This window comes from Oncorhynchus nerka, linkage group LG2 (assembly GCF_034236695.1).
Source record: "Oncorhynchus nerka isolate Pitt River linkage group LG2, Oner_Uvic_2.0, whole genome shotgun sequence".
Classification (NCBI taxonomy): domain Eukaryota; kingdom Metazoa; phylum Chordata; class Actinopteri; order Salmoniformes; family Salmonidae; genus Oncorhynchus; species Oncorhynchus nerka.
In genome coordinates, this window is record NC_088397.1 from 56,017,503 (window position 1) to 56,305,860 (window position 288,358).

The window sequence follows — 288,358 nt, forward strand, 5'->3', positions numbered from 1 at the left end:
AGTTGCGCCATCGATTTGAGTAATCCACTCGTTCAACATTCAGAGAAAGGAATCCGAAAATCTACCATCCAACTTTGTTTCAACAAGTTAAAATACGTTTCTATTTACTCCTCAGATATCCTACAATGTAATCAAACTATAATATTTCTTATGGAAAGAATGCCCCTATACTTTTCATTGTAAGAGCTCTCAAAAGAAATAAAACATCTGGTTGGTTTCTTTGGATTTTCCCCTACGATATCTATTGTGTTAGTCTCCTACATTATTTCAACATTTCTACATACTTCAAACTGTTTTCTTTCCAATGGTACCACTGATATGCATATCCTGGCTTCAGGGCCTGAGCAACAGGCAGTTTACTTTGGGCACATCAGTCAGGCGGAAATTGAGAAAAAAGGGGCCTATCCCTGAGAAGCAGACGCTAGCTTCTGAGATGGGTGCCGGAGCTACTGAACTTCAACTAACACTTAGATATTAGTCTCACTTAGATGACCTTAGGACATTGCAAAAGGCTCCTGGGAAAAATACTTTTGCAAAAGAAATGCCCAAAAATGGTCAGTTACCTTCCTCATCATTATCTTAAATACCAGTAACCACCCTAGAATCAATCACCAGTCTAGACTGGAGGGCCTGGTACTATGATGCATTGGGACATTATTGAGATGGCTAAATGGAAGTGAGGACATACTTTAAATTGGTGCAATGACTACAAAATAACTACAGAATATTTGGAGGAGACCAAGGCGCAGAGCGGTGAGCGTACATAAACTCTTTTAATGAAAGAACGAACACTGAACAAAACTATACAAAATGAACCGTGAAGCTATATGACTAGTGCAAACAGGCAACTAAACATAGAATAACAACCCACAAAATACCCAAGGAATATGGTTAACTGAATATGGTCCCCAATCAGAGACAACGATAAACAGCTGCCTCTGATTTAGAACCAATCTAGGCAACCATAGACATATAAACCCCTAGACATACAAAAAACCCTAGACAATGAAAAACTAAACAAACCACCCTTGTCACACCCTGACCTAACCAAAATAATAAAGAAAACAAAGATAACTAAGGTCAGGGCGTGACAATTAATCTCATGCATGAAATTAGCAAATAACTTCAAAGTTTGTCAAAAACAGAAACATGCCAAGATACAATCAAGACAGTACATGTAATAATTCAGGGTTTATGGAATTCATCTGTACAATATTTTATATTTCAGATTCTTCAAAGTATCCATCCTTTGCCTTGATGACAGCTTTACACACTCTTGGCATTCTCTCAACCAGCTTCATGAGACGTCATGCTTTTCCAACAGTCTTGAAGGAGTTCCCACATATGCTGAACACTTGTTGGTTGCTTTTCCTTCACTCTGCGGTTCGACTCATCCCAACCCATCTCAATTGGGTTGAGATCGGGTGATTGTGGAGGCCAGGTCATCTGATGCAGCACTCCATCTTTCTCCTTGGTTAAATAGTCCTTACACAGCCTAGAGGTGTGTTTTGGGTCACTGTCCTGTTGAAAAACAAATGATAGTGGGGCTAAGCGCAAACCAGATGACGTATCGCTGCAGAATGCTGTGGTAGCCGTGCTCGTTAAGTGTGGATGGAAATTCAGAATAAATCACAGACAGTGTCACCAGCAAAGCACCCCCACACCATCACCTCTTTTCTCCATGCATCATGGTGGGAACCACACTCCCGAAGATCATCCGTTCACCTACTCTGCGTCTTGGAACCAAAAATCTCAAATTTGGACTCATCAGACCAAAGGACAGATTTCCACCTGTCTAATGTCCATTGCTCGTGTTTCTTGGCCCAAGTAAATCTCTTCTTCTCATTGGTGTCCTTTAGCAGTGGTTTCTTTGGAGCAATTCCACCACGAAGGCCTGATTCACGCAGTCTCCTCTGAACAGTTGATATTGAGTGTCTGTTACTTGAACTCTGTGAAGCATTTATTTGGGCTGCAATCTGAGGTTCAGTTAACTCTAATGAATTTATCCTCTGCAGTTTAGGTAACTCAGGTTCTTCCTTTCCAATTAAAGTAATCAGATTACGTTACAAAGTTTGGGCTAATCCAAAAGTTAGTTTATTTAATAAAATTTTGGACAGTAACTAACGGATTACATTTAGAAAGTCACCTACCCAACCCTGCTGGTCAACAAGCAGTTCTAAGGGATTATGGGTAGGTAACTGAAAAGGGGTTGGGGGTTGGGAGGGGACATTTTGTTCCAAATTGGATTTATGTCTGGGTGTCTATTTAAACTGATAATTATTTCTCTCCGTCTTTCTCCCTTTCAGTCTGCGGTGTTAGGTGGGGTGGCCCACCTGGTGAATTTCTGCAGTACAGACACTAACAGGCAAGATCTCTCTCTCTCTCTCTCTCTCTCTCTCTCTCTCTCTCTATATATATATATATATATATATATATATACTCCCGGAGATCACACTGCTCAAAAAAATAAAGGGAACACTTAAACAACACAATGTAACTCCAAGTCAATCACACTTCTGTGAAATCAAACTGTCCACTTAGGAAGCAACACTGATTGACAATAAATGTCACATGCTGTTATGCAAATGGGATAGACAACAGGTGGAAATTATAGTCATTTAGCAAGACACCCCCAATAAAGGAGTTGTTCTGCAGGTGGGGACCACAGACCACTTCTCAGTTCCTATGCTTCCTGGCTGATGTTTTGGTCACTTTTGAATGCTGGCGGGGCTTTCACTCTAGTGGTAGCATGAGACGGAGTCTACAACCCACACAAGTGGCTCAGGTAGTGCAGCTCATCCAGGATGGCACATCAATGCGAGATGTGGCAAGAAGGTTTGCTGTGTCTATCAGCGTAGTGTCCAGAGCATGGAGGCACTACCAGGAGACAGGCCAGTACATCAGGAGACGTGGAGGAGGCCATAGGAGGGCAACAACCCAGCAGCAGGACCGCTACCTCCACCTTTGTGCAAGGAGGAGCAGGAGGAGCACTGCCAGAGCCCTGCAAAATGACCTCCAGCAGGCCACAAATGTGCATGTGTCTGCTCAAACGGTCAGAAACAGACTCCATGAGGGTGGTATGAGGGCCCGACGTCCACAGGTGGGGGAGGCACGTGGAGGCCACACATACTACTGAGCCTCATTTTGACTTGTTTTAAAGGACATTACATCAAAGTTGGATCAGCCTGTAGTGTGGTTTTCCACTTTAATTTTGAGTATGACTCCCAAATCCAGACCTCCATGGGTTGATAAATTTGATTTCCATTGATAATTTTTGTGTGATTTTGTTGTCAGCACATTCAACTATGTAAAGAAAAAAGTATTTAATAAGAATATTTCATTCATTCAGATCTAGGATGTGTTATTTTAGTGTTCCCTTTATTTTTTTGAGCAGTATATATATATATATATATATATATATACAGTTTTGGGCTACTTCTTAACTGCAGTCTCCAGCTGAGTGAGACACTGGCAGTCAGATGTAAGCAGGAGAGGACCCGAGGCAAGTAGTGGCAGGGAAACTGAGGTAGAGAAACATTGAAGGCTAAATGAAGAGTTGGAGTATTAAAGTTCTGCTCAGTCATGTATCTGCCTACCAAAAGGGTCATTAATCCATGCCCCAGTAAAACTATAACTTAAACATCCCATCTGTGCATAGGAAACCAAAGCGCACATGCACACAAACAACCTTGCTTTTAATCCAGGAGTGTGGTCACCCTCACATACAAACATAAATGGCTCCAGCAAACAAGATGCAATCTAAATTTCAATCAAATACACTTTATTGAGCGGTTAGCAATGGGCACAAAGGCATATTTTATTTGGCTGTGTCAGGGCTATGTCTACTAAGCAATCAAATAATATAATCTTGTCATGTAAAGCAATAACACACACACACTTCTAGATCCCAGTGTGCCCCTATGAAGGTCATATCAGTGAGACTGTGGCACCTAGTCAAGGCCTTGTGGTTGCCTCAGTTCAGGGACAGAGCACTTTCTGGTCTAGGTTATAGACACCTAGGTTAGGACAAGAGGATTCAAATAACTTTTTGCATAAATTAAGAATTCTAAACAAAGTTATTCTAGTTAGCAACAGCGCTGTTTCCATGAATCCGTCCATTTTCAAAATCTTGAGCACGTGAATACAACACGTCATAACCTTTGTCATAACCTGGTCAGGGACACTAGGCTAAATGAGGGAGATAGACAGAGGCTCCACACCTGAACCCTCCCTAGCATGACACTGATCAGAGGTTGCAGTCTCAACCTTTGCACAGCCCAGCCAAAATACCCAAAACCGCCTTGGATCCTTCTACCACTGTGATTCTAGGCTAGTGCTTAGTGTTATTCCCCCACTGTGATTGTTATTGATCATTACTGTGGCAGGTTTAGCGGCTCTTTATTGGAATGCACTTAATGTAAGTCACTCTGGACAAGACAGCGTTTGCTAAATGACTCAAATGTAGGCTACAGTCAAGCAATGGAATGGAATGGAAGTGAGGCTAGCAGGAGGCAGCGGAAGGAATAAGAACCAATGGCCCAGTAAATGGGAATGATTTTGCAGCTAGCATAACAGGGAGAAGTGATGCTTCCCCTTCATCACGATATTTCAAAACCATCGCATAGACGGACTTTGCTCAATACCTTGCATAGCAGAAGGTCATGGCTGATCTCTTTTTGATTAAATGGATTTCTTTGATTAAATGGATTTTCTATTAAATTACGGTGGCCTTTCGCCAAATAATGGCTTTCTGATCCCATAGGATGTCAAAGGGGCTTCTGTCTTCCTTGCATTATTCTTAATTTATGTTCGTATTCTTACATTTGATTATTTATTATTGTCGTTACAATGTCGAGAAGGAATCTGAAAGTAAGTATTTTGTTGGACAGTGCATACCATGTGTATCCTGTACATACGACTAATAAAACTTGAAACAGTAAACAATACAAGGTTGGTGTAACGATTCTCGTTGGTGGAAGGAGAGGGGGACCAAAATGCAGCGTGGTAAGAGTTGGTCATATTTTAATTGAAAACCTAAACACTACACAAAATAACAACGAAGCGAAAACGAAACAGTTCTGCCAGATGAACAGACACTAAACAGAAATTAATCACCCACAACCAAAATGGGGAAAACAGGCTACCTAAGTATGATTCTCAATCAGAGACAATGAACGACACATCTCTGATTGAGAACCATACTAGGCCAAACACATAGAAATATAACAACATAGAAAAAAGAACATAGACTACCCACCCCAACTCACGCCCTGACCAACCTAACACAAAGACATAAAAAAGGAACTAAGGTCAGAATGTGACAGTTGGGAAGCAATGAACACTACTATTTTTGATCTATGACTTGCTTTGTTATTAATAATCTACTTAGCTACCCTGTGCTAAAGTAATAAAATCGCTTTTTATTTGTCACATGCGCCGAGTACAACAGGTTTAGACCTTACCGTGAAATTCTTACTTACAAGCCCTTGACCAACAATGCAGTTAAGAAAATAGAGTTAAGAAAATATTGACTAAATAAGCTAAAGTAAAAAACAAAAAAACAATAACATGGCTATATACAGGGGGCACCGGTACCAAGTCAATGTGTGGCGGTACAGGTTAGTCGAGGTAATTTGTAACATATCAATCACTCAAGAAAACTATGAGATGGTTACTAGACAAAACGAAAGAGACAGAAATGAAACAGAAAGTTATTCAATGCATACAACTACCCAATTGGGAAAACTATGAAAAGGAGTTTTCGGGATTGCACAACATATTCTGTTTACATTTCTAGAAAGGTCCTTAAATCCCTTGACGAAACATAAAATAAAGTGTTTGATTCTGAAAAATGTAACCTAAACATACCATGTCCTCAAAACTATGGTGCAAGGCAACAGAGCATGTTTCATAGATAAGAGCAGTAGCGGATTACTGACAAATAATCTTAATACAACCATTACAGTACATTAATGGTTGACACGGGGGAATATAAATGGTCGCCACAGTGATGGGATACCATATCTGGACCAGAATGGTCTGTGAGGGAGAAACAGACAGATTTTCAAAACACAATTTGATTGGAGAGGTTGATTTTGTTCAGAGAAGACTTCTAAGACATTTTCAATGGGGTGTGTCTGTGCCACTGCTGCTGGCAGGGAAGCAGAAATGGTAGGGGCATGGATATCAAAGCTGAGAAACACAGTCGGTACATCAATGTACTTGAATACTTCTTGATTAAATATTTTGTTGTGAAAGCACAACAAAATGACAATGAAGGACACTTAAAGGGGAAATTAAGAAAATTACCTCAATATACACTGCTCAAAAAAATAAAGGGAACACTAAATAACACATCCTAGATCTGAATGAATGAAATATTCTTATTAAATACTTTTTTCTTTACATAGTTGAATGTGCTGACAACAAAATCACACAAAAATTATCAATGGAAATCAAATTTATCAACCCATGGAGGTCTGGATTTGGAGTCACACTCATAATTAAAGTGGAAAACCACACTACAGGCTGATCTAACTTTGATGTAATGTCCTTAAAACAAGTCAAAATGTGGCTCAGTAGTGTGTGTGGCCTCCACGTGCCTGTATGACCTCCCTACAGTGCCTGGGCATGCTCCTGATGAGGTAGCGGATGGTCTCCTGAGGGATCTCCTCCCAGACCTGGACTAAAGCATCCCAGAGCGAGACATGATGTCCCAGATGTGCTCAATTGGATTCAGGTCTGGGGAACGGGCGGGCCAGTCCATAGCATCAATGCCTTCCTATTGCAGGAACTGCTGACACACTCCAGCCACATGAGGTCTAGCATTGTCTTGCATTAGGAGGAATCCAGGGCCAACTGCACCAGCATATGGTCTCACAAGGGGTCTGAGGATCTCATCTCGGTACCTAATGGCAGTCAGGCTACCTCTGGCGAGCACATGGAGGGCTGTGCGGCCCCCCAAAGAAATGCCACCCCACACCATGACTGACCCACCGCCAAACCGGTCATGCTGGAGGATGTTGCAGGCAGCAGAACGTTCTCCACGGCGTCTCCAGACTGTCACGTCTGTCACATGTGCTCAGTGTGATCCTGCTTTCATCTGTGAAGAGCACAGGGCGCCAGTGGCGAATTTGCCAATGTTGGTGTTCTCTGGCAAATGCCAAACGTCCTGCACGGTTTTGGGCTGTAGACACAACCCCCATCTGTGGACATCGGGCCCTCATACCACCCTCATGGAGTCTGTTTCTGACCGTTTGAGCAGACACATGCACATTTGTGGCCTGCTGGAGGTCATTTTGCAGGGCTCTGGCAGTGCTCCTCCTGCTCATCCTTGCACAAAGGCGGAGGTAGCGGTCCTGCTGCTGGGTTGTTGCCCTCCTACGGCCTCCTCCACGTCTCCTGATGTCCTGGCCTGTCTCCTGGTAGCGCCTCCATGCTCTGGACACTACGCTGACAGACACAGCAAACCTTCTTGCCACATCTCGCATTGATGTGCCATCCTGGATGAGCTGCACTACCTGAGCCACTTGTGTGGGTTGTAGACTCCGTCTCATGCTACCACTAGAGTGAAAGCACCGCCAGCATTCAAAAGTGACCAAAACATCAGCCAGGAAGCATAGGAACTGAGAAATGGTCTGTGGTCCCCACCTGCAGAACCACTCCTTTATTGGGGGTGTCTTGCTAATTGCCTATAATTTCCACCTGTTGTCTATTCCATTTGCACAAAAGCATGTGAAATGTATTGTCAATCAGTGTTGCTTCCTAATTGGACAGTTTGATTTCACAGAAGTGTGATTGACTTGGAGTTACATTGTGTTGTTTAAGTGTTCCCTTTATTTTTTTGAGCATTGTAGTTGGTGAGCCAGAAGAAATCTGGGTCTGTGTTTTACACTATGAAGACGACGTTCCGCTAGCGGAACACCTCAACAACATTCCGCTGAAAAGGAAGCGTGCAAAATTCAAAAATATTTTTTTGAAATATGTAACTTTCACACATTAACAAGTCCAATACAGCAAATGAAAGATAAACATCTTGTTAATCTACCCATCATGCCCAATTTCAAAAATGCTTTACAGCGAAAACACAACATATGATTATGTTAGGTCATAGCCAAGTCAAAAAAACACACAACCATTTTTCCAGCCAAAGATAGGAGTCACAAAAAGCAGAAATATAGATAAAATGAATCACTAACCTTTGATGATCTTCATCAGATGACACTGATAGGACATCATGCTACACAATACATGTATGTTTTGTTCGATAATGTGCATATTTATATCCAAAAATCTCAGTTTACTTTGGCGCGTTACATGCATTAATGTTTTGATTCCAAAACATTCAGTGATTTTGCAGAAATACATTGATAAAAGATACAAGGGTTATTCACAGAATTAAAGATAGACTTCTCCTTACTGCAACTGCTGTGTCATATTTTTGTTTTTAATTAACGGTAAAAGCATAATCTGAGAACGGCGCTCAGAGCCCAAAACAGCCAGAGAAATATATGCCATTTTGGAGTCAACAGAAGTTAGAAATAACACCATGAATATTCACTTACCTTTGATGATCTTCATCAGAAGGCACTCCCAGGAATCCCAGTTCGACAATAAATGACTGATTTGTTCCATAAAGTCCATAATTTATATCCAAATAGCTACTTATTGTTAGTGTGTTCAGCCCACTAAATCATCTTCATGAGGCGCAAGCACTTCGTCCAGACAAAAACTTGAAAAGTTCTGTTACAGTCCTTTAGAAACATTTCAAACGATGTATGTAATCAATCATTTGGATGTTTTTAACATAAAACATCAATAATGTTCCAACCAGAGAATTCCTATGTCTGAAGAAAAGCACTGGAACGAGAGGTAACTCTGTCGGGAGCGCATTACGAGACCAAGGCACTCTGCCAGACTACTGACTCAAAGAGGTTTCATGAGCCCCTCCTTTATAGTAGAATCATCATTCAAGTTTCTAAAGACGGTTGACATGTAGTGGAAGCCGTAGGAAGTGCAACTTGACTCCATAGACACTGTGTATTTGGTAGGGCAAGCATTGAAAAACTACAAACCTCAGATGTCCCACTTCCTGGTTGGATTATTCTCAGGTTTTCACCTGCCATATGAGTTAGGTTATACTCACAGACATCATTCAAACAGTTTTAGAAACTTCAGAGTGTTTTCTATCCAATACCAATAATAATATGCATATATTAGCATCTGGGCCAGAGTAGGAGGCAGTTCACTCTGGTCACGCTATTCATCCAAAAGTGAAAATGCTGCCCCTTATCCCAAAAAGGTTAAAAGACCTTAGCTTGAAAAACAAAAAGCGGCAATAGTAGGGGAGAGCAAGGTAAAGTTGTCACACGGGTAAGTTGTCAAACTGTTCGTACCTCCAACACAAGAGGCGCTATCTCAAAAATCAAATAGCTACATGATCTATGGTCAACTTCCTGTTCACATGTGGTCAAGGTCACTTTAATCTGAGGTGAGCACAAGTTTCTTATTTTTCCCCTTCAAAAGTAGAAAATTGGCACTTTAGATTTTATGCAATAAAACTTTGTGAGGTATGAATGTTCAAAATCAGAATTTTGCACTGAGTAGAGGAGACAATAATGTATTTTGATACTTTAACTGCAGTGCTATGTTGAGCTAACCTTGAGATTTAGCCAACATTAGCACACATGTCAGTTTGGGGCAAATTGTCTCAATGACCTTGTGGCAAGTCTTCACATGTGACAACTTGCCCCAGTATACATAGACATATAGAACACGCTCAAAAAACAGCTCTGATAATAGTATTAAATGTTACAGTAAATTGATTATTATATATCCACACACATACACAACTCCATACAGTGTCATGAATTTAGTGTGGGGTTATGAATTGCATTGTGGCCACAAGGATAGTAGACAGGGAGGTGGGCGTAATAAGCCGGTAATGAATATGTAATTGCAATGAGGAAATGTGTTTTTGAAGGAAAGAAGAAAGGAAGGACGGAAAGAAAGAGGGAAAGGAAATAAAGATGGTTAGAAATGATAAAAGAAAGAATGGCAGCCCACCACCTGGCATAATGTCAAAGGCAGTGAGGCAGGTGAAGTTGCAGAACAAATCAATCAGGAGTACAGCAAAGGATTTTGACAAATGACCGTACTCTGACTCGGTATTGTCAAAAGGTTGCCAGGGAAGAAGTCAGACAGCCATGCCAACAACAGTGGTTGGCTATACAAAGCCACGGCAGGTTTTTTCACCTGATTTGGAGCTGCAGCTTGTTCAGTATATTACTAGGGCAGCTGACATTTATTTTGGTCTGTCGCCAAGTGAGATCAGAAGACTTGCCTACCAGTTTGCTCTGGCACACCAGCTGAAGTTCGCACCAATGTGGGCAGAAAAAGAAAAGGGCAGCTCGGAGTGGTTTACAGGACATTCTTGGGATTGTCAATCCCAACACTGTCACTGAGAACCCAGAGAACTAGGCTGGCCGAGTTTGGCAAGTAGCGTCAACAGATCACCCCATTCAGAAAACCCTAAGGCCCCAGCACAATGCCCTAGCAGCAACATGCTACAGGCCCCAGATAACAATTTGGACCAGGAGACATTCCAATGGCCCCAGAAACCCTGGTGTGAGGCCACTGCAACATAAACCTGACAAACATGGCCCCAGCAAACCTGCCAGTCCCCAGCACCATCCAACCCTACCAGGCCCCAGCACCAACCTGCCAGGACCCAGCACCATTCCAACCCTACCAGGCCCCAGCATCAACCTACCAGGCCCCAGCACCAACCTGCCATGCCCCAGCAACATTCCAACCCTACCAGGCCCCAGCAACATTCCAACCCTACCAGGCCCCAGCACCAACCTTGCCCTGCCAGGCCCCAGCAACATTCCAACCCTACCAGGCCCCAGCACCAACCTTGCCCTGCCAGGCCCCAGCAACATTCCAACCCTACCAGGCCCCAGCCTAACCTGGCTACTAAAGAGGCACATCAACATTCCAACCCTGATGCCTGGATGAGCAACAACCCTGCCCTGCCAGACAATGTCAACATTCCATGACCATTCTTGCCCCAGAACATTCCAACCCTACCAGGCCCCTGGCCAACCTGCCAGTCCCCTTGAACCATCCAGGCCTTTAGGGTGGCAGCACAACCTACCAGGCCCCAGCACCAACCTGCCAGGCCCCAGCACCATTCCAACCCTAGCAGGCCCCAGCATCAACCTACCAGGCCCCAGCACCAACCTGCCATGCCCCAGCAAATTTCCAACCCTACCAGTCCCCAGCAACATTCCAACCCTACCAGGCCCCAGCACCAACCTACCAGGTCCCAGCACCAACCTTGCCCTGCCAGGCCCCAGCAACATTCCAGCCCTGCCAGGCCCCAGCACCAACCAGCCAGGCCCCAGCACCATTCCAGCCCTGCCAGGCCCCAGCACCAACCTGCCAGGCCACAGCACCATTTCAGCCCTGCCAGGCCCCAGCACCAACCTGCCAGGCCCCAGCACCATTCCAGCCCTGCCTAGCATGAGTTGACACAGACCTGCCCAGTTATTATGCTAGCACCAGCTCATCCATTTTCAAACTCTTCCAATGCCATTGGACTACCAACTGTGAGGACAAATCCGGCCATATCCATAAGCTGGCCCCTGAAAACCAGCTTGTAAAGGAAGACAACGGCGCAAGACAGCAATTCTTAAAAAAAAATATATATATTTTTTCTACCCCAATTTCATGGTATTACAAAACTAGTAGTTGCAGTCTTGTCTCATGTTTAAACACCACGTATGTTTTGTTAAGACTCAGGAGAGGCAACATTTAAGCCATGTCTTCAACATTACATCCAACCCAGCCACACCAATGTGTCAGAGGAAACAACATACACCTGGCAACTTGGTCAGCGTGCACTGCGCCCAGGATATCCCTGCCAGCCAAACCCTCCCCAACCCGGACAATTTTGCACCAATTTTGCCTCCCGCTCTTCAGCATTATTGTTTGGATTGAACCCAGAATTTCTGGTGGCACAGCTAGGCATGATTGCAGTTATTTTGAGTTCTTTAATGAAGTTCAATTTGGTTTTGAGGAAGTTAAAGACAGTATTCTAACTGACACACCAGTGAAGCAGGCGCTAGAAATGGAAAAGAAAAAGGCACAATCTAGCAAAAGGCTGGTTCTGAAGAAATTGAAGCAAGGAGGGGAGTCAAAATCTGGATCTGCAAAGAACAAGAAGGCAGCTAAAAAAATTGAAAAAATTGAAAAGTCAACAACAGATGAAGAGGAGCTTCTGCCTCGTCTGTGTGGATCCATTTTCAAACTCTTCCAAAAGAGACTGGGTGAAGTGTGTGAGATGCAACAAATGGGCCCATGATGCTTGTACCTCAGGCCAGGAAATGTATGTGTGCCAGAACTGTGACTCTGAAGATGAGTCTGATTAGTCAGATACGGATGTACGTTGTATAGGCTGTTACAAAACTGTGTATTAGTGTATTAACGTGTTTAAACACCACGTATGTTTTGTTAAGACTTTAAACATTTAAGCAAGTTATCTGCAGCATTACATTCCGATTCTAACAATTACCGTGGATCTATGTACACGCCAGAGAACGTTCGATTTTCAGTTCAAAGTAAATTGGTCGTGCCACTTAATTAATGTGTGCTCTTCCAGCATTATTGTTTTGATTGAAAGGCATGATTTGCTTGATTCTCTAGGCATGATTGTTTTTATTTTGAGTTCTTTAATGAAGTTCAATTTGGTTTTGAATTTGAAGTTAAATTCAGTATTCACAATGAATTAGTTGTGTTCTTATTTGTTGATAATCCAATGTGACAACTTTTTTAAATTTTACCTTTATTTAACTAGGCAAGTCAGTTAAGAACAAATTCTTATTTTCAATGACGGCCTAGGAACAGTGGGTTAACTGCCTGTTCAGGGGCAGAACGACAGATTTGTACCTTGTCAGCTCGGGGATTTGAACTTGCAACCTTCCGATTACTAGCCCAACGCTCTAACCACTAGGCTACCCTGCCGCCCCGACATACTGTGACAACTTACCCAACATACTGTGACAACTTACCCAACATACTGTGACAACTTACCCAACATACTGTGACAACTTACCCAACATACTGTGACAACTTACCCAACATACTGTGACAACTTACCCAACATACTGTGACAATTTACCCGCTGATGGGGCAAGGTGTCACAAGTGCACACTCTCTATTTAACAGTCTACAATTCCATACTGAAATAAGATATGAAGATGTAATGAATACAAAATATGTGCCCAAGACTTCCTTCTTTCATTTGGTATGACATTTATACCATTGTGATGTTTTATGCCCAGTAAATGTTAGATAGCGTGAAAAGTGTGATAACATACTTCGCTCTCCCTTACTGGGTCTATTTTGAGACGCCGTAGCCAGTATACACTTACTTAAAATAGTACACATTAATATAAATCTGTCAATGATATTGAAGTTTTTGCCGAGGAGATCTTAGTCGCGCAATTTTACATCTAACTAAGATGTTTGGTGCAGTATTTCTCAATGAAAAAATGTACATGAAAACATTTGATTGACAAATACTTTATTCTGGAGCGAGTGCGCTATGAAGTAAAAGTGATCATTTGAAACAGGTCATATATGCTAGATTTAGATTTATTTGGCAACTTTAGTTGTGCTGACACAAAATCTGAGAAAGTCTTAGAAATCAAAACATATGGGCAGTATGATGCAACTATAGGCCATTGATGATTTGAAAAAGTCACAAAAAAAGCTTGTACTCTGTTCCTTGTCTCAGGCTGCACATAACACACATTGTTCTCTCATCTAGTGATCATATTTTCACCCATCAGACTATTCTAAATTGAATCTTGTCTTTACTAATATGTACAGTTAGTTTCAGTTTAGAATAGCCCATCATCAAATGGGCAGGAACAGGGACAGGAAAAAAAGACACGGCATCCATATTCACCCGAATAGCGAATAGATCCTCCTCTTTTTAGTGGCAAACATCAAAACTCTTTTCACACAGATTTGAATATAGGAATATCTGGGCTCATAAGTACACTCTCTCCCTCCCTCCCGAAGGACCTGAGCCCTGGGACCATGCATCAGGACTACCTGGCCTCTGTACTGCCTTGAGACACCTAGGGCGGAGATAGCAGCTACACCATATTTCTAGTAATGTAATGCTGTGTTCATAATCAAGTGGGATGGTGGTAATTACCAGATGAAGTCGTACATACCAGTTGGACGCATTCTCGTGCTTTGAACTCGTTGAGATTGCTGATTGGCTAATGGCCAACAAGCTGTGTCAACTACAAGCTAAAAGTGCAGCTATCATGCTTGTAAACGATTTATAGTGTTCAAAAAATTATTCATAGAATTCTGAATACATTTAATTTGACCTTACTCTATCTGCTGTCCGCTGATTTTGTTGAAATATGAGACAAAATATCCACAGGATATTGTGATTAAACCGACTTCCAGAACGCTGGTCAATATAATGATCTGTAGGCTTGTATTTCCAAGGTGTATTTTCCTGGTAACATTAGGGTAGTGTGCATCACGTGCGAATGCAAGAGGTTGAACATACAAGCTGAGAGAACCATATACTCACTGGTTCTCTAAAAAGGCGGGTAAACAATACTTTCCTCTGGATATTTTGTACAAAATTTCAAGCAGCTGAAGGGTCAACTGCACAGACAACCAGTAGAATAAGTTCAAATGTAATTGTATTAAACATTCGGGCTTGTAAGGAAAACTTCTACGATTTTAAAGATATACAGTAAGTTTCAAACGATGTCAAGCATTTGTAGAAAAGTCTGATTCATTAGGCAAGGATGATATTGTATGTGGTTGTCTCACCCAGCTATCTAAGATGAACGCACTAATTGTAAATCATTCTGGATAAGACTGTCTGCTAAATTACTAACATTTTAAATTTAAAAGACACTAGTAATTACCAGTTGGAGGGGCATTCAACTGGAATTTTTCCAGTCATATGTGATAAATACCAGCGTCCCACTTGTCTATGAATGCAGCTTTACACTGCCACAGAATGTGACCACACAGAGATGGAGATTTCAGAGCAGAGATGGAAGAGGAAGCGAGACAACCCATTCCTGTTTTTTTTTCTTCTGGCCACTCCCTGTTTTTTTTTCTGGTTCAATGAAAGTCAATGAACAAAGCAAGGAACTATATAAACACTAGATGACAAATAGGGGGTGATGTGTTGAAGCCACCGTGCTTCCATCTTGGCACTCCCCCAACGGTGTAAAAAATATATTTAAAACTCTTTTACATTAGTTTTTGATGAATTTATGCATACTTCTTAATTATATTATGTGTCCGATAAACATTATGATTAAACATTTTAAAATATATAAAATAATTTTCCTTACAGTATACATTTTAGAGATTACTAATGATACTGTCCCTACTACTTGAAAAAATACTTCAATACATGTAATTTTGTTCTAGAAACATTTAATTGAAATACTGTAGAATTCCATTCATTCTTATGGAGAACTGCTCCTACTGGGGATTGCAACTATATGGGGGACCGGTGGATTCAAAGCCTCTCAATGGCCAATACATAGCATCAGCAATCCCAAGTTTATATACATGATTTGAATTATGTGGACCAGAGCCAGCTGCTATTGCATTGGTATCTATGGGAAAACCACCCGTTAGGTAGACTGGAATTGACAACAAAAAAATTCAATGGTAAACGGCCTGAGTGAACTATCTTCTTTTACCCTCCATCTTTGTTTCAGAGGTTTCAGAGATGTTCAAAGAGGGCGAGTTTGAAAACATGCATGTCAGAAAGCATGTAGTGAATGGGTGTGTTCGAGGGGGTTACGCAACCAAAGTCGGGGGAGGTGCATCTGCTATAGCCGAAAGTCGGACACTGTAGTGGTTTTCCAACAGCAAGGCTCAGATCAGTATGGCAATGTGTCATAGCTGCTATTGTTTATAAACGTTATTCTGTATAAATTTTGAAATAAACTTTTCTATACCACTACTTCACAGTCATAAACTGAAAACATAACGGTGTGTACAATTAATTGGTTTAGAGAGAGATCTGAAATCACTTTAATTTGTATCCCCTGTAGCTTTAGAATCATAGAATCAAGTTAGCTCCTGTTTCAATCAAGTCTTTGACCACGTTCGCGTGGGTCAAACAAAAACACCCTAATGATTGGTGCCTCCCACAATGTACTCAATGGCTGCAAGGTGCAGTTGGTGTGAAGCAACTGCAGCAACTTGAAGGCGACAACTTGAAGGCGTTCATGAAGTTGACATACGGTGCTTTCAAGACCACTGGGAAGGTTAAATCATGACAACAGTGATCTTCAGCTTGGAAAGTTGAAGAGTTTCTGACTTGGAATTCCAAGTTGGATGGCCGTTCAAAAAATGTTTTTTCAGTGTTCCTAGATGTCTTGAATGCACTGAAGTTGGAAGTCAGAGATTTCCCAGTTCCCAGTTGTTTTAAACCCGGTAGTGGTTGCAAGTCGGACGTTTTTGCAAAACCATATTGCAAAAGTGATCTGCTTGATTCGCTGCCACTGAAAAGGCGTAGTCACTCAGTTACACAGGAGGCTGCAAAGGTGAGGACGGCTTATAATAATGACCGGAACGGAGCAAATGGAATGGCATCAACTACATGGAAACCATTTGTTTGATGTATTTGATGCCATTCCACTAACTCTGCTCGAGCCATTACCACGAGCAAGTCTCTGCAATTAAGGCAGCACCACCCTCTTATGCTCAGTTGTACAAGTTTAATTTCAGCAGTGTACTGATTATCACTTGGTGGAAAGTTTCACTTTCTTAGAAAGCATTGACTGAAGGGAAATGATGGTGCTGCTGTACGTTTTGGATTTTAGACCTAGTGGCTAACCCAGTCAAAAGTTCCTGATCACCACTCTAGCACTGGTGGGATTAAAAATGTTCATAAACCTCATAAACATGTTGCAAAATACATTTACGCATAGAGTTGAAGTCGGAAGTTTACACACACTTAGGTTGGAGTCATTAAAACTCATTTTTCAACCACAACACACATTTCTTATTAACAAACTATAGTTTTGGCAAGTCGGTTAGGACATCTACTTTGTGCATGACAATTGTTTACAGACAGATTATTAGGTGTACCTGTGGATGTATTTCAAGGCCTACCTTCAAACACAGTGCCTCTTTGCTTGACATCATGGGGAAATCAAAAGAAATCAGCCAAGACATCAGCATTTTGTTTTTGACCTCCACAAGTCTGGTTCATCCTTGGGAGCAATTTCCAAACGCCTGAAGGTACCACGTTCATCTGTACAAACAATAGTACGCAAGTATAAACACCATGGGACCACGCAGCCGTCATACTGCTCAGGAAGGAGATACGTTCTGTCTGCTAGAGATAAACGTAATTTGGTGCAAAAAGTGGAAATCAATCCCAGAACAACAGCAAAGGACCTTGTGAAGAGGCTGGAGGAAACAGGTACAAAAGTATCTATATCCACAGTAAAACGAGTCCTATATCGACATAACCTGAAAGGCCGCTCAGCAACGAAGAAGCCACTGCTCCAAAACTGCCATAAAAAATGGTTTGCAACTGCACATGGGGACAAAGATCGTACTTGTTGGAGAAATGTCCTCTGGTGGGATGCAACAGAAATAGAACTGTTTGGCCATATTGACCATCCTTATGTTTGGAGGAAAAAGGGGGAGGCTTGCAAGCCAAAGAACACCATCCCAACCGTGAAGCACGGGGGTGGCAGCATCATGTTGTGGGGGTGCTTTGCTGCAGGAGGGACTGGTGCACTTCACAAAGTAGATGGCATCATGAGGAATTGACAATTATGTGGATATATTGAATCAACATCTCAAGACATCAGTCAGGAAGTTAAAGCTTGGTCGCAAATAGGTCTTCCAAATGGACAATGACCCCAAGCATACTTCCAAAGTTGTGGCAAATGGCTTAAGGACAACACAGTCAAGGTATTGGAGTGGCCATCACAAAGCCCTGATCTCAGTCCTCACAAAAATGTGTGGGCAGAACTGAAAAAGCATTTGCGAGCAAGGAGGCCTACTGTACAAACCTGACTCAGTTACACCAGCTCTGTCAGGAGGAATTGTCCAAAATTCACCCAACTAATTGTGGGAATCTTGTGGAAGGCTACCCGAAACGTTTGACCCAAGTTAAACAATTTAAAGGCAATGCTACCAAATACTAATTTAGTGTATGTAAACTTCTGACCCACTGGGAATGTGATGAAATAAATAAAAGCTAACATAAATAATTCTCTCCACTATTATTCTGACATTTCACATTCTTAAAATAAAGTGGTGATCCTAACTGACCTAAAACAGGGAATTTTAACTAGGATTAAATGTCAGGAATTGTGAAAAACAACTTTTAAATGTATTTGGCTGAGGTGTATGTAAACGTCCGACTTCAACTGCACATGCTATTCAGTCATTGCATCCAAACTGCTTGTGTGCTTCTGCGTAGTCAGGCGCTAAAATAGAACTTGGTTCTATTTGTGATGCTTAACGCACTCCCATCTCCTCATTGGTTTTTAGGAGCATACACCCACGTGGGTGATTGAACGATAATCTGAGGTCCACACTCAAGTCCAGGTTGTGGTGGTAATGCACCTGATAGTGCCTGCATCTGATGGTCAGTCTCTAGTGCAGGCACTATCAGGCAAGAAAATTATTAAAATGTATGCTCACTCCGTTGTGTGTCACAAGTAATACAACAACAGATCTTTACCGGTGTGGTCATATAGCCTACAGTACCTCAAACCGAACAACAATGCATCCATTGGCAGGACAATTCAAGCAAAGCCAATATCCTGTGATAATGTATTGGGCCTATAGTTTACTGCACAAACCTCATTGCTACAGTACTGTTTTTAATTGGTTAATGTTGCATAGGCTTACGGTTTTTAAGTCACGTTAAAAATAAGTCTGAGCGGTAGATCTCGGCTTGCATAGACTTTACATAGACCGGTGTGGCATAAACAATCAGAGTTGCAGTAGGCCTATATGCAAATAGACCATTGCCATATATGGACCTGTGCCATTTACTTCGAACTGGACTGTGTTTCCAGCATGAGAGGTTGTGAGTAGATGCGCTTGTTTTGAGATCAAAACGAGAGCTGCATGTAGCACAGCAATCACTGCTTCCTACAAGAACAAGAGCACAAAACATATACATTTCTAGACATCTTTGAAAAGCCAGTAAGGTGAAGAGTTTTTTTTGTCTTAAAGGGGCAGTGTTGTATTTTGAGACAGGCTTGAATAAGCAAAGTAGCCAATAGGCAGAGGGTAGCATAAGTTGTCTGTTTCTCTGTAATAATGGTATGGGAATAATAAATAATTACATTTTGCAAAATGGTTTCTTGCATCAAACAACATAACATTTTTAGTCACCTCCTTGTCTGAAGGACAAGTGGTTAAACAGGTTGATATCAAGCCCTGCATGTTTTTCCCCCCTAAAGTCTCATGGAGTGTAGGCCTACATTGAACACCACACACTGGCTGCTACTGTAGGCTGAATGATAGAACAGCTATTTCCATGTTACAATGTTATGGGATGCATTTTCTCCATTGCTTTTGATGGTAAGGCCACTCTGGTAGGGCTACATTATGATCAATTAGCCACAATAGCCTACATGGCCACTGTTAAAACTGTAACTTAAAGTGTTTACAGCCTCAGTGTTCACATTAAACACATTAAACACACGCTGGAAGTTGAACAGAATTTTCATAACGTTCACGTTTGCACTAGAAATGAAATTTGCTCAGTGCCACAAAAAAGTCACAGGCATCTTCTTCAAGTGTTATTAAGGGGCAAGGAGACGCAAACCGCTGTGCTCCTTAGCCCCTTGCTGGTGGACTCAGCCCAAAATATCAAATCAAATCAAATCAATTTATAAAGCCCTTCTTACATCAGCTGATATCTCAAAGTGCTGTGCAGAAACCCAGCCTAAAACCCCAAACAGCAAGCAATGCAGGTGGATTACAACCAAATACAAATAATAGTAATTAAAATAATTAAAATAATAGTGGATTACAAACAAATACAGTCATTGATTACAACAATAGCTAAACCATGTTTTATAAATACAATATGATTCTATAACCTTTATGGGCAGCCAGAACTATAGTGTACGAAAATAAACCTTCATACTTGGATACGTTTCTGTGCGTTTTCAAAACATCACAAATTATAAACCTACAATGGTCTATGCCATCTCAATCTAATCTCAAAATGAGATGGCAACATCTACAGTAGATAGAAAGATATGACAAAGTAGTCATAAGGTTGCCTAACACTAAATGCAATTAGAAATGAATTAAAATATTGGCATTCTCTTAACAGATTTATTTAAATTAACAGGTGTGCCTTGTTACAAGTTTTCCTTCTTCATATTTGAGTCATGGTTACAAGGTAGGGTTGTACACATCAACTCATTGCAAGAACAGTTTTTCTCATTACTTTAAGACATTTTTTCTACTATTTCTTCATGCAGTGTCAAGCGCTATGATGAAACTGGCTCTCATTGTAACGATCTGGGTGTAGTGGGTGCGAAGTCAGGCGCAAAACTATGCTAAATGCACAAACATATGGACAGGGTGCACACAAAAACAAATGCCCCAAACACGGAACTAAAACAGTCCAAAACAGTGTTAACATCTAATAACTAGTAAAAACATTAATGTAAAATAATCACCAAATATATCTCAGTGAGCTATTCTTCACCCGAACGGGAAGGGGAGCCACCTAGCCACCATTTGCCATGCTGACCAGACCGGACACGCGTTTGCAAAATAAATGTAGAAATCCATGTTATTCAATTATTGCAACGAGCGTCTGCGTTGCCAAGGGCTAAAATAGAAGTCATTCCTATTTCTGACTCAGATTCATGGGGCTGCAAGTCCTGCCTCTCCCATGTCCTCATTGAATAGAACAGGTGTCTCCTCATTGCCTTGTTACAAGTTCATTCCTTCTATAAGTTCAAAGATGAAAAATTCTGTTGTTGACCGTTTTATGTGTGGATTAATTATCGGAGTAGAGGACCTTGTGCATTTCAAGTAAAATAACAACTCAATGATTATATCCCAGGACAAATTAGCTAGCATGTGCAAGCTAGCTAAATAGGACAAATTAGCTAGCATGTGCAAGCTAGCTAGCTAAATTGCCATACATGTTTAATGCTTTTCGACCTGTCCCCAAATTAATGTAATTGGTTCAGAGTTTGTTTTGATATTTTAACCTGCATGTCGTGATCGCGTTTGGTGTGGGGGGACAAAATAAATGTATGCACGATGGCGCACGCGCACAGACGTTTTGGGTTCCGTGTTAGAGTTACCAGCCTCAGAAATTGCAGCCCAAATAAATGCTTCACAGAGTTCAAGTACCAGACACATCTCAACATCAACTGTTCAGAGGAGACTACGTGAATCAGGCCTTCATGGTCGAATTGCTGCAAAGAAACCACTACTAAAGGACACCAATGAGAAGAAGAGACTTGCTTGGGCCAAAGAAACACAAGCAATGGACATTAGACATGTGGAAATCTGTCCAAATTTGAGATTTTTGGTTCCAAACACGGTGTCTTTGTGAGATGCAGAGTAGGTGAACGGATGATCTCAGCATGTGTGGTTCCCACGGTGAAGCATAGAGGAGGAGGTGTGATGGTGTGAGGGTGCGTTTCTGGTGACACTGTCTGTGATTTACGGTAAAAAGCCACATAAGCCTTGGCCATAAGGGTAAATTGTTGGCACTGTCTTTGGAGGGATGGGACGCGGCCATAAGGCTGCACTTTATTTTTTAAATGTTTTATTAAGTAGGCTATATAGACCCACACCCTCTCTAAACAGAAATTATAGCTATCCTGTGTTAGATTGGAATTATCCCAGGACCAGTCATGGAAAGAGGCTCCAGGACAGATATTATGCTGTCAATATTGATGATTGATGCATTATTACAAAAAATATGCATAACCTATTACCTTGGCTACATAATTAATTATATAATAAGAAGGGGCAAGTCTAGGCTATATAAGGCCTAGGCTACCATACAACATTGGCACTATCATAAACAAAAAACATTGAATTAATAGTCAATGAAATCATGCACTTCTAGCCTGACTATTGCACGTGTTAGGGATAAATGGATAACGTGGATAAATGATATTGGCGGATTTAAATCTGAATAAAGAAATAATGATGTTGAAATAGGCTTATTTGGTGAAATCTCCGTTGGAGATGCATCTCCGAGTCTCAGATCATCAGGTGGATGGAGTGAATCGGTTGCCGCAGCAACAGCGTCAACTGCACCCCCACCCCCCGCTATAATTTGCTTTCTGATTCAGAACGACGGTAAATTCTCGGTACCTTCCAGTGGTATCTTCCCAATCCGCGCGTTGCTTAGCAGGAAGCGGCCATCGATAGTTTTCTATTGACAAATCGCATCAGGAAAATAAGTGAAAGTCGATGGTTGTCCGTTCTTTCTATCTTTCATCCGACACCTTCCAGTTCTCATAGATAGCATCCTAGCAAATCCCCGACGGTGACTGGAGAGTTAAAACGCTGAAAACGCGTAGCCTAAGCAACTACAATTTTCTTTCGTTCGAATTCAGTCACTTTTTGTGCGAACAGTTTGAGCTACTCTCGTTCAACATCAGTCGCGCGCTTTCGTAATTCCTCTCCTCAACTGACATTTCCTGTTTTAAATATAGTTTATCTGGATTTTTTCCTACTTTTTTCCCCCACTGGCGTTGCCAACGCAACACAGATAGCCTGTCTCTGAACGCAGTCGTTCTTCGAAAAAACCTCCTGTGGCACTGAGACACATTGGTCTACGCTTTCTCCCCTGTCTAGATAGTCTCCACCCAAGACCAACAATATGTTGGACCCATCTTCCAGTGAAGAGGAAGCGGATGAGATAGTGGAAGAAGAAGGCAAAGAGGTGATGGCACCAAAGACCGGGGGAGCACGGGTGTCACCCAGCCGGACCACCGACAGTTCTGGTGGGCTCCAGCCCTCGAGCCGGGGAAGCAGCGCTTGTGCGTCCAACCCCAGCCCCTCGGCGGCCAGCGAGAAGGAGAAAGATGATCTGGAAAAGATGCAGAGGGAGGAGGAAGAGCGAAAGAAGAGGCTCCAGCTCTATGTCTTTGTGATGCGCTGCATTGCCTATCCTTTTAATGCCAAGCAACCCACCGACATGGCAAGACGACAACAGAAGGTAAGACCACTGTAGATAATAAACTCACAACATATATATATATATATATATATTGAAACGAGTTGCCTGTCCTCAGGCTTTGGAATGGTACATAAGTCATTATTAGAACCGAGCCAACCACACACATGCACAATTCGAACGCTCATCTGATGCTGCTGGTGTTGGAAAGACAGTAGATCCCGGAAAGGCATATTTCAATACAGCAAAACTAGTCAGTGACCAGTTGCACTGTCACATAGTTTCCTCAAAGGGAAAATCTGTAATTGCTCCATTCTATTAAATGAATGATATATAGGCATTCCCATTGATTCTTGAAGAGTATAACTTATAAGTTACTTTAGCTGTCTAACCCCATCAGAATCCAAAATATAAGCTTGTTTTACTCCTATCTTTGTAAACACTGTATATGTAAACAAACACTGTATATCCTCAAAACATGGTTAAAACTATACATTTGATCTAATGTTTGGTCAGTCCTTTCATCCATAGTTCTGTTTTTGAATTTGAGAGGGGTTACATTTCTCCAGCCCCATCCCTTAGCTGTTTACGAAATGAGTGGTGAGGTGGCTGCTTTGTTGTTGTTTCTGTGCCCAGCTCCAAGAGACATTACAGTCACACCATTAACAAGACTAATGTACGTACACTGTAAAGCGGTTATCGTGACTTTTACAGTAGCAAGTAAAGTTCTGTATTTCCCAATCACGGCCAGATGTGATATCACCTGGATTCGAACCAGGGACTGTAGTGATGCCTCTTTGACTGAGATGCAGTGCCTTAGACCGCTGCACCAGATGGGAGCCCACCCAATATAAATAGCGTATTAAAGTAAGTACTGTGTAATGACACAGTAATGACACAGTAAAAAGCCATAACACATACTGTATTATACTGTAAAAAAGTAAATTCCACCGTAATCGGAATGAATTAATTATTGAATGAATGAATGGATGAATTATTTACATTTGTTGAGGGGAGGGGATTGTAATTCACAGTATTTTACTGTAACTACAAGGGAATGGTGCAAGCAGGTTGGCTGGTAAGTAAAGTGTTTAGAAACATTAGAGCATATTAATGAATATTTTGTGTTTTATATCACTTGCACTTCTAAAGGCCTTAAAGGCTTCCAAACTGGCAGCGACTACACAATATAACATACCAAAAGGACATAGAAAAATGCTCAACCATTTAAGGTTCAGGACTTGCTGCTACTCCAATCTTTCCCCTAAACATGTTTAATTGGTGGGGCATTATAACCACATAGGAGTTAAATTGGTACAGCATTCTCACTCACGGGTGCAACAAATATAGCCTCTTACAAGGCACTCCTCAAAGTATGTTAATGACACAGAAACAACAATACCATGCCCTCACTAGTAGTCAAAATATTTTTTTCGCTCCAAAAATACAGTACAGTACTGTATTCTGGGCCGGCAGGTAGCCTAGTGGTTAGAGCATTGGACTAGTACCTGAAAGGTTGCCAGATCAAATCCCCAAGCTGACAAGGTAAAAATCTGTAATTCTGCCCCTGAACAAGGCAGTTAACCCACTGTTCCTAGGCCAACATTGAAAATCACAATTTGTTCTTAGCTGACTTGCCTGGTAAAATAAAAAATATTCTGTTGGATGGAATTACAATATCATTCAAAATAAACAATTATTTCCCTGCCTATAACCCTTTCTCACAATGCCCCATAATTTACAGTATGCTGCAGTAAAATGTTTTGTACTGATTATAATTTTAAAAAACACCATATAATTTACAGTGTACTGGACAGGTTTGTGACAATGCCAGTATCGGGATATTGTGATACTCGATTTTCCATGGCAAAAATGAAAACACAAAGCAGACCAAACTCTTTGGTCCTTTAAAAACACAATGTAAAATATTGTGTGCTATAGACTGGTTAGCTGACAACATCATGAAAACGATGCGCGTGCTTCAATGGGGCAGAAGTCCGTGTGTTGTGATTCTGGATGGCCAGATAGCAATCAACAATGACAAGAAGCTGCCTTGTGGGGAATGGTAGGTGACTCGTTTCAGCTAGTTTTATCTTGTTCTTGATACCAGGTCTTGTTTTGACTGATGTCACGTCTATGCTAATATGGCTCAAATCTGCTAGCGAGCTAACCAACTACTGTAACGATGTCTATAGCTTGGAAAATAAATGAATGTGACTCTAAACAGCAACATAATGATGTTTGTTTCCAACATTAGGGCTGTTTTCCTTAACTTCTTTGGGACTGGGGGGCAGTATTGAGTATTTTATATTATTAGTAGATTTGGATAGAAAACACTCTGAAGATTCTAAAACTGTTTGAATGATGTTTGTGAGTATAACAGAACTCATTTGGCAGGCAAAAACCTGAGAAAAAAATCAAAGTGGGAAATCTGAGTTTTGTAGTTTTTCAAGTCATAGCCTATCGAATATACAGTGTCTATGGGGTCATATTGCACTTCCTAAGGCTTTCACTAGATGTCAAAAGTCTTTAGAACCTTGTTTGAGGCTTTTACTGTGAAGAAGGGGGGAATGAGAACTGATTTGAGTCAGGGGTCTGCCATGAGCTGATCACGCGCACTCACGTGAGAACGATCTGCGTTCCATTGCATTTCTACAGGCAAAGGAATTCTCCAGTTGAAACATTATTGAAGATTTATGATAAAAACATCCTAAAGATTGATTCTATACTTCGTTTGACATGTTTCTATGAACTGTAATATGACTTTTCGTCTCAACTTTCGCCTGGACTTGCCCTGGACTTGGATTGTGTACTAAATGCGCAAACAAAAAGGAGGTATTTGGACATAAATTATGGACTTTATCGAACAAATCAAACATTTCTCGTGGAACTGGGATTCCTGGGAGTGCATTCTGATGAAGATCATCAAAGGTAAGTGAATATTTATAATGCTATTTCTGACTTCTGTTGACTCCACAAAATGGCAGATATCTGTATGGCTTGTTTTGTTGTCTGAGCGCTGTACTCAGATTATTGCATGGTGTGCTTTTTGGTGAAGCTTTTTTGAAATCTGACACAGCGGTTGCATTAAGGAGAAGTTTATCTAAAGTTCCATGCATAACACTTGTGTTTTCATCAACATTCATGATGAGTATTTCTGTAAATTGATGTGGCTCTCCTCAAAATCACCGGATGTTTTGGAAGCAAAACATTACTGAACGTAACGCGCCAATGTAAACTGAGATTTTTGTATATAAATATGAACTTTATCGAACAAAACATACATGTAATGTGTAACATGAAGTCCTATGAGTGTCATCTGATGAAGATCATCAAAGGTTAGTGATTAATTTTATCTCTATTTCTGCTTTTTGTGACTCCTCTCTTTGGCTGGAAAAATGGCTGTGTTTTTCTGTGACTAGGTACTGACCTAACATAATCGTTTGGTGTGCTTTCGTCGTAAAGCCTTTTTGCAATCGGACACTGTGGCTGGATTTACAACAACTTTATCTTTAAAATGGTGTAAAATACTTGTATGTTTGTATTTTAGAAATATTTAACTTTCACACATTAACAAGTCCAATACAGCAAATGAAAGATAAACATCTTGTTAATCTACCCAAAGTGTCCGATTTTTTAAATGTTTTACAGCGAAAACACAACATGTTAGATCACCACCAAATTCAAAAGCACACACAGACATTTTTCACAGCCAAAGATAGAGTCACAAAAGCAGAAATATAGATAAAATGAATCACTAACCTTTGATTATCTCCATCAGATGACACTCATAGGACATCATGTTATACATGTATTGTGTGTTTTGTTCGATAATGTGCATATATGCAGTGGGGCAAAAAAGTATTTAGTCAGCCAAGTTGTCCCACTTGAAAATATGAGAGAGGCCTGTAATTTTCATCATAGGTACACTTCAACTATGACAGACAAAATGAGAAAAACAATCCAGAAAATCACATTGTAGGATTTTTAATGAATTTCTTTGCAAATTGTGGTGGAAAATAAGTATTTGGTCAATAACAAAAGTTTATCTCAATACTTTGTTATATACCCTTTGTTGGCAATGACAGAGGTCAAACGTTTTCTGTAAGTCTTCACAAGGTTTTCACACACTGTTGCTGGTATTTTGGCCCATTCCTCCATGCAGATCTCCTCTAGAGCAGTGATGTTTTGGGACTGTTGCTGGGCAACACAGACTTTCAACTCCCTCCAAAGATTTTCTATGGGGTTGATATCTGGAGACTGGCTAGGCCACTCCAGGACCTTGAAATGCTTCTTACGAAGCCACTCCTTCGTTGCCCGGGCGGTGTGTTTGGGATCATTGTCATGCTGAAAGACCCAGCCACGTTTCATCTTCAATGCAAATTAAAGCGGCAGGGTAGCCTAGTGTTTGGAGCGTTGGACTAGTAAATGGAAGGTTGGAGGTTCAAACCCCCGAGCTGACAAGGTACAAATCTGTCGTTCTGCCCCTGAACAGGCAGTTAACCCACTGTTCCTAGGCCGTCATTGAAAATAAGAATTTGTTCTTAACTGACTTGCCAAGTTAAATAAAGGTTAAAAAAAATGCCCTTGCTGATGGAAGGAGATTTTCACTCAAAATTTCACGATACATGGCCCCATTCATTCTTTCCTTTACACGGATCAGTCCTCCTGGTCCCTTTGCAGAAAAACAGCCCCAAAGCATGATGTTTCCACCCCCATGCTTCACAGTAGGTATGGTGCAACTCAGCATTCTTTGTCCTCCAAACACGACGAGTTGAGTTTTTACCAAAAAGTTATATTTTGGTTTCATCTGACCATATGACATTCTCCCAATCTTCTTCTGGATCATACAAATGCTCTCTAGCAAACTTCAGACGGGCCTGGACATGTACTGGCTTAAGCAGGGGGACACGTCTGGCACTGCAGGATTTGAGTCCCTGGCGGCGTAGTGTGTTACTGATGGTAGGCTTTGTTACTTTGGTCCCAGCTCTCTGCAGGTCATTCACTAGGTCCCCCCGTGTGGTTCTGGGATTTTTGCTCACTGTTCTTGTGATCATTTTGACCCCACGGGGTGAGATCTTGCGTGGAGCCCCAGATCGAGGGAGAAATGTCTTTCCATTTCCTAATAATTGCTCCCACAGTTGATTTCTTCAAACCTAGCTGCTTACCTATTGCAGATTCAGTCTTCCCAGCCTGGTGCAGGTCTACAATTTTGTTTCTGGTGTCCTTCGACAGCTCTTTGGTCTTGGCCATAGTGGACTTTGGAGTGTGACTGTTTGAGGTTGTGGACAGGTGTCTTTTATACTGATATCAAGTTCAAACAGGTGCCATTAATACAGGTAATGAGTGGAGAACAGAGGAGCTTCTTAAATAGGAAGTCTGTGAGAGCCAGATATCTTGCTTGTTTGTAGGTGACCAAATACTTATTTTCCACCATAACTTGCAAATAAATTCATAAAAAAAACTACAATGTGAATTTCTGGATTTTTTTTCTCATTTTGTCTGTCATAGTTAAGTGTACCTATGATGAACATTACAGGCCTCTCTCATCTTTTTAAGTGGGAGTACTTGCAAAATTGGTGGCTGACTAAATACTTTTTTGCCCCACTGTATATATAAAAAATCTCAGTTTACATTGGCGCGTTACGTGCAGTAGTGTTTTGATTCCAAAACATCCGGTGATTTTGCAGAATTACTCACAATAAACATTGATAAAAGATGCACGTGTTATTCACAGAATTAACGATAAACGTATCCTCTATGCAACCCCTGTGTCAGATTTCAAAAAAACTTTACGGAAAAACAATAATCTGAGAACGGAGCTCAGAACCCAAATTAGCCAAAGAAATATCCGCCATTTTGGCGTCAACAGAAAGGATAAAGGAGTTAAAAGGTCATCGCTGTAGTCTCGTAAATCCGGCACTTTGCAAAATCAGTGACTAGGGTCTGGTTTCAATGATGGACTCTTTTGGCATAGAGGAACTACGTCACTGCCTACGTTACTACTTTAACCGCTTGAATAAAATACAAAATAGTAGCTAGCAAGATGGAGATCACAGAGTTTATCTTTTCGCAAGTGCTAGTTTCCAAGTGTCCCTATACCTCTCCAAAGTGGTATATGTCTGTAAATTAGATAATTCCAGTGCTATTACATATTTGCAATCCCTAAATGCTATTTGTTCAGTATTAAAACAACATTTCTACCATATCAACCTCACTCAAACATTGTGGTGGTGTTATGGGGTATCCAGAGTACATTCAAGTGTACTTTTAACCTCTCCAAAGTTTCCAAATGTGGTAATTGCATTGTTTTTACACACTGGATGTGCCTAAAAGTTATTGTTCACTATAAAAACAACATTTCTACATCCCCAACCTCTCTCAAACATTGTGGTGGTGTCGGGGGACATACAGGGGATAGGGATGCCTACAGCGCGTAAGCTGGCAACATATTTTAGTCAATAGTCAATAGGCTAGATTTGTTCCTAACAACCTAAGGTTTCATTTGATACCTATAGCTCAAACACAGACCAAATCGAAGCTTACCTTGTAAGATGTTTGCTGTTTGATGAAAATGTTGTGTAAAATAAAAAATTTGACTCTCGGGGCTGGTGATCAATAACAGTTGGTCACAGGCAGACATATAAGACATCCTCATGATCTGTGGAGTCCCGGCTTTCAGTGTGTATCAACATATTCCGTGTTTATGTAGTTTATGCTTCACAACGCTAAGGAATGTTGGTAGCAGTCATCTTGAAATGAGGTTATCGGCCTGCCCTGATATATTCGTATGCCCATATATGGTAGTAAGTCATTTCCAAAGATTTGAAGGCACCGATCAATAGCCAAGATAGTCAGCTTTCCACAGACACCCTGTTTTTGCAGATAGGGGCTACCATTCTCATACCAGACTGAATTATTATTTTTTTTAATATGGGGACTTCACATTTAAGAGGTTTAATTGTCATTGTTTGTCAAGTCTACACAAAATACTCTGTAATGCCAATGTGGAAGAAAATGTCAATTTAACTAAAAATATTTCTAAAAATGTAATAACTAAAATATAGTCGTTGCATGCGTACTCATCTCTCTGAGTCAATACATGTTAGAAACACCGTTGGCATCGATTACAGCTATGAGTCTTGAAGGATGAAGCCGATATTGTAGCGGTTTTTAACAAACACTTCATATCTGCTGGTTCAGTGTTTGATAATGGTGGTGCCCAGGCCTCTAATGTCAGCTCTGTTACAGTAAACTAAACTCATCTGAAAAAGAAACATCCTCTCACTGTCAACTACGTATATTTTTAGCAAACTTAACATGTGTAAATATTTGAATGAACATAACAAGATTCAACAACTGAGACATAAACTGAACAAGTTCCACAGACATGTGACTAACAGAAATTGAATAATGTGTCCCTGAACAAAGGGGGGTCAAAATCAAAAGTAACAGTCAGTATCTGGTGTGGCCACCAGCTGCATTAAGTACTGCAGTGCATCTCCTCCTCATGGACTGCATCAGATTTGCCAGTTCTTGCTGTGAGATGTTACCCCACTCTTGCACCAAGGCACCTGCAAGTTCCCGGACATTTCTGGGGGGAATGGCCCTAGCCCTCACCCTCCGATCCAACAGGTCCCAGACGTGCTCAATGGGATTGAGATCCGGGCTCTTCGCTGGCCATGGCAGAACACTGACATTCCTGTCGTGCAGGAAATCACACACAAGCACAAGCAGTATGGCTGGTGGCATTGTCATGCTGGAGGGTCATGTCAGGTTGAGTCTGCAGGAAGGGTACCACATGAGGGAGGAGGATGTTTTCCCTGTAACACACATTGTTGAGATTGCCTGCAATGACAACAAGCTCAGTCTGATGATGCTGTGACACACCACCCCAGACCATGATGGACCCTCCACATCCAAATCAATCCCGCTCCAGAGTACAGGCCTCGGTGTAATACTCAGTCCTTCGACGATAAACGTGAATCCGACCATCACCCCTGGTGAGACAAAACCGCGACTCGTCAGTGAAGAGCACTTTTTGCCAGTCCTGTCTGGTCCAGCGACGGTGGGTTTGTGCCCATCAGCGACATTGTTGCCGGTGATGTCTGGTGAGGATCTGCCATTCAACAGGTCAACAAGCCCTCAGTCCAGCCTCTCTCATCCTATTGCGGACAGTCTGAGCACTGATGGAGGGATTGTGCGTTCCTGGTGTAACTCGGGTAGTTGTAGCCATCCTGTACATGTCCCGCAGGTGTGATGTTCAGATGTACTGATCCTGTGCAGGTGTTGTTACACGTGGTCTGCCACTACGAGGATGATCAGCTGTCCGTCCTGTCTCCTTGTAGCGCTGTTTTAGGCGTCTCACAGTATTGATATTGCAAATTATTGCCCTGGCCACATCTGCAGTCCTCATGCCTCCTTGCAGCATGCCTAAAGCACGTTCACGCAGATGAGCAGAGACCCTGGGCATCTTTCTTTTGGTGTTTTTCGGAGTCAGTACAAAGGCTTCTTTAGTGTCCTAAATTTTCATAACTGTGACCGTAATTGCTTACCGTCTCTAAGCTGTTAGTGTCTTAATGACCGTTCCACAGGTGCAGGTGCATTAATTGTTTATGGTTCATTGAACAAGCATGGGAAACAGTGTTTTAACCCTTTACAATGAAGATCTGTGAAGTTATTTGGATTTTTACGAATTATCTTTGAAAGACAGTGTCCTGAAAAGGGGACATTATTTTTGTTGTTGCTGAGTTTATGAAATAGGCCCTCGTGAACCATTTGAACTTTGATCCTTTCTTATGCTGAGGTCTTTAAAGCACTAAAGGCAATATACACTAAAAAGTCTGCAGGTCCAGATAACCTGGATCCCTACCTCTTAAAGGTAGCAGCTGCTATTATTACTGAACCTGTGGATCACATTTACAACTTGAGTCTGTTGAACAATTCCATACCCAGCATTTGGAAATCAGCTTATGAACTCCCACTGCTAAAGGGTGGAGATCCCTCAGATGCTAATAACTATCATCCTATCTCCAAACTCCCTGTCCTGGCCAAAGCCTATGAATCCCTAATGAACTCACAGTTAAAAACCTTCTTAATTGAAAATAACATACTGAGCGGGGTTCAGTCTGGCTTTAGATCGAGGCACATTACCACAACTGCAGCTATGGCAGTGGCAAATTACATCATAAATGCACTTGATAAAAGCAACATTGTGCTGCTCTGTTTGTTGATTTATCAAAGGCGTTTGATTCAGTTGACCATGAATTGTTGCTAGCTAGACTCAGTAACATTGGTCTCAGTGAAGGGGCAGTAAATTGCTTTTCAGTCACTGCAGGGCTCCCTTTATGATCTCAAACTAGTCTTGTATGTACAAAAAACTAAATTCATGACCTTTACCTGAGCTTGCACTCAGCCAGAGAAGGTTAGCATTGTCACATCGGGTGGCTAATCCATTGAAAAAGTATCATTCTACAAATACCTAGGTATATGGTTGGAAGACAAGTTGTCCTTTAAAGTTCGTATGGAAAATCTTGTGAGGAAGCTTAAATTGAAATTGGGTTTTTATTTTCGTAAAATTCTTGCTTCCCGCTTATGGCTAGAAAGAAGCTTGTTCATGTTACTTTTCCCTCTGTAATTGAATATGGTGACTTGTTGTATATGCATGCAGCCTCCTCCGTCTTACAGACTGGGCTCTGTTTATCATGCATCCTTGTGCTTTATTACAAATGCCAAGTCACTCACCCACCACTGCACCTTGTACCAAATGGTAGGTTGGACCTCACTTTATATGCGCAGAAAGCTACATTTGTATGTGTTCATCTACAAAGCCTGAGTAACTGCCTCCTGATGATTACGTCATCGCCACACCGAGAGTAGGATAAAAACCCAGCTGTGTCATGTCAACATGTTGAAACCATACTTCACCCACTACGATCGGGCGGCACTCGAACACACTCCTGTGTTCCAATGGCACGTTGTGTTAGCTAATCCAAGTTTATAATTTTAAAAGGCTAATTGATCATTAGAAAACCCTTTTGCCATTAAGTTAGCACAGCTGAAAACTGTTGTTCTGATTAAAGAAGCAATAAAACTGGCCTTCTTTAGGCTAGTTGAGTATCTGGAGCATCAGAATTTGTGGGTTCGATTACAGGCTCAAAATGGCCAGAAACAAAGGACTTTCCTCTAAAACTTGTCAGTCTATTATTGTTCTTAGAAATGAAGGCTATTCCATGCGAGAAATTGCCAAGAAACTGAAGATCTTGTACACCGCTGTGTACTACTCCCTTCACAGAACAGTGCAAACTGGCTCTAACCATAATAGAAATAGGAGTGGGAGGCCCCGGTGCACAACTGAGCAAGAGGACAAGTACATTAGAGTGTTTTGTTTGAGAAACAGACGCCTCACAAGTCCTCAACTGGCAGCTTCATTAAATAGTACCCGCAAAACATCAGTCTCAACATCAACAGTGAAGAGGGATGCTGGCCTTCTAGGCAGAGTTCCTCTGTCCAGTGTCTGTGTTCTTTTGCCCATCTTAATCTCTTTTTTTTTTTATTGGCGCAAACCAGATGTGATGGTGAAATCTGGTTTGTGCTTAGTGGGACTATCATTTGTTTTTCAACAGGACAATGACACAACACACCTCCAGGCTGTGGAAGGCCTATTTGACCAAGAAGGAGAGGGATGGAGTGCTGCATCAGATGACCTGGCCTCCACAATCACCCAACCTCAATCCAATTGAGATGGTTTGGAATGAGTTGGACTGCAGAGTGAAGGAAAAGCAGCCTAGGAACTCCTTCAAGACTGTTGGAAAAGCATTCCATGGAAAGCTGGTTGAGAGAATGCCAAGAGTGTGCAAAGCTGTCAAAGGCAAAGGGTGGCTAATTTGAAGAATCTCAAATATAAAATATATTTTGATTTGTTTAAGACTTTTTGGATAGTACATGACTCCATATGTGTTATGTCATAGTGTTGATGTCTTCACTATTATTCTACAATGTAGAAAACAGTAAAAATAATGAAAAACCCTTGAATGAGTAGGTGTTTCCACTGGTACTGGTACTGTATGTATGGTACTGGTACTATATATATATATATATATATATATATATATATATATATATATATATATATATATATATAGGGAATATAAGTATAAATGCAACATGTAAAGTTTGGTTCCATTAGCTGATTTAAAAATCCCATAAATTTACCATACGCACAAAAACCTTATTTCTCTCAAATTTTGTGCAGAATTTTGTTTATAACCCTGTTAGTGTGCGTTTCTCATTTGCCAATTTGCATCTCAAGAAGCTGATTAAACAACATGATCATTACACTTGTGCACCTTGTGCTGGGGGCAATAAAAGCCCCTTTGAACATGTTCAGTTTTGTCACACAACACAATGCCACAGATGTCTCAAGTTTTGAGGGAGAGTGCAATTGGCATGCTGACTGCAGGAATGTCCACCAGAGCTTTTGCCAGAGAATATTGGAGAAGGCGATGTATTTAAGTAGCGACACATTTAAATTGATAATATTGTGTAATGGAAGTTGTTCTCTGTTGGTGGTGAGCAAACATGTCCAACAAAAATATATACAGAACAAAAATATACAATTTCAAAGATTTTACTGAGTTACACTTCATAGAAAAAAATCAATCAATTGAAACAAATTCATTAGGCCCTAATCTATGTATTTCACATGACTGGGCAGGGGTGGGCCTGGGATGGCATAGGCCCACCCAGTTGGGAGCCAGGTTCACCCACTGGGAAGCCAGGCCCAGCCAATCAGAATGAGTTTTCCCCTACAAATGTGGAAAAATACAGAAATAATCCTCAGCACCTCCCTCCCCCTCCTCAGACAATCCTGCAGGTGAAGAAGCCGGATGTGGAGGTCCTGGGCTGGCGTGGTTACATGTGGTCTGCGGTTGTGAGGCCGGTTTGATGTATTGCCAAATTCTCTAAAACGACGTTGGAGGTGGCTTATGGTAGAGAAATGAACATTAAATTCTCTGGCAACAGCTCTGGTGGACATTCAGTCACCAGAGCTGGACACGCAGTCAGCATTCCAATTACACACTTCCTCAAAACTTGAGACATCTGTGGCAGTGTGTTGTGTGACAAAGCTGCACATTTTAGTGGTCTTTTATTGTCCCCAGCAGAAGGTGCACCTGTGTAATAATCATGCTGATTAATCAGATTCTTTATTAGCCACACCTGTTATGTGGATGGGTTATATTGGATAAGGATAATTATAAGGATAATTGCTTACTAACAGGGATGTAAACAGGGATGTTTTTGATTATATATTCAAAACATTGATTTAAAATATGTTTTTAACCCGGTGAGTGACAGAGGAAGAAGATCATTTCATCAACTGCAAGCAAGAGTTTTCATTGAGATTGTTAATACAGCTAGCTGACCAAGGTAAGATTTGTTTTTGAAAATGAAAGTTAAGTAGAGTTCAGTAGAATTATTCTAATGTAACAAAATAGAAAATAATTGTTAAATGGTCTTGGTTAGCCAAGCAATGTGTTGCAGCTAGCTAGCTAGCTAGCTAATTTAGCTAGCTTTAGTAAGGGTCGATTGTCTGTTAGAACTGGCTAGCTAGCTAGATTATTTTTAGCAAAATATATTCCTATTTTCCCCTCCTGCAGTGGATCCTTCTGGTCTTGAGCCTAAGCTGCCTATGGACAGACCGATCCAATATAAGTTGTTTTTTGTATAATTTAGCTAGCTGGTTCCCAATTAAGTTAAAATCTATTCATGAACATTAACCCCTTATTTATTTATTCTTCATCTTGTGTGAATAATTTCACTGACTCTCTGTCTCTGCATTATCCACAGGGACTGTCAACTTGTAAGTCTGAAAATTGACACTGAGTGTGAAGGAATCTGCATTATAAGTATCAATTTTAAGTATGTTCATAAACATTCAACTCTAATTCATCTTCTTGCAAGGAATGTTTTCATTGACTCATTTACATTCAGTCAGAACATGTTATGGTTAGACATCCAGTATCCTAAGGAACGGAGAAGGGCAACAGTCTGGTACAAGTCAACAGGACATCCGTGAGTTGGGGAGAAGTGAGGAATTTGGGCAGAGGTCAGGTCAGATGAAGTGAGAAAGAACAGACATCACTAAATTCCTGTCTAGCAACAGAGATGTATTGGCTGTTCAGATGTGTAAGGAGGAGACTCAGCATAGGAGGAAGGTTTAAATACCAGTGCTTGTGTGAATATGGCTTTGTCTTATGCAGCTATTTGACCCAGTGGGTGAATAAACTTGGTTTGAGCTTTACTAGTTGCCTGTGAATTTTTACTCCGTTTATTTAGAACCTAACTAAGGTAACTGTCAACTTGTGAGTCTTAAAATTGACATCGGAGGTGGAGGATTCTGCATTGTATGTATCAATTTGATTTTCAAATTCATTATTTTCACAGAGGTAATTACATTATATTTTGTGTTTCAGATGTGACCATATTTTTGAAATACATTTGTAATATATTTTACTAGCTACCACAGGATGCTGTATTTCCACACCATATATTTAAATATATAAACAACAAAGTTATCCAGGTCACACCCCCACACGTGATATGATTGAAAAGCCCAGAATGGCCTCTTAATGGTACAACATGACTTAACACACTGGCATGTATGGCCTCTAATCTCCATTAGAGTGGACAAAAATTAATTGCTGGGTCTCAGGAGGAGGAAACTCAAGGTTACTTTCGTAACCCCGGATCTTTGATAATATAAGTGGAAATGTATCACATATGGGGATTCGCTAGGGACAGATCACTAATCATGCCTCTATTCCTTGTGCTCTTGTGAGCAGGGGCATGCAATGATACATCTCACTCATATTATCAGAGAACCAGGGTTATGAAAGTAACATTAAGTTCTCTTTCAAATACTTATGGGAATATGGCCAACTCCCGTGTCTCCGACATGCTCTCCGAAGCCATGATAGTACCAACAGCATTACCCCTCAGAGGCTCCGACACTGAGGACAGTATGCGCCAACAGAGGTGCAGTGACTTCCAGTAGGTGAAACCTCATAAATGAATGAGGAGCAGCCCGAAATGTCGCATCGCAAATCTCATATAAAGAGATGCCTGTAAACGGTGCCCAAGAGGTAGCCATACCTATGATGGAATGAGCTCTCAGGCTCTCCGGGAGCTGTAAACCTTTGCTATTATAAGTACATATAATAGTTTTCCGCTATCCGTTGACGAGAGAGGGGCCTTCCCTTGCAGGGAGGTACAGTAGGTGCCCAAGAAACGAAGAGTTGGTCACCCTTGTGTAAAACTCTCATATCCAAGTAAATGCGCAACGTGCGTACTGAACATAAACGACGGAGACGCTCTTCTTCCGTAGAGGTGAAGGACGGCGGGTAGAAAGCCACAATCTCTAAGGTGAGACATTAAATATTTATTGACCTTAGGCATGAAGGCAGTGTTACGTAACAAGGTCACCTTGGATAACCCTGGTCCTGTTGTAGGCATGAATGGTGAACACTACGTGCAGCTCATTCCCTCGCTTTGCAGACGTAAGGGCCATTAGTAAGACAGTAAGAAGGAGAGATTTTTTTTCTTCAATCCTTTTATATAACTAGGCAAATTAGTTAAGAACAAATACTTATTTACAATGACAGCCTACCCCAGCCAAACCCTCCCCTAACCCAGACGACACTGGGCCAATTGTGCGCTGCCCGATCACAGCCGGTTGTGATACAGCCCGGGATCAAACCAGGATCTGTAGTGACACATCTAGCACTGAGGTGTAGTGCCTTAGACCGCTGTGCTTCTCAGGAAAGATATTATTTCCATGCTTTTCATATCAAAAAAGGCTGCAGTGAAATATCCTCAAGCACAATTGGCCGGTCCGAAGATGGGGCTAAGGGCTTGGATACTGAGCAGAAACAATATGCTCCCTTCATGAAACGACATAACAGAGGAAGTTCCTGCTGTGTTATTGTCGAAACCTATAGCAGGCCGAGATAGAGGCTAAACAGTGGAGAAAAAACCTTCCCCCTGTTCAAAAAGGACCTGCAGAAAGCATAAAACCTTCGATAGATAGGTAAGGAATGATCTGTACTTGGAAACACTACTTCTCAAAAACGCACCACCTGTTACCATACAGTAGGTGTGTAGAAGGGACTCTGGGAAACCCAATAATTTTTTTAACAGAGGAGAAAGCCTTCCTTTTCTTTGAGCCTCAAAACCCGCTCTAGTCAGCATTTTGCAGTGCTCGTAGGACTCAGTGTGTCGAGCAGTTGATGTAGGTGAAAATCCTTCCTCGCAATCATGGAGCCACAAGTGGAAGGCTCTAAATAGGCGTAAGCTAGTTAGGAAAAAAGCCACAAGGCTAATAACTAGCTAGCGTGAGCACAAAGTGAACGCTATAGCCACGAGGCTTGTAAGGCATTAACTAGCTAGCAGCTACCTTGTGGCTAAGGTGTGCTGTAGCTAGCGCAGTGCTACCCGAAGGGGACTCGACTTTGGGTTGGTAAAGTACCTCAAATGAGAAGCCGTGAGGCTAAACCAGTCGATCTAACTAACACAACGAGTGAACATAGGTTAACTAGACGAGAAAAGAGAGCTAGCAATGCTACGATGTGTGCAGGTAGGGATGCTTGTGTGGGTTGGCTAGCTGGCAGCTACCTTGTGGGTAAGGTGTGCTGTAGCCAGCACAGTGCTAGCTGAAGGGAACTGTGTGGTGGCAGAGTTATGCTTCAGGTAGGTCAAGTTAACACAAACAAATGAACGTAGATTAGACTAGACGAGAAAAGGGAGCTAATACTAACATATGTGCAAGTAGGAATGTGGTTTACTTGCTTTCCAGCGAGCTAGCCAAGTTAGCTTAAGCATTGCAGCGTGTGCTAATCAAGTTTCGATAGCTAGCCGTGTAATGCTAGCTAACACCGAAGACTGAGAAGTAGAAAATAAATTCTACTTAAACAAAAACTTTCCTTTCAGTCAGTACTCAACAGTATCGTCAGGAGGTAAGGTCCTTTGTTCGGCAGCGTTAACCTCGCGGTTCGCATGAGAACAGTTAAGTAGGAAGACATGATTCTAGTCATGCTCAGGAGAGCTTCAGGAGCTGTAGCGATTCTTCCACAAGGAAGAAAGGCGAGAATTACCAGAGGACAGGTGAGTGGCGCTCTTACTCACCACATTCGCCACTTGACTTGTCTGTCTCCGACAGATGTTGTGTGATTGGATCTTCATAGTGATCCTCCTCCAGTGAATCCCCATATTTGATACATTGCAACTAGTATTTGAAAGAGAACCTCCAATGGGAATTCCCAAAGCAAGGCTTTGCAGGTGCTGATTTCTCCTGGTGATAACATGTTATGATCCTTTTCTTGTATGATGAAATACACCAGACAATTTGGCATTCTCTAGACTAGTGACTCTCATAAAGTACACCCTGCAGTCTGATGGGTGGTTCTGGTTCAAACATTCATTACATTACCCTGCAGAAGGCAAAGTGATGCCAAAGCGCCGGTGGTTTACCCAATAAATTACTGGGAGCTTGTATATAGTGTGCGACTCTATTTATTTATTTTTATAGCCTCTTCTTTGCACATTTTGACATTTTCTGGAGATGAGTGGTGAGGGATAGCTCTCCTGGAATAAGTTGTCATACTTATTAGTCTATTTGGAGACTTAAAGTATCTTCACCACATTACTGTAATGAGTATATGGACACATGGTAGTCCATGTCAAACAATGATACACCCTAAGATAAAGGTCAGTTAATTACTGCTGTTGATCCTTGAATGAGCTGGCGACTGTGCAGTAACTGGGTTGTGACCCTGGTCTGACCTTACCTGAACCAATGAAGCCACAGTTACGGATGTGACCCTGGTCTGACCTGACCCAACTCAATTAACTCACTCTGATCTGATCTCTTAACATCAATCTCAAAATATCCTATCTTGTGTTCCCGATCACTAAACTCTATTGGTTCAGTTTCAGGAAAACATGTAATTTCTCCCAGGAACAAATTTGATATCTTTAACTCTTTTTTTCTTCTCATGCAGTCATTGTGGATTGCTCCATTAGACCAATATGCAGGGCTGGAGGCTCAGCTGTCTCTCACCATTACCTTTGGGACATTACCTCATCTCAAATAAAATCACATTTTATTTGTCACATGCGCCGAATAGAACAGGTGTTGACCTTACCGTGAAATGCTTACTTATAAGCCCTTAACCAACAATGCAGTTCAAGAAATAGTTAAGAAAATATTTACTAAATAAACTAAAGAAAAGATTTACTAAATAAACTAAAGTAAAAAGTAACACACAAAATTACATAACAATAACGAGGCTATATACAGGGGGTACCCGTAGCGAGTCAATATGTGGGAGTACAGGTTAGTCAAGGTCATTTGTACATGTAGGTAGGGGTAAAGTGACTATGCATAGATAATAAACAGCGAGTAGCAGCACTGTAAAAACAAAGTGGGGGGGGTCAATGTAAATACTCTGGGTGGCCAATTTATTAGCAGTCTTATGGCTTAGGGGTAGAAGCTTTTAAGGAGCCTTTTGGACCTAGACTTGGTGCTCCGGAACCGCTTGCCGTGCTGTAGCAGAGAGAACAGTCTATGACTTGGGTGACTGGAGTCTTTGACACATTTTTGGGCCTTCCTCTGACACCGCCTAGTACATAATGTCCTGGATGGGATGAACCTTGGCCCCAGTGATGTATTGAGCCGTACACATTACCCTCTGTAGCACCTTGCGTTCAGATGCCAAGCAGTTGCCATACCAGGCGGTGATGCAACCGGTCAGGACGCTCTTGATGGTGCAGCTGTAGAACGTTTTGAGGAGAGGCACTCATGGGGACTCATGCTAAGTCTTTTCATTCTCCTGAGGAGTAAAGGGTGTTTTTGTGCCCTCTTTACAACTGTCTTGGTGTGTTTGGACCATGATAGTTTGTTGGTGATGTGTACACCAAGGAACTTGAAACTATTGACCAGCTCCACTACAGCCCCATCGATGTTAATGGGGGCCTGTTCGGCCCTCTTTTTCCTGTAGTCCACGATAATCTCCTTTGTCTTGCTCACATTGAAGGAGAGGTTGTTGTCCTGGCACCACACTGCACACTCTGACCTCCTCCCTATAGGCTGTCTCAACGTTGGCGGTGATCAGGCCTACCACTGTTGTGTCATCAGCAAACTTAATGGGTGAACAGGGAGTACAGGAGGGGACTAAGTACGCACCCCTGAGGGGCCCCGGTATTGAGGATCAGCGTGGCAGATGTGTTGTTGCCTACACAACTGGATCCTGGGAGCGGCCATGATCCAGTTGCATAGGGAGGTGTTTAGTCCCAGGGTCCTTTGCTTAGTGATGAGCTTTGTGGGCACTATGATTTTGAATGCTGAGCTGTAGTCAATGAACAGCATTCTCACATAGGTGTTCCTTTTGTCCAGGTGGGAAAGGGCAGTGTGGAGTGCGATTGAGATTGCGTCATCTGTGGATCTTTTGGAGCAGTATGCGAATTGGAGTGGGTCTAGGGTTTCTGGCATGATGGTGTTGATGTGAGCAATGACCAGCCTTTTCAAAGCACTTCATGGCTACTGACGTGAGTACTAAGGGGCGGAAGTAATTTAGGCAGGTTACCTTCGCATTCTTGGGCACAGGGACTATGGTTGTCTGCTTGAAACATGTAGGTATTACAGACTCGGTCAGGGTGACATTGAAAATGTCAGTGAAGACACTTGCCAGTTGGTCCGCACATGCTCTGAGTACACCCCCTGGTATCCGTCTGGCCCCGCGGCCTTGTCAATATTGACCTGTTTAAAGGTCTTGCCCACATCGGCTACTGAGAGCGTGATCACAGGGTCGTCCGGAACAGCTGGTGCTCTCATGCATGCTTCAGTGTGGCTTGCGTCGAAGCGAGCATCTGGTATGCTCGTCTGGTATGCTCGCGTCACTGGGCAGCTCGCAGCTGGGTACCCCTTTGTATGCTTTGCCAGCCCTGCCATATCCGACGAGTCAGAGCCGGTGTAGTAGGATTCGATTTTAGTCCTGTATTGACGCTTTGCCTGTTTGATGATCATCTTGTACTGTTATTGTGTACACTTCCAGTTATGTCACATATCAGTATGTGTGATTGCATGTGTCTGCTCTCAAGTTCAGCCCTGAGCATATTGAATGGAATCTGCTTTATAAACAAGGCAGTTGATTGCCTTCTCTCTTTAGGGTTCACAGGGCACCTAGCTTGAGGTAGTCTGTGAATGTGACTCTTGCTGTGGTTCTCAGTCTTAAACAGTATGTGTGAGTTCGATTTGTCCCTCTGTTAAGGTCACACACACTCACTAGCAGGATGATAAGTGGATGGTATTGCACCTGTAGAGTCGAATCCCTCCCTGTCCGGACAGAGCCTTTACTCTCACTTGAACCCCAGTGGATAGCTGACTGAGAAAAGTGTATCTTTATCATTACAATGTCTTCAAATCTCACATTGATGTAGGTCTCTATCTCCCCTTTCATATGATCTTCTCTTCTTTCTCTCTGACTGTCTTCCGCCCTCTTGTTCTCAGTCTCTTTCTCAGCCCTCCCTCCCTCCCTCCCTCCCTCCCTCCCTCGTCTTCTTCCGTCTCTCACTGCCTCTCTCTTTCTATCGCTTTCTCTCACTCAAGATCACTCTCTCGCTCTGTCTTTCAGCGAGCTTTCAGCCTGGAATTGGTGCTCATCTGCTCCCAGCAGTCGATATACCTCGAAGGTCTCTATATGAAAGTGATTGTAATAGTCATCAAGTTATTTACTCAATGTTTCGGCTGGTTGCTTTCTCACTTGCTCGCTATCCCTCAAATGCCACAGTAAAAATGTGGACTTATTAAAAAGAGAAAATTAGCATCTGTTGTGTCAATAGGGCCATATTGCTTGGGCAAAACAAAAGTCTTTGTCTTTTTAGGCATCAAGCTAAAGTGAATTTTTGCTGTGACAGATTATTTGAAACTTGTTTCCTCAAAACATGTTTTCTAATTAGGCATAAGCCATGCAAGGCCCTTGATCTAAAATGAAATATGCTAACTAGCTCTGTTGTTTCAACCACTTCTCAAAAATATTGCATGCCATGCCAATTACTGAAAACATGGAGCGATAGTTAAATGCAGACGGCACTGCAGTATGGTAACAACCTCCTGCTCCCTTTTGTCTTTTATTTATTCCCCATTCTTTCCCAAGCCGTCTAATCAGGCCTGGGGGATTAGTACACACAGGTGAGGCTGATGCAGTACAGTAACACAATCAGGCCATCTGTTCTCTTTTTCACCACAATAGGCCTGGATGAAACCAGTCCAACACCGTCACACCTCACCCCCGCTTTTCTTTCCTCCTCTCCTCTCCTCTGCACCTCTCCTCCTCTCCTTGACCATTCCCTTGCTCCTTTTCCTGTTCTTCTCCAGTCCTCACTGCCTTTCCTCTACCATTCCCCTACTTTTCTCCTTGCTTTTCTCCTCTGCTTCTCTCTGCCCTCCTCTACCCTGCTCCTTGTCTCCTTGCATATCTCCCTCACCCTCTCCTCTGCTTATCTTCCCTGCTCCTCTCCCCTGCTTCTCTCATCCACTTTCCTCTTCCATCTCTTTTCTCCATCTCTCTTCAGGAGCCTCCAGTGAGTACAAAGCTGTCAGATCAGCAGATACACAGGGCTCCAGCCAACAAGGGCTCCCTTTTGATATTTTCATCTCTTTGTTCAGCCGACACCTTTGTCCATGGCTACTTACCCTCCCTGCTTTAACAAGCAACATGTTTAGGGCCTTACTCTTAGGAGTTTAACCAGTGCAGTAATTTCAGCATATCAGAGGTAAACGTAAGGAAAGGATATAAAGCAACGGATGAAGGGGAGGAAAGGATGGAAGGCCTCTCAGAGTTTTGGTCCAGCCTTGCTTCGTCTCCGCTCAGCCTACTCTGGGACGTATGAGACAGGTAACGGGACAGAGTTACGACCATCCCTCCTCTCGCGTTAATTACCGTGGGATACTGCCTTGGTGGAGAGAAAGTCGGCTTCTCTGCTCAGCTGTATTTGTCTCAGAGGAACGTGGTGCACAAGAAACAAAGAATGATGTTGAACAGCAGTATGCTTTCTATGATCTCTCTGCCGTCCAAAGCTAGACCAATAAAACCCCAGAGACAAGCGCTGCGAATGTGTCTTTTTCATTTAGCATTAGCACAGCCAGCTGTGTCATGCAAATATGCTCGGCTGCTCCCTGTACTGATGGAGAGAAAGAGATTCAGTAGTCCTGCTTCAAAATTGGCAATGAGATGCAGTATGTATCTTTTTTTGTCCATTTGTTACAAGTTTTATGCCTTTCTTAGACATCACGAGTGAGTGGTGTATAATAAATGAGAGTTTCTAGAATTTAAATGTCTTAAAATAATACGTTTTAAGTGAGAATAGGCATAATCTGAAGCCAAAAAATAAAGGAAATTCACATGAGCATCACAATGCCTATTCTACCCAGGCTCTACCAAGGATTCCAGCACACAACTTTGACCTACTACAATAGCTATTTTGGTATTGTACTTCAAAATATGTGTATGCAGGTTGCTTACAATGAAAACCTTCTCAAATAGCCTAATTCATGCTCTTAGAGGAGGTGCTTCCACAATAATGTGAGGTGTACTGCATACAAGATAAAGTATTAGATTCTTCACACACCACAGTATTATTCCATTACACTACCTTTTCATGCTTATTTTATTAAATGAAAGCAAGCTTCACTATTATACTTACAAGACCATCAGGCTTGATTGAGTTGTTTTGTCTTGTAGTAATGTGGTGTATGAATGTATTTCTTTATTTTAGCAATATATGTACAATATTTTTTTTTGAGCATTGGTCATTTTTATTTTTATCACTGGTCAGTAGGTGCCCAACATAACAACAGGTGGTGGTTTGTTGGACACAGTAGCTCAGATACAGATAGATAGAGCCTGTCTACATTCCTGATTTCTGTAACTGTTAGCTTACCTGTGTAATATTGACGTAAGCTCAGAACCACTTGTGTTTCAAACATGGTCCTGTTTTATCAATTGCTTTGCTGATCAATGGACAGTTCAGTCATGCTGACAAAATATGTCACTTAAAGTTATGTATGTACTTCACATGATTTTTGAAGTAAAGGATGGTGACACAACAATGATACAATATGTTTACAGACCCATTATTTATATATATACACTACATGGACAAAGTATGTGGTCAACTGCTCGTTGAACATCACATTTGTCACCTCTACTCCCGCCCCTCCCCTCCAGTGTTCGACATCGGCAGTATGCTAACCACAGGTCCTGGGATCCATCATTACGCACACCTGGCATCAATCATTACGCGCACCTGCACATCGTCATGAGGCACACCTGAGCTCCATTACCTCACTTATTACCTCCCCTATATCTGGCACTCCCTTAGGTTCTTTCCCCAGTCAGTATTGTTCCTGTGTTTATGTGTAGACGATACTGTTGTCTTGTTCCATGTTTGTTGTTTTATTAAACATTTCACCTGCTTCTCGACTCTCAGCGTCTCCGTTACATCATTCCAAAATCATGGACATTAACATGGAGTTGGTCTCCCCTTTGGTGCTATAACATCCTCCACTCTTCTGGGATGGCATTCCGTTACATTAGATGTTGGAACATTGCTGCAGGACTTGCTGCAGGACTTGCTGCAGGACTTGCTTCCAGTCAGCCACGAGCATTAGTGACGTCGGGCACTGATGTTGGGCGATTGGGCCTAGCTCGCAGTTGGCATTCAAATTCATCTCAAATATATTCTATGGAGTTGAGGTCAGGGCTCTGTGCAGGCCAGTCAAGTTATTCCACACCAATCTCGACAACCCATTAATGTATGAACCTCACGTTGTGCACTGGGACATTGTCATGCTGAACCAGGAAAAAGCCTTCCCCAAACTTTTGCTACAAAGTTGGAAGAACATACTCTTCTAGAATGTCATTGTATGCTGTAGCGTTAAGATTTCCCTTCACTGGAACTAAGGGGCCTAGCCCAAACCATGAAAACCAGCCTCAGACCATTATCCCTCCTCCACCAAACGTTACAGGTAGCACTAGGTATTGGGGCAGATAGCGTTCTCCTGGCATTCGCTAAACCCAGATTCGTCCGTTGGACTGCTAGATAGTAAAAGGTGATTCATCACTCCAGAGAACACGTTTCCACTGCTCCAGAGTCCAATGGTTTCGAGCTTGACACCGCCCCAGCCAATGCTTGGCATTGCGCATGGTGATCCTGGGCCATGGAAACCCATTTCATGAAGCTCCCGACGAACAGTTCTTGTGCTGACGTCGCTTCCAGAGGCAGTTTGGAACTCAGTAGTGAGTGTTGCAACCGAGGACAGATGATTTTTACTCGCTACACTACACTCTTCAACACTCGGCTGTCCTGTTCTGTGACCTTGTGGCTGAGCCGTTGTGGCTGAGCCGTCGTTGCTTCTAGACATAACACTGTAACGAATGAAAAACTACTGAGAAACACCTGCAAAATACAAAGTCATTAGACAAGTACAAAACTCTTAAGAGAAATGATAGACATAATTACAAATCTGAAGTTGGATCGGTGCTCTAAACCCTTGAATACTAAACTTCAGCTACACATATCTTAAGTACACCACTGTCCAACTCCAGTAAAAGAGCACACATGTCCTCATTTATAAATGGTAGTATAAATATTAAAACCGGTGAGAGAACTCACAGATTTGGATCAGAACATACATTTTAAGTATCGATATTGTGCAAAGTGCCATGTTTACCGCGTGCATTTGAATCGGTATAAGTTGTTTGTCAGTTCCACATGGGCAAGCTTGCATTTCTCTGTGAGAGGTGCATTCCCAGAATCCGCCACTCTGCCATAAAGCACTGTTCCCAGGTAGTACCTTAGGGTTGGTGTACATCTCACAGATGAGTGCAACGACCCACGCAGGAGTACACACCACCGCACTCACTGCCACTTGCCTGCCACTTCATGAACCCAAAGGCTCTTAAGAGCCACCTAATAAATTAAAATAAGTGTGTGTGTGCATGTGTGTGTGTGTGTGTCGGTAGGGGTCTGTCAAAACTATAAACTAAATAATCCTCTGGGAGGCGAACCCACCTCCAGCCATTACACTACAAACCCTGTTCTCAAAACACTGATTTCTTGAAGCCTTTGTTAAAAAACAATTGTGTTTGTTAATTTCTCTTTCTTTGTTAAAATACAATACTCTAAAACAGTTGATTTGTTGAAAACAGACTAATTTAATCGCGTACATTGTCTTCAGAAAGTATTCCTACCCCTTGACTTTTCCACATTTTGTTGGGTTACAGCCTGAATTCTGAATGGATTAAATATGATTTTTTTTTTCACCCATCTGCACACAATACCCAATAATGACAAAGTGAAAACATGTTTTTAAAAATGTTTGCAAATTTATTGAAAATGCAATACAGAAATATTTTTTACGTAAGTATTCACACCACTGAGTCAATACTTTGTCGAAGCACCTTTGGCAAAGATTACAGCTGTGAGTCTTTCTGGGTAAGTGTCTAAGATTTTTCCACAATTGGATTGTGCAACATTTGCCCATTATTATTTTCAAAGATCTTCAAGCTCTGTCAAATTGGTTGTTAAATGTTACTGGAAAAGCATTTTCAGTTCTTGCCATAGATTTTCAAGCAGATTTAAGTCAACATTCATTCGGCCACTGTCTTCTTGGTAAACAACTTGTAACGGTAGATCTCCTAAGGATCGGACCAAGATACAGCGTGTTAAGTGTCCATAACTTTAATCAAAGAAAGCACTGAACACTGAATACAAAAATAACAAAAGAAATGTGAAGAAACGAAACCGAACCAGTACCGTTTGGTGACAAACACTGACACGGAAACAAACACCCACAAACCAACAGTGAAACCCAGGCTACCTAAGTATGATTCTCAATCAGAGACAACTAACGACACCTGCCTCTGATTGAGAACCATACTAGGCCGAAACAGAAACCAAACATAGAAAAACAAACATAGACTGCCCACCCCAACTCACGCCCTGACCATACTAAATAAAGACAAAACAAAGGAAATAAAGGTCAGAACGTGACACAACTATAGTGTAGATTTAGCCTGGGAATCACTTTTTTTTATGCACGATGCGTTTAACAATGCAACAACCAATAATGGAACAGAAAACTCTGTAAATGATGTAATCAAAGGCAGATATTGCATGTTTTAGTGAGTAAACACACAGTTTACTATTTGTTTGTGAATAGAGCGATTGTGTGATATGGAAATCCAGCGTAAGGTTTTGTGTGTGATGGTAGTGTCAGCTTGCTCATGCTCTCCTTGCTTAAAGCTTTTTGTTGTGAAACTGGTTCAATAGTTCCCTATTCATGAGGACAAGGTGTTGCCATGTCAAGTTTTCTACTGTGCAGCCAGTCAGTGAGTATTGTATCCTCGCCAGGGTCTGTACACACACTCACACTTAACGCATGGACACACACACACACACACACACACACAGGAACACAACACACATGTGCAGTACACCCACACATGCTCACACGTCCTGTCTCTGACACATACAGTATTTTTACTATTTTCTACATTGTAGAATAATAGTGAAGACATCAAAACTATGAAATAACACATATGGAATCATGTAGTAACCCAAAAAGTTTTCAACAAATCAAAATATATTTTATGTTTGAGATTCTTCAAGGTAGCCACCCTTTGCCTTGATGACAGCTTTGCACACTTTTGACATTCTCTCAACCAGCTTCACGAGGTAGTCACCTGGAGGTTTATCCAAACTTTTGACTGGTACTGTACACAAACATATATTAATAAGATTAATCACTGCATTGAGTCACTGTGAACACAACCACAAAGCCTGATCAATTACAGCTGTAATGGTGTGCTGCCTGAGACACCTACAGAATGAGCATGTCAATTAGTACAAAGACTAAATGCACATGCTATCAGTCTAACCCCCCGCCACGAGCTCAGCGGTACCAGACATCAAGCTGTGTTTTAGTATTCTTAAACACTATTTAACTACTATTAATGTATTTGCCATACTATTCCATTCTCTATGTTGTTGGTATTCTTGAATACCATTTTAAAAGGGTATGTTTTCTGTAGGTGGTTTCCACACTTCAATGTCTCGCTTTATAAGTGGATTACAATTGTGGAAGTGGCCAGAGCTGTTTTATGTGGGCAATCCCATTTTTGGGACATTATCCAAATTTTAGCTGAGAGGTATAAAAGCCTCCATTCACAGAACCTGTCGATAGTAGTTACAAATGGCCATGGTAGAGCTGGGTTGGACCTGGGAGTGAGCCAGTGGCACACTGGTAATGAACCATAGATGGATTCCCCACTGGCCCAAAGCTCTTTGGAGGGAGAGAGCTGTGATGAGAGTGCCGCTGTGGGTGCTGGAGCACCGTTCCAATACTACTTTCATGATTTATCCTTCCTGCCTCCCAGTCTCTACCTCAAAGTAATCATTAATCAGACTGGATTGGCTAAAACTAAGATGTGGAATCCTTGATTTTCTTATCTCATTAGATCAGTGATCACTTCAAGAAAGGGAAGAGCAGCCTCCTGAGTGGTGCAGGGGTCTAAGACACTGCATCGCAGTGCTATAGCCGTGCCACTAGAGATTCTGGATTCGAGTCCAGGCTCTGTCGCAGCCGGCTATGACCGGGAGACCCATGGGGCGGCGCACAATTGGCCCAGCGTCGTCCGAGTTAGGGGAGGGTTTGGCCTGCAGGGATGTCCTTGTCCCATCGCACACTAATGACTCCTGTGACTGGCCGGGTGCAGTGCACTCTGACACGGTTGCCAGGTGCACAGTGTTTCCTCCGACACATTGGTGCGGCTGGCTTCCTGGTTAAGTGGGCATTGTGTCAAGAAGCAGTGCTGCTTGTTTGGGATGTGTTTCGAGTGACGCATGGCTCTCGACCCTTGCCTCTCCTGAGTCCGTACTGGAGTTGCAGTGATGAGACAAGACAGTAACTACCAATTGGATACCACGAAAAAGGGGTAAAAAATATATTTAAAAAAAAAAAAGGGAAGAACAATAATGTTTTTTACAAGTGCCCCCTCTAGAGGGCTAAGCTACAATAAACCAATCTAATGTTTCTCGCCACAACCAAGTCTGCTCTGATTTTTTTTGGGGGGGTGGAACCATCTGACTGGGCACGAACTGGTTGAATCAACGTTGTTTCAATGTAATTTCAACGTTGTTTCAATGTAATCAACTTATTGTGACATGGAATCTATGTGGAAAATACATAGGATTTGAAAAAGTCAACAACGTAAACTTTTTCAGGTGGGTTAAATTTCAACCACAGCACCATGTCACCATGTTGACCAAATTTCAACATTGTATAAACAATGTATAAAATATGTTTAATTTGTATCTTTAAAACAACGTCAGACCTTCAACATTATGTCCACTATCAGAAAAAAAACTATAGGCTGGGCAGCACCTCTTACTGGAGAGTTTATCTATCTACATCTTCCCTCTCGTCTCCCATCCAGGGTTTTAACCAAGCTCTGCTTAGCCACAGTATGATATTTGTCGGTGACTATTACCAATGTGCTATCGTGGGAATGATTGTTGAGAGATCTCCACTTAAAAACGAAATAGATTCACTGATTCACAGTTCAATAGGTCTAGGGTTTCAAGCTCTGGATCATTTCAAATTGAATGGTATTTAATGGTTTGGTTGATCAACACAACCCAATGTCAACATTTGAAGGAGATGTATCCTATGCTTGGATAGTTGTGCCACTTAGTCTGGCTTAGTCTGACTTAGTCTGGCTTTAAATCCAGTTTGACTACAAATTCATTATTTATATGTTGGATTCACATCTCCATCTCAACCAAAGATCTTGGTTGTTTAAAGTGTCATTTTCTTTGTTTAAAGTATTGTTATTTAAAGTGTATTTAAAGTGTAAATTGATTTAGTCCTATTCTTTAACTTTGGTTGAGATAAAATGTTGGTTTAGATGGAGATGTGGATCCACTATATAAATAATGAATTTGTCGTCAAACTGGAACAAAAGCCAGACAAAGTAAATGGCACAGATGGAACTGTTAAGACAGAAGATAAATCTCCTTCAATTTTTTTTTAAATTAAAAAAAAATATATATAATCTTTATTTAACTAGGCAAGAACAAATTCTTATTTGCAAAGACGGCCTTTACAATTTTGATATTTGGTTGAGTTGACAACCAAACACAATTCAATATCACTTTTGAAATACAATAAATAGCCTATTAACTTGTTGACAGGTTTACAAATGAAACAGTATGTTGGATTGACATCTCCAACACAAACACACATAAAAGTAAAGAATGGGATTAATGCCAGTGGCTCAGATGGAACTATCCAAGCTGAAGATACATCTCCTTTAAACCTTCATATTTGGTTGCGTTGTCAACTTTTGCAATATAGTAAATTACCTAAAGTTAAGGCTATCTTACAAACTATTGTAACATTCAACCTTAAAATGAGTAACACATCCATGGCCATATTTTGAGGTTACTGTAACTAGGCCTATACATTTCTTCTTATTTAATCATATAAAGCATGTTCAAGATAGCATGCATAGGTTGTTGCAGGTCTGTGGAGATCTTCACAATTGCTGTAATAATGTGCACTGCATCTCAAATGGCATTGATCACTTGCATCATGTACTTTAAATATTATCTCAACTGCAATCCAGGTCATTTGCTTCTGCTATTAGATGAAGCACAGTGATAACAAATTAAACGGTTGTATAAATAAAATATATCTGACATTGTATTCCCATTTGAACTTTGCTGTGGTTTTAAATGGTTGAAAGCATAGTGATAGCACATTGGAAACTCAACTAACTTTTGGCGGTATTTAGGAGTTGGTGATCGTTGATCAACGTCTCAACCAAATATGACCCAATTATCCAGGTTGATATCATGCGGTGTATCCAGTGGGATTACGCTAGAGGAGCGGCACTGCCACGTGACTGAAAGCTCCAAACCTATAACCTCTACAATAGAAAACGATTTTTATGAATTATTTATTTTATGTGGCAAAGATTCATTTTAAAATGGCAGCTTCCTTTCAAAAAGGCAAGAGTAAAAGAAAATAGGAGAGAGAATAGGGGATTAGACATGTCTGTGTTTGTTTCTTCCCTTCTTTTGTGCTTGTGTTAGTGCATGTCCCTTAATAAAGCCACATGATGTTGCTGCTGAGCATTCACGTACCTCCGCTTTTATGTGCAGGCCTGTGTGTGTGTGGGTGGGTGTGCACGTGCACAGATGAGCACTTGCGCTCCTTTGTTGGCTGTCAGTAATCTGGGATTACACATCCATTTGATGTTTTACGGACATTATGCAACTGCCGGGGAGAGCCTGTCTTTGTGCCCTGCCCTCTATGTAATAGGAGAGGAGAGAGAGTGATGTGTGGATTATGAAAGAGAGAGAGATATGGTTGCACTCCTGGTGCCCTCTCTCTTCTCTGAGATTGTTTTCCTGACCAATATGCTCAGTAGTCACACATTAAATACACTCCATTGGAAGCTGGAATGGTGATGGCTTTTTCCCTGATGGTGATTAGGGAGATATGTTCCTTGATTTGCAATGGCCGACCCCCTTTGAATGATTCAGAGCTATTTCAGACCTCACCAACTGCCGAAAAACACTAATTAACGTTGCCCAGAGAGAGAGAGAGAGAGAGAGAGAGAGAGAGAGAGAGAGAGATCAACAGGCTTGGTATCTGCTGTATGACGGAAGAGCGGAACATGTGTTGTTGTCTGTGTCACACTGCTTTGCTTTATCTTGGCCAGTTCGCAGTTGCAAATTAGAACTTGTTCTCAACTAGCCTACCTGGTTAAATAAAGGTGAAATAAAATAAATAAATAAAAACATAGAGGCTACATCAGGGCTGCCCAACCCTCTTCCTGGAGATCTACCGTCCTGTGGGTTTTCAGTCCAACCCTAATTTAACACACCTGATTCTACTAATTAGCTGCTCAACAAGACCTTAACTAGCTGAATCAGATACGCTAAATTAGGGTTGGACCGAAAACCCACAGGACAGTAGATCTCCAGGAAGCGGGTTGGGCAGCCCTGGGCTACATCATCCATCATCCATCATCTCCCTCCTTTCCATGTCCCAGTTCTCCCAGTGTGTAGCCATAGTGGCTGCAGAAACAGCGTCATATATGATAGGTGAAGTATGTTGCAGCGAGAACACTCGTGACTGAGTTATGTTTTTGTAGCTCACAGATGGCAGGCATAGAGATGGCCTCCACTAACACCAGGCCCTAAGTTGACATGTCCACTGCTTTCTCCTCTCTCCAGTAGTGGTGTGTGGGTAAAATCACTGGTGAAGCCAAGCCAGAAAAAACATCCATATTACAACCAAAGTTTTGTGATAATTGCTTTGTTTCCTCTATAACCTGTTAGTTCATATGCCTTGACACAGTGATATATAGGCCTAAGGCAGAGACAATAAGATATCACAGTGGCAGAATATATTCAACCACACCTTTGTTTCATCACAAAACCGTAGAGCAACCTCTGTCTGGTGAAGACCACAAAGCATATTTATTTTTATTTTTACTTTTATTTTTTGTTGTCCTAGGCTACCTGGATTAAGTGCTTGCTCACTAGCCTAACTTCCTTTCATGGGCAATGTTAGCTAGTTAACATTAGCCTTCCACATTTTCTAATTTTAGCTAGCTAGTTAGCCAGCCACTGGAGGACAACAACACATCGAGATGCAGCAATTCAAGTTGTTTTTGTCAATGACGTATACTCTCAATGTGATGTGATTGGAGTGAAGCCAAATTCAAACTTGCTTCCCTAGGCACTTTTTTTTGGTGCACCAGGACCATTCACAGTTAAGCTCACTCAGTTAAGCTCAACACTGATTGGATATTATTATTATTATTATTTTTATCAAGGGAGGCCAAATGCTCGCTGGCTTCCCTTGCCTTCAAGGCTGCAACAATGTCATACTTTTTATGATCAGACAGCATCAGATAGATGGCCTACACATACAGAGACAGAGGGATGCTGTTTTATTCGCAGAGATGCTTTCTCTGATGAACTACATTCAACCTCTTACGAATTGAAGGAAAATTATGAAACACAGAGACGAAAGACAAATAATTTTATAGATTTTATGTATTTTTTTCTTGGTCAAGTTTAGAGGGGAAGTCTGGTTTCCCTTGCCACTGGCTCTCTTCCTCTTTCACACTCTTCCTCTCTCGGACTCTGTACCTCCTCTCTCTCTCTCTCTCTCTCACACTCTCATTCGCTCACACATCTAGTTAACTCTGTGTGTCAGCGCCAAACCAAGTTTCATTACCACAGATGCCATTCCATACAGAAAGGGGGGGATACCTAGTCAGTTGTACAACTGAATGCCTTCAACTGAAATGTGAATCAGAGAGGTGCGGGGGGCTGCCTTAATCGACCGCCTGGCACCACTGTTAACACTAACTGTAGTACATTGACTATCAGTAAGAGAGAGGAAGATTTCTTAAAGAGGTTGCTACGTTACTTGGTACAGTTGAAGTCGGAAGTTTACATACACCTTAGCCAAATACATTTAAACTCCGTTTTTCCACAATTCCTGACATTTAATCCAAGTACAAATTCCCTGTTTTAGGTAAATTAGGTCACCAATTTATTTTAAGAATGTGAAATGTCAGAATAAAAGTAGAGAGAATTACTTATTTTCGCTTTTATTTCTTTCATCACATTCCCAGTGGGTCAGAAGTTTACATACACTCAATTAGTATTTGGTAGGATTGCCTTTAAATTGTTTAACTTGGGTTAAACATTTTGGGTAGCCTTCCACAAGTGTCCCACAATAAGTTGGGTGAATTTTGGCCCATTCCTCCTCACAGAGCTGATGTAACCGAGTCAGGTTTGTAGGCCTCCTTGCTCACACACACTTTTTCAGTTCTGCCCACAAATTTTCTATAAGATTGAGGTCAGGGCTTTGTGATGGCCACTCCAATACATTGACTTTGTTGTCCTTAAGCCATTTTTCCACAACCTTGGAAGTATGCTTGGGGTCATTGCCCATTTGGAAGACCCATTTGCGACCAAGCTTTAACTTCCCGACTGATGTCTTGAGATGTGGCTTCAATACAATTATTTATTTATTTCACCTCTATTTAACTAGGCAAGTCAGTTAAGAACAAATTCTTATTTCCTCATGAAGCCATCTATTTTGTGATGTGCTCCAGTCCCTCCTGCAGCAAAGAACCCCCACAACCAGATGCTACCACCCCCGTGCTTCGCGGTTGTAATGGTGTTCTTCGGCTTGCAGCCCTCCCCCTTTTTCCTCCAAACATAACAATGGTCATTATGGCCAAACAGTTCTATTTTTGTTTCATCAGACCAGAGGACATTTCTCCAACAAGTACGATCTTTGTCCCCATGTGCAGTTGCAAACCGTAGTCTTGCTTTTTAATGGCGGTCTTGGAACGGTTTCTTCTTCCCTACTGAGCGGCCTTTCAGGTTATGTTGATATAGGACTCGTTTTACTGTGGATATAGATACTTTTGTTTCCTCAAGGTCCTTTGCTGTTGTTCTGGGATTGATTTGCACTTTTACGTCCATCTCTAGAGACAGAACACGTCTCCTTCCTGAGCGGTATGATGGCTGCTTGGTCCCATGGTGTTTATACGTGCGTACTATTGTTTGTACAGATGAACGTGGTACCTTCAGGCATTGGAAATTGCTCCCAAGGATGAACCAGATTTTTTTTCTAAGGTCTTGGCTGATTTCTTTTGATTTTCCCATGATGTCAAGCAAAGAGGCACTGAGTTTGAAGGTAGGCCTTGAAATACATCCACAGGTACACCTCCAATTGACTTAAATTATGTCAATTAGCCTACCAGAAGCTTCTAAAGCCATGACCTCATTTTCTGGAATTGTCCAAGCTGTTTAAAGGCACAGTCAACTTAGTGTATGTAAACTTCTGACCCCCCGGATTTGTGATACCGTGAATTATAAGTGAAATAATCTGCCTGTTAACAATTGTTGGAAAAATTACTTGTGTCATGCACAAAGTAGATGTTCTAATCGAAAACTATAGTTTGTTTACAATAAATTTGTGGAGTGAGTTTTAATGACTCCAACCTAAGTTTATGTAAACTTCCGACTTCAGCTGTATTATAAGGAATTGCACCTTGTAGTGTATATTCTTGTTTGTGAGGTAATGTGAAAATGCATGCACTTAAAATATTGTAAGCTGGAGCCTGTTTGGGTACCAAATGTAGTTCTGTAGGCAACAGAGACATTAAGATGTGGCAATGATCATCAGAGAGACCAGGGCCCTGTTTCCCAAAAAAAAAAAGTCTAAATTAATCTTAGAACCATAGGATCTTATTCTAACGATTAACTTAACCTTAAGAAACTTTTGGGAAACCGGGCCCAGGGTAAAAGAACTCTGAAAAGCTGTGATAGGGAGAGAAATAGAGACTAACTTCTTAAATGACAGCCTAGGGAATTATCAGCATTGGTCCAGTTTCCTAGAGGACCAGGACTCTTTGTCATGTGTCCACCCCCATACAGAGCCCTCTGTGTGGGAGTAAACACAGCCCGGCTCCCGGAGACATGAAAAAAGGATTGTACCTCAGACACACACACACACACACACACACACACACACACACACACACACACACACACACACACACACACACAATATGCTCGTATGCATGCGCACACACACACATATGCACACATACGCACACACAACTAATGGGGACTCTGTTTCAGTGGGGGTCCGTCAGTCACAACCCACGCACATGCAGGCCCAGTGGGCTTCTGGGTCTGTGAGCATTGTCTTCTGGCCACGCTCGGGGTGCTAATGATGGGAGGAAATGTACTGTAACGTTAGATGAACAATAATGCATACACAGGACATGCTCACTTAAGCGATACAAGTCACGTGCCAGGCACAGACATACAGACCATGCTTAAACTCTTATGAACACAAACAAACACACACACACACACTGAAAAAACATGACTTAATCCGCATTTAAGTATGTACAATATACAGTTTATGTCTGTACAATACATAATACATCCTGCATTACATTGATGAGAGTACTATACACACACATAATGTCATATTTGCACCGTGAACCTGTAAAGAGCCTTTTCAGGAGTCAGTGCTGGTTGTGACCAGCTGGCTCAGTAAAACAATCATTCAAGGGAATATTCCATCCTGTGCCAGAGATGATTAGATTCATGCCATTAAAGTGGTGCATTACATAAACCCTCAGCCTGATGTTAGCTGGCTTGGGGGCTTAGGGCCAATGGTGCTGCTTCATGAATGGATTGTAGTGGACAGTAAAACATGGGAGAGGACTTTAGTTAATGAGAAGAGACTAAGTTACCTTGTTGAACCACTGGTGTTTATTTGTAAGTGGAACACAGTCGAAACTCTGAGTTGCTTATACACTTTGGGAAGGGAGATGACTACATTTCTTTATTGTATTATATAAAATATTTGGGGAATTATGACTTTGCTATTAATCTAAAGGTGAGAACACAGCGTCAAATGTCAAATGTCTGTACAATAGAACAGATCTCATGCATATACATTGATGTACTAGGGTACACACACATAATGTTTATTTGCATGGAACACAGTCGTTTGGAGCCTTTTAGCACTGTGTCTGTTAGATCATGACCAGCTGGCTCAGTGTATTAAAAACAATCATTCAGTGTGACCATCCAGTCAGAAACACAAATGTCAGGGAATAGTGTGATCTCAGATGATGATCCTAGCATGCCATGTTAGCTGGGTTAAACATGGCCTGGTGCTTTTCACTGTCTTAATGGATTGTAGTGCCAGTAAAACATGGGAGAGGCTCTGTGAATGGATCTGTTCATGAATAAAAGAAGAGACAGAGGCTATTTTTGAACAAAGAGACGTTTAGTAAAATATTTTGAACCAGGCTGGTGTTGATTTGCTTGTACACTTTGGGAAACTTGAGACTGCTTATACACTTTGGGAAGGGACTATGGACTGTTTGTATTATATAAAATTTTGGGGAATTATGACTTTGCTATTAATCTAAAGGTGAGAACACAGCGTCAAATGTCAAATAGCAACATGATCTCATGCACATATATACATACTGTACCCAAGGGTTTGGAATATGGAGTGTTCTCTTCCTGGTCATCTAATGTTTGGAGTGTGCCTGTTTGCTCTGTGTCTGTTCATGAATAAAAGGCTGGCAGAAGAGGCATGTGTAAAAACTGACGCAGTGTGCCAAACTCCAGTCAGAACACTGACCTTTTCCTTAGTAATTCCCTGGTATTAGTGTGTTGGTATGTGTAGTTTCTGGACTGCTGCCATGGCTGGCTGGCCTCACAGTCTGATAGGCATCTATAGTGAACCCCAAGGGTTTTCCCTCACTGTCTTAGGAGGAAGAGAATATTACACAGACACACCCATCTATTTTTGTACAAAGTGCCAATCTTAAAAATATTAAAAATATTTACACACAGGCATGTGCCTGATTTCTTGTACTAACTTCGCAGTTAATTTAATTAGAGGTCACTGACTTTAATAAAGAAATAAAGACTGTTCAATGTCTTTAGCCTCGTTTTGTCTTTTACTCTGAAAATGGAAGTAGTGAACATTGCACAGGTGCAAGCGTTTAGTAAATGTAGGCCCAAGGTTGATGGATTCCAATGTCAACCAATACAATTTAATGCTTCATTAAGCACATGCGATTCCTGCGGGAATTCACTCTTGAGACGGACCGTGCAGTATGGAAACTGTAGACACACAGACCATTATAGCGCCTATTCTCACCCACTCTTGTTGTGAGTGAATGAGATTTCTCTAAGAGAAAACAATGACGTTATAGTGTACACTTGAACCAGGAGGGTCACAATTACCTATGTTCCAAATACACCCACAATTCCCATAGTAAACCTGGATCTGAAAGCACTATATAGGTGAAGGTGATATGGAGAACAATACTTGCCCTCAGATTCTGCCGAATTCAGTCCTCTGATATCTGTGGGGTTTGGAGTCAGGAGTCAAGGATCTGAATTGATTAAAGTGTGTTTGGACAACTATTTCACATCAACTCCGAAACCCGAATGCACATCTGCCCCTCCCCCCGACACCTACCCCAACCCCAAGCCCTGGCAGGACATATTTCCCCTGATTCCTCTTAATGGAGTGGATGATTCCTAGAATTTAGCACCTGGACTATAGATTATTTGCGTAGCAGCAGTCATGTTACATTTGTATGTGTGTCTGCCTTTTCCTTAAACCAGTGTAATATGGAAGTAATAATACGGTGGACATATTGTTTACTGCCTCTCACCATGTTTCACACATCGGCATGGGGGGGGCTGTGTTTTATCAGGGTATAGATGTAGAATGTGCTTATTTTATTGTCAGTGTGTAAGTGTTGCTATTTTCTGGTATACAGCTTAGCCTCCAGCTCTCCTTTGTGTGTTGAGAGCAGAGCTAGAGTGGATTAAGCATTTTTTGGGGATTACTGGTGCTACAGATAATTTAACCCACAGTCAGGTGCATATAGGTAGAGAGAATGAGGCGAAAGGACAGTATACAGCTGCCCACAGGATCAACTGAGGCCGTACTACCAATATCTGGTCTTTACTGTGGCCTCACACTGGGTCTATAAAACGAATGGCTACTGATCATCCTCCGTTCACTCACACCAGAGTGTAAGTGGAGGAGAGAGTAGAGGGATGAGGACAGGTTAGAGGTGTGAGAGGAAGCGAGAGTTTTCCAGGATGGATGGATGGGTTGATGAGTTATTGTGAAGTTCTCTGTTGTGCTGCTTAGGTCACACCTTCTGTGACTGTATATTGTGCCAGGAGAGTATGTGATACTGTAGTTCACCCCAGACATGCTGTCTACTCCGTGTCTGCTCCACTGTCTGATGAACTATATGGGTCTGATTGCGACAGGCATCTGGAGGTGAGAGGTTGGCTGGCGTTCAGTCTTCATTAAACCCTGTGGCCCAGCTGGTCTGCTGAGACATCTTTCTCATCCAAATATGGGCTATTTATCAGTACTTGGCAGAGAGGTGAATGGGGTTGGGAAGGGTGAGGATCCACAGCTGATGATGGGTCTTTCGTTTAGTTTATTAGGATCCCCATTAGCTACTCACATGCAGTAGCTACTCTTCCTGGGGTCCACATAAATGTACAAATACATGACAAAGTACAACTCCAGTTGAGGCTTAGGCCTAAGAGAATGCTTTGAACCAATTACAATACTTTTGTTTTTTAGATGTATTTAAGACCAGTTTATTGTTAATGAACCCTTCTGACACTGACTGTAACTCCTTGCTAAGAGTTTCAGTGAGCTCACTGGTTGTAGGTGCTGATGTGTAGAGTGTGAAATCATCAGCATACATATTCATATTATCTTATTTTAAGACATGTGACAAATAATTTGTAGATATAGAGAAGAGTAACAGTCCAAGGCAACTGCCCTGAGGGATACCACACTGTACATATCTGATGTTAGAGAAGCTTCCATTGAAGAACATCTCTGGGTTCTATTGGATAAGTAACTCTCCAACCATGTGATGGCAGGTGATATAAAGCCATACAAATTATGATCAGTAACATAAAATGCTACACTGAAATCTAACAATACAGCTCCAACTATCATCTTGTTATCCATTTATTTTAGTCAATCATCAGACATCTGAGTCAGTGCAGTACACATTTAGTGGCCTTTCTTATATGCATGCTGAAAGTCCGTAGTTAACTTGTTCTTTGAAAAATAGCATTGTATTCAGCGCATGTGTCAAAGTTTGATTTGATTTGTATTGGTTCAAACACAATTTGCTCCATCAGTTTACTAAGACCAGGCAGCAGCTGTTAGAGCCAACAAAGGGTGCTTTACTAATTTTAGGTAGTGGAATTACTTTAGCTTCCTTCCACGCCTGTGGACACACAGACTCCTTTAGGCTTTGGTTAAATACAATGCAAATAGGGGTGGCAATATAGTCTGCTGCCTTTCACAATAGTTTCCCATCAAGGTTGTCTTTACCTGGTGGCTTATCTTTATTGATGGATAACCATTTTTTTCCACCTCTTCCACACAAACTTGACCAAATTCAAAACAGCAATCCTTCTCTTTCATGATTAGATCTTTAGATCTTCAATACACAAAGATGATTGTTCACTGTTCAATGTTGTAATTTCATTGAACTTATTGGCTATATCAAAATATTTTGTTATAAATGACCCATCAACTTCAATGAACGATGGAGATTCATTTTTTTTTTGCCCATAATATAGTTTAAGGTGTTCAAGTATTTTTCCATAGTTTTTATGTAAATTATCTTGTTTTGATATCATTCGTTTTTTAAAATTAAGTTTAGTCACAAAATGTCTCAATTGACAGTAAGTCAACCAATCAGCTGAGCAGCCTGACTTGTTTGACACTTTTTTTGCATAATTTCTTTGAACCATAAAATGTCTATTAGTGAAGATATGATCAATACAAGTGGATGTCAGAGATCCAACACTATTGTTATACACTGTAGCTGGTTGAGTTATAACCTGGGTCATGTTACAGGCATTAATCACAGTAAGAAGCTTTCTCTTGAGAGGAGAACTAGATGATAACCAGTCAATGTTCAGGTCACCAAGAAAATGTTTCTCTATTAGTATCTAACATCAGACACCAATACTCCAGATACTGACAGTTTGCACTTGGTGGCCTACAGCATTACCCTAAAAGAAGAGGCTTCCGATGAGGCAGGTGAACCTGCAAACACAGCACTTATTTTTAAAACTTTTATTCAGGGAAGCCCAATTGAGACCAGGGTCTCATTCGCAATGGTGCCCTGAGTGCCCACATTATCACAGTCAAAGAAAATTAACATTCCAAATAAAATAAGAAGAATAAAGATACAAATAAACTACTAGGTTTACAATATTACAATTTCAACAATTAAACCATTTACAATTAATCAAAATAACTACAATCCTCAATTAATTAATTTAACACCAGAGTCCTGAATGGCCCTACTGGCACCAGAGAATCAAGACGCAAGGACTTTTGCAGGTTAATCCAGCAATAGGGGGCAATAAAACTAAAGGTGTCAAGGCTCAGGAGAAGACCCAGACAGTTTCGAAATAACAAAAGTGTATTACAAAAACAGGGGGGCAGGCAAGTAACATGTCAAGGTCATGCAGAGGTCAGTAGTCCAGAGCAGAGTCCGAAAGGTACTCATAGGTCAGAAATCCAGGGTGGTGTGACAAGGTACAGAATGACAGACAGGCTCAGCATCAAGCAAGGCAGAATGGTCAATAAACGGTAAAGCTGGAAAAAATAAACTAGAGACAGAAAGGAGCGCAGAGAAAAACACTGGTAGGCTTGACAAAACAAAACAAACTGGCAACAGACAAACAGAGAACACAGGTATAAATACACTGGGGGAAATTAAGAAGACGGGTGACATCTGGAGGGGGTGGAGACAAGCACAAAGACAGCTGAAACAGATCAGGGTGTGACAAAAGGAAAATTGGTCAAGACCAGAGGGACCCCTGAGTTAACCAACCCTGCGCGGGTTTGGTAGCGCATTCTTTTATACTTCAGCAAAAACATTATGTAAGTTGGTAGCTTGTGTAGTAGAGCTTTGTAAACATAAAAGGGTAATGAAGGGATCTACAGGACTTTATTGAGTACCAGCCAACCTTTTAATAGAGGATACAGTGGTGAGTATTAAAACTGTCACCTGTGATAAAGTGAATGGCACTATGGTAGACGACATCCACTTAATTTGTCATGAGATCCTCTCTGACCTTCACAGGAATATCCCTCTGAATATATTCAGTAACACCTCCCCTGCAGACATTCCTGTCTCAACGGTGCTGTCTAAGTAAGTCTCAGAAAATGCTAATATATTAATATTATCTAAGATTAGCAAATTACTCAGCTCATTAACTTTGTTTCTGAGGCTACATATATTTATATGAGCTAACTTTAACCCTTTCTTTGGTAGCTAAATCTGAACTCATATTGATAATAGGTTTTATTTGGAGTGTGTGAGTAGAGCTCACTAGATCCCAGAAAACTGTTGAGATTCTCTACATGGTGGATGGTGGATAAATGAGGATGGCTACTGTACAGAGTACTTTTAATCATCACCCTCATTTCAGGGTTTTAGTATAGCCCTCGGCAGAGAGGCTAGTAGTGGAAAGGTCATGTTGAACTCTGAACCTTGACCCCATCAAGGGTAATCACTACATGACTTCCTGGAGTTGCCTGTGAAATGGTGACCATGTTAAAAGTAACTTGGGACAGCTGTGGGAGGGGACAGATGGGGGAGGAGGTCCAGGGGTGGGTTGGTGGGCGTGGCTTTAGACATTAGTGTCATAGTGCTCCTCATTATTTCTGAGGACAATCTGCTCTACTTATTGCCTGTTTGTTTGTCTTGTGTAGAGGACAAAGGAGAGAGCCCACATGAAGGGAGCATTGATAATACATTTGAATGAGTTACAGTATCTTGTTCCTTGCCAAAATGATGACAGAACAGTTGGCTACCCTCGCCTCTCTTCCTCTAAACATGTTGCGACTGTGTGGTAAAGACTTTGATAAATAAACGTTGTTTGGGTGATTATCCTCAGTCAACATCACATTCCTAGATAGGACCTAAAAGTTTCATTATGGCTGTACTGCATCGTGTCACCTCGTCTATGCTGCATCACTTTCTCTATCCTCCCAGTTAGACCTGTTCTCTTGTCTATCTCTGCTTCTACCAGCCTGTGTGTTTAGCTTGGGATGGAGAGAGACTGGCCAGTTTATTAGGTACACCCATCTAGTACCTGTTCGGACCCTCCATTTGACTCCAGAACAGCCTGAATTATTTTGGGTATGGAAACGTTGCTCAATTGGTATCAAAGGACCTAACGTGTGCCAGGAAAATGCTCCCCACACCATTACACCACTGCCACCGGCCTGTACCGTTGACAACAGGCAAGATGGGGCCATGGACTCATGCTGCTTACGCCAAATCCTGACTACCATCAGCATGACACTACAAGAACCGGGATTCATCAGACCAGGTGATGTTTTTCCACTCCTCAGTTGTTCAGTGTTGGTGATCGCTTTCTCACTGGAGGCACTTCTTCTTGTTTTTAGCTAATAGGAGTGGAACCCGATGTGGTCGTCTGCTTCAGTAGCCCATCAGTGACACCGACCGACGAGTTGTGCGTTCCCCAATGCCGTTATGCACTCCCGGTTGTACTGCACTGTTATTTGCTTGTTTGTGGCCTGTCTGTCAGCTTGCAAGATTCTTGCCATGAAATGTCCTTGGACCTCTCATCAATGAGCTGTTTTTGCCCAAAGGACTACTGCTGCCTGGATGTTTTTTGTTTGTCGCACCCTTCTCTGTAAACCCTAGACACTGTTGTGTGTGATAAGCTCAGGAGGCCAGCCATTTCTGAGATACTGGAACTGGCGTGCCTGGCACCAACGATCATGCCACGCTCATAGTCTCTTAGGTCACTCGTTTTGCCCATTCTAATGTTCAATCTAACAGTAACTGTATGCCTCTATGCCTGTCTGCCTGCTTTATATAGCAAGCCACGTTCACATGACTCACTGTTTGTCTGTAGGAATGAACCATTTTCATGAACGGGGTGGTGTAACTAATAAACTGTCCGCTGAGTGTACATTTGTACAAGTGACTTGCGCAGTATTACTGTGGCAACATCAGTCCAAACTCATTTCCTATCTATATTAGAACATCTTTAATGCCCAATCATTTATTTATAGCCTATATATCAGTCCTGTTGCCGTGGGATAATCGTTTTTTTCCATACAGCGATTGCACCACTAATACATTTTTATGCAAAAAACCTCCTCATTGTTACTGTCAGTTAAGAGACCCCAGTTTTTAAAATGTTGGTGAGGGCTGTAAATCCAGAATTAATGTGGCATTTCTTTTGTCTTAAAAGCACTGTGAAGTTTACAAATAAAGATGTGGATGGGTCGTTCCACAAAATGAGTAACCTTTGCATCCCTTTTGATATGTCAAGTAGAAATTGTGCAGCAATATTACATTTTAAAAGCCTGTTCAATTAAGTGACCTTCAATATAGACCACATGGAGAATTCAATAAATCCTATTTTTTTTATATGAATAAACACTTGCTAATGTGGCAAGATTCTGCATTTGAAATCCTGTGACACAGGATGATTTTAACCCCCAAATGTCTCCCAAGTTTTCACGATGATTGTAAAGACCTAGTTATTTTGTTGCTTTGACAAAGACATTTCTGAAGATGATTATTTATTTGATGCAGTGGTGTAAAGTATATAACAAAAAATACTTAAAGTAACTCTTAAGTATTTTTGGTGGGTATCTGTACCTTACTTGACTATTTATATTTTTCACAACTTTTACTTCACTACATTCCTAAAGAAAATGATGTACTTTTTACGCCATACATTTTCCCTGACACCCAAAAGTACTATTTACATTTTGAATGCTTAGCAGGACAGGAAATGGTCAAATTCATGCACTTATCAAGTGAACATCCCTGGTCTTCCCTACTGCCTCTGATCTGGCGGACTCACTAAAGACACACTTAGTGTCCTCCTGGCTATCCGTAAATAAAAATAAAATGGCCACATCTGGTTTGCTTAATATAAGGAAATTATTTATACTTTTACTTTTGATACTTAAATATATTTTAGCAATTGCAAATGACTTTCGATACATAAGTATATTTAAAACAAAATTATTTTAGACTCTTACTCGAGCAGTATTTTACTGGGTGACTGACTTTTACTTGAGTCATTTTCTATTAGTGTATCTTTACTTTTAGCCAAGTATGACAATTGGTACTTTTCCCACCACTTATTTATGTTATTAGTGATTCCTTTTAAGGTAAAAAAAAAAAAAACCTGTCCCTTATTGTAATTAAGTTCAACAATGTTAAGTGAACTGAAATCTCGTTTTAACGTGGTGAAACTATTCCTTTATAAACATTTTTGAAAATAAACATCTAATAGTCAAATCATAGTGTTAAAGCAGGTGAGCTGGTTCTACTCTTTTTGGCAATATTCTGGTGTTTTGTGGTAGAAACCTAAGCGGGTCGGGCATAACACGTCAACCCTGTTACCTACATCTGGACAGACTAGAAATGTGCTTCCATTTCTACTGTCACAAGGGGATTTTTGTTTGATTTAAGATGCAATTGTCAACCCTGCTACTTTATTTGGCACTTAACAGGCATTTACTATAGTATGATTTTTATTTATTTACCTTCTTGATATGGAAAATATGTTTTTATTAAGTTGCCTATGTACCCTTTATGACAGAATCTAACCATTTGGTCAAATCTGAAGTTTTTTTTCTTACAAAGTTACACATCTTAAAAAAACACAGAATTGGTGGAACAACCCAGATGTTAAAAAGGGCATGAGATAGAACCAGGAAATGTGTAATTGGTAATGGGAGGACTGAGATATAAGTGCTGGGACTGAGGCTGCACAGGGCAGTTTCAATTTAGCACTGAAGAAGAAAGATCTATGCATGCAAAGAGGATCCAAAAAGAGGAGTTGTGTTAAGTGAAGAAAGACAACTTTTTTCTTTTTTACTGTATATTCAACATTGATATAAACTCATTCATTTTATAAGGGGACTGACAATAAATGTTTGAAGTGAAGTAATATGAAACCTGTGAGCTAACTTAATGTTACCATGATTCCTATTACTCTGTTGTTTCCCTCTATACTGTCTGTCTGTCTGTCTGTCTGTCTGTCTGTCTGTCTGTCTGTCTGTCTGTCTGTCTGTCTGTCTGTCTGTCTGTCTGTCTGTCTGTCTGTCTGTCTGTCTGTCTGTCTGTCTGTCTGTCTCTCTCAGATCAGTAAGCAGCAGTTACAGACGGTGAAGGAGCGTTTCCAGGCTTTCCTCAGTGGTGACACCCAGATAGTGGCAGACGAGGCCTTCATCAATGCAGTCCAGAGCTACTATGATGTGAGGACCTACTCTCTCTCTCTCTGTGTGTGTGTGTGTGGGGGGGGGGGTCTGTACGGAATACAGTGTGTTTAAGTATTTGGATTGTGTTATCTGTTGATTTGTATTCACCAATGATTTTTCTGAAGTTTGAAATAGTCCTCTGCAGACGAACCAAATCGTCTGGATGTTTGAGGAGACCTTTGGTCTGGTAAATGATGTGGAACACACAGACAGCTGCTTCCTTCAGGCAGTCTTATTAATGTTTTCCTCCTGTATCTGACAGATTCAAATGAATTGGACTTCCCAAAATAGGCCTCTAAAATATTAATAGTTCAGACAAAGGCTATGTGAGGTGCTAAGCTGAATCCATGGACATCTTGTGCTCAAGAAAAGTAGCTTTGAGTATGCCTATCCGGGGCCTCCCGAGTGGCGCCCGGGTTAGGTGGAGGGTTTGGCCGGCCGGGATGTCCTTGTCCCAACGCACTCTAGCGACTCCTTGTGGTGGGCCGGGCGCATTCACTCTGACTTCGGTCGCCAGTTGTACAGTGTTTCCTCCGACACATTGGTGTGGCTGGCTTCCGGGTTAAGCGAGCAGTGTGTCAAGAAGCAGTGCGGCTTGGCAAGGTCGTGTTTCAGTGGTCGCATGGCTCTCGACCTTCACCTCTCCCGAGTCTCTACAGGAGTTGCAGCGATGGGCCATAACTGTAACTACCAATTGGATAATATGAAATTGGGGAGAAAAAGGGGTGAAAAGTACAAAAACAATAAATACAAGAGAGTATGACTATCCATCCCGTTCAATATGTCTGCCTTGACAACTCTGAAATCACAGAAGAACGAGGTTTGAAACACTGTCTCAAAGCTTCCAAACCGTTACAGAAAATGAGACAAAATTGAATGAGATTTACTCTGCCTGCAGAATTAATTGATACAACACTTCAATAAGCCTAAATTAGTGAATTGAAATGCTTCATTACTCAACACCCAGCTAAAGCTGGTTTTCCAATTCAATTAAAGCCCAATGCTCTTACTGACTGTGTTCTGGATGCTTACACACTCCCCACATCCCCACCTGCCTTAGAGCCTGGAGGAGACCTGGGGTGCTCTTCCTTGGCAGAATTTAGGATTAAGCTAAATTAAGACAAAACATTATAGCCCACATTTCATTTTTTCATTCACACCATTTGTGCATTGTTCCCATCTTGTTGGCCCACTGAGAGCACTGCTGCTGTTTCAGAAATGTTGCAAGTGCCCGAGGATGATACATGTCTGTGTATCTGTATGTCCATCCAGCCTCCGAGGCGATGGCCCTCAGTCTTCACCCTGCGTTAGGCACTGATTGGGAACAGGGAGCCTGTCACCGTGAACCATAAGCATGCTGCATGGTAGAGAGAGGGCCAACATCTGAGTCAGCCAGACACATTTCTCTTTCCCTAACCCACACCCTTTGGCATGGAAAAATTGCTTCGTGAGAATTGTGGGAAAATAAATGTGCAGTTTGGGATTGAACAGATAAGCACAACAATGCCAGATTGAATTGAAACTACTATCATTTATTTTCCTCTGCACCTTCATCATGAAGACAGAAAGACCGAGCTGCAGCAAATCCTCAAAGAGAGAAGCAGTACTTTAGACGTTTCACTTCCCTCCAGAAGCAAAGACGTGTCAGGCTGCCACCAGGGCTTCTTTACGCAGATGCAGAGGAGAATGTCTCACAGAAAATAATGGGCAATTTCCAATTCAGAAATTGAGTTCAAATACAATTCATCCCAACCTCACAACCAAACTGTATGTTCTTCCTGTATGTTCTTTCTGCCTTTTTAATACTTGAACCACGTGCTTAATCCCCCCTCTATGCTCTTAACCATGACCACAGATATTCCTGAAGAGTGACCGTGTGTCCCGGATGGTCCAGAGCGGAGGCTGCTCGGCCAGTGACTCGCGGGAGGTTTTCAAGAAGCACATTGAGAAGCGTGTCCGTAGCCTGCCGGAGATCGACGGCCTAAGTAAGGAGACAGTGCTCAGCTCCTGGATGGCCAAGTTTGACACAATCTACCGCGGAGAGGATGACCCCAGGAAGCACCAGCAGCGGATGACAGCCAGTGCAGCCTCAGAGCTCATCCTCAGTAAGGACCAGCTCTACGAGATGTTCCAGTCCATCCTGGGCATCAAGAAATTTGAGCACCAGCTCCTCTACAACGCCTGTCAGGTGAGATAAGAGCTTCATCTCATGTCCTTTACCCGACATTTGTCTTAACACTAACACTTTCACTGATGGAGATTTCTCTGTTTCACTCCTTTCTCTATGTCTGAGAGGTGACTTTGAGGTGCAGTGTCAACTTTTAACACCTTTTTGAGGCTTTGATTTGAAGCTTGCTTTCCATTAAATTCCAATGGGTTGAAATGGTAAAAGTGTGCTGTGAAATCAGCCTTACTTTAAACCCCTGGAAAATCCATCCACCTTCCAGGGTTATTAGATGAATAGGCACCTGTCACAGAAAAGCAGTGTTTAGTGTGGGATTGAAAACCCTTTAATCCAAGCAGGAAAGAGGACCAGAATGAATACTGCAAAAAAAATATGACCATTGTGAGATGGAGAGAGAGTGTGGGTGGTGTGAAGGGCACTATGGAGGCAGAACAATAGATGAGTGTGACTACCAAGGTACTGTGCTAACGGCAATCATATTATATCATAGAGAATGGAATGGATAGCTATTGATCATTGTTGAATGGAGAGGGTGGGCTGAGAAGTAGGCAGCCAGAATAATAGGACGATGGTGGCCTTTAAAGAGGGGGTCCACATGTCAGGCATACTGGGTTCAATGGAAGAAGGTGTAGTGAGCCCTTCAGGATGTCTTAAGTCATCATCCAGGCTTTTGTCTGTCCAGGATTAACCATTCAGTTGCCACACACACAGGACGCTGGCCAGGTAGCCTTGCAGTTAAGAGCGTTGGGCCATTAACCAAAAGGTTGCTGGTTTGAATCCCCAAGCCTACTAGGTGACAAATTTGTAGATGTGTCATTGAGCAATGCACTTAAACCTAATTGCTCCTGTTAATCAAATCAATTTGTATTTGTCACATGCGCCGAATACAACAGGTGTAGACGTTACCGTGAAATGTTTACTTACAAGCCTACAATGCAGTTCAAGAAATAGAGTTAAGAAAATATTTACTAAATTAAATAAGAAGTAACACGATAATATAACAATAACGAGGCTATGTGCGGGGGTACAGGTTTGTTCGAGGTAATTTGTACATGTAGGTGGGTGTAAAGTGACTATGCATAGATAATGTAAATAGTCCGGGTGGCCATTTTATTAATTGTTCAGCAGTCTTATTGCTTGGGGCCTTTTGGACCTAGACCTGGTGCTACGGTACCGCTTGCCGTGCGGTAGCAAAGAGAACAATCCATGACTTGGGTGACTGGACATTTTGGACCTTTTTCTATCACCGCCTTTATAAGTCATGGATGGCAGGAGCTTGGCCCCGTTGATGTACTGGGCCGTACGCACTACCCTCTGTAGCGCCTTACGGTCAAATGCCGAGCAGTTGCCATACCAGGCAGTGATGCAACCAGTCAGGATGCCCTTGATGGTGCAGCTGTAAAAAAAAATAATAAATCATGCCAAATCCTTTCAGTGTCCTGAGGGGAAAAGTTGTTGCCGTGCCCTCTTCACGACTGTCTTGGTGTGTTTGGACCATGATAGTTTGTTGGTGATGTGGACACCAAGGAACTTAAAACTCTCGACCTGCTCCACTCAGCCCCGTTGATGTTCATGTCTTTTCCAGCTCCTTTGTCTTGTTCACATTGAGGGAGAGGTTGTTGTCTTGGCACCACACTGCCAGGTCTCTGACCTCCTCCCTTTCTCATCGTTGTCGGCAATCAGGCCTAACACTGTTGTGTCATCAGGAAACTTAATGATGGTGTTGGAGTCGTGCTTGGCAATGCAGTCGTGGGTAAACAGGAAGTACAGGAGGGAACTAAGCACGCACCCCTGAGGTGCCGCAGTGTTGAGGATCAGCGTGGCAGATGTGTTGTTGCCTACCCTTTATACCTGGAGGCGGCCTGTCAGGAAGTCCAGGGTCCAGTTGCAAAGGGAGGTGTTTAGTCCCAGGATCCTTAGCTTAGTCGAGAGATTCGTGGGGCACTATGGTGTTGAACGCTGAGCTGTAGTCAATGAACAGCATTGACAGGAGGGAACTAAGCATGCACCCCTGAGGAGCCCTGCCACATCTGACGAGCGCCAGAGCCGGTGAAGTAGGATTCAATCTTAATCACTCTGGATAAGAGCGTCTGCTAAATTATTAAAATGTAAAAGTTAAAAATGTAGTCTTCAGGCTTAGCCATTGTATTCTCTTTTTAAGACCTAGGTATCATTGTAGTCCAGGCCAAGATTTGAAATTATTTTTCTGATGTTTCTTAATTCAATAATGTGTCCCATCCACGCTCCTGGTTCCAATTAAAAGGCAGGGCCACCCCCTGAACATTAATACTGCTAGTGACTCATCTTCTGGCAGGGACACAGGAAGTCCTGTCAGCTCTATCTGTATCTGCCTCTACCACAGAATGAGACTTGTCAAGCCTGTTGCTGTGGCTTCAACTGACATGATGTTTCTTTTCATGTACATTTTCCATCTCCCCCGAAAGAGTGAAAATGAATGATCTGTTGGATGTGCAAACAGATATCTGCACAGCCTTGCTGTGTGTTACATGGAATTATGTCTGTGCCTTTGCTCTGTTTTCAAGAATATGATTTAGTTTTCCACTGCTGTGGTTTGACGACAAAATTACTGTGAATATCATCACACACACACACACACACACACACACACACACACACACACACACACACACACACACACCACAGTTATGACACATTAAATGAGGCCAGTCCATGCCAGAGCATGCGCTGACCAGCTGGCAAGTGTCTTCACTGACATTTTCAACCTCTCTCTGACTGCCTGTAATACCTAAATGTTTCAAGCAGACCACCAAGAACTCCAAGGTAACCTGCCTAAATGACTACCGCCCTGTAGCACTCACATCTGTGGCCATAAAAAGCTTTGAAATGCTGGTCATGGCTCACATCAACACCATCATCCTGCAGTGGAGGCTCATGGTGTAGCCGGAGGAAAGCTAGCTTATGTCCTCTTCTGGGTACATTGACTTTAATACAAAACCTAGGAGGCTCATGGTTCTCACCCTTTTCCATAGACTTATACAGTAATTGTGACAACTTCCTGAGGACATCCTCCAACCTATCAGAGCTCTTGTAGCATGAACTGACATGTTGTCATCCCAATCAAAGGAGCAGAGAATGACTCTAGTACTGGAAGCATAAGCTACAGCTAGCTAGCACTGGTGAGTAATTGACTCAAAGAGAGAGAAAGGTAACAAATTAATTTATTTCAAAATTAAGAAGCAAGATATAGAGAGAGTGCTATATTTCATAGTATATTTTTAAAAACGTTCACTTACATAGTTAGCATCGAATGCAGCTAGCTATTGTAGCTTACTCAATCACCCGGCATAAACAGAAAGGGATGCTATGTTACCTAGCTAGCTATGGCTATCCAACCCTGGAACTCTTCGAAGTCAAGGTAAGCTTTTGGTTTTCTAAATGTATTTTCACCCGGGCCCGCCGGTGTAACAGCGATTCTGCTAGCTGCTGACTATACACTGTACACTGATTACTAACGTGTTAGTTCTAGTAGCTATGTTGACTACGATGTGACAACAATGTAGGCTGTGTTGTAGTGGTGCGTGGTCATGACGGTTTGGCTTGGAAAGGTTTTTTCACCTGGTCACAGACAGCTGATATGTTGTGCACAAGTCCACAAGCGAAGGGAAAAGTTGAGAGGAGGAGAGCGCGTAGATAGATGAGAGAAGGAATTATATATATAACAAACTGTTTGTATGTGGCTGTTTTGAATGTGAACTGTGTGGGCATGATCAGGGGTGTATTTATTGCACTGATTCTGTTGAAAAACGTTTCTCAAACGGAAGTGGGGATAAATATACCTGAATTTGTCCGATAGAAACTCTTGTTGGACTGATGTTTACACATTAGATCAGCTAGATGCAGGCAAGAGTGTGCAAGACGGTATTGAATGTGTCACTGTCACCTTGATTACTCAAAATGATCTCCATCTGTCAACCTACGTTGTGAACTTTCCTTCCTAGGCTAGGTTGTAGCAACCTCATGATGGGTACAGGGAAAATGTGAGTATCATGTAGTAGCCTAAGCCTATTGCTGTTACATTGAACTGGGTGAACGGAGTATGAATGACAGTCATCCAAGATGCTGCAATAGAAATAAGACCATGTTAATCCTCCCTCATCTTAAATGGCACCGACTGCCACTGCATCCCAGACACCCTGAACCCGCTCTAATTCACATAGCGCCCCAACAGATCCACAGATGATGCAATCTCTATTGCACTCCACACTGCCCTTTACCACCTGGACAAAACGAACACCTATGTGATAATGCTGTTCATTGGCTGTTGCTCAGCATTTAACACCATAGTGCCCTCCTAGCTCATCACTAAGCTAAGGACCCCGGGACTAACCACCTCCCTCTGCAACTGGATCCTGGACTTCCTGACGGGCCACACCCAGGTGGTGAGGGTAGGCAACACCACATCTGCCGTGCTGACCCTCAACACAGGTGCCCCTCAGCGGTGTGTGCTTAGTCCACTCCTTTACTCCCTTTTCACCCATGACTGTGTGGCCACGCACGGCTCCATTACCATCATTAAGTTTGCAGATGACTCGATGGTGGTATGCCTGATCACCGATGACGATGAGACTACAGGGAGGAGGTCAGAGACCTGGCAATGTGGTGCCAGGACAACAATCTCTCCCTCAATGTTAGCAGGACAAAGGAGCTGTTCGTGGACTACAGGAGATGAATGGTCGAGCATGTCCACATCGACGGAGCTGTAGTGGAGCAGGTTGAGAGCTTCAAGTACCTCGGGGTCTACATCATTAAGGAATGGTCTACACACCCCAATCATGGGCCACACACACCAAGACAGTCAAGATAAACGCCTCTTCCCTCTCAGGAGGCTGAAAAGATTCAGTATGGGCCCTCAGATCCTCAAAAAGTTATACAGCTGCACCATTGAGAGTATCTTGACTGGCTGCATCATCACAAGGTGCTACAGACAGTGGTGTGTATGGCCCAGCAAATCACTGGGGCCGAGCTCCCTGCCACCCAGGACCTGTATACCAGGTAGTGTCAGAGGAAGGCCCTAAAAATTGTCAATGACTCCAGACACCCATGTCATAGACTGTTCTCTCTGCTACCAGACGGCAAGCGGTACCGATGCACCAAGTCTGGAACCAACAGGACCCTGAACAGCTTCTACCTCCAAGACATACGACTGCTAAATAGTTAGTCCAGGTAGCTAGTGGTTAAGTATTTAACTATCTGCATTGACCCTTTTTGCACTGTCTTTTGACACATCACATGTGCTGCTACTACTGTTTATTATCTATCCTGTTTCCTAGTCACTTTATCCCTACCTATATATACAGTGCCCACCACTAATATTGGCACCCTTGGTAAATACAGTTGAAGTCGGAAGTTTACATACACTTAGGTTGGAGTCATTAAAACTTGTTTTCCAACCACTCCCAAAATTTATTGTAAACAAACTATAGTTTTGGCAAGTCAGTTAGGACATATACTTTATGCATGACACAAGTAAATGTTCCAACAATTGTTTACAGACAGATTATTTCACTTATAATTCACTGTATCACAATTCCAGTTGGTCAGAAGTTTAAATACACTAAGTTGACTGCCTTTAAACAGCTTGGAAAATTCCAGAAAACGATGTCATGGCTTTAGAAGCGTCTGATAGGCTAATTGACATAATTTGAGTCAATTGGGGGTGTGTACCTGTGGATGTATGTAACGGTCGTCTGATGAAGGATCGGACCAAAGCGCAGTGTGGTAAGTGTTCATGATTTTTATTAACACTGAACACTAGAACAAAATAACAAAGTGAGAAACGAAACCGAAACAGTCCTGTCAGGTGCAGAACACTAAACAAATAACTACCCACAAACACAGGTGGGAAAAGGCTACCTAAGTATGGTTCCCAATCAGAGACAACGACAGACAGCTGTCCCTGATTGAGAACCATACCCGGCCAAAACAAAGAAATACCAAAACATTGGAAAATGAACATAGAATGCCCACCCAAATCACACCCTGACCAAACCAAAATAGAGACATAAAAAGCTCTCTAAGGTCAGGGCGTGACAATGTATTTCAAGGCCTACCTTCAAACTCGGTGCCTCTTTGCTTGACATCATGGGAAAATGAAAAGAAATCAGCCAAGAACTCAGAAAAAATGGTAGACCTCCACAAGTCTGGTTCATCCTTGGGAGCAATTTCCAAACGCCTGAAGGTACCACCTTCATCCGTACAAACAGTAGTACGCAAGTATAAACACCATGGGACCACGCAGCCGTCATACCACTCAGGAAGGAGAGGAAAAAGGGGTAGGTTTGCAAGCCGAAGAACACCATCCCAACAGTGAAGCACGGGGGTGGCAGAATCATGTTGTGGGTGTGTGTTGCTGCAGGAGGGACTGGTGCACTTCACAATATAGATGGCATCATGAGGAATTTAAAATTATGTGGATATATTGAAGTAACATCTCAAGACATCAGTCAGGAAGTTAAAGCTTGGTTGCAAATGGGTCTTCCAAATGGACAATGAATTGTGAAAAACTGAGTTTAAATGTATTTGGCTAAGGTGTATGTAAGCTTCCGACTTCAACTGTATGAGCAAAACAGGATGTAAAAAAACATCTCTATTGTTTATCCTCTTGGTCTTTCTTTGAAAATATTCACAAAAATCTAACTTTAATTAAAAGTAAAATAATTGAAAGAAAAAAGAAATTCTTAACATAAAATAAATATTTTTCTAAAATATAGGTTTTTATTATTGTCACCCCATTCAATACTGTGTGCAACCTCCCTTTGCCAAGATAACAGCTCTGAGTCTTCTCCTATAATGCGTAATGAGGTTGGAGAACACATGGCAAGGGACCTGAGACCATTCATCAATACAGATTCTCTCTATGCTTGTGGACTGTCCTCTTCAGCTCATCCCACAGGTTTTCTATGGGGTTTAGGCCAGGAGACTGGGATGGCCATGGCAAAACCTTGATTATGTGGTCAGAGAACCATTTTTGTGTTGATTTTGAGGTGTGCTTTGGTTCATTGTCCTGCTGGAAGATCCAACCTTGGCCCAGTTTAAGCTTCCTAGCAGAGGCAGTCAGGTTTTGATTTAATATCTGCTGGTACTTGATGGAATCCATGATACTATGTTTCCTAACAAGTTGTCCAGGGCCTTTGGAAGAAAGACAGGCCCACAACATAAAAGATCCACCACCATACTTCACAGTGGGATGAGGTACTTTTCTGCATGGCTAACTTTCTGTCTACGCCGAATCAACTTCTGGTGTTTGTTTTCAAAAGCTCTATTTTGGTCTCATCTGACCATAGAACCCAGTCCCATTGAATGTTCCAGTAATACTTGGCAAAAACTGTAGGTGCTTGGGTTTGTTGTTTGATGACAGCAAAGGCGTTTTCATGGCAACCCTCCCAAACAACTTGTGGTTACGTAGGTGGCGTCTGATCTGGAGTTCTGGAGACTTTCTGATCCCAAGACCCAACTAACGTCTGCAATTCTCCAGCTGTGATCCTTGGACATTTTTTAGCCACTCTAACCATCCTCCTCACTGTGCGTAGGGTCAATATAGACACACGTCCTCTTCCAGGCCAACTGTTAACATCTCCAGTTCCTTTAAACCTCTTAATTATTGCCCTGATAGTGGAAATGGGCATTTTCAACCGTTGAGCTATTTTCTCATAGCCATTTCCTGGTTTGTGCAGCTCAACAACCTTTTGTCGCACATCATTACTGTATTCTCTGGTCTTTCCCATTGTGATGGATGACTATGGGAATTTGGCCTGTATGTCACCTCATATTTATACCCCAGTGAATGGTTTAAAGTCATGGTTTAACACTTAAGTATTCCTAATCACTCAGGTGAACTTAAAACGTAAAATATGCATGGAAATATACTTCAGTTAGATTTACTTCTAGGGGTGTTTTGGAGAATTTAATTTTTTAATTTTTAAAAAATGTACTTCACATTTATTTATTTTTACTTCATTTTACTTCAATTAAAGGTTAGATTTTTTTGTGAGTATTTGGAATAAAACACCAAGAGGATAAACAGCAAATATATATCTTTTTTACAGACCGTTTTGCTCATGTTTACCAAGGATGCCAATTTAAGTGGCATCCTTGGTAAAGGGCACTGTACATATCTACCTCAATTACCTCATAGCCCTGCACATCGACTCACTTCTGGTACCCCGTGTAAATAGCCAAGTTATCATTACTCATTGCATATTTATTCCTAGTGTTATAATTGTTCTATTGTTCAAATACTTTTCCTTTTCCTCTCTGCACTGTTAGTCTACACCTGTTATTTATGAAGCAAGTGACAAATAACATGCTTTTTGCTTTGAGTGTCAGATTGAGCGTTTGAAGAACAGAACAGCTGTAATCCGTGTCCCTACTCGGGTACCTGTCATCATGTACCTTTGTGAGTTGGAAGCTTTTGAAGGAGATTGAGATACAGATGGTTCCCTCCTATCACATTTTGTAGCAAGCTGTTGTTGCACTTATTTTTTTATTTTACCTTTATTTAACTAGGAAAGTCAGTTAATAACAAATTCTTATTTTAATGACAGCCTTGGAACAGTGGGTTAACTGCCTGTTCAGGGGCAGAATGACAGATTTGTACCTTGTCAGCTCGGGGGTTTGAACTTGCAACCTTCCGGTTACTAGTCCAACACTAGTAACTAGTAACCACTAGGCTACCCTGCCGCCCCAAGATGACTTGTGGTTGAATTCTGGGGATTGCAGTGTAAGAATGGTGCAAAGGGGGCTGATGGATTTCCAGTTGATAATGTGGGTAATAGTGTGCATTTTATGTTGTTTTACCTTTGTGTGTGTGTGTGTGTGTGTGTGTGTGTGTGTGTGTGTGTGTGTGTGTGTGTGTGTGTGTGTGTGTGTGTGTGTGTGACCTCTGCAAACTGAAGACTAAATCATGACTATGTAAACATTTCTGTGAATAAACAACCTCAGTGACTAAATTAAAATCAGAGCATATTGTCTTCTGATGAATATGTTTTAGCCTGTAATGATGATTTGAGTTAAGGAATAAATAGAATTTCAGCCCTGTTTGGCAGATGCGTGACTTGACCTAGGTGTGGGTGGACAGAGTGGGTCTTCTTCCTTTTCACCAGATGGGGTTTGGAGTTATGGATGTGGTCGTGCCGACCGCCTGCCGCTTTTATAGTTCTAATAGTTCTTCCTGGCTGTATGTAATAAGACTTAAGATTTCCTGGGTTAACAATGTAAGAAATAATACATAAAAAAACCAAATACTGCATAGTTTCCTAAGAACGTGAATCGAGGCGACCATCTCTGTCGGCGCCAGCTCTCACCCCCTCCCTTCCACAAAGATGTAGTTCAGTACTTTTCCATTACACAGTTGGAAAAAGGTTTCTCCATGCTCCTCCGTGCATATCACAGGACATCTTATCAGTCAGGAGAGGTCTTGAGTTATTGGGAGTATTCTCACAGTCCACTGCAGTCCACTAAATAATTACACTTCTCATACAAAGAGCTTGAACCTTACACTAATTTAGATTTCTAAGGCTATATAAAACAATCTATTCATACTAAGAGGATATAATGATATAAAACAGTAAGAATATAAAACAGTAATTTGCAATCTATCAATACAAAAGCTCTGGAGAATCCAGCTCTAGTGAGGCGGATCATTTGCCTTGATCTCTGCTCCCAGAACACAAACACACACCTTCTGGTTGCCAGTTCATCTCCCTCTTGCCATTGTCTGTTAACATTCTGGCTATTGGTCTCTCTAACTTCAAGGATACATATGCCCTATATAAACACTCTCCGTTAAGTCTGTAGAATCAGTTAAAGAGATTCTCTGGTACTTTTGTCATCTTTATTAGTTCTGAAAGTAGAGCTCACAAGCCAAAAGGGGTTCTCTCTCTCAATCTGCATCTTGCTAGTTCTCACTCAAATGGCGAGGGGCTAACATTCATTGGCTGAAACTTGAATTGCTAGGGGGCTGACCCACGTGGGGGGGAAATGTAGGGCGCTGCGCAGCTTCCTGTAAACAGTCACTTTCAAACTATGGATTTCGTGGCTAATTAAGATAAGGCTGTAATTCTGATCATAGATTATGCATGTATGAACTATAGATTGACACATCCAGCCCGAAGCGGGAGGTTTCAAAAATACTTACTAGTTGCCAAAGTTCCGGAGCATGTCTTTAAGTATTAAACAACATAAAAGCGTCAATGCAAACAGTTGTATTTTTCCCCGAAAAAATTGCCTGCTTGAGCACACAGAATGTTTTAGAAGTCTGTCAGAAGTCCCTTTTGATCAGTTATTTTCCAGTTCAGGTGGAACAGAAAAACAACAGCCGTCATCAATGAGTCTTGTTCTCTGTGTTAGATGTATAAAACCTTTTACTCTGTCAAATCACTTACTGTACACCTCATTGAATATGGATGAGAGAGATCAAATCCAAAGAAAAGATTTATAGTTTTTGTATCATAAACAAGGCCATCAACACAACGATTTGAAAGCCCTCCGTTCTATGCATACATTTGCTGCTATTACAGAATGGGGAAGTAATATATCCTCAATTTTCATCAAAGACCTTGCTGCTATTGTACTGCAAACAGATGTCTGTCTGAAAGCTTTGAAGTAGATCTCAATGCTGGACTTTTGATTTGGTGTAGTCTGTATGGTGTGTTGCTATGCTCACTGTGTGTGTGTGTTTATTTGTTTATGGAACCTTTCTGCCGTCAGTCACACACACACACACACACCATGCCCTTTGTCTGCTCATTTGTGCTACCATGGTGACAGTAAACATGGCTACCTTTATTTCCCCTCTCCCCCTCCTCCCCTGGCAGCCGTTGTCATCCTGTATATATTAAACCAGACAGGCCGGAAAGGTTTTCCCCTAATCACATATCAGAGTTTGGCTTTGAATCTATCAATCGGAGGGGACTGCAATTTATTGAAACAATTAAAAGACTGAGGAGAGGAGAGCAAAGGAGAGGAGACGAGAGGAGACTGTTTGGAATAGGTAGAGGAGATAGTATTTAGTGAATCACAAAATCCTGCAAACCCATCCTTTTAGTCCGTTACCTCTGGCCAAAATTCCCAGTAGCTGAACACCTGTGTGTTATGACATTTAATCTCATCTGTAGAGAGTTGATCTACAAAAGAGCCTGAAGCCTCATGTAAGGTATCTCGTTACACAGGACAGCACTGTAGTATCACAGTGGAAGTGTGCCCGGAGTACATAGGATTAAACATTGATCAGACACTTATGCACTCTGCGTTTTTGTGTGTCTGGTTTTACTATCCTTGTGGGGACCAGATTTCCTCACAAGAAAAAAGGCTATTTTAGGCTTAGGGGTTAGCATTATAATAATATTTAGGGTTTGGGGTTAGGGTTGAGGTTAGGTTTAGGTTAACGATTAGGGAAAATAGGATTTTGAATGTGAATCAATTGTTTGGTCCCCACAATGATAGTAAAACAAAGTTGTGTGTGTATGCTTGTGTTTTTCTTTAAAAAGTGGAAAACAGAAGGGAACAAGCAGATTAGGAGGACTGTACCCTTGACAACGGTATCAGACAGTGCCACACTTGACCCTAAACTCAATCAAGCCAGTGCAATTGTCCTGGGATCTAAACTCAATCAACCCTACGATCCTGATATGTGGCCAAAATATTAATTTTATGGAGCGTCGTGGTGGACAAGTGAGTTTCAGAGGGAACGTCTCCCTGACCCTTATCCTCAACCCTCCCAGCTCTGCCTCACTCTGCCTGTATTTACGCTATAGCTGTTCACCCCCTATGAATGTTTTCATATAAGGATGAGTTATCTGCCGCCTGGAGTGCTTAATGATGGAGTGACCGGTGCCTCAGACTCAGAGGCTCCACGCTCTAGTGAGTGATTGAAAAAGATAGATAGTTCATCATGCTACTCAGTGGACAGAATACACTATCGATTGCCACTCAGCACAACAACAGCACAGCTTCTACAGTTACAACAACATGATGAAGATTGATACTAAAGATCACAGACACAAGCTGACTGGCTGGCTGTGTCTGAATATCCATACTAGCGTACTACATACTTAAACTGCATACTATGTAGTCATCGTCGCATACTATTTAGCATGTACCATTTAGTAAAAAGTATGCAGTATGCCACTGGCTGAGTAGGGGAGGTGAGGCCGAGTGCGGGTGGATTTTTCCAAATTCAACAGAAATGCATCGCATTAACCAATCTGATAATAGCTCAGTTCCAATTTGATTAATTACTCTAAACGTTGAATAGAATAGGAACCACCGGTCCTGGCAACCATCATTACGCGCATCTGGCATCAAATATTACGCGGTCTACTCTACATGATTAGGCTCACCTGGACTCCATTTTCTCTCTCATTACCTCCCCTATATCTGCCACTCCGTTAGATCTATTCCCCAGGCAGTAATAATGTTGTTCCATGTCCATACGTTACACTTGTGTCTTGCGGTGTGCTCTGGTACGTTTATTATTATACTCACTACCTGCACTTGCTTCCCGTCTCCCAGCATCGTCGTGACAGAAGCCCATACAGCCCATCTATCCTATTTAAAAAGGACTGAAGACAGAAACAAGTTTGGTTCAATTTCAACATATTTATTAGTGAAACCAAAGTGCTGTAAAAAAAAAAAAAAAAAAACTTATGTTTTCAAAGATGTGATCATTTTAATGAGAACAAAAATGACTTTGCCTACATTTGAACACCACCGCAGAAGCTTCGCTATTCGGTATCTTCCCAATTAAGTAGCCTAGTTTTGTTGTTGTTGTTTTGTTGTTGTTGCTGAACATTCGAGACGTGTAGTCCACTTGTCATTCCAATCTCCTTTGCATTAGCGTAGCCTCTTCTGTAGCCTGTCAACTATGTGTCTGTCTATCCCTGTTCTCTCCTCTCTGCACAGACCATACAAACGCTCCACACCGCGTGGCCGCGGCCACTCTAATCTGGTGGTCCCAGCGCGCACGACCCACGTGGAGTTCCAGGTCACCGGTAGCCTCTGGAACTGCCGATCTGCGGCCAACAAGGCAGAGTTCATCTCAGCCTATGCCTCCCTCCAGTCCCTCGACTTCTTGGCACTGACGGAAACATGGATCACCACAGATAACACTGCTACTCCTACTGCTCTCTCTTCGTCCGCCCACGTGTTCTCGCACACCCCGAGAGCTTCTGGTCAGCGGGGTGGTGGCACCGGGATCCTCATCTCTCCCAAGTGGTCATTCTCTCTTTCTCCCCTTACCCATCTGTCTATCGCCTCCTTTGAATTCCATGCTGTCACAGTTACCAGCCCTTTCAAGCTTAACATCCTTATCATTTATCGCCCTCCAGGTTCCCTCGGAGAGTTCATCAATGAGCTTGATGCCTTGATAAGCTCCTTTCCTGAGGACGGCTCACCTCTCACAGTTCTGGGCGACTTTAACCTCCCCACGTCTACCTTTGACTCATTCCTCTCTGCCTCCTTCTTTCCACTACTCTCCTCTTTTGACCTCACCCTCTCACCTTCCCCCTCTACTCACAAGGCAGACAATACGCTCGACCTCATCTTTACTAGATGCTGTTCTTCCACTAACCTCACTGCAACTCCCCTCCAAGTCTTCGACCACTACCTTGTATCCTTTTCCCTCTTGCTCTCATCCAACACTTCCCACACTGCCCCTACTCGGATGGTATCGCGCCGTCCCAATCTTCGCTCTCTCTCCCCCGCTACTCTCTCCTCTTCCATCCTATCATCTCTTCCCTCTGCTCAAACCTTCTCCAACCTATCTCCTGATTCTGCCTCCTCAACCCTCCTCTCCTCCCTTTCTGCATCCCTTGATTCTCTATGTCCCCTATCCTCCAGGCCGGCTCGGTCCTCCCCTCCTGCTCCGTGGCTCGACGACTCATTGCGAGCTCACAGAACAGGGCTGGCTCCGGGCAGCCGAGCGGAAATGGAGGAAAACTCGCCTCCCCGCGGACCTGGCATCCTTTCACTCCCTCCTCTCTACATTTTCCTCTTCTGTCTCTGCTGCTAAAGCCACTTTCTACCACTCTAAAGTCCAAGCATCTGCCTCTAACCCTAGGAAGCTCTTTGCCACCTTCTCCTCCCTCCTGAATCCTCCTCCCCCTCCCCCCCCCCCTCCTCCCTCTCTGCAGATGACTTCGTCAACCATTTTGAAAAGAAGGTCGACGACATCCAATCCTCGTTTGCTAAGTCAAACGACACCGCTGGTTCTGCTCACACTGCCCTACCCTGTGCTCTGACCTCTTTCTCCCCTCTCTCTCCAGATGAAATCTCGCGTCTTGTGACGGCCGGCCGCCCAACAACCTGCCCGCTTGACCCTATTCCCTCCTCTCTTCTCCAGACCATTTCCGGAGACCTTCTCCCTTACCTCACCTCGCTCATCAACTCATCCCTGACCGCTGGCTACGTCCCTTCTGTCTTCAAGAGAGCGAGAGTTGCACCCCTTCTGAAAAAACCTACACTCGATCCCTCCGATGTCAACAACTACAGACCAGTATCCCTTCTTTCTTTTCTCTCCAAAACTCTTGAACGTGCCGTCCTTGGCCAGCTCTCCCGCTATCTCTCTCAGAATGACCTTCTTGATCCAAATCAGTCAGGTTTCAAGACTAGTCATTCAACTGAGACTGCTCTTCTCTGTATCACGGAGGCCCTCCGCACTGCTAAAGCTAACTCTCTCTCCTCTGCTCTCATCCTTCTAGACCTATCGGCTGCCTTCGATACTGTGAACCATCAGATCCTCCTCTCCACCCTCTCCGAGTTGGGCATCTCCGGCGCGGCCCACGCTTGGATTGCGTCCTACCTGACAGGTCGCTCCTACCAGGTGGCGTGGCGAGAATCTGTCTCCTCACCACGCGCTCTCACCACTGGCGTCCCCAGGGCTCTGTTCTAGGCCCTCTCCTATTCTCGCTATACACCAAGTCACTTGGCTCTGTCATAACCTCACATGGTCTCTCCTATCATTGCTATGCAGATGACACACAATTAATCTTCTCCTTTCCCCCTTCTGATGACCAGGTGGCGAATCGCATCTCTGCATGTCTGGCAGACATATCAGTGTGGATGACGGATCACCACCTCAAGCTGAACCTCGGCAAGACGGAGCTGCTCTTCCTCCCGGGGAAGGACTGCCCGTTCCATGATCTCGCCATCACGGTTGACAACTCCATTGTGTCCTCCTCCCAGAGCGCTAAGAACCTTGGCGTGATCCTGGACAACACCCTGTCGTTCTCAACTAACATCAAGGCGGTGGCCCGTTCTTGTAGGTTCATGCTCTACAACATCCGCAGAGTACGACCCTGCCTCACACAGGAAGCAGCGCAGGTCCTAATCCAGGCACTTGTCATCTCCCGTCTGGATTACTGCAACTCGCTGTTGGCTGGGCTCCCTGCCTGTGCCATTAAACCCCTACAACTCATCCAGAACGCCGCAGCCCGTCTGGTGTTCAACCTTCCCAAGTTCTCTCACGTCACCCCGCTCCTCCGCTCCCTCCACTGGCTTCCAGTTGAAGCTCGCATCCGCTACAAGACCATGGTGCTTGCCTACGGAGCTGTGAGGGGAACGGCACCTCAGTACCTCCAGGCTCTGATCAGGCCCTACACCCAAACAAGGGCACTGCGTTCATCCACCTCTGGCCTGCTCGCCTCCCTACCACTGAGGAAGTACAGTTCCCGCGCAGCCTAGTCAAAACTGTTCGCTGCTCTGGCCCCCCAATGGTGGAACAAACTCCCTCACGACGCCAGGACAGCGGAGTCAATCACCACCTTCCGGAGACACCTGAAACCCCACCTCTTTCAGGAATACCTAGGATAGGATAAAGTAATCCTTGTCACCCCCTTAAAAGATTTAGATGCACTATTGTAAAGTGGCTGTTCCACTGGATGTCTTAAGGTGAACGCACCAATTTGTAAGTCGCTCTGGATAAGAGCGTCTGCTAAATGACTTAAATGTAATGTAAATGTTGTTTGGCTATTTGAAGAGAACAAGGGTCTATCATTTGCAACCCACATTTTCCAATGCATTGTGGAAAAGTATGCATCCAATTCTACTAGATGAAGAGCCAAAATGAGTATAACATTCTGGCGTTTAAACCATACTTGATTTTCGAATACTGAGAATGCATCATGCGAGATTGCTTTGTTTCCCATTATTTGTTGATTTCTGTAGCTCGTCCCCCCCCATATCTAATTGATCATCTCTTGTTAAAGCCCAAAATAGTATGACATCTTGGCGTTTTAAAGTAGATTCGATTTTCACATACTGACTGACTGACAGGCAGGCACACACAGACAGGGATCATCAGTGCCTAACCCAATGGGGATGTGGGATCTACTAAATTAAGAGGGCATGGAAGACAATATACTGTTACGCAGTGTGTCAAATGAGATGACTCGTCTTGCCACTCTGTAGGGGACACTTAGGTTTGAGGTAGAAGGAACTTCTAGGTAGAGTCTGCTCTTTGCATCCTGGGCTGAAACCGTTTTAGGTAGGGCTTTGATCACTGGCCGGGATTGAGACTTGGGATTAATTACTTTGGAATCTCATCCTGTAATGTAAAGAGGACAGATTGGCCCCATTTTGACCCCACACACATCCCATACATACTTGACTGTGTGTCTGTCGGCTGCCCAAGCCGTGTGTGTGTGTGTGTGTGTGTGTGTTCTCTCTCAAACACAACAGGAATGTAAAGCTTGTGGTAGGCCTGATCACAGACAACGACGAGATAGCCTATAGGGAGGCCTGGCCGGGTGGTGCCAGAAGAACAACCTATCCCTTAACATAATCAAGACAGAGGAGATGATTGTGGACTACAGGAAAAGGAGGACCGAGCACGTCCCCATTCTCATCGATGGGGCTGTAGTGGAGCAGGTTGAGAGCTTCAAGTTCCTTCGTGTCCACATCACCAACAAACTAGAATGGTCCAAACACACCAAGACAGTCGTGAAGAGGGCACAACAAAGCCTATTCCCCATCAGGAAACTAAAAAGATTTGGCATGGGTCCTCAGATCCTCAAAAGGTTCTACAGCTGCAACATCAAGAGTATCCTTACTGGTTGCATCACTGCCTAGTATGGCAACTGTTCGGCCTCCGAACGAGCACTTCAGAGGGTAGTGCGTACGGCCCAGTACATCACTGGGGCTAAGCTGCCTCCCATCCAGGACCTCATCAGAGGAAGGCCCTAAAAATTCTCAACGACCCCACACACCTCAGTCATAGAATGTTCTCTCTCCTACTGCATGGCAAGCGGTACCGGAGCACCAAGTCTAGGACCAAATGGCTTCTCAACAGTAATTAAATGGCTACCCAGACTATTTGCGTTGTCCCCCCAACCCCTCTTTTACGCTACTGCTACTCTCTGTTTATCATATATGCATAGCCACTTTAACCATACCTACATGTACATACTACCTCAATTAGCCCGACTAACCAGTGCCCGTATATAGACTCGCTACTGTATATAGCCTCGCTACTGTTATTTTTCACTGTCTTATTACTGTTGTATTATTCTTTACGTATCTATCGTTCACTAAATACCATTTATTTTAACTTAAAAATCACACTGTTGGTTGGGGTCTGTAAGTAAGCATTTCACTGTAAGGTCTACACCTGTTGTATTCGGCGCACGTGATAAATAAACATTGATTTGAGTTGGTGGTAGCAGCAGGGGTGGGTGTTCAGCAACATGTTAATGCAGCAGTCAGAAAATGCAATGGCAAGAGAGGGCTGAGAGGGTAACACAGAGACAGGGAGAGGGAAGGTAGGAGATACGGAGAGAGAAACATATAGGTAGTCTTTTGGCGAGAGGGAGAGAACAGGGACATTCTGTGCTATAATTCAGAGGATGAAAAACAGAAATTAAGAGAGAGAATGGTGTGAATGGAGAGAGATCATCTTTTGATTCACCAATACCCACCTACACACACAGACACACACACAATGCATGGTGGCAAATCTCACAATCTTCATCCTGACATCTGTATCATTAAACGAAGATGGGTTCCCGGTCTTCCTGGAGGCTACAGAGGGAGGGGAGAAGGTGAAGTCATGTTGAAGAGTTGTATTCTAGACAGGGCGACTGTGTTGAGATGGATGGCCATGGGAGAGCGTGCATTTATTCCAGACACATTCATACTAACACAATACTCTCAAACACACACTGATAAACACTGTTAGATACAGTACATATGGTGTGGCAATCAGGTGCACAGCTTTTGGCCAGTGGAGATTAAGCAGATTTAATTCATCTAATTATAGTTGGCATTGCTTACATCAGATCTGATTCTATTATGACAGGGATTTCTCTTTCTGATTACTGTTCGGGTGTAATGCAGAAAAGTATCTCTGTCTGAGTGTGTGTGTTATGACAACTGTAGGCTTCTCATCCACCCTCTCCCTTGTTTCTCATCCCTCTCTGAGTGTTGCTGTGAAGAATGCCTCAGTGCCCTGTCAGAGGGTGGAGAGGGCGTATGTAGCGTGGGCAGAGATAATCTAGTGGACAGGGCACCTGCTTGGCACAGGGCATACAACTCTGACAGAGGGGAATGCCAGCCCTGGGAATTTGGGTGTGTCTGGCCGTTTGGGTGTTGAAATTAGCTTTCTGCTATTCTGTGTGTGCTCGTTCGTTGGAGTGTTTTGCTCGTGTATTATCTACAGGGAGTGTAGAAGAAACGGTTGGTGTGTAGGACAGTTCTGTAGACACCAGCTGGAGACAGGGATGGAGACATTACAGCCCTGCTCCTGTGCAGATGGCTTACTGACCAACACACACACTGTTACTAGTACTGTACATTGTGTGTGTGTGTGTGTGTGTGTGTGTGTGTGTGTGTGTGTTCTGCCCATCCCACTTGAAGAGCCCCAACAATGCCTCTGAACAGACTGGGGGATTATATTAGCATACACTATAGAGATCTTGTTGCATATCTGTGTGTGTGTGTGGTGATGCACATGTGGTCTTGAACACGTCTGTGTATGTGTTGTGGTATATGTGTTATACCACGGCATTGTTCCATACTCGTTTCTGATTGGCTAGAAGCGCATTCTAGAGTGGGAATGTGGTGAGTAATGAGCATGAATGTCTCCGGTCTGTCAACGTTGCAGTCATGACGCAAATGGTGCTATGCTGTCATCCTCCTACATGTTTCTCATTTGACCAGCTGTTTTCAGCAACTGGTATTGTTGACCTCAGTTGTCATATTGCCAGATATGCTAGCAACAAACTATTTAGCTAGCTTCTAGCCTAGTGTTTGATATTACATTTACATTACATTTAAGTCATTTAGCAGACGCTCTTATCCAGAGCGACTTACAAATTGGTGCGTTCACCTTATGACATCCAGTGGAACAGCCACTTTACAATAGTGCATCTAAATCTTTTAAGGGGGGTGAGAAGGATTACTTTATCCTATCCTAGGTATTCCTTAAAGAGGAGGGGTTTCAGGTGTCTCCGGAAGGTGGTGATTGACTCCGCTGTCCTGGCGTCGTGAGGGAGTTTGTTCCACCATTGGGGGGCCAGAGCAGCGAACAGTTTTGACTGGGCTGAGCGGGAACTGTACTTCCTCAGTGGTAGGGAGGCGAGCAGGCCAGAGGTGGATGAACGCAGTGCCCTTGTTTGGGTGTAGGGCCTGATCAGAGCCTGGAGGTACTGAGGTGCCGTTCCCCTCACAGCTCCGTAGGCAAGCACCATGGTCTTGTAGCGGATGCGAGCTTCAACTGGAAGCCAGTGGAGGGAGCGGAGGAGCGGGGTGACGTGAGAGAACTTGGGAAGGTTGAACACCAGACGGGCTGCGGCGTTCTGGATGAGTTGTAGGGGTTTAATGGCACAGGCAGGGAGCCCAGCCAACAGCGAGTTGCAGTAATCCAGACGGGAGATGACAAGAGCCTGGATTAGGACCTGCGCCGCTTCCTGTGTGAGGCAGGGTCGTACTCTGCGGATGTTGTAGAGCATGAACCTACAGGAACGGGCCACCGCCTTGATGTTAGTTGAGAACGACAGGGTGTTGTCCAGGATCACGCCAAGGTTCTTAGCGCTCTGGGAGGAGGACACAATGGAGTTGTCAACCGTGATGGCGAGATCATGGAACGGGCAGTCCTTCCCGGGAGGAAGAGCAGCTCCGTCTTGCCGAGGTTCAGCTTGAGGTGGTGATCCGTCATCCACACTGATATGTCTGCCAGACATGCAGAGATGCGATTCGCCACCTGGTCATCAGAAGGGGGAAAGGAGAAGATTAATTGTGTGTCGTCTGCATAGCAATGATAGGAGAGACCATGTGAGGTTATGACAGAGCCAAGTGACTTGGTGTATAGCGAGAATAGGAGAGGGCATAGAACAGAGCCCTGGGGGACGCCAGTGGTGAGAGCGCGTGGTGAGGAGACAGATTCTCGCCACGCCACCTGGTAGGAGCGACCTGTCAGGTAGGACGCAATCCAAGCGTGGGCCGCGCCGGAGATGCCCAACTCAGAGAGGGTGGAGAGGAGGATCTGATGGTTCACAGTATCGAAGGCAGCCGATAGGTCTAGAAGGATGAGAGCAGAGGAGAGAGAGTTAGCTTTAGCAGTGCGGAGCGCCTCCGTGATACAGAGAAGAGCAGTCTCAGTTGAATGACTAGTCTTGAAACCTGACATTCATGAGTGCATATATTTTCATACTGGTTCCCCATAACCTTAGCGTTAGAAGCGACATGCTTTACCAACTCAGCCACATGGGACTATACAAACACGATATTGCTTCAAAAAATGTTAAACTATCGTTTTGATAGCATGGATGGTCAGTCCTTGGATCCATAGCTCTGTTTTTGAACTTGAAAGTGGTTGTATTTCTCCAGCCCCATTCCTCAGCTTTTTACCGAAACATTGTTTCAACTGCTGACTCCCCCTTTAACATAGGAACACAATCATTTGACAGTGGTTGAATATCGATCATCTTTCCCACCGGAGGGGAAGTGATGGAATTCAAATGGAAATGATATTGATTCCAGCTCATCACTTTAGTGGGGTTTACAAGTACGATGCAAGTCGCTCCATGTTGATACATTCATATATTACTACAGACAATGATCCTTTTGAAAATCATTCCCAAGGATGATGAGGTAATACTATGTCATCACCATTAGTCTATGCTCATGGGCATCACAAAGGCTAGTAATGGAGATTGTGTGTAAGGCCTATGTCACCTCTAAGGCGACAGTAAACGCTGTATGTCAGGCTTATGTCATGATGAAATCTTCTCTCATTGTGTTCGTTTCCAGCTTGATAACCCAGACGAGCAGGCTGCACAGATCAGGAGAGAACTGGACGGACGACTGCAGATGGCTGATCAGATCGCCAGGGTAAGACACCACTACCTGAAAGTAAAGTAGAGAATTAGACACCAACCCACCCCTCTTAAATCACCTCACCAGAGCTGTAACAGATACTGTAGAGGGCAGTAGGCCTAAGGCCTATACACTAAGTAGTAGACGTACTACAGTGTGTGTGTGTTGTGAACCGTAGACTCTCACATGAGCAAAACAGCCTCAATAATGTAAAAACAGAGGTAGACTCAGGGCAGGAGTACGCATGAATAAACATCCTCATAAAAAAATACTGTACACTTTATGGTCGTAGACTTCACTATGGACGTGTGTGTGATCGTGTGCCTGCGTGTGTATGTCCCTGTGCGTATGCCTGCGTGCGTCTGTCTAACAGGGCGGCAAGTTTCCCAAGTTTGTGTCCAAAGAGATGGAGGCCATGTTCATAGAGGAGCTGAGATCCTCAGTGAACCTGCTGATGGCTAACCTGGAGAGCATGCCCGTGTCCAAGGGAGGAGAGTTCAAACTGCAGAAGCTCAAACGAGGGCACAACACCTCCATCATAGACATGGGCCAGGAGGACGAGAACACGCTGTCCAAGTCTGACGTGGTGCTCTCCTTCACTCTGGAGGTATGGTTGGTTCACACTGCAGCTCACACAGCCTGCCTGAGACACAGAAATATCTAGAGTCAATAAATGTTCAACCCGTTATGTCAAGTATAAATGGGTTCAGGAGTAAAAATGTGTTTAACACGTCACATAATAAGTTGCAGGGACTCTGTGTACAATAATTGTGTTTTAACAGGATTTTTTGAATGACCTCATCTCTGTACCCCACACATAAATATCTGTAAGGTCCATCAATCGAGATACAGGTGTCCTTCCTAACTCAGTTGCCGGAGAGGAAGGAAACCGCTCAGGGATTTCACCATGAGGCCAATGGTAACTTTGAAACAGTTACAGAGTTTAATGGCTGTAACAGGAGAACTGAGGATCAATCAACATCTTACTGCAGTTACTCTACCATACTAATCTAAATGACAGCATGAAATGAAGGAAGTCTGTACAGAACAAAAATATTCCTAAACATGCATCCTGTTTGCAATAAAGCACTAAAGTAAAACTGCAAAGAATGTGGCAAAGAAATTAACTTTATGTCCTGAATACATAGTGTTATGTTTGGGGCAAATTGAACACAACACATCACTGAGTACCACTCTTCATATATTCAAGGATGGTGATAGCTGCATCGTGTTTTGGGTATGCTTGTCATCAACAAGGACTAGAGAGTTTTTGAGGATAAAAATAAATGTAATAGAGCTAAGCACTTTGTCATTATAGGGTATTGTGTGTAAATGGGTGAGAAATTATCCATTTAATTCATTTTGAATTCAAGCTGTAACACAATAAAATGTGGACTACTGTAAGTCAAGTGGTATGAATACTTTCTGAAGGCACTGTAGGCTCTGATGAGTAATGTCCTATGGGACATTGTCCCTCTCTCGTATACCTCAGAAATGTTTGTTGCAGCAGTCGTAATGTTTTACACTCCCTATTCTGCTGGTCTCAGGGGACATGGCTGTAGATCAGAGGCTGAGCTGATCTGGGCGGCCCATGTCTGTGAAAAACCAAGGAAGCTGTTTCTTTATAGTACTATCAGTGTATTTAACAGTGCTCTATTTGTTAAATGTAAATTTGTGTTTGTGTCTGAAACTAGTTTGTAGCAGCAGATGTGTGTTGGAAATAAGTGATATATATATATATATATATATATATATATATATATATATATATATATATATATATATATATATGTATGTGTGTATATATATATATATGTATATTAGAGGTTGACCGATTAATCGGAATGGCCGATTAATTAGGGCAGATTTCAAGTTTTCATAACAATCGGAAATAGTTATTTTTAGGCGCCAATTTGCTGATAAAAAAATAAAAAAAATTATTTTTATTTTTTATCCCTTTTATTTAACTAGGCAAGTCAGTTAAGAACACATTCTTATTTTCAAATACGGCCTATGAACGGTGGGTTAACTGTCTCGTTCAGGGGCAGAACGACAGATTTTCACCTTGTCAGCTCGGGGGATTCAACCTTGCAACCTTACAGTTAACTAGTCCAACGCAATAACGACCTGCCTCTCTCTCGTTGCACTCCACAAGGAGACTGCCTGTTACATGAATGCAGTAAGCCAAGGTAAATTGCTAGCTAGCATTAAACTTATCTTATAAAAAACAATCAATCATAATCACTAGTTAACTACACATAGACAATATTACTAGATATTATCTAGCGTGTCCTGCGTTGCATATAATCTGACTGAGCATACAAGCATACAAGTATCTAAGTATCTGACTGAGCGGTAGTAGGCAGAAGCAGGCGCGTAAACATTCTTTCAAACAGCACTTTCGTGCGTTTTGCCAGCAGCTCTTCGTTGTGCGTCAAGCATTGACTTCAAGCCTATCATCTCCCGAGATGAGGCTTGTGTAACCGAAGTGAAATGGCTAGCTAGTTAGCATGCGCTAATAGCCTTTCAAACGTCACTCGCTCTGAGCCTTCTAGTAGTTGTTCCCCTTTCTCTGCATGGGTAACGCTGCTTCAAGGGTGGCTATTGTCGTTGTGTTCCTGGTTCGAGCTCAGGGAGGAGCGAGGAGAGGGACGGAAGCTATACTGTTACACTGGCAATACTCAAGTGCCTATAGGAACATCCAAGAGGCAAAGGTTAATGAAATACAAATGGTATAGAGGGAAATAGTCCTATAATTCCTATAATAACTACAAGCTAAAACTTCTTACCTGGGAATATTGAAGACTCATGTTAAAAGGAACCACCAGCTTTCATATGTTCTCATGTTCTGAGCAAGGAACTTAAACGTTAGCTTTCTTACATAGCACATATTGCACTTTTACTTTCTTCTCCAACACTTTGTTTTTGCATTATTTAAATCAAATTGAACATGTTTCATTATCTACTTGAGGCTAAATTGATTTTATTTATGTATTATAATTAAGTTAAAATAAGTGTTCATTCAGTATTGTTGTAATTGTCATTATTAAAAATATATATTTTGAAAATCGCCCGATTAATCGGTATCAGCTTTTTTTTGGGGGTCCTCCAATAATCGGCATTGGCGTTGAAAAATCATAATCGGTCGACCTCTAATGTATATATGTGTTTGATAAGCTTTTATTTTTCTCTCAGGTGGTGATTGTGGAGGTTCAGGGGTTAAAGTCGCTGGCGCCCAATAGGATCGTCTACTGCACCATGGAGGTGGAGGGGGGGCATAAGCTCCAGACTGACCAGGCCGAGGCGTCCAAACCAACGTGAGTGTGACACAAACACATGCACATATGCTGTGCACATACATGACATTACAGCGTTATTTAGGAATAAATACCTAGTAACTGGGTAATAAGTTCAGTGCATTTTAATTGTTTTTTTTTATCTAAACAAAGTCATGTTAGCTAATCAGGTTAGGAACTACATAACTGCATTTAGATTTATCAGCACCTGATACAGATTGTGTTAATATGAGCAGTAAGTCTTGAGTCCTCGTTGGGTGGCCTCATGTTTTGGCCATAGCTGCACAGCATGATGTGGTAATGATATTGCCTGTGTGAGTGGGATCAGGGCACAGATAACAAGGTTGTAGACGCTGAGCCGTACTGATTACCCAACATGCACATTGCGCCACTGCTTGTGTTCTCTAGCAGGTGACTGAGGTGGGACGTGTGGATGTGTTGAGACATTTGCTTTGCTTTAATTAAAGGATACTCACAGATGTATGTAGAGTATCAGAGATGAGTAAGTAATCCATATCTCTTCCTGATATAGATGATGAATTCATCATTGTCAGTAGAAGGAAATATTTCCTCATGTATAATGCAGGACTCATCACCACTCTTCCGTCCTTCTCCTCCCCTTTTCTCCCTGCCGTACTTCTTCCCTCATCTCTCTGCCGTCCCTCTCCCCCTCCCATCTTCTCTCTGCCGTCCTCTCCAGGGTTTTTGGGGATCAAAAAGGGGCTTAGGTAGTGGGTGTGGCAGGGGGAGTGGCAATGAGAGCATGGCACAAATGTTTCATTCTACAAATTTCTCCATGGAGCTGAGAGACATTTTCGCTGATTTCCTGCAATTCTACACATTTTGCCATGGCTTATGCTGTATTATTTTGCTCAAAAATAATAAAATTAATACTCAAAATGAATGAATTGTTTTTGGTATTATATATTCTCCTTGACTGTCTAGCTTTTATTTTGGTGATTATTAGATCTCAAAGATTATATTATTTAAAACATATATTAGCTCCATTATCTTTGCTACATACCTTCTGTCTTTATTCTATTTCCTCTCTTCCCCTCCCTCTGATTTGAACAGCAGGATGGTATGTCCTAGACCCCCTGCTAGAGCTATAGTAGCTAAAACTGTTTCTAACAGTAACCCTGTACCCTAGCCATCAATACTCATTCAGAAGTGTTCATCTTGAAGAGGGCCTTGTTCTGAGTGAACAGATGTTGATTGTAGTTTTAGGGTCACGCTGTTACTGTAACACACCCTATATGAAATATGTGGCGCAGTGGGTTTTGTCATCTGTTACTGTCAGAGTTATCAGTCTCTATGCCCTGAGTGCACAGAGATAGAGAGTAGATATTGTCTACAGTCTAGACTATGGCAAGGGATGCAGCTGTGCCCATCATTGACATCAAACTGTGTGTCCAAGCTTATGGGTTAGGGTTAGAATTAGGGTTGGAATTAAGGTTTGAGGCCTCCCAAGTGGCGCAGCCTGGCGTCGTCCGGGTTAGGGGAGGGTTTGGCCGGGGGCTTTACTTGGCCCTTCACACTCTAGTGACTCCTGCAGGCTGACCTCAGTTGTCAGTTGAACGGTTTTACCTCCGACACATTGGTGCGGCTGGTTTCTGGGTGAAGCGGGCGGGTGTTTAGAAGCGCGGTTTTTTGGGTCATGCTTCGGAGGAGGCATGACTCGACCTTCGCGTCCCAAGCCTGTTGGGGAGTTGCAGTGATGAAACAAGATCAAAATTGCAGGTAAAATTAAAAATAAAAAGGTTAGGGCTAGGTTAAGGATTTTAAATGGGAATACATTTTTAGTCCCCACAAGCATAGTAAAACAAGTGTGTGTGAGAAAGAGAAGGGGCTATTTTAAGCCCTGCTTCCTCACAGTGGAATGTGATGAGATCAGATGGGATCCGTGAGTGGATCAGTAGAAACTTTAGTTCAACCTCAATTGTTCCTGAAACATAGTAGAGTTTATTTGTGCTAGATACAGTATCTCGGTCAGACAGCCATGGATAACGGAACACTGAGTACATTTAAAAAAGGGATCCATTCCATTCTCTTCCATTATGCACAGATGGCCAGTCTCCTGTTGAACTTTGCATAGGAATGTTAGGTTCTAAATATCAGTAAGAACTCAATGGACATTATGAAAGCTTAAAACAAGTTTATTCATCCCAAAGGATTGCTGAACCGACTAAGACATATTCACACAAGCACTGATATTTAACTATTTTTCCGATGCGGAGTCTCCTCTTACACATCTGAACAGCCAATGCATCTCTGTTGCTTGACAGAACCTTAGTGATATCTGTTCTTCCTCACTTCATCTGACCTGACCGCTACCCCAAAGTGCTCACTCCTTCCCAACTCACGACTGTCATGGTGACTGGTACCAGACTGTGTCTCTTCTCTTCCCAGAGGATCCCTCCCATAGGATCCCTGATGGCTAACAAGAACATATCCTGACATCATGCAAACGTTATACATTACCCTCTCTCCCTCACTGACATGAATAAGTATATTTCATATTCTCAGAACCCAACAGTCCCCTCTGTTGAACATTAACCCCATACTGTTCATCACTATATAAACTTGGACATTTCTTATAAATGGGCAAACAATGATAATACAACATGAACAAAAAAATGTAACATAATTAACATTCACAGTGAGGTTTACAAACTCCGACTTATGGCCTCTGTTCTATAGTCACACTATGCACACTCTTACTTCCATTTCTCATGGAAAACTGATAATAACGTGCCTGCTGGACTTCTTCCAGTTCAACTTTCTCCTTCTGGTTCCTAAGAGAGTGACAGCACAAGAGTTCAAAAGTCAAACGGAACACAAGACATATCAGCATTAATAAGGTGGTAAGCTATGCATAATTATACATGCATGAAAACCCAAAGTGTGATAGCATGACAATTCCCACTCTCTCTTCACCTGTCTCTATGCCCCCAGGACACTGGATTCCACAAAAAAGAAGGCCCTAGAGAACCTCCTCATGCTTCCACCCAGTCTTCCCCTTTCCGGCCACAGGCTCCGAAAGGTGTTCCCAAGCCATGTCATTTTCACTTTGTTCTCCTTCTTCCTCCATTGCCACCTGATAGGCAAGTGCGTATCCCGAATCAATGCCTTCAGAATGTTGTGACATGACGATCTTTACCACTGCAAGGAATACTGTGTGGACCAGACCAATGTTGTCCCAACACCCCTGCCTAGTGCTTCTTTATGTATATTCAATCTCCAGAATTCAGTTTGTGCTCCCGGTTATCTCCTGCTCCTCATGTGCCGCTTTCACTTGGGAATATACACGCTGCAACTCATGGGTCATTTCCTGACAACAGAACAACAGACTCTCCCAACAAAGCTACAAGAGTAACCCCTGCTACTACTAACACTGCCCATGACGCATACCTCCAAATACCTCATTTACACCGTAGTCCAATTCCATGCTGTTACTACCTGTATATGGCCACCTTCAGTTACTGTCCCGACAGCGACTGCCGTGAGAATAATCACTGCATGGAATCTGTCAAGTGTTTGCTGGTTGTTATAAATGGGGAAGAGATTAATGTCGTTGGAAGAATATCCATCCTAACAAAACTCTGAATCATAGGTTTCCTGAAAGTTTACAATAGTGTCTGAAATGCCAACACTATCTCTGCTACTTTCACCATGATCTGGGTATGTGCAATAGTCCCTATATTGTGCACAGTTAGCTGTACTCCCTCTCCCACGAGCTATCTACTGTAACAATATACATGGTCTCTGGGGATGATACCACTCTATCACCCCGACCTCAATTCATGAGCCCCCACAGATCTCCACCCCAGTCACATTCCATCCCACTTAACAGCTTTATGTGTCACGGCCTGACCTTAGTTCCTTTTTTATGTCTCTGTTTTAGTTTGGTCAGGGCATGAGTTGGGGTGGGCATTCTATGTTTTGTTCTAGGTTTTGTATTTCTGGTGTTGGCCTGGTATGGTTCCCAATCAGAGGCAGCTGTCAATCATTGTCTCTGAGAACCATACTTAGGCAGCCTGTTTTCCCACTATGGGTTGTGGGTAGTTATTTTCTGTTTTGTGTTTTTGTTGCACCTTGCAGAACTGTTCGTTTGTCGGTTTGTTGTTTTTGTTCCAGTATTCATCTTTATTAAAATCATTATGAATACGTACCACGCTGCTCTTTGGTCCTCTTCTCCCTCTCCCGACGACAATCGTTACATTATGTAAACATTGTCTCGAACACAGACCTCATGTGTACCTCGCCTCCTGCTACAGATACATTTTCACATATATCATTCCATCGAACCCATAACACAATAGTCACTACTCCTAATGCACTTCTAAAGTTATAAACATAATAAAACATTCTTAAATCAATTAGTCAATATACACCAATCCCTCCTCTACAACAATGAACTCGTATGTTCCACAACACCTAAAAACATATTGACTTGAAAGAGAAAAGGTACATGTTTAATAATTCACTCCACCCTTGATGTGACAAAGACTGGGGAAAGAACCGTCCGTCTGTTCCGTTCTATGCCCATGTGATGCTGGTCTCCATGCAGTCTCCTTCATTTTCATCCTTGGGTGTTATCGCAAGACACAGGCTATGAGCCTTGTATGCAATTAATTGTACCGTATCATCCAGCAATCTATATGTATTGATGCAATTTAACATTACAATTCTGACATGGTATAAAACAAAAAACAAATAAACCTTCATGGTTGACCCAAGCTATCATCCAGTGAGTTCTCTAACAACCTCCCTCTTCGAGGACAGTTAAAGATAAGGTTTCTAGATAAGGTTTCTGGAAAAATCCTCCCTAGGCCCAATAAATTCTAGCACTGCACCCACACCTCACAGTTTGAGAGTAGCGCTCTCTCTCTCTCGCTTTATCTGAATCATAATTAAAACATTTGATAAACTATCCAACCCAAATATAGAAATACTCAAAGTAAAGCACTAAGGACTGTCAATCACTCAACTTTAAGTTTCGCAACCTGGCACACATCATCACGGTTAGAATGTACATTTATAAACGGGACCCGATATTACGTGTATTAACTCTTCTCATTACCATCCCCATTTGTCCCTGTTCTGTCTCGAGTGGCATGGTAGTGAAAGATCGGTATCTCAATGCATTCTTAGTCCAAATTGTTTGCAGTGTGTAGAACTTCCTCAATGTCACCCCTCCCCCCCTTTCCCGGCACTTCTTTATAGCGTTACAGTTTATCTTCCCAACAGCACATACAGTGAGAGAAAAATATATTTGATCCCCTGCTGATTTTGTACGTTTGCCCACTGATAAGGAAATGATAAGTCTATAATGGTAGGTTTATTTGAACCGTGAGAGACAGAATAACAACAACAAATCCAGAAAAATGCATGTCAAAAATGTTATAAATTGATTTGCATTTTAATGAGGGAAATAAGTGTTTGACCCCTCGGTAAAACATGACTTAGTACTTGGTGGCAAAACCCTTGTTGGCAATCAGAGGTCAGACATTTCTTGTAGTTGGCCACCAGGTTTGCACACATCTCAGGAGGGATTTTGTCCCACTCCTCTTTGCAGATCTTCTCCAAGTCATTAAGGTTTCGAATCTGACGTTTGGCAACTCGAACCTTCAGCTCCCTCCACAGATTTTCTATGTGATTAACCTGTTTGGGGTAGGGGGCAGCATTTTCACTTTTGGATAAATAGCGTGCCCAAACTGAACTGCCTCCTACTCTGTCCCAGATCCTAATATATGCATATTATTAGTATTGGATAGAAAACACTCTGAAATTTCGAAACCTGTTTGAATCATGTCTGTGAGTATAATATAACTTATTTAGCAGGCGAAACCCTGAGGACAAACCATTCAGATTTTTTCTTTTTTGAAGTCACTGTCTTTTCAATCAAGTTTTCATGGGGAATCCAGAATTCGAATCGACTTTCCTGCAGTAACTACCGCTTCCACTGGATGTCACCAGTTTGTAGAAATTGGTTGAGGTTTTTCCTTTGTGTAATGAAGAAGTACCATAGCTCAGTACGAACGTCACGTCATGTGTACCTTTTGATAGAGGCGCGTAACCAGAAAAGTAGCATCAGTTTGTTTTGCTCCTGTATTGAACACAGATCATCCCGTCTTCAATTTGAACGATTATATACACGTTTAGAAATACCTAAAGTTGTATTACAAAAGTAGTTTGAAATGTTTTGGCAAAGTTTACAGGTAACTTTTGAGATATTTTGTAGCGAGGTTGCGTAAGTTGGAAGCAGTGTTTTTCTGGATCAAACGTGCCATATAAATGGACATTTTGGATATATATCGACAGAATGAATCGAACAAAAGGACCATTTGTGATGTTTACGGGACAAATAGGAGTGCCAACAAAAGAAGCTTGTCAAAGGTAAGGCATGAATTATATTTTATTTCTGCGTTTTGTGTCGCGCCTGCAGAGTTGAAATATGCTACTCTCTCATTGTTTACTGTTGTGCTATCATCAGATACTAGCATCTTGTGCTTTCGCCGAAAAGCCTTTTTGAAATCTGACATGTTGGCTCGATTCAAAATAAGTGTAGCTTTAATTTGCTATCTTGCATGTGTAATTTAATGAAAGTTAGATTTTTATAGAAATGTAATTGAATTTGGCGCTCTGCATTTTCCCTGGCTATTGGCCATGTGGGACGCAAGCGTCCCGCCTACCCAAGAGAGGTTAAGGTCTGGAGACTGGCGAGGCTTAATGTGCTTCTTCTTGAGCCACTCCTTTGTTGCCTTGGCCGTGTGTTTTGGGTCATTGTCATGCTGGAATACCCATCCACGACCTATTTTCAATGCCCTGGCTGAGGGAAGGAGGTTCTCACCCAAGATTTGACGGTACATGGCCCCGTCCATCGTCCCTTTGATGCGGTGAAGTTGTCCTGTCCCCTTAGCAGAAAAACACCCCCAAAGCATAATGTTTCCACCTCCATGTTTGACGGTGGAGATGGTGTTCTTGGGGTCATAGGCAGCATTCCTCCTCCTCCAAACACGGCGAGTTGAGTTGATGCCAAAGAGCTCCATTTTGGTCTCATCTGACCACAACACTTTCACCCAGTTGTCCTCTGAATCACTCAGAGGTTCATTGGCAAACTTCAGACGGGCATGTACAGTGCCTTGCGAAAGTATTCGGCCCCCTTGAACTTTACGACCTTTTGCCACATTTCAGGCTTCAAACATAAAGATATAAAACTGTATTTTTTTATGAAGAACCAACAACAAGTGGGAAACAATCATGAAGTGGAACGACATTTATTGGATATTTCTAACTTTTTTAACAAATCAAAAACTGAAAAATTGGGCGTGCAAAATTATTCAGCCCCTTTACTTTCAGTGTAGCAAACTCTCTCCAGAAGTTCAGTGAGGATCTCTGAATGATCCAATGTTGACCTAAATGGTAGGGGGACCTTGCGGGCACTGCAGGATTTCAATCCTGCACGGCGTAGTGTGTTACCAATTGTTTTCTTGGTGACTATGGTCCCAGCTGCCTTGAGATCATTGACAATATCCTCCCGTGTAGTTCTGGGCTGATTCCTCACCATTCTCATGATCGTTGTAACTCCACGAGGTGAGATCTTGCATGGAGCCCCAGGTCGAGGGAGATGGACAGTTATTTTGTGTTTCTTCAATTTGTGAATAATCGCACCAACTGTTGTCACCTTCTCACCAAGCTGCTTGGCGATGGTCTTGTAGCCATTACAGCCTTGTGTAGGTCTACAATCGTGTCCCTGACATCCTTGGAGAGCTCTTTGGTCTTGGCCATGGTGGAGAGTTTGGAATCTGATTGATTGATTGCTTCTGTGGACAGGTGTCTTTTATACAGGTAACAAGCTGAGATTAGGAGCACTCCCTTTAACTTCATATGGTATAGGGGACGCTTGTGTCCCACTTGGCCAAAAGCCAGCGCGGCAAATTCAAATAAAATGACATAAAAATCTAACTTTCATTAAATCACACATGTAGGATACTAAATTAAAGCTACACCCGTTGTGAATCCAGCCAACATGTCAGATTTTTAATAGGCTTTTCGCCGGAAAGCATAAGAATCTATTATCTGATTATAGCACAACAGTAAACAAAAACGTACAAAATCAGCGGGGGATCAAAATACTGTTTTCCCTCACTGTATGTAAGTCTTGCTTGTCACATTTGATGGCCCTTGATAATGTCCGATTTCAATATAGAGTAATCCATTTTTTTTCTAAGTTCACGAGTCTCTCACCTGAGCAGCTACCACCATTATGTCTGGTCCATTTCTCCCACCAGTACACCAGGAGCACGAGAGAAGTTTGAATGTGATCTCTCTCCATGTCTCAGGACTCATGGCGCGCTCCTGCCGCCCGTAACCAGGTTAATGGCTCGGACGCAGACCGGAGTGTTTAAAGTCACTGTCGCATTGAACGCCTTTGTCGTTCTTTCTTCAGCCAGTTAGGGAGGGTTTTGAGGTTCACACACGCTTTTCATTGTCAAATTATTCCTATCATTGCATTAAGACTCCATCTGACGTCAACTTCCATGATAACCTCTAGAGAAGACAGATCAGAACATCAGTTTAGTTACAAGCATTGACTATATGACAAATTATTACATTTCCAATGTTCTTAATACCTTTATATCTAAGACAAATGTCAAAGAGCATGACAACATACTGTTACTGTTGAAACCATTTTCAAAATTAGTTCATACTCCCTTATTTAACTGGCGACCTCTCGGAAGACTTACCAGATCAGGGAGTTAGCACCCTAACCCATGGGGGAATCCCAACAATCCAGCAGACCCAATCTGGTGAAATTTGTATCGAAAGAAAGACAAAAATGAAATCAGCAATACACATCACAATCCATTTGGAGTAACTGTTAATCCTTATTAACATATGTTTTGTTTTATATGCAGACTGAACAAAATACATGTGTGTATTTACCCAAAGACTAGAGCCCCAGGGAATTGCTAGTTTCCCCTTTGTACACATGATTCACAACGTGATTAAAAAACAAACAGCACTGCATGTTAAATTTAAAAAAAATTACATTTGAATGACCAATCAACTTAGAATTACAACTCTTGATAACCCCATAAGGAAATAATTGTATCCATAAGGAAATAATGGTATCCCATAAAGTAATGGTGAAATAGACTAGAGACTGTGGTTTTTCATTCATTTTATAATTAAATCCCACCTGTTTCTATCATTTCTAGTGAGGTTGATCAGGCCTCACCAGAAAGTCAGGATACAGGGCATTCGACACCATTAAATATTTACTTTACCTTTTCTTTCCCTGTCCTTCAGAAACCATTTAAAAAATGTCAAACATTTCCATCCTTCTGCATAGCCAATTTAAAACCAAATTGAAAAGACCCACAAAATAATTCCCATGGTATCCGGTAAGTTGTGTGTGCCCGCTGGTGTGTCTGGTAAACCGTAGGTCAAAAACACACACGTGAACAGGCCTTACTTATCTGGGAACTCCATTTATGGCCTAATCCAGATACTTTTATACATAAAACTACCGAATATCACTAACTGCTCTCTCCAAGACCACCGTCTCAGGGAACATTCCAACGAGAGATAAAGAAAGTGTACGTTTTTGTTAGCATTCACTATGTTACATCTTAATCAGAAATTCAAAATGATTAATTATAAACCAAACATGATGATGGTAAATCCACTGTCCATACTCCCATGATTAATCATTTGTTTTAATCCACCCCGTCGTTTATCTATCCTTTTATTTAGCATGTACTACCCTTAGACATGGCGACATTATCTCGCCACCGAGTCTTAACGATTCACTGGTGTCTTTTCCCCATGATTCTCCATAACCACCGCACCACAATGTTTGGTAACTCCTCCCTTTCGTCCATTCTAAAAATCTATTTCAGAATAAGACGACATAAAATGTAAATCTATTTAATAATGAAACTACATAAAATGTCTCACGAGATTAAAAAATCCCTCCAAGGTTTTCTGAGTTTGCAAGGATGGTTTGGCCAGATAATTTTAATGTGTTACCTCTTCAGAATCCATCCCCCTGGCATTTCGCCTAGATTCTTCAACCCAAAATACTTTTTCCTTTGACAAATTTAGCCAATTTCTCATCATAAGGAATGCACAATATTTGATCCCTGACATCTATTAAAATGTTGTTTGAGACATGGTCTCATACTTTTCCCTCCACATAAAAATCAATCGAACCGAGGCTATACACTGAGGGAGAGGAAAATGTTAGATAGCAGTGTATAGCCTCTGATATCTAACATTTTCCTCTCCCGCTGCTTTCAAGAGGATTTTTTTGCAACCCTTTTTTAAAAAATGCAAATGCTTGCATCGCAGCGTCCCTCCCGAATACAGCGGAATCCATCCCCACCTTACACTCCCTTTTTCTTTTTTTCTTTATTTATTGTGTGAATTTTACCCCTTTATCCCCCCAGATTTCGTTGTATCCAATTGTTAGTAGCTACTATCTTGTCTCATCGCTACAACTCCCGTACGGGCTCGGGAGAGACGAAGGTTGAAAGTCATGCCTCCTCCGATACACAACCCAACCAAGCCGCACTGCTTCTTAACACAGCGCGCATCCAACCCGGAAGCCAGCCGCACCAATGTGTCGGAGGAAACACCGTGCACCTGGAAACCTTGGTTAGCGTGCACTGCGCCCGGCCAGCCACAGGAGTCGCTGGTGTGTGCGTTGAGACAAGGATATCCCTACCGGCCAAGCCCTCCCTAACCCGGACGACGCTAGGCCAATTGTGCGTCGCCCCACGGACCTCCCAGTCACGGCCGGTTACGAACACTCCCTTTTTCAATGACCAATAGTCCCACACCTAAAACAGGACTGTTGATTTTCCCTTTCCTCCCCTTTCCCTTGTCTTACTTTGGCCATTGAAACCACTGTTAATGACGTTCACTGTGGCTGCATTAACCACTCGTACATCTGCGGAGTAAACAGAATCAGCTTCCTCTTTCCATGCCGCTTGTCCTATTTCATCCCAGTGAGAATGCTGGTCCAATACCCCCGCAATTTCAGGTTTCAAACCTGCCATCAAAGCCGACATGCGTCAACAGTGAAGAGGCGACTCCGGGATGCTGGCCTTCTAGGCAGGGTTCCTCTGTCCAGTGTCTGTGCTCTTTTGCCCATCTTAATCTTTTATTTTTATTGGCCACTCTGAGATATGGCTTTTTCTTTGTAACCCTGCCTAGAAGGCCAGCATCCCGGAGTCGCCTCTTCACTGTTGACTTTGAGACTGGTGTTTTGTGGGTACTATTTAATGAAGCTGCCAGTTGAGGACTTTTGAAGCGTCTGTTTCTCAAACTAGAGACTCTAATGCTTAATGTGAGTCTGGAAGGAGAGTTTACAGTCTAACCAGACACCTAGGTATTTATAGTTGTCCACATATTCTAAGTCAGAACCGTCCAAAGTAGTGTTGCTAGTCAGGCGGGCGGGTGCGGGCAACAATCGCTTGAAGATCATGCATTTAGTTTGACTTGCATTTAAGAGCAGTTGGAGGCCATGGAAGGAGAGTTGTATGGCATTGAAGCTCGTCTGGAGGTTAGTTAACACAGTGTCCAAAGAAGGGCCAGAAGTATACAGAAGGGTGTCGTCTGCGTAGAGGTGGATCAGAGAATCCCCAGCAGCAAGAGCAACATCATTGATATATACAGAGAAAAGAGTCGGCCTTAGAAGACTAAATAAACCCTTTCTCAACAGAATAATGCAATAGATTGATAGAGTGGAATAGTTGGCATTGGTAAAGTTTTCATTGTCAACATTAGCTGAGCAAAGATGTTTTGGGACTGGGGAAAAATACTATAAAGCAACAACAAAAAAAAACAGGAAAGATTTTCTGTGCAAAATGTCCAAATTACATGAGTTTGACCGGTTGTAAGGAAAAAGAAAGCTGTGAAAGTGACCCAACGTGTTTCTGATGAGATATCTGGAAGAAATGTTCATTCTGCAGGAGTTTTTATTTAGGCAATGTGAGTTATAGACCTAGAGTCAGTTTCCAGATTTAAGTTTCTGTTTAACCCATCTAAACTACAGTTCCCTTGACATGCCATCGGCCTATTTGAAGTCCCTTCTTGTGACTGTCGAATTTGTATAGCGCCTCACAATCATCACACATAACATAGCCGGCACTGCTATCATCCTCTTATAGCATATTTTCCAAACATTACTTTTCTTTCTCCCTTCTCTTTATTTTCAACTCTCATATTGCAGCCTTTGTCTTACTGAATTGAACTTTGACAATGGCCTTTTTTCTTCTGTGGATTGACGTGAACTTTGTCTGCCCATTCCCAAAAGCATTGTTTGTCAATTGGCTGTGTAGTCTATTTGGTGCATGTACAGTTAAGCCCCAAAGTTTAGGCTTATGCACTAATACCAGGTAGCCTAAAATAATGAAAGAAAAATAGTTGGGTTATGAGTCAACGCGCACATCATTAGTATGTGTGTATGTTTGTGGCTCCAGCTCTGTGCTCTACTATGTTGTGCTGCTCCGCACTTGTGGCTGAGCTCAGATTTACATCAATACTAAGTCCCATAGGAATGCCACAGGCCTGTGCTCATGGCTACTGAGGCTCAAACCAACACCAGGCCTCACATCTGAGCCACGAGCCAAGCTTAGACATACACTCATCCCTAGATATACCAGGCGGTGTCAGAGGAAAGCCCTAAACATTTTCAATGACTCCAGCCACCCAAGTCATAGACTTTTCTCTCTGCTACCACATGGCAAGCAGTACCAATGCACCAAGTCTGGAAGCAACAGGACCAAACTGCTCACTCACAAAACACCAAACACGTGGTCTGGGGTTGTGAGGCCGGTTGGATGTACTGCCAAATTCTCTAAAATGATGTTTGAGGTGGCTTATGGTAGAGAACTTAACATCCATTTCTCTGGCAACAGCTCTGGTGGATATTCCTGCAGTCAGCATGCCAACTGCACGCTCCTTCAAAACTTGAGACATCTGTGGCATTGTGTTGTGTGACAAAACGGCACAGTTTGTTATCGTCCCCAGCACAAGATGCATTTGTGTAATGATCATGATGTTAAATCAGCCACACCTGTCGGTTGGATGGATTATCTTGGCAAAGGAGAAATGCTCACTATCAGGGATGTAAACAAATGTGTGCACAACATTTTAGAGAAGTAATATTTTTGTACCAATGGGACATTTCTGGGATCTTTTTCAGCTCATTACATGTTGTGTTGATATTTTTGTTCAGTGGTATCTGCATCCTTATTGCACTAACTTTATTTGACTCGTCACATACGCTGCTGTGTGCTCATCTCAGGCACATTTTAATGAGGAATGCATACTGTGATCCTGACATCAATTTATATCTGTCATTTTCTGAAAGCAACATACATTATGTAATGTCATTTTATGATATCTTGAATGTAATCCAGACTTTAGTGATGCGAGCTAGAAAGCCAGTGTGAGGGTCTGTACCAATGATGTATATAAACCCTGCATTGCTGATGGTATGTAATGACCGATGAAAAGCTTTGAAGCCAACCATTTTGGCACGCCATAGGAATAAATGGAATTCTACAGTATTTCAATTAAATGTTTCAAGGACAAAATGACCTGTATTTAAGTATTTTTTTTATTGTTGACGTGAGGACAGTATATAGCCTCGCTACTGTTATTTTATTGTTGCTCCTTAATTATTTGCTTTTTTTTTTTTAATAGTTTTTATTTACTTATTTCTTTAGTTTATTTTAGTAAATACTTTCTTAACACTTTTTTTTCTTAACTGCATTGTTGTTTAAGGGCTTGTAAGTAAGCATGGCAAGCGGTACCAAACTAACACTAGAGCAATTGCTAACTAGAGTTAGCGCAATGACTGGACATCTGTAGACTTCCATGCATTGTGCTAACGCTAGTTAGCATTGGCTCATGAAACTACCTCTAACATCCTTCATACTGGACACAGAGACATGCAAATGGAATCCACAAGTTCATCTGACTCTGGGGAAGTAGATAAAGGGCCTCATGGCCAAAATCCCGAGCTATCCCTTTAAGGTGTCTGTAATAGAATAATCGTGCAAAAACAAATGTACACAATAATAAATGCATTTCCATAGCTTCCAAAATATTTTTTGCTATGGTGGGGAAGTGCCAAGATGGAGGCGCGGCGGCTTCAAAACAGCACCTCGTCAGTCATCTAGTGTATAAATAAATAATTGGTCCACTCTCAGGCTACAATGAAACAGCAATTACCACATTATATGCCTTCATCTGTGCTGTACAAATTAATTCAGAGACACATACTTAAGATGTTTTATTGTCACATACACGGGATAGGGGGCGGCATAGAGCAAGGCAGTTAACCCTCAACAACAACTGCTCCCCGGGGGCCAATGACGTCAATTAAGGCAGCCACCCTTACCTCTTGATTCAGAGGGGTTGGGGTAGAAGACACGTTTCGGGTTGAATGCATTTAGTTGTGCAACTTACTAGGTATACCCTTTCCCTAGGTGCAGTGAAATGTGTTGTTTTACAGGGTTAGCCATGGTAATACAGTACCCCTGGAGCAAATTAGGGTTAAGAGCCTTGCTCAAGGGTACATCGACACCACTACGCCGCCTGCTAGGATGCGACACACCTGGGATGTGTTCAGTTTGATTAAACGTTTGCTATGTTGTGTGGCGGTTGTATTGAATGACACGTTTCCCCAAACCGTTCTTGAAAGTTTGCTCCGTTTGGTGGGTGTGGCGGGGTCTGGCATGAAGTGAAGTGAGTGACTGAATGCATAGATTCCACATGTGTTTCTCTGCTTATTAATAAATGTGATTTCAGTCTTGATACTTGAATTTTCCTTATACTCATCAATAGGTTGCTACAACCTAGCCTATGAATAAAAGTTTACAATGTAGATGCACACAGGTCGAGAGAAAAATATGAGGTGACAGACAGTGACACATTAAATACCTCCTTGCACAATCTTGCTTGCATCTAGCTTATCTACGGAGTAATCATTAGTTCAACAGTTGCAAACGAGAGTTTCTATTGGACAAATTCAGGTATTTTTATCCTTGTTTCATTTGCTTCCGTTTAAACGCTTTTCAACAGAATTGGTGGAGTGAATATACCAATGATCACGCGTAAACATGGTTCACTTTCATAGCAACCACGTTGTATTCCTTCTCGCCTCTATGCAGTCTCCTCGTCTCACCTTTTCCCTTCGTTTGTGGGCTTCAATGCACAAGCTAAACCATGGCATAACCGCTACACACAGCCTACATCATTGTCCCCATATTAGCTAAAGTAACGTCCTAGTCAAATAGCTAATAGAACTAATACATTAGAAACCTGCTACAATCATGCAGTAAAGTTAGTAAATATTCAGTAAGCAGTTTGTCACGTTCTGACCCTAGTTCTTGTGTTATTTGTTTGTTTTAGTTGGTCAGGACGTGAGTTGGGTGGGCATTCTATGTTTTGTGTTTCTAGGTTGTTTTTCTGTGTTCGGCCTAGTATGGTTCTCAATCAGAGGCAGGTGTCGTTAGTTGTCTCTGATTGAGAATCATACTTAGGTAGCCTGGGTTTCACTGTTGTTTTGTGGGTGATTGTTTCCGTGTCTGTGTTTGTTCGCCACACGGTACTGTTTCGGTTTTGTTCACGTTTATTGTTTTTGTATTAGTGTTCATGTTGAGTTTTTTCATTTAAAAACATGGACACTACCACGCCGCATCTTGGTTCGATCCTTACTCGTCTTCAGACGAAGAGGAGGAAATCTGCCGTTACACAGTTTAGTCTTGACATGGATGAGTTCCAGTGTTGTATTGGATCGTCATTGCCAACTAGCTAACATAGCATCCCCCTGTTTGAGCCGGGTGTTTTAGTAGCCTAAACTAGCCAGCTGCATTTTCTAGCTAAGTAAGTGAAACTGAAATTGAAAAAATAAAAACTGTCTCTTGCTTCTTCTTGTCACGCTCGTCGTTGGAATATTTATTAAACCGAGAACACTAAACAAAATAACAAAGGAGAAACGAAACGAAACAGTTCTGAAAGGTGACATACACATAACATAAAATAATCACCCACGAAACACAAGTGGGAAAAGGCTACCTAAGTATGATTCTCAATCAGAGACAACTAACGACACCTGCCTCTGATTGAGAACCATACCCGGCCAAACGCAAAACACAACATAGAAAAAGGAACATAGACAACCCACCTAACTCACGCCCTGACCCTACTAAAACAAAGACATAACAAGAGAACTAAGGTCAGAACGTGACACTTCTTTATTTTTGAATAAATTAATTTGTTGAAAACTGTTCAACTGTTTTCTTTCTCTTTCTTTGAGTCAACTACTCACCACATTTTATGATCAGCAGTGCAAGCTAGCTGTAGCTTATGTGTTCAGTACTAAATTAATTCTCTGATCCTTTGATTGGGTGGACAACATGTCAGTTCATGCTGCAAGAGCTCTGATAGGTTGGAGGACGTCCTCCGGAAGTTGTCATAATTACTGTGTAAATCTATGGAAGGGGGTGAGAACCATGAGCCTCCTAGGTTTTGTATTGAAGTCAATGTATCAAGAGGAGGATGGAAGCTAGCTGTCCTCTGGCTACACCATGTTGCTACCCTACAGAGTGCTGTTGAGGCTACTGTAGATCTTCATTGCAAAACAGTGTGTTTTAATTATTTGGTGACGTCAATAAAACTATACTAAATATATCTAAAAAGGATCACTTTTTTAAATGTTTTTGACAAATTGTATTTTTATTAAATTCACTGAGGAGGATGGTCTTCCGCTTCTGAGGAGCCTCCACTGGTGTGGTTCGATGTGGCAGATAGATGTTTGTCGCCCATGAGACACCATAGGAACAAAGCCAGTAATCACTTCTTCAAAATAGTCATAATGAATCGACAATAATCTAAGATAACTCAACAGTTTTATTCATGCAATTGGCATTGAGGAGAATAGCACCTCAATCACCGGCTTCATCAATAAGTGCATCGACAACGACGTCCCCACAGTGACCGTAATTTTATTTAATTTCACCTTTATTTAACCAGGTGGGCTAGTTGAGAACAAGTTCTCATTTACAACGGTGACATGGCCAAGATAAAGCAAAGCAGTGCGACACAAACAACAACACAGAGTTACACAAGTGAATAAACAAACATACAGTCTATAATACAATAGAAAGTCTATATAAAGTGTGTGCAAATGAGGTATGATAAGGGAGGTAAGGCAATAAATAGGCCATAGTGGCAAAATAATTACAATATTGCAATTAAAAACTGGAGTGATAGATGTGTAGAAGATGAATGTGCAGGTAGAGATACTGGGGTACAAAGGAGCAAAATAAATAAATAACAGTATGGGAATGAAGTAGTTGAATGGGCTATTAACAGATGGGCTATGTACAGGTGCAGTGATCTGTGAGTTGCTCTGACAGCTGGTGCTTAAAGTTAGTGAGGGAGATAAGAGTCTCCGGCTTCAGTCATTTTTGCAATTCATTCCAGTCATTGGCAGCACAGAACTGTAAGGAAAGGTGGCCAAAGAGGAATTGGCTTTGGGGGTGACCAGTGAAATATACCTGCTGGAGTGTATGATACGGGTGAGTGCTGCTATGGTGACCAGTGAGCTGAGATAAAGTGGGGCTTTACCTAGCACAGACTTATAGATGACCTGGAGCCAGTGGGTTTGGCGACGAATTTGAAGCGATGGCCAGCCAACGAGAGCATACAGGTCAAAGTGGTGGGTAGTGTATGGGGCTTTGGTGACAAAGAGGGGCCAGAAGTATACAGAATGGTGTCGTCTGCGTAGAAGTGGATCAGAGAATCACCAGCAGCAAGAGCGACATCATTGATATATACAGAGAAGAGAGTCGGCCCGAGAATTGAACCCTGTGGCACCCCCATAGACACTGCCAAAGGTCCGGACAAGAGGCCCTCCGATTTGACACACTGAACTCTGTCTGAGAAGTAATTGTTGAACCACGCGAGGCAGTCATTTGAGAAACCAAGGCTGTTGAGTCTGCCGATAAAAATGTGGTGATTGACAGAGTCTTGGCCAGGTCGATGAATACAGCTGCACAGTATTGTCTCTTATCGATGGCGGTTATGATATCATTTAGGACCTTGAGCGTGCCTGAGGTGCATCCATGACCAGCTCTGAAACCAGATTGCATAGCGGAGAAGGTACGGTGGGATTCGAAATGGTTGGTGATCTATTTGTTAACTTGGCGTTCGAAGACCTTAGAAAGGCAGGGTAGGATAGATATAGGTCTGTAGCAGTTTGGGTCTAGAGTGTCTCCCCCTTTGAAGAGGGGGATGACCGCGGCAGCTTTCCAATCTTTGGGGACCTCAAGACGATATGAAAGTGAAGAGGCTAGTGATAGGGGTTACAAAAAGTTTGGCAGATAATTTTAGAAAGAGAGGGTCCAGATTGTCTAGGCCGCCTTTGAAGCTCTTTCAGAACATCAGCTATCTGGATTTGGGTGAAGGAGAAATTTGGGAGGCTTGGACAAGTTGCTTTGGGGGGTGCAGGGCTGTTGACCGGATTAGGGGTAGTCAGGTGGAAAGCATGTCCAGCCGTAGAGAAATGATTATTTAAATGGTCAATTATCGTGAATTTATCGGTGGTGACAGTGTTTCCTAGCCTCAGTGAAGTGCGCAGCTAGGAGGAGGTGGTCTTATTCTCCATGGGCTTTACTGTGTCCCAGAACTTTTTGGAGTTTGTGCGACAGGATACAAATTTCTGTTTGAAAAAGCTAGCCTTTGCTTTCCTAACTGCCTGTGTATATTGGTTCCTAACTTCCCTGAAAAGTTGCATATCGCGGGGGCTATTCGATGCTAATGCAGTACGCCACAGGATGTTTTTGTGCTGGTCAAGGGCAGTCAGGTCTGAAGTGAACCAAGGGCTTATCTGTTCCTGGTTCAAAATTTTTGGAATGGGGCATGCTTATTTAAGTTGGTGAGGAAAGCACTTTTATAGAATAACCAGGCATAACCAGAGAGATTTACATGGTTATCGAACGTTACGCCAGGGTAAGCCTATATGAAACACATACCTTAAGTGTTTCTAAAATCCCCTATGGGAAGAATTATTGGAACCCTTTCTCTGTTTGACCTCTAGCTTTTCTGGGTATTACGACTCATACTGTGGTACTCTATTGCCTTCAGTTGCGCTTTAAAGGTCAAAGGCTACGCTGAAGCGTTCCTCAACCCACAACTAAACCACTCCCAGTTTTTGAAAAGGTAATTCAAAACAGCATTGTTTCCATTTAATTGAACATTGCACACCGTTTCTTTTGTTCTGAACGGGTTAGTTAGTTGCTGCCGAATTGGGAATCATCAGGGCCCGGGGGGAGGGGGGTTCAGAATGATTCTCTAATTCTACAATTTTTGTTATCCAGGATGAGATCAATCTGGCTGTTTTTGAGATGGTTTTTCTGAAAATAATCAGATAGGATCATTCTGATCCAGATACCACAATATCAACATTACAGAATCTGGATATTTTTTTGTTGCTTTGAACAGGCCTACACCTTGCCATCTACTAGACAGATTGTGTTACTACTTATACCCGCTCATAAGCAAACAAATAAAGTAAACTACTTAAATAAAGGTAACTTTATAAAAAATAAATATAGCTTGCATATCAGTTAGAATTGTAATGAACACGATGGGAGACATAGAGCTGGTTTCAAGCGCAGGGCGCAGCAGGTGTTTATTATTAAAGGACCACAGGAGGAGGCAGGTAGCTGGGTCCAGGGGCAGGCAGAAGGTCATACACAGGGTGTTCAAAAAGGCAACAGTACAGGCAGGGAAGAGGCTAGTAACGTCATTCGGGAGATCAGGCTGATAACAGGAAAACCGATAGGCTAAGGTACATGCAGGGAATAGGCAAAAGGCATCATTAGTGAGGCAGGCAAAAACTCATCATATCATATCATCAAATCATATCACAGGAGGATTACATTACCGGACCACCAGCGCTCCATTTACATTTACATTTAAGTCATTATCCAGAGCAGCACGAGTAGAAGTGCGTCACAAACAATACCTCACAATGATGGGGTGCAAAGAACTAAACTAAATAGTGTGTGATAATGACATACAGGTGTCTGAACAGGTGGTCAGAATTCAGGTGATTAGGATCTGGATAGTGAGCTGCGTTCAGGGGATCTATGTGTTTGAGAGTGTGAGCTGGAGAGTGAGCTGCGTTCAGGGGATCTATGTGTTTGAGAGTGTGAGCTGGAGAGTGAGCTGCGTTCAGGGGATCTATGTGTTTGAGAGTGTGAGCTGGAGAGTGATCTGCGTTCAGGGGATCTATGTGTTTGAGAGTGTGAGCTGCGTTCAGGGGATCTATGTGTTTGAGAGTGTGAGCTGGAGAGTGAGCTGCGTTCAGGGGATCTACGTGTTTGAGAGTGAGTTGAAAGCAGAAATAAGTAGAAACATTTGTTTGACACTTCTCAATATAACTTCTTACCACATACGTACTGCAGTCAATTTAACTTATTTAACCTTTGATTTTCAGATCTAACAAAGTTTTTTTTTTAACTTTCTCACCTTAGTTACATTGAAATGTTGTGGTTGTAATGCCTTTCTAAATCTACCCTTCCACTGGGATCAAGAAAAGGCTCAATACAATCCTGATTAAAGGTCAGATTGCATTACTAAATCCTTATCCCTATTCGGAGGATCAGAATCTGTTTTCAGTTTTGAAAAACCCAGTGCTATCATTTAATCCTATCCGATTGCCGAAATCCAATAAGACAACTTTTGAAAAACTGGGCCCAGGGCATATACTTTATACAGGAAATAAACTGGGCCTAGGGCATATACATTATACAGGAAATAAACTGGGCCCAGGGCATATACTTTCTACAGGAAATAAACTGGGCCCAGGGCATATACTTTATACAGGAAATAAACTGGGCAGAGGGCATATACTTTATACAGGAAATAAACTGGGCCTAGGGCATATACTTTATACAGGAAATAAACTGGGCCCAGGGCATATACTTTATACAGGAAATAAACTGGGCCCAGGGCATATACTTTATACAGGAAATAAATTGGGCCCAGGGCATATACTTTATACAGGAAATAAACTGGGCCTAGGGCATATACTTTATACAGGAAATAAACTGGGCCCAGGGCATATACTTTATACAGGAAATAAACTGAGCCCAGGGCATATACTTTATACAGGAAATAAACTGGGCCCAGGGCATATACTTTATACAGGAAATAAATTGGGCCCAGGGCATATACTTTATACAGGAAATAAACTGGGCCTAGAGCATATACATTATACAGGAAATAAACTGGGCCCAGGGCATATACTTTATACAGGAAATAAACTGGTCCCAGGGCATATACTTTATACAGGAAATAAACTGGGCCCAGGGCATATACTTTATACAGGAAATAAACTGGGCCCAGGGCATATACTTTATACAGGAAATAAACTGGGCACAGGGCATATACTTTATACAGGAAATAAACTGGGCCTAGGGCATATACTTTATACAGGAAATAAACTGGGCCCAGGGCATATACTTTATACAGGAAATAAACTGGGCCCAGGGCATATACTTTATACAGGAAATAAATTGGGCCCAGGGCATATACTTTATACAGGAAATAAACTGGGCCTAGGGCATATACTTTATACAGGAAATAAACTGGGCACAGGGCATATACTTTATACAGGAAATAAACTGGGCCCAGGGCATATACTTTATACAGGAAATAAACTGGGCCCAGGGCATATACTTTATACAGGAAATAAACTGGGCCTAGGGCATATACTTTATACAGGAAATAAACTGGGCCCAGGGCATATACTTTATACAGGAAATAAACTGAGCCCAGGGCATATACTTTATACAGGAAATAAACTGGGCCCAGGGCATATACTTTATACAGGAAATAAATTGGGCCCAGGGCATATACTTTATACAGGAAATAAACTGGGCCTAGGGCATATACATTATACAGGAAATAAACTGGGCCCAGGGCATATACTTTATACAGGAAATAAACTGGTCCCAGGGCATATACTTTATACAGGAAATAAACTGGGCCCAGGGCATATACTTTATACAGGAAATAAACTGGGCACAGGGCATATACTTTATACAGGAAATAAACTGGGCCTAGGGCATATACTTTATACAGGAAATAAATTGGGCCCAGGGCATATACTTTATACAGGAAATAAACTGGGCCTAGGGCATATACTTTATACAGGAAATAAACTGGGCCCAGGGCATATACTTTATACAGGAAATAAACTGGGCCCAGGGCATATACTTTATACAGGAAATAAACTGGGCCCAGGGCATATACTTTATACAGGAAATAAACTGGGCCCAGGACATATACTTTATACAGGAAATAAACTGGGCCCAGGGCATATACTTTATACAGGAAATATGTGGAAGAATAAACTAAAATGTACAGATATCATTGAGAAGAGACCTTTGTTTCCCTTTTCCCCAGTATGTATTTAACCAGTTGCTGCACCTGACTTGTTGCGCCTCTTACGAACAACAGATGTGTCTTCTCCTAATGAATTTGTACAGCACTGATGAAGGCATTTGTTTATCACTTTGCACTAACATCTTTTCTTATTCTTTCGAGCATGGATGAAATGATGTGGGCTTCCTTGGTTTTTCCTTTTCATGGTTTGAGTGAAAGTACCTACATTTTTCTGCAAGCTCTTAGACTGCCATCTACAGGTGGTATGTAAAAACAGAATTACCAGACTTTGGACAGCTACTTTGCTTAAAACACATATTTACAGACATTTAATTGTCTGTAAATGTATGCTGTTAAATACTACACAATTAAAACCATCTGAAGAATATTCAATTTGTTCTGTTTAAATCCATGCAATATTACGCTTCTCTGTAATTCATTATAACAAATTATATTTTCCCTCTCAATTGGTGTCAATATTGCAGTCGGCACTCTGCCAGTGCAATCTGCTCTGACAAGACAAACAGAGGAAAAACCCCAGGGAAATAGATTGCAGTCTTTTCTCCATGACTCATACATAGGCTAGTACCACCAGAGTGTTGTTGACTTGGAACGTGTGCATGTGTGACAGGCCGTTCTGTGGTGAGTCAACTGGTGAGCCCTTACACACTACTCCACACACTACTCAATAGTGGGAGAGCCCAATGTATTACACATGACTCACAGGGCTCATGATTCAGAGGCATTGTAACACTGTGTCACAAAGTGTTCCCTGCCAAGGCTCCAGTACAGTGGCTACTGGGCTGGAGGGATGTGTGTCATGTTGATGGAAAGCAGCAATTCAACAGATGCTGGACATCAAGCCTGATAGGTTGTTGTTAATGGGTCATATGTGGAGCTGCTTTCAGGTTGTTGGTGGGGTCTGTCATGGAAACTGTGTTTCATTTAGAGCAGGTAATTTTATACCATGCAAAATGATTGAAATACGTACAGTTTAAGTGCGGAGAGAGGGCGATGGAGGGGGTGAAAGAGTGAGATGGACAGACTAATCTTCATTCTGCCGTATCAGTGCTCCCCCACCGCAGGCAGAGAGAACTGTAGTGAGCATGCTTAGTATTTTGAATGTGAAGCCAGTCCTGGCTATATTAACTCATGAGTGGCCACAAGTAGCCAAGACCTCTCTCTATTTCATGCTTATGTCGCACTGCCCACTGGCTCACATGCTTCTAGAATTTAACAAAGAGAATAGTGAGAATAGTGAGAATTGTGAGTCTTCCCATAGGACGAGCTTGAAACTTGGATCTGATTTGGCTTGGTCTGTGTACTCCTCTGTGGCTGTTTCTGGCAGGCCTGTGTTTGCTATTCTTTATAAGCTGCATTTCACAGTGTGTGCATGGAGCTGTCAGAGCTACAGAGAACATCCCAACTAGATTACCTTCTAACAACCCGTCAGGAGACAGCCATCTTCTAACCATAGTCAAGTCTGTTACCACAGGTGTGTGTGTGTGTGTGTGTGGTAAGATGGAATGGATTATGACTATCTGGACACTAACTCTAAATGCTTGTGAACCATCCAGAGTCTTAGGCTGCCTATCCTTGGTCATATAAGTATATACAGTATCTATATGGGATCCAATTTTGTGTTCCACGTTTCTAGCATATATGCTCTCTACCAACAACAACCCTGTGGCACAATGCATTTGAGTCCTATTATCAACTGTTTTCACGGCATTCTATAGTAGCATCTCCTTTTAAACACCCTCAATATCCTGCTTCAGTTGGGTGAGCCAGAGATGTCACTTACTGTACACAGTATACCACTTACACACTTATATTATTGTATAGTAGTTAAACCTTACAAATGAATACTCAATACTGTCACATCTGGGAAATGCTTCATGGATGGTAGCCGCTGTGTGTTGTGAGAGCAAAATTGCAAGATTATGTTATACTGTAATCGCATCAAATGGTTCTTTTATGCAACAGAATAAGGGTTGTTAGAACACTCATCTGTATGTGTTCTACTGAGGATGGGCCTCTGGGGGATTTAACACTGACAGAAGATTTACGATTTCTTTGGGTGATAAACCTAAAGAGACCGCATTCCAGAGCATGAGTTAATGTTTCTGTTCTATACGGTACCAGGGAGAGATGACTCCGGGACCAGACCCTGGTCTCTAGACAATGAGAACAGTTTTTACAGCAGATACTGTTTGCTGTGAATTATAAGGATCTTTCATACAAATCTTAACCTCTCTAGGGTATGTGGGACGCTAGCGTCCCACCTGGCCAACATCCAGTGAGATTGCAGAGCGCCAAATTCAAATACAGAAATACTCATTATAAAAATTCAGAAAAGATACAACTATTTTACATAGGTTTAAAGATGAACTTCTTGTGAATCATTAATCCACAGGCTCAAACGCAGTCACAACAGTCAGACAAAAAATCCTAAATGTATCCGTAAAGTTCATAGAAACATGTCAGACGATGTTTATATTCAATCCTCAGGTTGTTTTTAGCCTAAATAATCAATAATATTTCAACCGGACAATAATGTTGTCAATATAATGTCAATATAAAAGGTAAACAAGAAAGGCACTCTCTCGGTCGCGCGCAGGAAAAAGCTCTGTGACACGGCAGGGTCCACTCATTCAGACTGCTCTTACTCCCTCATTTTTCAGAATACAAGCCTGAAACAAGTACTAAAGACTGTTGACATCTAGTGGAAGGCATAGGAATTGCCATTTGAGTCCTAAGTCAATGGATACTGTAATGGCATTGAATAGAAACCTACAACAACAAAAAATCCTACTTCCTGAATGGATTTTTCTCAGGTTTTCGCCTGCCAAATCAGTTCTGTTATACTGACATACATTATTTTAACAGTTTTTGGAAACTTTAGAGTGTTTTCTATCCAAATCTACTAATTATATGCATATCCTATCTTCTGGGCCTGAGTAGAAGGCAGTTTAATTTGGGCATGCTTTTCATCCAAAATTCCAAATGCTGTCCCCTACCCTAGAGAAGTGAACCATTCCATACATCTGTTGTTTGTCATGAAGATTGAAGGGGGTGTATCTTTGCTATAAAAGGCCATGGTATATTTTGTCGTTGAGCCCTCAACGAATCAACTAGGGGGGGTTTGTTGACAAGCTCCATTACTGCAGTAATTAAATAATAAAGATGGATTGTTTTGAAGAAATGTAAAAGTCTCTCCTTTTGATTGCAATAATTCCACGGCAGTGTACAATACTTCAGTGCCAAACGTTTTTTTTTATTCACAGATAAGAGACCACATAGAAATGTGTGAGAAGTGAGACACACAGGGGAACACCTAACAGCTCAGAGATAGTCCACAGTAGGTTGTGGTGCATCCCAAAAGCATGCTGAATGATATTGGAATGATGAAATTGCTGTTGTGGTGTGTTCTGAATACACTGGGTTTGTCATACACGCACACACACACACGCACCAATATTACACTCACAGAAGTTCCAAAATAATAAAGACATTTCAAATGTCATATTGTGTATATATAGAGTGTTGTAATGATGTGCAAATAGTTAAAGTACAAAGGGGAAAATAAATCATTGTAAATATAGGTTGTATTTACAATGGTGTTTGTTCTTAATTGGTTGCCATTTTCTTGTGGCAACAGGTCACACATCTTGCTGCTGTGATTGCACACTGTGGTATTTCACCCAATAGATATGGAAGTTTATCAAAATTGAATTTGTTTTCAAATTATTTTGGGGTCTGTGTAATCTAAGGGAAATATGTGTCTCTAAATGGTCATACATTTGGCAGGAGGTTAAGAAGTGCAGCTCTGTTTCCACCGCATTCTGGGGGCAGTGTGCACATAAGACCCTCACACACTTCTACAGATGCACAATTGAGAGCATCCTGACGGGCCTGGTACAGCAACTGCACCGCCCGCAAAAACAGGAATCTCCAGAGGGTGGTGCAGTCAGCCTAGCGCATCAACGGGGACATACTGCATGCCCTCCAGGATATCTACAGCACCCAGTGTCACAAGACAGCCAAGAAGATCAGCAAGGACCTCCCCCACCCAAGCCACGACCTGTTCACCCCACTAGAAGGCAGAGCCAGTATAGGTGCATCAAAGCTGGGACCGAGAGACTGAAAAACAGTTTATCTCCAGGCCATCAGACTGTTAAATAATCACCTACAGTACAGCTGGCCTCCACCCTGTACCCTGCCCTGAACTTTAGTCACTGTTTCTAGCCGACTACCACCTGGATACTCAACCCTGCACCTTAGAGATGTACTGTAGATAGTAATTGAACACTGGTCACTTTAATAATGTTTACGTACTGTTTTACCTACTTTATATGTATATACTGTATTCTAGTCTAGGCTCATCCTATATAACTACTGCTGTACACCTTTTCTATTCAGATTTAGTGTATACACACCATCATAAGCATTTTGCTACACCCACAATAACAAATGCAAAATATGTGTATGCAACCAATAATATTTGTGACAGACCGCCTTGATTCGGTCTTATGTAGCAAAATTTGAAATAGTGTTTTTTACATTGGATAAAAGCAGAGAAACAGAGCTACAAAATGCCATATCATACACTGCATTTGAGGAACAATGGGAAAGTAATTCTGCTTTGAAAGTTGATAATCTTGTTACCTCACTTTTGAGAAAATGGCCTCTGAATGTTCGCTAGCTGGCTAGCTAAACAATGGACATTAAACTATAACTAGCCAAGCAAATGGCTCTGAGATACGAATAATAAGATCATACACATAACGTTAGCTAGCGAACCAGCCAGCTAACGTTAGCTAGCTAGCTAACAGTACACTTTAACTTGAAGTCAAAATTAGAAACATGTAATATCTGAAAATGTAGCTAGCTAAACTATCTTACCTGTGGTCTGGAATCAGAGTAGATAGCCAGAGTGAATTACCAATTATGTCTATCAACAGTTGTCTATCAACAGACATTCTATTGAAATTGATACTTGCATAGTGGAGTCTATTGTTAAGACATGTAGCTAGCTAGCTAAACAATGAATCATAATCCCAATTTATGACATTACTACCCTGCATGAATCTGCAGGTAGCTAACCAACCAGGTTCAATGTTAGCTAGCTAACATTAGACTATAACTAGCAATGCAAATGGCTCTGAGATACGAATAATAAGATCATACACGTAACGTTAGTTAGTGAGCCAGCCAGATAACGTTAGCTAGCTAACAGTACACTTTAACTTGAAATAAAACCACTTTCTGTAGCTAGACTATCTTACCCGTCCGTATACATCATGGATGGGCGCTTCTCCTGTCATGGATGCCATGGTGTTTTCTCCATGTCCTTAGCTATCACACATGAATTCCACTGATTTCAAAACTCGGTCCTCCAGAAAGTGGAGAGCAACACCTGTAGTCTTACTACGCAATACATTATTTTTTTAAAGACAGGATAAAACAGGATTACCTACACATACTGACCAGCTCAAATAGACAGAAGCGTACTATATGGCAGACCAATCCAAACTCATCTTTCGACATGTCCAGCCCACTCATTATATCAGCCAATAATGGCTAACAGGAAGGTTGCTCACTTTTTCTGTGGCTAAACCAACTAGGTTCGTAATTTAGCAATTGTATTAGTATTTACAGATGGCATACAAGTGTGTTATTAAGGCACATGAAAGTTCACATGTTCGAGAAGGCATTTCATGCCAAAAAACACATTTGGATTTTTTTTTAAAGTTTACGTTCAAATGGCTCTCCTGTGAAGTAGTGACCTTCGACATGCGCCTAGTTTCCTGAAATGGTTCACATTTGATGTGAAACAATGTTATGTCACTCTTTAACCCGTCTCACCCTATGGTCTTCTGTGTGTTTCAGCTGGGGGACCCAGGGGGACTTCACCACCACACACCCCCTGCCTGCTGTCAAGGTGAAGTTGTTCACTGAGAGCACAGGAGTCCTGGCCCTGGAGGACAAAGAGCTTGGCAGGGTAAGAGCCTACAGAACTGGAGCCAGACATAGGCACAGTTAGCAAAGAACTTGCTTTTCAGATTTTAAAATGGTTGTCATTGATGTGAATAGGGGGTAAACATTGTTACGATCTATTACATACATTATACATATACATATACATTGATACAACCTTACATGGCTGTGTGTTTTATGTAGGACTTGACTGTAATAGATATGTGTCTTTGTGCTTCCAGGTGGTACTCCATCCGACCCCTAACAGTCCCAAACAGTCCGAACTACACAAGATGTCCTTGTCCAAAGGCTGCCCTGACAGTGACCTGAAGATCAAACTGGCCATCCGCATGGACAAGCCACAAAACATGAAGCACTGTGGGTAAGCTACGCTGCGCTGAAACTCTAGATCAAATCATATCTTTCTCAGATGCAGTGATATGCTGCCATCTACTGGGCTGACCATTAGTGCATAACACACACTTCCAGACGGCCAATCGACTGTGACCAAAGCAGGCAACCTTTATCTTTAACCTTAAACATTAAATCTATTATCTTCAACATACATTGAACATTACTATGTAATGTGACATCTGACATTTTTAATTTTCTCAAATATTGTTGTACTGCATTTATCAAGCTTCCATAATGTTTGCTAAAGAACAAAAGGAAGTCTTCTCCTTCTGTATTTCACCGCTTTGTTGGTGCCATTGTGCACATAGCCTCACACTAATATGTAAGACATGACCATGTTAAAGAGCACATTGAATAAGAGTAAGAATTCTGACTGTCATGAATGGATGTCAAGTAAAAGGTATTGACATTCTCCTCTCCCCAGATCAAATAGCAAATAATGATTGTGATTAAGTCAGTGGGGTTGTGATAGGTACCCTAGTGGTTAGAGTGTGGGTCCAGTAACTGAAAGGTTGCTGGATCAAATCCCCGAGCTGACAAGGTAAAAATCTGTCGTTCTGCTCCTGAACAATTCTGTTAACCCACTGTTCCCCAGTAGGCCGTCATTGAAAATAAGAATTTGTTCTTAACTGACTTGCCTAGTTAAAAAAAAAATCCTGCTGCCCCCTTTCCTGCTGCTCCTTTGGCACTAGTTTATTCAGAGAGAGAAGCCCTGATGTCCCTAAACTAACCAGGGGGATACACAGGCAGAGGCAGGCAAGCCAGGGTACCTCTAGCCCGGCCAGGGGGAGGAGCGGCCAGAGGCAGTCAGAGCTGGTGTCCTCACCCTCAGATGATCATTTCTTCTTCATGCTCTGATCTCTTCACAACACAAGATACACAGCAACACAACACTCATTCTGCACTCCCACAGTCTCAAGACTGATAGAAGTTTTTTTTAAACTATATTTAAAAAATGTATGCACTCACTACTTACTGTACGTCACTCTGGATAAGAATGTCTGCTAAATGACTACAATGTAAATCTAATGATAGCACTCAACAAACCAGAGTACAGTCTTCATACCCACATGTAGGGATGTCCACTGGCTCATACTGGAGCTGGAGTTCTGGATGTCACTCCCATCCCCGAACAATGTTCTGCTCTGAATGAAGTTCATATCAGAAAGCAGTTTAACCTTTCACAAACAGAAAATGGGTCGTTCTGGCTCTAAACCCTTTTCACTGTAAAAGGTAGCAGTAACAACGTTTTACCATAAGAGGTCAGCAGAGACCTTGTACTGTAACACATGCATCTCTGCTATTGTTCGCCAATTGCCATTCATTCAAGGTGTTGTGTATATTGCTCATTATAACGTAAAAGGAAAAATGTATATGCTTTTTCAGCATGCCACCTCTTTATGAAATAATGATGCAACACAAGGTTTAATATTGTAAAGCAGCCTCTGCAGAAATGCCACCCACCATAGACCACACAACGTATTACTAAACCATTGCTTTGTTTACTTAGGTACCTATGGGCTATTGGTAAAAATGTGTGGAAGAGATGGAAGAAGAGATTCTTTGTCTTGGTGCAGGTAAGAACAAAAGACCACTAAAGAACCATGGTCAGCACTAATCCAATAAGTAAGATGTTATGTTTTTGATCTGTCATGCTTTGGTACGTGTCTTCCTCTAGTTGACTGGGGTGCTGAAGGTCTAAGCCAGTTCTTGTCAGGAGCTTTTGTAGCTGTAGCAGCCATTTTCTGTCTGGCCTCATTTGGAGAAGCACGCTTTCTCCTCTGTGTTTGGGAGGATATGTCTCAGAGCGAGGAGTTGACAGGCGATTGACAAACCAGAGTATACGCTGGCTGGCCTAGCACTCGCAGCTACAAGAGCCCAAGGAATGTGCGTCTCGCTCGCTCCCAGCTGTACATACAGTGTGTGTGTGTGTGTGTGTGTGTGTGTGTGTGTGTGTGTGTGTGTGTGTGTGTGTGTGTGTGTGTGTGTGAGTCATGTGCAAGTCTGTTTCTTAGAGAGACCAATAGCTTTTATGTTTGTGTATAATTTCATTTGTAAATCTTTTACTTTTTCTTGTCTCTTCTGTTTTGGTTATGTTAAGTCGCGTGTAAGTATTCAAGACATCCAATACTCTATTGGTGTTATGATGGACTCAAATGTATTGTTCTTCAGAATTGGCAAAATTATTATATTTTCAAAGTGAAGGGCAAATACGTTTAGTTCGCTTTACCATCAATATAGTATGTTCCCTTTGTTTCTTGGTGTTGCCTGAAAATACGAAATTCAGCAGTGGAGTAGTACAAACTGTACATGTTGATTCATAGCCTATGAAAAGACAACAGTGTGCAACTTCAGCTGGTTGAGGAGATATGTTTAATAGAAATGTTTGTGATTCACCAACAGCACTCTGAGATGTTCAACCCTCCTTCTCTGAAATAACAAAACGCAAACTCACATCCGCTATATGCTAAATGTGGCACACACACACACACACACACACACACACACACACACACACACTTTCTGAATTTAATTTGACTGACATTTGCCATGATACTCATAAATAGCACAGTTTACACTGGGGGGGTATTTATTTCAGTGTCAGAGGATTTGTTTCCTGTTGAATTATTCATGAGTTGTTAATTACATGGAGTGAGTAGATCATTTACAGTGCTAGGTGATGGACGCTGGCACCACCCATGGCAGCGACACACCAACAACACGTCAGGTACACGTAAACAGAATTCTACAGGTGTAAAGCTGTCATTACACACCCTGTAAACACGTTACGTGTGTCAGAGAAAACAAGAGTCAGGGGTTGAACATCCCATGAGATGGCTATCGTGACGGCTCATGCCATGTAACCCTCTCACTATGCCTGTGTGATAAAGTAAGTCCCCTTTCTCCGTTCATACCTAGCGAAAGTGGAACGCGTCGGTATCAAAGGCATCGACCTCAGCTGAACCGAGTCCCATCACGAGAGGCGAAAATGCCACTCTAAACCTGTGAAACTGTGTTTTGTCTTAATTGAGTCGAGGGATCACAATTAAGCAGCTTGCTCCCCAAACCAAGCTCTCGCCAGCCCCCTCCTACCCCCACCCCGCTCAGATAGAGTTCATCCTGCCTGTAGTGGTATCTGGCTAGTTGAATGCCCTGACAGGTCACTGCTCAACAGAACAGATTGGAGCCATAAACCACATGTTTATGATGCAAAGTGAAGTGTAATTATTCAGCAGTCTGGAGGCTGTCCTCGAAGACAGCCAGAAGCAGCCACTCTCTCACTCTGCACCCTACCACATTATCCTTCTTTTTCTCTCCCCCTTCTCTCACTCACTGCTTTCTATTTTCTTCTCTGTTCACTCACTATCTTTGCTCTCTCTCTCTCTCTCTCTCTCTCTCTCTCTCTCTCTCTCTCTCTCTCTCTCTCTCTCTCTCTCTCTGCTGATATGTGCTGGCTTTGGAGTGAAGTCTTAAGCATTTCCGTATGACAACTGGGGGGGTCTATCATGTTCAAGAGTTTCCTCAGTGATATACTGGCAAACAACCACATTGATCTCTGTTCCCCAGCCCCACCCCATCACACAATCCAATTTATAGACTCAACCAGTGGTGGAAAAAGTATGCAATTGTCATACTTGAGTAAAAGTAAAGACACCTTAATTAATAGAAAATAAATCAGTAACGGTGAACGTCACCCAGTAAAATCCTACTTGAGTAAAAGTCTAAAAGTATTTGGTTATAAATATACATCATTTAAAAAAGTAAATGTAATTGCTAAAATATACTTATGTAGCAAAAGCAAAGGTGAAAGTATAAATAATTTAAAATTCCTTATTAAGCAAACCATGTTTTGTTTTTTTTACGGATTGCCAGGGACACGCTCCAACACTCAGACATAATTTACAAACGAAGCATGTGTTCAGTGAGTCTGCCTGTCACGTTCGTTGAATGGAGGAGACCAAGGCGCAGCGTGATTTGAATACATTCTTCTTTTTAATGAAACAAAGAACACTTAAACAAACTTTACAAAACAACAAAACAAAGTTATATATAAACAAGTGTATACACAGGCAACTAGCCATAGACAATAACCAACAAAATACCCAAGGAATATGGCTGCCTAAATATGGTTCCCAATCAGAGACAACGATAAACAGCTGCCTCTAATTGAGAAGCAATCTAGGCAACCATAGACATACATAACACCTAGACTAGTTAACACCCGTAGACATACAAAACCCCTAGACAGGAACAAAAAGACATACATCACCCATGTCACACCCTGACCTAACCAAAATAATAAAGAAAACAAAGAATACTAAGGTCATGCGTTACACCGCCAGATCAGAGGCAGTAGGGATAACCAGGGATGCTATCTTGATAAGGGTGTGAATTAGACCATATTCCAGTCCTGCTAAGCATTCAAAATTTACTTTTGGGTGTCAGGGAAAATGTATGGAGTAAAAAGTACATAATTTTCTTAAGGAATGTAATGAAGTAAAAGTAAAAGTTGTCATAAATATAAATAGTAAAGTAATGTACAGATACCCCAAAAAACTACTCAAGTAGTACTTGAATGTATTTTTACTTTAGTACTTTACACCACCGCTCTCAACAATAACAAGGTTATTTAAAAGAGCAGGGAGGGTAATCAGGGAGCAAAGTCATTTAGAATCCTTTAACCATCAGTTTGACAGCAGGTCAGCCAGCCTTAAGGCCCATACAGTCCTGCTCTGTCTCTGTCTGTGTGTTTGTCTCGCCTGGCCCTGACAGGTCCAAACTTTAGCAGGCAGAGGGATGTGAGGCTGAAGTGGGTTGAGAGAGAGGCAGGCGAGGGAGTGGGAAGGAGATGGGGAGTTCTGATGTGCCCCAGGGACGTCCCGAAGGCAAGGGGGCACCGTGGAGCTGGGTAGTGGCACCGGCGGCCCAGCAAGTTCCACCGGGGGCCTCATCAGAGCCCTGACAGTGAATCTCTGTTGTCACACAGAGGCAGGCTGCAGCCAGTGAGAGCTGCCACTTGCAGCAGAGGTGACAATAGCGTGGTATTGGATGAGATCCTTGGGTTGCCTTGGCATGACTGGCACCTAGCAGTCGGGCTCCTATCTCTTGTGACAGGGTGTCACTACTGCACTCGTCTGTCCTCGCTGAGTGACAGAGTCAGGGCCACAACCCCGCCCTGGCAACGGCGCCAGCAACAGCACCCTGACTGCCCACCCTCGCTCTCTGATCCTCTCCCACCTCTCTCTCTCTCTCTCTCTCTGTCTCTCTCTCTCTCTGTGTGTCTGTCCTTGTCAGTAGCAGAATAAGCCTGCGTATCACTGTATCAGTGCGGGATAGATACACACTTACACTCAAGCACACACATACTCTCTATCATCAACATAAGTTACTTTTACCAGCCCCCCCCCCCCCCCCTCCCCTGGTTCGACCACTTCATTCATCTAATTATAATGTGATTATCCCAGTATACTCACACACACACATTACTGACTAGAGGTTCAAGAGTGGGCAACACAGCTGTCATTTCCATTCTCTCACTATTGCATGCACACACACACACACACACACACACACACACACACACACACACACACACACACACACACACACACACACACACAGATTGTTTTCCCATATGCCTATCTTGACCAGCATCTGGTCACCATCTATGCCTGGTGATTGGCTCATTAACCCTTGTGTGACCGTCTCTGCCGGTTGGTTATCACAAACAAGGTGTCCAAGGCCTGGGTTAGGGAACATGACGTTATATTTGAGGTCAAGGTTACAGTGGTAAGTAGAACTGATAAGATGTAATGCTTTCTTTCAGTCTGTTATTTACCTGGTATACTAATATGGTAGTTACATATTAATTTCTAGGCAGTTTACCAATGTTATGTCATTTTCGTCTAAGTCCCAGTACCCGTATCAATATGCGTTACCTTGAGAAATACCAGGTAAATAGCAGCTGGAATAGCACCATGAGATAAAGTGTACAGTAAATAATTAGCCCTCTGTTCCTTCCTCTGTGATGCAGGTGAGCCAGTACACCTTTGCCATGTGCAGCTACAGAGAGAAGAAGGCAGAGCCTGTGGAGCTGCTTCAACTGGACGGCTACACTGTAGACTACACCGACCCTCAGCCAGGTACAGTAATACACCACACACACACCGACCCTCAGCCAGGTACAGTAATACACCACACACTCAACGACCCTCAACCAAGTACATTAACACACCACACACACACACCGACCTTCGGCCAGGTACAGTAACACACCACACACACACTGACCCTCAGCCAGGTACAGTAACACACCACACACACACACACACACCGACCTTCAGCCAGGTACGGTAAATCACCACACACACCGACCCTCAGCCAGGTACAGTAACACACCACACACACACACCGACCCTCGGCCAGGTACAGTAACACACCACACACACACTGACCTTCAGCCAGGTACAGTAACACACCACACACACACACACACCGACCCTCAGCCAGGTACAGTAACACACCACACACACACACACACCGACCCTCGGCCAGGTACAGTAACACACCACACACGCACACCAACCCTCTGCCAGGTACAGTAATACACCACACACGCACACCAACCCTCTGCCAGGTACAGTAATACACCACACACACACACCAACCCTCAGCCAGGTACAGTAACACACCAGACACGCACACACCATCCCTCAGCCAGGTAGAGTAATACACCACACACACGCACCGACCCTCAGCCAGGTACAGTAACACACCACACACACACCGACCCTTAGCCAGGTACAGTAACACACCACACACACACCGACCCTCAGCCAGGTACAGTAACACACCACACACACACCGACCCTCAGCCAGGTACAGTAATACACCACTTGTATTACTTGCTTCCATTCAGCCACAAGCATTAGTGAGGTCGGCACTGATGTTGGGTGATTAGGCCTAGCTCGCTGTCGGCTTTCCAATTCATCCCAAAGGTATTTGATGGGGTGGAGGTCAGCGCTCTGTGCAGGCCAGTAAAGTTCTTCCACACCGATCTCAACAAACCATTTCTGAATGGATCTTGCTTTGTGAACTGGGGCATTGTCATGCTGAAACAGGAAAGGGCCTTCCCCAAATTGTTGGAAGCACAGTTGGAAGCACAGGATCGTCTCTAGAATGTCATGGAATGCTGTAGCATTAAAATATCCCTTCACTGGAACTAAGGGGCCTAGCCCGAAGCATGAAAAACAGCCCCAGACCATTATTCCTCCAGCAAACTTTACAGTTGGCACTATGTATTGGGGAAGGTAGCGTTCTCCTGGCATCTGCCAAACCCAGATTCGTCCATTGTACTGCCAGATGGTGAAGCGTAATTCATCACTCCAGGGAATGCGTTTCCACCTTCGCATTGCGAATGGTAATCTTAGGCTTGTGTGCGGCTACTTGGCTATGGAAACCCATTTCATGAAGTTCCCGACGAACAGTTCTTGTGTTGACGTTGCTTCCAGAAGCAGTTTGGAACTCGGTAGAGAGTGTTGCAACCGAGGACAGCACTCTATGGGCTTGTGTGGCTTACCACTTCATGGCTGAGCCATTGTTGCTCCTAGATGTTTCCACTTCACAATAACAGCTCTAGCAGGGCAAACATTTTACGAACTGACTTGAACTGACAACGGTGCCACGTTGAAAGTCACTGAGCTCTTCAGTAAGGCCATTGTTTGTCTATAGAGATTGCATGGCCGTGTGCTTGATCTATACACCTGTCAGCAATGGGTGTGGCTGAAATAGCCGGATCCACTAATTTTACGGGGTGTCCACATACTTTTGTATATATACACCTGTAGCACTAGCCCTACAAACACTGCTAACTGTAATAATTCCTTAGGTCTTGACGGTGGGAGGACCTTCTTCAATGCAGTAAAGGAAGGTGACACTGTGATCTTTGCCAGTGATGACGAGCAGGACCGCATCCTGTGGGTCCAGGCTATGTACCGGGCCACGGGCCAGTCCCACAAGCCAATCCCCCCCACCCAGGTCCAGAAACTCAACAACAGAGCAGGCTCCGCACCTCAGCTAGACGCACCCATCTCCCAGTTCTGTAAGTGCCACCCATGTTGTTCCCACGAGGCCCACAACACTGGGTACTGTTTCAGCTACAGTACCCAGGAAACGACCGCCCAATGTGCAATTCTGTTATGTCTAATCAAATTCAATATCTATCAAGATACAGATTTTATTGGACTCCTTTTTGAGGTAACCTCTTTTGTTGTATTTATTTCTCTCCCCACAAGTGTGTATTTTAAAATGGACAATACGCACTGTTATGGTATATATTTATTCTCTAGGAATGTGTGTGTAACAGTGTATATTATGTAACCCCAAGCAACTACAGCGAAGTATCTACAACCATCTGGAGAAGAAAGAACGCCTCTCCTCACCTCTCCTTTCATTTTGTTTCATTAATCTCTCTACTACCGTCACTAAATATGTCGTTTTCTTTCATCAACGCTGTCTCTCTCTCTCCTATTCCATATCACATTATCTCTCACTCTCTATCTGTATCTATTCATTTCACCTTATGTCAATATTCATCTCTTTAGTTTAGCCCTTCCTCTTCCCCTGTGGCCTGTTATGCCAGTTGTTTAACAGTGTTATGAGCTATTTCCCCCACTTTCTCTCACTCTCACTCTCGTGCTTTTTGTCTGTCCCTGGTCGAGCCCAGCTGCTGTAGGTCAGGTCTCTGTGTCTGCTCTCTGTCTTTATGTCTCTCTGGTTTGTTCCTTCTTACCCCGCCATCTATCTCCTAGCTGGATTTAAGGGTAAGTGCTTCCCTGTTGCTGTCACCGCTCAGATAATCCACACTGATTATCTGACCAAAGCAATGTGATCTCCTCCCTCTCTTCCTCTTCTGTTGTTCATTCTCTCCCTCTATTTATATTATCTCTGTCTTAAACCACTTTAGAAAACTTTCGTTTTGATTTGGTTTGATTTTCTTTAAGTTTAAATTACTCACTTCCATCCTGACAAGACTAAGATGCATGTCACTCTGATTTTGTTCGCTTTGCTTTGGTTAAACTGCATATTTGCCTTCTCTCGCTCTCAGCAACTTTATTGAACATGAAATCCCTTCTTAGCAAAACAGACCTTTTTCTAAACCCTAGGACTTATAACATACCAATATGGTATCTCTTAAAAAAATAATTGATTTAAAAAAGGCAGAAACAGTTGTAATGACCATAATTGTAATAAAGGGTTAAGGCAGAGACAGGGCGAAAACCCACAACATAAAACTACAATGATTTTTTTATTGTCATGTTCCATAAATTGCAGTAGAACTGAGGACGTATGTTAATTCAGTGAAATGGTCGTTTTTGACAACTACTGGAGGCCTGTCTCTCAGCAGCTGATTACGACCATGTTAAAAGTGCCATGACATGAATTAAACAGTGTGGTCTCTGCACAATTATTCCAGGAAGCAATCAGTGAAATGTTGCTAAATAACGGCATGCTAGTTCACACTTGCAACTCTACAAATGCCTTCTCTTCTGAAAAAAACAAGGTCAAAAAAACACTTACTGTATGTTTTTTGGGTTTAAAATAAGATCATTAGAATATATTATAGGTAGGATAAATCTTGTCTTTTTATTCCAGACCAATGTCATTTGGCTACACACTTCATACACATTATATAGTTTGATGTGCTTCTTCCAAATTGCGGAAAAGTCCAAATCCAATGTATGCATGCATGTAAGTCTGCTAAATGTCTGCTAAATTGTATTTATATACAGTGCCTTCAGAAAATATTCACACCACTTTTTCCAAATGTTGTTCTGTGAGCATACATTTTAAATTGGTTAAATTGAGATTTTTTTCTCACTGACCTACACACAATGCCCTATAATGTTGAAGTGAAATTATGTTTTTCAAACTTTTTACAATTAAATTCAATTGAAAATACCATCAGTCAATGTGTTCAACCCCTTTGTTACCCCTAAATTCAGGGGTAAAAAAAGTGCTTAACAAGTCACATAAAAAGGTGCATGCATTCACTCTGTGTGCAATAATAGGGTTTTAACAGGTTTTTTTTATGATTGCCTCTGTGTTCCACACATACAATTATCTGTAAGGTCCCTCAGTCGAGCAGAGAGATTGTCCAATGCCTCAGAAAGGCACCTATTAGTATATGGGTAAAACAAATAGCAGACATTCAATTGTTATTAATGTAACGGCTTTCTAGGTGTGGTGAAGGAGAGTCGGACCAAACTGCAGCGTTTCGATTGCGATCCATGTTTATTTAAACAAACGTAAACACGAAATAACACAAAACACTACAAAACAATAAACGTAACGAAAACCGAAACAGCCTATACTTGTCAACTAACACAGCGACAGGAACAAAGACACTAAGGACAATCACCCACGACAAACTCAAAGAATATGGCTGCCTAAATATGGTTCCCAATCAGAGACAACGATAAGCACCTGCCTCTGATTGAGAACCACTCCAGACAGCCATAGACTTTGCTAGATAACCCCACTAGCTACAATCCCAAATACATACACACCAAAACCCCAAGACAAAACACACCACAATACAAAAACTCCATGCCACACCCTGGCCTGACCCAATACATGAAGAAAAACACAAAATACTTAGACCAGGGCGTGACAGAACCCCTCCCCCCTCTAAGGTGCGGACTCCCGAACGCACCTCAAAACAATAGGGAGGGTCCGGGTGGGCGTCTGTCCATGGTGGCGGCTCCGGCGCGGGACGTGGAACCCACTCAGTCAATGTCTTAGTCCCCTCTCCTCGCGTCCCTGGATAGACCACCCTCGCCGCCGACCATGGCCTAGTAGTCCTCACCCAGAACCCCACTGGACTGAGGAGCAGATCGGGACTGAGGCAGCTCGGGAGTGAGGGGAAGCTCGGGAGTGAGGGGAAGCTCGGGAGTGAGGGGAAGCTCGGGAGTGAGAGGAAGCTCGGGAGTGAGAGGAAGCTCAGGCAGGTTGATGGATCTACCAGATCCTGGCTGGCTGGTGGTTCCGGCAGATCCTGGCTGACTGGCGGATCCTGGCTGACTAGCAGATCTGGCAGATCCTGGCTGACTAGCAGATCTGGCAGATCCTGGCGGATCCTGGCTGACTGGCGGATCTAACTGATCCTGACAGACTGGCGACGCTGGGCAGACTGGCGGCGCTGGGCAGACTGGCGACGCTGGGCAGACTGGGAGCACTGGCGGCGCTGGGCAGACTGGCGGCTCCTTGCAGACTGACGGCTCCTTGCAGACTGGCATCTCCTTGCAGACTGACAGCTCTGGCTGCTTCATGTAGACTGACAGCTCTGGCTGCTCCTTGCAGACGGGCAGCTCCATGCAGACTGGCAGCTCTTTGCAGACTGACAGCTCTGGCTGCTCCATGCAGACTGACAGATCTGACTGCTCCATGCAGACTGGCAGCTCTGACTGCTCCATGCAGACTGGCAGCTCTGGCTGCTCCATGCAGGCTGGCAGCTCTGGCTGCTCCTTGCAGACTGACAGCTCCTTGCAGACTGACATCTCTGGCTGCTTCATGCAGACTGACAGCTCTGACTGCTCCATGCAGGCTGACAGCTCTGGCTGCACTGAACAGGCGGGAGGCTCCGGCAGCGCAGGAGAGGAGAAAGGCTCTGGCTGCGCTAAACAGGCGGGAGGCTCCGGCAGCGCTGTAGAGGAGGAAGGCTCTGGCTGCGCTGAACAGGCAGGAGGCTCCGACAGCGCTGTAGAGGAGAAAGGCTCCGACAGCGCAGGAGAGGCGAGGCGCACTCTAGGCCTGATGCGTAGTGCTGGCACTGGTGGTACTGAACCGAGAACACGCACAGGAAGCCTGGTGCGGGGAGCTGCTACCGGAGGGCTGGAGTGTGGAGGTGGCACAGGATGGGCTAGACCGTGAAGGCGTACTGGAGATCATGAGAGCAGTGCTGGCACAGGACGTGCAAGGCTAGGGATGTGCACAGGAGGCCTGGTGCGTGAGGCTGGCACCAACTTCACCAGCCGACTAACACGCACCTCAGGACGAGTATGGAGTGCTAACCCAGGTGCCATCAAATCCCCAACACGTTCCGTCGGGCGAATTCCATGCAAAAAGCACCAACACAGCAACTCCCTCATTTCGCTCTCCTCCAATTTCCCCATTAACTCCTTCACAGTCTCTGCTTCGCTCACCTCCAACACCGGCTCTGGTCTCCTCCTTGGCTCCTCACGATAAACAGGTAGAGTTGGCTCAGGTCTGACTCCTGACTCTGCCACACTCTCCCTGAGAAGAAATTTTTGGGGCTGATTCTCAGGCTTCCGTCCACGCCGCCGAGTTTGCTTCGCCAACTCCATTCTCCGATAACCTTCCGCGCACTGCTCCATCGAATCCCAGGCGGGCTCCCGCATCTCCTCCCAAGAAGTATATTCCATACTGTCCTCCTTTTTGGGCTGCTCCTGTTGCCTCTTCTCCTGCTGCACCTTTGGGCGGCTACACTCCCCTGGTTTAGCCCAGGGCCCTCTCCCGTCGAGGATTTCCTCCCATGTCCAGAAATCCTTATTCCGTATCTCCTCTTTGGGCTGCTCCTGCCTGTTGACACGCTGCTTGGTCCGTTGGTGGTGGGTGATTCTGTAACGGCTTTCTAGGTGTGGTGAAGGAGAGTCGGACCAAACTGCAGCGTGTCGATTGCGATCCATGTTTATTTAAACAAACGTAAACACGAAATAACACAAAACACTACAAAACAATAAATGTAATGAAAACCGAAACAGCCTATACTTGTCAACTAACACAGCGACAGGAACAAAGACACTAAGGACAATCACCCACGACAAACTCAAAGAATATGGCTGCCTAAATATGGTTCCCAATCAGAGACAACGATAAGCACCTGCCTCTGATTGAGAACCACTCCAGACAGCCATAGACTTTGCTAGATAACCCCACTAGCTACAATCCCAAATATATACACACCAAAACCCCAAGACAAAACACACCACAATACAAAAACTCCATGCCACACCCTGGCCTGACCCAATACATGAAGAAAAACACTAAATACTTAGACCAGGGCGTGACAATTAATTACACTTTGGATGGTGTATCAATACACCCAGTCACTACAAAGATACAGGTGTCCTTCCTAACTTAGTTGCCGGAGAGAAAAGAAACCTCTCAGAGATTTCACCTTGTGGCCAATGGTAACTTTAAAACAGTTACAGAGTTTAATGGCAGTGATAGGAAATACCTGAGGATGGATTAACTACATTGTATTTACTCCACAATACTAACCTAATTGACAGAGTAAAAATTAAAAGATCCAAAACATGCATCCTGTTTGTAACAAGGTACTAAAGTAATACTTAAAAAAATGTGTCAAAGCAATAAACTTTTTGTCCTGAATACAACGTGTTATTTTTGGGCAAATCCAATACAACACATTACTGAGTACCACTCTCCATATTTTAAAGCATAGTGGTGGCTGCATCATGTTATGTGTATTAACCTCTTGAAGCTAGGGGGCACTATTTTTATGTTTGGAAAAATAACGTTCCCAAAGTAAACGACCTATTTCTCAGGACCAGATGCTAGAATATGCATATAATTGACAGATTTGGAAAGAAAACACTCTAAAGTTTCCAAAACTTTATAGTGTTTGTGAGTTTGTCTGTGAGTTAAACAGAACTGATATTGCAGGCTAAAACCTGAGGTAAATCCAATCAGGAAGTGCCCCTGTTTTTGAAACCTCTCTGTTGTTATGCATCCCTATTGCCCATTTAAAGGGATATCAACCAGATTCCTTTTTCTATGGCTTCCCTAAGGTGTCAACAGCCTTTAGACATAGTTTCAGGCTTTTATTTTGAAGAATGAGCGTGAACGACCACATTGCGTAAGTGGATAGGTGGGGGCTCTCAGAGTGAGTTGTGCGCAAAAGAGAAAGGCGGCCATTGTTACTCCCGGTCCTAGTGAAAAGCCAACTGTCCCGGTTGATATATTATCGAATAGATATTTGAAAAACACCCTGAGGATTGATTATAAAAACCTGTAGACATTATGGATATAATTTGGAATTTTTGTCTGCGTTGTCGTGACCGCTCTTTCCGGTGGATTCCTGGGCATAACGCACCAAACTAACGGAGGTATTTGGATATAAAAAAATATCTTTATGGAACAAAAGGAACATTTGTTGTCTAACTGGGAGTCTCATGAGTGAAAACATCCGAAGATCATCAAAGCTAAACGATTAATTTGATTGCTTTTCTGATTTTCGTGACCAAGTTACCTGATGCTAAGTGTACTTATTGTTTTGTCGAGCGATCGATAAACTTACACAAATGCTTGTATTGCTTTCGCTGTAAAGCATAATTTCAAAATCTGAGACGACAGGTGGATTAACAAAAGGCTAAGCTGTGTTTTGCAATATTGCACTTGTGATTTCATGAATATGAATATTTTCTAGTAATATTATTTGACTGTGGCGCTATGCTATTCAGCGTTGCTGATGACAATTATACCGGATCCGGGATGGGTGGTTCAGAGTGGGGACTGGGGAGTTTTTCAGGATAAAAAAATTAATGGAATGTAGCAAAGCACAGGCAAAATCATAAAAGAAAGTTGCTTACCAAGAAGACAGTGAGTGTTCCTGAGTGGCCGAGTTACAGTTTTGGCTTAACACTACTTAGAAATATATGGCAAGACCTGAAAATAGGTGTCTAGCAATGATCAACAACACATTTGACAGAGCTTGAAGAATTTTGTAAAGAATAGTGGGCAAATGTTTCCCAATCCAGGTGTGGAAAGGTTTTAGAGACTTAACCAGAAAGACTCACAGCTGTAATCACTGCCAAAGGTGCTTCTACAAAGTATTGACTCAGGGGTGTGAATAATTATAAATTAGATATTACATTTTCAAAACAATTGCCCAGATTTCTACAAATATGTTGTCACTTTTTCATTATGGGGTATTGTGTGTGGATTGGTGCAATTTGTAAAAAAAATATTTAGGGGTATGAATACTTTCTGAAGGCACTGTATATATTTATTATATATTTGAATCAATTGTTATTTCCAGTGGAATATCCATGTTTTACTGAAGATTGCTCAATTCCTGCCTTTAACTCTTTATTCTGCTTGCTGCTAAATGAGAGCTGGCAAATATGTACCTGGAGTATTCTGAATGCTAACATGTAGCAAGTGATGATGTCATGCCATTCCTTTTACCATATTCTGCTGCAGTCTTCTCCACTCCTTAGAGACGGACCTGAAATGAACACTTCTACCACTTTTGCAATGTACATATCCGTTTACCTTTTCTTTCTTTAGATGCCTGACAAGAACATTTACCAGGGTGATGTTCTCACATTTTTTGCTTAAAACTGAGTCTGTTTTCTGTTCCCTCTTGTTGAAAGACTCAGACAGATCCTGGTATTGTTGGGTATATAGAGAGGAATTCATTTATCCTCTCCTTTAACACACTAATATTGGTATGCTCTCAGTGCTCTATGAATCATACAGTGCATGGGCATATAAAGTATTGTCAACTTACAAATGTGTTAAAAGCATGAACATGTATACAAAATCTAAATGAGCATAATAAGATCTTCCACAATTGCTGTTCAATGAATTCAAACGTTGAGGATGGAGAGACTGATCGAGAAAGTGAGAACCACAGTGTCAGCTCATGTCTTTAGCTCCATGACACCCCTAAATCAGACCCAGCTATCATCATGTACCCCTCACTCTGCCGTCAGAGAGGGCTGGGCTGTGGATGTTCTGGGGAGAGAGGGAATGAGCAGGGAGGTGGTGCTGGTGGTCAATTCTTTTTTTTTTAAAATGTGCTAAATAGCCCAAATGTTCAGTGTAGGGATCTATAAATGAGTAGCGTCCATCAATCATTGTGATGTCAGTCCTTCCCCTGCCTAGACAGACGGGGGTGACTAGTGTCATTGTCTGTTACTGTCCAGTGCTCCCATGTCCACTCCACCGCTGGAATGTCAAATAGACATGACAGGCCACCAGTCACAGAGGAGAGGGACACATAGTCACCTTTTTGGATTTGGGAGTTGGGGATCATAAGCATCATAGCAGCACAGGCTTTGTTCCCTGGGTGGTTGACAGCTGGCCTGGCGCCACATTGGGTTTCACTCAACAGTGAAGTCGAAGTCGATGGAAGAAAATAAAAGTGATTTTTTTATTATTATATTCTCTCAGCTTTGATGGTAGTTTGGTATTTTTTTTTTTTTAAGTCTATAGTCAAAGTAATTTATTGTTCATGATTTTATATTTGTGTGTCACTTTCTGCTTTTGTGTGATTTGGAATTTATGAAAAACATCCAAAACATTTGACACTTTTTTTATGTCAGTGTGTCTGGACACATTTTACTATGACATTGTTTGTGTATATCCACATTGCAGCGAAAACTCATTTGTATCGATATCTCAACTGTTGTTAATGCTCCATAAGTGGTGTTGTCTCTATATTGACATGTAAAGCCTCGTCTCGGGAGGGACAGCTGCATAGGCTATTTATCCAGACCGCTGCTTAGAATAGCTGTGACCTGCGGATCTGAGGCATTCAGAGCAGTCCCTGAGCCCTGGCTGAAGCAGTCCATTAGAATACAACTAGAGGGAGATGGACAGCGCATGAATTATCGGTCAGCCTTCCCATTCCAGACAGACCCTGATATAATGCCTAAGCCCACTCACTGAGAATGAAAGTGAAAATGTGTTGTCAAATTTATTTAGCCCTCTCGCTGGACAAGGGGGGGGTAATTAGGGAGACCCTAGGGGGGGATGTGCTGACGGGCTGAGCAGTAAAGGGGAGGGAGTGGAAGTAAAAGGGAAGGGTGGGAGGGGAAAGGAGATGGGTTTAGCTGGTGCAGCTCATTCGATCATGTGAGGATGCTATCAGAAAGGTTGCTATCAGAGACTTTAGACTATATATACTGAACAAAAATGTACATTTAAAAGATTTTACTGAGAACTTTTACCTTAGAACTTCTGGTCTTTATCATCAGCAAAACTTCACTATCCTCCTGGATCTTCCCCTGCCATTCATATACAGATGTGATTTTGGGGACGATGTTGACACAAGCAGCCAGCTTCTTCTCAACAATCCCTCTGGACAGATCTTTGGCCAAATCCGTCAATTGAAATAAATTCATTAATCCCTAATCTATGGATTTCACATGACTGGGAATATAAATGCATCTGTTGCCTCATGCAGCGCGACACATCTCCTTTGCATAGAGTTGATCAGGCTGTTGGTTGTGGTCTGTGGAATGTTGTCCCACGCCTCTTCAATGGCTGTGGGAAGTTGCTGGATATTGGCGGGAACTGGAACATGCTGTTGTGCACGTCGATCCAGAGCATCCCAAACATGCTCAATGGGAGACATGTCGGGTGAGTATGCAGGCCATGGAAGAACTGTGACATGGGGCTGTGCATTATCATGCTGTAACATGAGGTGGTGATGGTGGTGGATGAATGGCACGTCAATGGGCCTCAGGATCTCGTCACGGTATCACTGAGCATTAAAATTGCCATTGATAAAATGCAATTTTGTTCGTTGTCCGTAGCTTATGCCTGCCCATGCCATAACCCCATCGCCATCATGGGGCACTCTGTTCACATCGTTGTCATCAGCAAACTGCTCGCCCACACAACGCCATACATGTGGTCTACGGTTGTGAGGCCGGTTGGAAGTACTGCCAAATTCTCTAAAATGACGTTGGAGGTGGCTTATGGTAGATACATTAACATTAAATTCTCTGGCAACAGCTCTGGTGGACATTCCTGCAGTCAGCATGCCAATTGCACACTCCCTCAAAACTTGAGACATCTGTGGGATTGTGTTGTGTGACAAAACTGCACATTTTAGAGTGGCCTTTTATTGTCCCCAGCACAAATCAAATCAAATCAAATGTATTTGTCACATACACATGGTTAACAGATGTTAATGCGAGTGTAGCGAAATGCTTGTGCTTCTAGGTGCACAAGGTGCACCTGTGTAATGTTGTTTGTCATGCTGTTTAATCAGCTTCTACATAAGTCACACCTGTCAGGCGGATGGATTACTTGGCAAAGTATAAATGCTCACTAACAGGGATGTAAACAAATTTGTGCCCAAAATTTGAGAGAAATACGATTTTTGTGCACATGTAAAATTTCAGGGAACTTTTAATTTCAGCTGATGAAACATGGGCCCAACTGCATGTTGAGTTTATATTTTTGTTTGGTGTATATGCTAAGGTCGACTGTTCACATGTGGGGGGACCTGAGATTTCAACAGTCATACACTGTTGTGTAGGTAGAAAGACCCCACATAAAATAACTTTGAAATGTATCAAGAGAGAACTGGACCAACATTGTAATAATGAGACAGACAGACGGAACAGAATCAGTCATGCATGACCACAGGAATGACCCTTCTGCATTGGTTATGCTGCAACTCACATCCAATCCTCCTGACCCTCCCTCTGGCCCAGAGCCCTTTTCACCTGCTAGTTGACTATGAACCCCACACTGATCCTCTCCATTGACCAAACCACCCACCCCCAGATGAAGCGTACTGTACGAGAGCCCTATTCAATGTAAACCGTTGACCTGGTGTGCAGGCTCAGAACAATTTTTTTTTTAAATTCTGCCCGGTGAGAGGGTGTCCGTATAGTTTCACCCATACGCCATTGATTACTCATTAGATGAGCCCCAACCCACAATCTTCCAGTGCATGAAAAATGTATACCATATGTGTGTCTCATCCCGTAAACCTTCTTAGCAGTTTTGCTAGAATAGGGCCCTCACACTGTGCGAGTGATGCTCTCTTACCCTCTCACTCCGATAGCCATTCCCATCCTCTGCTGTGTCTAACTCCTGTGGATCCTGTCTCTCCCTTCATGTGTGCTGGCTCTCTCTCTCTCTCCGGGGTGGACGGACATAGACGCGGACCGGGCGCAGAAACATGGCATGGATGAGTTCATCTCAGCCAACCCCTGCAGCTTTGACCACTCCTCTCTGTTTGAGATGGTGCAGCGCCTCACCCTGGACCACAGACTCAATGACTCCTACTCCTGTTTGGTGAGGAAAGGGTTACCAGTACAGTGGTTCCCTCATTCTTTTACATTGTGATCCTGCATTCTATCAATTTTGATCTATTCTAACCTCCCTTGTATGTCTATTTTGTAGGGTTGGTTCAGTCCAGGCCAGGTGTTTGTCATGGATGAGTACTGTGCTCGTAATGGTGTGCGGGGGTGTCACAGACACCTGTGTTACCTGGGTGACCTGCTGGAGAGAGCAGAGAACGGGGCTATGATTGACCCCACCCTGCTGCACTACAGCTTTGCCTTCTGTGCCTCACACGTCCATGGCAACAGGTACAGAGAACTGACTTACAGCCCCCCCTTCTACGCCCCCCCCCCCTCTCTCTGTGTCTCTCTGTCTCTCTCTGGGTCTGTCTGTCTGTCTCTGTCTCTCTCACTCTCTCTGTCTATCTCTGTCTCTGTGTGTTTAACAGGAACAAATGTTAAGCATATGAAAGTAAGAGAACCCACTCTATCACCAACCTTCTTCATCGAATCAATCTCATTCGGGAAAACAGTAACAGAATGTATATTCCACCCTACACCCTGTCTCCTAGATCTGCATACAATGTTCTGTACTGGTATACTTCACCAAGCCACCTCATACTGTGTTGTTGTTTTTTTTGCCTCAGTCAAAGCTTTCTCGAATATTATTTTTCCAATCACTTGTTTCAGTCACTTGTGCTTTTAAGTTTCTCATGTCCAGTTGGGATTTGTGTTTATTCTTTCTTTGTTGTCTGTCCTCAATTCATTGATTTTCATAGTCTGTTATGATTTTGGTTTGCTTTATTAATGTTCTTCTTTCTTTTTTTCCGATGCTTGATCTCTTAACATCACCCCTGCCTCTTTCTCATGTAACCTGTAGTCAGAGACTGTCTGAGTTGCTAAACTGGCCTGTAACCGAGGCAGAGCTTCAGAGTTACCTTTACCCCCCCACCCCAGAGCCCCCCACACCCTCTAAGAGGGAACTCAAAATCAAGGAGTTTAGGAAAAAAAAGGACTCCAAGTCCCAGGCTGTCTCTTGGCCCAGAAGGTAAGAGTCTGTGGTGCTTCCTCCCTGATAGATCCACTGTGACTCTCTCCCTCCCACCCGACCTCAGTCACTTGAATTTTTGATTTTAACGAGTGAATACTGGAGTTGAAATATTGAAATACTTTATTTACATGTATTTTTTTGTATAATAAAATGTGTGTTTGTGTGTACTATATGTGCATACGTACGTGTACATAGGGTGTTTGTGTACATGTGCTCACACTTCTGTATGGAGACCGAATCTGTCGTAATCATGGCTGGATCTCTAGTCAATATAAACAAGCGAGTGTGACTACAGTGTGAGGGGCAAAGGTCACGGTGGCTGTCTGCCCCAGTCTGACAATCCTCCTACCCCATCTACCTCTCCCCTCCGCATCTTTTTAGCTTTGCTTTTCCTTGGGCTACTTGATAGTCGTTCAGTTTTGGCATTCTTTCGTTTTAAATTTATATTTGTTGTGTAGTAAATAGTTCCGCTTTTTTATTCAATTTTTTTTCCTGTGAAGCACTTGCATTCTATGTCTGAAATGTGCTGTATAAATAAAGCTTGATTTGACTTGATTTGATTTCCACCCCTCTACCCCCATCCTATGACAGACAGTGATGAAGCTGAGGTGGGCTGTCTGTTTGAGTCCTGTTATGATCAGGCTGGACAGGAAGACGGGAGTAGCTCCAAGACTGGAGGATAGGAGTGGGGGGTGGAGAGAGAAAAAGGAAAATGGGAGAAAAAGAGAGAGGCGGAGAGGACATAAAGAGAGAGGGTCAGGAATAGAGGGAGAGAGAGAGAAATATGGAGACAGAAAATAAAGGGAGGGAGGGAGGTGTAGTGTACTGTAGTGGGAGCTCTCCAGACGGCCGGTGTGCCCGGAGGTCAGGAATGACAGGATGACAGGTTGTCATGGGTGACGGGCGAGTCTCTCCTGCCACTGTCCGAGCTCAGGCCACAGCTACAGCCAGCCTGCCTCCAGTCCCCATGACCATGACAGCCCCGCGCAGCCCATGAGAGAAACCCATCTTTGGCCAAAACCCCCCTCACTCCCCTCATCCACCAACAATTTAATAGCCTGATGGCCACAGGGCATGAACTGATTATTATATAGAGTACAGTAACCTGACAGTAAATTGAGAATAAATTGTCTGTTTAAAGGTTGGAGTGGATTTCATTCCACCTCCAGTAAGTTTAGGTAATGATTTGGAAATGTGGTGTTTGAATGTTAAATACAGGTTAAATATGGTATTTGTCTTTTAAAATGTGATGTACTAGTCAATTTGTGAATTGGCTGTAATTGAACTCCAGTCACGTACTGTAGCTTCTTGAACTAGAGGAAGCACAGACCTATGATATGGCGTGCTTCCGGTGTTCTGTTATTAGTTTCTCTGATCGCTCTGTTACAAAAGACTTCCCATTTCCATCTAGCCATTATAATACAGGACAGGGGCGTGAGGTTATGAAAACATTATGAAAGCTGTGGAGGAGCAGAAAATGAGGCTAGGCATAATTAGTGTGAAATGATCAAATAGTTGATTTCTTTTTGACGGACCGTCAGATGTAGAGATTATACACACACCACATCTTATTAAGGGCTTTTTATCGACATGCCTCAGATGAACACAAAAACACAAACACTGACAATCATAGCCTGAAACACACACACGCGCGCACACACACACACACACACACACACACACACACACACACACACACACAGAGGGAAGAGAGTGTGGTTGAGGGGCCTGGCTCCTTATAGTTAGTGACGTGGCTGAGGATGGGGGAAATTGAGCAGAGTGCATGTGACAGAGGAGGCGCTGGTCGCCGTGACAGCGGCTTGAGGAGCAGGAGACGTGACATGCTCCGCGTCACCGGGCCCAGGATGTAATCTCAGTGAAGGACACTGAGAAAGGAGGGGAGGGGAGGGGTGAGGGATACTCCTGTCAGACAAGATGGGGGCCACAGCTGGGGGGGGGGGGGGGGTGCAGTTATAACCCCCCGTCTGTAACCATCCTCAGATATCAGTGGCCCCACTGTTCCAGACAGATGGCTGGCTCTTACCTGTGGAATACACCACAGAAACTCTTCGTACTGTGGGCTCTGCTGTGGACATATAGCTAGCCACTACACATGTACCATGTTAGCTGAAATTCGCAGTTATAACTTCAGTGACCATGTTGACCCGTGTGTGACCCCTGTGATCACTGTGTCAGTGGTGGCCATACTGTCTACTCTGAATTGGGATATTACGATGACACTAATATAATATGTCCTCAGGGATATTCCAGTTAACCTTATACTGTATATTCATTGTACTTTATGTGGACTATGTGGGAATGAAACCCACAACCTTGGTGTTTCCTGCCCCATGCTCCAACCATATAAACTCTATGGTACTGTATATCCCTCAGGCCTGACGGGATAGGGACGGTGACTGTGGAGGAGAAGGAACGCTTTGAGGATATCAAAGAGAGGCTGCGTGTTCTGCTGGAGAACCAGAGCACACACTTCAGGTGTGTGCTGTAATACTATATCTAAATCTATAACTGACCCTGGCACAGACACGGTTATGGGACTTATCAGACCACAGATTATAGATTGTGACAGATGTCAATCATGTATCGATCACTGTGCTCTGCAAAATTGCACTTACATTCTGATCTCAAGAACTAGCTGCCCACTGGGCACAAACTGGTTGAATCAACGTTATTTCTATTCAATTGCGTTAAACCAACGCGCAATAGACCTTGAATAGACGTCTGTGCCCAGTGGGTAGTCATTTATAAATTGTAGAAATCCTTGAGGATAAAGAATGGTCTTATGATGAAGGAAAACCTTCATAATAAACCCTACAGAAATTTAACTGGATTTCTTTCACAGGTACTGTTTTCCATTTGGTCGACCGGAGGGGGCCCTGAAAGCCACTTTGTCCCTGCTTGAGAGGGTAGGTTATTATGCATCCTCTTATAACCTTACCCTATGTTCGATTAACCATGGACACACACCTTCCTAAACTAAATATACACAATATTATAAATGTTCCATCCACATTTGAATTGACCAGGTGTTATGGATAGATGTGTATTTGGTTTCTATATGTTGTATATCATATAAGCTACCTGAGTGTGGTAAACATATGTTTGTCTCCTGTTCTCTACAAGTGAAGGGTCAACATGCACACTCCCAAGTATTTTTTCTCCAATGTCTCCTGCTCCGTTCCAGGTGCTGATGAAGGATATTGTGACTCCTGTGCCCCAGGAGGAGGTGAAGACAGTCATCCGTAAATGTCTGGAGCAGGCAGCCTTGATCAACTACCAGCGCCTCTCAGAATACGCCAAAGTAGAAGGTAGATGACCACCTCAAATAAACACTGACAGATGCGCACACAAACGCACACACACACACACACACACACACACACACACACACACACACACACACACACACACACACACACACAGTTAAATTACACACACACAGTTAAATTACACAATGCAGCATCACACAACATACTAGCTATACCCATAGAGTATTATTTCACACACAGTACTTTACTGTACTGTACAATGTTCTGTCGTTATTTATGTCTCCCCTCTAGCATTGTTACCACAATAGTATTGTTATCTACAGGGATTATCACACGTTATTGTTACACAGTGATATACATACTACAGACATCATGCCCTCTGGTGCTTTACCACATTGCCCCCTGCAGGTCAATGGGTGCTAACAAACTACAGTTGTGGGGTTAGCTGATGAAACTAACACTGTAAAAGTGTGACAAAAATGTGATCAGTGTTATTTCCTGATAGTTGCTGGTTGAAAATACAATCTACACAGGACCTTCTAATCAGCAGGTTTTGCGTGGTGGAGTTTCGGCCAGGCAGTAAATTAATTCATATCCTGTACCAATCACAGAGTTCCAAACCTCTCTGCCAATAACAGCTAGTTTTCAGTTTCCCCCTCCCTACTCAGACCACTCCCAGACAGTGATAGCAAAATTAATCCTTGAGAAATAGTATTTTTTGCTGAAAAGGCTATTTGTGTTTATTTTTAACAATTTTAATGGAAAACTATGTCAGTAAGAAACTTAATTGTTACCCAGGAAGGATTTTATATGGAGATAGCAGCATTTAAGAAGAAAACAAAGTCAAACATTCAAATACAATCAATGAATGGAAATAAGTTCACTCAAAGCAAAGATTGTCTTCATATGGTATTAATATAACTGTTCTGTCCCCAGCTGCAGTGAAAATACCTCGGCTTCCGGTCCTGTGGCTGCTGTTACTTTTAGATGTGCTAATAAAGTTGAAACTCTCTTTTCATTTACAGGTGTCCTTTATATTGATGTAGATCCCTAAATAAATATGCATGTTAGAGATGTGTACAGTAAGTAAAAATGCATTCAACTCCCTGTGAATCTTCCATCTTTATTCTGACTCCTGTGTGCCTCAGCTTCTCTCTGGCCCAGTCAACCCACTGTCCCTCTCCTTTCTCACAACGCCGTGGCTTCAAGGTGGGGTGATGCTCTGAAGCAACAATTGTCCTTGTTTTCTCTCCTACCCCTTTCCTATCCTCTCCTTTGTTTTGAAATAATCATCATCTTCTGTTCACCGCCTCCTACCCCTCTCTGCTTTCCTCCTCCTTGTATATTGGCTTTGCTGCTTCTCTCCAAGCTCCTTGTAGTATGAACACAAGTCAGGAAGGCTAATGCACAAGGCATGCTGGGACTACCCAGTATCTGTCTGTTGCATGTCCCAAGTTTCCTTTACTAGGCATCCAGAACTGGCAACATGTTCCACGGACACGTTTACAAAACAAATCTGTGTGTAGGTATGTGTAGCTTGGACTACACTCAACTATACTGTTTTTACAGCAATCGAATCCTCCATTCTCAAATTAAGCTCTTCTCTGTTCCAGTCAGTGACTATTAGGGCTGTGGCGGTCATGACATTTTGTCAGTCGGTGATTGTCAAGCAAACAACTGCCGGTCTCATGGTAATTGACCGTTAATTAGCATAAACACATTTAGCATCTCCTGGCTTCCACGCCTACAAGCCACTGATGCAGACTTTTGAAAAATTGGCATTTTAAAAAGTCAAATAAATCCATTTAATATAGCCTACACATCACAATAAATCCATGATTTATTTTAGGCAGGTCTAAAGAAACATGAGATGAAGAAAATGTAGTCTATTTCAGAAGAACAAAATGGCATTCTCTGAGTTGTCCTACATGTGTAGGTCCTGATCTGGCTATACCATATGGCTGTTGGCTATATAGTCCATTTAGCAGACAGGATTTACTTAGAATTTCATGGCATTATTTTATAGTATGAAGAATACAATTGAACAAAGCTAAATAAAATAGAAAGGATCATTTATCCAAATATTTTCTGAGGTAGTTGTCACGGTCGTCATAACGAGGAGACCAAGGCGCAGCGTGATAAGAATACATTCTTCTTTAATAAACTAAGAACACTAAACAAAATGACCGTGCCGCTAATAACAACAAGTGCTGACATGCAACTACACATAGACAATAACCCACAAAACCAAAATGGAAAATGGCAACCTAAATAGGATCCCCAATCATAGACAACGATAAACGGCTGCCTCTGATTGGGAACCAATTCAGGCCATCATAGACCTACATTTATCTTGACATACCAAAACCCCATAAATATACAAAGACCCTAGACAAGACAAACACACATACCACCCTCGTCACACCCTGACCTAACCAAAATAATAAAGAAAACAAAGATAACTAAGGTCAGGGCGTGACAGTAGTCCACACATGCAGCTAGCTATTCTGTGTTGAGTGGTTAATAAAGAAATAGGTCCTCCTATATGACTAATTTAGAATTATTTCTGCAACTTTAGTTGTGATACAAACGTTGGACTATATGTTTTGATTTTTAAAACATTCAAAGGCTGCATGATGCAACTCCAATGTTGATTTGAAAAAAGTCGCTTTGCTTTGTTTCTTAATTAAGCAGGCTGGACTCACTTCATCATTCTCTGGTTCACAATTTGACAAGCACCTGATAATAATCTCACCAGGCCACAAATTTCCTGACAGCATCCTCCTTGTTTGGCTGTAATGACACCAAAATCCATGCCTATAATAATTTAAATTTCCTTTTCCCGTCTGCCAATTGCCGTGCTCCGAAGCACCTCTCATTCACATGGCTCTCTCAGATATCTAAATTCTTATTAGCCAATGCCTGTCATGTGATCGGGTCCTTCTCACAGGCATCTCAGCTTCGAAGTAGGCTACAAGTGAAGACAGACACATCTAGGACTGAAATGAGTGTGTCCTTCTTATCGAATTCCAAAGTGTACATTGAAGATGTTAGATTGACTTTTCGTCAGCTAACCTAGTGACTATTAAAAAAAGCTGAGGGTGACGAAGATACCGAAGGAGATGCCCCTCAGTATCTTGGAGTGGAAAAACTGCAGAAAAATCCTTAATTCTGCTCCTCATAAACATTTGCTTGTTCGTTGCCTTGACTGGGAAGATCTCCAACTTGATAGAAAAGTCTGGTTAAATAAAAGTGTGTACAAAGGCGACCCCCAGCCCCCACTCCTTTTGTCCACACACCCACTCTCCTCCACATTCGACACTTCTGTCAAATCGATGCCTCTCTTTCTGTCTCCACGGGCCCATCACAAGCCTCCTCAACCACCAAAGTCCACCCCCACCACATCCACAGAGGACGCTGTGGGGACCCCGAATCCACCACAACAGCTACCCTCTGAACTTTGACCTCTCCTTCTTTGACCCCAGCCTTTTGCATGCCCCGATCCTCTCTTGTAGGGAAAAAGAGAGAAATGTATGAGCATCCTGTCTTCTGCTTGGCGTCTCAAGTGATGGATTTAACCATTCGTGAGTACCTTCCTCATCCTGCCACACCCTCCTCCACCCCTTACTTCTCCTCCCCTCTCCTCTACCATGTCTTTCAGTTTTCAACATCTCCTCCACCCCTTACTTCTCCTCCCCTCTCCTCTACCATGTCTTTCAGTTTTCAACATTTCCTCCAACCCTTACTTCTCCTCCCCTCTCCTCTACCATGTCTTTCAGTTTTCAACATCTCCTCCACCCCTTACTTCTCCTCCCCTCTCCTCTACCATGTCTTTCAGTTTTCAACATCTCCTCCACCCCTTACTTATCCTCCCCTCTCCTCTACCATGTCTTTCAGTTTTCAACATCTCCTCTTTTGCACGTCACCCACCCCTCCACTACTGCCGCCCCTGAACCAATCTCTCTCTCTCTCTCTCTCCCTCTCTCTCTCTCTCTCTCTCTCTCTCTCTCTCTCTGTCTCTCTCTCTCTCTCTCTCTCTCTCTCTCTCTCTCTCTCTCCCCTTTCTCTCTCTCTCGTTCTCTCTCTCTCTCTCTCTCTCTCACTCTTTCTCTCTCTCTTGCTTCTCTCAAGTCCTTTGGCTTTTTGATCTGTTGCTTCTGTCTGTGAAAGCTACCTGTGAGTGATCCAGACCCAGGGTCTCTGTCTGTCTGCCTGCCTATCTGTCTGTTAGTTCCTGGCAGGGCAGGACCAAGGCTCCATCTATCTGTGAAGACCATGAGATATCTTATCTACTGTATCTGGCAGCTCCTCTTTCTGTTCCCATGCCTGTCTGCGACTTGAATGCATTTTTACTTTGCTTCTGTGTAAACCCCCTCAGTCCTGTTGAACGCCATACAGCCACAGTACCATAGAGAACATTATCATGACTTTCCCTTTGTATCAGTTCACACTTGGCACCAAAGGGGTAAGACAACAGGAACAGGAAGTGGCAACGTAAGGAGGACAGGAAAAATATGTCTACACATCTCTACACGTTTTCCAATAGAAACATTTATATATTGTCATGTCTTTTCTTTATTATTACAGTTTTTTACTGTGTGTCCTGAAGGGTGTGTTTTCTATATTAATACAGCTTTTTACTGTATGTCCTGAAGGGTGTGTTTTCTTTATTATTACAGCGTTTTACTGTATGTCCTGAAGGGTGTGTTTTCTTTATTATTACAGCGTTTTCCTGTATGTCCTGTAGGGTGTGTTTTCTTTATTATTACAGCGTTTTACTGTATGTCCTGAAGGGTGTGTTTTCTTTATTATTACAGCGTTTTACTGTATGTCCTGAAGGGTGTGTTTTCTTTATTATTACAGCGTTTTCCTGTATGTCCTGAAGGGTGTGTTTTCTTTATTATTACAGCGTTTTACTGTATGTCCTGAAGGGTGTGTTTTCTTTATTATTACAGTGTTTTACTGTATGTCCTGAAGGGTGTGTTTTCTTTATTATTACAGCGTTTTACTGTATGTCCTGAAGGGTGTGTTTTCTTTATTATTACAGCGTTTTCCTGTATGTCCTGAAGGGTGTGTTTTATTTTTGGAAGTTTGGGTTTTGTTTGGATGTGTATGTTGGATGTGTATGTTTTACTGTATGAAGCTATGTGTGTGTCTATGTCTGAGTACTGGTTATCAGAGGGTGAAAGATGTTGCTCAACCACCTGTTTTCCAGACTTCCACTCTATCCTGCTCTTATGCTTTCAGTACTGACTATCCTCTCTTCTTTCTCTCTCTCTCTCTCTCCCTCCCACCGTCCTTTGTCTCTCCCTCTCTTTCATTCTCTGCTCCCCCTCGCTCCTACTCTCACTTAGCGGAGAAAACTCAGAAAGATAAGAAAGATCATCAGGATCAGGATCCAGGTGACATCATATATATGAGCATATCCTAACCCGGCTCGAGCCATAGCAACATAACATCTCACAGCCTTCCTGAGGCACGGCCTGGGAATGTTACAGGAACGTTGTGACAGCGTTATGTCTCCACACCCCTGCCCTGTAGTTTCCCCTGTACCTGCACTGCATTCCAGTGATGGAGATGCAGCCCTCCCCAGTGGGTGATTGTGGTAACCTTAACTGTCAAGTCCTCTCTCTAACCCTCCTGTTAAGACCGCTCATCTGTGGTGGCTCCCCCAATGGACATCCTCTGAATTGTTTTATAATTCTTCCTCTTTCCTATAATGTGGCCTTACTGCGCTAGATTACTTCCAGGAAGAAAAAGAAGTGAGGAAGTGCAGAAGAGGGAAAATGGAGGGAGCAATTTTAAGACCATTCAGACCATTGCCATTGAGTATCACACTTGTGTGATTGAAACCTGCAGAGTTAGCACTGCTTTATTGCAAGTACATGTAAGTTAAAGCAGTTATTACATGCTTTGGAATGTATGCTGTTGTACAATTAAAGTATTACTTCCTCTGCAGAAAGTGCATGAACTATAAATATCTCCAATGTACTAAAATGCAATAGTTTTGAATACAAACCTGTTATGGTTTGGTATTGATGGTTGCAAAATTTGACCATAAGTGATGAGATGGTTTGGATATTCTGACTGCTATTGTCCATAGATGACCATGTTTTTATATCAATGGAAATGTTGATACATTGGAAATAAATACGTGAACTAAGATGAGATCATAGATGACAATAGCACATACTGTCGTCATCATAGGTATTAATGTCACTTCAGACTGTTTCAGGGTTGCGATCCTGCTGCACTCTTAGAAAAAAAGGTGCTATCTAGAACCTAAAAGCGTTCTTCGGCTGACCCCATAGGAGAACCCTTTGAAGATCCCTTTTTGGTTCCTGGTAGAACCTTTTTGGGTTCCATGTAAAATCCTTTCCACAGAGGGTTCTACCTGGAAAAAGTGTTCCAAAAAACTGTTTTAGAACCCTTTTTTTGTGTGGTGTCACTCTGGGTGACATATTGTCACTCTGGGTGACACATTGTTTCAATTCCACTGAATAGACAGAGCTCACACCTGCTTTCCCAGGTCTAAAACAGCAGACATCCCTTATACTGTAGAATGTGGCAATACTGAGTTTCTGTTATAGAAGATCTAGATTGGTGCCCTTGTCCCTCACCTCACCTGTATCACTCCAGCCCCCCTGCCCCTTCATTGACGAAGGGAAGAAGTTGCCTTTTTGTTTGAGGGCATTCTTTTAATCCCTCCATCCAGACGGGTGACTAGGCTGTCATTTCAAAACTCAGTCAAAGAGGCAATCCTCTGTCCACAGTTCAGTCCACGGACACCACTGGGCTTAAAGTGCTATGCCAGTGTGAGTGCGTCACAGAACTGTACCTCTGTAGACTGCCAATTAAACCCCTGCTACTACAGAATACTGACTAGCACAATGACAGATGTATGCCGGACAAAGAGCAGAAGCAGTGAGGAGAGGACTTCTGCCAGTGTAAAAGTCCACATTGTCACATTAATCTCACCATTTTACTGGGACTGTATACAGACTGATAAATGGAAAATAAGTCAAGTAAGTCGGTGTTGTTCTGAGAAGTCTGTCTGACTGATTCGTTAAGAAATGGGTAAGTCAGCCATATTGAAAGATCTTTGACCCTGCCTGAGATGCCCTGAAGTCTGAACGAGGAACCAAATATGTATGGTACTGTATAGGCTACTACCCAGTCCCCCAGTTACCTCTGCTGACTCTCTCTCACACATATACAGTGGGGAGAACAAGTATTTGATACACTGCCGATTTTGCAGGTTTTCCTACTTACAAAGCATGTAGAGGTCAGTAATATTTATCATGGGTACACTTCAACTGTGAGAGACGGAATCTAAAACAAAAATCCAGAAAATCACATTGTATGATTTTAAAGTAATTAATTTGCATTTTATTGCATGACATAAGTATTTGATACATCAGAAACCTTTGTTTGCAATTACAGAGATCATACGTTTCCTGTAGTTCTTGACCAGGTTTGCACACACTGCAGCAGGGATTTTGGCCCACTCCTCCATACAGACCTTCTCCAGATCCTTCAGGTTTTGGGGCTGTCGCTGGGCTATACGGACTTTCAGCTCCCTCCAAAGATGTTCTATTGGGTTCAGGTCTGGAGACTGGCTAGGCCACTCCAGGACCTTGAGATGCTTCTTACGGAGCCACTCCTTAGTTGCCCTGGCTGTGCGTTTCGTGTCGTTGTCATGCTGGAAGACCCAGCCACGACCCATCTTCAATGCTCTTACTGAGGGAAGGAGGTTGTTGGCCAAGATCTCGCGATACATGGCCCCATCCATCCTCCCCTCAATATGGTGCAGTCGTCCTGTCCCCTTTGCAGAAAAGCATCCCCAAAGAATGATGTTTCCACCTCCATGCTTCACGGTTGGGATGGTGTTCTTGGGGTTGTACTCATCCTTCTTCTTCCTCCAAACACGAGTGGAGTTTAGACCAAAAGGCTCTATTTTTGTCTCGTCAGACCACATGACCTTCTCCCATTCCTCCTCTGGATCATCCAGATGGTCATTGGCAAACTTCAAACGGGCCTGGACATGCGCTGGCTTGAGCAGGGGGATCTTGCGTGCGCTGCAGGATTTTAATCCATGACGGCGTAGTGTGTTACTAATGGTTTTCTTTGAGACTGTGGTCCCAGCTCTCTTCAGGTCATTGACCTGCCGTGTAGTTCTGGGCTGATCCCTCACCTTCCTCATGATCATTGATGCCCCACAAGGTGAGATCTTGCATGGAGCCCCAGACCGAGGGTGATTGACCGTCATCTTGAACTTCTTCCATTTTCGAATAATTACGCCAACAGTTGTTGCCTTCTCACCAAGCTGCTTGCCTATTGTCCTGTAGCCCATCCCAGCCTTGTGCAGGTCTACAATTTATCCCTGATGTCCTTACACAGCTCTCTGGTCTTGGCCATTGTGGAGAGGTTGGAGTCTGTTTGATTGAGTGTGTGGACAGGTGTCTTTTATACATGTAACGAGTTCAAACAGGTGCAGTTAATACAGATAATGAGTGGAGAACAGGAGGGATTCTTAAAGAAAAACTAACAGGTCTGTGAGAGCCAGAAGTCTTACTGGTTGGTAGGTGATCAAATACTTATGTCATGCAATAAAATGCAAATGAATTACTTTGAAATCATACAATGTGATTTATGGATTTTTGTTTTAGATTCCGTCTCTCACAGTTGAAGTGTACCTATGATAAAAATTACAGACCTCTACATGCTTTGTAAGTAGGAAAACCTGCAAAATCAGCAGTGTATCAAATACTTGTTCTCCCCACTGTACCTTCTCTTCACCATATTACTTATTATTTTATTTTATTCAAAAGCCTGACATTTATGTGTAGTATCATCACAACCTCATTGGTCAGTTGAGCTGGTTGGGTTTCGTCCGTTGGTTGTGTTTTGTTACATGATTGCTGTAGACTGAGTTGGTATCTATTAGTAATAGTAGTATGTGAACACCAGACTTTGTGTTTTTTTTGTTCTTCAAGATGGATTTGATGTGAAAACAATTATTGTAATAATGCAAATACTTGCACTCTACACTTGTTAGTGGTTATATTTATCCTGGTTGTCACAGTTATCCTACTCAGCTGGGGAAAGTACCAGACGACAGTGAGAGTAGTTTTGCATGTCACATGTTAAACATGAAGAAAAGAACATGAGTGCTGCACGCCGTTCTGCACATTTTGCATGGTAACTGTGGAACATATGTTGTTTTCCCTGTTTTCATTTGTCTCATTATACCTGCGTTGTTCTTGATGGTGTTATTACAGTGTTGCCCTCTGAGGCTTACATAATAGCACACCTTTACCATTACTGTTGATCAGATGTTGTGGGGAGGTTTTACAGCCATGTGTCTCCCTCCATATTGACCTGTGACCTTTGTGCTTCAGAGAATGTAGGGCGCTTAGTCACCCCAGCCAAAAAGCTGGAGGACACCATCCGCCTGGCCGAATTGGTCATCGAGGTTCTCCAACAGAATGAGGAGCATCATGCAGAGGTGAGTACATTACACACACTCTGTCTGTCTGTCTGTCTGTCTGTCTGTCTGTCTGTCTGTCTGTCTGTCTGTCTGTCTGTCTGTCTGTCTGTCTGTCTGTCTCGCTCTCTCTCTCACACACACACACACATTATGTCTAATATATTCCTATCAAACGCTGTGCAACGTGACCAGGGAAAATCCAAAGTCAGTTATTACCAGAGCAGAGAATTAATAACTACAGAGAACCATGGGACATTTATTCTGTGTCTGGCTCTGTGTTTAACAGGCTACAGTCACAAGTACTGGAAATCAGTCGGTACAGTATTCCTATCTCTGTTTTCTTTCTCCATATCTCACTGGTGCATGCTAGCCAGACAGCACTGGCCTGCACGGTAGGAGGTCAAGGTGTGGTTTCAAAGGTCAAAAAGGTTTCATCATTTCATGTGCACCGGGCTTAGTTTTGGATGACAACGATGAGCAGTGCACAGTTTGACTGGGGGACTTCTGATTGGCTTACTTTGTTTGCTATACCTGCCCACCTGGATGTGAAAGCCAGCGGGGCTTTAATTAACCCTATTACTACTTAACCCATATCCTACCCTAGGCGCTAGCTAGGAAGTTTTTCTCTGTGATGTCACAGTTGCTTTTCCTGTAAACAAGGGTGTCCCCCACAGAAGTTGCATGGGTCTGGTAGAGCAGTGTAGTACAGTGTGTAGTGTAGTGGAGGTTGGGTGTGATGATGATTCACAGACTCGATCATCCTGTTGTTGTATCACACACTTTTTAGTGGCACATGACTGTATTTGTACTCTTTCCAGAAACGTGAAGAGAATTTACAGACCTCAGTGACCCATTTGTAAACACCAAATGTGTCTATTGATTATGTGGCTAGTGCAAGTGCATGGTTTTCCTCGTGTATATCATGTTTATTCACAAAATAGAATGTTGGCATATTTTTTAACAGACCTTGACCTCTTGAGTATGTTTTGAAACAAAAAAAAATTTCTCCATTGTTTTGGATCATTTCTTTCTTTCACTGTCATCATCGCATATTTTCTGCCCACTAACCATTAGAAGAAAAAAGTCAACACGGGGACACCAACTTTGCAGAAGTGTACCTGACTTAACCCCTTCCTGTTCTCTCATTGTTTGTTTTGTTTGCGGGGAATGTCCGAACAGGGCAAAGAGGTATGTGATAGATCCTGATAACATGACCTCTAACCCTTGCCACCCCCCACCTGCCATGACCCCTAACCCCTGCCACACCCACCTCCCATACTATGTGCATGTCCTGAAGATTCCCAATACCCAGGGATGATCTTAACTGTTCCCATCTTCCTTGTCTAGTAATAGCCTTGTACCCCAACTTCTTCCCTTGTAGTTGCTGTCAGCCCATCCCAGAGAGTTGTGCAAGTGCTTGTTCAACCCAAAGGGTTGCCGTTGGTGATAAGGCATAACCCAACAAGCAATGTGGCAGTGTCCCTGTCTATCATACTTAGACCCCTCCTACTGAAATAGTAGCCTCCCCCACCACCACATCGCCCCCCTCACCATCTGGCCTGGTGCAGTTTTCTCTGTCCACCCCAACTGCCACAGCCAACTCTGGTCCCATCCTGTCAGGGAAAGACCTGCTCTGTAGTGCTGTGTGTTTGAGGAAAGCTGTGTGACAGGTAAGAGAGGTGATCCAGTCACCTTGACCCAACAAGCTGATCCTCCTCCATTGTAGACTTGAGTACTCTCAATGGAAAAAGCATGCCATTTGACAGGGTCAACGTGACCCACTCTATTCCCTCTTGCATTTCTCAAGTGCATTGTTGTGTGAATTTCCCCATTAGAAATTTACACTAACACTGTCAGTAGACCAGCAGAAGCAGCAATAGACACATCTTCCACTACCCAACTCAGGACCCTCGGTCACCTCATTCATTCAGTTTGAGTCAATTCCATTTTTATTCAACTCAATTGGCAAATCTAATACAATGTTTGTGTATTGTGTATGACATGTCCAGTAAAAACCATTAATTGACTTGAATAGAAATTAAACTGACCCTTATTGTTACTCAATTCAGCATCCAATGTGGTGCATTAGAAGATTAATCCTACTCGAAGCCTATTATGAAGATATTATTTATGGTTATGAGCTTCACCATTTTGACCCAGAGATCCTGTTGCTGGTTGCTGCTGGCACTGTCATGCCAACCGTCCCATGCCAGAGTGCATGGGAACATTCACATCACAGAGGTGTGACGATGTGAATGGCTGCTGGCCAAGGCCTCCAATGGGAAGAGATAGGGGAGCATGGGAAGCTGAGTGTTAACCTGCATGAGACCAGCCTGTTCCAGACTCTGTCACTCCACTGATTCTATCTATCCTATGGGGAGGCTCAGAGCAGCTCTGTGTGAATGACTTAGTCAAGGAGCCATGTCTACGCAGTTTTCTGTGTCTCTCTCTGTGGTCCAACAGAACAGCGCACGTTTAGCCGTGCTCAAGCGCAGAACTGAAACACTGCGCTCAAAGCTGTGAAGTGTACCCCAGAGATCTCTGTGTGATGCCTCAGAGGTGACAACTTGACTCTTATTGTGAAAACGAGAGAAGAAAAGAGCCCTTATATACTGTAGATCGGTGGAGTAGCATTCTCTCCCTTTTCCTCTAGAGAATGACAGTGCTGTGAGGCTTGTAGTTAGAGATGTGCTTGTATTATATTTGCATAATATTATCCTCAATTTGTGTTTCTGTCTCTCTCTTTGTATGTTTCTCTACCTGCCTCCCTTTTCCCCTCTTTCACTCTCTATTTATTTTTCTCAAACTTCCTTTATCTTCCCATTCCTCTTCTTCTCTCTCTACCCTCTACCTCTTTCGTTCATTCCACCTTCTATCCCGTTCTCTTTGTCTATGTATTCCTCTCTCCTCTTTCTTTCATTCTTCACTCAATCCATCTCTCTCTCTCTCTCTCTCTCTCTCCTCTCACTCACTCACTCACTCACTCACTCACTCACTCACTCACTCACTCACTCAATCATTCACACTCTCTCTCTCGCTCTGTCTCTCTCCGTCTCTAGGCGTTTGCGTGGTGGTCTGACCTGATGGTGGAGCACGCGGAGACCTTCCTGTCTCTGTATGCGGTGGACATGGACGCTGCTCTGGAGGTGCAGCCCCCTGACAGCTGGGACAGCTTCCCTCTCTTCCAGCTCCTCAACGACTTCCTGAGGACCGACTGTGAGTGACTCCAACCCTGATCCAGGCCCTGAACCAGGGCTACATTATGAACAGACACGCACAGCGTTTAGCACTCCAGAACCATACAGCACACACTTAACATGAGTGGAGCATTCATGTCACATAGGACTGGGTTTTTATTGAATATTCATTGTGGTTGGTCTTGGCAAACTGGAGAAACTAAAACCTAGAGTTGAGATCTAATGTTACTTTCCCACAGCATGATCCTTTCTGCATTTGACTTCAGTATAATGAAAGGGATGAAGGTAATTGAGAGGACAATAGGGCGCTATGGGAGCTTCGCAGTAAGAGCTGAGAGACTAACTAGTGAAATGGTTGCTGTGGGCCCTGTCATCTCCCTAATGAACTGCAGTTGCCGTAGGAGCCCTGTCCAGGGTGCTGAAAGCGTGAGCCAGAAAATAAACACTTACCACTGCCTTTGTGAAGTGAACCTACACTGGCTAATTGTCCCTGGGGAATGTCTCCTTTTAGCTTGTCAGCCAGGAGCCTGGAAGGATGTAATGCAGTCTGTTGTTCACCTGCAGTGGCTTAATGGACTTAGACTGGAACAGCTTGTTATGCTCACTTGCTACTGCTGCACAATTGGCCACATTCACAGTGGCATTTTATTTTTTAAATAGCCGATTGGTTATTCACATTGCAATGATCATAGTTACTAGACCATCTGGATAGAAGCCAAAAAGAAGGGCGAAATTAATGGTATTCTTCCCCAATTGACTTTTATAATACCAAAGGCTCCAGTGATCACTGCATGTCAACACATGATGTGTTGGATTTCATAGTGCACACTTTACATACAGTATAACTGATGTAGCATACATGGACTAATTCCATGTAATACTAGTCATTCTAATTCACATGACTTTGACAGCATAACTCAACATGCAAACCTCACACGGTGATGAGTGATATGGTCACCAAAATAGCATCCATCTATCCATCTCCCTCAGGGTCCTCCACAGCAAACAATGTCAAAATCTACACTTCACACACAGTGCAACATCCCCACAACTACCATTCCATATCACAGGGGCATTTTACACAGAAGGTCATTTGTTTTGTCTCCCCACAGCAGCTAGCTTATATGGCAGGAAATAGCCCTAGCACCAGACAGGCGCCAAAAGTCAGACGCCATTGAAGCAGTTAATGAGATCTAAAACAGAAGTGGCTGGGAGAGGGGCGAGCCCTGCATCCTCACTTCTGGACAAATACATCAAAGTGTACAGCAGCCGCTCAAGTGGCTAATTGGAGAGCGGCAAATCAAGGAACAAAATAAGCATCGCACCTACTGTGTATCATCGACCTTGACTTCTATACACGCAGCACACACATAGCCTACAAACACACACACACACACACAGAGAGGGAGAGCGAGCGCTCAAAGGGATAAAATACAGACCCACTGTGCATTAGCACACACTGGCCTCCATTTTATCACCGTGGTCTGTGTTAGCGTTGCCTTTTTACCAGTTGAATATAGAGGAATCATGCCTTATCTGAAAAAAACCTATAGGCAACAGATATACAACAGAGAGAATAGTCTAGTACGGTAGCTGATAGCGAGGAGCTAGACTACTATTAGCTTCCTTCTGATAGGACTCAAAAGCTTAAAGCAAGGGGTCCACAGCATAGCTTTCATAAGACCAGTGTAACGAACCTCGTCCTCCTCTTCTGAAGAGGAGAAGCGAGAAGGATCGGAGGACCAAAACGCAGCGTGGTAAGTGTCCATAATGTTTATTTTAAAACATAAACTGAACACTGTGAAATACAAAACAATAAACGTGAAATGAACGAAACAGTCCAGTGTGGCGACAAACACTGACACGGAAGACAAACACCCACAACCCAAAACTGAAACCCAGGCTACTACTAAGTATGATTCTCAATCAGGGACAACAATTGACAGCTGCCTCTGATTGAGAACCATACTAGGCCAAACTCAAAAACCAACATAGAAAAACAAACATAGACTGTCCACCCAACTCACACCCTGACCATACTAAAACAAAGATAAAATAACAGAACTATGGTCAGAACGTGACAACCAGTCCTTTCAAAGACAGCGATCACTTCAAGGAAGGCAGGAAGGAGAAGCATTTCCAAGTCATTCTCCCTTGGCTGTTGAATTGATGATTGTTCCTTTGGTGTTACAATTTAATGAATGACTTAATATATGCTCTTTCCTGTCTCAGATAACCTGTGCAACGGGCAGTTCCATAGACACCTGCAGGACCTGTATGCCCCCCTTGTGGTGCGATATGTGGACCTCATGGAGTCATCTATCGCCCAGTCCATCCACAGGGGCTTCGAGAGGGAGTCCTGGGAGCCTGTCAAGTAAGGGCACCTCAACATCTAGAATCAACACCCTATTGTAATGATTATATATCCTGGGTGCTACACAGTTTCGGCATTCAAGTTGGCTATAGCAGAAACTGACAGGCATCCAGACTAGTCATACTGCAGTAGCCTAAGCATACCTTTCTTCATGTAGGCCAATTAATCAATGAAGGATGCTGGGTTCTACCCAACATACAATATAGGTAGATGATAATATATTTTCAAACATGAATTACTGTCAATGATTTTAGGCTTTCCTGTTCATATTAAAATAAATATTCAGATATTTTTGGGGTGATCATTTGTACCATGTATTTGTACATGAACTAGGTTGACATCCACATAAATGATGTATACTGAATAAAATATAAACACAACATATAAAGTGTAGGTCCCATGTATCACGAGCAACAATAAAAGATCCCAGAAATGTTCCATATGCACAAAAAGCTTATTTCTCTCAAATGTTGTGCACAAATGTGTTTACATCCCTGTTTTTGAGCATTTCTCCTTTGCTAAGATAATCCATCCACCTGACAGTTATGGCATATCAAGAAGCTGATTAAACAGCATGATCATTACACAGCTGCACCTTGTGCTGGGGACATTAAAAAGCCACTCTGAAATGTGCTGTTTTGTCACACAACACAATGCCGACGATGTCTCAAGTTTTGAGGAAGCGTGCAATTGCCATGCTGACTGCAGGAATGTCCACCAGAGCTGTTGCCAGAGAATGTAATGTCAATTTCTCTGGCATAAGCCACCTCCAACGTCGTTTTAGAGAATTTGGCAGTGCTTCCAACCGGCCTCACAACCGTAGGCCACGTGTAACCATGCCAGCCCAGGACCTCCACATCCTGCTTCTTCACCTTTGGGATCATCTGAGACCAGCCATCCAGACAGCTGATGAAACTGAGGAGTGTTTCTGTCTGTAATAAAGCCCTATTTTGACTTAACCTAATTCTGATTGGCTGGGCCTGGCTCCCCAGTGGGTGGGCCTGGCTCCCAAGTGGGTGTGACTATGCCCTCCCAGGCCCACCCATAGTTGTGCCCCTGTCCAGTCATGTGAAATCCATAGATCAGGGCCTAATTAATTTATTTCAATTGATTGATTTCCTTTTATGAACTATAACTAATATTTTTGTTCAGTATATATTTGTGGGCAATTGTGTAAAAATATATGGTAACTATTTACTTTGACTACATATCCATAACATGTGTATTACTCATAAGTATTTCATGAACATGTTATAACAGGTCTCAACCCCAATATTAAAGGTTCACTAAATATATCCATAGCATATCTATAGCATATTCATGTCATGCTATGCAAGAGCTCATAGTGTAGTGGCTTCATTATGGCTGTTCTCAAAAGTATGCTTCTGCCATACCAGTGTTAGTGAATATTCCAAAATGCCAAACCACGTTTAGATAATTATGCTGATATATAGCCTGTACCAGCCCCATTTCCCCCACCGGCCGGTATAGGCCCATGACTTACCTTCTTCTTCTTCTCACTGAGGTCAATGGTGCATAAAGTTCTCCACGGGTTTGAATCCTCTGGGTAAATTTTACAATTGAGGGTCATATCATAACTCTTTCATATCTCATTAGCAACTCTCGTTCACATCACAATTAAGTAGGTCATACTGGTCTATAACCCACACATGAAAGGTCTATCTATGTATGTATTCTATGCAGTCACATTCAAGTCAAATCTGTTTTCACATTCATAAAGCATTTATAGCTATGCACTTCATGGTAATTACCTGTACAGTTTGCCACTGATCTATAACACCAACATTAAAGGTCTATGTATGAATTCTATGCAGTCAATGTAATATAATTTATATTTTCCTATTCATAAAGCATTTATAAACGTGCCTCAATTATCAAAAATAACACAGACATAAGGAAATATGAACATTTTTATTTACATTTATTTACATTTTTTTTATTTACATTTTCTAGATGTAGCACATAAATCAATTGCTGAGGACATTGCCGAAGTATCTTACTATTCACATTTTTCAGTTAAACTTTTCTTAAATAGATTTAACAAAGATTGATATTTATTGTATTCATATTCAATTCCTCATTTCAGACTCATAGCTAGCAATAACTATTTTAGTATGTAGTATTTAGTATGTATTCACTAATGTAGCTAGCTAGCTAGCTAGCTTAGCTCCTGGCAATGTCAACACATTTTCCAACTTTGTCAATAAAAGTTAAACTCATCATAAAACTCATAAGACATTTAGTTAACAATGGTAGCTATCTGTTTATTTTAAGACATACATTGTACTTTTGGACATTATGAGGTGAAAAATATATATATCATATCGCCCTCCATTTGGCAAATCTGACCTCCTGATTCCTGCTTACAAGAAAAAACTCGAACAGGAAGTATCAGTGACGCACTGAATTAGGAAGTGGTCCGATGAAGTGGATGCAGTTTCGCTAGCACAGACTTGAATATGTTCCGCGATTCATTTGATGGCATTGATGGCATCCAAGATGGCGTAGCAGTAGTTGTCCTGTCGTATCGTCTCTCTGTAAATATCGTCTCTTTTTTGTTTTAGATATTTTTTAGATATTTTTTTTCTTCGCATATCCTTAAAAACATTTTGCTAAACCTAAGCTTCCAAATACTCTTCTGCAACCCGCCAATGTAGCTACTTTCCTAAAGTAGTTATATTTACTTCGGAACAGGACCCTCTCAACTGAAGCTAGCCAGCTAACTACCAGCTATGCTAGCGGTCATCAACTAACCAGAGCATAACGGACCTAATTATTTTTTTTACCCCCGGATTCCCACCACAAACGGAACATTCTTCAGCTGGATCCTCGCAACTAGCTATCGAGCTAAACAGCAACCCTGGTTGATTACTCCTGGCTAGCGTTTCCACCCACGTAGCTTGAAGCTAGCCCGGCCAGAGCTCCTAGCATACTCCTGGGCTACAATACCTTGACTACGACCGGTCTATCGATATCACTGCATGAAGAGGAATAAACAGACTCACCCCATCGCGACGTCCTCCAAAGGCTAACTCTCTAGCCCTCGCTATCTCCTTGCTTGCTAGTTCGGCACGCTAACTGCTAGCTTGTTTAGCCCAGGTCCGCTAACTACTACCTTGTTTACCCCGGCCTGCTAATCTGTTAGCCTGTTATCACAGGCCTGCTAACCGTCCCGCCGCGTCCCAAAAACGCAGTGGCCCATATGTACTCTATCTCTTCCCGATTTAAAAAAAAAATTGTTTATACCTTCCGGAAACTTGCCTCACCCAATGTGATACGGAATCGCTATTATCTTTATTTTTAGAACACACTCAAGAACCTCCAGAAGCTAACCAGCTAGCTAGCTACAAGCTATTTAGTCATTGTTAGTTTTCTTAACCTGGATAACACTCGCCAGCCCAGCCCCCCTGCCCCATCCACCGCTGCCCCCTGGACTCTGATCACTTGGCTACATAGCTGATGCAGGCTGGACTGTCCATTAATCACGGTACTCCATTCTGCTTGTTTGTTTTATCTGTCGGCCGAGTTGCCTAGCCAATGCCATCTCACCTGCTGTTGTTATGCTAGCTGATTAGCTGTTGTCTCACCCACTGTTTTAGCTAGCTTTCCCAATTCAACACCTGTGTTCACTGTATGCATCGCTGTATGTCTCTCTCAAATGTCAATATGCCTTGTATACTATTGCTCAGGTTAGTTATCATTGTTTTAGTTCACAATGGAGCCCCTAGTCCTATTCCTCACACCCCTGATACCTCCTTTGTCCCACCTCCCACATATGCGGTGACCTCACCCATAACAACCAGCATGTCCAGAGATAAAACCTCTCTCATCATCACCCAGTGCCTGGGCTTACCTCCGCCGTACCCGCACCCCACCATACCCCTGTCTGTGCATTATGCCCTGAATATATTCTACCATGCCCAGAAACCTGCTCCTCTTATTCTCTGTCCCCAACGCCTTAGGCGACCAGTTTTGATAGCCCTTAGCCGCACCCTCATACTACTCCTTCTCTGTTCCGCGGGTGATGTGGAGGCAAACCCGGGCCCTGCATGTCCCCAGGCACCCTCATTTGTTGACTTCTGTGATCGAAAAAGCCTTGGTTTCATGCATGTCAACATTAGAAGCCTCCTCCCTAAGTTTGTTTTACTCACTCCTTTAGCACACTCTGCTAACCCTGATGTCCTTGCCGTGTCTGAATCCTGGCTCAGGAAGGCCACCAAAAATTCAGAGATTTCCATACCCAACTATAACATCTTCCGTAAAGATAGAACTGCCAAAGGGGGAGGAGTCGCAGTCAACTGCAGAGATAGCCTGCAAAGTAATGTCATACTTTCCAGGTCCATACCCAAACAGTTCGAACTACTAATTCTGAAAATTACTCTCTCCAGAAATAAGTCTCTCACTGTTGCCGCCTGCTACCGACCCCCCTCTGCTCCCAGCTGTGCCCTGGACACCATTTGTGAATTGATTGCCCCCCATCTAGCTTCTGAGTTTGTTCTGTTAGGTGACCTAAACTGGGATATGCTTAACACCCCGGCAGTCCTACAATCTAAGCTAGATGCCCTCAATCTCACACAAATCATCAAGGAACCCATCAGGTACAACCCTAACTCTGTAAGCAAGGGCACCCTCATAGACGTCATCCTGACCAACTGGCCCTCCAAATACACCTCCGCTGTCTTCAACCAGGATCTCAGCGACCACTGCCTCATTGCCTGTATCCGCTACGGTGCCGCAGTCAAACGACCACCCCTCATCACTGTCAAACGCTCCCTAAAACACTTCTGTGAGCAGGCCTTTCTAATCGACCTGGCCCGGGTATCCTGGAAGGACATTGACCTCATCCCGTCAGTTGAGGATGCCTGGTCATTCTTTAAGAGTAACTTCCTCTCCATATTAGATAAGCATGCTCCGTTCAAAAAATGCAGAACTAAGAACAGATACAGCCCTTGGTTCACTCCAGACCTGACTGCCCTCGACCAGCACAAAAACATCCTGTGGCGGACTGCAATAGCATCGAACAGTCCCCGCGATATGCAACTGTTCAGGGAAGTCAGGAACCAATACACGCAGTCAGTCAGGAAAGCTAAGGCCAGCTTCTTCAGGCAGAAGTTTGCATCCTGTAGCTCCAACTCCAAAAAGTTCTGGGACACTGTGAAGTCCATGGAGAACAAGAGCACCTCCTCCCAGCTGCCCACTGCACTGAGGCTAGGGAACACGGTCACCACCGACAAATCCATGATTATCGAAAACTTCAATAAGCATTTCTCAACGGCTGGCCATGCCTTCCGCCTGGCTACTCTTACCTCGGCCAACAGCTCCGGCCCCCCGCAGCTCCTCGCCCAAGCCTCTCCAGGTTCTCCTTTACCCAAATCCAGATAGCAGATGTTCTGAAAGAGCTGCAAAACCTGGACCCGTATAAATCAGCTGGGCTTGACAATCTGGACCCTCTATTTCTGAAACTATCCGCCGCCATTGTCGCAACCCCTATTACCAGCCTGTTCAACCTCTCTTTCATATCGTCTGAGATCCCCAAGGATTGGAAAGCTGCCGCAGTCATCCCCTCTTCAAAGGGGGAGACACCCTGGACCCAAACTGTTACAGACCTATATCCATTCTGCCCTGCCTATCTAAGGTCTTCGAAAGCCAAGTCAACAAACAGGTCACTGACCATCTCGAATCCCACCGTACCTTCTCCGCTATGCAATCTGGTTTCCGAGCCGGTCACGGGTGCACCTCAGCCACACTCAAGGTACTAAACGACATCATAACCGCCATCGATAAAAGACAGTACTGTGCAGCCGTCTTCATCGACCTTGCCAAGGCTTTCGACTCTGTCAATCACCATATTCTTATCGGCAGACTCAGTAGCCTCGGCTTTTCGGATGACTGCCTTGCCTGGTTCACCAATTACTTTGCAGACAGAGTTCAGTGTGTCAAATCGGAGGGCATGTTGTCCGGTCCTCTGGCAGTCTCTATGGGGGTGCCACAGGGTTCAATTCTCGGACCGACTCTTTTCTCTGTGTATATCAATGATGTTGCTCTTGCTGCGGGCGATTCCCTGATCCACCTCTACGCAGACGACACCATTCTATACACTTTCGGCCCGTCATTGGACACTGTGCTATCTAACCTCCAATCGAGCTTCAATGCCATACAACACTCCTTCCGTGGCCTCCAACGGCTCTTAAACGCTAGTAAAACCAAATGCATGCTTTTCAACCGATCGCTGCCTGCACCCGCTTGCCCGACTAGCATCACCACACTGGATGGTTCCGACCTTGAATATGTGGACACCTATAAGTACCTAGGTGTCTGGCTAGACTGCAAACTCTCCTTCCAGACCCATATCAAACATCTCCAATCGAAAATCAAATCAAGAGTCGGCTTTCTATTCCGCAACAAAGCCTCCTTCACTCACGCTGCCAAGCTTACCCTAGTAAAACTGACTATCCTACCGATCCTCGACTTCGGCGATGTCATCTACAAAATGGCTTCCAACACTCTTCTCAGCAAACTGGATGCAGTTTATCACAGTGCCATCCGTTTTGTCACTAAAGCACCTTATACTACCCACCACTGCGACTTGTATGCTCTAGTCGGCTGGCCCTCGCTACATATTCGTCGCCAGACCCACTGGCTCCAGGTCATCTACAAGCCCATGCTAGGCAAAGCTCCGCCTTATCTCAGCTCACTGGTCACGATGGCAATACCCATCCGTAGCACGCGCTCCAGCAGGTGTATCTCATTGAGCATCCCCAAAGCCAACACCTCATTCGGCCGCCTTTCGTTCCAGTACTCTGCTGCCTGTGACTGGAACGATTTGCAAAAATCGCTGAAGTTGGAGACTTTTATCTCCCTCACCAACTTCAAACATCAGCTATCTGAGCAGCTAACCGATCGCTGCAGCTGTACATAATCTATTGGTAAATAGCCCACCCATTTTCACCTACCTCATCCCCACAGTTTTTATTTATTTACCTTTCTGCTCTTTTGCACACAAATATCTCTACCTGTACATGATCATCTGATCATTTATCACTCCAGTGTTAACCTGCAATATTGTAATTATTCGCCTACCTCCTCATGCCTTTTGCACACATTGTATATAGACTCCCCTTTTTTTTCTCTACTGTGTTATTGACTTGTTAATTGTTTACTCCATGTGTAACTCTGTGTTGTCTGTTCACTCTGCTATGCTTTATCTTGGCCAGGTCGCAGTTGCAAATGAGAACCTGTTCTCAACTAGCCTACCTGGTTAAATAAAGGTGAAATGAAAAATAAAAAAATAAATTGAAGAGTTTACCACATCAGTCAACAGCTTCCTTAATAAGTGCATTGACGATGTCATCCCCACAGTGGCCGTACGTACATATCCCAACCAGAAGCCATGGATTACAGCCAACATCCACATTGAGCTACAGGCTAGAGCTGCCACTTTCAATGAGTGGGATACTAATCCAGACGCTTATAAGAAATCCCGCTGCGCCCTCCGACGAACCATCAAACAGGCAAAGCGTTCATACAAGACCAAGATCGAATCCTATTACACCAGCTCTGATGCTCGTCAGATGTGGCAGGGCTTGAAAACTATCATGAATTACAAAGGAAAACTCAGTCGCGAGCTGTCCAGTGACGCGAGCCTACCAGACGAGCTAAATTCCTTCTATGCTCGCTTCAAGGCTAGCAAACACTGAACCATGCATGAGAGCACCAGCTGTGCTGGATGACTGTGTGATCACGCTCTCTGTATCCAGTGTGAGTAAGAACTTTAAACAGGTTAAAGTTCACAAGGCCACAGGGCAAGAAGGATTACCAGAACACCTTCTCAGAACATGCGCTGACCAGCTGGCAGCTGTCTTCACTGACATTTTCAGCCTCTCCCTGACGCAGTCTGTAATACTTACATGTTTTAAGCAGACCACCATAGTCCATGTGCCCAAGAATGCCAATGTAACCTGTCTAAGTGACTATCACTCCTTAGCACTCACATATGTAACCATGAAATGCTTTGAAAGGATGGTCATGGCTCACATCAACATCATCATCCCAGACACTCTGGACCCACTCCATTTACATTTACATTTAAGTCATTTAGCAGACACTCTTATCCAGAGCGACTTACAAATTGGTGCTTTCACCTTATGACATCCAGTGGAACAGCCACTTTACAATAGTGCATCTAGGTCTTTTAAGGGGGGGGGGGGGGGGAGAAGGATTACTTTATCCTATCCTAGGTATTCCTTAAAGAGGTGGGGTTTCAGGTGTCTCCGGAAGGTGGTGATTGACTCCGCTGTCCTGGCGTCGTGAGGGAGTTTGTTCCACCATTGGGGGGCCAGAGCAGCGAACAGTTTTGACTGGGCTGAGCGGGAACTGTACTTCCTCAGTGGTAGGGAGGCGAGCAGGCCAGAGGTGGATGAACGCAGTGCCCTTGATTGGGTGTAGGGCCTGATCAGAGCCTGGAGGTACTGAGGTGCCGTTCCCCTCACAGCTCTGTAGGCAAGCACCATGGTCTTGTCCAATTTGCATACCGCCACAACAGATCCACAGATAAATCGATCTCCATTGCACTCCACTCTACCCTTTCCCACATGGACAAAAGGAACACCTATGTGAGAATGCTGTTCATTGACTACAACTCAGTGTTCAACACCATAGTAACCTCCAAACTCATCACTAAGTTAAGGACCCTGTGTTTCAACACCTTCCTCTTCTAACTGGATCCTGGACGGCCCCAGGTGATGAGGGTAGGAAACAATGTATCCGCCACTTTGACCCTCAACACGAGAGCCACTCAGGGGTGTGTGCTTAGTCTCCTCCTGTACTCCCTGTTCACCTATGACTGCATGGCCGCGCACGACTCCACAACACCACCTCTCCCATAACGTCAGCATGTTTCATATTTAATCATATACATCATTTAGATGTAACTCTGACATATACATTGTGAAATCTATTAAAGTTACAATGTTTCCATTATAATGTCTTAAATGATATCACAAAACAATAAATTATCTGACATGATAGTTCTTTAAGTCCCTCACGACCATTTCCCACATTCTTTGTGTTAGAAATATTGTTTCATTATCCACTTTTGGATTTTGGGAGTTTTGGCGGGAAGAATCTCTTTGTAACAAAAGGGTTATTTCCCCTTAATACGGCATGGCAAGGGAGAGAAAGTTCCTGCAAGGTATTTACAACCGTCATAAAACTGGCCACCTCCCCCAGGAGTGTCTTGAAACGGCACCTTTGATCTCCATCCAGGAGGGAGAGTCATGGCACTAGTCACTTTATTCCTACCTACAGTATATGTACGTACAGTTGAAGTCTGAAGTTTACATACACCTTACACACAATTCCTGACATTTATAGTAAAACTTCCATGTCTTAGGTCAGTTAGGATCACCACTTTATTTTAAGAATGTGAAATGTCAGAATAATAGTAGAGAATGTAACGGCATTCTTCCTCCTCTTCTGAGGAGGAGTAGCGAGAAGGATCGGAGGACCAATGCGCAGCGTGGTAAGTGTCCATAACGTTTATTTTAAGACATAAACTGAACACTATATGAAATACTAAACAATAAACGTGAACATGAACGGAAACCGAAACAGTACCGTGTGGCAACAAACACTCACACGGAAACAAACACCCACCACTCAAAAGTGAAATCCAGGCTACCTAACTATGATTCTCAATCAGAGACAACTAACGACACCTGCTTCTGATTGAGAACCATACTAGGCTGAACTAGAAAAACACACGTAGAAAAACACACATAGACTGCCCACCCCAACTCACGCCCTGACCATACTAAATAAAGACAAAACAAAGGAAATAAAGGTCAGAACGTGACTGTCACGCCTTGGTCATAGTGTTTTGTGTTTTAGTTATAGATTGGTCAGGCCAGGGTGTGACATGGGTTTATGTGTTGTATTTCGTATTGGGGTTTTGTATTAGTGGGATTGCGGTTGAGTAGGGGTGCTGTTAGGCTGGGCGGCCTGAGGCGGTTCTCAATTAAGAGTCAGGTGCTTCTCGTTGTCTCGGATTGGGAACCGTATTTAGGTAGCCTGAGTTCGCGTTGTATTTCGTGGGTGATTGTCCCTGTCTTTGTGTATTCACCAGATAGGCTGTAATAGTGTCACGTTCCGTTTGTTGTTTTGTGTTGTATAGTTATTTCATGTATCACGTTTTTTCTTCATTAAAGTAACATGAGTAACCTACACGCTGCATTTCGGTCCGACTCTCTTCATTCCACAAACAAAGAACGCCATTACAGTGACAGAGAATAATTTATTTCAGCTTTTATTTCTTTCATCACATTGCAAGTGGGTCAGAAATTTACATACACTCAATTAGTATTTGGTAGCATTGCCTTTAAATTGTTTAACTTGGGTCAAATGTATCGGGTAGTCTTCCACAAGTTTCAAACAATATGTTGGGTGAATTTTTGCCCATTCCTCCTGACAGAGTGTAACTGTGTCAGGTTTGTAGGCCTCCTTGCTCGCACACGCTATAAGATTGAGGTCAGGGCTTTGTGATGGCCACTCCAATACCTTGACTTTGTTGTCCTTACGCCATTTTGCCACAACTTTGGAAGTATGCTTGGGGTCATTGTCCATTTGGAAGACCCATTTGCGACCAAGGTTTACTTTCCTGACTGATGTCTTGAGATATTGCTTCAATATATCCACCTAATTTTCAATTCCTCATGATGCCATCTATTTGTGAAGTGCACCAGTCCCTCCTGCAGCAAAGCACCTGAACAACATGATGCTGCCACCCCCGTACTTCACGGTTGGGATGGTGTTCTTCGGCTTGCAAGCCTCCCCCTTTTTCCTCCAAACATAACAATGGTCATTATGGCCAAACAGTTCTATTTTTGTTTCATCAGACCCCATGTGCAGTTGCAAAATGTAGTCTGGCATTTTTATGGTGGTTTTGGAGCAGTAGCTCCTTCCTTACTGAGGGGCCTTTCAGGTTATGTCGATATAGGACTCGTTTTACTGTGGACATAGATACTTTTGTACCTGTTTCCTCCTGCATCTTCACAAGGTCCTTTGCTGTTGTTCTGGGATTGATTTGCACTTTTCACACCAAAGTATGTTAATCTCTATGAGACAGAACGCGTCTTCTTCCTGAGAAATGGCGGCTGTGTGGTCCCATGGTGTTTATACTTGCGTACTATTGTTTGTACAGATGAACGTGGCATCTTCAGGCGTTTGGAAATTGCTCCCAAGGATGAACCAGACTTGTGGAGGTCTACAATATTTTTTCAGGGGTCTTGGCTGATTTCTTTTGATTTTCCCATGATGTCAAGCGAAGAGGAACTGAGTTTGAAGGTAGGCCTCCACAGGTACACCTCCAATTGACTCAAATGATGTCAATGAGCCTATCAGAAGCTTCTAAAGCCATGACATCATTTTCGGGAATCTTCCAAGCTATTAAAAGCCAGAAGAATGCTAGGCTGTCACCCGGAAGCGATGCCACCATTACTTACCTCTCATCTGCAGTCAAAACATAGAGAATGATAGAGGCTTCTAGTTGCCAAAAGGCCGTATTAGCATGGGCAGCGCCATATTAGCATGGACAGCGCCATTGAGGGATTCCAGCATTTTATTGTAATCAACTGGGTGGGACATCCAACTTCGTTGGCTGATCCCTCCTGATGACCTTGTTGGAGTCATGTCCAACCGGGTCATCAGGCGGGATCAGCCAATCGTGAAGAAGAACATTCACTACTTCTATGCTGTCACATACGCTAGAATGGCACATATACAAAGATGAGTTCTTTATATATCTCTATGGTCTCTTTAATTTGTCCTGTTTTAAAAGGTCTGTAATGTGCAAAAGTACAATGTAAACAGTGAAATAGCTAACATTGTTAACAAAATGTTGAATAAGTGGGAAACACTTGTCACACCCTGACCTTAGTATTCTTTGTTTTCTTTGTTATTTTGGTTAGGTCAGGGTGTGACATGGGTGAAGTATGTGTTTATGCCTTGTGTAGATGATTTGTATGTTTATGGGGGTGTTTTCCTATCTAGGTGTTTTTTGTACGTCTATGGTTAGATTGGTTTTCAAATAGAGGCAGCTGTCTATCGTTGTCTCTGATTGGGAACCATATTTAGGCAGCCATATTCTGTGGGTATTTTGTGGGTGATTGTTCCTGTTCCAGTGTTTAGTGTTCACGTTACGGGACTGTTTCGTCTTCGTTCCTTTTTGTCGGTTTGTTGTTTTTGTTCGGTATTTAAGTATTCCCATTAAATATGGATTTACATCACGCTGCATCTTGGTCCTCTCTTTCACCCGAAGACAATCGTTACAACACTAGCTAGCTTTACCACCTTGTGTTATTACGTTTTACTCACTAAAATAGTTATTGCTAGCTATCAGTCTGAAATGGGGAATTGAATTTGAATTCTTTGAATATGAATCTTTGTTAAATCTATTCAAGAAAAAATAACTGAAAAATGTCAATAGTAGGATTCTTTGGCAATTGTTTTCTTTGCTAGCTAGCTAAAGTTACATATGGAAAACGGAAATAAAATACCATTCTGTATTGTGTTCGTATTCTTTTTGATAAGTGAGGCATGTTTATAATTGCCTTATAAATGCTTTATGAATGAAAAAATAGAAATGACAGTACATTAACTGCATAAAATTCATACATAGACCTTTAATGTTGGTGTTATAGATCAGAGTGGCAAACTGAACAGGTAATTACCATAAAGTGCTTTGCTATAAATGCTTGGGAAAATGGGAAAATGTATTTGCCTTTCATGTGACTGCATAGCATTCATAACCTTCATGTGTGCATAATAGACTAGTATGACTAACTTAATTGTGATGTGGAGAAGGGCTGTTAATGAGTTGCGGAAGAGTTATAGTATCAACTACAACATTTTATCCGTAAAATTTACCCGGAGGATTCAACCTCGTGGGGATCTTTATGCACCATTGACCTCAGTGAGAAGAAGAAGAAGGAGGTAAGTCGTGTGGGGAATGGGGCTGGTACAGGCTATATATCAGCATCATTTTCTAAATGTTGTTTGGCATTTTGGCATATTCACTAACACTGGCTTGGTAGAAGCATACTTTTGACTACAGCCATAATGATGACACTAAACTGTCATTGTAATGATGCATCTATTAAGATACATAAATATGTACTCTTGCATAGCATGACATGAATGCACTATAGATATGCTATGAATATATTTCATTAACCTTTAATAATGTTGTTGAGACCTGTTGTAAAGCGTTCATGAAACACTTAAATATGTGTACTTAAATGTGTTGTGGATATGTAGTCAAAGTAAATCGTTACCAAATATATTCATTTGTACGAGCAAGATGATTTACTATCTATTGAATTCAAAAGTTTCCTATTGCAGCTAAGACCATATGTCTGAAAATGTTGTCGGAAACATTTTTCCTCTGTTTGGTATTCCCTAGTGTTCATATGGTATCCCTTGTATTCACGTCAAAGCTATTTGCTGTCACCATATGTTGAGTTATCAATTGTTAACTATATTTAGTCATTGTTCTCTTCAATGCTGATAAGACACTCTTTACACATCATTTTTCAACATTAGATTTGTCTCTTCCATTCATTGCAACTATACCCTTACTTGTTTCAACTTAATAACGGCTATTTGTCTTGTAAATTTGCTCTGCCTCACCAATTGTTTTTCTTTTTCTTGTCATTGCTTCACTTTCCCTTTTAAAACACATCCATATTACCACTGTTATAGCACATCTTATTTATTTGATTTGATGTCTGTTTCCTCTACACAGGAGCCTAACAAGTAATCTTCCTGATTTGAGTCTACCAAATGTCAAGCTCCAAATGCCCAAAGTACCAAATCTACCACCAGTTAGCCTTCTAACAATGCCTAGCTTTTCTACACCCAACTGGATGGCAGCTACATGTGACTCAGAGTGTGTATTGAGTCTCTGCTGGAGCCTGAAACATGAAAAATGCATGTGTGTTTTTGGCATGAACATGTCACATGTCCTCTGAAGTACTGGCTCAATTTCTGGAGATGTACAGGCAATATCCACCAATCCTAATTTAGATGGGGGCAGCTTTGGCCTTGTTGATTTGACTTAGTTAGCTAATGGCAGCTACTCAACAATAGGCCACTATAAACCATTGACACATTTGACTCATACTGTAGTAGGGCCTGTAGTGCATTCGTAAAACCAACCATGCCTAACGTGCAGAAGTAGAGCTTTGATCAGCCCTAGAGCTTCTGGTGCTTGTCTTTACTGAGCCTCTCAGATACGCCTACTTTAAAACAGATCATGTTCACTCATTCACACCATGATAATGATCCCACTTTTGTATTGACGGAATATGAAATGAAGTCCCATTTCATTAGTGATTGTGCCAGTTGTAAAACTCCATGTCTACCTGTTGGCTCTTAGCAGCCCTCCCGGGGGACCAAGGAGAGACACAGCATGCAGATAATTGCAAAGCTATGTTTAGATATGTTGATCAAAAGCACTTCTTCTGCACCTTGAGGTACACCTGACACATTACCAAAGTGAAACATTTTCAGCACCAGCTACCAAAAATGTGTGAAAGGAGAGAGAGAGATTAAATGAATACATTCGCTCCCAAAATGTAAAGGCACTGCTCTGTCAAAGGTAAGCCTGAACTAAAAGCAGGTTTGGTATCTTGTAAATAAGCCATAAAGACTAAGCCAATCTCACCCCACAAAATAAAACTCAAACACAGCCTTGACACAACCACATTGTTGATCATTAGGAAGAAACAGGCTCAGCCTATTCTAAAATATGTAGTAAACCACTGCCTGTGATCTGATGTTCTTTTTCCAGGATCCAAGTTGTCCCAGTGTTCTTATTGTTCTACCTGCAGCCATGTTCATGCCAAGGCCATAGCATGGGGAGTGGGGTTAGAGTAGGCAGTGTTTCAAAATGGAGAACCATCAATGGCTTTTCATTTTCCTCCTACTGCATGTGTTTGAACTGAAGGGTGGAAAGACACAAATTACATTTTAAGCTGATTGGAAAACACCAAGAATGGGAAATGCTAAATTACACATCATTATTAAATGAGGCCCTACCCAAGCTAGTGTTTAAAAGTATTTCATTTGTGTCTTTCCATCACATGTATCTGATCTCCAGTCTGGCACAGTGTGCTAGGGAGAATAAGTCCCTGTTTACCCTGTGTTGGAGCTCTTACCTGTGGGCACTAGTTGTGAGGAGGCCCCTGCGTGTCTGGAGAGACCTGTGTGGCTGGAGAGATCTGCTCTCTCTTTCTACAGGGTTTGGGGGAAGGGGACAGGGAATGGGAGTGGGATACAGTCTCCATCACCGCATCAGAAAGCAACCCCACCCTTCCTTGTGTGTTTTCCCAGAGTGCACTAACTAACTGACCAACCTGCAGTGTGCATGGACCCCTACTCTTTCCCTGGTTTTGATAACTACTCAACTCTGAGGTTATTAATTGGTCAAAGACATACTCATGTCTGTTTATTTTTACCATAAACTGATTGGGACCTTGATGAACACAATTCATAGAACCTCATTGGCCAGGAATAGATCAAATATACAGCATCTTCCATTCAGTAAATGGTGAAAATAACCCAAACAAATGGAATCCTGAGACCTAGATTTGCCCATCCTCTCTGATCCTTGTTGTAGTCCTCTACCCCCCATGTGTTCTCCTGTTGGGTAACAGTGCTCTAACGTTTAACCTCTTAGCTGTGACCCCTGACCTGTGCCCCGTTCTTCCTGCCCAGTAATGGCTCGGGGACATCCGAGGATCTGTTCTGGAAGCTGGATGCACTGCAGACCTTCATCAGAGACCTGCACTGGCCTGAGGAGGAGTTTGGCAAACACCTGGAGAGCAGGCTCAAACTCATGTCCAGCGACATGATTGAGTCCTGCGTCAAACGGTGAGAGAACGCTCCTGAATGGGACCCTTGCACTTGCTTACACACAATTACACACATACACATACACATATACCACTAACCTTGTGGGGACACACAATTCAATCCCATTCAAAATCCCTTTTTCCCTAACCCTTACCCAAACCTTAACCTTAACCCAAAAACCTAACCTTAACCCTAAACCTAACCCTAGCTCCTAACCCTAACACTAGACCTAATTCTAACCCTAATTCTAACCTTAAACCTTCTAGAAATAGCAAGTATAGATTAAAACATTACACACACAGACATTGTAGGTCCATGTATAGTGCTCCACAACCTCTCTCCTTTCTCTGTCCCTGTCTCCAGAACGAGGGTGGCCTTTGAGGCCAAGCTCCAGAAGAGCAGTCGGACCACAGACCTCCGCGTGCCTCAGTCCATCTGCACCATGTTCAACGTGATGGTGGATGCCAAGGCCCAGTCAGCCAAGCTGTGTGCCATGGAGCTGGGACAGGAGGTAGAGGATTCCTTCATCCCTATAGTCTTTAACCAGTCTTATATCAGACATCAGCTACCAGTCTTAGATCAGACATCAGCTACCAGTCTTATATCAGACGTCAGATACCAGTCTTATATCAGACATCAGCTACCAGTCTTAGATCAGACATCAGCTACCAGTCTTATATCAGACGTCAGATACCAGTCTTATATCAGACATCAGCTACCAGTCTTATATCAGACGTCAGATACCAGTCTTATATCAGACATCAGCTACCAGTCTTATATCAGACATCAGATACCAGTCTTATATCAGACATCAGATACCAGTCCACCTCCATCTGCACAGCCTCAGACCAACACAGTTTCCACCTATTATATTCTAGATGTAATATAATGTAAATCATTCTATTGATGTCTAATAGTGATTTCAATGATTTCTCTTTCACTCACTGATTTATATGCTATATCACTGAGCATGTTGCACTGGATATACAGATCAGTATCCACCCTGGAGCAGTACCAATGCACTTTGGGAAAATCATTTTGTGCTCACCAGCTGTGTGTTAGATGTGTATTCTCTTAAAATTGCATGCATTCAGGAGCTCCAGGTCAATTAGAATCAGCATTTCTATGCTTCCATTTCTTTCTATTTGCTTATATTATGTAATGCTATGCTTATACAATACATGGTGTAAAGTAGTACATTCTGTGTACTGTATGTATTTCTGTCAAGGTTTTCACTGACATTAGTTTCAATGGCACTTACTGTGATTGCCATCTCCTGATTTAGCTTTTGCTTGAACATGTGCTTTTGCTGTAGTCGTTTGCTTTTTCACGATCATATTTTCATTTCTTTTCTCTATCTTGTGAAAGTTTGTTAGAGATTGGGTAAGTGTGGCTAACAATTCAATTGAAATCTCACTCCCAGTTCCCAAATGTATAATTAGCCATCAATGCAGTGTTCCCCAGTCTTCCAACACTTGAAATGTTTTGATTTCATTAGCATGTGTGTAGATGGTACTGAATATACATGGGGTAGATTTGACAGTTCTCATCGCTGCACAATCTAGAGACAGATACCAATTATCAGCGCAGAATTAATTAGTCTGAGGTCTTTTACATGGCTCACGTGAAGACAAAAGAATGCTGTCATACTACTGATTAGCATATTGGCCTACTGTGAGACCTGGTAGCAACAAACAGAAGGGAAGGGAGGGACGCTGGATTTGGACGTCGTGACTAACATGTCTCTCTCCTGACAGAGACAGTACCATTCCCAAATCGACGCTCTCATAGAGGAGACTGTGAAGGAGATGATCACCTTACTGGTAGCAAAGGTGCTGTTGCTGTCTTACTCACATCTGAAAGTGATATTAAATGAATGTTGTTTTTAATGTGTTGGACTTGCCAGTAACATAACTCCCTGTCTGTCAGTTTGTGGTCATTCTAGAGAGTGTCCTAGCCAAACTGTCCAGATACGACGAGGGCACTCTCTTCTCCTCCTTCCTCTCTTTCACAGTAAGAACGCACTCCTTCTCTCGTTCCCCTCTTTCTCATCGTACACTGCATACAGAACTGGACCCTGATCTTGAAATTATTTTAATCATCATAGGGTAGGATTAGTCTTGTTCAAATATTGTAACTTTAGCAAACATATGTTCAGAGAATGCACAGCTCTCTGCCTCAATTTGCTCATGATAACACTCCCAATGCATGAAAATGTATTTTGAAAAAGTATTTTAGTAGTTTCCTGAACATTGTAATAGAAGTCTACATTTTTTTTGAGTGAACTGTGTTATTACATTTCCTGGCATGACTCACTTAAGCATATTGCAGTCACACACTGAAGCTACACTCACAGTATACCGTTTTTGCAATGAAGAGAATTGGCACAGTTGGAATCTCAAATCTTTCCTTCTCACCTAAACTCTCTGTCTCATTTCAAGGTGAAAGCTGCATCAAAGTATGTGGATGTACCTGTAAGTGGGAGAAGAGCGTTATTATCAGTACTTGTGTTTTTCTTGTCCCAGTCCAAGTGTGCGTGTGTACGTGTTTGTGTGTGTCATTCCATCTTCCCTGATATGGATCTGGGCAAAAACAGCCAGCTAGGCATGTCATTGTGAGTATCTCTGTTGTGTTGTGTAACAAAAACCCACAAAAGCTCAACACGTCACTTTTGAAATGTATGCCTTTGTCGGTGGATCTGTGATTGGGCCTCTTATGTCCGCAGGGCCAGAGCCCTAGTTTCTGCATGGTAATTGTTTGCTTAAAGCACAGAATGAAATTACACTGGAGAAACATACTAATTTGCACCCTTTGGATCCACTCAGGGATGTGTTAACTAAGTTCAGTTTACAGCGGGTAATACAAATTCATATGACCTCGTCCGCTGGCACAAAGGATGTGTTTCATATACCGGAGAAGAGGCGCCAGGGGGAAATACACACACACACCCACACACACACACACACACACAAATTGAGTGTCTTATTTGCAAACGCATTGTCCTGTTTGAATATTTGAGATGGCATGAGAAATGGCAGCTCTCCTAACAGTCTGTTCAGCAGCCTGATCACGTGTTCCTGGTTCTTCTGTTCACTTTGCACGTGCCCAGACTGTGACAGATGATTCTGGGCCAAGTACATATCTCTAATAGGAAGTTCAGTGAAAAGACAGCCATAGCCCAGGGTCTATATGCACTGCAAATGAAACACCTCTCCAGAGATGTCAACTGTACATTTTAATACTTTTTTTTCTGAGTTGAAAATGACAATTTGATAACACTTTGGGTTGAATGTTTATTTTAATACCTGTCAGTTTTTCATATGCATGTCTTAGAGCTTGACATGACATAACAGTTGACAATAACTTATGTCACTTTGCTGGTCTACATCATATTTATTATGAGGTAAACAGGTTTCGGTGCCTTGGTGAGACAATGAATTAGTTTTTTGGGGACTAATTACTCTTTCCCTCTTGTTCTCAACTCTCTCTCTCTCTCTCTCTCTCTCTCTCTCTCTCTCTCTCTCTCATGTTCTGCAGAAGCCTGGGATGGACATTGCAGACGGTTACGTGACCTTTGTGCGCCATTCTCAGGACATGCTGCGGGATAAGGTCAATGAGGAGGTGTATGTAGAAAGGTTATTTGCCGTAAGTAACCAATGCCGTCTCCTCCCTTACAGGGGGAGGCTCTCCAAGATGTGATAAAACAGTTGGTTCAGAGGGATAAGTCTCATTTTGAATAGCTCTCTGGCTTTTCTTCCACAGCTGTACAAGTAGCTCTTTCTCTCCTTCTCTCTGTTTCTACCCCTTGCTTTACTTCTAACTCTTCCTTCCATACTGAATACACTGTGCTCTAGCCTGTGCATTTTCTACTGAAGTGTTCTGCATCTTCTGTTTATCTCTTGTTTGAGAAGTGCAAAATCTTGAGGAGGATTATCTTAAGCAGTGTTCTCTCTCTGCGAGTCAGCAAACGGGTTCGTCAATTAAAGTCCACACAATAGAATGTCCTCCTATAAGATGACTTAATACCGTCTTTACAATTCCCCAGTCTAAATTCTGTCTTCAGTTAGAATACATTGTGTTCTTCCATTAATTGATCTGTAGCAACATTAATAATCAGATCAAAAGGTTAGGGTTAGTAGGTCAGCTTATGCTGACCAGTTTGACCCACACTGCTGACCCGTTTCCCCACACACTGCTGACCCGTCCCCCACACACTGCTGACCCGTTTCCCCACACACTGCTGACCCGTCCTCCACACACTGCTGACCCGTCCCCACACACTGCTGACCCGTCCCCACACACTGCTGACCCGTTTCCCCACACACTGCTGACCCGTCCCCCACACACTGCTGACCCGTTTCCCCACACACTGCTGACCCGTCCTCCACACACTGCTGACCCGTCCCCCACACACTGCTGACCCGTCCCCCACACACTGCTGACCCGTTTCCCCACACACTGCTGACCCGTCCCCCACACACTGCTGACCCGTTTCCCCACACACTGCTGACCCGTCCCCACACACTGCTGACCCGTCCCCCACACACTGCTGACCCGTCCCCACACACTGCTGACCCGTTTCCCCACACACTGCTGACCCGTCCCCACACACTGCTGACCCGTTTCCCCACACACTGCTGACCCGTCCCCACACACTGCTGACCCGTCCCCACACACTGCTGACCCGTCCCCCACACACTGCTGACCCGTCCCCCACACACTGCTGACCCGTTTCCCCACACAGTGCTGACCCGTCCCCACACACTGCTGACCCATCCCCCACACACTGCTGACCCGTTTCCCCACACACTGCTGACCCGTCCCCACACACTGCTGACCCGTTTCCCCACACACTGCTGACCCGTTTCCCCACACACTGCTGACCCGTTTCCCCACACACTGCTGACCACTGCTGACCCCCCCACACACTGCTGACCCGTTTCCCCACACACTGCTGACCCGTCCCCCACACACTGCTGACCCTTTCCCCACACACTGCTGACCCGTCCCCCACACACTGCTGACCCGTTTCCCCACACACTGCTGACCCGTTTCCCCACACTCTGCTGACCCGTCCACCCACACACTGCTGACCCGTTTCCCCACACACTGCTGACCCGTTCCCCACACACTGCTGACCAGTTCCCTACACACTGCTGACCCGTCCCCCACATTGGACTATATATAAGACATTTGGAACTGTCCCATTTTGACAATGAGGGCTTCCTCCAACGAAATCTTCCTCTTAGGAACGACAAACAGAAAGGAGGGCCTCTGACCCAGGGCTTATTGTAATGAGGGCTTAGGAAGGATGGGGAGAAAGAATGAAAGAACGGAAGAAAGGGAAAGAGAGAAATATAATGAGTTTGTATTTGAGAGTGAATAAAGTGGGGGGAGAAATGAGAAAAGAGAACACTGTCTTAAGGAATAGCCCGGAACCTGGTTATCTAAATAATCCTCTGATGCATGTTGACCAATTTGTCCACTACTCTTTTTGGGGTGAGAGCCTCAGATTGCACCTGTGCGCGTGTGAGGGTGGGTGTTATATGTGTGTGTGTGTGTGGCTTCCCCTAAGGCCTGCTGGCATGACCTGCCTTCTATCTTATCAGTCTTCTCTGAGTGAAAGTGTCTCTTCTCCATGTTTGTTTCTCTTGCTGCTTTGACCTGCTGTTTGGCTTGGTATCGTCTTCTCTCAGAAGAGCATTTCTTTTCTGATTATAGCAGAGGCCTCTCTCTCTCTACATATATGTCACTCTCTATCTGTTCTCCCTCTGGCAGTACTGTGGCGTATGAAGGTGTCTTGCTGCGCTGTAGGACTCCTCTATGTTGTCCTTTTCTTGTCGCTCTGCTCAATATGACCAAGGCGTGATGCTGCTGTTTCTATGCGTTCATGCTCAGGGATCAAAAAGCATAAAAACGCCCTTGGTTCACTTGGTTTTCTGTGTATTTTCCCTTTCCTTCCATCTCTTTCTTTTTCTCACTTGAACCACAATGCCTTTCAACATTTCTTTCAGCTTTACTTTGCAAACACTTTCCCACCTAGCTATATATTTTGAAATGGAACTTATCTCTCATGTCAGATTGTTTTAACACATTATGTCCAGTGGCATGATTCAGAGTCAAATAATCTTTCTGTGTACATCTACTAGCAAGGCCCATCTCCCTCGAGATTCACCCCATACATCAAAATAATAAAGCTTACAGCACCTGGTATTCCCAGGTGGTCTCCCGTCCAAGTACTACCAGGCCTGACCCTGCTTAGCTACCAAGATCAGACATGTTCAGGGTGGTCTGGTCACAAGCCTATTTTCTTTTGCCCATTTTATCCCCGAATTATGACCTTGGCTCATCACTGCAACTCCCAAATGGGCTCGAGAGAGGCAAAGGTCGAGTCATGCATCCTCCGAAACATGACCCGTCTGGCCGTGCTACTTCTTATTACACTGCTCACTTAACCCGGAATTCAGCCACACCAATGTGTCAGAGGAAACACAGTTCGACTGACGACCAAGTCAGCTTGCATGCGACCGGCCCTGCCACAAGGAGTCACTAGAGTGTGGTGAGCCATGGAAAGCCCCCTGGCTAAACACTCCCCTATCCCGGAAGGCGCTGGGCCCATTGTACACCGTCATATGGGGCTGCTGATCACAGCCGGCTGTGACACAGCCTGGGATCGAACCCCAGTCTGTAGGGATGCCTCAGCACTGCGATGTAGTAATTTTGACTGCTGCGCCACTCAGGGACACATTTTGACAGCACAAGAGTGCAGGGATGTTGCCAAAACAGACACTATCGTTTGAATTACTCTACATAGCTCTTAAAATACTTTAATACTTTGAGTATTAGTCGGTTTTTGCAACATCTCCACATTGTTAAGCTTTCAAAATTGTGCCCAAATGTTGATGCTCCCCCAAACGACATAGTCTAGGAACATATAACTTCAGCCTTACTGCTTCTTAGACATAAATGTCTGCCTTCACCGACACCCCCGATAACACTTTATAGAAAGGACTAAAGAACATGGGGATCATACCACTTTTGAACAGAGAGGGGGAGGGGGCATCTGTTCTGTAAAAATAAGGATGGGGATTGTTTGTTTTGTTCTTTTATTTCCAGGGATAATAATTTATTCTATAACTAATTCTAAAGTAGCACGTGCTGTTGTCTGTAAACAAAATATGCATCCTGCCAGACATAACCAAAGGCCCAATACAGCCGTTTTAATATCAATATAAAATTATTTCTGGGTAACAATTAAGAATTTTACTCTAATAGATTTATGTTAAAATGGGCAAAGAAATTTGCAAAAAAACAAATTCTCAAGCAAGAATCTTGCCCGGACTGTCTGGGAGGGGAAAACTGAAAAATAGCTGTTATTGGCAGAGAGGTTTGGAACTATATTTGTTGTTGGTCTATTAACCAATTTACACCATGGAAAGCGTAAACTTCCTCCCGTGCAAACCTGCTGATTAGAAGGTCCTATGTAGATTGCATATTCAACCAGCAACTATCAGCAAATAACACTAATCAAATAGTTTTATCAGCTGTACAATATGATGCAAAACACAGGAAAACTGAATTTTGACTAAACTGGACCTTTAAGATTTCATGTGTTTTTTTGGGGGGGATAAATTATAACATAATTATTAGGTATTCATGAAGTTATTACCATTTCAACCATGTTATTTCTAAGACATAAAAACAGGTGAACAGCCAATATTAAAGTTAAGTGTAATCAAAATATATTTATCTTATTTCTTTTCAAGAAATAAAACAAAAATGCTACCCATCCATGATATCCACTTAAACATAATATGAAATTGATTTGCATTTCAGGTGTTTTGATGTCATCCCATAATAGATTATCAGAAGGCAAGATTTAAATCCTGTACTATTTTATCATAATATAAAACAAATTAAGAGATTGAGATGCTGACCTTGAAAATAACATTATTATTCTCTGTACTGCTGATCATGAGGCGATTACTTTTCAAATCACACAATGCCTCTATAAATTAATATCTCTCATGTACATTTTACACATCTAGACAAAAACCAAAGATCAAAATGCTCTCTTCTGTCTTTTGATCTCCCTTTGACCTGCAATGATTTACGTCCCACGTTGAGTTGGTACATTTGGTGCCCGTTTAGAATAGATGATTTAGAAGGAGCCAAAAGACCAATCAGATGCGTGGAGGGAATGTCTTAGCCCTATAAAGGTTAAGGTCAGATTTAGTGGTATGGGTGTGGCCTGAACCCTTCCTAAGACTCCATTCTAATACCCACCCTCAGCCTTAGACCTGAGCAACTGCTCTGAGGAGTAACGACATAAGACGTTCCTCTAAGGAAAATGTCTGTTTTCAATTGTTTCTCCTACCCTAATCCCTTGGGTCCTGATGACATTTGGTCAAGGGTTTAAATGTAATTGTGCATGTGTGTGTGTTTTGGAGCCAGTTGATCTGGAAGCATACATTATGTCCCCTCAGGGTTAATTAGGGTGGAGACATGGATTTCTTCAAGACGTCAGTAGATGTCATATCAGACACAATAAGGATATGGTTCACTTCATTTAAATACATGTCAGAAGCACTGCCTTTAGCCTGGGATGCCGTTTGACATCAGACTGACCATATGGGCATAAGTTAATATGTTCGGAAAACAACAACACCCAAGAAATGAATTATGATTAGAGACATATTAGAAAGTGAATAAGGCCTATGTTGTGACAGATTGGATGGCAGGGGGGGCTGGTAAACCATAACATCAGTAACAACAGCTCTATAGCTCTGTGCCAATGTCAAGAGGGTAAAACAACAACAACACAAATCTGAATTGTTATTGCAATCAGTGAGAAGAAAAATACTATTTGATTCAGGCCATTGTTACATGCCACGATCCTCACCATGAATCCAATCATTCTATGATCTCTTTAATAATACATTTTTGTTTGTGAAAATTGAGGCTCGGACAGGTGTACTGGATGTGTGTGTTTGTGCGTCTGTGTATGTGTGTGTTTTTGTGTTTGGGGAGAGTGATGCGGGTATTATTCAACAGTAATGATTAATCTTACAGGACTGTTCTCAAAGTACAGATGGCTTTTGTGATGTGCTATAGGTTTTACAGAGGAGCAATTTTTCTTTTTCCAAGCTGCCTAAGCGGCACCAAATTGTATACAGTGCTAAAGAGATGAAACTCGCAGTCAGATGGCTACGTTTGTTAAGTTCAGGGGCAGGGAAAGGGTGGGAGCTGGATGGAATGAGCGAGTGTGTGGAGGAGAGGAACAAATCATTTGTTTTCTTCACCCCATATCCCCTCCTCCTCTCTGGTAGTTCTTGAAAGAACAGCTGAAGAGAAGAGGATTAAAACAGCTGTGCTTAACGCTCATCGACTTAATGCGGCTGGCCCAGAGATCTGTGATTAAAACAGCCATCTCTTTAGTCAAGGCCAAATCCAGCACTGCACTGATATGCTAGCTGCCTGGTGTGGGCCTCCAGCCTCCAGTGCATTTTGGGAGATTTTGGGAGGCATGGTGCCCGGCCGGCACTGGGTTCAGTTGTTCCCTGGCCAACCACAGATACACGGATTACACGGGTCAATTATAGACTTAATCTGCCTCCTGGGGATTAGGGCCCAGCTCATTGATTGATTTGAAGTATTTCCGTTGACCTTGGTAGTTATCAGATCTGCTAGATTGCACTTTATGACGAAGTTAAAACGCTTTAATCGCCACGCAGGGAACTGGTTCACGACTGCCAAAGGCAATGGAGGGGAGAGCTTGAGGGGTTTGGTTCGATTGAGATTGTGCTGCTGCTATTACTGTTGATGCTGCTGCTGGCTTGTGCTTGTGGTGATGATGAGGAGGAGGATAACTGACAGACCTGCTGCAATACCACTTCACTGTCCTAGACACTTTACCACTTTTTCAGGATCCTGTCGCCAAGCGCAGAGCCAAGTGAACAGTTTAATCAATTTAAGCTTCTTGTGCAGCACGCAAAATTAACTGCCAGGGCGGGTCAGGCAGACGGAGAGGAGAGCCAGGGTGGGCCAGTCAGACGGAGAGGAGAGCCAGGGTGGGTCAGGCAGACGGAGAGGAGAGCCAGGGTGGGTCAGGCAGACAGAGAGGAGAGCCAGGGTGGGTCAGGCAGACGGAGAGGAGAGCCAGGGTGGGTCAGGCAGACGGAGAGGAGAGCCAGGGTGGGTCAGGCAGACGGAGAGGAGAGCCGGGGTGGGTCAGGCAGACGGAGAGGAGAGCCAGGGTGGGTCAGGCAGACGGAGAGGAGAGCCAGGGTGGGTCAGGCAGACGGAGAGGAGAGCCAGGGTGGGTCAGTCAGACGGAGAGGAGAGCCAGGGTGGGTCAGGCAGACGGAGAGGAGAGCCAGGGTGGGTCAGTCAGACGGAGAGGAGAGGAGAGCCAGGGTGGGTCAGGCAGACGGAGAGGAGAGCCAGGGTGGGTCAGTCAGACGGAGAGGAGAGCCAGGGTGGGTCAGGCAGACTGAGAAGAGAGCCAGGGTGGGTCAGGCAGACGGAGAGGAGAGCCAGGGTGGGTCAGGCAGACGGAGAGGAGAGCCAGGGTGGGTCAGGCAGACGGAGAGGAGAGCCAGGGAGGGTCAGGCAGACGGAGAGGAGAGCCAGGGTGGGTCAGGCAGACGGAGAGGAGAGCCAGGGTGGGTCAGGCAGACGGAGAGGAGAGCCAGGGAGGGTCAGGCAGACGGAGAGGAGAGCCAGATAAACAAGCTAAAGGACAGAAACGAGAGAATGAAGGATTGAAGACTCTAGTTAGACCAAGAGTGATGACCCTGCTTTGTTTCTTTGTTGAGGAGATTACAGTCAACATACCAGGGTAGTTACAAAGAGCACAGGAGTTAAATCATCAACATGTATTGATCACATCTTTACTAATGCTGCAGATATTTGCTTTAAAGTGGTAGGATGTAGGATAGGATGTAGTGATCACAATATATTAGCCATATCTAGGAAAACCAAAGTTCCAAAGGCTGGGCCTAATATAGTGTATTTGCTGGTCTGTGGTGTGTAATGAGGAGCAACCAGACGCTGCACTTGACACATTTATGAAAATACTTATTCCAGTTACTAATAAGCACTCACCCATTAAGAAAATGACTGTAAAAACTGTTAAATCCCCTTGGATTGATGAGGAATTTAAAAATTGTATGGTTGAGAGGGATGAGGCAAAAGGTATGGCAATTAAGTCTGGCAGCCCAACTGATTGGCAAACATACTGCAAATTAAGAAATCATGTGACTAAACTAAATAAAAAATAAACTACACTATGAAACAATGATAAATTATATAATTAATGACAGTAAAAAGCTTTGAGGCACCTCAAATGAAATTTTGGGTGAAAAGGCCAACTCGGATCCTTCATTCAATGAATCAGATGGCTCATTCATCACAAAGCCCACTGATATAGCAAACTTAGGAATGACATGCCAGCAACAAACGCTGACACAACACATCCAAGTATATCGGACCAAATTATGAAAAACAAGAATTCTACTTTTGAATTCCGTAAAGTCAGTGTGGAAGAGGTGAAAATATTATTGTTGTCTATCAACAATGACAAGCCACCGGGGTCTGACAATCTGGATGTAAAATTACTGAGGAGAATAGCAGATAATATTGCCACTCCTATTTGCCATATCTTCAATTTAAGCCTACTAGAGAGCGTGTGCCCTCAAGCCTGGAGGGAAGCTAAAGTCATTCCGCTACCCAAGAATAGTAAAGCCCCCTTTACTGCCTCAAATAGCCGACCAATCAGCCTGTTACCAACCCTTAGTAAACATCTGGGGAAAAATGTGTTTCACCAGATACAAGGCAGTAAACAAATTGACAGCATCATTTCAGCATGCTTATAGGGAAGGACACTCAACAAGCACAGCACTTACACAAATGACTGATGATTGGCTGAGAGAAATTGGTTGATAAAATGATGGTGAGGGCTGTCTTGTTAGACTTCAGTGCAGCTTTTGACATTATTGATCATAGTCTGCTGCTGGAAAAACGTACGTGTTATGGCTTTACACCCCCTGATATATTGTGGATAAAGAGTTACTTGTCTAACAGAACACAGAGGTGTGTTCTTTAATGGAATCCTGTCAAATATAATCCAGTTATAATCAGGAATTCCCCAGTGTAGCTGTTTCGGCCCCTTGCTTTTTGAAATTTTTACTAACGACATGCCACTGACTTTGAGTAAAGTCAGAGTGTCTATGTATGCGGATGACTCAACACTATACACGTCAGCTGCTACAGCGACTGAAGTGACTGCAACACTCAACAAAGAGCTACAGTTAGTTTCAGAGTGGGTGGCAAGGAATAAGTTAGCCCTAAATACTTCTAAAACTAAAAGCATTGTATTTGGAACAAAATACTCACTAAACCCAAAACCTCAACTAATTATTGTAATAAATCATGTGGAAATTGAGCAAGTTGAGATGACTGTTTGGAGTACCCCTAGATTGTAAACTGTCATGGTCAAAACATATTAATGCAGTAGTAGCTAAGATGGAGAGAAGTCTGTCTATATTAAAGCAATGCTCTGCATTCTTAACCACACTATCAACAAGGCAAGTCCTACAGGCCCTAGTTTTGTCGCACCTTGACTACAAGGTCATGTGGTCAGGTGCCACAAAAAAGGACTTGCGAAATTGGCTCAGAACAGGGCAGCATGGCTGGCCCTTGGATGTACACAGAGAGCTAATATTAATAATATGCATGGCAATCTCTCCTGGCTGAAAGTGGAGGAGAGATTGACTTCATCACTACTTTTATTTATGAGAGGTATTGACATGTTGAATGCACCTAGCTGTCTGTCTAAACTACTGGCACACAGCTCGGACACCCATGCATACCCCACAAGACATGCCACAAGAGGTCTCTTCACAGTCCCCAAGTCCAGAACAGACTATAGGAGGCACACAGTACTACATAGAGCCATGACTACATGGGACTATTCCACATCAAGTAACTGACGCAAGCAGTAAAATTAGATTTAAAAAAACAGATTAAAAAAACATCTTATGGAACAGCGGGGACTGTGAATCAACACAAATATTGGCACACACACACAATAACATATGCACTATACATACACATGGATTTAGTACTGTAGATATGTGGTAGTGGTGGAGTAGGTCCCTGAAGGCACACAGTGTGTAGTGAAATCTGTGAATATATTGTAATGTTTTTAAAATTGTATAAACTGCCTTAATTTTGCTGCAGAATAAATACAAATACCAACTTTCAATGTTAGCTATACATTGTATTTTAGTTTTTGTAATCTATATATTTGTTTAACTTTTTTATAATGCAATGAATGTATAGTATAATTTCTTGGGACAGACATGCGTGTGTTTCTATTTACAGGGTGTGAAAAGAAAGCACATGTTTTGGTTGTTCTTTCTGTTGTTTACCAGTCAGGGTTTTATTTGGGGGATTTAGTTTTTCACTTTTACTGTGAAAAAAGACATAATGTAGAATGAAATACTGTATTTTCCCTATTGAATAATATACAATATTCATGAGGGGGGGGTTTGTGTTGTTGATCTTCCTTTATCAATTGGATTAACTTCATATCAAATGACATATTACAAAAAGAGAAGCAAACATGTTTACTATTTAAACAAAAGCGTCATTGTCTCTGGGAAAATCTACGTAGTCACAAATATGGTTGAATAAATGTTTTTAGGAGGATGAGGACGTGTTAACACAATGCGTGCCAGTCTTAGATATATTGTGTATGAATCCAATAGCACGAGTAAGATGCATTTGTCCCATGTAAAGCCATGATACATCTCATTATGAACGCAATGCTTATTGTTTTTCATGCCAGTTAATAATCTCTTGATGTCGATATAAACCAATGGTGAAAAGAGGCTTTGGAATGGATAATGAAGAATCTGGATGATAGAAGGCCAGAATAAAATAAGACTAAGGATAACAAACAGGTAGTATATAGACTCAATGCAACTGTTGAAAACATGTCAAAAGGTTTCGCTTCCTTTTAATGACGTCTGTAAGCAGCTTAGACTCTTTATAATTACTGAGGGAGCATTTTGTTTCCCCCATCCATCCATCCATCCATCTACCCTCACTGTGATCTTGGACTCTGGCATAAATCCCTCCTGACCCACCCCAGAGGTCCATGTCAGTGGTCAACACCAAATGAGGAAAGGAATGGATGAATAACATAAGATGAGGGAAATGGAAGTTAAATGGAGCTGTCTTTTATGTTGAGTGGGACAAGTCCTCCTGTTGGGGGAAGGGGGGTGACAGGATTGGTTGATCACACATACACACACACCATTTTCTCTGTTTCGCTCTCCTCTCCTCTCTCTCTCTCTCTCTGTTTTCCTCTGTCTCTCGCTCTCTATCGAAAGGGAGGTATGGTGGCATTTGTTTGATTAACTTGTCTGACAAAAGTGACAGCTGCTTGCCGGTGCATGTGGATGAGAGGCTCAGCGCAGGTCCCTCTTTGTACATCTGTCAGCGGAGAGGCAGGGGGAAAGGGTGAAAAGAAACAAATTGGTCCCAAAAGGCAGGCCATTCACCTTCTGCACCCCCTCTCTTCCCCCCTCCCCTCCTTCCCATTCAGGTGCTCGGCGGGATCCTCAAGTGCTTGCTGGCTTATTCCATTTCGTTCCCCCTATAGTCTGAAGTCCACAAGTGTTTTACACATCATTCTGAGCCCCTGAATCCACCTCTAAGCAGCCTTTTGAAAGGAGTATGGCTCACTTTGCTCAGGCCTTTGCTCGGTTTTATTCACTGAGCTTTTCTGTCCTTTATTGTGTGTTTACTCAATGGCGCGGTGTAGTCCACAATTCCAACCATTTAGTTCCTCAGAACATGAGCTTTCTCTCTTTTTTTTAACCATGTTTTTGTAAAGTACTCTTATTTTGACACTGTAATCGGTTCAACTGACACTAACTAGTGTAATGTGACTGGTGTTTTTGTAAGAGACTCGGATTGCAACGGAAAATGTTCTCGCTTGCTTTCCTTTGATATAAACATTTATGTCAGTCTTGTGTTACATATGCACAGAACATTTATTGTTAGCCTTACTTATTTCACATTTCTTTAAAAGGAAAGGCTGACTATCTTAGTGATTTAGTAGTGGTTGGGCACAGACAGAGGATTTTTGTTCCACTTAAGTTTGCGCTGAAGCGTGTGAATCGTTGGCCGGCCTCTCCTTTGTAGATGCGGCACAATCAGAACAGTTTGAAGCCCATAAACTTGCTGAGCCTGAAACTTTATTTCAATTTTGCCTTTCAGAGTGCTGCGCTCTATGTTTAGAGAAGTAGAAAGGAGAGCGGTGTGAGCGGAGCGCAGGGTGCTGGCAGGATCTGAGGGCCACAGCAGCAGTGGTGCTCAGCCAGCGTGGAGGGACACGGCATAGGGCCGTCAGCTTCCTGTGAAAGGACGGACTACCTATGGGATCAGCTCTTTTGGGGGGTGGGGGAGACCTGGGGGTCACCGGTGTGAGTTACTATGGTAATTGAGTTCTGTCATCAATGGGCCTCCTCTCAGGAGCTATAAAGCAGACAATAACAGGCAAGCAGCAGTGTTGAAAAGCAAGCAGGTAGGATTACTCTGCCCCTTTGTCGTAAGTGCATAATGTCTTGTAGTCAGATTTAAAGACTTCGCAACCCCTGGGTCCTCCCCTCAGCCGCCCGCTGGGGGGCCTAATTTAGCTGCCCTGGCTGCCAGCTCTCTCTGGGCCAGGAGACCAGTGTGGACAGCTCTTTTTAACCACTAACAAAGCCCTGTAGACACCCTGGCCAGGAGTGCTGGAGAAAGGTTGTGCCTTTGATCGGCCCTACCACTCTTTAATGGATTTTTGAGGATTGTTTTGTTTTTATTTTAAGGAGCTTGTAGAGCAGAGGCTGTGTGTGTTCTTGAGTGAATGCACAAGTGTGTGCGCGCGCGCGCGTGTGTGTGTGTGTGTGTGTGTGTGTGTGTGTGTGTGTGTGTGTGTGTGTGTGTGTGTGAGAGAGAGAGAGAGAGAGAGTGTTAAAAAGGAAAAGTATTGGTGCGTAATGTCTCTGTGATACACAGTGGCCTCCCCTCCTTTAAATGTAAGCCTGTCACTTTGCATTAGCATCGTTGCGGCAACAATCATCATTCCATGCCTCCCGCTAATTGCAGACACAGCTGGGTCCCAGCAGGACACCTACTACACACCCCAGCCTTGCACCAACCAGGGCCAATCTGTGGAGCACTAACACACACACACACCACACCTACTACAAGATCCAAGCTCAATCAGGCCAGATCCAATCTGGTCTGTAGCACTGACACATACACAATCACATGCACACACACAGACCTTTACACACAAAGGCACACACACATCACCACCAGCAAGGGCGGAAAGAGGCAGAGTCACAGGTTGCTTGTAATCCCCCTATACCCCCCATGGAAGGGCCCCCGCCTCTGCTCCAGCATTCCTGCTTTTTGTGTTTTTTGGGGTCCAGGACAAAGGCCTAAGCCGACCCCTTACCAGTCCTCTGTTCTAGTCTCGCAAAGGCGTAGTGGGACTGGTGTATGTGTTTATGTGTGTATGCATTGGGATATGAGGGGAGGGGTATGCAGATTTGCACTGAATTCTGTTGGTTGCCCCCCTGCCAGGCGTTATGGCTTCCTGTAACATGTCATATATGAGTGTGAACACCAGGTTCAAGGCGGGGTGTTGTGTGTGGTGGTGTTTGGTGGTGGAGGGGCGTGGGGGGGTTGGTGTTGCAGGGGGCAGGAGGTTGCACTGCCTCCCAGCTCTTTACCCCTCTTCGGGACCTGCAGATGTTTGTATGTGTGTGATGAAGCAGTGGAACCCCCATCCGTAGGCGCACACATATACACACACACACACACACACACACACAAAGACACACAACCATCCAAAACCACCTTCATTATCCAATCCCTAATATCAGATGGAACTTGATAGAATGTCACAGTGTCACAGATTTGATCCCTGTTGGTTTATGACATTATATATTCAGAGCCATATTACACGTATTTTGGCTGTCAGCTATTGCTAGCCTCCTGCTGATCCCAATCGAGCCTAAAAAGAGTGAGTGCCTGGGTGTGTTCATCTGTTCTGAGAGATTTGTTAGGGTTTGTTAGTCTGTTCAGAGTGGAACAAAGCAAGAGTGCCATCACTGTTCATTTCACAAGCCTGGCATCAGAGTCTGTCACTCTCTGAGTTTCCCTTGAGCACCACGCCTCACACACACACAAAAAAATAAAAATAAATTGGACCTGAAATAAAAAATGGATTGCCCTCCCTTCAGCTAAATATATTTGACCTAAACCCTCCCTGAATGTTTGAAAAAAACAAATGACCCTCCCGTATACCCAAAATAATCATTCAAATATAAAGGTGATAGTAGAGGACATGATAACATTTACCCTCACTTCTTGGACAGACCACAGCCTTAGATATGCAGTTTTACAAACTGTTCATTGTCCTGTAAGCATTACATGGCAACGCAGGAATTTTGATAGCGCACAGGCTGCGGGCCAGAAGGTTGTGGGTTTGCAGACCACCGTGGACAAGAATAGGGGTGGAAAGATCTCCTTCGTAGTAAAAGTATTGCATGAATCTATCATCAAATTTGAAGGTCCGAGAAAAAATTGCATTTAATAAAAATGTCTTGCAATTCTACGTTATTTTACATATTAGCAGAATCTTTTTTAATACCACACAAATGACTGAAATGACATGCTAAGAATGGACTGAGAGATAGGCCTATGTGTTCATCTTATCATATTTCTCCAATGCCAAATCAGTGATTGTTTGCAACGAAACTGTCCCTGTTTGCAAATAATACAATCTGAGACATCATTAGGAATCTTAGCATGATGGGTTACTTTCAAAAGTTATCGATATCTTTCCACCCCAGACACATGGCTACCGACGCAGAAAAATGTAAGCTTTAACTGCTGGCTACTCTTCTTCTGTGGCTTAACCTAAGAAGTGTAGGTAACAAGTGTTTCCCTAAAAGCTGCCTGGGTTTAAACATCTTCTATTGTACAGAAAGTGAATAGTTTAATCAATTGATAGTGACAGAATTAGATTACTTCCCAAGCAAAGTGCATTTTTTGTCTCCTTGTCTATAGAAGGTTGTAGCTCCGCCTCTGAATGTAAAAGAAACTAAACAATGACATCATCATATGCATCTGTGTCACTTCTTCCCAGATATTTTACAGCTTGTTTCTAGCATGAAGCATTGCGGACCAAAATGCTGTTATAGATCACTTTATATGATCGGATCCGCTTTATTTTCTTCCAAATCCTAAACTAACAAAGGTTATGCCTGTGCTTTTTGCCATTTACTTTAAAGTTTTTTTAAATGAAATAAACAATAATCCTATTTAGAGGTTATGAAGGTGAGGGAAAGAGAGGCTGACAAGGAGAGATGGAAGGAGGGCAGAGTGAAAAGAGGAGAGCGAGAGCAGTCACACCAGGCCTGGCCTCTCGGCGTGGGGTCGCGCTAGGGGCGAGATCACAGCCCTGCTGCCATGGCGATTCCTTCACAGGCACAGAGCGGCAGAGAGGAAGCTGCCACAGTGGTACACATGCAGCAGGATCCCACAGTGATTCATCCCGCAGAGAAGGCCTTTACGTTGTACCCTTACTTACCCCAGCACAACTCCAGGGAGAAGCTATACACCAGGGTTCCCCACCTGGCGGCCCACAGGCCAACTTTGGCCCACTGGGGATTGTATTTGGCCCCCCAAGTCAGGGAATTATTTCCACACATAATAGCAAGATATGTGATTGTATACAAATGTAAGCAAGGATTAAAATGTTAATGTTTTAGTCAAATATTTGTAGTCTACAAATTATTTGTAATTATGTTTCGGCCCCCTGACCATCCAATCAAGAATAAATCGACCCGCGGCTAAATCTAGTTCATGATCCCTGCCATACACTGTCATCTAGAAAAGGAACTGATGATGTATGTACTGTTGTACCTACTGGGGTATGTTCTCTTGAAACATGAAGTACTGTATACTGATAGCTACTTTTTATCTAGCCCCCTGGTAGAGAAGGTGCCTTGTGGCCTGAAAAATTGTTCTCATATCTCATGACAGTCTTTTTTGCACATGAGTGTAAAAAAGGACACAGCAGAAGGCCTCTCATTGACAGTGTGAAAGTTCCAGCAACACAAACTCAAGAGTCATCCCAGATATGTTCTCCTCCTTTCTTGTCTCTGCCTGACGGTTGAGCGCTAGTCCACTCTGATTAGCATCAGCCTGCCCTGATCATTACCAATCAATTAGACTTCAAACAGGACTCAGCCCACAGATAAACATCTGGAGCCTCAGCTATAGCTACTCCAGTTATAGAAGAGGTGATTCCAGTTCACTCTCCCCTCAGCTGAGAGAGAGAGCGACAGCAAGAGGGAGTCAGTTAGTCAGAGGGTAATGAGTGAGTGAAAGAGACTGAGAGAGGGTTGTTGAGATGGAGAAAATACAGAAATGGAATGAGAGGGGGATGAAGACAGGATAAAGAGAGGGCAAATTGTGTAAATGACTATGAAATGCTGGTTCTGCTCTGTGTGTTCTGTATTCTGGTTGTCTATGTGTGTGTACGTGTGTGTTTGTGTGTCTGTTTTGCTGGAGACTGTTGTGTTTGTGTGTTGCAGCAATGGTACACCAGCACCATGAACCTCTTGGGTATGTGGCTGACTGACCGGATGGACCTACAGCTCCATGTCTACCAACTCAAGATCCTAATCAGAGTAGTCAAGGTAAGTCAAGCTCAGCCAGCAGGCCTGTTCCAGGGCATCCCAAACCAATCGGTCATTCATTCAAAGTAATATATCAAGGTTCACAATCAAATAGTGTAGAATTACATCATTTCATTTTTTAAATAAAATGTTTATATTCTCTTAATCTGTGACCCATATTGAATGAGTTGTGACCTACTGTACCTTCTCATGGCTTGATAGGAAGCCTAGTACTGACAACCATTGTTTCTCTGTCCCGTGTTAATATTTCAGTGTGATGTTGGTGCAGTGTGAACAGTAACAAGTCTTACCAGCATAACGTCATGTCACACATTTATTTCTGTTCTCTCAGAGACTGATGAGGCCTGTATATGCATGGGATCTGTCCTCACATGTGACATATAGTTTCAGTGCCAGATGATTTAGTACAAAAATGGGTCAATAAGATGTCCCCGGGAACGTCAGGAAATTGTAGCCCCAAAGTCGTCAGGACTTTGTGTAATGGTTCCCATGAGGTTTTTGTCTCGTACACGGCGTGTTCCTGATGGACGCAAAGGAACGTCCCACCCACACAAAATGTAACTCTATCCAGGGCAACCGGACCCTAGTTTCATTACACCTCACTCCTTGTTACTATTGCTAAGCCCATCAAGGACCCTGATTGGTGAATCACTTATCCATTCACAGCTCTTTGTCTTTTGGCAATGTTAGGGACACCCACACAAAAAGTGCTTTTAACATGATGTTTTCAACGTACATATTGGATCCACTTCGGCATACATGATTACATTGCATTCCGATCTTCCTGCTACGACACCAAGTCAATGACTGAGTTCACCTGTACTCCTACACGTTTCACTTCAAAGTTCAGCAGCAGTTTGGCACCACAGCAGCATACAGCTTTAAGGCCACTCCATCCTCTACTGCTGGTTCCAGCTCCGTGACAATACAGTTGGACAGTGAAGATGAAGTGGATTTCCTTGCCAATCTATGATTCATCATATTTACAGTACATATGCAAGGAGTGGACTTTCTGGAACTGGCGGAGACACACAGCTGATGGTGGCAGTGTGTACTGCAGTGGGGCGGCAGGGTAGCCTAGTGGTTAGAGCGTTGGACTAGTAACCAGAAGGTTGCAAGTTCAAACCCCTGAGCTGACAAGGTACAAATCTGTCGTTCTGCCCCTGAACAGGCAGTTAACCCACAGTTCCTAGGCCGTCATTGAAAATAAGAATTTGTTCTTAACTGACTTGCCTAGTTAAATAAAGGTAAAATTAAATAAAAAATAAAAAAAACAGTGGCAATATCTGGAGGACACCAGTAAGCAGCTATCCAGCCAAGCAGCACAACAACCTGGAGAGAGATGCCTAGCGCACACATCACTATTTGAGTTAAGTTGCTTGTTAAATAGGGTAGGATATACAGTTGAAGTCAGAAGTTTACATACACCATAGCCAAATACATTTAAGCTCAGTTTTTCACAATTCCTGACATTTAATCCAAGTTAAAATTCCCTGTCTTAGGTCAGTTAGGATCACCACTTTATTTTAAGAATGTGAAATGTCAGAATAATAGTAGAGAGAATTATTTATTTCAGCTTTTATTTCTTTCATCACATTCCCAGTGGGTCAGAAGTTTGCATACACTCAATTAGTATTTGGTAGTATTGCCTTTAAATTGTTTAACTTGGGTCAAACGTTTTGGGTAGCCTTCCACAAGATTCCCACAATAAGTTGGGTGAATTTTGGCCCATTCCTCCTGACATACAGTGGGGCAAAAAGGTATTTAGTCAGCCACCAATTGTGCAAGTTCTCCCACTTAAAAAGATGAGAGAGGCCTGTAATTTTCATCATAGGTACACTTCAACTAAAAATCCAGAAAATCACATTGTAGGATTTTTAATGAATTTATTGCAAATTATGGTGGAAAATAAGTATTTGGTCACCTACAAACAAGCAAGATTTCTGGCTCTCACAAACCTGTAACTTCTTCTTTAAGAGGCTCCTTTGTCCTCCACTCGTTACATATATTAATGGCACCTGTTGAACTTGTTATCAGTATAAAAGACACCTGTCCACAACCTCAAACAGTTACACTCCAAACTCCACTATGGCCAAGACCAAAGAGCTGTCAAAGGACACCAGAAACAAAATTGTAGACCTGCACCAGGCTGGGAAGAGTGAATCTACAATAGGTAAGCTTGGTTTGAAGAAATCAACTGTGGGAGCAATTATTAGGAAATGGAAGACATACAAGACCACTGATAATCTCCCTCGATCTGGGGATCCACGCAAGATCTCACCCCGTGGGGTCAAAATGAAAAACGTCCCGCAGAGAACGTTCCCCTGAGAGCATCATGGGACTTCCCCTTGACCATCATGAAATGGCTCCTTGTCGTCATTGAATGTCCCGTGGATAACATCTCTCCAAAACCCCTTTAAGGGACCTAATGGGAACGTTGCTGAATGTCCTTAAGACAACCCCTGTTTGTGGGGATGTTTCTTTGGGGAACATGCTACACGTGGATAATTTGCTAAATGTGTCAAATATTGTGAACCGTTAAGTGTCCTCTTCTCTGTTTGTCCCCTCCTACATTTTTCCTGATCTAAAAAACACATGCTAGGTGAAAGCAATGTGATGCCTGGGAAATTGTTGTCACTAATTAAATTCTTTAATGATTAAGATAGAGGAAAGGAGACAAGGAGAGGAGTCCACTCTAAACAGTCGAGATTCACCCAAACATTGCAGTGCATTCCTGGCTTCATGTCCTCTCTTGCCTTAGCAACTGACTGAGAATGTTTCGTCTGTGTGCTAGTCCCAACCATGACCCTCTCTACTCTCTTGTTCCAGAAAAAGTACCGTGACTTCCGGCTGCAGGGCGTCCTGGACTCCACGCTGAACAGTAAGATGTATGACACGGTGCGGAACAGACTGACCCTGGAGGAGGCCACGGCGTCGGTGAGGGAAGGAGGGATGTCGGGCATATCCATGAAGGACAGTGATGAAGACGACGATGATGACTAGATCAACATCACCGGATGGAGCCTGCGAATCAATGCATGTACCAACTTTGTTAACCACTGGACCAATCTTATAGGGTTATTATTTTCCTCTGTCAGATAGATAGAAATACCCACAAAGGAACAACAATACAAATTAGTAACCAAATACATAAATTATAATGATATTAGTTATTATAATTATAAAATATATATATTTATGTGTTGAACTAAAAAAGTATAGGTGTTTTACAAAAAAAAGTTAACATTTGCCTAGCATTCACTCTTGAATGTTCCTAAGCAATATGGAGAGCCATGTATGCGATGTTGAGTACCATGATTAGGGATAATGCTTGGTGTGTACCTGTTGAATCCAAACCTGTTGAGGCGCGAATACAGTATACAGTAATGGTACATCATTGTGAGGAGGAGAGTAACATCACCTATTGTTCTCATTCATCTCAGAGCGTATGTCTACTGCCTAAAGGGAACCAAACTACAGACAGCCAGGCAACCTGTTTGTATCTAGATTACAATATATTATAAAAAGTAGCTATCCATTCTCTCTCGTCTCTTAACATCAATGTAGAATTTACTTTGTTGACTCAATTCAATACTCAATACTACAACATTTTCCCTCACTGGCAAAACATTTAGCCACTTTATTTTTAATTTTAGAAATGTTTTAGAAATGCAATATTTTCATTGTTTCATTGTTATATCTTGTTGATGTATTTATTGATCATTTATGTTTTTTAAAACATACATTTAAAAAAAATGTCATATTTGAGTTATAATAGCAATTATAGCACAAAGATATTCAATCACAAAGGGAAAAGAGACTTTCTTCTGTGTCCCGTATACTTCCGCCATTCCAGGTGATTATGTGTGTCCACACTTTTATATCTTTATTGTGTCTGCCAGTATTTCCTCTGCCGCTGATGTTGTTTTGTATATACACATACTGTACATTGCCCTGCGTGTAGTTAATGAATGTCCCAGGTATCCTCTTCTCTCCAGAAGTGTGTTTGTTCTCAGTGTAAAGTTACTGAATGTCCCAGGTATCCTCTTCTCTCCAGAAGTGTGTTTGTTCTCAGTGTAAAGTTCCTGAATGTCCCAGGTATCCTCTTCTCTCCAGAAGTGTGTTTGTTCTCAGTGTGCAGTTACTGAATGTCCCAGGTATCCTCTTCTCTCCAGAAGTGTGTTTGTTCTCAGTGTGCAGTTACTGGTGGAGTAATTTTGCTTCTGCCTTATGGGAGCCTATAGAACTGGGGCCCACAAAGTGAAAATAAAAGTATCTGTACAAACATACTGCTTTTTTTTATTCATTTAATTGTTATTGTTGTTGTCTTGTACAGTCCTGATGGGTATACTAGAAAGTAGGGTCAATTAGTTAACCAACAACCAGAAATAACTATAGATGTTGCTTAATTACGAAAGCTAAACGTAGATACAGTATGTGTTTTTGGTTAAGGAGTCATTTAGACAATGCCCATTTCACGCTTTCAGGAAGAAAAATATATATTTCTGAATATTTAGGAAAGTTAGTTAGCCAACTCCTTGATCCTGCTTTGGAGTATATCCCACTGGAAGTCATATTCATTTTAGTTACATTTCCTAGAAGTAATCTGCCCGTAGAAATTAGTGTAAAGAGTTAGTGTTATGTTGTGATACATTTTTAAGAAAAACAAACTCAAATTGAACCTGAATGCACAATACATACACTACAGTGCCTTGCGAAAGTATTCCGCCCCCTTGAACTTTGCGACCTTTTGCCACATTTCAGGCTTCAAACATAAAGATATAAAACTATTTTTTTGTGAAGAATCAACAAAAAGTGGGACACAATCATGAAGTGGAACGACATTTATTGGATATTTCAAAAAAATTTAACAAATCAAAAACGGAAAAATTGGGCGTGCAAAATGATTCAGCCCCCTTAAGTTAATACTTTGTAGCGCCACCTTTTGCTGCGATTACAGCTGTAAGTCGCTTGGGGTATGTCTATCAGTTTTGCACATCGAGAGACTGAAATTTTTTCCCATTCCTCCTTGCAAAACAGCTCGAGCTCAGTGAGGTTGGATGGAGAGCATTTGTGAACAGCAGTTTTCAGTTCTTTCCACAGATTCTTGATTGGATTCAGGTCTGGACTTTGACTTGGCCATTCTAACACCTGGATATGTTTATTTTTGAACCATTCCATTGTAGATTTTGCTTTATGTTTTGGATCATTGTCTTGTTGGAAGACAAATCTCCGTCCCAGTCTCAGATCTTTTGCAGACTCCATCAGGTTTTCTTCCAGAATGGTCCTGTATTTGGCTCCATCCATCTTCCCATCAATTTTAACCATCTTCCCTGTCCCTGCTGAAGAAAAGCAGGCCCAAACCATGATGCTGCCACCGCCATGTTTGACAGTGGGGATGGTTTGTTCAGGGTGATGAGCTGTGTTGCTTTTAAAGCCAAACATAACGTCTTGCATTGTTGCCAAAAAGTTCAATTTTGGTTTCATCTGACCAGAGCACCTTCTTCCACATGTTTGGTGTGTCTCCCAGGTGGCTTGTGGCAAACTTTAAACGACACTTTTTATGGATATCTTTAAGAAATGGCTTTCTTCTTGCCACTCTTCCATAAAGGCCAGATTTGTGCAATATACAACTGATTGTTGTCCTATGGACAGTCTCCCACCTCAGCTGTAGATCTCTGCAGTTCATCCAGAGTGATCATGGGCCTCTTGGCTGCATCTCTGATCAGTCTTCTCCTTGTATGAGCTGAAAGTTTAGAGGGACGGCCAGGTCTTTGTAGATTTGCAGTGGTCTGATACTCCTTCCATTTCAATATTATCGCTTGCACAGTGCTCCTTGGGATGTTTAAAGCTTAGGAAATATTTGTGTATCCAAATCCGGCTTTAAACTTCTTCACAACAGTATCTCGGACCTGCCTGGTGTGTTCCTTGTTCTTCATGATGCTCTCTGTGCTTTTAACGGACCTATGAGACTATCACAGTGCAGGTGCATTTACGGAGACTTGATTACACACAGGTGGATTGTATTTATCATCATTAGTCATTTAGGTCAACATTGGATCATTCAGAGATCCTCACTGAACTTCTGGAGAGAGTTTGCTGCACTGAAAGTAAAGGGGCTGAATAATTTTGCACGCCCAATTTTTCAGTTTTTGATTTGTTAAAGAAGTTTGAAATATCCAATAAATGTCGTTCCACTTCATGATTGTGTCCCACTTGTTGTTGATTCTTCACAAAACAATACAGTATTATATCTTTATGTTTGAAGCCTGAAATGTGGCAAAAGGTCGCAAAGTTCAAGGGGGCCGAATACTTTCGCAAGGCACTGTATATAGGTATGTGGACACCCCTTCAAATGAGTGGATTTGGCTATTTCAGCCACATTCGTGGCTGACAGGTGTATAAATTGAGCACACTGCCATGCAATCTCCATAGACAAACATTGGCAGTTAATAAACAGCTAATAAACGGGAAGCAAGTACAGGGAGTGAATTTAATAAATAAAATAAACATTTGTGTTATACGCACACCCCATCAACCACCCAACTTTCGTTTTTGCCTTAAATAACCTTCTGTCATATGTAACCATACCAAACGTAAAATATAATACTCATTTGAGTGTCCCGAATTTACTTTACTATGTTACGTTTAGTCTATGAGACCAGGCTGCGTGCTCCAGTGTTGAGACTTGGGCCAGTTCTTGCTGTGATGGTCAATTGCGAATTTTTTATTTGAATACCATTATCATTCTCATTTTAAAACCAGATTGAAGCTTAGAAACCAAAGCAGCACAGATCATGCCTGCGTAAATCTCCAGGCCTATTAATCCATCTCGCTGTCCTCTCCCTCACAAAATTGTTGCATCACGCCTGGATTTATGTGCTGATTAAATGTATAATATCCAGAGGACCCTCATATGCTAGATTGGATGTTGAGCTAGAGCATTTTGGCCTTTGCTGTCGATTATTCCTATATCAGGTAGCAGGCGAGATGGAAGTCCATAGAAACGTAGCCTACGCTCCCACAATTAGGTCAGAAATCAAGTCCCAGGGAGAACATTATCACTTAGAGCCTCTCTCGTTTGTCTGACTGTGCCCTACGCCCCCCACAAGTATGAGCTGGTGAAATAGTGTCTTGAGTTTAACCACAATGTCTGCAGGGATGAGAAGTCTCATTTGCTCAATGGCACAGCTCTTCATTCCTCAAATTTCCCCCTAGCACTTGATATGAAAAGTAATCAGAGACGATAATCATTGCACTAGGAGAATACAAAATACCATAAAACACCCCTGCTTCTCATAAATTCCTGATTCACCAGGACTTTATCATTTCTAATCCACATTCTGGATGAATCTCAGAATGTGTATATCAGAATGTGGAAGGCTGAACTGAAACCTTACACATGCCTATTAGAGTATAAGGATTAGAAAAAAGTGATACCTATAGCAGCTATACATACTTGTTGTAATGTAAGGATTGAATGTACAGTACAATGAATTCCTACTGTCAGTTCTCCAAAATGACAAACTATGTTGTCACCCTTCAACCAAATCATAGCCTTGTTCTCGAATGAGACACAAGATTGTTTTTGCTGTTGTTTTGGATCACCCCATACCCACAATACTGGGGATAAATCTTATTTTTCTCAATTCTTCTAAGAAGGATTTGTTGTTTGCCCTTCTTCTATGACATAATTAAAAATATTCGGTCTTCTTTTAATTTGTGACTTTATTATATATAATCCCCCTGATATCTGTTATCTTGTCCCTAATTTTTCTTTTTTTTTAATCTGGTGGAAGAGATCTGCCAAAGTGTATATCATCTTTGGCCATTCTTCCAATCTCCTTCTGGACTGTATTATAAACTCTCAAGATGAGTAAAGCTTTAATCCAACACACTAATCTCAGACTCTTTTCATAGGACACCACTGTGACAGGAGGAGGGGGAGATGAGGGGTTACAAGGGCTGGCGTTTAAATACAATACATGACCAAAAGTACATGGACACCTCCTCATCGAACATCTCATTTCAAAATCACGGACATGAATATGTAGTTGGTTCCCCCTTTGCTGCTATAACAGCCTCCACTCTTCTGGGAAGGCTTTCCACTAGATGTTAGAACATTGCTGCGGGGACTTGCTTCAATTCAGCCACAAGAGCACTGTTGCCACAAAGTTGGAATTGTGTACAATGTCATTGTATGCTATAGCGTTAAGATTTCCTTTCACTTGAACTAAGGTACCTAGCCCGAACCATGAATCTCATCACAGACAACTTTAGCATTCGAGATAATTAACAACTTTGCAACTACTTACTACCTTCCCCTAACCCTAACCTTAAGTCTTTAACTTAACTCCTAACCTTAAGTTTAATCCTATTCCCTAACCCTAACTCCTAGCCTAGCTAACATTAGCCAGCTAGCTAACGTTCACATTAGCCACCTAAGCTAATGTTAGCCATAACAAATTTGGATTTGTAACATATTGTATGTTTTCCAAATTCTTAACATATTGTACGAATTGCAATTCGTAACATATTGTACAAATTGCAATTAGTAACATATCATACGATGATGGACATACCATACGAAGTGTAACATATCATACTAAATGGAGTGTCTCAGATTTATGTTCAAAATAATATGAAATGCTCTGAGACCAGGTTGGAGCACAAGCAATGGGGTGTCCTGACAGTTGAGGCCCCCATATCAGACCCAGCACGTTCCCTCAGACATGACATCGCAGGATAATAACAACAACAAGAACATTGTAAGAGGAAAAAGTTAACGACCTTAATATAAACAATTGGGCTACCAAATCCATTGATCTTCACACTTTAATTTAAGCAAGCAATTTGTTATATATACCCACACACAAAAAAATGGGCTGCTGCATTCAAACGTTTGTTCAGAACAGCTTCTGTTTTTGGGGGGGAGGTATTTTTGTTAATTTGCGTGTCAGAAGTGTTGGAATTGCCTGTTATTTAACAGAGCAGGTAGATGTCATATCCGTTTAATAAAGGCTGTAGCAAAGCCTCTTATGTTTTACTACCTCTCCATAACCTTCTTATATGAGCCTTAAGAAGGGAAAACAACCCCACTGATTAATTTTGTATATTTTTTCCATGAAAAGAGTAGCTTACAGTTTAAAGCAATCTCACACAATGTTCAGTCAAGACATCAGCGCAGCGTATTACAGAGAGATGTTCTTCCTGTCTGATCATACAGTAAGCCCATATGGGGATCAACAGGATCACAGTGAGGAACTGGGGCTGCCAATCCCACTGTTGTTAAAATTTAATCACTTGATAGACACATTTTTATTTCATAGCTCATTTTATTTTTTATATATTTTTCTCCCCAATTCCGTGGTATCCAATTGGTAGTTACAGTCTTGTCCCATCGCTGCAACTCCCGTATGGACTGGGGAGAGGCGAAGGTTGAGAGCTGTGCATCCTCCGAAACACAACCCAACCAAGCCGCACTGCTTCTTGACACAATGCCCACTTAACCCAGAAGCCAGCCACACTCATGTGTCAGAGGAAAAACCATACACCTGGCAACCGTGTCAGTGTGCCCGACCCACCACAGGAGTCACTAGTGGACAAGAACAACTCTGCCGGCCAAACCCTCCCCTAACTCGGACGACGCTGGGCCAGTTGTGTGCCGCCCCATGGGTCTCCCAGTCGCAGCCAGCTCCGACAGAGCCTGGACTCAAACTAGGATCTCTAGTGGCACAGTTTAGCACTGCGATGCTGCCTCATTGCCTGCATCTGTAATGGGTCTGCAGTCAAACGACCACCCCTCATCACTGTCAAACGCTCCCTAAAACACTTCAGCAAACAGGGCTTTCTAATCGACCTGGTTATTCTTTAAAAGTGCCTTCCTCACCATCTTAAATAAGTATGATCGATCCATTCAAAAAAAAAATAACCAGGAAAAGATATAGCTCTTGTTTCACTCCAGACCTGTCTGTCCTTGACCAGCACAAAAACATCCTGTGGCATTCTGCATTAGCATCGAATAGCCCCCGTGATATACAACTTTTCAGGGAAGTTAGGAACCAATATACACAGGCAGTTAGGAAACCTAAGGCTAAAAAAAATTTGCATCTTGTAGCACAAACTCAAAAAAGTTCTGTGACACTGTAAAGTCCATGGAGAATAAGAGCACCTCCTCCCAGCTGCCCACTGCACTGAGGTTAGGAAACACTGTCACTGCCAATAAATCCACAATAATTGAGAATTTCAATAAGCATTTTTCTACGGCAGGCCATGCTTTCCACCTGACTACCCCTACCCCGGTCAACAGCCCTGCATTCCCCACAGCAACGCGCCCAAACCTTCCCCACTTCTCCTTCACCCAAATCCAGATTGCTGATGTTCTGAAAGACCTGCAAAATCTTGACCCCTACAAATCAGCCGGGCTAGACCATTTGGACCCTCTCTTTCTGAAATGATCTGCTGAAAATGTTGCAACCCCAATTAATAGCCTGTTCAACCTCTCTTTCGTATCGTCTGAGATTCCCATAGATTGGAAAGCTGCCGCAGTCATCCCCCTCTTCAAAGGGGGAGACACTCTAGACCCAAACTGCTACAGACCTATATCTATTCTACCCTGCCTTTCTAAGGTCTTTGAAAGCCAAGTTAACAAACAGATTACCAACCATTTCTAATCTCACCATACCTTCTCCGCTATGCAATCTGGTTTCAGAGTTGGTCATGGGTGCACCTCAGCCACGCTCAAGATCCTAAATGAAATCATAACCGCCATCGATAAGAGACATTACTGTGCAGCTGTATTCATCGACCTGGCTAAGGCTTTCGACTCTGTCAATCACAACATTCTTATTGGCAGACTCAACAGCCTTGGTTTCTCAAATGATTGCCTCGCTTGGTTCACCAACTACATCTCCGATAGAGTTCAGTATGTCAAATCGGAGGGCCTGTTGTCCGGACCTCTGGCAGTGTCTATGGGGGTGCCACAGGGTTAAATTCTTGGGCCGACTCTCTTCTCTGTATACATCAATGATGTCGCTCTCGCTGCTGGTAATTTTTTGATCCACCTCTACGCAGATGATACCATTCTGTATACCTCTGGCCCTTCATTGGACACTGTGTTAACTAACCTCCAGATGAGCTTCAAACATACCCTCGTAAAACTGACCATCCTACCGATCCTTTACTTTGGCGATGTCATTTAAAAAATAGCCTCCAACACTCTACTCAACTAATTGGATGCAGTCTATCACAGTGCCATCCGTTTTGTCACCAAAGCCCCAATCACTACCCACCACTGCGTCCTCTATGCTCTCGTTGTCTGGCCCTCACTACATACTCGTCGCCAAACCCACTGGCTCCAGGTCAACTACAAGTCTCTGCTAGGTAAAGCCCCGCCTTATCTCAGCTCACTGGTCACCATAGCAACACCCACCCGTAGCACGCGCTCCAGCAGGTATATCTCACTGGTCACCCCCAAAGCCAATTCTTCCTTTGGCCTCCTTTCCTTCCAGTTCTGTGCTGCCAATGACTGGAACGAATTGCAAAAATCTCTGAAGCTGGAGACTTTTACCTCCCTTATTAGCATTAATCACCAGCTTTCAGAGCACCTGTACATAGCTCATCTGTAAATAGCCCATCCAATCCACCTCATCGCCATACTGTATTTATTTATTTATCTTGCTCCTTTGCACCCCAGTATCTCAACGTGCACATTCATCCTCTGCACATCCTACCATCCCAGTGTTTAAATTGCTATTGTCACGACTTCTACCGAAGTCGTTGCCTCTCCTTGTTCGGGCGGTGCTCAGCGTTCGACGTCACCGGTCTTCTAGCCATCATTGATCCATTTTTCATTTTCCATTGGTTTTGTCTTGTCTTCCCACACACCTGTTGTCAATCCCATTCATTACCTGTTGTGTATTTAACCCTCTGTTTCCGCTCATGTCTTTGTCAGAGATTGTTTGTTGTCAGTGTAGTGTTTTTGTTGTATAGGTGCGCGACGGGTCTTCGTACCCATGTTTTGTTTATGTTCTTTTCCTGTTTGGTGTTATGGAGCATGTTACTATGACATTATTAAAAGACTCCATTTTACACTCCGTTTGACTCTCCTGCGCCTGACTTCCCTGCCACCGATACACATATGCCTGACAGCTATGTTGTAATTACTTTGCCACCATGGCCTATTTATTACCTTAGCTCTCTTATCCTACCTTCTTTTCACATGCTGTATATATATTTTCCTACTGTATTATTGATTGTATGTTTCTTTATTCCATGTATAACTCTGTGTTGTTATATGTGTCGAACTGCTTTGCTTTATCTTGGGCAGGTCTCAGTTGCAAATGAGAACTTGTTCTCAACTAGCCTACCTGGTTAAATAAAGGTGAAATTAAAAATATATATATTCCAATGCACCTGTCCTCTAGCCTACAGTCAAAAATGCTAATGCAGATAAGCCCTCATGCAACGCTGCTCCGATGTCCTCTTCAGTGCTGGTGATGGGCCTGGATAGGCGTTGGCTGGCTTGGGTAGACCTGGGCCTTGCATGGCTCTACTGGACTCAGAGCTGGCCTGGAGGGGATGCTCCCTTCAACCTGCTGTCGATCACTTTCATTTTGGCAGACACATGGGGTCTGTGCAGAGTGGGCGGCAGCCAGCAGGGAAACCAAGGCCTCTCAGGTGGCCATACATGCTCTGTTCTCTCAGGCCTCCTCACCATTGTCCTGCTCTGCCATTCACTCCCCTGCTCTAAGCATCAAAGGCAAGGCTGCCCCGTGCTTTGAAAAGCTATGGGCTATTCAGAACTAACAGTATGGAGAACCTCCTGCACTTGGATAAGGGGTCAGAAAAATAGAAGGATGGGGAGGGAGTTGGGGGACTTTAAAAGGCACAGAGTAAAAGTGGCACCAATGACAAATGTGACAAAAGAAGTAACGAAGGTGGGGGGAGAGAAATGTGGGCTAAAAGGCTGCCTTGCGTATTTTGAATAGGGCACGCTGAATATGTGTGCGTGTGTGTGTGTGTGTGTGCGCGCGTGCGTGTTGGAGTGTTCTGTAGATGAAGAGAGGCAAACAGACAGGCCGCATGGTGGTCGTGTTGAGGAGCAGGTGAGGGGCAGGAGGTCTGACAGGCTAGAGGAACTCAGGAGGCCTTCAGGACACAAACACTGGCTGACAAAAAGACTCACTCAGGAATACATTAAAAAAGCCAGTCCATAGCACAAGAACGCTGCATCGCTTTGACAGACAATGTTTTCCTCTTCGTTGGCATTTCCTCTGCAAACTTTTCCCAAGACACGTGGTTTTCCTCTGAGCACTTTTATATAAAAGAACAAAGCAGATATTAACCATGCCATCACCATGGTTTGGCACGTCTTAAGACATATTTGTGAAGACATCTTGAGACATCTTAAGTCTGGGAAAACATATCTCCTGATGAGTTAAGATGTCTTCAACAAGTCTCTGTCTCTTAAAATGTTTGTAGACGTCTCAACTATGTTTCTTAACCTAAGACATCTCAAGACCGTGATGGCTGGTATACTGATGACATTTTCCTTTACATGAGCTGGGACAGTGGTTCAAAAGAATGTGTGGCCCATCCCAGTGTATGATCCTTTTACGTGGCCCTGTCTCATTCTGAAAATAGAAATAGTCCTTTGAGATTAAACATGTCATTACCACATGTGACCACAGTACATGCTGTTAGGTGACATGCTGGTCATATGACTCTCTGATGTAACACATCGGCAAACATAGCCCTAATGAAGCAAGGTGCACAAGCTCACTGACAAGTACTGCTCATGGGTACTTCCCTGTGGTTCTCTTTCCTTACACTAAGACCGTGGTGGAAGTTTTCATCCTCTGTGTCACCACTAATGGAGAGTGTGGTCACCACTGCCGGTCAGCATGTGGGTACCGGGAGACTTAAAATGTTGAGCCAATGACAGACTCAATTTGTTGTGGTGTTGCATTAACACTGCCTATAGTTGTATGATTTTTTTTTTTATCGGTTAGCATAGGCCTAATGGTATGAGGATGCTGGCTAAGACCAGTCTGAGTTCTTAAAACTTCCTAAATCTGATGTCCAGGATAGGGTTGGGTTAGGTAAATGCTTGGGAAAGGTGTGTTTGATAAATGTTGTACCTGCGTGGGTGGGTGGGTGCGTGTGGGTTTCGGTGTCTGTATAATGTCTGATGTCCACCATAAGATTAGGGTTAAGGTTAGGGTTAGGGCTAGGGTTATTTTTAAGTATGTGGTTAGTATTACAGCTGTATGGACATTGGAATACCAATCCAACCCCAACTCTAACCCTAAATTGGTAAAACATTGCACACACACGCAGGCACACACATGCACACACACACACATACACATGAGCATGCACACACATGCACACACACACATACACATGAGCATGCACACACATGCTCACACACACACATGCTCGCACACACACACAAACATACATAACACATTCTGTGAGGCAACACTGAACCATGCTGACATGGTCTTTCTGGACACTTGTGGCATCAGGGCCAACTCTCAGTGACAGGTCACCTCGGAAACTTCTCTTCCTGCAGAGACAGCAGGACCAAGGTGTTCTCATCTCTTTCCCCCCACTGTCTGTCACTGAAGCTAATACCAAAAGGAGAGAATGTCAGTAAGGTTCTGTGTGTGTTTAAACTGCAGACACAATAAAAGAAGCCAATAGGTTTAAAAGATATTCATAATTGGGCCTACCTTATCTTTTCAATATTATGCTTATAATTGTGGACTAATAGTCTGTCTACTTTGAATATGAGTATATCCTTGATAAACGTTACAGTTATTGAATAAAAAATACATTACATACATTGAATTATAGAAGGCTAGATTCTACTTTAAATCGATGCCTGAGCTAATTGCTGAACATGTTAATCCCAAATAATGGGTCGGGGTTACAACAATAGGATCCATGTTAATTGTGTGGACGAGCCGGTAATTGTGCCTGAATAAACTGAAATTAGAGTTGCACCATTTACATATAAGTGGAATTAGGCCTACTGGCACTCATTTAAACCTTTCCGCGCTAAAGTTTCAGGTGTGTAACTTCGTAACTTGGTTACGCAGGCCTACACACCTTTTTATGCCATCAGTAAAAACAGACTGTAGTGGAAATGTTAGCCTATGGCATATTTTATCGATATATTGTACATGTGTAGTGTCAAGCCCACTTATTAGCCTAGGGTATTCTCGTTATGACAATCACAAACAAAAAGAGCAGAGAAATTAACGGGTCAGTATCCTAACTTAAACACGTTTTTGTCCCTCAATTTAAACTGTGAAATAAAGTCGACAAAAAAGCAGTAGATCTCAGTTCACATTTTCCATGAATTCACCCAAGAAAGACTAACATCTCCTTGAGTCTTATTATCTCAAGGGCATCCACATTAACTTATCCACACTCGAATTATTACATTCCAAAGGGTAAGAGAGAACTTGAGAATGGCATGGTCGAAATGGTTGAATAAGCAACATCAATAAAGCGTTTACAAACCAATAATAAAGAAACGCAGTTCTTGTGTGTGTGAACTTGCAAAGTTCTTTTGGAATCTCTTTTTGTAATAATTTGTTGTGAGTCTCAGGTGAAATCGTCTGCAAACAAATGAATTCAAGCTGGTCCTTATGAACAATGACTCGAGGGTGACTGGTCATTGTAGCAAGCACATAAAACTCCGGATTCCAGCAAACTTTTTGTGCTGGTTTAAAAAGAGCTCTTTTCATTTTTCGGTCTACCTCTGGCCAGGCTAAATCCTTTCTTCCCGCTTTAATCCTTCCCTTTATTTCAGAAAAACACAAAACCAGGTTCCACGCAGTGCTTTAGTAGCTAAAAGTGAAAGAGCTGTTTTTTTCGGAGCTGAGCTCTGAATCGCTCTGGAAAATTGGTTCTTCTGAATAAGTGAAGGAGGAAAAACGTTTAATAGGATCGGAGGGAGGTTCTGCTCTTGCAATCTGCTCCTTAAACAGGTGAAAATTGGACCTTCTCAATTATACAAATAGTAAGTAGCCTATAAACCAGCATGAAAAAAGCTATTCCATCTCCAAGGATTAGCAACTCGCAATGAAAATTGAGACTGGTCAAACCGGAGGACCCAAATTGTTAATCAAGTTAAACAACCTCTCAGTCTGAATAATAGTCCTCTTAAATTGTGAAATTTAACATAGTCAGAAGCATAACATCTGGAAATTAGTTGTACGATCTAATTCACTGTGTAGCCTACTAGTTGCAGTTATTCCCATTCAAAACATGGTAGCCTGAGATAAATCGAATACAATTGGATTAGTAGCCTATTTCCTAAAAACAGTAGGCCTAATTGAGTGTTGTTACGCAATAACAACAACAATAAGAACTACAAACAAATAATAATAATAATAATAATACCATCAATAATAATAATAATAATAATAATAATACCATCAATAATAATAATAATAATGTGTAGCCAACAAATAACAACTAACACATTGTTAAAATTATTATTATCAAATGGAGCTCATCTTTTTTTTATTTTCCAGAAAGGAATACATCATAGTTATTCGATTAGAGAATGGCTGGTGGAGGTGGAGGATGAAGACATACATAATCATCTGTAATAAATGTCATGCATGTACCACCCCATGGCAGTGTGTAAGTGGGCGGCGGGAGAAGGGACAGGCCTGGTGATGGCGTTTCCTTGTCACCCTAATACGAGCTAGTTCATGTGACGTCAGCTAAATGCAAAAGACAGTGATCTCGCGCTGATGAGGAAGTCCGCTTCCAAGATGTGACAGAGCAGTCACGCTGCTATCTCCGAATAGGCTACATCTGCCGTCGCTTTACTAAAAGGTAAACTTCAACATTGACTATCAGATTCTCAGAGGTGCTGAATAGGAATGAACGCACTGTTTTTTGTCTTTTTCTTTTCCCTAACGAGCTCTGTAATGTCCTGTTAATTTTGTGTGTACTAGTTAATGAGCATTAATCTGGTACCCCTGGACGCTATTGTTCCAGGGATGGCCATTTGAATGCAAATGAGTGACATTGTAATACCAAGGTGCTTATTAAACTGATGTGTGTCCGGTCTTTTCTGGAATTCAGGAGGCGAGGACAGGGCGGCTGGTCGGCTGCTCCTCACAACAAGTTCGGTACACAACATGGCAAGTTATCTCCCATTTGGAACCGTGATGTCTTGCCCACGACACGACAGCGGTAGAAGTGGAGCGTCTGCCGCTCCAAAGCCGCTGGCCTTCTCGATTGACCGGATCATGTCCAAGACCTCAGAACCGAAAGGCAATGTGGATGAGCGGCGAGCAGTGGAGTCTTCGGGGGGAAAGAAGATGCTCGGGCTCTGCTCACCTATACCGTGCATGATCCCCCTGCAACCTTTTAGCTATGACTTACAAGCCAAGGCGCTGATGAACTACTCCGAATTTTGGAAAGCTAATTTCAGAGGAACATTATGCACTTCTGCAGCGATGTGCAAAGCCAACTGCGGTATGTGTTACAAAACGGACTCGGGGTTGAAGCAGTCTTTATTACCGGGGAGCAGGGTGATTAAACCCCAGGTCATCCATCAGGCGGTGGCGATGCCCACCAACGGCTCTTTTTACTATTTCAACTACCTGGACTCTGCTTATCACCAGTCTGAGCTGCTAACCGGACACTTGTTTTCCTCGGCCCTGGCCAACTCTCAAGCCCAGGCTTCTCTCAGTGCGCACCAGAAACTGCTGTTGCTGGAGAACGCCAAACTCGCCAGCGCTTCCGCCGAGAAGTTTCCGACACCTCAGTACCCACACAAGGAGCATCTTCCTGGTCAGCTCGACCAGATAGTGAAAGAGAACCATAACCAGAGCTCGGAGAAAAATGGAGTGAAAGCGCACAGCAAGCTCAACAACAGCTCAATGGACGGAAAACCCAAAAACTTCACCTGCGAAGTGTGTGGAAAGGTAAATTATTTCATTCAGTGAAAATAATGGTAAACAAAAAAAATAATGATGCAATTGTTATTTTTCGTTTAGTTAGTTTATTATTTGATTTACAAATCACTTACATTTCCTCTAAACAAAAACATATAGGCCTAGACAATTACTCATTATTTAACTTATTTTAGATTTGTATGTATTTATTTATTTCACCTTTATTTAACCAGGTAGGCTAGTTGAGAACAAGTTCTCATTTGCAACTGCGACCTGGTCAAGATAAAGCAAAGCAGTGTGAACAGACAACACAGATGTGTGCAAGAATAGATGTTCCCTATTTATTTTGACATTAAATTGAAGCTTAATTGTTAATTTCACATAATCAAAACACCTCACAAATGAAAACAAGAAAAGTAAAAACGAGATTGTTTATTTTCTTCTGCAGGTGTTCAATGCTCATTATAATTTGACACGACACATGCCAGTGCACACAGGCGCGAGGCCGTTCGTGTGTAAAGTTTGCGGGAAAGGATTCCGTCAGGCCAGTACATTGTGCAGACACAAAATTATCCACACACAGGTGAGACATATCATATTTCACTCGTTTATAACTCTATTAATTATATATGACTGTGTTATAAACTCCATCGTGATTGCTTACAAAAAGTAGCCTAATAAGGATTTTTCTTAATTATTTTCCAGGAAAAGCCTCATAAATGCAACCAGTGTGGGAAGGCGTTCAACAGGAGTTCGACGCTGAACACTCACATACGGATCCATGCCGGGTACAAACCATTCGTCTGCGAATTCTGTGGGAAAGGATTTCATCAGAAAGGTCATTATTCACTATTAAAACCCTTTTCAAAATATAAATCATATGCCCGCTTACGCTTATATTTACACAAACACGCATAATGGGGGGGGGGGACTGACTGACATGGCTATGTTTTGAGAATAATATAACACCAGAACATAATATTAACAATTTCCCGATCATATGATTTTCAGACTGTATTATGAATTAAATTAATATCCAAGAAACATATTCATTAAATAGCATACAGTAAGTAATTGTATGACAATAGCAATGATGGTTGTGATTTTTTATATCGCAGTTATAACCCAATGATATAAGATTAGGTCCAAAAGTAATGGGCAAAGGTACACAATTATTATTTAGAAGCCTATTGGTAAAAATGGATTCCCAATGCAGCCCTCTGATGATCTTGAAGCATCAATCTAAATAGGACATGTCACTTTACACTAACTAACTCTTCCCTACAATGCGCTTACATTCGCCATGGGTCAAGAGACAGACCTTTCCCAGGTTTATAATCCGACAGGTTTCAGTTGTTGTTGCGTTTGATTTTGACAAAGTTTGACAACTTCTTGACTTCGACTTACAAAGCGCTGATTAATGAAGGCTGCAGAATGGAGCGTCTTTGTGGAGAGTAACTTAATGATGAACTATTGACCTCGAGGAGAAAAAAAGGAACTCAATGTTTTCCCTTTTGTGTATGCTGTTCATTTTATTCGCGATGTTCATTTTTAGTCATTGAATTTTTCAATTTCAGGAAATTACAAGAACCACAAGCTGACGCACAGCGGAGAGAAACAGTACAAGTGTTCCATCTGTAACAAGGCCTTCCATCAGGTCTACAACCTAACCTTCCACATGCACACGCACAACGACAAAAAGCCCTTCACGTGCGGGACCTGTGGGAAAGGCTTCTGCAGAAACTTTGACCTGAAAAAACACATACGGAAGTTACATGACAATAATTCATGTAGGCCTATATCTGCAGCGACCGATTCTTCCAGGGGACCCGAAAGCTGAGTTTTTCATTGGATTTGGAAAGTCTCCTTCAACACTTCAATAGACAGTTTATTATGACTGCACCAGTACACATTTCTATGATTTTTTTCTCTCTACAGTTTTCATTTATCAAAAATTGTTAAAAGGTGGAAAACTATAAAGCATAAAAAAACATTGAGACACTAGACTGATTAAAGACCATTTTGTGTTTGAGGTTTTTTATTATTCGATTTAAAAAGTATAATAATAAGGATGTGAATTTTGTACTGTTGCACTGCAAAAAATCTGACCCTGAATGGATTCATGTTCTAAACATTTATGATTGAAATCAGGACTCTTTGCTCAACCCAGGAGTACATCGTTTTTATTTCCCCATTGCATAACGTGTGAAAATCGAATTGTAAATAAAAGGAAAATAAAATATTTAAAAGTGTTTTACCGTGGGCGCATTTTTATAAATTGCAATGTAAATGTAACATGGAATCTCAACTGTTGCCATTTATTACAATTGTATCCCGAAATCAAATGTTTTGGAGAACGTTTGCGTTTCATAATGTATATATTGTCTTAAGAACAAATTCTTATTTTCAATGACGGCCTAGGAACAGTGGGTTAACTGTCTGTTCAGGAGCAGATTCAACGACAGATTTGTACTTTGTCAGCTCGGGGGTTTGAACTTGCAACCTTCCGGTTACTAGTCCAACGCTCTAACCACTAGGCTACCCTGCCGCCCCAGGAGTGAGTTAGGCTTCGGCCCCTAGGGCAGTGAATTATTTGGAAAGGGCTATAACATATATGAATTGTATTGACATTTGATAACCCTTGCCTTCTATTATATTGCAATAGGCCAACATTTCAGACGTCTTCCATATCAAGCTGCATTGCCAACCAATACATTGCGAAGACAGTGATACATCTGATATAAGCCATTTCATCAAATATCCAGATGTTTGCTTTCTACACAGAAAAGCTTTGCACGCAACTGTTTTACTAGCACCATTAAGTAGACTAGTCTTAGCCTACTGGTAAGAATACATTGATTCTGTAACGTGAATGAGTTCAGTGTAAACATTTTTTTTTGTCAGACAAGAGGCAAGACTCTGGTGGTGCTACACTTGACTTCCGTGTAATGGCACAAATTATTAGATATAACATGGACTCTTGAAAGCGAATTACATTAATCATCTAAACGCCCTCGAGGGGAGGCTTCGGAGCAAGACGTGTTCATCAGAATATGAATAATAAAGCACTTGGCCACATCACCCACCCCTGTCCTCATCTGCCCAACATTAATAAAGGATTAGGTATTCTGCACACGGCTCCTGGAACAATATTACCCTTGCGCGCTACACAAATTCTGATGAGAGATGGACGCGTGCTCCCAAATCACGGGCTCCCAATTAGAACGTTTAGTAATTACGCGCCATGCCCAGGGACCGGTTAGAAGGCTAATATTACCAGTTGAATGGCTTGTTCACCTCTGGTCCCTTCTGTTCCCGGTAATTCACACGCAAGCTGCTCCAAAGACCAGAATATAACAACTAGTGTGTTTTTTCCAAAACCATTATTTTTATATTGTCAACCCGATATTTTAAGTTAAATGCACATGTTTTGTCACATCTTATCGACTAAGACATTTATATAGCCTAATGGTTCACATTCTTCAATATGTAAACTCTATATGCTCTGCCTGCGGCTATGGAACCCTGACCCCCCCCTCCTCTCTCTACTGTCTCGAACTCTGAATGATCAGCTATGAAAAGACAACTGACATTGTACTCCTGAGGTGCTGACTTGTTGCACCCTCTATAACCACCTGTAAACGTTTGAAACTCTTGAAGAACGGTGTGGCCTTAATGGTCATGTACTCACTCGTATAATGTCCAACAAGCACAGCCAGAAGAAGACTGGATACCCCTCAGAGCCTGGTTCCTCTATAGGTTTCTTCCTAAATTCCTTCCTTTCCAGGGAGTTTTTCCTAGCCACGGTGCATCTACATCTGCATTGCTTGGTCATTGGGGTTTTAGGCTGGGTTTCTGTATAGTCACATTGTGATATCTGCTGATGTAAAAAGGTCTTTATTAATACATTTAATTGATTGATTGGCATATCTGTTTGATATTTCACACCCTTAATTGTTGGCGTTGAACATAATTTGAACAGGCCTGCGTAATTTCCAGACATTTTGTGTAATTCCAGGTTAGGCTATGGAGTTTTCAATGTAAATTCAAGAAAGCCACGTCTTATTGCATCATAAATGTTTTTAAAAGGGTTTAATTGTGCAATGAAAATAATAACAACTTTCTCAAATGTATAGGCCTAACAACTTTAGTTATTTTCCCTAATTGTTTTATTTGTACGTATGCCTAGGCCATATTTCTACAAACATTCCAGAGCACTCTCAAATAATAAACTTTATTTGACTACAGTCAATTTAGTTGCGGATAGGTGGTTGGCCTGTTCAGAAAAGTTAATAATCAAATTCCAACACAAATTTACCAGCTAGGATATCACGAGGTCAGTTATGCCCAATTAAACAATAATTAGGCAACGCTATCAAGTTGTCATCCCCCTCCTGCACGGACATTCTGGAACATGTCCACACACTCCACACCTACAACCTTATTGGGTTCAGTTTGACAGGCCGAATAATCAACAGTTAACCCAGTATGTCAAGTGTTGCCAATTAAACTTGTTTTTACAAGTCACTGAGAAAACCATCTTTGATTTGTGTTTTGTAGGCTATTTTTTTATATATATTTTTACAACTCAGCCACATTGAATTTCAGTCTCCATTCATCCATCTTTGTTAGGAATAGTCTATAGCTGGGAAAATATGCATGGGCGAGTTTCTGAAAAGAAATGTTTGTGTCGAGAAAAGCGTCAGGGCTATGCGCAAGAGTGTCGGTCTTGTCAAAAGCCGGAGAAAATAGTGCTGGAGAGTATAAACAACCCAAAGGCAGCCGGGTTGCCCTTTTCTCTGCACTTTCCTCTCAAACATCTGAGCAACCAGCTTCGGTTCTAGAAACATGTTAATTGACAACGGAGCTCATTACCGTGTGCACATGTAACGCAGCACGAGAGATTACCGACACAAGAGCGCATTAATCAACTGTCAACAATCGAGTACATCTACACGACCAGGATCACCCAAAATTGAGGCATTTACAAGCCACAAAAGGCTCGCCCGAGACAGGAAGAAAAGAAGAGCCAGACTTTTGTTTGGCCAATTCAATTGATTGCAAATTGAAGATTAACGGAAGTAGCTCCAGCGTTTTTTAAGGGCTAAGAGGAGAGAAAAGGACCAATTAAGTCCACCAAATGTTAACTACACCAGTTTTCCCCATTTAGCCCAAATGAAATTCTAATTAAACCGTCCCTTGCCATCATTTTGGAAAGCAATTTATTTCGCTGCTGAAGGAGCGTGCGGGCTGGTTGCGCCCCTCGTTATATGAAGCATTGGCTCTTGTCACAAAGAGCTCACAAGACGCATTCTAAAATGCCAAGGGGGAAGTTAATGAGCATCAGACAAAGTCCTTGGACCTGTTCCTGGAGAATGGTATTGGAAAGATGGACTCCGCCAGCCAACTACATGATGTTCTGGACACTTCTAAATAATGTTCAAAAGGACAGTCAGGAATAATGTTGTTCTAGCTGCACAAAATATGCAGGCTTGATAGGCTTGAAACATAAGCTTACATATGACACCAGGAAAGTAATTTAATATTATAGGAATTGTTATTGTGAAAATCAAATAAATAAAGTTGTAAGCCTATTACACTAGCAAATTCGAGTGTACATGCATACACTGCAATCATGTTATAAATTAATTAAAACTAAACCAAAACTAGTCAACATGCATTTTTCCCACTAAATCTAATTAAAATCCCTCTATACACATGTTACTCAATGATGTGATATCAATACGGACATGACCGACACACACACACACACACACACCCCTTCCTTGGATACGTCTTGGCTCATCAAGGGCATGAGTGGGAGAAGGTGCTTTGTAGCTTAGAGGTCTGTGGGTGCTGGGCTCGTGGGAGCCAAGTGCGGGCTCTGCCCCGCTGGAATCACATCACTGTCTGTCAGTCTCCAGAGAGTGACCTCCACCCAGGACCAGTCCACCCACCCGCCCGCCCTCCCTCAGAGCCCAGGGCCAAGGAGCTGAAGGGGACCCTCTGTCCTCTTGCCCACTCACTTCACCTCCATCTCTGGGAGGAAAATGAGAGAACCCTGACCCCCAAACAATCTGCTCCACATTTCCAGCCTCAGCCTCTCACCGCTCTGACATGCATTGACAGCAATGAGATTAGTTTCCATGAGGAGTCATGAGTGAATGCTAATGTCGGTCACTGTTAAAAACATTTAAATAGATAAACAATACCAAATGAATAGGCAAACATACCACTGAATATTAACACATTGCTATAAATACATAAATATATGAATAATAAATGAGTAGTGTTTTCCATCGCACCCTGCTGAGACTGAGCTCTATTCTTGTGGAATTAAATCAGGAGCTCTCATTGTTGGTTAGGATCACTAATTCTGGGATGTCCGGTGCTAATCTCTTTGACCTGGGTTGGCCTTGCTGGGAAATGTCCACTACTGCTGTGCTTACCCACGAGTGCTAATGATGTACTTCTCCAGAGCCATGCACAGCAGCCTTTCCCACAAATAAGGCCCCTTATAATGAGATGCTACAAGTTGTGTCACATTAAGATGAGCATTCTCACTAGTTGGTAGGATGGAAGGACTGAACACCGATAAACAAATGAACTTTCTTTTGTGACTTCCATAACATAATGGAGATGGATCTAAGCAATCATTTTTTAATAGGTAGAACTGTTCAAATACATATGTGATAAAAATAAATATATCCTGTATGTCCATCCAATATACAGTAATCTGTAGTTCAGGACTTACATTGAATGCCTTCTTTCCTCTGCTGTATCAATGTTGAAAAGGAAAAACAACATGGCAACAAAATTCACTCTCACACACTGACATAAACATATCCTTGCAGTCGTACACACTCAAATAAAACTATAAGTTATAACTTCACTTACCACATCTGTAGGCTTGTGGAAAAAGAGATGGACACAAATGAAGCACAATCAATATTTGACTAAATTAAGTATACTTTGAAAAGGACAAATACACTGCAGGAGTGTCTCAGAATAATAGCGTCAAGCTTGGAAAACATTTCCAGGCAAGCTCCCGTAAACGAAAGCTAATTGTGTTTAAGTGCTCTACAATTGCAAAAGTATGTGTCAAAAGCTTTATTTGTAAGGAGTACAGAGAGCCAATGAAGTACAGGGAGGTATATGATTATGTTGACACAAAAAAAGAACTCAGGTCCATTTAGGAGGAAACACTATACTTACGCTTGGCCAGTCAATACTGAACACTGTGGGGCTCCCTTAAGGCCAGTGCTACTTCCTTTTAGTGGGCCACATGTAGACTTGTCTTTAATCCACCACAACATGAACAACACAGTCAACTCCTCTCTTAGCCGATACACTAGGCACAGGCCTGGCAGGGCATGCACTTAACCAGAGTTGACATGATCAAAGGAGTGATAAGGAATCAAATTGGAGTACATTGTACAGTATGGAGCCCCCTGTTATGTCAAGAAACAGCATTTTAACATTGGGTTGTTTTCAAAAACTGTCCCAATAGTCACATTAATCACATTAGAATTAACTGTTCTAAAATGATAGAAAAACAACAATTTAAAAACAAAATGATGCCAAAATCTTAGTTTTTTGTGCAGCACTCACTATACTTGCAGCACATTATTCAATAAAATACAACATACAATTATCCATTATCCAATCAATTGAAGTCGACAGCTACCCAGCTATTGTGCTTTTTTGCTTTTAATTTACTCAGGAGCCTCTCAGCATGCTCTCAATAGACGCCCCAAATCATGTAATCATACGGTTTCAAATGCATATGCTAAGAGATGGAGGGGGTCACCTCCTCCTCTGTCAGCTGCTAATCCTGCTGCTGAACTTGAGAGGAGAGGCTGGCTTTAACCCAGGTGTCTGTGGGGTAATAGGGGTCGGGGGACCCAGGGAGGGTTGTCAGGGCTGAGGTTGGCAGGGCCTGGCAACAGAGGCTTGGTCCTCCAACCGGGGGCGTGACAGGATTTTGGTGTCCGTAGCTAATCCACCTCAGGGCCTTAACCATTAGAATACATAATGCAAAGCTAGTCAATTGGAAGGGCTCCAGATCGTGCTCTTCAAAACACTTTTAGATAATTCTCTGCCAGTTCCCCCCCACTCTCGTTGCCCCCCCCCCCCAAACATTCACCCACACCCACCCCTCCAACGAACACTATCACCACCACCACCCCCCATCAGCCCCCGTCCATGGCGACTGGTGCCTGCCTGACCTCGGGGGCAGGAGCAAGTCCCAGCTGAGGAGGCAGGGCAGCTGCCAACCATGGCCACTTCAACCACAGCCACCCGGATGATTACGTTTGTCAAGCCGCCACTCTGCGTCAACGCAGCGTAGGTTTGATCATCGCAATTAGGCTGGATCAGGGATGCCATCTCTGCCACAGAAAGGGGAAGAGGGAGAGAAAGCCGAATGAAGGGAGACAGAGGAGGGAGGGCAGAGGGGTGGTGTGTGGTGCTTTGAAAGTGAGAAAGCAGGTGGAATGGCTCACTGCGTCTTTGCGTCCCGTTTAACGGCGAGACTTCAGCCTTCATCAGAGCTCACATTATGTCCCGTGTACCTTCTCATTATCCACACGGCAGCTCTTTAGCACTGTCACGTCGGCCCGTGTCTTAGCTGCAAATATCTCAACAGAAGCCTCAATTACGTTGGTGGGAGAAAAAAATCTAAAACATGTTATGACCAATTTGTAACCCCAAAAATGGGACCATTTGTCACACTGAATATGGGCTACTGTATAATAGTAAAATAACAAAATGTATCACAAATATTCCCACTGTACTAGCAATAAAGCTTTCTTATCAAAATGATACTAATTACCTAGCAAACATAGCCAGCCCCCCCCCCACACACACACACACACACATCAGAGTTTACGCAAGCCTAATGGCCCTGCAGAAATGAAAGGGTCATTTTACATACATTTCTATGGAGTATTATGAACATATGGTAACTGGCTGACCTCAGACTAGCATTGAATAAAGGGACAATAAAAAAGCAATTATTGCAGACACAGAAGGTCCTTCTGGAGGCTTTGTGTAATAAAGACGGCACAATCACATTGTAGCTCAGATGTAAAGAGGACTCTTCAATTACTATATAATGATTTAGACATTCCAGAGAACCTAGCTCAATGGCTCAGGCTAATATATTTAACCCCCTAATACACAGCATATACTGTGTGATGAAGTGCTAAAAATAATGATTAGGAGCTAATAAGCTAAACTCGATAAGCTCCCAACAATTTAATGGATAAACATATTACATCATTGGGAGCATATTGTGCAACTTTCTTTTTTGCTTTTGTGCAGTTGATTCTTAGTCAGCACCTCTACAAACATTTTGGGGTGTGCATCAGCTCCTGATTTTTACTGGACTAATAAACTAAACTAAAATGAGTAAAATGAAATAATGATTTCTTCGTACATTTTTTACTTTGCATTGAATGGCATACATGGATGAAGAACCAGGTGAACAATAAAAACTGTTTTTTTTTGGGGTACAAATATGTACATTGCTTGAACTTAAACAAGAAGGGGAACAGTAATTCATGTATGAATGATTTGGGGTTTACCATAATATTCATATTAGTATTGATTGTAATAATAATAAAATATATATTTCATTTTTAATTGTGCATTACTATATACATTGGAAAAGAACATGGGTAATACATGCAAATACATTTGAGTTATTTTGTGACAGATGATGAATGACTCGAGGTTAACTAACTGAAGGAGAGTTTGCCTTTGTTATCCAAATCTATGGTTCTACTTCCCCCTAGTGGACAGATATGAGCCATGAATTAAAAACACCACATTCTTTGTTTCAGATAAAATGCTGATAAAATTAGATTACCATAAAGTGCAACATACAATATCATCACACTAAACGTGCGAGCATTACTTGTAAAACATTGCAATATAGAGCAGTAATTATGTAGACAGAGGTAATAGGAAAGAATAAAACTCCTGGATGTTGTCCAAAATCTGAGCTTCATCCTGAGCCGTAAAAATGGCTGAGCATAAAAAGTTGCCGTAGTGTAAACATATGGAAAACAGCATGATGCCTACTCGACACTGTCATTGCTAAGAATACGGTTATTCTCATAGGAAAACATCCCATATGACACTACATGGGCAAATGTCGTTAAAAAAAAAAAAAAACATTTACCTCAGGCTCTCACAATAACCTTATAATCTACAGTGTCACTGTCAAATTATTTTAGTTTCTCATTTGCTCCTTGTTGATCACATAAGATGAAGATAAAAGCCAAAGCAATGTTCTACATGATCCACTTCGGGTCATTTGACACGTTTCAGTACAGGACAAGTAGGCAGAGCCCTATCTTGTGTGGGGGAATGGTCTCTGGGTGTGGTTTTCTGTTTCTGTTGTTTAGGTGTTCTGCTATGGTCACTGCTAGGATGTAGGCCTTTACCCAGGGGGAAGCGCTCCCATTCAGGAATCTTCTCATCAACTGACGCCTAGTAACGAGTCTGGAACAAGACAACAGCACAGCGGCCTGGGTCACCAACCATCTGTGACCACCCGACTGTACTTGATTATCAGGGTACAGTAGGGTCAGGAATGCTTCACAACTCAACTCAAAATAGCTCCCATCAGTGGCGCGTACTCATGGATGCCAAAAAACGTACCAAGAAAAAAAGAAAAAATAATGTATCTTTCGTCTCTATGTAAGTCATAATTTTCCTTAAATTTGCAAGAGGCAGAAATCACACCGGAGAAATAATCTGAGCGAGCGAAACAGCGCCCCTCTGTCTCTGTATGTGTAGCCCATCTATCTGATGCTGTCTGGTCCCAAAAAAGTATGACATTGTTTCTGCCCTTAGCATTGAAGGCAAGGAAAGCCAGCGAGCATTTGGCCTCCCTTGATAAAACAATATATAAAATAATAGCCAATCAGCGTTGAACTAAACTGAGTAAGCTCAACCGTGAATGGTCCTTGCGCACCAAAAGATAGTGTCAAGGGAAGCCAGTTTGGATTTGGTTTCACACCAATCACATCACATCAAAAGCATAACGTCATTGACAGAAAAAAACTTGAATTGCTGCATCTCAATGTGTTGTTGTCCTCCAGTGGCTAACTAGCTAGCTAAGATTGTCCCTTTCCTAAAGTAGCCATGGATGGAGATAGGGATTTGGACTTGTGGTTTTACTTAATTCTCAATATTGGCCAATGATTATAACAGCGATTCTGATCCAACCATAAATTAATACATTGTGCCCCTGGTCTGAGAGGATGGAAGTTCAACATGTAGCTAGATGTAGAAGGCTAATGTTAACTAGCTGGCTCAATGTTGCACACACACACACACACTATCAGTACCATGGACAGCCAAATCCTATTTAGCTGATGGGAATAAATTATTTTTGGTATCTTTTATTTGTCACAGTACTTAACTAAGCATAGGTGATTCGATGATATTGAAATGTTGAAGTTGAAATGGTGCTGGAATAGTGGAGACAGCTCCTGTTTTCTTTTTGACTTGCGGTAACTCTCCGTGGTTCTAAATCAATGGTTGTTTAGTGTCATGTCTTCTCCCGCTCCCCTTCTACCGCTTGAGGGCGCCAGGCTGCCCTGCATCATGCACTCCTTCCATCCATTACGCACACCTACCTTCCCTCGTCACACACATCAGCGTTATTGGACTCACCTGGACTCACTTATCACCTGTTTATTTCCTCCCCTATATTTGTCAGTTCCCCAGCTGTTCCCCACTGTTGCATTGATTGTGTTTTGTCTTTGTTTTCTTGTTTGCTGACGCTGTTCCTGTCTCGTTCCATGACCGTTCTATATTTAATGTTTGACTCCCCGTACCTGCTTCGTCTCTCCAGCGTCAACTCATGTGACTATTTGGTAGTCCTTAACGTTTGTATTTGTATTTATTATGGATCATCATTAGCTGCTGCCAAAGCAAAATAAGGCAGTTTATACAATTTTAAAAACATTACATACATTCACAGATTTCACATCACACTTTGTGCCTTCAGGCCCCTACTCCACCATTACCACATATCTACAGCACTAAATCCATGTGTATGTATAGTGCAAATGTTATCGTGTGTGTGTGTGTGTGTGTGTATGCATGCGTCTGTGCCAATGTTTGTGTGGCTTCACAGTCCCCGCTGTTCCATAAGGTGTTTTTCATCTGTTTTTTAATCTAATTTTACTGCTTGAGTCAGTTACTTGATGTGGAATAGAGTTCCATACAGTCATGGCTCTATGTAGTACTGTGTGCCTCCTATAGTCTGTTCTGGATTTGGGGACTGTGAAGAGACCTCTTGTGGCATGTCTTGTGGGGTATGCATGGGTGTCTGAGCTGTGTGTCAGTAGTTTAGACAGACAGCTAGGTGCATTCAACATGTCAATACCTCTCATAAATAAAAGTAGTGATGAAGTCAATCTCTCCTCCATTTTCAGCTAGGAGAGATTGACATGCATATTATTAATATTAGCTCTCGGTGTACATCCAATGGCTAGCTAGCTGTGCTGCCCTGTTCTGAGCCAATTTCGCAAGTCCTTTTTTTGTGGCACCTGACCACACAACTGAACCATAGTCAAGGTGCGACAAAACTAGGGCCCTTAGGACCTGCCTTGTTGATAGTGTTGTTAAGAAGGCAGACCATCACTTTATTATAGACAGACTTCTCTCCATCTTAGCTACTACTGCATCAATATGTTTTGACCATGGCAGTTTCCAATCTAGGGTTGCTCCAAACAGTTTAGTCATCTCAACTTGCTCAATTTCCACATTATTTATTACAATATTTAGTTGAGGTTTAGGGTTTAGTGAGTGTTTTGTTCCAAATACAATGCATGTCGTTAGTAATAATTGAAAAAAGCAAGGTGCCTAAACAGCTACCCTGGGGAATTGCTGATTCTAACTGGATTATATTTGAGAGGCTTCCATTAAAGAACACCCTCTGTGTTCTGTTAGACAAGTAAACTCTTTATCCATATTAAAGCAGGGGGTGTAAAGCCATAACACATACGTTTTTCCAGCAGCAGACTATGATCGATAATGTCAAAAGCTGCACTGAAGTCTAACAAGACAACCCCCACAATAATTTTTATCATCAATTTCTCTCAGCCAATCATTAGTCATGTGTGTAAGTGCTGTGCTTGTTGAGTGTCCTTCCCTATAACCTGAAATTCTGTTGTCAATTTGTTTACTGTGAAATAGCATTGTATCTGGTCAACAATTATTTCCAGAAGTTTACTAGGGGTTGGTAACAGGCTGATTGGTCGGCTATTTGAGCCAGTAAAGGGGGCTTTACTATTCTTGGGTAGCGGAATGGCTTTAGCTTCCATCCAGGCTTGAGGGCACACACATTCTAGTAGGGTTAAATTGAAGATGTGGTAAATAGGAGTGGCAATAACATCTGCTATTATCCTCAGTAATTTTCCATCTAGATAGTTGTCATTGTTGATGGACAAAAAATAAATAAAATTCACCTCTTCCACACTGACTTTACAGAATTCATAAGTACAGCACTTGTCTTTCATAATTTGGTCCGGTATACTTGGATGTGCAGTATCAGCGTTTGTTGCTGGCATGTTATCCCAAAGTTTTTTTATCTTGCCAATGAAAAAGTCATTAAAGTAGTAGGCAATATCAGTGGGCTTTGTGATGCATGTTCTGATTCAATTAATGAAATCTGATTCAATGAATGAAGGAGCCGAGTTGGCTTTTTTCCCCAAAATTTCATTTAAGCTGCCCCAAAGCATCATTCTTTATATAATTTATCTTTGTTTCATAGTATAGTTTATTTGTATTTTTATTTAGTTTAGTCACAAGATTTCTTAATTTGCAGTACATGTCACGCCCTGGTCTATGTATTTTGTGTTTTTCTTCATGTATTGAAAGAACCTACACTCGATCCCTCCGATGTCAACAACTACAGACCAGTATCCCTTCTTTCTTTTCTCTCCAAAACTCTTGAACGTGCCGTCCTTGGCCAGCTCTCCCGCTATCTCTCTCAGAATGACCTTCTTGATCCAAATCAGTCAGGTTTCAAGACTAGTCATTCAACTGAGACTGCTCTTCTCTGTATCACGGAGGCCCTCCGCACTGCTAAAGCTAACTCTCTCTCCCCTGCTCTCATCCTTCTAGACCTATCGGCTGCCTTCGATACTGTGAACCATCAGATCCTCCTCTCCACCCTCTCCGAGTTGGGCATCTCCGGCGCGGCCCACGCTTGGATTGCGTCCTACCTGACAGGTCGCTCCTACCAGGTGGCGTGGCGAGAATCTGTCTCCTCACCACGCGCTCTCACCACTGGCGTCCCCCAGGGCTCTGTTCTAGGCCCTCTCCTATTCTCGCTATACACCAAGTCACTTGGCTCTGTCATAACCTCACATGGTCTCTCCTATCATTGCTATGCAGACGACACACAATTAATCTTCTCCTTTCCCCCTTCTGATGACCAGGTGGCGAATCGCATCTCTGCATGTCTGGCAGACATATCAGTGTGGATGACGGATCACCACCTCAAGCTGAACCTCGGCAAGACGGAGCTGCTCTTCCTCCCGGGGAAGGACTGCCCATTCCATGATCTCGCCATCACGGTTGACAACTCCATTGTGTCCTCCTCCCAGAGCGCTAAGAACCTTGGCGTGATCCTGGACAACACCCTGTCGTTCTCAACTAACATCAAGGCGGTGGCCCGTTCTTGTAGGTTCATGCTCTACAACATCCGCAGAGTACGACCCTGCCTCACACAGGAAGCAGCGCAGGTCCTAATCCAGGCACTTGTCATCTCCCGTCTGGATTACTGCAACTCGCTGTTGGCTGGGCTCCCTGCCTGTGCCATTAAACCCCTACAACTCATCCAGAACGCCGCAGCCCGTCTGGTGTTCAACCTTCCCAAGTTCTCTCACGTCACCCCGCTCCTCCGCTCTCTCCACTGGCTTCCAGTTGAAGTTCGCATCCGCTACAAGACCATGGTGCTTGCCTACGGAGCTGTGAGGGGAACGGCACCTCAGTACCTCCAGGCTCTGATCAGGCCCTACACCCAAACAAGGGCACTGCGTTCATCCACCTCTGGCCTGCTCGCCTCCCTACCACTGAGGAAGTACAGTTCCCGCGCAGCCCAGTTAAAACTGTTCGCTGCTCTGGCCCCCCAATGGTGGAACAAACTCCCTCACGACGCCAGGACAGCGGAGTCAATCACCACCTTCCGGAGACACCTGAAACCCCATCTCTTTCAGGAATACCTAGGATAGGATAAAGTAATCCTTGTCACCCCCCCACCCCTTAAAAGATTTAGATGCACTATTGTAAAGTGTCTGTTCCACTGGATGTCTTAAGGTGAACGCACCAATTTGTAAGTCGCTCTGGATAAGAGCGTCTGCTAAATGACTTAAATGTAAATGTATTGGGTCAGGCCAGGGTGTGGCATGGAGTTTTTGTATTGTGGTGTGTTTTGTCTGGGGGTTTGGGTGTGTATGTTAGTGGGATTGTAGCTTAGTAGGGTGTTCTAGGAAAGTCTATGGCTGTCTGGAGTGGTTCTCAATCAGAGCAGGTGTTTATCGTTGTCTCTGATTGGGAACCATATTTAGGCAGCCATATTCTTTGGTTGTATTGTGGGTGATTGTCCTTAGTGTCTTGATGTCCTTGGTAGAGGTTAGTAGACACATGTATAGGCTGTTTTCGGTTTTCGTTTTATTGTTTTTGTAGTGTTAGTGTTTTGTCGTGTTTTACGTTTGTTTAATAAAGATGAATCGCAATCGACATGCTGCAGTTTGGTCCGACTCTCCTTCATCATATGAAAACCGTGACAGTACATTTGCCAATCAGTTGGGTTGCCAGACATAATTGCCATACCTTTTGCCTCATCCCGCTTAACCATACAATTTTTCAATTCCTCATCAATCCAAGGGGATTTAACAGTTTTTACAGTCATTTTCTTAATGGGTGCGTGCTTATTAGTTACTGGAATAAGTAGTTTCATAAATGCATCAAGTGCAGCATCTGGTTGCTCCTCAGTACACACCACAGACCAGCAAATGTTATTTACATCATCAACATATGAATCACTACAAAACTTATTGTATGACCTCTTATACACTGTTTTATGCCCAGCCATTGGAACTTTGGCTTTCCTAGATATGGCTATTATATTGTGATCACTACATCCTATGGATTTGGATACTGCTTTAAAGCAAATATCTGCAGCATTAGTAAAGATCAATACATGTTGATGATTTAATTCCTGTGCTGTTGTCACGTTCTGACCATAGAGAGTTCTTATTTTCTATGGTGGAGTAGGTCAGGGCATGACTGGGGGGTTAGTTTAGTGGATTATTTCTATGTGGGGTTCTAGTTTTGTTTTCTATGTTGATGATTTTGTATGATTCCCAATTAGAAGCAGCTGGTAATCAATGTCTCTAATTGGGGATCATATTTAGGTAGCTTTTTTCCACCTGTGTTTGTGGGATATTGTTTATGTGTAGTTGCATGTTAGCCCTCCATTGTCGTCACGTTTCGTTTAGTCTTTATTGTTTTGTTATGTGGTTCACTTATTTCTATATACATTTACATTTACATTTAAGTCATTTAGCAGACGCTCTTATCCAGAGCGACTTACAAATTGGTGCATTCACCTTATGACCTCCAGTGGAACAGTAGTGCATCTAAATCTTTTCAGGGGGGTGAGAGGATTACTTTATCCTATCCTAGGTATTCCTTAAAGAGGTGGGGTTTCAGGTGTCTCCGGAAGGTGGTGATTGACTCCGCTGTCCTGGCGTCTGAGGGAGTTTGTTCCACCATTGGGGGCCAGAGCAGCGAACAGTTTTGACTGGGCTGAGCGGGAACTGTACTTCCTCAGTGGTAGGGAGGCGAGCAGGCCAGAGGTGGATGAACGCAGTGCCCTTGTTTGGGTGTAGGGCCTGATCAGAGCCTGGAGGTACTGAGGTGCCGTTCCCCTCACAGCTCCGTAGGCAAGCACCATGGTCTTGTAGCGGATGCGAGCTTCAACTGGAAGCCAGTGGAGGGAGCGGAGGAGCGGGGTGACGTGAGAGAACTTGGGAAGGTTGAACACCAGACGGGCTGCGGCGTTCTGGATGAGTTGTAGGGGTTTAATGGCACAGGCAGGAGCCCAGCCAACAGCGAGTTGCAGTAATCCAGACGGGAGATGACAAGTGCCTGGATTAGGACCTGCGCCGCTTCCTGTGTGAGGCAGGGTCGTACTCTGCGGATGTTGTAGAGCATGAACCTACAGGAACGGGCCACCGCCTTGATGTTAGTTGAGAACGACAGGGTGTTGTCCAGGATCACGCCAAGGTTCTTAGCGCTCTGGGAGGAGGACACAATGGAGTTGTCAACCGTGATGGCGAGATCATGGAACGGGCAGTCCTTCCCGGGAGGAAGAGCAGCTCCGTCTTGCCGAGGTTCAGCTTGAGGTGGTGATCCGTCATCCACACGGATATGTCTGCCAGACATGCAGAGATGCGATTCGCCACCTGGTCATCAGAAGGGGGAAAGGAGAAGATTAATTGTGTGTCGTCTGCATAGCAATGATAGGAGAGACCATGTGAGGTTATGACAGAGCCAAGTGACTTGGTGTATAGCGAGAATAGGAGAGGGCCTAGAACAGAGCCCTGGGGGACACCAGTGGTGAGAGCACGTGGTGTGGAGACGGATTCTCGCCACGCCACCTGGTAGGAGCGACCTGTCAGGTAGGACGCAATCCAAGCGTGGGCCGCGCCGGAGATGCCCAACTCGGAGAGGGTGGAGAGGAGGATCTGATGGTTCACAGTATCGAAGGCAGCCGATAGGTCTAGAAGGATGAGAGCAGAGGAGAGAGAGTTAGCTTTAGCAGTGCGGAGCGCCCGTGATACAGAGAAGAGCAGTCTCAGTTGAATGACTAGTCTTGAAACCTGACTGATTTGGATCAAGAAGGTCATTCTGAGAGAGATAGCGGGAGAGCTGGCCAAGGACGGCACGTTCAAGAGTTTTGGAGAGAAAAGAAAGAAGGGATACTGGTCTGTAGTTGTTGACATCGGAGGGATCGAGTGTAGGTTTTTTCAGAAGGGGTGCAACTCTCGCTCTCTTGAAGACGGAAGGGACGTAGCCAGCGGTCAGGGATGAGTTGATGAGCGAGGTGAGGTAAGGGAGAAGGTCACCGGAAATGGTCTGGAGAAGAGAGGAGGGGATAGGGTCAAGCGGGCAGGTTGTTGGGCGGCCGGCCGTCACAAGACGCGAGATTTCATCTGGAGAGAGAGGGAGAAAGAGGTCAGAGCACAGGGTAGGGCAGTGTGAGCAGAACCAGCGGTGTCGTTTGACTTAGCAAACGAGGATCGGATGTCGTCGACCTTCTTTTCAAAATGGTTGACGAAGTCATCTGCAGAGAGGAGGAGGGGGGAGGGGGAGGAGGATTCAGGAGGGAGGAGAAGGTTGCAAAGAGCTTCCTAGGGTTAGAGGCAGATGCTTGGAATTTAGAGTGGTAGAAAGTGGCTTTAGCAGCAGAGAGAGAAGAGGAAAATGTAGAGAGGAGGGAGTGAAAGGATGTCAGGTCCGCAGGGAGGCGAGTTTTCCTCCATTTCCGCCGGCTGCCCGGAGCCCTGTTCTGTGAGCTCGCAATGAGTCGTCGAGCCACGGAGCGGGAGGGGAGGACCGAGCCGGCCTGGAGGATAGGGGACATAGAGAGTCAAAGGATGCAGAAAGGGAGGAGAGGAGGGTTGAGGAGGCAGAATCAGGAGATAGGTTGGAGAAGGTTTGAGCAGAGGGAAGAGATGATAGGATGGAAGAGGAGAGAGTAGCGGGGAGAGAGAGCGAAGGTTGGGACGGCGCGATACCATCCGAGTAGGGGCAGTGTGGGAAGTGTTGGATGAGAGCGAGAGGGAAAAGGATACAAGGTAGTGGTCGGAGACTTGGAGGGGAGTTGCAATGAGGTTAGTGGAAGAACAGCATCTAGTAAAGATGAGGTCGAGCGTATTTCCTGCCTTGTGAGTAGGGGGGAAGGTGAGAGGGTGAGGTCAAAAGAGGAGAGGAGTGGAAAGAAGGAGGCAGAGAGGAATGAGTCAAAGGTAGACGTGGGGAGGTTAAAGTCGCCCAGAACTGTGAGAGGTGAGCCGTCCTCAGGAAAGGAGCTTATCAAGGCATCAAGCTCATTGATGAACTCCTCCGAGGGAACCTGGAGGGCGATAAATGATAAGGATGTTAAGCTTGAAAGGGCTGGTAACTGTGACAGCATGGAATTCAAAGGAGGCGATAGACAGATGGGTAAGGGGAGAAAGAGAGAATGACCACTTGGGAGAGATGAGGATCCCGGTGCCACCACCCCGCTGACCAGAAGCTCTCGGGTGTGCGAGAACACGTGGGCAGACGAAGAGAGAGCAGTAGGAGTAGCAGTGTTGTCTGTGGTGATCCATGTTTCCGCAGTGCCAAGAAGTCGAGGGACTGGAGGGAGACATAGGCGGAGATGAACTCTGCCTTGTTGGCCGCAGATCGGCAGTTCCAGAGGCTACCGGAGACCTGAACTCCACGTGGGTCGTGCGCGCTGGGACCACCAGATTAGGTGGCCGCGGCCACGCGGTGTGGAGCGTTTGTATGGTCTGTGCAGAGAGGAGAGAACAGGGATAGACAGACACATAGTTGACAGGCTACACAAGAGGCTACGCTAATGCAAAGGAGATTGGAATGACAAGTGGACTACACGTCACGAGTGTTCAGAGAGTTAAGCTTACGTAGCAAGAATCTTATTGACTAAAATGATTAAAATGATACAGTACTGCTGAAGTAGGCTAGCTGGCAGAGGCTGCGTTGTTGACTAAGTAGGCTAGTTGGCATTGGCTGCGTTGTTGACACTACACTAATCAAGTCGTTCCGTTGAGTGTAATAGTTTCTACTGTGCTGCTATTCGGGGCCAGCTGGCTAGCGATTACGTTACGTTGCGTTAAAAGAACGACAATAGCTGGCTAGCTAACCTAGGAAATCGCTCTAGACTACACAATTATCTTTGATACAAAGACGGCTATGTAGCTAGCTATGTAGCTAGCTACGATCAAACAAATCAAGCCGTTGTACTGTAATGAAATGAAATGAAAAATGTGATACTACCTGTGGAGCGAGCGAAATGCGACGGATTGTTGAGTGCAGAAGTTCTGTTCGGTAGACGTTGGCTAGCTGTTGGCTAGCTAGCAGAGTCTCCTATGTTAAGGACGACATAAAACTACACACTCTAAACTACACAATTATCTTGGGTACGAAGACAGCAAAGACAACTATGTAGCTAGCTAACACTACACTAATCAAGTCGCCAGTTGAGTGTAATAGTTGTGCTGCTAATCGGTAGACCTAGCTAACGGTGGACGTTAGCTAGCTGGCTAGCTGCAGGGCAGTGTAGACTGCGTTAGGACGACAAAATACGATAATTACGCAATTATCTATGATACAAAGACGGCTGTGTAGCTAGCTAAGAAGAAATTGCTAAGATTAGACAAATCAAACCGTTGTACTATAATGAAATGTAATACTACCTGCGGACCGAGTGCAGATGCGACCGAGGTATATAAAGATGTGGAACCTCGATCACGCTGCACGTTGGTCCGAGTATGCTTCCAACGATCGTGACAGAATATCCCACCACAACAGGACCAAGCAGCGTGCCTGAGAGGGTAACATGGACTTGGGAGGAGATTCTGGATGGGAAGGGATCCTGCACTTGGGAGGAAATCCTGGCAGGACAGGATCGCCTCCACGGGAGACTTCTGGGGTCACAGAGAAAGCCCAAAAGACAGCCCAATTTTTTGTGTGTGTGTGTGGGGGGGCATGGTGTGGTCTGCGGAACCGGGGAGTGAGCCAGAGCCTGTGTTGGAGTTGATAGAAGAAGGTAATGAGAGATACCGGAGAGAGGTTGTGGAAAGGAGTATACTGCAGCGCAGGCGCGTTGAAAAGCGACTTCTCAGCCCGGCACCATCTGTGCCAGCTCTACGCACCAAGTCTCCAGTACGCCTTCATAGCCCAGTACGTCCTGTGCCAACTCCTCGTACTCACTGTGCGAAGTGTGTTGAAGTTCCGATGCAATTGATGCCGGCTATATGCACCAGGTCTCCAGTGCGCCTTCACAGCCCAGTACATCCTGTGCCAGCTCCTTGCACTTGCCGTGCGAGGTGTGTCATCAAACCGGTACCATTGATGCTGGCTATATGCACCAGGCCTACAGTGCGCCTCCACAGCCCAGTACGTCCTGTGCCAACTCCACGCACCAGGCCTACAGTGCGCCTCCCCAGACTGGTACGTCCTGTGCCTGCTCCCCACACTCGCCCTGAAGTGCGTGTCACCAGTCTGGCGCCACCTGTACCGGCTCCACGCACTAGGCCTACAGTGCGCCTCCCCAGACTGGTACGTCCTGTGCCTGCTCCCCACACTCGCCCTGAAGTGCGTGTTACCAGTCTGGCGCCACCTGTACCGGCTCCACGCACTAGGCCTCCAGTGCGTCTTCCTCGCTCTGAGGTGTGTGTCACCAGTTCGGTGCCACCTGTGCCGGTCCCACGCATCAGGCCTCCAGTGCGTCTCCCCAGTTCAGAGCTTCTGTTGACGGTTCCCAGCCCAGAGCTTCCTGCGACGTTTCAAAGTCTGGAACCACCATTTGAGACTGCCGAGCCAGCTAGGCTAGCTGGGCTTTAACGTCTCTCCCCCTATACGGCATCTGGCAGGATTCTGGGACATATAGCAGCGCTCACAGCAATTTAGGCCAACAGAGCCGCAGGATTCTAAACAAAAAATAAAAGTATATAAAAACACTGTTCGCTTTTAAAATGAGGTCTTTAGTTGAGGTTTTGTTGTTCAACAGCATTCAACAACAGCAAACATACGTCGTGCTTGACCATGCTGTAGGTCATGTAACTGTTTGCTACATGCAAAATGCTTTGTGGACTTCACCGGACAGCTGTTGCTCTCCGGTTTTGTGATGAAACAATGCTGTGGTTGAATTTATTCTGCCACTGTGATATCTTATTGTCTCAGCCTTCTGCCTGTACATGTATATCACGGTGTCAAGGCATATGAACTAACAGGTTATAGAGCAAACAAAGCAATTATCACAATATGGCTTTTTTCCTGGCTTGGCTTCCCCAGGGATTTTACACACCACTACTGGCTCCCATTGACAATTAGGGAGGGCAGGGGAGTCTGCAGAGAGAGAATGTATTTTTAATTGGTTGTTATTTATTAGAGATCCCCTTACCTCCAAAGTGAGGATGTCCTGGTATGAGAGTTGTCTTGTTCTGAAAGTCCTGTCGTAGGAGATAGAAGTATGCCTTTCACAAATTCCTTTTACATAGCCTTAGAAGCCTATACCAGCGTTATCAACGTAAAATGTATGCACTGAAAGCGTGTATTCAAGTGGAGACAACCAGCTACATTTTTGAGAGGCATCTGGTAGATTAAGCTGTTCCATACCTGGAGGGGTTGGGCATTTCTCTCATGTGCAGCTTCACCTGCTGCCTCCTCGTACTCTTCTGTTGCTCATATCGACTCTCCATCTGCTGAAGCAGCACAGCTCTTTCCCCTAGACCGACACGGATGGCATGGATGACTTCCTTGTGTTTATAGCTAGCTAGCGAGGCTTCCAATCTGAAAATGCAACATTCTCTAGTCATTCCCGTAGAGCTAATTCAGAGTTAGCTATGTTTTTGTTGTGGATATTTAGCTAGTAAAAGTTGTTTATGACATTTAAAATAAACGTGGCATAACCTAATTAAAATGATCAATGCGGGAGCATGAACCACAAAATCCAAAGTCTTTAACAGTGTTGTTTGTCTGCTTTGTAAATCTGACAGCAATCCAGTTACCTCCCTACCCCTGTAATTATTGCTTTGATGACCATTACACTTTCTATTATGTCATTTGAGGCTAATCAAATATCCTCATAATTACTGTGCTTTCCAATAATTGATGCTTTCATAATTACAGTACTCACGCATACTCTCACTGTTTAGCCAGGTCTTGTGAACAGAATGTAAGCTCTTGAGATCAGGATGTGTAGGCTTATCGAAAACTACTTGGCTGTTCTGGGAAAAGTCTTCACTACTTTACCACTAGATGGAAACCTTGTATCTAATTATGTGATACAAGGATAGTAGAATGATAATACTTGATTCCCAATATGATACAAATGGCTAAATCCAGTACACAAAGGCAAACATGGACCACACAAGGAATTCAACAAAGTACATCAAAACCCATATTTTATTTTAAGTATAGCAATACAATGTACATATTAAATAACACTATAATAGAATGCTTTGTAGTAGCTATCAACAAAAAAAAAAACGTTTTTTTCTCCCTTTTTTCTTTTCTTATTTCAGGTTACAAAAGAGGAAGCAACGCCCCCCTGTTCAAAATGGTCAATGGGATGAAATTATTCAGTGACTTACTAGATCTATTCTATTGCACACTCTGACAACAGAAACATGAACATGAAAACAAAAAAAAGTAATAACGATAATATCACAATCACTGCCTTAAAAGTTCATGGGAGGCGTGGAATTGTTATTGCAATGTGATGACGGCCACTAACTCAATGCACAAAGACTTGGTTTCCACGTTTCACCACAAAAGCAATGCAATGAAGGAGTTGAACTGAGAGAAAGAAAAATAGCTTTATATGAAAATATAAAAGTCTATGATTATATACCATAGATACAAAGTTTCCAGAAAATGGTTGGTAATAGAAGCAACAAAATATGTACATTGTTTTCATGATCCACTAGTGTTTGTGTTTTGCAACACATTAACACACCTGACAGTGGACACTAAGCTCAGTGATGGAACAAGCAAAACTGAATGAATGAAAAACAGCTAGTGCTTAACAATGCAAAATGCCTTCAGTGACAAAGGGACAAAAGTCAGCTGTTTACCCCAAATGTTGGAGTTATGACTTAATTCAATAGCCCTCCTTGGAAGGAGATGAAAGATGACGGGTACACCAAAAGAAGGAATTAATGCATCTCTCTACTTTATTATTCCACTAATTGAGTCAGAACTGAGATATCTTAAAATTGCAATGATCTCCCCCTGTAGCAAAGGGATTTTCTAAACGAACACAAGTTATGACGAGTTTCTGCAGAAAGTCCAGCATGTAAAATAAAAGATGCCAAATGAAGCAGAAGAAAACGCACACATCATCACTCACTCAGTCAACAGCCCACACATTACTGACAAAGGAAATCAGACACAAATGAAATAAGCTCTCCCTCTCTCTATTATTTCTCTTGACGGAAATTCGTATAAGTCTTTGGTAAAAGTTACAAATCATAGGTATCCTCTATGTTTTGTTGTGATAATCAAACACAAAATATTCTAATAGCATGGTCATTGTGCTGTTTAATTAATTCACATTTTTCTTTCAAATGCAAATCACAGGTGGTCTCTCTTTCCTTCAGATAACTAAGGGAGGTATTTTTTTAAAAAGTGATTCTGTCAGGAAATGAAGGGGTGGTGGTGGGAGTACAACTAAAACAGGGTCAATGAGTTCATGTGAATCACTCTAGGACTCCAATAAAACTGTCCTTGAACCACAGCAAAACTGTCCCTTGCTTAGGCCACTAAGTTCCCACCTGACTGAATCTGGAGCAAAACCATACGACGGTCATAGCATACAATCATACCACACACAAGCAGAGTCAAGCAACGGTGAGGATTAGAAACTATGTACACAAGGCCGTGTGACGTGGGAGCATACCTGCTTCAGGATGGACCGGGGAGATTATCAACATACCTTCACCCAAATAATCAATTCAACAGGCAGGATACAGAGAATGGCAAACGGCTGTATCACGAGTATCCATTTTCTCAAAGAAGTTTCCACTCACACAAGGGCATCATCATTTCTTAATTTAACTAACTTCTATGACTCTGCGTTGACTATTAGCAGCAAGAAGCGAAAAACAACTGAGCCAGAAGGGGGTGTAAGTGTGCAGAAAATCAACACTGGCATTGACTAAGAGTGGTAAACTGTTGGATCAAGTGGGACTCAGAGGCAGGTCATGACATCGGACATCTACAAAATCACAAGTTATAATGATAAGGATATTCATATATGTGTACATATATCTATATATATATATTCAAAAGCATAATATGAATCATACAAAAAAACAATACAAGTTCACAGTAGCTGTTATAATATCTCCTTCAGTATTCAAATATGGGTTTGAATTGCTAATAAGATGCATAATGAAGATAAGGTGATACAAACAAAAGAAGAACAAACAAACAGAACCAATGACCCTATTGGCTGTAGGTGTGATTGAAACCAGACTGTTGAGTCTGGCAGCAAATGAGTGACACATGAGCCATATGGGTGAGCAGAGGAGAGAAGAAGAGAGGTGGGGAGAGGAGAAGAGGTCTACTGTAGTGAAACCAGGTTGAAAGGGTTATTGATATGAACAGGAAGTTATGTCACTCTCACTCCTCTTCCTTATATGAGCCAGTAGGGAGCAAACGGAGCAATGAGGGTTTTGCCATGGGATGTTGAAATCAGAGCTTAAGTGTAGTAGAACAGAGTCCATCAGCTTAGTATAGGCAGTAACACTGACATTATAGTGCAAACAAGAAAGACAGAAGTGTGTTTCGTTGTTGTGAACTCAAAAATGCAGCTGCAAACGTTCAGTAGGATAACATTAAGACGTAAAATGGCAAAAAATAAATATCAAAAACTTTTTATCAGTGTAAAAAAGTAATCAGGTTATTCATTTAACCAAGAGTCTGGCAAAAAAAGGCCTCAAAGTATTGTCTTATAGTCAGTTTTACAAAGTAAGTGCCTCTCTCTCTGCGAGGGCCTGGGGCCACTCAGGCCTGGTGGGTGGGGTCCTTCAGACGAGGGACTCCATGCTCTCTGCCTGGTCTGACTCATCCGACATGGCCATGGTACCGTTTCTGTCCAGCGACCATAAGCCAGAGCCATTCTCCTTGGTGCTGATCAGACTGAGCATAGCTTTATAAAGGTACTGGTACTGATCCTGTGGAGGGAGAGGGAAATGCTGTAAGGAAGGGTGCAAACTCCAAAAATGCAATCAAGTAGCCAATTTGCATCTACACTATATATACAAAAGTATGTGGATGTCAGCACAAGAACTGTTCATCAGGAGCTTCATGAATTGGGTTCCATAGCCGAGAAGCCGCACACAAGCCTAAGATCACCATGCTCAATGCCAAGTGTCGGCTGGAGTGGTGTAAAGCTCGCCGCCATTGGACTCTGGAGCAGTGGAAACCCATTCTTTGGAGTGATGAATGACACTTCACCATCTGGCAGTGCAAAGGACGAATCTGGGTTTGGTGGATGCTAACTGCCCGAATGCATAGTGCCAATAGTGTCATCTCAGTGCTAGAGGTGTCACTATAGACCCTGGTTCGATCCCGGGCTGTATCACAACTGGCCATGCTCGGGAGTCCCATAGGGCAGTTTCCCAATTGGCCATGCGTTAGGGGAGGGTTTGGCTGGGGTAGGCCGTTACTGTAAATAAGAATTTGTTCTTAACTGACTTGCCTGGTAAAATAAAAATGTTTGGTGGAGGCGGAATAATGGTCGGGGCTGTTTTTCATGGTTCGGGCTAGGCCCCTTAGTTCCAGTGAAGGGAAATCTTAACGCTACAGCATATAATGACATTCTAGACGATTCTGTGCTTCCAACTTTGTGGTAACAGTTTGGGGAAGGCCCTTTCCTGTTTCAGCATGACAATGCCCCCCCGTTCACAAAGCAACGTCCATACAGAAATAGTTTGTCAGGACCTAAACCCCATCGAATACCTTTGGGATGAATTGGAACGCCAACTGTGAGCCAGGCCTAATCGGCCAAAATCAGTGCCCGACCTCACTAATGCTCTTGTGGATGAATGGAAGCAAGTCCCTGCAGCAATGCTTTCCCAGAAGAGTGGAGGCTGTTATAGCAGGAAAGTGGAGACCAACTCCATATTAATGCCATTGATTTTGGAATGCGATGTTCGACGAGCAGGTGTCCACATACTTTTGGTCATTTAGTGCATTTAATCGCTTCCATTTCATAACCATGCTACTAGTCTACTTACTATATCTGTGAATACTCCAGGCCTCATGAGGTTGATCATTTTGGCCACCTGATAGACGCCCACGGCACTCTCACTCTCCAGCTGCTGAGACAGGGTGGTGAGGGCACAAAGCATGCCCGCTGACACTGCTCCGAACCTGGGGGACAGGAGAGGAACACACAGGGTTAACTTCATAAGCCTTTAAACAGGACAGAGACACACCTTCACATAGAAGCATAGGGCCCAGAGAGGAACTGAACGTCAGACTGGAGACTTAAGGAACACTGCAGCAAATTAATTCCATGTGAGACGGCAAGAGGAGTTCAGCCCCTTAGAGAAAGAGGGACGCTCACAATGAAAAGGTTGCTGCTTTTATTAACAGCTTTGTCAAGTGCACTGGAGATACACAGCCTAACAACCATGTCTAACCAGCTAATGAATATGCAGATAATTACTACAGCCGTCTATCCAAAACCTCTTAGGGGGGGATACCATAGTAACGTTACAGAACTGAAATACTCAATTAGTCCCTTTTTTCTCTGGGATGAGACAAGCAATCTTCATTATCCTAATGAATAAACATGACTAAAGCGGCATGTCTCGTCGTTGGGAGTGTTGTTCGTCGCCGCTCATGTCTGTCAATATTAAGCGACGTTCATTATTTCTAATTGGATGGCGTATCAGTGTACCTGGGGGTGGGACTCATTAGAAGTCATTCAATGGCTATGCTTACCAGGTATGCTGTAGATGTGAACGTGTGGGTGGGTGTGTGTGGGAATAACAAAATGTTCTGTTGAAACAGCTTACAGTATACAGTATTCAGTTCGCTTAAAAGCAGAGATGAGTGTTCTCTCTGTCATTAGGAATAGGATGTGACACACTCACTCGTCGTGTACTATGGTGGGTCCGTCTCTGGTCATAGCCTCCTCCTTGATGACATTGATGAGCTCAAAGGTGCTGCTGATGGGAGCGTCAGGGTTGGGCCACTTAGGGCACTGGAAGTGACGCACCTCCAACACATAGTCATCCTGGGGAGAGGAACAGAACGAGAGGAAGGGATAGGTTAGTGTATGTAGGTGTACATACAAAGACACCCCCCCACACACACACACACACACACACACACTCATGGAGGAAAAGACAGTCATACACACAGAGGTAGGTCCATAAACACCCACACACCCACACACCACACCGTACCTGTGTGGCCTCCAGGATGAAGTCGTGGATGATGATCTGCTCCTCGTTAGAAAGGCAGAGTCTGTCTTTGCTGATAAGTGTGACAGTGAAGGCTTCACAGTTCATGGCCTCCTCTCGACTCGGCCAGTACACAAACTCATCCTCCGCCTAAAGACACACAGACAAATCAAAGGGGGGGATTAGTATGAAAAGGAAAAGGGAGGAGAAGTGGGGTTGAGACAAAAATAGAAAAACACGGATGGGTTGAGCGAGACATTTCAGTTTAGTAGAATCACTGAGAGTTTATTCTGAGCAAAGCATTAAGTCCAAAACGAAACAAACTGTTAAAGGGGCGGGAATATGAGTGCAGAGGTGCCCCCAATCAGTGTGTGAAATCACAGAGAGTTTATTAGAGAGACATATGGCTGACTGGAGTGACTGATACAGCTGCTGTCACTTCCAGTCCTCATCTCACTGCTTCTCACCCCAAAATGAGTGACTTCCTGTGTGAACACTGGGCCAAGGCTGGAAAAGACAATGCTTAGGGTGCTAAGGCAGCCTTTTAATAGACCAAATATTAGGCTGATATCTGAACTGTTTTACCTTTAGTCTGTGTGCGTGTGTTTGTGTATGTGTGCGTGCGTGTGCGTACGTGTGTGTGAGACCCACCAGCCCCTGGTTGTCCGGCAGCATGACAATGATCTGTGCGTTGTGGTCCCAGATCATCCGCCAGAAGTCTTTAGTGGTGTGGGGTAGAGGATGCTGGGTAATGATGAACTCATTGCTCCTGTAATAGCCCTGTGGTGTCACAACAGAGGTCAAGGGTTCAAGCAAGGGTTGTGTTGTGGTTAAGAGGAAAACAAGCCAGTGTGCCTCAGGCAAAACCGGCCACAGCAGCAGCCTACCACTGCTTAAAACACCTTACAGCTAGCAGTCTACATTTAGTATTCACAAAAGTCAACAAAAGACAACAAGTCCATTCCTCTCAGTTGACAGCAATCAATGTCTATGAGACAAATGGATTTTATATCAAAATATTTATATTCCTTGTTCAGTTGGTCCAGCCAGGTGTGTGCCTGAGGGACAGTGAATGATTGACAGGGGAGGAACAGGAGGTGGTACTCACCATTATGTAAGATGCGTTAATGTAATCTGTGCCTTTCATACCGGGCAAAGGTGCCAACCCCACCCTCGCTCGCTCCGCTGCCATAGAGACACAGAGAGAACCAATCAGGGCACAGTGATCATAGAGCTATGTAGCAAACATGTTCTTATTGGTTTACAAAGCGAGTGAGTGATTTCTATGAAAAGCAGCCACAGCATACTCACTTAAAATAACTATAGTACGAGCGCGGACCAGTTATGTGACTAATTACTGTAGATGAATGACTTCCTGACCATGAATAGAGACTAGGGTAATCAGAAACAGGACACTGGAAAGCAGCAGTCTAGCCTGGAGCCAGTGCAATAGGTGAATATGGCCGTCAGGTGGTGCATGGATCATATAGTCAAACAAGTTGAGTATTTGACTTACAGGGTACCACCGAAGAGTTGCGGTTCTTCTCTTTGTTGCACTCCTTCTGAGCACTGAAGCACTCCACAAACCTGGCGTTACACTGAGTCACCAACTGCAAACAAGAGAAGAGGTGAGAGGGCAAGAAAGAGGGATAGAGAGATTGATGAAAGGGGGGGGGGTTAGATAACAATGATACAGTCAGGGTTGGGGTCAATTCCAGTCAATTCAAGTACACTGAAATTCCAATTTCAATTTTCTTCAATGCTAAACATTCTAGTAAATTCTTACTCAGATCAAATTCAGCTGAAGGAAAAAAATGGTGTTTTCATCTTAACACTCCTGCCAAATGACACAATTACAAACACAACACTGCTAATTCTTTGGAGAGCAGAAATTAACATAGGACTTAACATTTTTGGCATCTAAAAAACAAATAAATATTTTCTCCAAAAAAAGGTTAACTTCAAATCCAGCCTTGAGGCTAATTGCATTAATATCACAATGGCTGCCATTGTTTTGCAAGAGCACGCTCAATCTCTCCTGACCCTGGGCCGAATCAAATCACACCATGGAGGAGAATAATGAGAGCCAATTACGATCTGAGCCTTTCGTCAAACCAGGCGACAAACTGGACCCCCCCACTGTGATAGGAGGGTTCACATTGCCCTGGCAACAAGTGCAGTGAGTAGCATTAGTCAAAGAGGGCACCTGGGGAAGAGAAGTACTCTTCCCCTAAATGTATTTCCATTCTAATTACATTTACGTCTCCAGCAGTGGGCCCAGACAGAGATCAATCAAGACTTTGTGATGCTGAGAGACATCTTTAAGGAGACAGACATGACACCCTGAGATCCCTGGGAAAACAAGGGAATGATGGAGAGGGAAGTGAGACAATAGAGGGAGACATAGAGGGACGATAGAAAACGAGAGGTACGGAGAGAGAGAGAGGGGTACAGAGAGAGAGAGAGGGGTACAGAGAGAGAGAGAGGGGTACAGAGAGAGAATAGAGGGAGACATAGAGAGTACGATAGAAAACGAGAGGTACGGAGAGAGAGAGGGGTACAGAGAGAGAATAGAGGGAGACATAGAGAGTACGATAGAAAACGAGAGGTACGGAGAGAGAGAGAGAGAGGGGTACAGAGAGAGAATAGAGGGAGACATAGAGAGTACGATAGAAAACGAGAGGTACGGAGAGAGAGAGAGGGGTACAGAGAGAGAAAGAGAGACAGAGAGCGAGATATATGCAGGCAGAAAAAGATAGATTCAGAGAAAACCTGTTTGAGAGAGAAGGAGCATGATAGGCAGAGAGAGAACGAGATCTAGGGTTCAGTAAGACTGAGAAGGAGCTGATCAGACCTTAAACTGTTTCTCCAGCCGAGTCTTGCCGCCCACCCCAGGTGTAAGGATACTGTTGACATAGCTGTGCAGCTGGCTGGACAACACCTCTGTCTCCTTCCCCATGATGGCCTCAATCAACACATCATGAATGAAGATATACTGCTCCTATAGGCCAAGCAAGATGGAGAGAAGCAACACCAAGTCAGACATGCAGACAGTGGCAGTACAGCTCTTTGTAAAGAAATTATGACAATGGCTATGGTCCTTTGGTCCTGGACAACAGTGGCTATGTGATGCATGCCTGGAGATGGACAGATTCAAACACAGCTGCATAAGACAGATAAGAAAGACATCATTTGCTTTCAAACAGATGCTGAAGTGAACAGAATGTCACATAGTGAGTATAGAAGGGTACACACACACACACACACACACACACACACACACTGGACCCACCTCTGTTTGTACCAGGTAGTTGCGCTGGGTCCGGATGTGTTTGAGGAAGCCCAGGACGTTGACTGTGCTTTTGTCCTTGATCTGCTGCAGCATGCTGTCTATGACGATGTAGGTCCCCGTCCGGCCCACACCCGCACTGCACACACACAGGAACACACACATTGGAATAGAGCCCTTCAGGAACATGGACAAAAATGTCAATGACAGCAGCAGACCAATTAATAACTCAGCTGTCTTCAATACCAGTCCATGTCTACTACAGCAATGTTCTCTTTTAGCTGGTTCTTAATTGATCGATTCATGTCATTGGCTGGCCAGTGTCTAGTCACCTGGTTCTCCAGATCTAAACCAGTTGCTGATGAATGAGGTTCATGGTTATAAACCATCAGACACAGTGACAGTCAAGGTTAGGAGCTGGGTAGAGCTTCTCCCGAGTGGCGCAGCGGTCTAAGGCACTGCATCTCAGTGCAAGAGGCGTCACTACGGTCCCTGGTTCAAATTCAGGCTGTATCACATCCGGCCGTGATTGGAAGTCCCATAAGGTGGCACACAATTGGCCCAGCATCGTCCAGGTTTGGCCAGAGTAGGCCATCATTGTAAATAAAAACTACTTGCCTAATTAAATCATTTTTTACATTTTTTTAATAAATAAAAAAAACTATCGGAGATGTCATACAGTACAAACTCCTATAAGACAGGCCTGAACAGTCTGATCCCTAACAGGCCTATCTCTACCTCCTAGGTTGACTTCCCTCTCCTCATGTCAGGGTCCTGTGCATACACTATAGTGTGAGTTAATGAGAGGAGCGGAAGCAGACGGCTTTAATCATAAATAGAGTCCATGTTCAGCAGAAGAGAAGCCAGTCGCCAGCACTGACAGTGAGAGACAGGGTCCACCCAGGTCACAGGCACAGTAATGAGGACCTTTGTGTGTGTGTGTGTGTGTGTGTGTGTGTGTGTGTGTGCCTGGCAGAGCTGTACAGTTGAGTGTGTAGACACAGCGGGCTCTGCCTGTGAAGGGCCATTCTCTAACAGCGCAGGACAGTATGACGTTAGAGACCATTACTCTCATTACAGAGGAGGGAACTTTCACTGGACAATTACAGTCCATTTCCCTGCCTGCACACCACATTACTGCCTTAAACACAGACTTAGCTAACCACGGATGGGATCCCTGGCTCTCAGGTAACAAAGGAAGTGCAGAGTAGCTGAAGTGGAAATGATAGTGTATAAGTCGCTCTGGATAAGAGCGTCTGCTAAATGACTTAAATGTAATGTAATGTATATTTCAGACTGCAGTACATATTATAGCATGGCTCTGTGCCACGTCACTCACATTACTGCACGTAAAGGGCTTTTTAATCTCAGCCGTGCCAAATCACACTGATTTATTGTCTGAAACACTTATGTACCGAGCTTCAGCACCACAACAGATGTTTTCAGAGGTGAAAAGAAATAACAAACTAAACTCCAGTAAATCATTCAACTGTCTTATATTGCCACTTACGTTTTTGGGCTCATTATTTCTCATAACCTTTATTTTCCTTATTTGTTCTTCCTCTCTCTCATGCTTGATTAATATTTTAGACAGCAGTTTAAAAAATGTGTATTTTGCTCACTAACACTTATTAACTCTTCTCCCCTTAAATACTGTTTTCCCTTTAATAATCCCTGACCAGCACAGTACCTGCAGTGGACCAGCATAGGGCCCATCTCTGGGGTTTGGGAGGCAGAGGACCTCCTGACAAAGGTGAGCACGGGCAGCGTGTACTCAGGGACACCCATGTCAGGCCACTGGGTGTAGTGGTACTGAACCACTGTCCTCTCACTCTGACGCCCCTTAGGATTCCCCTTCTGACCCTGGGCGAGAGGGAGGGAGGAAGAGGGAGGAGGGCGATAGAGAGAAGTCCCATTGATTAGTATCTTCCACATGATGAGAAGTAGATATCACATTAGTCACTTTTCAAGAACACTGAGACTAGTAGAGCAGGATCACCTGAGAACACAAGTATGGAGACCTGTACTACAGTCACTGACCTTTTTTACTTTCGCATTGCGCACAGTGAAGCGTCGTAGCGTGTAGCAAGCGTGCACTTTGGTGCTCTTTAGTGTGACCACAATGTTTCCATACTCCTCGCTGTTCTCTGTGGGCCAGTACTGGTCACATTTTCTCTGCAGGGACACAACACACAGGGTTAGGACCACTCGTTTCAATGAACCGCAAAGAAACCAAAATGTTATTACATGGTTACTAAAAAGTCATTACTATTTTAGTACTGAGAGGAAAGAGATCTATTGATTTGTAGTGCACATACTCTTCCTTTCTCCACCAGGTTGGTGATCATGACGATGATACCAGTGTTCTGTTCCCACACCATCCTCCAGAAGTCCTCGAAGGTGGACTTGAGAGGGCCCTGAGCCGCGATGTAGGCCTTGGGCTTGTTATAGCCCTACCATACAGAGGGAAACATGGTGCAAGGCCATTCAGAACACAAACACTATTCAAAGATACTGCCTTGCTTTGAACTTCAATCGATTACACACACTGTACACGCATGCATGCAATACGCGGTGGACAAACTAACTCTCACACAAATACACACTTACACGACCAAACCAGATGGCCCATAAGAGATACACACTCACATCAACATAATTGGCATTGATGTAGTCGCTGTGTTTGGAGTCCTTCCCAGCTAAAGGCCGTAGCTTCACCCGACTGTGGTCGTCTGGAGGAGAGAGACAGGGACAGTTTGAAGTGTGTGTGTGTCACATTCCTAGCACTACATATTCTGACAGTTCTGAAGACACCAGTAGTCTAGACAATGACAGCTGTACTCTGACAAGCAGTAACTGTGTGACATAAAGCATCAGTACAGTGGTGTGACTGGCTGTCACGGTCCTGTATTGTAATGTGTGGTGTGCACTACTCACAGGCCACGATGTTGATGTATCTGTTCTTGTGCTTGTTGTCTGGATGGTTGGAGTGCTCCGACGTGATCTTCATGTCCACCGTGCATCGCTGCACCTCCTGTGGGAGCGAGAGAGACACACACAGAGGGTGACATTTTGGAACGCGGTGAAAAGAGAGGTTTTGACATAAATGCCGGCGCTATTAGTTATGCGGGCATTTCTGGTGACGTCTCCGGGATTTTACGCTGTCAGAATGTGGTGGACACAGTGACAGACACAGGGCAGATGTCTCTCTCTCTCTCTCTCTCTCTCTCCTTAAGCAGAAGTTGACATGTTCTCTGCCCTTTAGTTGTGTCACACACTCAGCTAACCATCACGCGATCTTCCCAAACCTCAGCTGCTCTCTTCCCAAAACCATAGAGCCACCGACTGAGAATCTTCGTGTAGCAAATGTATCAACCGTCCTTTAAACTCACGGCAGAAAGCATGCCAATATTGCTCATATTATCTGTGTCTCTATCCCATCAGAAAGCCAGAGAATGCATTAGAATTATGCTCCCTCAGTATCATAGCAACCAGTATATGGAAATGTTTTATGACAAACCAACAACAGTTGTCTGGCCTTCTGGCAGTAATAGGTAACGTTATGGTCGACCAAAGCCCTCAGTTTGGCGTTAGCTCCTCAGTTATTTACAGATCAACACAACCTTGTTTTAGCTTTATAGATATCTCTCTCTGCATGGTACAAACATGAATACTCATTTATTCTGGGCACAGTGGAAGAATTCCGACCCCTCATAAAGGCAGAATAATATATATATAATGAGGACAGTGAGACGGGGTACATACTGACTGGAAAGCCACTGGTTGATGTGACCACCAGATGGCATTTATACATACAGTACATTACACACAGGCGTGCACACACACACACACACACACACACACACACACACACACACACACACACACACACACACACACGGAAACAGCTGCCTACTGGTCCAATTACAGTGTGTATGCCAATGGGGGTGGTGGCATTACAGAATGAGATACTACGAAGTAGAAGATCTCTAGCCAACACCAGGGATAATTCAACCACACTGGACATATGTAGACATTAGAATGACAAGAAGGTTATAGATAACCCCAGAACCCTGTCCGTCTATATGATGTGAAAGGCATAAGGGTACAAAGAGTTATTTTCATGTCCTATGAGACATGATGCAAATGGACACATTTATATTCACCAAAATCCTAAGTCACGTCAGGTAACCAACATGCTGAGACGTCTTCTGAATTTGTTTTACTATACTCTCCCTGTACCTCTATCGGTATGCAGTGTGCATTTCAGCCACCCCACCCCCCCAGCTATCCAAGCCCAGCCAAACCCATTCCCCAGTCTCTCTCCCTGTCTTTACTCATCCTACCCACGTCTCCCTGGGGCCCGGCTGGACAAAGGCACTTGTCAGGGCCCGAAGACCCTCCAGCCAAAGGGGTTTCGCTCCGCTGCCTTCACCCTTTCTCCTGCCTCCTTCCTGGGGACAAATAAAGAGCTGTGGAGCGCACGGAGCACTCCATTCACCCAGGAGAGGGCCCCCCCTCTTAAACCTTAAAGCTTTCCAAGTGTCCATCACCCCGGCCTGGACAACAAGGGGATGGTGGTGGGAGTGGGGGGAGGAGGTTTTTCTAGCCCCATGAGAAAACTCAGTGCAGAACAGACACACCTTCTTCTGGGGAGGGGGCCACTAAGGAATTCTGAGTGGTTTGCTAAGGGCTGAGAAAGTAAGGGTGGGAGAAGAAGAAGAAGAAGAAGAAGAAGAAGAGAAGAGGAAGAGAAGAAGAAGATAAGAAGAAGAAGGGAGAAAGAGGGCAGCAGAGATGGTTTCTAAAACCACAGTGATAGAACTAGGAGAGGTAGACTATTAAAAGCACAAATAGCTGCTAGCATGTGATCAAAATCTCCCTCAAAATAATCAAGTTGTAGGACCATTGACTCAGATTTTAGAGGTAGGCTATAGTGCTCTGAATGAAACATGACTGAGTCTGTCCTAAAGGCTATCATCCAGGCACAGAGCATTATTGATCCTCCATTCAGCTTTCTGACTCGGATCCAAGCATAACACAAGGTAATTTTTGGTTTAGTGAGTAATGTGACAGACAGAGGTTTCCAGCCTGATCACTCACTCACTCACTCACTCACTCACTCACTCACTCACTCACTCACTCACTCACTCACTCACTCACTCACTCACTCACTCACTCACTCACTCACTCACTCACTCACTCACTCACTCACTCACTCACTCACTCACTCACTCAGCCGGCCCAGTCAGGAGACACGTATAAATGAGCTAAAAGGCCTCTCCCAAATCATCTGCTCCATGACACATTAACATAGCAAGTCACCTGGCTAACTCTACATCTAACCCACCTGGCTAACTAACTAACCCACCTGGCTAACTAACTAACCCACCTGGCTAACTAACTCCAACCCACCAGGATAACTAACTCCAACACACCTGGATAACTCCAGACTGCTTATAATACAACAGAGAGAGCATTTATTTACCTCAAAGTCCTCTGAGAAGCCATGCTGGTTGTTGGAGTAGAGCTCTGAGATATGTTTGATGAACTGCTTGACAGGGATGGCCTCCATGTCATCTGAAAGGGAGACAATACCACACAATTAGACACTTAGTCAGAAACACACAGTCATACACATATAGTTCGAGTTCAGCACACACTTGTGTCTCGGGAATACATGGGAAAGCTTAGCAGAGGAACTGAGGTACATACCCAAGATATCAACAGGTTTAATGTACACTACAATGTTTATACCAAAACTCTACACTACCTCTAGAATCGCTGTAACCTGTAACACCTGTTGAATATATGTATTGCATATCTACAGTTGAAGTCAGAAGTTGACATACACCTTAGCCAAATACATTTAAACTCAGTTTTTCACAATTCAAAATTCCCTGTCATAGGTCAGTTATGATCACCACTTTATTTTAAGAATGTGAAATGTCAGAATAATAGTAGAGAGAATGATTTATTTCAGCTTTTATTTCATTCATCACATCCCCAGTGGGTCAGAAGTTTACATACACTCAATTAGTATTTGGTAGCATTGCCTTTAAACTGTTTAACTTGGGTCAAATGATTCAGGTAGCCTTCCACAAGTGAATTTTAACCAATTCCTCCTGACAGAGCTGGTGTAACTGAGTCAGGTTTGTAGGCCTCTTTGTTTGCACGCACTTTTTCAGTTCTGCCCACAAATTCTCTATAGGATTGAGGTGAGGGATGTGTGATGGCCACTACAATACCTTGACTTCTTTGTCCTTTAGCCATTTTGCCACAAATATGGAATTATGTTTGGGGAATTGTCCATTTGGAAGACCCATTTGCAACCAAGCTTCAACTTCCTGACTGATGTCTTGAGATGTTGATTAAATATATCCATATAATTTCCCTCCCTCATCATGCCATCTATATTGTGAAGTGCACCAGCCCCTCCTGTAGCAAAGCACCCCCACAACATGATGCTGCCACCCCCGTGCTTCACGGTTGGGATGGTGTTTTTTGGCTTGCAAGCATCCCCCTTTTTCCTCCAAACATAACGATGGTCATTATGGCCAAACAGTTATATTTTTTGTTTCATCAGACCAGAGGACATTTCTCCAAAAAAGTATGATCTTTGTCCCCATGTGCAGTTGCAAACCGTAGTCTGGCTTTTTTATGGTGGTTTTGGAGCAATGGCTTCTTCCTTGCTGAGAGGCCTTTCAAGTTATGTTGATATAGGACTCGTTTTACTGTGGATATAGATACTTTTGTGCCTGTATCCTCCAGCATCTTCACAAGGTCCTTTGCTGTTGTTCTGGGATTGATTTGCACTTTTTCGCACCAAAGTACGTTCATCACTAGGAGACAAAACACGTCTCCTTCCTGAGCGGTATGGCAGCTGCGTGGTCCCATGGTGTTTATACTTGAGTAGTATTGTTTTTACAGATGAACGTGGTACCTGGAAATTGCTCCCAAGGATGAACCAGACTTGTGGAGGTCCACAATTTTTTTTCTGAGGTCTTGGCTGATTATTTTTTATTTTCCCATGATGTCAAGCAAAGAGGCACTTAGTTTGAAGGTAGGCCTTGAAATACATACACAGGTACCCTCCAATTGACTCGAATGATGTCAATTAGCCTATCAGAAGCTTCTAAAGCCATGACATCATTTTCTGGAATTTTCCAAGCTGTTCAAAGGTACAGTCAACTTGGTGTATGTAAACTTCTGACCCACTAGAATTGCGATACATTGAATTATAAGTGAAATAATCTGTCTGTAAACAATTTTGGGAAAAATGACTTGTGTCATGCACAAAGTAGATGTCCTAACCGATGTGCCAAAACTACAGTTTGTTAACAAGAAATTTGTGGAGTGGTTGAAAAACAAGTTTTAATGACTTAAACATAAGTGTAAACTTCGGACTTCAACTGTATCTAAAACTTAAGAGACAGAGTGATGCAACACATGCAGGACCAGGAAGCTACATCAAAACGAACAAAGGAGAGTTGAGAGTGATTGCCCTAACCCTAACCCGTCTACTCTTCCACTCACTATGTTATGTTCAATATTTCACCAATACTTCACCAAGACAAATGAAAGAATGGGTTATTAATGTCCATCAGCTTATGTTTCGTATAGGTGAACTAAGTTCACAGCTTTCATCTCAAGCAGAGTCATTAATGATTCACAGTCTCAATCTGGTCCTTGTTTTATCCACTTCTTCACAAAACGTGGTAAAAATAGCGAAAGGGAGATTTCCCAGGGAGTGTGATGGTGGAGAGTAATGAGGGAGATGGAGCTCATCTTAGTGAATGTTCTGTCCTAACTGTGCCTGTGGGAACCCCTCTAAACGCTTGTTTAGTGACACATACGGTAAGCAGGGCTGAACGAATGTTTCATCCACAGGCACCTAATGGGAAATCCCACACCCAAACACGTGTATGAACACACACACCTACTGTATGCAAGCACACACTTACTTACACACACGCACACAAACACAAGTACGTGCGCATGCGCGGGCACACACACATACACACACACACACACACACGCACGCACACACGCACACACGCACACACACACACACACACACAAACACACACACACAGCGAATGTTTCATAGAGCCAACTTAAGGGAAATGGCACCCTATACTTTTAGATCTTAGCCCAAATGATAACGGTACTTCATAGGACATGCTGTACCCCCCTCTGTGTCCTGCTCATTAGATATTGACATACACGCCAGAGATGCCGCTAATCATATCCTTACAGTAGACACAACATATGGAAATAAAAGGAGGTTCAAGATGTCAAACAGCTTCCTGAAACAATGTATTAGACATAATTGTCAAAAAACTGTGGCTTTGTAAAATGATAGTTGGATATATAATGGAGTAAAATACTGGGGTGTGTGGTATGTCTCTGGTAGTTAGGTATGTGGTGTGTTTCTCTGCTACTCGTTTTATCATGGTTGAAATCCCCAGAGAGAGAGAGAGAGAGATGTCAGGGAGGATTAGAGATGTAGTGGGGGTTTCAGTTGAGACAATTAGCGCCGTGAGGAGCAGGTTAACCATTATGGTCATATATGGCCATCCCCTCACTGTTGACCCACTACACACTGAGTCATGGCAAACACAATATGATTCAGTCTACTGTATTTACAGCTTTATCTGAGAGAATTAACCAGTAATCTTTAGCTTCATTTAATGAAAAAGTATGCCTATTTCAGTCCTCCAAACCCATGAGCAAGACACAAATAACCCACAAACAACCCTCTAATCAACATTAGGCTATTCTAGAAACACTGTTACAGTCTAATAAAGCCACATACCTGTTGATAGCTCTTGAGGAGTTACAATCTGCGAGGGAGAATGTGTAGAGTACTGAAGTAGGTTCTCAAAGTTAAGACCCTTTTAAGGAGGAGGAGAGTGCTCTTCTGGTGCCTACTTTATAAGCCTGCCTTGTCCACGTTCTGGGAAGTGCTTTGCCATTGGCTTAAATAGGCACATTGGACACAGCTCTCTGTGCCAACGCCCATTGTGAAGGGCAGTCAGTCAGTCCAAATGGATTTGGACGCTGGGGGAAAATCTTGGATATAAGGGGAGATGTTAGATATGGAAGAGGGGGTCTTTGAGGGTCAATCTCCATGCCTCTTAGGTTTGATCCACTGTCTGGACAGTGAGAGAGTGAGAGATCCAGCACTCCTCTACCCTCCTCCCCTTCCACCCTCCTTTGGTGCATTTGGGCTAAACCAATGACGACAGGGAACTCTCATCAATCGGTTTAAACGCTAAGTCGAGTGAGTGCACATAAACACCTGTACACACTCATCACATCATTATGAAGGAATAGTCTGTCCAAATTTGATCACACACTATGCATCACGAACTGATCCTTTGGAAGAACAACACGATATTTGGAAGAACTATTCACTGACTCTTCAACAGAGCCCATAGAGGTGGCTGGATGTTGAAATAGTGGTCTCGGGTGAGGAGATGGGTCACATGCAGTCTCATATGGTGTCTCTACTGTATGTGAGTGGTGTCTGTACAGGTTGTACATGATTTGTGCCTAGAGTATTCCAGTGAAACCAGAGAGGAGCAGAACTATGTGGGACTCGGCTACTCCCCCTTTACCCTGAGTGTCTATTACACTGAGCACAGTCAGAAAGCAAAAGTTTGGTCATCTTCAGTGCTGGGCGCCATGTTGTTGCCGGTAAGCATTCCATTCATCCATTCATGATTCCTGGAGTACTATGGGGATAAAAGGGATGCTCTGATTGGTGCTTACCTGGGATTGGAATGACAGGGATGCTCTCATTGGGCACTACTCTAGGAGAGCTACTGTCTTCCACGTAGAAATGAGCTGTCTGGAAACACCTCCTGAGAGAGAGCGAGAGAGAGAGAGAGAGAGAGAGAGAGAGAGAGAGAGAGAGAGAGAGAAACGCACACTGTCAGTGACACGTTAGACCTGTGAATAATGTATCAACAATGACAATCCCTCCAAAGTAAACTCAGACGGCAATGGAAAGGCGGAACAGGATCAAGGTGTACTTTGAACTCCTCCAGAGCAGGCGAACATTAGCGTAAACACACAGTCACACACACACTCTCACAGCTCCCGCACCTCTCAAAGAGGTTGGGTTAAATGCGGAAGACACATTTCAGTTGAAGGCATCAGTTGTACAACTGACTAGGTATCCCCCTTTCCCTTTCCTCACACACAGTCAGAGTGAAGACTCGTAAAAACACTATGAGAATCCATTTGTTTTCAGTCTAAGCATACTGTACAGTGTATGTCTGACGTCAAACGATGATCAAGAGGGCAAAGTACACACAGAAACACAATTTATGGAGGTGTGTCTGGAAAGACATCTAGCTCTAGACTAAGTACCAACTTCACGGAAGTGAACTGTACATAAACATATTGCACTGTACGCTTCAGCAAAGAGCTCTAACAGAGATAACAGCTACAATATGGAAACAATGGAAACAGTAAAAAAAAGAAACTGTTCCTCTCTTTAAACTCCCCGAAGTGAAAGAAAAACTAGCTTTACTTATTTCTTCCTCAATGACACCACTTAAAAAGAGGATATAGGTGAGAACAGGAAAGGGGATAAATAATCGTCGTAGGAGAGAGGAGCACAGGTCTGAGCTTGAACCAGAGGCTATATCACAAATACAGCGTAAAGTCACTGTCCGGGTGTGTCTATGGTCCTATTCCTACCTGTATTTTATGCAGAGTAGATTGCAGAAACGGGTCATCCTAGAGAGTGAAGAAGAGGAGAGACAGAACAGTCTTTGCCAGCAGCGTCTGCATGCTGCTGCTGAACCAGACCAGCGGACGAAGGAGAAGAGAGGAGGAGTAAAGGGAGGAGAGAAGGGGAGGGCTTCCCTGTCCCCTCTGCTCTAACATTTATATTTGAGTCATTTAGCAGACGCTCTTATCTAGAGAAACTTACAGTAATAGTAAGTGCATACATTTTCATACTGGTCCCCCTTAGGAATGGAACCTACAACCCTGGCATGGCAAGCACCATGCGCTACCAAGTCACACAGGACCACAAACAAGCCGGAAGAGCAGCGGCCTCTCTTTCTCTCTGTCCAGTAAGAGTTCCTGGATCCTTCCCCAGTAATTCTCTTGTGTGTTTATAGTCAGGCTCAGGGTTGGTTGACCTAATCTCAGACCAGTCATTACCAGGTCATTACTCATTGGCGGGCTTACTGTCCACGGGCAGCCAATGTGGTCCTGGTGGGGGAGGGGTTACATGGCAACATGGGGGTTGAGCCATGAGCTCCACTCCACAATAGGATTAGAATTGCCCAACACTCCCCTCCCATGCCTCAGACACCTGCGTCTGCCCAGGAGACCTTGAGCTCAAGCCCCAACCGTTCGCCTGTGTATATGTGTGTGTGTGTATATGAATCGATATTCTATTGTGTCAGATCCCCTGGGCCTCCAGTGTTTGGGGGGATGTCACCATCCAGACGACATCTCTGTAATACCAGGAACTTTATCTCTGACACACGCACACACACACCACACACACACACACACACACACACACACACACACACACACACACACACACACACACACACACACACACACACACACACACACACACACACAGTCATCTGATCTGCAGGACGCACAAAGGTAGGCTCAGTGCCCACTCTGTGCTCAGTTCAACCAGGCTAGGCAGGCTAAACTGAGTCTAAATGCTAGGTTAACCCAACAGCCAGCCTAATCCTCCTTAGCTTGCTGCTGCAGCCATGAGCTCTGCCATATGTTCTCCTCAGAGGCCCCCTACAGGCCAGAGCCCTATGAATCCCACGGGTAAAGGTTGCCCTCCAGGCACAGATCAAGGATGAGCTTAGCCTCCTGAAATCCTACAACCTTAACCATTAGGGTGGAAGCATAAAACTGACCTGAGATCAGTGCCTAGGGGCAGCTTCCTCCTGCTCTGCTGGGTCTCAACGAGGGGCTAATCATTTGGCCATGGCTGTGGACCTTTAACGGAGCCGAGGGTGGTGAGAACCAGAAAGGTCACGGCCCACTCAGAGGAGAGATGGTCTTTGAACCCAGGCTGGCATTAAACGCCTATTTCAAGTGCTATGATGGATGAGCTTTGATGATAAAGGCCTGAGGACAGACATTGCTCTATTCAGCATCATAAGAATCATATCAATCTTACAGTAGGAGATATTGGCTGAAAACTAGTGCTCATAACCTCAATGCTATGTAGATTATGCTTTTTGTGTGACAGTATTTGCAGATGGGAGAGTGTGTATTATGGAATGGTACCTGTTAAATACAAGCTTGCTGTTAAATACATTCAAATGTGCATGCTCTCCACTACCCTGGCAGATGCAAAACCCACCGGGAGATCTCTGTGTCAGTTTCTCCTAGTGGCTGCTTGGTGTGTGTATTCTCACCCCTGAACCCCCCCATGGCTGAGGCTGTTTTGCTCCAGAGTGGAGCTGTGAAGGGGAGCAGATGGCCGGTCATACCCCTGGGCCTTAACCCATGAAGGGGGCAGCAGGGGTCTACTATAGGGCACTGGTGCTTCAGGGGAGAGCAGGGGAGAGCAGGAACCATAGCCAGCTCACACACAGAGACCACAGACAATGCTCTGGGGGCTGTTTGAATTAGCACTGGAGTGTACAAATCTCACAACGTCTGTTAACCAGCACTGTCTGTAGCATTTCACCCTCCTTCAAACTATATCAACACGATCCGGGGAAACATTCTTCCTGACAGGTTTTATTCAGCTATGTGAGTGTGATGTGTCAGTGTTTGTTATGGTACCCACCTCCAGTAGACGAGCACGGCAAGCAGCAGGCTGAGGCAGACGAAGGTGAGGGCAGAGACCACCATCAGGGGGATGATCCACTCCATCTTGCCCACCCCGGGTGCACCCTGCCGGGTCAGGTTGGACACGCTTGTCCTCTCTGAAGGAGGGGGAGACACAATCAGTCAGAATAACAGCAACATTTACTGGACAATATAGGAATACTGATCCGGAAGTGGAGAGGTAAGGCATGAGGTCAAAGACAAATTTAAATCAGCTTCACAAAGGTACAAAACAAGCCACAAACATTGATGTCTTAAAATTAGCTTGCCATCTTATCAACCAAAGACTCGTTGCTGGCCGATTTACCTTGGTAAAGTGCTGACAACATGATCGGACCAAACGTTTTCCCAGAAACCCCCTCTCTATGTAGACTGGTGTGGTACTATTCCATAATGTGGAACCTTGAGCTGTGCCCACCAAAGAAACAGTAGCCTCTCTTCAAACCGAAATGCTAGCAGTGACGATATATTCCTGTCCTTTCAAAGACAGGTATTCTAAAGTTAGCCACATTACCTGACAAAATCTATCAACATCATCAGCCCCTCAACCTACTGTATCTAGACTGGAGCTTTACACAGACAGAAACAACCCTGGATCACATCCAATAGGCCCACACAGGAGGAATAAATGTTCACGATGACAAAGATGAATTGATATTGGATATGTCTAGAACATCAACAATCAACACACCATCTTTTTATGTAGATAAGCCTGGTGCTACATAGCCAGGATGTCTTACTACCCAGGTGCTCCACCATATCCCATCAATCCTGAGGCTCTAAAGCCACTGAGCACGCCCCCCTCCACGCTGCTCTGCTACCCTACCTACCCAGGGCAAGTTCTCCTGCGGTGCTGTTCCCGGCCCCCATGGCTTCACTCCGCAGCGGGAGCCCGGGCGGTAGCGGTAGTGGCACAGTGGGTGTGGCCCTGGGAAGCAGAGACAACAGCCCCCTGCACTGCAGCACAGCCAGCCGCTACCACAGCTTCTCTCTCTCCCCCCACCATCCACACACACCAGGCAGGCAGGGGAACCATGATGTGCTGCTGTGCTCTCCTCCGCTCTGCTCTCTCCTGTCTGCCGCTCACGCTAACACGAGTCGTCCGGGAAAAAACACACCAGCGGAAGTGCACATGGACACACAGCCAGTCACAAACATGCACTGAAGGATACACACACACGCACACACACCAATGGTCTACATGACTCTAGTGACTCTACCCACACACTCACACATACAACACTGACACTCCAACGCTCACACACACTACATACGCTCACGCACACACATGCATATTGATGCCACACAAACACACACAAGCACACACACACCAATGGTCTACATGTCTCTAGTGCCAGGCAGGGAGCTGTTAATGGAGCACAGGGTTTTTCCCCTGCAGCTGCGGCTCTGCTCTGAGCTCGTGTCACTGGCTCTGAAAGTAGGCCAGCACTCAGCCTAAAGAGAACACAGAGGAGGGAGAGAAAAGGGGAAGGAGAGAGAGGAGGAATGGGAAACAACAAGGATGGAGAGAGGGAGAGTGAGAAAGACAACGAAAGAGAGAGAAACAGAGGTACAGAGGGAAATACAAGGAAGGAGGGAAAGAGAGGGAGTGGTAAAGACAGAGTGAGAAAGCTGGGAGTGGGATAGATGAGGAAGTAGAGTGGGATAGATGAGGAAGTAGAGAGTGGGATAGATGAGGAAGTAGAGAGTGGGATAGATGAGGAAGTAGAGAGTGGGAGAGATGAGGAAGTAGAGAGTGGGATAGATGAGGAAGTAGAGAGTGGGAGAGATGAGGAAGTAGAGTAGGGGATAGATGAGGAAGTAGAGAGTGGGAGAGATGAGGAAGTGGGAGATGAGGAAGTGGGAGATGATGAGAGTGGGATAGATGAGGAAGTAGTGGGAGAGATGAGGAAGTAGAGAGTGGGAGAGATGAGGAAGTAGAGCGGGATGATGGAAGTAGATGGGAGGAGGAAGTAGAGAGTGGGAGAGATGAGGAAGTAGAGAGTGGGATGAGGATGAGGAAGTGAGAAGTAGAGAGTGGGAGAGATGAGGAAGTAGAGAGTGGGATAGATGAGGAAGTAGGAAGTAGAGAGTGGTAGATGAGAAGTGAGGAAGATGAGGAAGTAGAGAGTGGGATAGATGAGGAAGTAGAGAGGGATAGATGAGGAAGTAGAGGATAGATGAGGAAGTAGAGGAATAGATGAGGAAGTAGAGAGGGGATAGATGGGATAGATGATGAGAGAGAGATAGAAGTAGATAGTGGGAGATAGATGAGGAAGTAGAGAGTGGGATAGATGGGATAGATGGGAGGAAGAGGAAGTAGAGAGTGGGATAGATGAGGAAGTGAGGGGAGTGAGGAAGTAGAGAGTGGGATAGATGAGGGGATAGATAGGAAGTAGAGAGGGATAGATGAGGAAGTAGAGAGTGGGATGAGAGAGAGTGGGAGATGAGGAAGTAGAGAGTGGGATAGATGAGGAAGTATAGATGAGGAAGTGGGATAGATGAGATGAGGAAGATGAGAAGTAGAGAGTGGGATAGATGAGGAAGGAAGATAGAGAGTGGGATAGATGAGGAAGTAGAGAGTGGGATAGATGAGGAAGTAGAGAGTGGGATAGATGAGGAAGAGTGGGATAGAGATGAGGGGATAGATGAGGAAGTAGAGAGTGGGATAGATGAGGAAGTAGAGAGTGGGATAGATGAGGAAGTAGAGAGTGGGATAGATGAGGAAGTAGAGAGTGGGATAGATGAGGAAGTAGAGAGTGGGAGAGATGAGGAAGTAGAGAGTGGGATAGATGAGGAAGTAGAGAGTGGGATAGATGAGGAAGTAGAGAGTGGGATAGATGAGGAAGTAGAGAGTGGGATAGATGAGGAAGTAGAGAGTGGGAGAGATGAGGAAGTAGAGAGTGGGATAGATGAGGAAGTAGAGAGTGGGATAGATGAGGAAGTAGAGAGTGGGATAGATGAGGAATTAAAGGGATTGGGAAAGAAGGAAGGAGAGAGAGTGGAGAGTCCTATCCTACAGAAACATGTATCAAACACACATCTTTAAACTGCAGTGGCAGTTTAAATGCTTTAACTGCCCTTACAACAGTCTCACCGCATGTAGAGAGCTCTCCTGGGCAGATTGTTCATTTTACTGAACTCCACACCTCCTGTATGTCATTCAGTATAACCTACGTGTGTAGGTGTTGATGTGGGTGTAAATGGGTATGAAAAAGCCTCCCAACTGAACCATGGTGTGTCCAATACAAGGCTGTCATATTCATTTCCACTTTATAGTCATATTATTAAGAATCCCATACTGATGAAAGGAAAAAGACCACGTGGAGACAGCGAGTACTATTTGGTCTCGGATCCAACCCTGATGCCCTTTCATTCTTTTACTCAGATTCAAGATGAATTGAAAAGTACCTACTATAATGAGTGTTCTCACCTGTGTGTATGGAGAAAGGCCAGTGGCTCTTGTTCCCTCCTGTGCTAGGTCTGAGAGTTGGGGAGGGGTTGTCTGGGGCGGGGAACTCTGCCGGGTCATTCCCTGGCTCCATGGTAGGGGGCACCACTGTGTCTGTCTCCACCGCGCTCTGCGTGTGTGTCACCAACGGGTCCTCCACAGCACTAGAGGGCGTAGTGCTGCAGGTGTTATTCTCCCCTGCTTCTCTTCCTTTCTCTTTAGCAGTCGAGGCTGGGGCGGCCGTGGGCGGCTCCTTCACCACTGTGCTGTTCGTCTGCTTCTCTACCTTGTCCGCCACTGTCACTTTCTTCTCTTTCGTCTCCTTCTCTTTCTCCTCCTCGTCTTCCTCCTTATCCTCCTCTCCTTCCTTCTCTCCCTCCTCTCCCTCACTTTTTGCACCTTTCTCCCTGTCCTCAGCTCCCTCTCCGTTATCTTTGGCTGCGTCAGCACTCTGGCCGGCTGCAGGTTCGGTGGTGGGCTGACGAGGGGGGGCCGTGGTTGGATTCTGTCTGGAGGCGGGGGCTTTGGTCGGCCACACAGAGCTAGGGAAGGAGGAGATGACCCCACCACTGAACCCCAGCCCAGCCAGGAGGGTACTGGTCACCACGGACGCCACCGTCGCCTGGCTACCACTGGAGGACGGGCCAATGCCCGTCGCCATGGAGACGAAGGAGAAAGGGAGGCCGGAGGAGGTCCAGGTGGAGGAGCCGGAGCTGATGGGAGCCATGTCAGCTGAAGAGGCCGGAGAGACGGTGGGCTAGAGAAAGAAACAATAGGCGAAAAGGGATGAGAGGGTAAGAGAAGGAGGGAAAAGAGAGAGAGACATGGCTCACAACACCTCACATCATGATGTATCCCTTCCTACTTCCTCTTCCCGGCCCCCGTTGCTTCACTCTGCAGCGGGAGCCTGGGCAGGAGTGGTAGTGGCACAATTGAGGTAGCCCTGGGAAGCAGAGACAACAGCCCCCTGCACTGCAGCACAGCCAACCGCGACCACAGCCTCTCTCCCTCTCCCCACCATCCACACACACCAGGCAGGCAGGGGAACCATGGTGGAAGAATATTTACATGCCTTATTAATCCATCAGTAATCATGTAAATGTAGAATTGTTTCATCATTTGAAAGGAGAAATAAGTCAAGAACATTATAAGCTATCGTCTGCTCAATATTGCGATTTCATTGACATCTGTGGACTGACAAGTAGGCTAATTGAGAGTATCTGAGTCACAGTGGATGCATGCTCTCCAGCACAGAGGTTTGATAATGAGACAGTGCTGCTTCCTGCTGGAGAGAGGGAATACTACAGAGTGTTCACTCAACACTCACCATCCCTGTTTTCACTATCCTTGTTCCTTCAAATATCCTGGTGGTGTTAGCTGAAAGGAGACCATAACATTAAAACGTGTTAACCGATGATGAAACAACATATATTCTACTGAATAGACAGTGTAATACTGTATTGATTCTAGCTGTGCAACAAATCAACACAGGCATTTAGACAGACAAGAGATATGTGATGAGGAGGGGGAAGAGCAGAAACAACTCTGGATCACCAAACAAGACAACAAAGGAACAAGACAAGAGGCAAAGAGATGTGAGATCAATAGAAACTGAGCGATGCAAAGTGACGAAATACATACAGTTTGTTTTTACAAAAGTGAAAAGAAAAAATGAAGGAAAGAGGATGATGAGGAGGATGATGACAATGAGGAAGATGAGGAAGAATCACCTCTGAAGAGCATGCTCTGGCTGAAGTCACTGCGCATGTCGCTCATACACACAGCCTGCACCCGGAACAGGTACAGCACGTCAGGAGACACCGGAGTGATGACAGCTTCCTGTAACACACAGAACCAGGGGACCGTCAGCAATACACAAGAGCACCACACACATCTAGAAGTGCACACTGACACTCGCGCATTAAAAGATAAATTGTGTCCCTGTGTTTTTGTCGGGGATCACAGACTGTTTGATCCAGAGAAACAAAAGGAGGATGTGGTTGAAAAAGGAGGATGTGGTTGACACAGCGATGCTCACACACACATAGTAATCATCTGTGCTCACACACACATAGTAATCATCTGTGCTCACACACACAGGAGGTGGAATCGTCTGCAGAACACTTCCCCTAAACCCATGTAGCTAGTAGGCTGTCTGCTATACTGGAGGAGTGTATGTACCATAGAAATACCATTCTATTTCTATGGTGTGTACTCCTACACTTAGGGAGGGTGGCAAGAGCACATAGTAATGCACACCCGCCCGCACACACACGCACACACGCACGCACGCACGCACGCACGCACGCACACACACACACACACACACACACACACACACACACACACACACACACACAGCTATGTCTTACTATACTCGTGAGGACTTTTTGGGGACAAACAATTGATTCCCGTTCAAAATCCTATTTTCCCTTACCCTAAACCTAACCCTAACCACTAACCTGTAACCTTAACCCTAATTCTAACCCTAACCCTAAAATAGCCTTTTTACAAGTGAGGACCGGCAAAATTTCTTCACTACTCTGAATTTTTGTTGGTTTATTATTCTTGTGTGGACTTCTGGTACTCACAAGTATAGTAAACTGTGTACACACACACTTTGATGAGTTCTGGCTACCTTCCCGGAGAGGTCACACAGCTTAGCCTAGAATTCTGTCGTGGCTAAAAGGATGACATAACACAGCCTGCCCCCAAGACCCCAACACAGCACAGAAGGCATAGGTCACAAAAGGAAGGTTAGAGAGTGGTGAGAAAATATACTCTCTCTCTCTCTCTCTCATTCTCTCTCTCTCACTCATTCTCTCTCTCTCTCTCTTCTTCTCTCTCTCTCTCTTTCTCTCTCTCTTTCTCTCTTCCTCCTTCTCGCGGTCTCTCTCTCTCCTTTCCTTCTTTCTGTAGACAACAAACACTGGATTTACCACAGAGTATTGAGTGGTAAGATTGTGGCAACACTAGCAAAAATACATAAAACAACCGAAACCCTTTCTAATTAGGACGCAATGTAAATCACCCTGGCTGAATATGGGCGGTAGAGACAGGGCTGAATTACGCGTCACATCGTAATGTATCCTTTCCTATTTCCTCTTTATGGTGTACGCGTTCCAAATCACACGCCTGAACTATCCCCACGGCGGGGAGATGGAGGTCCAATCCACAGCTAAATGCATGAGGAATGGCTATTATCATAACTCACATTCTCTGGTGTCCGATCGCCAGGGAGGGCTCGCCGCACAACTAAATCTTACATTAAGTAATGGCGTTTGTTCTCCCCTCACCACCACCACCTCCTCCCTGATTTATGCATGTTCCGCACAGTTGAATTCAGTTAAGGATGTGTCTGCCCTGTTCCCAGGCGGTTATTACAAGTGGAGAGGGCTGTAAAGACTGACGGCAGGCAGCAGGCAGGAAGGCGGGGCTGGAGCAGGGTTGGAGTGGTTTAGTAGGCTTCTCCATGGATTCTAGCGACAGGTTTCATAAAGCCTGGCTGTACCGGGAGCCCCCTCATGGTGGTGGCCAGGGAACAGACAGAGAATACACATGGAAATGACTATCTGAAAAGAAAAGGAGGAGAGATGGAGGGAGAAAGAGAGAGAGATTGAGTGGGAGGTAAGTGATGGAGAGAGAGAGTAAAAAGAGAGAGAGAGAGAGAGAGAGAGAGAGAGAGAGAGAGAGAGAGAGAGAGAGAGAGAGAAAAGGGAAATATATGGAGATTGAGAGAAATAATAAAAAAGAGAACAGGAAGGAATGGTGAGAGGAGCGAGAATGGCTGAGACAAGAGAGGCTGTGGTACATGGGGAGATTAGATTCTGTTAATGATGGGCAGCCCTCAAAGAAAAGAACCACCACGTCCCTCCTCTGTTCTCTCCTCCGCTGTCCCTTGTTCTCCCTCCCTCTATCAGCAGGCAGGAATCCCTCCTCATTAAATCCCAGCCCCCAAACGGAACACAATGGCAGGATAGAAAAAGAGCTGTGGGTTTTAAAATGCCAGTGCTGCTGCTGCTAAATGGCTGGGGGTGGCTCTGATCCTTACATTGGTGTTTCATAATGCAAGTTCCAAGGTCAAGCTACCAAAAGTGTCACTACAGTAGGTCTCCACACGCAGTCTAATATGCAGCCAATTTATCATCATTTTTCAGTCTACCTCACCAGTTTCTGCATTGTCACTGTGTGTGGTAAAGTAATTGAGGTGTGTTAATGTAGTCTCACTCATTCACTCACTGTCTTGAAAGTGTGTGTGTGTGTTATAGAGTAACTGACCAGTTTGTGTTAACCTCTTCAACCTATGGGGGCGCTATGTCATTATTGGATAAAAAAACGTGCCCGTTTTAAGCGCAATATTTTGTCACGAAAAGATACTCGACTATGCATATAATTAGCAGCTTTGGAAAGAAAACACTCTGACGTTTTCAAAACTGCAAAGATATTATCTGTGAGTGCCCCAGAACTGATGCTACAGGCGAAACCAAGATGAAACATCAAACAGGAAATGAGCTGAATTTTTGAAGCTCTGTTTTACTATCGTCTCCTTATATGGCTGTGAATGTGCCGTGAACGAGCTTATGCTCTCTGCCGTTCGTCCAAGATGTCTGCAGCATTGTGACGTATTTGTCACGTTTTAATGACTTAATATATATATTTTTTTTTTGTGTGTGTTTTTGTTCTTACCCAAACGTGATGAAGAAAACGGAGCGATTTGTCAACACAAATAATATTTTTGTAAAAACTGAACATTTGCTATCTAACTGAGAGTCTCCTCATTGAAAACATCTGAAGTTCTTCAAAGTTCTTCAAAGGTAAATTATTTTATTTGAATGTTTTTCTGGTTTTTGTTAAAATGTTGCTTGCTGAATGTCAGGCATAATACTATGCTAGGCTATCAATAGTGTTACACAAATGCTTGTTTTGCAATGGTTGAGAAGCATATTTTTGAAAATCTGAGATGACAGTGTTGTTAACAAAAGGCTAAGCTTGAGAGCAAATAGATTTATTTCATTTCATTTGCGATTTTCATGAATAGTTAACGTTGCGTTATGCTAATGAGCTTGCGGATAGATTTACACAATCCTGGATACAGGTTTCTTTCGTAGCTAAACGTGACGCAGAAAACGGAGCGATTTGTCCTAAACAAATAATATTTTTGTAAAAACTGAACATTTGCTATCTAACTGAGAGTCTCCTCATTGAAAACATCTGTTCTTCAAAGGTAAATGATTTTATTTGAATGTTTTTCTGTTTTTTGTGAAAATGTTGCCTGCTGAATGCTAACGCTAAATGCTACGCTAAATGCTACGCTAGCTATCAATAGTGTTACACAAATGCTTATTTTGCAATGGTTGAGAAACATATTTTGAAAATCTGAGATGACAGTGTTGTTAACAAAAATCTAAGCTTGAGAGCTAGCATATTGATTTAATTTCATTTGCGATTTTCATGAATAGTAACGTTGCGTTATGGTAATGAGCATGAGGCTGTATTCACGATCCCGGACCCGGGATGGCTCGTCGCAACAGGTTAACGGACAGTAACATTTGTGTGCATGTGCATGTGTGGGCGAGTGTGAGTGTGATGAAAACGGACCAGTTTGTTTTGGCTGTCGGTGACGTGTGTCTCCTCGTAGGACTCATCGTGTTTGGTCCAGCTGTAGGAGATGAGGAAGGAGATGATTGGCGGGTGGTAGGTGAACTCTGGCCGGGTCCATCGCACCACCAGGGCCGTGCGGTTCAGATGCTGCACCTTCATGTTGATGGGAGCACTGCTGCACACTGAGAGATAGAGAGAGAGGAGGGAGAGAGAAAGCGAAAGAGAGAGAGAGAGAAAGAGAGTGAGGAAGAGAGGGAGAGAGAGGGGAGGGAGAGAGAAAGCGAAAGAGAGAGAGAGAGATTGAGGAAGAGAGAGAGAGAGAGAGAGAGAGAGAGAGATGAGAAAGACAGGTACAGGGAGGGAGTAGGGGGGATGTGGGAGACAAAAGAGAAGGGAAAAAGAAAGAGGGTCTTACACTGTGGTCCGACAACGATCTGGAGTGTCAGACAAAGGACTGCCGGAGGACAGGAGAACCCACCACACTCGCATGGACACACATATGTATGCATATTCACCCCTCACACACACATACAGTACATGTAGGCACTTGAGATCGATGAAAGAGCGAGAGATGCAATGAACAGAGAGCGAGATAGATACCGAGGAGAGTGAGAGTGGGGAGTTTGAGGTAGCTCTGTGACTTATGGAGCTGTTCCACCAGACAGCAGCATCCGTCTTAGGGCTAAAACAATACAGGCTCATATATACGTGCCTCCAGGCCTTCCATCTAGGTTTTATATCTCCCTATTCCCTATATATATGTATGCCTCCATAAATCACATAGTTCATAAGCAGTGTTGTTCCCTCATGTGGCCACTAGATGTCTCTGTTTGACCAGCAAACAGAGTGCCGAGTCCTCAGCTCTGCAAGGTGTTGCACGGCGTCAAAGACAGCTCCATGGCTCTGTAGTCTCCACAACAGAGGGGTTCATTACTGGTCATGTCAGAAAGCTGAAAACATCACCTCAATAATCAAACCCTGTTTTATTCACAGGGAAATCTTCCGGAGATCTGCTTTATTTCTCCCAGAAGTCCCTCACCTGAACAGACGTCATTCCACCCATTGAAGACAGACAGACTAGACAAAAGAACCAAATGCTGCCTACATTTCTATCATCAGCTTTATTATTAATAAGAGTCCGAAGATGAATTCAACACACTGTCTAAACAAACAGCCTTGATATGTACGAGTACATTCACTGTTATTGTGGAATGATAAAGCAGGCTCATGAGAATAGCCTGTTATGAGTTGTGTGTGACTAAATTCATTAGTCATAAATAGCAGCAATGCGGTCATCCAATAATATCCTGATGAATAGTGGCTGTGGTTTGGCATTATTAAAGTGATTAGTCTCTCCCCCTGTAATGTCGCCTGGCTGGCTGAGCCAATGGAACCTGTTTGACCTCCACACACACATGGTGTCCTCTAGATAACACCCAGCTGTGGTGGGTCAGCCTGCACTGTCACTCAGCACGTGTGTGTGTGTGAGAGAGAGTGAGAGAAATAGAAAGACAAGAGAGAAAGGTGAATAGGGGACAGTAGGTAAGGGGGCATCGCTGTGATGAATGGCATAAGAGGATCTCTCCTTCATCCCTCCCAGGCCCCATAGCCCCTCATGACTCCACTCTGATAGCAACAAGATCTCACGTTCTCACTTCAGTATTCAACGTTTGCCCAGAGAGGGGGGGGGGGGTAAATGTCAAAACTGAACGATTAAATTTAGCGATTCATTCCGACTGGTTAACGTAAGGGTTAAGGTTTGGGATAGGGTTAAAATATATACAGTACTGTGCAAAAGTTAAGCAGGTGTGAAATAATGCTGTAAAGTAAGAATGCTTTCAAAAATAGACATGTAAAATAGATTATATTTATTAATTAACAAAAGGCAAAGTGAGTGATCAGAAGAAAAATCTACATCAAATCAATATTTGATATGACCATTCTTTGCCTTCAAAACAGCATCAATTCTTCGAGCTACACTTGCACACAGTTTTGAAGGAACTCGGCAGGTAGGTTGGCCCAAACATCTTGGAGAACTACCACAGTTCTTCTGTGGATTTAGGCAGCCTCAGAATTTTCTCTCTCTTCATGTAATCCCCGACAGACTCAATGATGTTGAGATCAGGGCTCTGTGGGGGCCATACAAACACTTCCAGGACTCCTTGTTCTTCTTTACGCTGAAGTTCTTAATGTTTGGGGTCGTTGTCATGTTGCAGAATAGATTTGGGCCAATCAGATGCCTCCCTGATGGTATTGCATGATAAGTTTCTGCCTGTACTTCTCAGCATTGAGGAGACCATTAATTCTAAACAAATCCCCAACTCCATTTGCAGAAATGCAGCCCCAAACTGACCATTCTTCACTGTTGCCTGCAGACACTAATTTGTGTACTGCTCTCCAGTCCTTCGGCGAACAAACTGCCTTCTGCTACAGCCAAATATTTCAACTTTTGACTCATCAGCCCAGAGCAACTGCTGCCATTTTTCTGCACCCCAGTTCCTGTGTGTTCGTGCATAGTTGAGTCGCTTGGCCTTTTATCCAAGTCGGAGGTATGGATTTTTGACCGCAAATCTTCCATGAAGGCCACTTCTGACCAAACTTCTCCGGACAGTAGATGGGTGTACCAGAACCCACTGTTTTCTGACAATTCTGAGCTGATGGCATTGCTGGACATCTTCTGATTGCAAAGGGAAGTAAGCATGTGTATTTAATCTGCTGCAGTAAGTTTCCTTGGCCGACCACTGAGTCTACGGTCCTCAACGTTGCCCGTTTCTTTGTACTTCTTCAAAAGAGCTTGGACATCTGGACATCTGGAAACCCCTGTCTGCCTTGACATTTCTGCCTGGGAGAGACCTTGCTGCTAATGCAGTATAACTACCTTGTGTCTTGTTGCTGGGCTCAGTCTTGTCAGGGTGTATGACTTGACAGTAAACTGTCTTCAGCAACCTCACCTTGTTAGCTGAGTTTGGCTGTTCCTCACCCAGTTTATTCCTCCTACACAGCTATTTCTGTTTCAGTTAATGATTGTGTTTCAAACTACATATTGAATTGATGATCATTAGCACCTGTTTGGTATAATTGTTTAATCATACACCTGACTATGTTCCTACAAAATCCCTGACTTTGTGCAAGTGTACCTACAAGAAATTATGCTGTTTTGAAGGCAAAGGGTGGTCACACCATATATGGATTTTAATTAGATTTTTCTTCTGTTCACCCACTTTGCATTTAGTACATTGATATATATATATTAGCATGTATTTTTGAAAGCATTCTTACTTTACAACATTTTTTCACACCTGCCTAAAACATTTGCACAGTACTGTATATATTTTTTTACGAGTACCTAGCACTGGGATTGAACCTGCGATCCTCAGAGCTGTAGCTCATGGTTCAAGCACTTTCTCTATCCCCATCCTCAACACCCTAGCAAGCCGCAAGCCTACTAGGTGGTAATAGGCGCTCACGTTGACCCTAGTGGATGGTACTGAAGGCATCTCTTGACATCCTGGGGACCTGGACAAACGTATAATACTGCAGTGGTCTGGTGTGACCTGGCTGCTGATATATGGGAGATGGCAGCAATAGTACAGCAGAGTGCACACTAAGTTATTTCAGAGCACCTAAATGAATACTAAATGAATTCTAATTGTGACCATTACTGAGATATTGGGCTCTCCAGGACCTGGTAATGTTTCCTGATTTCCCTTTTTCATAAGCAGCAATTCTACAGGCCAGCAGGCTGGATCCAGGTGAGAGAATAGAACAGCTCCTTGACCAGAGACTTCTAAGTAGTCACTCAGTTCTTCACTGGAGCAGGACATAGCATACCATTCCTCTTTGTGTTTCAAGGGCAGAGTAAAGAGTAAAGGAATTCAGACACACACACACACACACACACACACGCACACAGGGGAAAGGTAGTGATGGCAAAGGGGACATCATTCTTTCATACTGGCTACCAAAGAGGAGAGGAGATGTGAGAGGCAGTTTAAAGGCTGAAGGTGATCTGTGGCCCTGCGCTTACCTGACCATGCTGGTAGATGAATGGCTAATATGAAGGAGTAAGAGGACAGTGAGAGAGCCAGCTACCTTACTGGAACTTCAAAGAGCGCACTTCAGGATGTATGTCACACAACTAAATAATTAGAACATTCCTGCGGGGTCAGAACTGTGTAATAGCTACAGGTAACTGCCAAAATAAAGGAAACACGGCAGTAAATGAGGGATACAAAGTGTACTGAAAGCAGACACTTCCACACAGGTGTGGTTCCTGAGTTTATTAAGCCCTTAACATCTCATCATGGAACAAAAATGCTCAGTTGCCCATTATATGAGCTACCATGGCTAGAAGAAGAGATCTCAGTTACTTTGAAAGAGGGGTCTCAAATGAGCATAGGGGTTTTAATGTGTGTGTGTGTGTGTGTGTGTGTGTGTCTGTGTGTGTGTGTCTCAGTCACCAGATCTCAACCAAATTGAACACTTATGGGAGATTCTGGAGCGGCGCCTCAGACAGTGTTTTCCACCAACATCAACAAACACCAAATGATGGAATTTCTCGTGAAAGAATGGTGTCTCATCCCTCCAGACACTTGTAGAATCTATGCCAAGGCACATTGAAGCTGTTCAAAAACGAACTCAGTGTGTTATGTCAGCTGACCTGCGTTAAACCATGGCTTGCCATCCCTTTGCTTGTTGTCTCTTAAAATCCTAACTACTGTAGGGGGGTTGGGAATAGATCCAACACCAGACTCTCCATCCCCTTCTAAGCCCACTCCAAACCCTTGTGTTTGTGGAACAGATCAGTTCTGGGTTAATTCACCCCGGCTAAAGCCACTGGAGCTCATTTCACCCCTTAGGCTTCAATTCCACGCCTCTATTCTTGGAAAGAACGACAGCCATCACACACTCTCCATCCCAATTATCATCCACCCCTCCATCCCATCACTCTCCGGGTCACAGCTCGCTGTGCCGCCAATCAATTTCCCACGCCCATAAATGGAAAGAAATGATTGTTTGATGGATGATAAAGAAAATCTTCTAAGCTTTTTTTCTGTGGATTAGTGAGTTATTGAAGAGCACATCAATTAATTCTAAATGAATTCTAATTGCGATAATTACTGAGATATTGGGCTCTCCAGGACCTGGTTTCCTGATTTCCCTTTAACATTAGCAGCCATTCTATAGGCCAGCAGGCTGGATCCAGGTGAGAGAATAGAACAGCTCCTTGACCAGAGAATTCTAAGTAGTCACTCAGTTCTTCACTGGAGCAGTTCACACAGAGGCTTGCGAAAGTATTAACAACCCTTGGCATTTTTCTTATTTTGTTGCCTTACAACTTGGGATTAAACTAGATTTTTTGGGGGGGTTTGTATCATTTGATTTACACAACATGCTTACCACTTTGAAGATGCAAAATATGTTTTATTGTGAAACAAACAAGAAATAAGACAACAAAAAACGAAAACTTGAGCGTGCATAACTATTCACCCCCCCCTCAAAGTCAATACTTTGTAGAGCCACCTATTGCAGCAATTACAGCTGCAAGTCTCCTGGGGTATGTCTCTATAAGGTTGGCACATCTAGCCCATTCTTTAAGGCAAAACTGCTCCAGCTCCTTCAAGTTGGATGGGTTCCGCTGGTGTACAGCAATCTTTAAGTCATACCACAGATTCTCAATTGGATTGAGGTCTGGGCTTTGACTAGGCCATTCCAAGACATTTAAATGGTTCCCCTTAAACCACTCAAGGGTTGCTTTAGCTATATGCTTAGGGTCATTGTCCTGCTGGAAGGTGAACCTCCGTCCCAGTCTCAAATCTCTGGAAGACTGAAACAGGTTTCCCTCAAGAATTTGCACCATCCATCATTCCTTCAATTCTGATCAGTTTCCCAGTCAATGCAGATGAATGACATCCCCACAGCATAATGCAGCCACCACTGTGCTTCAGGGATGCTGTTCTCTGGGTGATGAGAGGTGTTGGGTTTGCGCCAGAAATAGAGTTTTCATTGATGGCCAAAAAGCTCAATTGTAGTCTCATCTGACCGGAGTACCTTCTTCCATATGTTTGGGGAGTCTCCCACATGCCTTTTGGCGAACACCAAATGTGTTTTCTTATATTTTTCTTTAAGCAATGGATTTTTTCTGTCCACTCTTCCATAAAGCCCAGCTCTGTGGAATGTATGGCTTAAAGTGGTCCTATGGACAGATACTCCAATCTCCACTGTGAAGCTTTGCATTTCCTTGATGGTTATCTTTGGTCTCTTTGTTGCCTCTCTGATTAATGCCCTCCTTGCCTGGTCTGTGAGTTTTGGTGGGCGGCCCTCTCTTGGCAAGTGTTTTGTGGTGCCATATTCTTTCAATTTTTGAATAATGGATTTAATGGTGCGCTGTGGGATGTTCAAAGTTTCTGACATTTTTTTATAATCCAACCCTGATCTGTACTTCTCTACAACTTTGTCCCTGACCTGTTTGGAGAGCTCCTTGGTCTTCATGGTGCCGCTTGCTTGGTGGTGCCCCTTGCTCAGTGGCGTTGGAGAGTCTGGGGCCTTTCAGAACAGGTGTACAGTTGAAGTCAGAAGTTTACAAACACTTAGGTTGGAGTCATTAAAACTCGTTTTTCAACAACTCCACAAATTTCTTGTTAACAAACTATAGTTGGCAAGTTAGGTCAATTTAAAAGCAATGATACCAAATTCTAATTGAGTGTATGTAAACTTCTGACCCACTGGGAATGTGATGAAAGAAATAAAAGCTGAAATAAATCATTCTCTCTACTATTATTCTGCCATTTCACATTCTTAAAATAAAGTGGTGATCCTAACTGGCCTAAGACAGGGAATTTTTACTTAAATGTCAGGAATTGTGAAAAACGGAGTTTAAATGTATTTGGCTAAGGTGTATGTAAACTTCCAACTTCAAGTGTATATATAATGAGATCATGTGACAGATCATGTGACACTTATATTGCACACAGGTGGACTTTATTTAAGTAATTATGTGACTTCTGAAGGTAATTGTTTGCACCAGATCTTGTTTAGGGGCTTCATAGCATAGGGGGTGAATACATATGCACTTTTCCTTTTTCTAAATGTATTTTTTATTTGAAAGTCATTTTTTTCATTTCACTTCACCAATTTGGACTATTTTGTGTATGTCCATTACATGAAATCCAAATAAAAATCAATTTAAATAAAAATCATTTAAATTACAGGTTGTAATGCAACAAAATAGGAAAAACGCCAAGGGGGATGAATACTTTTGCAAGGAATAGTTTTGAAAAGCATTTACTCCTGAGGTGCTGACCTGTTGCACCCTTGACAACCAATGTGATTATTATTATTTGACCCTGCTGGTCATCTATGAACATTTGAACATCTTGGCCATGTTCTGTTATAATTGCCACCTGGCATAGCCAGAAGATGGCCACCCCTCATAGCCTGGGTCCTCTCTATGTTTCTTCCTAGGTTCTGGCTTTTCTAGGGAGTTTTTCCTAGGGTTTTAGGCTGGGTTTCTGTACAGCACTTTGAGATATCAGCTGATGTAAGAAGGGCTTTCTAAATCAATTTGATTTGATTTGCAAGGCACTGTTGCATACCATTCCCCTTTGTGTCTCAAGGGCAGAGGGGATGGAGCAAAGGATGCACACACACACATGTACACACACATGTACACACACATGTACACACACATGTACACACACATGTACACACACACACACACACACACACACACACACCTGCACTTAAAAACCTAGAGCAAAATTCATTTTCAGCCTGATCGCTTTCACAGAGGTGACAGGCACACGGGTCCGGCAACACATCGAGCTGGAGGTAGAGAAAGGCTGCAGTCTGTTCTTCATTTGATGGAATTGTGTCATTTGTCAGTTGTGACACACAATGAGCTATGAGGAAGAGTGCTGGATTGGAACGTTCCCTTTCTACTGGGCTCCTTGAGGAAGCATGATGCTAGCACATTGTGATTGTGCTTTCTTGGTGTCGTACAGTTTTGGAAGCACTGAAGTGCACGCATATACGCACGCACGCACGCTCACGCACACACACACACACACACACACACACACACACACACACACACACACACACACACACACACACACACACACACACACACACACACACACACACACACACACACACACACATTGTCTGTAATGCAGCAGGGGCTGTGGAGTAGAGTGAATAGGTGGCATATGGCAGGTCCCTCTACAGGCCCACCGTTAGTCTGCCTGTCTTCACTCTGCTCCCCTCCTCTCTTCTCCTCTCCTGTTCTGTTCATTTCTCCCCTCAGCCTGACGGATGCGCCCCCAGAAAATGTGCACAACAGCAGCTTTCAAGGACACACTTCTTATTGTCTGTGTACATTACAGTAATGTGCGTAGGTGCATGTACAGTGTTTGTGTGTGTGTTGGGGGAATGTGTGTGTCTTCATTTTCTATATTGACATTAAAACTAAACGATGGGGACGGCAAGCAGCCAGAATGGTGTGGTCATGCAGTTCGGACAGATGCTAGCTGACTGTGTGAGAGGGTCGCAGGAGACGTGAAAGTGTGGTAACCACACTCCGTGCTGTGTAGGGAGACATGTTGTACTGGAACCAGTAATGAGCCAGTAAAAGACTGGCCACTCGTGGGCCTCCCAGTACCGTATGGTAGGGGAGAAACACTCCTTGTTTGTCCCAAACCAGCAGAGAACATTCCAGAATGGCAGAGTCAGGATATGTTGGATTGTACCTCAGGGATTCTGAGGCATTCATATCTTGGTATGAGCAAGTGTTCACCGGAGAGCAACAATGTGCCCCTATCTTTGAATACAATTTTACTCAAAAGTCTCCTTAAATGTCTAAAAATGAACACATTTTATGCTATTCACCTTGGTGTTACTTTGAATAAGCAGCATGTGGATTGGACTGGAACCACGATGGGCAGTATCAGATCATGTGTGTGGTCTTGCCTTACCTTTGGATGCCTCCGTTCCGTACGGGTTGCCCAGGCTGTCCATCAGGTCAGGTAGCCAGGCGTCTCTGACTGCGGACTTGAAGACGTCACGGTTGTCTAGGCTCTGGATTGGCCGGAAGTTGCTCCTCAGGTATTCCACAGACTTTACATGGTCCTGCTGCTCTGTGGTGAAGATGGAGTAGAACGCCTCCAGCTAAAATAAAGAAAGAAAGAGAGAGGTAGAGAAAGAGAGAGGTAGAGAAAGAGAGAGATCGAGAGAGATAGAGAGAGGAAGACGGAAAAACACACACCTTAAGGAGGAGAGAAATGACCATAATACATGTTGAGGATATTGAAACCTCTGACATCATGTGAACTGGAAAATTGAATTCATGAGCTGATTTGTTTTGTTCATGGCATCTTTCAAGCAGCCAATGCCCAGTGAGATCCTATTTTCCTTTGCCCATACATATGTAATGCTGTAATCTTGTTCCTAGCTGAGAGTCTAAGAGGCGTGAAGGGCCAAGCTAGCCCAGCCTAATCAGGGGAATAGCGTTCATGAAGCAAACAGAAAAACATGAACAGCTGTCCCCCTCCTCTCCTCTCCTCAGCCCAGAGAAGAACAACCACCACCACAGAATAACCACTATCTGACCAGGAGCAGGGACCCAGGAAATAATCACAATAATCTGCCGAGTGGTTTAAGAGCTGCTTAAGATGATGAGTGCAAAGTCTGTCCGTCAACATCATGATGACACGCTAACGGCTACAGAAACAACATGAGCTGAGACTGATCATGTGAAAAACACACAGTCGATTTCGAGTGAGAAAAAAGCGGATAGAGAAAGAGAGATGTAGCGAGGGAGGGTCTCATTTCCTCAGTGTGTGATTTGGTCAGGGAGTGGGAGTGAGGTTGTGGGATAAACAAGCAGTCGGTATGGTTACAGAGAGGGGGTTGGAACACTTCCCTGTCTGCTCGGCTCTGTGTGTGTTTACTAAGCAGACTGAGACTGGAGACCGAGGGAATACTCAGCTCAATGACTACCCCCTTCAGTGGCTGTGGAGGGTGTGTGTGTGTGTGTGTGTGTGTGTGTGTGTGTGTGTGTGCACCACAGATTTCTCTCATTTGACACTATAGGGAAGATGTATTCCAGCAGAATAGTAACGTATCTTCCATTCTTTGACAGGCCACATGTGATGTCCCTTAGGCTGAGCCCTTCTATAGGCTGCATTGGCCATCATGGCTGATCTGCTAAACATCAGTAACCTCCAGCCCTGGCACAGACAGCACAGGCTCAAGCCAGGCCGTGTCGAAGCAATACGCTGCTCTCCACCAAATCTCTTAATCAGACTAGAATCTGCTAATCCCTAATATGGCAACACCCTCCTGAAAAAGCAGCTTATTCGGGTTGAAATCTCTTCCAGGCCTGCCAGAGGATTTCTGTCTTTGTGTGGAAATCACAGTGCGATTGGAGACTAATCCTTCCAGGAGTGACGCCGCACACACACACACACACACACACACACACACACACACACACACACACACACACACACACACACACACACACACACACACTTCTGTGACTAGTGAGGAAGGCATCTGTGATGGGGAGAGCAGAGGGTTAAGTGGCCTGGCGTGGCACACACACACACACACACACACTCACACAGTCCAGATGTTACAAGTGGAAGCATTTTAGGCGGAGCTGTCGCTATGGAATAGCTGAGCATCGATCTGCTTTAAAAGCCACCCTTAAGCTACATCTGTCACTCCCAATGACCTACTTCCACCACTGATCAAGAACAAAAGACTGAGATGGAGGGAGAGAGATGAAGACATAGACAGACAAGGGAGAGGGAGGGCACTGTCTTCTTTCCATGTTCTTTCATCTTGGCCAATGATGTTTTCTTCAAACCTCAGGACAGGGAAGGTGGTAACAATAGACTTCAAAGCCGAGTTGAATCAAATAAAAAAGATTGACTAATGGTCAGGGGTAAACATCCGGAGGATAGAGGATGGAGGATAGGAACGGTAATGATAAAGGATCAAAGTGACAGGAAGGAAGGACATGCTGCCTGGATGGATAGAGCCCCTGTAAGTCCCTGTCCTATTCATCAACACGACTCAAACATCTCCCTGATTCTTCATCACCTCTGATGTGTCGACCCGGGTAGCTAGCTAGGTCTCCGCCTCTCAGGAGAGTCTAAAAAAATACTTCTTATACCAGGAAGCTCTGTAGAGGTGCTGTGAAAACCCCCATTGTATATTCCATATATATCCCAGAACATTATTCATTGTTGACTGGATCTCAGGCAAAATCAAATAATCCGAAAGGTCAGGCTCAGAGTTCCTCCATGCTGCTTTTCATCTTCTCTACTCTGCCTCTCTGCTCTCTTCTAATTCAGAGGATGACACCAGACAAATCCCCTCTACTCTGCTACGAGACACCTGCTGTCTTCTGGTGAAGAAGCACCATTCACCTTGAGCTCCCATAAACACCCTATTGTAAAACATGTCTGCCATTTATCATTGTATTCAAGAGTAAAATAACATTTGCTCATTTTAAATGATCCATCTACATAATATTGGAAATGTCCCCCATTAGAAACTGTGTTCATTTTACAGTAGTTTATAACAGCAAAGGTGTGCCTATCTTCTTCTGGCTGTGTGTGTGAATAACCGTTTTCTTTTTAGCTGTATACAGACAGTGGATGTCATACTGGTTTTAAACAGGTTTTAAGTGTATGTAGATAGTCTTGTTGCCGTACTGTGCATGCAGCTACTGTGGCCGCCCACCTTTCTGCTAGCTATTGAGGGTGCATAGACCTATGTACCAGTGTGCCATTTTGCATTCAGCAGTAGGTTATGCTGTTGCTTATGGGTGGTTTGTCTTCAGCTGAGCTCTATGTAGCAGCTCTATGAAGCAGCCAGTATGTGATTTAGCCAGCCAGTATGTGATTTAGCCAGCCAGTATGTGATTTAGCCAGACAGTGTGTAAGGGGAATATGAAGCTGACTAGCGGTGAGGTAGTGATATTCAATTGGTACAAAGCTTTATGTATGAGTGACCTATCTCTGCGTGGGCCCAGAGCCAGCACCTCTCCTCCACAGCTTTTGAGCTGTCTGGTCCTTGACTAAGCTTTGGCAGATAAACGCGGTCTGCCACTGAGCACGCTCACAGGGGGCAACGCTCGACCACCCCTCAACACCACAGCCCACACATTCCCTCTCTCACAGTCCTTTTCCTCCTCTTCCTCTGCTTCTTTCTCTCTTTACCTCTCCATCTCTAGCCATCTCTCTTTTTCTCTTTTCTCTTCTTTCTCCCAATATCTATTTCTCTCCCTTTCCCTCTTCCTCTCCTGCTGTGTCCCCTTTTATATAAAGCCAATACTTCTTCCACATTTGGCTTCTTCCAGCCGCACTCTTAAGTAAACTCATTTGGCCTCATTAGAATGTAAGTTTGACAAATGTTCCCTGGACTGTTGGGGAGGAGAGAAGGACCCAGCGAGGCCAGGAACTGCACCATCCCATTACTAGCCATGTTTGTCTCAACCCAGTCACAAATACAAACATCACACATTAGGTACGTATGTGAGAAAATTACAGCTCCCGGAAGAGGGAGGCCATTAGTCAGAGGAAAGAAGTCAGTGTGTTGTGTGTGTGTGTGAGAGAGAGAGAGAGAGAGAAAGAGAGAGAGAGAGAGAGAGAGAGAGAGAGAGGAAGTGACTCACCTGTTTGTAGGAGAGGAACACAGGTCTGTTGAAGACGATCCACTCTACCACCTTGCTGCAGGGTGGGGTGGTGAGAGAGCCTGTGTAGCGATAGTAACCACCCAACGATGACGGCAACAGATCCCTCAGAACAAAGGGCTCCAGGAAGGTTTCTTTCTCTGTGGGAGAACAAGCACAAGGAATCAGTATTGACCATTCAGTCACATCACATACAGACACTATAAACATGTAGTATATATCTATACTACGATGCTTGTGAATGAGAAAATATCCTTTTTGATTGGAATAAACAGGGTCATGGGGATTTAGGTATAACCCTCTAGTACTGATGTAAGTCGTAAGGATTATTCAACCAGGCCTGAGACAGAGCTGCTGTGTGTAACCACTGAATCTGGCCCCAGTGTCCCAGGCTACATCAGAACCCAATGGAAGACTCAAGATTGACACAAAAATTCCCCTCTTATAGCTGATCAATCCCACTGAGGACAATCCGCCCATTTCCTTCCAAAATCCTTTTGTGATGGCAATGCTTACCAGTCAAAGACAACGATGGTATCCACACTTTGCCCAGGATAGAGATAAAGAGAGAGGCAAACCTCTTGTGCCATAACTTTTCATGACCAACAATGAGGAGTCTACCCACAACCCCTCAAAAATAGAGACAACAATGTAAATAACCTCCAAAGATGTGGAGAGGAAACAAAACAAAATGGCTGTATGAATCCTCCTGGCCCACATTTTCAATACATAACTAAACTGGGAATCCTATTGAGCAGGGGTGAAAAAGGGGCTTAGCGTGGTAGCAACGCACCACGAAGCCGCATCAGATTGGACGTGAATGGGAGAGCTGGGGGATTAAAGCCACTGCTGGAGAATGGAGGACAGAGAGAAGCAGGCACAGTAGCAGGGAAGGCACTATACTACTGCTTCTACCACAGCTGTACCACTAGCTAGGTTCACATGCTGTACTGTAGTCTACTGTACACTAAGCTATTTCAGCCTTTATAAATTCATTTCCAATCAGGGTTGGAGAGTGCAGAGTCAGTGGAGACTTCAAAGCCACTGTGAGACGCTGAATTAATGGACTTGTAATGCCAGTGAGGAGCGGGGAGTTCATTTCAGCACTGTCACAGGAGACCACTGAGAAAGAACGGTTCACTGAGCTAACAATGAGCTAACACTGAGCTAACACTGGACAATGTACATATACTGTACATACAGTACATGCAAGAGAATACAATGACGTACAGGGTTAGGGGAGTACAGTATGTCACCTCATCAGCCCCCCTCTCCTTTACGTCCGTCATATCCAGCATTAAGACACCACTGTATCATACAGCTGGGATGTGTTTATTAGTAGATACTTGAATCACTCCTAAATCTTCATATTATGCCCCAGTACTTTTTCACAGCTCAAATCCCCACGTCGTCAGACAGACAAAAGTCTGTGGCTTACGGCATATTTCAAATCAAATCAAATTGTATTGGTCACATACACATGGTTAGCAGATGTTAATGCGAGTGTAGCAAAATGCTTGTGCTTTTAGTTCCAACAGTGCAGAAATATCTAACAAGTAATCTGACAAATTCACAACGATTACCTTATACACACAAATGGAAAGGATGAATAAGAATATGTACATATAAATACATGGATGAGCGATGGCCGTGCGGCATAGGCAAGATGCAGTAGATGGTATAGAATACAGTATATACATATGAAATGAGTAATCTAGGATATGAAAACATCAATAAATGGCGTTATTTAAAGTGACGAGTGATACCTTTATTAAATCCATTACTACATTTATTAAAGTGGCCAGAGATTTGAGTCTGTATGTTGGCAGCAGCCACTCTATGTTGGTGATGGCGGATGTCTGATGGCCTGGAGATTGTTTTTCAGTCTCTCGGTCACCAGCTTTGCTGCACCTGTTCTGACCCCACCTTCTGAATGATAGCGGGGTGAACAGGCAGTGGCTCGGGTGGTTGTTGTCCTTGATGATCGTTTTGGCCTTCCTGTGACTTGTAGGGGTCTTGGAGGGCAAGTAGTTTGCCCCCTGTGATGCGTTGTGCAGACCTCACTACCCTCTGGAGAGCCTTACGGTTGTGGGCGGAGCAGTTGCCGTACCAGGCGGTAATACAGCCCGACAGGATGCTCTAAATTGTGCATCTGTAAAAGTTTGTGAGTGTTTTAGGTGACAAGCCAAATTCCTTCAGCCTCCTGAGGTTGAAGAGGAGCTGTTGCACCACCTTCACCTGGCTGTCTGTATGAGTGGACCATTTCGGTTTGTCCGTGATGTGTACGCCGAGGAACTTAATTTTCCACCTTCTCCACTACTGTCCTGTCGATGTGGATGGGGGGATGCTCCCTCTGCTGTTTCCTGAAGTCCACGATCATCTCCTTTGTTTTGTTGACATTGAGTGACACGTTATTGTCCTGACACCACACTCCAAGGGCCCTCAACTCCTCCCTGTAGGCCGTCTCGTCGTCGTTGGTAATCAAGCCTACCACTGTAGTGTCGTCTGCAAATGTGATGATTGAGTTGGAGGCGCGCATGGCCACGCAGTCATGGATCAACAGGGAGTACAAGAGAGGGCTGAGAACGCACCCAATGTAGCCTATGATTTGCATGTGTAGATGGGCACCCACTGTACTGAGTGTACCTTACAGAGTCTCCTGCACTCATCGCGTTTATTCAAATAGGAAATGAATGAACAAAGGATTTTCATCGTTCCGGTAAGATTAAAGCCAGACAACGCCTTGGGCGTCATTTAATGTACATGCATGTGTTGACTGGCCCCAGCTTAAATCCACTCGCAACATCTATCTCCTGCACAAGAGATATCTGAGCTGTAAACTACACACAGACACATACAGTACACATGCAAGGTCTCACACAAGCACAAACACACAGATACTCAGAACTGTGTCTGTAAGCACTCGGCGTCTCCTGATATGTGTCCTGAGGACGTGTCTTTGCGCCTAGATTCTGTACCGGCCCTTGACGTATAATTAAATATTAAGACTAAGTAACCTAATGGATGATTACTTGAGCAGACAGATTTCCTGTTCCACAGGCCCTGTGCTTAATAAAATAGCAGAGGAATGAGCTCCGTCGCCGCCACATTCATAATACAATTAAAAGGCCTTCCTTTGAGCCACAGGAAACACACAGAGCCATTGAAAACAGTGGATGGCTTCACAACGTTCTCACAACAAATCTTCCTCTGACACTTCTAACAAGTGTTGGTTTGTGCGTCTACGTGTGGATGGATCCCAGGGAACGGGATAGGATGTGTTGCAGTGTGAGGATTTATTTCAGCAGTGGTGGCAACGATTGTGAGAAAGGTTGGTGGGGGGGGGGGGGGGGGTGTTGTTGGACGACTGTGAGAAGGTCACTTCTGGGGCATTCTGACAGGAATGCTTGAAAATTAAATGATGTTCTCTTCTTTTGTTTCATTTTATCTCTTGAACCCAATGACATCACCAGACAATTCTATACTAACCCCAGAGATGATTGATCTAGAGTAACATTACTGTTTCATAGCTGACAATCTTTACATTCATCTATTAATAGGGTTGGCTCATAGAGATGGTTAGAAAACGCAACAAAGTATCTGTCCCATTATGGCGTCTGTGAGCATGGGTAGTGCTATTGAGCCCATCTCCACTTTGAAGTAGTCAATGTTCTTCTTCCACTACTTCCATGAGATGGGAAAACACACTGAAAGGGTCCACACTGCCACCTGGAGTGTGTTGTTTGAACTGGTTTAAAGCCAATTTGAGGATTTACTGCCACCTGCAGTTATGGAATGTGTGCTCAAGAGTATAATACATTGTCTGTTCCTTCCTACTGACCTGGATGGAATTATGTGATCCTTCCTGAACCCAACACAATGCCACAAATGTCTCATGTTTTGAGGGAACGTACAATTGGCATGCTGACTGCAGGAATGTCCACCAGGGTTGTTGCCAGAGAATTGAATGTTCATTTCTCTATGCGAAGAAGATGTGTCGCGCTGCATGAGGCAGATGGTGGTCACACCAGATACTGACTGGTTTTCTGATCCACGCCCCTCTTTTTGTTTTGTTGGTATATGTGACTAACAGATGTATATCTGTATTCCCAGTCATGTGAAATCCATAGATTAGGGTCTAATGAACTGTAACTCAGTAAAATCTTAGAAATTGTTGCATAATTATTTGTGTTCAGTGTAGTTACATTGGAGGTTTCTGAAACGATCTGATGAGAATCTGAGGAAGATATGTAACTTGTTGTAACTTGTCCCTGTGATATTAAATGTCTCGGCAGAATAAAAATAACTAATAATAATAGTATTTATGTTTTTCAGTGGCGCCAACGATTAGCAGTGGAGGTGTGGCGCTGCTAAATGAAGATAGGGGAAACACTGTGTTGGAAGGAATAATTGTGTAGAATTTAGCATGTGTTTTGCTATTTGTTTGCTGGAAGTTTGTGTGTGAGTTTGTGAGTATGTGTGTGTATGAGAATGCTTAATTCAAATCCATAAATCTTGAGAATCTCCCTCCCTCCGTGCCTGTCCCCTCCCTGTCTGGGGGCGGCAGAGCTTAAAATACATCTCTCCATTCACAACTGGGAGACAGCAAGAGACAGGCCTGTCAGCGGGGGAGGAAAGGGGGAGATGAGGGAGGCGGGGGACCCCACGGTCATATCTGTCTCGGATAAAGACAGTGCATATCTCACCCCCCGTCACGCTGCCTGGCCCTGGGCACGCCACAGTCTGCCTCCTCTCTCCCAGCCTTAGCTCTTCCTCCCTCTCTTCTCCCGTCACACACACTCCCTTCTGTTCTGTTCTCTCCATTCACACGACCTCCCCTTCTCCTCTCCTCCTTTATACTGCCATCATCACACTCCCTCTGTCCTGTCCTCCCTCACGTTCCCTCCCATTTCCCGTTTCCAGTCACACTCCCTCTCTCCTCCTCTCTCGTCCAATCATATCTCCACCCTCTCACCACAGGACACCGCCAGAGCCCTCAGCAATAACACATGGCATCAAAGACACGAAGGCAACGGGACTATCATTGTGACTGTCATGGTGACTGTCATTGTGAAATTGACGGGGAGGATAATTATGATATTGATGATGATGGCTTTCACTGGTTGCACAAAAAAATAACGTGACGACGAAGATTGTATCATCATCATCATTACTGTCATTACCATCATCATCACCATCTTGCAATATAGTTCTGCATTGTTTTACGATACAGATATATAGCTCTGTCTGTAAGACAAATTCTTATTGTATTAGTATTTCAAAGTTACACAGTCCTTCTACATCAGTGAGAGCTCAGTGAATCAAAGATCAGAGTAGTCTTTATCTTAGCCTGTCGAGTGCCTTAAGCCTTCACCCTTATAACACAATTCCTGTCAGATTTAGCAGCTTTATCTCATATCAGAGTTCAAACAATTACCCAACTATAATCACTACACCAAGGACACACCCATATCCCTCTGGTCTCATCCAGACAAGGCTTGAATTGTATCTTGCAGATCTGCTAAAAATTGTGGGCAGAACCAATATTAATATTCCTAATAGTTTATTTTGTCTGTCGGGACTCCTGGGGGCAACCCGGGGTATGTTCGATAATTAGGCAGTTGCAAAAAAAATGGACTACCCAATTACTGAAACACGAGTGAAAAGGAGATATTACGGTGTTACCTGCAACCTTGCAAAAATAATGTTGTTATCCTCAATGAACAAATGTTGGTCAATGACTGGTCAATTCATAGTCCCTCCTGGAATGATTGGGTGATGGAAGTGTCACTCACCATGATGGACTACGCCCCTCAGGCCATGGATAATGGGGTCCACTGCTGGGTTGTCCTTCAGTCCCACCTGACAACAGGAGAGGAGAGAGGAGCAGGAGACACACATTAGAACCTGGGTTATATCTAATACATTGAAATCTAACATTTATTCAACACCCTCTGATACTTTCACCCAAGAAAGACAGAAAACAGTAGTTACAGAAAGAGAATGGAGGGCAGAGAGAGAGGGAGAGAGAGTGGATAGAGAGGGGGGAGAGAGGGAGGGAGGATAGAGAGGGGAGAGAGAGGAGAGAGAAAGAGAAAGAAAGAAAGAAAGAGAGAGAGAGAGAGAGAGAGAGAGAGGAGAGAGAGGGGGGAAGTCAATTTCTTGTAGAGTGAGTACAATCTCGTATGGTGAGAACAATCAGAGTCAATCAGAAGTCTGTTTGACCTGAGCCGGAGGAGCAAAACACATGACGTCAATGGACTCTATAACTATGTAGGTCATACAGCTAGCCAAACAGGCACGCACTCAGGCACTCAGAATATGGTTTTAAAACACAGCTGAAATGGGGTGACAGATAGTCCATGTCTGTGAGCAGCAGAGCAGCAGGTAAAGTAGGGAGAAAATGACTGTGATTAGCACTACTGAGAGCTGGAGGAAGATGCAAAAATACACATCATTACCCTACGTCATTATTTCATCTCACAGAAAGGTTGAAAGGAGTGTTAAAAACAGGATTGCTATCTTTTTCCTGGCACTCAGCAGGGGGAGACAAGGAAAGGAAGCCATCTTTAAGTATTGGGACAAAGCCCCACACTGAGCTTCAACACACTTCCCATGGTGTCCTTTCCTTTTCTCCCCACATGGAGAGACGAGGAAGACCCCTCCTGCAGGACATCATTGTAAATAGCATCAGAGACTAACCTAACAGTTACAGGTGCAACCTTCCCTGCTACCTTCTTTCCTTCCTTCCTTCCTTCCTCACCCTCCCAAGGCACTCCTTTGTTCTTCACTGACCCACTAAGTCCATGGTCTTAATTTTTCAACCATGTGTACATTTCTGAGTAAATTCTGGCATACTTGGATTTGCTTCCACAACAAATTCTTAGGATTTATACATACAGTGGGGCAAGAAAGTATTTAGTCAGCCACCAATTGTGCAAGTTCTCCCACTTAAAAATATGAGAGAGGCCTGTAATATTCATCATAGGTACACTTCAACTATGACAGACAAAATGAGAAAAATAATCCAGAAAATCACATTGTAGGATTTTTAATGAATTTATTTGCAAATTATGGTGGAAAATAAGTATTTAGTCAACTACAAACAAGCAAGATTTCTGGCTCTCACAGACCTGTAACTTCTTCTT

At 43.3% G+C, this 288,358-nt stretch overlaps 3 protein-coding genes across 9 annotated transcripts in view; 2 read left to right on the forward strand and 1 right to left on the reverse strand.

Moving 5' to 3' along the window:
- The first annotated feature begins 22,386 nt into the window (after window positions 1-22,386).
- LOC115138280 (calcium-dependent secretion activator 1) lies at window positions 22,387-201,426 on the forward strand. 7 transcript variants are annotated; one of them, XM_029674982.2, is made up of 30 exons: window positions 22,387-23,260; window positions 67,143-67,256; window positions 69,115-69,447; window positions 90,727-90,807; window positions 91,166-91,399; window positions 93,988-94,109; window positions 122,463-122,574; window positions 122,792-122,931; window positions 124,474-124,540; window positions 128,998-129,106; window positions 130,852-131,064; window positions 141,913-142,049; window positions 142,158-142,345; window positions 145,482-145,583; window positions 145,951-146,014; window positions 146,293-146,416; window positions 151,732-151,779; window positions 155,779-155,885; window positions 158,927-159,083; window positions 161,297-161,438; window positions 175,258-175,401; window positions 177,231-177,386; window positions 177,732-177,879; window positions 178,737-178,751; window positions 179,126-179,200; window positions 179,298-179,381; window positions 179,810-179,842; window positions 180,906-181,013; window positions 197,039-197,143; window positions 199,973-201,426. In XM_029674982.2, exons 1-30 carry the CDS (start codon window positions 22,922-22,924, stop codon window positions 200,144-200,146), a joined length of 3,975 nt encoding a protein of 1,324 aa, XP_029530842.1. In that variant the 5' UTR covers window positions 22,387-22,921; the 3' UTR covers window positions 200,147-201,426. The 7 variants fall into 7 exon arrangements, with proteins under 7 accessions (XP_029530842.1, XP_064856381.1, XP_029530892.1 ...); XM_065000309.1 differs by lacking the exon at window positions 179,810-179,842; XM_029674998.2 differs by lacking the exon at window positions 178,737-178,751 and having other exon boundaries at window positions 22,388-23,260.
- Window positions 201,427-213,923: 12,497 nt separating this feature from the next.
- LOC115145728 (fez family zinc finger protein 2-like) lies at window positions 213,924-217,322 on the forward strand. Its single transcript, XM_029687239.2, has 5 exons — window positions 213,924-214,006; window positions 214,259-215,106; window positions 215,525-215,659; window positions 215,782-215,914; window positions 216,654-217,322. The coding sequence occupies exons 2-5, from the start codon at window positions 214,315-214,317 to the stop codon at window positions 216,914-216,916; spliced, it is 1,323 nt and encodes a 440-aa protein (XP_029543099.1). The 5' UTR covers window positions 213,924-214,006; window positions 214,259-214,314; the 3' UTR covers window positions 216,917-217,322.
- Window positions 217,323-238,287: 20,965 nt separating this feature from the next.
- The window catches only part of LOC115138350 (receptor-type tyrosine-protein phosphatase gamma-like), a 263,743-nt gene continuing 213,672 nt past the window's right edge, over window positions 238,288-288,358 (reverse strand). Inside the window, exons 6-29 of the mRNA XM_029675127.2 lie at window positions 287,006-287,072; window positions 281,193-281,350; window positions 277,480-277,672; window positions 268,502-268,686; window positions 264,634-264,742; window positions 264,231-264,280; window positions 262,886-263,660; window positions 259,412-259,550; window positions 256,387-256,478; window positions 252,098-252,189; window positions 249,547-249,643; window positions 249,259-249,341; window positions 248,928-249,062; window positions 248,650-248,784; window positions 248,300-248,472; window positions 246,613-246,748; window positions 246,175-246,321; window positions 244,837-244,930; window positions 244,429-244,505; window positions 243,972-244,100; window positions 243,324-243,470; window positions 243,009-243,151; window positions 242,145-242,280; window positions 238,288-241,079 (exon numbers count right to left, since the gene is read on the reverse strand). Coding sequence (XP_029530987.2) covers window positions 240,933-241,079; window positions 242,145-242,280; window positions 243,009-243,151; window positions 243,324-243,470; window positions 243,972-244,100; window positions 244,429-244,505; window positions 244,837-244,930; window positions 246,175-246,321; window positions 246,613-246,748; window positions 248,300-248,472; window positions 248,650-248,784; window positions 248,928-249,062; window positions 249,259-249,341; window positions 249,547-249,643; window positions 252,098-252,189; window positions 256,387-256,478; window positions 259,412-259,550; window positions 262,886-263,660; window positions 264,231-264,280; window positions 264,634-264,742; window positions 268,502-268,686; window positions 277,480-277,672; window positions 281,193-281,350; window positions 287,006-287,072 — 3,639 coding nt within the window. The 3' untranslated portion in view covers window positions 238,288-240,932. The remainder of the gene's footprint in view (window positions 241,080-242,144; window positions 242,281-243,008; window positions 243,152-243,323; window positions 243,471-243,971; window positions 244,101-244,428; window positions 244,506-244,836; window positions 244,931-246,174; window positions 246,322-246,612; window positions 246,749-248,299; window positions 248,473-248,649; window positions 248,785-248,927; window positions 249,063-249,258; window positions 249,342-249,546; window positions 249,644-252,097; window positions 252,190-256,386; window positions 256,479-259,411; window positions 259,551-262,885; window positions 263,661-264,230; window positions 264,281-264,633; window positions 264,743-268,501; window positions 268,687-277,479; window positions 277,673-281,192; window positions 281,351-287,005; window positions 287,073-288,358) is intronic.

What these genes read in the sequence shown, in the direction of transcription:
- LOC115138280 (XM_029674982.2), top strand. Translation starts at nt 22,922, where the DNA reads ATGTTGGACCCATCTTCCAGTGAAGAGGAAGCGGATGAGATAGTGGAA. An exon ending in TCATCAGGATCAGGATCCAG is followed by an intron (nt 151,780 to 155,778) that starts GTGACATCATAT and finishes TTTGTGCTTCAG; the next exon opens with AGAATGTAGGGCGCTTAGTC. An exon ending in CCTCCTTCCTCTCTTTCACA is followed by an intron (nt 179,382 to 179,809) that starts GTAAGAACGCAC and finishes TCTCATTTCAAG; the next exon opens with GTGAAAGCTGCATCAAAGTA.
- LOC115145728 (XM_029687239.2), top strand. Translation starts at nt 214,315, where the DNA reads ATGGCAAGTTATCTCCCATTTGGAACCGTGATGTCTTGCCCACGACAC. An exon ending in CCTGCGAAGTGTGTGGAAAG is followed by an intron (nt 215,107 to 215,524) that starts GTAAATTATTTC and finishes TTTCTTCTGCAG; the next exon opens with GTGTTCAATGCTCATTATAA. An exon ending in ACAAAATTATCCACACACAG is followed by an intron (nt 215,660 to 215,781) that starts GTGAGACATATC and finishes ATTATTTTCCAG; the next exon opens with GAAAAGCCTCATAAATGCAA.